Below are 252132 nucleotides of genomic sequence, written 5' to 3'. Positions count from 1 at the left end.
ACAAACAGACAAATTGGCTCTGAGTTTTGGATTTCTCCATAATGTTCTAATTTAAAACAGCATAAGCAAAGAAAAAAAGGAAGCAGTGGAATAGTAACTTCGTAGTGTAAAAGAACAGAATTCAACTGTTAAGAGGACATTTACAAACACGGTTATTAATGCCAAAACATTGTTTTACCTTTCCAATGAAGATTAGAAACTTGTCTGTATATTGCGTTTTGACAGAATACTTTTCTGTGGTTTCGTGTTCTCATCGGGGGTATCATCCAAGCCAAGCTTGTCCCTGATGAATTAATACCAATGGAGCCAGGAGTGCGGCTCTTTCAAGTACCCATTAGTCTAGGATCAAATTGGTATTTAATTGGTCCAGTCTGCAGAACTGACTCCTGGCTCTCACTCAGGTCACCCACTGCAACAAAACATGGGCGTTTTGGACCTGTCGCATCCTTCTCTTCCCTCACTTTCCCAAGCACCATGGACTTCCTCACCCAAACTGGTGAGATACATTCAGGCAAAATATGCCACTTGGCTTAGCCCAAATCTTTCTGCCGTGCTTCTGCTTCTCAATGAGATCACCCATTTGTATGTTTTAGTTCCTTTGCACCATCTGTAAACCTCCTCTGGGGGTACAGAGCACAGCACCTGGCACGGCTGAAACTCCCTAAAGGGGACCTGTGAGCTGCTAAAGAGACCCCACGGCTGCAAGGGAGGGCTACAGAGAGAAGAGTCCATACGGGTGCTCATATTTTGCCTGGGATCTTCATAGCTCTGAGAGGGTCAGCAGATTTTGCAGCATGAGCGCTGTTACTCACAGAGCACTTAAAAGTAGGTCCCGGCTTCTCAGAGTCACTATCTTGGAGGGACAGAGAGGAGCCCCATGGCTTTTGAAGTCACACATGCTTTTTGCCTTTCAGGGGAAGACAAGGACCCCGGCTGGTAACAGCAGGTACACGACAGCCAGCAGAAGGTACTTTCAGTGCACAGCACGGAGTTATTTTGGTCTCACAAAATGCAGTACCTTTGCTATTTATCCTTGAGTGTCTTTTACTAGCACTCTGTTTATTTATACTCACACAACTATAGCACCCTCCGTAACAGCGTCAATAATTCTCAATGCAATGGCATTTGTAGTGGTGAGCAAAACGCAGGAGCTGGCCCCCGCCAGTGGCAGACTGTCCAGTGACGACGGCAATATATCACAGAGAACTTGGTACTTCTTGGCTTGCTCTCACCGGGAAAAGGAACAGAAAGAGGGAGACAGAGCTCAAAAAGGCAAGTCGCAAAGGCAGCCCCATAAAGGCTTAGTGGTTTTGCCAGGACAATGAAAAATGTTTTACAAGGAATCCAGTAGGTTTATAGGAAACTTGGAGATCTGTGAATGTCAAGAGCTTCTCATCCTTACAAGGCAAAGCTGTTAGCACTGTGCTTCTTATAGTTAATTCCTGAGGTATCCCATGCTTAGCAAATTCCTCAGCTCACTCAATTCATGATCCAGTGACGGTATTCTAGTTTGGTAAAAGGGAAATTAATTGTGTCCAACAACGTGCCATTTTACTCTCTTCAGGAAAGAGGTGATACAGGGAGAGAGAAGATTCAACATACTCATTAGTTACTCTTTACATCAAAGAAATGAGCTGGTCTTTTGTCTGACCTCTGAAAAAGGAAGCTTAATTTGTTTCAGCAGGACATTTTAAGGGTTTTTAAAAATCCTATTTGATAATATTATGCAATAATCAAGGCACACATAGCATCTGGACCTGCATGCTCTGTTGCTAAGTGTGCCTGCCTGTTCAGAGGGACACAAATTTCCTGGCAGCGACAAGAGTGATACCTCAGGGCTTTTTGAGGATTAAGCCTTGGTTCCCTGTGCTGACATTCTCCATAAAGGTCAGTTACCCTTTCCTGTGTCCTCTGTCAAACTCACTGACACTGAGCCCCTTTCCTTTGCTAAAGATGATTCAAGCCTTGGAATATGCCCTTGACTAATGAGCTATTTTGGTTTCCGAGCCAGCTGTTTCTCTGGTGCAAATCGGTGTAGCTGTGATTTGAAGTGAAAGGAGACAACTTTGGCTTTGACAACCTTAGCTGCTTTGCCAGTATGTTTTGGCAAACCCTCCTAGCAGAAACACAGTTTATATCCACAAGAGAGTGCTTTGAGCGGTAGGTCTGATTCCAGCTCCCTGCACGAAGGGACATGGAGCGGCAGAGGCTGCTTGGCTGACGTAACGGTATCAGTACGAGGCTTTAGCTCTCATCGCTATGAGCAGGATTCTTTTGCAGTCGTGATGGAAAAGGCTAGTCTGACAAATCTCTTGAGTGTGGGCCAGCCCTGAGGACCTGGCTGTATATTTAGATGCCCCCTACTGTCATTTTCAGACTCTTTGCTGAAAGATCTGTGGGCTTCTCCATTCATCAGTATCTCCTTGATGTGAGATCTCTTAAAAACTTCTTCCTTCTCTCCCTGCCCTCTGTGCCTTCCCAGTGTGCCAGCCGCAGTGCCACGCTGTCAGCCATGGCTTTGCCTGGTAAAATCTGTGCCTTCCTCCCAGGCAGGTCTTTCCTCCCCACAGCACTAATGTTCCTGACAGCTCAACAGCGATCCTTCTCCCACCAGCTCACCACCATGCCATCTGCGTGGATGAAGCCTCTCCTTCGGCCCCCAAGCTTGCCAAACCCGTGCTTTGCTTGTTTCTTGGATCAGGTCACATTAATCTTTGAGTGGATTCTTCCACCTCATCTTTCCCTTCCCTCATGGTCCAAGAAATCTCTCTCTTGGTCTATGTCTCTACGTAACAGTCTAGGAGAGCCAAACAAAGAAAGAATAAGGGGCTTTAAGTATCCATATCTCCATTTTATAGCTAGATAACCTGGAACCAGCAATATCTGGTAGGTAGTCCAAGGTCAGAAAGAAAGTCTGTGTCGGAGCCTGCAATTTTATCCAGTTTTCCTGAATCTGAGACCCTTATCTTAGTCATTAGAGCAACCATAACAGCTCTCTTCTACACTTCTCCTTGCATGTACTAAGGAATGTTTTGCCTTCCATATTTAACAATTTCTGTCATGAACTCTTTATTGTGTACTCAGATGCAGTCTGACAAAACCTTGCTTTCCCTTTACTAAAGCAATGGAAGCATATACTTCTGAAGAGATTTGGCTTCTTCAGCTAATGGACCAGCAAAGTTCTTTCTGTTGCTGAATTTTCCTTAATTCTTGAAATCAGCACTGAGAGAAGTCCATTTGCGTGACATTTATCTGCTGATAAATTGGGATCATGAATATAAAATCCAGACTTCTCACATCAGTCCGAACATACCAGACATTCTCTAGGTGAGTATTTGGAAAAAGCTATCTTTTTCCATGGGCAGCTTATGGGGCAACAGTGGATTTTAGACATATGACTTATACTCTAGTTTTAGCATAGGAATACCTGAAGCATGTATTGGTGACTCATTTGTTAAAATACTGAATCTTGAAGCAAAGAAATAAGCTTGCTGATTGTGTTTCTGTGCTTTCTAGTATGTGTCATGGAAAAAATTGGCTGTCATGCCAGACTTTGCCTCTGAGGAAGGTCATATTCCTTTAGCACCTGTTGATTATCACAATACCTGAAACTCCTTTAATTATTAAGCATGATTAAAACCTCTGTGGGTATTTCTAATAGTTGCTGGAATGCTGAGATAGTAGATATTTACCTGTTCTGGCCTGCTGGGCTGGAAGAACCCAGAAGTAGTCATTTGTTTACATTAAGATTCCAGTTCTGATGAAGTTTGCCCCAGAAGACTCCACAGCTGGAGGGTGCTATATCTGCTAACATCCTGATGAGTGCTGCACTGCTCTTCCAGACCTCCTTCAGAGATGGCTACATTTTGTCATTTGGGTCTCTCAGGCACCTTTTCTAGTACAGAGATAACGCAAAGCCTCTCGCACCCTGGAGGAAACGTTGGCTAGGTGGCATTATGTGACAGTGAAGGGCCAAAGTGGCAGAGTTGTGGACAGTGGGAGGCTCTGATGGGTCATGATCCTGTGGCAAGTGACGGGCTGAAAACAATGTATGAGCTACTCAGTGGAACTGCATAGAGATACATGGCACCTCCCTAGTCTTGCTTTCTCTCTGAGACCCCGTAGGGCAGAGGTAGCCATCCCATGAATCACGGTGCAGGAAGGCAGTCATGCAGAAGGAAAGGTACCACGGATATGTGCGCTATGAGGCCGTCTGCAGAGGAGTTTGGCTGAGAAGGTCTCACCTTCAAGTCATGGGATTTGATGGATTGGATTGGGCTGATGAAGACAGGAAAGGGTCCTTGGGTAAGCTGGACCATGGTATCCCAGCCATGCCCTTGTACTCACCTTGTGGATGCTGCATGTCAGCAACCCCCATGTCAGTACTGGAAAGCAAGAGCTCTGTTGACGCAGAGAATATATATCTGAAGCCAGTTACATCAGCTCTGTCCCAACTGCCAGGATGTTGTAGCAGAAACGCAGGACCTCAGCAATGCTGTTCAAGGTTCATAGGCTTTTCACGAGAATTGTCAACCCAGGCCAGTGCTGGTCGCATTACAACTGAGTGAAAAATGGTGTGGAGGGAACCTAAATCGGCAGGTTAGGATTTTATTCCTGGACTGGAAAAAGAACATTTGCCTTGTGATTTCCCAGCTCAAACTCTCTATGTGGGCATTGCTCAATTTTTTTTTATTATTCCTATAATTTAATTGTGGGGTTTACTCTTTGGAAAAAAAAAAACCAAACCCAAACAAAAACAAAACACCACAACACGTTTTAGTTCTGTTATTCAAAAGAAAATTTGTTAACAGGATATGTGCACTTAGTCAATTAGAATGTTTATTAGTTGCTCATTTATTCCTTAAACTATGAGAGGAACTTTTCTCTTTCTCATTTTTCCCAACGTGGTTCTGTCTGGGAAAGCTGATAAAATCTCACTTTTTAACTGCAATTTCTCATCCTGTTTTTAGCAGACATGATGGCTGCAAATGAAAGGTGACCACAGAGGGAGTGGCTCAAATGTCATTGTTGTACATTGTTGTATGGGCTGATGATTATTAGTCACAGTATATATTGGGAAAGGCTCCTCATAATTTTATATGCCACAAAAATAGTTTGGTTTTGCTCTGAGCCCGCTAAATTGCTGTTTCAGCTGGATATCTGTTGCAGCTTGTTTGATTACAAAATCTTTGGTCATCTGGATAGTATTTCTGTAGCACGGGTGAGAAGTCATGGTAGTAGCTCTAAAGCTTTATTAGGAAGAAAGTTCTAAGTGTTTAGCATGGGATAGACTACGAAGGGAGGATAGGATATTTGTTAGAAATGTCAACACTATAATTTTATTCTTTTTTGGACATCCTTTCTAGTCACATCATATATAAAGCCCCTTTCAGTAGGGGCTCTATATATGTAAAATATCGCAGGCAAAAAATGTATAGGAACACCCTCTTCTAGCTTTCCCTGCCACAGGAAATCATATAGTAGTAAAGCTTAACACTTTCTGAAATGCTGCATACATATGGGTGTGGAATTGAACATGCTTAGAGCTCTCTGAAATGCTTCTCATGCTGCTATTAATATATCCACTTGACTAACAACATTCATTATCGACAACATTGTTGTCTACTGTACTCATTTCAAAACTAATGCTTTTGTGTAATTCTCAGCATTATGATACAAACATAATTAATGTAATGGAAACTGGTTCAAAAAGGGACTGAAGACCTCATTGTTCAGTGGAATACATAATCTGCTGACTGCTCTGTTCAATTTGGGCTTCAGACTGTAAACTCCTGGGTCAGGTTTTTTATACTCTTGGTGTGAGCTGACTGATTGAAGCACAGACAATGGAAGGGCAAGCCAAAGGCTCCAGATCTTACTGGCACATTGTTATATCAGTTTCCCAATTTTAATTTACTGAAAAAAATACATGTTTATCCTATGTGATGGGGAAGCAGAACTAAAAAATTGTGACAGGTGGTAGTCTGAATCTGCAGCACCTTGAAACAGAGAGCTAAGAGATGTGAACCAACTGTTCCTCCCAGGGTAGTGCTAATTTCCAGACCTGTCCCTCAGTCAGACCATCAGTGCTGCAGCTCCCAGTTCCCATCTAAGAGGGTGCACTGTACAATGCGGAAGACAGAGATGATCCCAACCCTTTCTGGGTAAAGCAGAGATCGTCACGGCCATGGTGACAGCATTCCCCCTTTGCACTACTGCTGTGGCCTTTTCTTGGTGAAGAAATGGCAAGATTTACTGCTTTGGGGAGGGATCCTGGTTTGCTTCTGGAGGTGTAAAAGAGATTTCCTACCTTTGGGTGACAGTAGGGAAGGAAAGATGTGGCTTGCACAGCACTAGAATTTTTCTCTTAAACTATTTTTTAATCAGAAAAAAATATTGATGCACTGACACCTAAACTGATTATAAATGTCTCATTTTGAAAATTGTGGCAGATGCTACCCTTTTGATAATTTCACATTTAAAGAAAATATTTAAATGATTTAAGTGATTTTCCTTTTTTTGTAACTTAGGCTAACTCAAATTATCGGTACGAAATTGTTTGATTTACTCCAAGCATTTTTATGGCTGCCCTCTGAAAAATGTTAGTCATGTAATCTATTCAACTAATTCAAACTAGGAAATCTGCCAAATTCTTGAAAATTCTCCAGTGACAGGAAAGGATTATACTGTGGCTTCTCTAAAATCTAGTGTTGTTTTTATTTAGCCTGCTCATAGCTTTAGATAGTGGACAACAACTTGTAGTATTGTCTGATGGTTTCTTTAGCACTGGGTTAACTTTGGCATATTTGAGGTACTGGGACTCTCTCTGCAGAAAAGCAGGCAATGACACACAGCTCATTGAAAGGATAACTCTTTGATGTCTTTTATGACCCAAACAAGACAGAACCGCCTCACCCACAGGCCAACCTGTACTTATCCAAGCTGCTTGCTCCATCGTACCTTTTCCTGGTGCTAACGGGCTGTGTGAAGGAGGACGCTGTGTTCCTTACCCTGCTTCCAGCCTTTCTTCTGTGCTGGCAGAGGGAGAGGCTTGTGTGTGGCTGCAGCAACGTTCTCTCTTGTCTCTGCAGGTTTCAGTCTGAAGGGGGTCTCTGATGGCCAAAGGAGTCGTGACATTATCATACATAAATACACACTTTTGACTCTATGTTGACACACAGACGTTTCACGGTCTTAAATAACACTTGACTGGCATATTCTTCTTTGATGCTAGCACAGTCATTCTGATTATGGCAGACTTCTGCCTATGAAATGCCAATAAAGAGAGTTTGGACTATTAATACCACCTGGTGACAGCAGGATTTTTAATATCCTGCTCTAATGTAGCTAGCGAACTCCTGTTTAAGAGGCTATCTTTTCTCCTAATCCTATTTATGACTTGTTAGGTATAATTTGTAAATGGCCAACACTATATTAAGCACTTTACAGACATGCTTTATAGCATTATTTTTTAACTGCATTGAATTTACCTTGGTGCTAAGCATATAATCCACTATTGTGCAACTACTTTTCCAAACTTATTCTTCAAAAATAAAGGAGACTCATATTTTCTTTTTTATGTGCTTCAACAGCTTCCCACTTGCTGGTCTGAATTTCTGGCTTGTAGTTCCAAATTTGGAAAAAAAAAAAGGGAACTAGCAGTAAGATGTGTGGTTTGCTTCTGCATTTGAGTGTGGAGATCCATCCAGTGTAATGTCCCTGTTTTTTTTTTTACCTTGCACATGAATATTAACATGTAGTGAAAGCCTCATTTTCAGTCTATGTAAAAAATGTATTATTTGCATCAAAGTATCCACTCATCAAGTGTGCACACAAAAATGGCACTTAAAACCAGGCATTTCCTCATTTCAGTTCAATTTCTAGGTACACAGACAGTTGCTTAAGTAGGCAATTAGCTGACTGGAATGGTTCTCTGATGGTGAGTGATGAATCCATTAATTCATTTATTCATTCATGGACCTGTTGGAGCAGGTCCAGAGGAGGGCCACGAAGATGATCAGGGGGCTGGAGCACCTCTCCTGTGAAGAGAGGCTGAGAGAGTTGGGGTTGTTCAGCCTGGAGAAGAGAAGGCTCCAGGCGGACCTTATAGCAGCCTTCCAGTACCTGAAGGGGGCCTACAAGAAAGCTGGAGAGGGACTTTTTACAAGGGCATGTAGTGATAGGACAAGGGGTAATGGCTTTAAACTGAAAGAAGGCAGATTTAGATCAGATATAAGGAAGAAATTCTTCACTGTGAGGGTGGTGAGGCACTGGAACAGGTTGCCCCGAGATGTTGTGGATGCCCCATCCCTGGTAGTGTTCAAGGCCAGGTTGGATGGGGCTTTGAGCAACCTGGTCTTGTGGAAGGTGTCCCTGCCCATGGCAGGGGGGTTGGAACTAGATGATCTTTAGGTCCCTTCCAACCCAAACCGTTCTATGATTCTATGATAATGTTTGAACAAACAAGTCTCAGAATACAAGAGCTGCAGACAAGCAGAGTTGTATTTTCACAGGAATATTTGCCTGTGTTTACATCCCCAAGCGATGGAGGCCTTTAGTTATTCAGTGCAGACTATAACCAATGCTTCCTCTTAAATGACTGCCCTGAACAGATTATTTTGTGTTCAGATTGTGGCTGATTAGCACTGCACTGCTTATCTGGAGGAAGAGTTGCTCTTGTGAAGTGATCCTGACTGAGAAGCTGTAAAACAGGTGTAAAAAACCCGACTGACATGAAAGAGGTGCGATGGGAGCAACTATTCACCACTCATGATAGCATGAGAACTCAGGATTACCAGCTGAGAGGTTTAGGCCATTTATAAACTTTTTCATTTGCTACCCAACTAAATCGTGATACACCCCAAACCACCAGATGTTGCGGATCTTGAAAGCGTACACAGATCAAAAACTGATGAAACAAACAGATAAAAAGGCTACTAGTGTATATGAGCCTTCAACTGATGAAATCCTTAAGTTGCGGATTGCTAGAAACTAGGAGGGCACATCTATTTTTCCCTTGCTTACATCCTTCCTGAAAGCACTCACCGATCAGCCGAGCATCTCCAGGTAGTGTGCTTGCAGGGGGAGATGTTCAGAACAGACTAGCTGGGCAGCAATGTTGCTCACAGTTTCCAGCGATTTCCTGATGAGAGACTTCCTCAACTGGTGGTTGCTTCTGGATCTTTGTACTCAATAACATTCAGCCTGCTGAATGAATAACCCATCACTCAGTTCACTTAGGCTAACAAAATAATAACCTTTCAGTAAATTGTCTGAAGCCTGAATCACAATAAGAACTGATTGATTAAAGAAATGGTATTGACAAAACTCCATTCCCTGCAATATTTTGCCCTTTTAGTTAAGAGGAGGAAAGGACCTGTTTTCCTTTTCACCTACCCTCATATTTCATACCTACTATTTGCACTCCTCCGCTAATTTCTCGGTGGATTTTCTAAGCCACGGTATTTGTGCTTTCTGCTGTCCTCACGTACTAATAATCATACCGGGCACAGATCCTGGGAAGGTAACTGGGAAAGCCATGGGATCTCTGCCACTTACTCGGGGATCAAGGCTCAGATGCAAAGTGCTGTCTCTGAACAGCAGGGATGTGATTGCACAGAGGTAAGTTCAAGTGTTTGCTAAGCTGGTTTACTACATGATTTAATAGATGCCAAAACCTTTTCTTCTCAGAATGTTCTTCCCGAAGCTTTTTTAATTACCATTTATTGATGAACGTCATGAAAACAATGTCAGGAAATAATTAGAAAAGACGCAGACCAAGAAACAAACAAAAAAAGAAAACAGATGGAAAATCAGCCTAACCTGCGGGAGCATTGCAGCTCCTCGACGATTTCTTTTTCCTCGGGTGCCCCCTCCTGTTCATCACCAGCGTAGCCAAATGCATTTGGACTGGCACAGACAAAAAAAGAAGTAGCCAGCTGCTATCACCTTATAAGGTTAATCCATTTCCAAGTCCTTTGTTCCCCCCTCTATCTAGTACCCCTCTGACTTCAGCTCCAGAGAATCTGTGTGCAAATGTGCAGGTTGAATGCATAGTTTATGCCTTATCTTGGCCAGTCCAAAACCGAAGGCAGCTTCCTCTGCTTGCGTTCTGTCCTAAGTTACGTGCATATTCAAACTTCTTGAGAGACTTTGGCAACGCTCTTAGGCCTGATTTTAAGAGGAGCGATTCCAGCTGAAATGCCAGAGAGCTGAGGGATCTCACAGCAGCTGAGCAAATCAAGGGATTAAACTTTGTGCCTCTAACTGAAAATATTTCCCACACGGGCTGGTGCGTTGGGAGGCTCAGTATCCAGAAGGTTGAGCTACGACCAAAAAAGCCAGAGAGTCTCTGGGTTTTCTGTCATATGACACTTAAGCATCTGCTCCAAATCATTATATTTATAGAAGAGGATCCATCTCTTGTGGAATTACGGTAGCGTGTCATCAGCTTGCTCTCGTATATACTCCCTGCTGTGCTGTTCAGCATTTGCAGGAGCAGAGTGGGATTCCCTTGCACTCCAGTCTGGATTTGTACAGCCCATTTGCATTCTTCCTACTGTTGTACGAGCAGTAGAAAAAAATAAAATTCTAATTTTCAAGCAAATGAGAACAGTTCCTCTCTTTGAAACCTCAAAAACTGAATGTCAAACACGTACGCCCACGTGCGGGTTATATTCGGGGTTCCTGGAGACACAGCAGGAAGGAAATCGGTCGGTCTGGGCTAACAGACATCCTGATCACCACCTTTTGTCACCCTTAGGAGTGCAAATAGTAGGTATGAAATATGAGGGTAGGTGAAATGGAAAACAGGTCCTTTCCTCCTCTTAACTAAAAGGGCAAAATATTGCAGGGAATGGAGTTTTGTCAATACCATTTCTTTAATCAATCAGTTCTTATTGTGATTCAGGCTTCAGACAATTTACTGAAAGGTTATTATTTTGTTAGCCTAAGTGAACTGAGTGATGGGTTATTCATTCAGCAGGCTGAATGTTATTGGTCAAAAAGATTTTCGTTAACCCTCTTGCAAGCAGAAAGGACCCTCAAGGTGAAAAATGACTTACATTTTGGCCGGTAGAAAACGATCCTACAGAAATGTTTGAAATATTTAAGGGGTATTGTATAAGAAAGCTTTCATGAGTGGGAGGCAAAGGACTTCAGCCTTCAGAACTGGGAACACATTTTCTTTCATCAGCACTAAGCTCACCTTCTAAGATAAAAATTAAAACACACTTCCTTCTTCAGTAAGACATTTAAATGAGCGTTTTTTGCACAGCAGCTGGATATTATACTCTCACTAGGGCCCTCTGCTGCTCACACGCAAAGTGAAAAACTCCAAACTTGTTTGGGACTCCCAGAAAAGGCTTGTAACGCTTAAAACAATCAAAACACCAATAATTTTGGAAGGGATGTAAAACTTAAGCCCTCATGGATCAGGACTACATTAGTCTCTACCTAAGTGAGTTAAGAAGAAACTTTTTAATGGAAAGGTATTTCAAAACTGCTTGCTGCAGGATTTCTCGTGTTCATGCTGGCCTCCGTCAGAGGCACAGTATACGACAAGTGAGCTGATCTGGCTTGACAGTTGTTAATTAAAATATTCTGATATTCAAGGGATTTCACTGAGAGAGGAAAATTATTTATTTAATGGGTTTTTCTCTTCCTATTATTGCTAAAAATATTTGTCTATCAGGGATGTCATTTTCCCCTGACACTATCTACACAGTGCATAATTTTGTGAGCTCACGCTTGGCTGCTGTGGCACTCATCACCTCACCAGCAGCAGGAGGAACTTCAGGAAGGAAACAAACTCCAGAAGCAGAAGGAATCTGGAGAAACCAAAAGTTCTTATTTTCACAAACACATCTCTGAGAACCGAATAAAAAGGACAATAGAAAGAAACCACGCTGTGTACGTAGTGGCACAATCTCCATTACAATATTGCTATTTTCCTTTTGCAAAAGCCCAGAACCTGCAAATTTTTACGTATATGACATGATTTCACGCCTATGAGATGCTCAGCTTTTTGGATGGCACAATATAGCTTTAGTATGTGCCCCAATGTGCCTCTGTATGTGCTACAGCAAGTCATTTTGTACCACCTACCTGGTCAGTTCACAGAGATCTGTATGCGATACCCGGCTGCAGCCGGGTCGTTTGGTGGAATACGGATACTGACAGCAGTGAGTTTGTAAGAACGTGAAAGTTCCTGCTTCTGCATTAACTGACTTGTCTATCTTGAAAGCCGACAGACGAAACTCTATACAAACCCAGCTACAGTACCTATTCTGCTCCCCGTCTGCCATTAGCATGGCATGCCATGGTAATTTACTACATGCGGGTTGAGTGCTAAAGTGAGCAAGAACTTCCTTGGATGAAAACCGATTTCTTTGAGGAACTAATAACCGCAAGAGTTACAAAGCACTAGACTTCAACATTATGGCACCTTCATTCCGCAGAGCTCAAAGTGCTTGACTGAAAGTGATTCATTACGCTTCACAAAACTTTTATCTATGTATTACAGAATGACTGATTAGAATTGATTGATGAATTAATAATTTTTGAAGCATAACAAATATTTCATTTTTGAAATGCAAATATGAGTGTTGTAGCCCCAATTTTATTTTCAGGGAATGCAGGAATTGGCATATGGAAGATGAGAACACAAGGCTCACATTTTTCACTGCATGCTACGTATTTTTACACAACTTTTAATTATCACAGGCTTTACGGGGTGTCGAGAAAAATGTACCACTCATCAGCTGCAATGCAAATCTCATTCGTTAGCGATATTCTTTTCCCCGCAAACCAAACCACCTAAATCGGGAGGAAAGACAAAGATCGGCAGAAAGGAAGTATTATAACTCATTTTATTGTACAGAAACCATGGCATGAATCTATTAACAACTTACTTATGTAAGGTTAGGTAGTAAGTCTATGTGAAAGTTTTATTGTACAGAAACCATGGCATGAATCTATTAACAACTTACTTATGTAAGGTTAGGTAGTAAGTCTATGTGAAAGGAATGAATCCTGGGGAATTTTTAGGAATCCTCATGTTCTGCCTGAAGTGAAAGACCCATCACTTCATCTGAAAGACCATAGGCCCAGTTTTGCAGCACTGTGAATACCTAAGTGCGTTGCCCGGTGCTGGCAGATGCTCACTGCTGGCAGCAGAATATTTTAAAATGGAGGCATGGAAATATAATGCCCCTTTTGAGAACGGGGCCTACGGCTGCTCCTCAAGAAGCACCTCCAGAGCCATCCCTGGTGTCCCCAGGAGCTGGTTCCCTCCACCTCAGCGAGGCCTCAGGAGCGCAGCGCTGCACTAACAGACGCCAGCGCCTTCCCGCCGCCGCCCGGGCCCCGGCAGGCGGTTCAGAAACGGCCGTCCCCGCCCCAAGGGGAAGCGAGGGCCCACCGGGCCGGAGCTCCCCGTGTGGCCTTCAGCCGCTCCAAGCCTTTGGGCTCCGCTCCGGCGCCGGGTCTGGCCTCGTTAACCGGACTCCCCCCCGTCACAGTCCCACCCGGAGCGCTGGAGGCCAGGCGTGGTTCGCGGTCCTGTACTTGGGGATGGAGAAGGGAACGCCCGAAGCGCAGCGGGGCGCAGGGTTCTCCCGAGCGCCGGCGGGGGAGGGCCGGCGGGGGAGGACAGGCGAGCCGCCAGGAGAGCGGCCGCCGCTCCCTGACGGGGCCGGAGGCGGCGGCCGAGGCGGGCAGAGGATGCGCCCGGCCCCCCCCGCCGCGGGCGGTGAGGGAGGGGCCGCCCCGGAGGGGCGGGGAGCGGCAGACGAAGTCTCGCGAGAGCGGGCGGGGGCGGCCGCCGCCGCGCTCCTCCCCCTGCCGGTCCCGGCGAGCGAGGCCTGCGCCGAGGCCGGGCTGCGCCGCGCCGCGCCGCGCCGGGCGGGCGGCGGTAGCGGCGGGGAGGAGGCGGCGGCGGCGGCAGAAGGCGGCGACAAGGAGGCGGCGACAAGGAGGCGGCGGGCCGGCCGGGCCCCGGCCCGGGCCCGGGCGCTGGGCGGGATGCCGGGCGGACGGGTGTGCGCCGCCTGCGGCTGCTCGGAGATCGAGGTGGACGCGGCGCGCGGGGACGCGGTGTGCACGGGCTGCGGCTCGGTGCTGGAGGACAACATCATCGTCTCCGAGGTGCAGTTCGTGGAGAACAGCGGCGGCGGCTCCTCCGCCGTGGGGCAGTTCGTGTCGCTGGACGGTGAGCGGCGGCGGGGCGGGGCGGGGCGCACGTGCGCCGGGCGGGGAGTGGTGCTGGGGGACAGGGACAGTGCGTGGGGAGAGGGTGCTGGGGGACACTGCGTGGGGGCCAGTGCTTGGGGAGAGGGTGCTGTGGGGGCAAGGGGCAGTGCGTGGGGCGAGGGTGCTGGGGGACGGGGACAGTGCGTGGGGAGAGGGTGCTGGGAGGGCAAGGGGCAGTGCGTGGGGCGAGGGTGCTGGGGGGACGGGGACAGTGCATGGGGAGAGGGTGCTGTGGGGGCAAGGGGCAGTGCGTGGGGCGAGGGTGCTGGCGGGACGGGGACAGTGCGTGGGGAGAGGGTGCTGGGAGGGCAAGGGGCAGTGCGTGGGGAGAGGGTGCTGGGGGGACGGGGACAGTGCGTGGGGAGAGGGTGCTGGGAGGGCAAGGGGCAGTGCGTGGGGAGAGGGTGCTGGGGGGACGGGGACAGTGCGTGGGGAGAGGGTGCTGGGGGGACGGGGACAGTGCGTGGGGAGAGGGTGCTGGGAGGGCAAGGGGCAGTGCGTGGGGAGAGGGTGCTGGGGGGCAAGGGGCAGTGCGTGGGGAGAGGGTGCTGGGGGGGCAAGGGGCAGTGCGTGGGGAGAGGGTGCTGGGGGGGCAAGGGGCAGTGCGTGGGGAGAGGGTGCTGGGGGGCAAGGGGCAGTGCGTGGGGAGAGGGTGCTGGGGGGGCAAGGGGCAGTGCGTGGGGAGAGGGTGCTGGGACTAGACGGGACAATGTGTGAGGAGAGGGTGCTGGGGGAAGGGGGCAGTGCGTGGGGAGAAGGTGTGAGGGGAATAAGGGGCAACGTATAGAAAGAGGATGTTGAGGGGATGGGAGAGAGTGGTGGGGGACAAGGGACAGTGCATGAGAGAGGGTGCTCTAAGGGGGATGGAGGACAGGGACAGGGCATGGGGGTGAGGGTGCTGTGGGCAGTGTGGGGTCAGGGATGGGGGTGAGGGTGCTGTGCTGGAGGGCACGGTTACAGAGATGGTGCATGGGGGAGTAGGTACTGGGGGGTAAGGACAATGTATAGGGAAAGGGGGGACAGGGTCGGTGCATGGGGGACAGGGTGCTGTGCAAGGGGGTGTGGGGCACAGAACGCGTGGAAAAGAGTGTTGTGCTAAGGAGGGACAGGGATGGTGTGTGTGGAGCTAGCGCTGCACAAAGTGGAAATGGGAGACAGTGCATGGGGAGGGAGGACAGCATGCTGTGCAAGGTGAGAGAAACGGGCTGGGGGGCAGGCTGGGTGAATGGGGAAAAAGCTGTGCAAGATGGGAGAGATGCTCTGCGTGACGGGAGTGAGTGCATGGTGTGAGGTGGGCGCGTGAGAGATGGCTTGGGGCTCTGTGTGGAAGGACTGGGTGCATGGGGAATGGGGAGGTACATGAAATTATCTGGGGTAAAGGACAGGAGAGTTGGGTGTTTGATGGGTAGAGAGAGTACGCAGAGGCACGAAGGCAGTGTGATGGAGGAGAAAGAGGCTGGAATTGAAGGGTCGGGAGTCTCCTTCTGTAAATAGATGGGTTGGGGTGTTTGTGTGACTGTCCCGGAGGGTAAGGCCTGCGTGCCTGGAAAGGAGCCACGTGAAGAAGATGTGGTGTTTGGAAGGGGAGAGAAGTAAAACGGGTGTGGGGAATGTGTATAAGGAGAAAGAAACATAAGCAAGAAGTATGGGAAGGAGCTTAGCAGTGAAACAAGGGGGACTGATGGATTGTATGCCTGTGGGGAAGAAAGAGGAGCTGTGGTGGAGAGGGCAGCACTGCATATTGGAGTTTAGGAGTTTACTGTAGACGAGGATTTGTCTGATGCCATTGCTGTCTTCCAGCTCAGGGTGTTGGCATTACTCTCTTTTTATAGCTTATGAGCAGCTCTTATATCCTTCACTTTTTCCTGTAGTGATGTGGAGACTACATTTTTAAGGGCTTGTACTGCTTTTTCCCTCCCACCCAAAATTATGCAGGACAGATGGCATGCAAGCAAGAGCTCATTTTGGGATGCCTTCATCCTGTGAAAAAAAAATCAAAAGGAAAAGAGAGAACTGCACTGTACTGAGGCTTTTTCTTCTTCTGGATGAATTGCGTAGTACTTTCCGAAGTTCCTTTAAGGGACCCTTTCCCTTTTGTGCAAGTCCTGAGATGCTGCTGTTGGCTAATCTTTTTTCATGGATAGTGCATTAATTCTTTGATCTTCTATAGCTAGTTAGTTACCTGTCATATGTTACTGGGAAAAATAATTCTAGCACCCATGAAGACAGATAAGCACTATGAGGATGGGTGGGTGTGTGAAAGTGAAAATGTAATTGGAGTGTAATTGGAGCACATTCTAGCACGCTTACGGTGTCTTTATCAGGCTGGCACAAGGTCTGGTTGCAGGGGCATCACTGTGTGTTCATACTGTGATCTTCTAGCAAGTCCCCATGTTCATTACTGTATGTATTTTGGTGAAGTGTTGTTTGTGGAAACAACAGAACAGGACTTTCAAAACAATGCTGTTTGTAAATTTGCTAAGTTACTGCAAGGATGAGTGCAGGCCCTGTTTCACACAGCAAATATTTTGAGGAAATTTGGGTATGGGTGGTTTATGCTGGTATAATTCTTTATGTTCCAAAACAGATACTTCTGTTGTGAATAATTTTTTTTTGCTTGACTTAAACCGAGTGATGCAAGCTAATCTGAAAAGAGATATTTGTGCTGCAGTAACAGTGTCTTCATGATGTGTGCTTGTCTATTATGCTTGTATGACACCGATTCACTGAGTGGAAATGGGGAGAAAAGTCCTTTCCTGTGTAAGCAAGACAGAATTTGTATCTCTGAGTGTCGTGCTGGCTGGAGATTTTCTAATGCAATGTATATTTCTTTTAAGTCAGAAAACACTTACTTGCTGAAAGCAACGTTTTCTGGTAAGCTATAGCTTCCAGTGACTCTTCTTGATTATGTAAGCAGGTTTCCATCAAAGTTACCTGTTTTTAACACCTTTTACTGTCGTCTTTGTAGCCTCTCTAGGTCTGTGGCTCTGAGGGATCCCCTGTGTATGAAATGCCTTGGGCTGAGGCTCCTCGGACTGCAGTCTGGTGTTCATGGGCAGCCCTACTGTGTGGAGTGTTTGCAGTGTCAGAGGTGCCTGGGCTGCTGTTTTTGAGACCCTGGCTCTTGGTCAGTAGGGCTAGGTGATTTGGAGACTGTTGTCTAGGTTTTGCAAGGTGTGAGGGCTGTCAGGTTCTCTGTTGCAGAGCTGGGAGTTGAATGGGGCTCTTAATGCCTACGGAGTTCAGAGCTCCTGGTTGTCCAGAGCTTTCCATTGTTTTGACAGTTTTAACAACTGAGCGTTGGTGTCCTGAGGAAGTATGGGCTTGTGCTTGGATGTGAGTGGGAGATTTTGCTTTGCTGCTGCATGAAGGTTTGGGGAAATGCAGGCTGGTAAGTCTGTTGGGCAAAAGGGTAGAAGCAGTGAAGGACAAAATAGGTGGCTGTACAGGTAAATATGGGGGAAGAATTTTTTTGGCAAAGTGGCGTGCCTTGCAGACCTTTTGGAGCTTTCTAAAGAAGTCAGTAAGTGGCCAGCCAGATCATTGGATTTGCAAAGGGAGGTCAGCAAGATCCTTCACTAGAAGCTTTTAAAGAATCTGAGCTGTCATGGATAAGGGAAAGTCCATACAGAGCAGAGTAACTACTCAAATGGTAAGAAACGTAGACTAGAAATAAATAATAAGTCTCCTGAAGGAGGTGCCAGTGAAGTTCCATAGATTCTGGGCTGATGGTCTGGAAAACCGGTGAATGGTGAATTAATGAGGTTTGCTGGCAACACTAAATTATTTGGGGTAGTAAAGACTGTAGAAGGATCTGTTGCTCTTAGTAGCTGGGTAGTAGGATAGCAGATGGGATCGAGAGTTGAAGTGACAGTTAGGATTGTTACTTTCTTCCACATCTGGGATGGTAGCATCTGGACCGGCTGGTATAACTGGGGAAGGAGATCCCTAGGTCTTAGTGGATAGCTCTGTAAAAACATTTAGCTCAATGTTCATTTGCAGTACAAAAAAACCAGAGTGGGGAAGGGAATGTTGGAAGTTATCAGGAAAATAATATGACAGCATATACATACGCTGTTACATATCCACAGCGCTATCTGCAACTTAAATACTGTGTGCAGTTCTGGTGTTTCTCTCTTCTCTTCCCCCTCCTCAAGAAAACTTCTAATAGAACTAGAAAAGATACAGAGAGGAAGATGGGGTGATCAAGAGGAGCGCTTCTTGAAGAGCTTCTCAATTAGAATGACTGAGTAGACTCAGCCTCTTCAGACTGGAAAAGAGATGATTGAATAGGGACATAGTAGAGGTCTGTAAATACGGTAGAGTAACACGGCAAGGATGAACAATTGTTCAGTACCACGTAACGCAAAAACTAGGGAGTGCTAAGAAATCTAGCAGCTAGCTTATTTTGAAGATAGCAAGTAGGAGGTTCAGAAGCATTAGGAGTTTTTTTGTTTGTTTTTTGTTTTTTTCAGAAAAACATTTAATTAAATTGTGGATCTTAAGTTGTGGATGTTAAAAGTTTACATGAGTTAAAAAATGATTGGACAAAGTGTCATGGCCATTAAAAAAAAGATACTATTTCTGGCTCAGGAAATCCTTGAGCCACAGATCCATAGACTCTGGGTGATTATATGAGAGAAGTATTGCGAGAAGCTTTCCTCCTATGTTTGTGTTCGCTTGTAGGCACGTATATTAATGGCCTTTACCGTTCAGAGGTAGGATACTGGACTACAGATAGTCCTTTGATCTGAGTTGACACAGCTGTTCTTTTGAGTCTTCAGAGCAAGATTATGTTCTTTGAGCTCTACAAAGATGCTTTTGAGGGTTTTGACCATTCTTTTAAAACTGGTCCAAGAATCAGGGGGCTGTGGTTTTGCAGCATAAAGTGTAGGTGTCCCTAGGTATTAATACTGTGTGGTTTTTTTTTTTTTAGCTTGTGTTTTGGAAAGTGGTGAGCACAAAACTCCCCTGACTTTGACAGTTATATAGATATGTTCTGTCTTGAAGATGCTTGGCTAATTCTTCTGAATTCCTTGTGAGAAGTAGGTAGTAGAGATATTTACAATTGTGAGAGTCTGTGACAAGGTGCCCAGAAATCCAGACTGCAAGGCAAAGATTTATTTAGAGTAAGGTTTATGAAGTTGCATGTGCAGTACTTTGTAATAAGGACCATGAAATCTTCCCTTATGTTAGTTGGGGCATATAAAAGGAGATAGCATGCTTATATAAATACACAGAGAGCGCTTGGCCGTCCCAGTCCTGATGAGATGCCCTTTGGATATGGGCATGACCTATCTGTCTCAGCGTAATAACACCAGTGCTCTTCATTGCCATGGTCTTGATGGAAATGGAGGGTGTGATTGCACAGTTGTAATTCCACAATTCTTATTAATGCTCTCTGTCTCAGGGAGTGGCAAGTCATCTCTCCTTGTGAGGAACCCGACACTTGCTGGGTCCTGAGCTGGTGAGTTCTTTCACTAGCAAGGAAATAACCCTCTTCATGCTCTAGAAGGGGGCTACTAAGTATCTTTCTGTTGATCTTCTGAGCGGCAAGTCCTCACAAAGCACAAGCTAGTGAAAGCTTTGATAGGCCTCATACTGGTCCAGTTAGTTCTGATTCTTAATTCTGTTGCACGTGGTCACAGTTCGGTAAGAGTCCAGCCTCAACACTTAACCCTGGCCGTGTTATTCTCTTGAAGCTAGCGAAGGTCATGCATTGAAATTGAGTTTCTGAGCTTGACTGCTTTGACCCTGGATAAGTCAGATACTAGCAGAAAAGGGCTGTCATGTGCGTTTGAGCTCCAAGGAACTCTGTTAATTGCACAGAAAATATTTGAGGCATGTGCTTTTCCTTTCTGAGTCTAGTTTTGAAGAATAACTATCCACCTTATAATTGATAGCCAGTTCAGACTGCCTCAAACTAGCTAAAAGAGGTTGTTCTCAGTAGCTTCGTGTCAAATTTGGGGAGCATTTGCATTAAAATTCCTCATTCTGCTACTTGGAATGAATGCATCTTCCTTTTTTTTTTTTTTCTTCATGCCTAAGTTCTTAACAGACTCCTATTGGTCATAACATTTGAACGCATCCCAGCATGAAGTACAGCAATACAGGGTCTAACAGCGAGCTACGTTTCTCCCTCTCTGTTATACTGTAATTGCATCCTGGAAAACAAGAGCTTCACCGAGCCCTTCGCCAGTCTGCCTCAGTTTTATGGCAGCCGCTTTTGCAGAAAGGCAAGTTACGAGTTGTGCGCTGTGTTTGAAGGCAGCGAATTCTCTGATCATTCTTTCGCTGTGTCTGGGTGGGAGTCCCCTGTCTTGTGGTAGTTGTTGGGAGAAACTATTTTCACAAGTATTTTCCCTGAGGCTGACAGGAGAAAAACCAAGTACAAAGCTGAAGAGAGTGAGAAGAGGAAAGCTGAACATGGAGCAAACATTGATAGTCCAGGTCTCTTTTCAGTTTTTTGTTTAAAGAAGCTGAGAAAGTGGAAGTCTAGGTCTTCTGACACTAATCAAAGGAGAAGAAAACAGTCCTACCTGAGAAAGCTGATGTACAGGCATTGCAGCAGCAAGCTGGAAGACATAACTGAGAAAATACAGCATGAGAAAAGGGCACTGTAAGGTGTACTGAGCTTGTGATCCTGAAACACGTTGTGTCTGGGGAAGCTCAGCTTCTTTTGTTCCAGAAATCGCCTTTAAATGCATGGTAGTAAGTTGAGAAAAATAGCATCTGATAAGCTTCTTGGGTGCAAACCATAAGGCAGTCTGGAAACCTGCCCTTTAGTGTTGGGGGTCTCTGTGTGTGTGCCGTCCGGTGTCAGGAGAGCTGCCTGCTTTCCCAGGCACCACTGGCCCTTGCTGTCCCTGACCCTGGGGCTTCTCCCTGGGGCTCCCCCAACCCTGCCCATGGCCCTGGACCCCACGTCAGACCCCCGGGGACGTCAGCCCCTGCCCCAGCGATGCCGCAGCAGGGCTGGTCTCCAGCTCCCCACAGCCCTGCCCTGTCCTGCCTGGCCTCAGCCCATCCCTATGGCCCTGCCTGGCCATCCCGGGGCTGTCTGACCTGGTTCCCCTCGCTGGGCCTGATCCTGACCCCCACGTGCAGGCTGACGTCCCGCCTGGCCTCAGCCCATCCCTAGATCCACAGAAGTGCCCGATGCCCTGGGCCGTGGCTGCCCCTGGCCTGCTACAGAGTTTGCGGTCACGTCTTTGGTAAAAAATTAAATCAGAATTATTTTTCAGAAGTTTTTAGCTAGCTCTTACTTAGTGCGTGTCTTCCCCTACTAAAAATAGCTGCCTATTTTTACAAAACTGACAGAAACCTCGTAGTTTTGAGACCGCTGTCCCCCTCTCAAGTTTGTCTGAAACTGGGCAGAGAGGAGCGGGCAGCACTGCTGTGTGCGCTGTTTTCCCCGGGGAAAACAGGATAAAAAATGGAGGTTAGTGTAATGAAATGCAGCCTCTGTAGTCTGAGGTGACAGAACTGTGGGATGGAGAAGACAAGTTGGTGGAGCTAGGGGCATTTATCGACTTCGGATAAGACCTACAGGATTCTACTTCATAGAGGGTTATGGCGTGACTGTAGGCTGGCCACCAAAGTGGGATTCTTGCCCCACAGGACTTACCCTGCCTTTGGGGTCTGAGGTGAATGTACATCACCGGTGTGTCTGTGTGAGACTGAACAGCATGACTGTCTTGAATCAGCTTTACTATTTTATGTTTGATTGGAATTTCTTGGAATTTCTATTTCTTTTGGTGACTTTTGATTAAAAATACGTAATAAACTAAATTCCAGATGCATATTCTCTTCTTTAAATGCTAGGTTGGCATTTGTTATTTGAGATTTACAATAACTGGTGTGAATTAAAGTCTTTTAACTTACTCTTATGTAGTGACTAAGGTTTTAGGATGGTGATGGCTATACAGGCATAGTCATAGAAATGGGAGGCTGCAAGGGGCATTGGCAGCATTAGTCCAACTTCAGCACCGAGTCAGGATTACATACAGCTCATGGCTCTTGTACAGCATACATACATTAAGACTCTCCGTTTCCAAATGTACATGAGTTTGCAAGATACTAATTTGAGGCTGGTGGGAAGAATGTTGCTTGTGGAAAGGTATCTGCTTGCTTTTACTCATAGGGAGAAAGGAAAATTGTGAACTAGTTCTTAACACACTGCTAAGTGTTTGTTAAAACTTCCAGTGGAGGAGGCTCCCCAACATTTGTAAGTGGGCTGTTACAAATATTAGAATATCAAGTAAAAGTTTCTTCCTGCTAATACAATTTTCTCGTCGCAAGTAAATTATAAGCAACTTAACTACAGTGACCCATTTGCACTGCCATAAATGCTGGCATGAAGGTGTACTCTTACTCTGCAGTGTCCCTTGACAAATTTAATGTATCTTTCTCTTTAGTAAAGCTGTAGTATGCTCAATTTTTCAGGTATGCCTATGGAAGCTTACTGAAATGTTTTGTATGTACTACTTTATCCTTAAAAACGTCTTTATGTTTTTACATCGGGGAGCGTGAGCTACGTTGACCTCAAGTGCAGAACTTGACTGGGGTTTGCCTTGATCAAAGTATTTCAGTCTTTTGGGGTTTGTGGAAATGGAGAGTTATGGTCAGCAAACTGGAAAGAAGAGAGGGATTAGATACAGGGAGGAAAAAGCTTTCATAAAATTTAAGCTAAGCTTACTAGCCATTCATCTTCTATGCCTTTTTTTTTGTTCTTCTAGAACTTTGTAAGATGGACAATTACTGTCACAGTACGTGCTACTGAGGCAGCTGGTAAACAGGATAAACTCAGTGTTTGTATCAGATTCTGTGTTTTTGGCTGGTCAGTTGTTAAATACAATAAAGGATTCTTCTGTATTTTTCACTATTGCAAAAGTGGAAGGAGTAGGGGTTTTGGTTTTAATTGGTAGTTGTTAATTGGTTTCCATGTAGGATATATTGATAGACCAAATTCTGACATAAAATATTTCTTGTAGTGCAGCCTTGAACAGCCCTGAAGTGGGTTCCACCAGTAATACGCACGCTAAATTTGAAATGAAAACACTAAATACTGAAAAGTGAAAATAATGTTAATATCAGCAAAATTCCTCTTACTTGTGGTGCAGATTTCTAGAGATGACACTAATTCATGATTAATTTTAAATTATGTAGAGTGGTCATGATATAATTTGCAACACAGAAGGAAGTATGGATATGCTGGATTTGCAGACCTTTTTGGGAAATCCTGAAGGGTATTTAGCTGTTTTACTTTGTGCTAGGCTTTATCCTTACAAAACTAATTCATAATCATGTGTTGGGAAAGAAGAGGGAAACTTGTATCTACTTCCTGCAAAAAATAATTACCTGCTATATGTTTTACTAATATGAACTGAATCAATTTTTGTTTCTCTTCTGAAATCCTGCAGGTGGCAATCTTGCATCAGAGTTAAGTGTATAGTGTTTTTTTTCTGGCATTGACTCTTTTATATGCCGTCCTTGTGATGGCAACAAACGCTTGCTTGAAGCGCTGCATAGTATACTGCTGTCAGTTGAGAAAATGCTGAATCTTGCACGTAACTTGGACACAGGCTGGTTTCATAGACTTGTGCAGCCCTAAACTTGGGCGTGGTGGATGCAACAGTATGTTTATCTCTCTGGTTGGTAGTTATGAAAATAAGTCCATAGGCAGCTAGTTATCATGGAGTAGATTAAAAGTTTGTCTGTGTAAGTTTATTCAGCAGTAGCATTTCGGCAGGCTGTGGTGCGTGCAGATCTCTTACCTTGCCTGTAGAAATGGCTGAGAAAAGAATTATTTTGGCTACAGGCTTCAGTAGTTTTGTGTGTTCAGAAAACTTTAATCACATCATTTTGCTATTGTAGGCATGAATTGTAATGGGACGCTGACTTACTCTCCTTTTGACTTTTGTGGTCTAACTTACGTAGGAAGCTCATTAATTTTTTTATATTAGATTAGCTAGTCCACCCTGGTTATAAAACTGTTGGTGTGATGCCATCTGCACTCTTTACCAGACCCAGATTTTATGCTCGGTCTGTAAATACGTGGGTTTTAAATTGAAGGTTTTTCTCCTGCCTTGTGCTGGAGAAAGGACTGGTGTTTTTTCGGTTTTAATTTCACAAGGAAGGATTTTGGTAGGACTGGTCCTATCAAAGAGCAGGTACACTTCAAGTTGCAAACAGCTTCATTCCCTGTCTTCATTGCAAGCAGCTTCCTTCCCTTGTCATTCATTTATGTAGAGGACACACAGTCCATAACACTGGGACTGAAGCTGTTTCTTCTCTGGGTATTGACTCTGAAACTCAGCATGTCTCTAGCTCTCAGAAAAGTGCCCTTTAAGCTGCAGGTGCCCGAGTGGCTGCTCTTTGCCTCCTCTGTACGGAGGGATGTGATAAGTGCTGTTCCTGCTATCTGTCGTCTTTTTGTTGCCGTTCAAGGTTACCACAGACTTCAAGTTTTGCTTGCTCCTTTTGCTGCTTGAGGAACGTTTCTGTAGGGAAGCTGAGTGATGGGACTTTCTTTGGTAGTGAGGTGGTGGAGCAAAACAGAAACGGCCGAGGTGCCTGGGTCTGCCCCTGCATACAGCAGCTCTGCCCCAGACTGTGCTGCAAGGAGCAGACATGGGGATGGCTGCTTGAGGGACAGTCACTGTAGTTCAGTGCTTGAGTAATGCGGGGTTATGGGCTGGGTCTGGACCTGCATAAGCTTTGACCAAGTATCATCAGGTTTCCAGGTATATGATCTCCTGCATCTTCAGTTCTCTTCTTTTGGTGTCTCAGGGCACCGTAGTCCACTGAGAGGACCACAAAAAATTGAGTAGCTGTAGTTTTCAGCTGCCTAAAGCATCTCTCCACACCTTCTGTTGTCCAAAATTTCATGCAAGTGTCCAAAGCTAACTTGAAGAGGAGAGGAGGCTTCAGTTATGCAAAGCTGAGAATCTGAGTTAGTTTCTAAAAATGATCAGTAGATGACAACGTACCTTGGGAGGCACCACCTCACGAAGGAGGGTATTTGAGTTGGCTTAGGGAAATGTTGGTGTTAACGTTGAAGATTTGGCAGGCAGTACTTGCAGACACCCAATACTTCTCGGATATATTTTTGTATATCTTGAAAGCTGAATGTGAAAATGCAAAAGCCTGTTTAATTCACTTTTGAAGTTGTAGAGGGAAAAATGGAAAAGGTCAAGAAATGTAAAAATTTCAGTTAAGCTGGGATGTTAATTTGGTTGTGCCTAGTGATTGCTGTTCCTTTTCTTTGTACTTTTTAAATGGCTAGCTTTGTAGGGATTTTTGTCTTTAAATGAATTTGATGATTTCACAGTTTTCTCTTTTTTAAGAGTTTATCTTTTTATTACCCAGCTGAACAGTTGCGTTAATGAGTTTGGTTTGCATTCTGCTTGTAAAGATTAAAGCTGATGGTGAGACTTCATAGTCAACGGCAACATTAGTTTGCAGTTCTGAGAGTGTAAGAGCTCAACAGACTAGTTTTCTGTTAGTTTTCAAAGCCAAATGCTAATTAGAGTTGTGCAGTCTTTCCAGTTAACTCACTGAGAAATGGGCACATCAATTCTGATAGCAGAATTTGTCTTTCAGATAGCTCAGCTAGTATCTGCTGCAGACTCTATAGCTTGGAAAGAAATTACTTTTATGTACAATGTTATATCCCGATGTCTAATGAAAAAGAACCTTAAAGAACAAAACCGGTGAAATCTCAGCTTAATTTTATTTTGTTTGTATTCTTTCTGGATTTTAGCTTCTGAGTAAGTTAAATTATTTTGTTAATAGTATTGTTTATCGCCACTCTAAGATTGTTTTTGATTAAGCTTTTTCGTAGCTACAGGGAAACCTGTGAAGGAGTAACGTAGCTGTTTTGGGAATGATAGTCTAGTATTTTCATGTATTCAAAGACAGAGGGGACTGAAAAGTGGAGCCTTTGTGCACAGGAAGGGGTGATGGTGCCTTTGACGCAAGTGCTGGATGAGCCTGCGACCTCCAGCCTGCGACCTCCAGCCTGCCCTGCTGTTTGTGCCGGCTCTTGCCCCGCAGTTTGCGGCTGCCTCCGCTGTACCAATGCTTGAGTGCGTGCTCTCCTGCTGTAAATCAGGCAGGTGAGGTAGCCTGTGGTAAAGCAAACCTTCAAACGACAAAAAAGGGAGGGTAGGAGGCAGAATTTCTGAAGTTAGATTTGCTACTGAAGAAAAGGAACATACAACTATTGTCACTGTTGATTTTTTTTTATTTTTTTTTTTCCCAGGTAAACCATTAAATGTACACCAAAACTGTCATGTGTGCTAGGGTAGTTTGGTAACCTCTCTCTGTTTTGCCTCATTGGTTTGTTTTGGAGCATTTGTGGAAATACAAGACTGTACCTGTAAGAATGGCAAGGAGACATTGCTGTCTATAATTGTCTGGAGCAAATGCAGAGTTGGGAGGGTTACCTCTATATCCAGTGAGGAGGTCACTATTGAATATTTTTCATTTCTAATTAGGATGTTGAACTGAAGTACTTAAGCTGTGGGGCATTTACGTGAGAGCTTCTGATTATTGTTTGTTGAAAGGATCTGTTAATGAAGTGAAGGTGAAGTCGGTTTCTGTTGTGGATAGCACTGGAAACCTAATTTAAAGGTTGTATGGAAAATTAAGCTTCGAAGGCTTATAGACAATAATTCTGCAGGAATATTAGCTTTTCTGTTCATGTTGCGTGTCGTCATCTTCCCCCAACATAGATGGATATTAAATGCAGCTGAGAGGAGAGTAGCTAAGAAAGTCTGGTAAGAGTGAACAATTTAGGTCACAGTTTCTCACCGCTTGTACCTGCTACGGAAGTATCTTATTCAGGTGTGCAGGAGAAATGTCCTGAACTGCTTTCAAGTGACACTTCACTCCTCTGTATGTTTCCATCCCAAAGCCATTCTAGTTTGTTCTAGAGAACTGGTGTAAGATGAGAAAACATAGCTACAAGAGCTTGAGGAAATACTGTAGGCATCATAGGGAACAAGATGACGACTTTTCTCTATTCTGAAGAGTAGAGTACTGGAATTAAGTAGAAGTCCAATTACTAACAAATTACTTGTTTTCAATCCGGTGCAATTTAGCTTTTTGTTCTCACTTGCTGTTAAGCTGATAGATTCGAATATCCTGCGTGAGGTAGCCTGATTGTTTTTTAAAATAATTCCATCTTTAGTGGGAGACTCTTTCTGTCCTTGGTAGCTTAATTCCCTGTTCTGCAAGATTGGTTTGTATGAGTAGTTCCACTGACTCCCAGAGGACTCTGCATTCAGGCTCCTCAGCATTGGCACGATGCATAACCCAGCCTCTAGTTTATGCTGATTTACAACTCAGACTTATTTTAGTCTCCAACCTTTCAGGGTGTAAACGTAGCAGTTCGACTTGCAGTTTTTGTAGCCTAAGCATCACTGTGTGTGCCTAATGTTAAACTGAAGTTATTTTAGAGTAAGTGTTATGTCTGTAGTAGCCAACACAGTCATTATTGAATGCTAAACATGTTTTATGTTCTGTAGTGCCAGTAATTAGCTATTAAAATTCTGTATTGAATATTCTTCAGACAAAAAATATTAACTAAGCAATTGTTTCATAATTTACTTTGAGAAATATTTTACAATATTGATTTTCACATTCTGCCTAAAATAGGGGTTGTGACATTTTTGTACTTCTCTTTAGAGCTGAGATTGGGAGGGTTTATGGAACCATGTAATTCTTATGGTATCCCAAGGAAAAAATAAATTGCACAGGATTTGTACTTGATGTCTTAAGCCCTTCAAGCACTTCTGTTGCCCTTCTTAATGTAACTTGGCATGTTGTTAATTACACAGGTACTGAATATAGTGGCACAATAAGTTTTCTTTTAATATTTTAATTCGGTTATTGCATTTGACATGTCTTTTTTTTTTTTTTTCTTTTCCCCTAATAGGTGCTGGCAAAACACCGACTTTAGGAGGAGGTTTCCATGCCAATCTAGGAAAGGAGTCACGAGCACAAACTCTACAGAATGGTACTTGCAAGCTTTAGTCTTGTTGATATGACTTTTTTTTTTAATAATATGGTTGATTGCAATTAATTTTTAGATTTGAATGCGACCTCAAAACCTTGGCAGGCCACTCATTAGTCAGTAGTCAAGTCTGCCTAGTGCTGATTTTACATTGTGCTCTCATTTGGTTGTTATACCTGATTTATGAGGTCAGGTAGCTGGCTGACAACGGGTAATGGCACCTGACAATACTATTGTAGTTTAAAAGGGCTTTTTCAAGGTTGACATGCCCATCACACCTTTTTATTATCTGTTAACCTATTGTGGGTTTTTGTTTTATGAGTTTTCAGGGTTCTTGAAATGCTTTATGCGTGTTTATTTTTAAATATAATTGTTCAAATGCTTTTGTTTTTGTGCAGTATAAGTGTGAGAAAATGCATATATTTATGCACACTTCATAGTAATCATGTGCTTAATATGTGACTGTTGAACAGAGAGGGGGAAAAATGGAAAAAAAGATTTTAGTGTCTAGAGAATATTTAAATAAATATTGTCATTACATGCTATACATTTTAATTGAGATCTACATTATCTACACTCTTTAAAGAGAGTGAATAAAACCAGCTTTTATTCCAGAAACAGAATGGTCTTCCAATGTCAATTGCTGTTACTCATATCAATGGACAGGAGTTGTAATTTTTTGGCTAATTAATAGTCTTTTCTCATGACTCTTGGAGATGACAGCTGATGGACTGTCATATCAAAGACTCAGAAGCTGACATGTAATTAATCAAGGGATGTAGATGGGTTTTACTGATACAGTGCTCATTTTGGGGAGATATTTTAGATAAAGGTATTTTCCTAAATTAAAGTCTTATACTTGCAACTCAAACACAGAAAATCTTGGCTGATATTATGCCTGCATAGGTATACAAAGGGTAATATTGATCTGATATTATATCTGCATAGGTATAGAAAGGTTAAGATTGATCTGCGTTATTGAAATATAGCCAGATTGCTTTACTCAGCATTATTCAGCTGATTTATATACAGATTGTTTTATATACATAATGTTTTATTCAGCTTTTTGTGCTGAAGAATATTGAGCCCTGCTTGTTTGGCAGAGTAAAGCTCATACTTTATGTAGGCGTGTTTCAGTGTCAAGTCCAAAGTTACTATCTTATGAGTTTTTAAAAAAGCCTGTATAAAGTGTAACCTGTATAAGCAGTGGAATAAAACCACTAGAATACCCTTTACAGTTAGTGGAGTTTGTCTTTGGATGAAGGCACTTTAATCAAAACTGTAATTTTGCACAGGCATTTTAAAAATAAATTGGCTTGTTGTGCATAAGGACTGCCCATTTCCTTGTCTTTAATTGTAGAAAAGTAAAATGCTGAGGGGAGAAAATGCCGTCCTATTGCTTCTTGGAGTGTTTGAATCCTTCAAAAGCCCTTTTGGTTATGCTGAAAGGTGATCACAATTAAAGACAGTGTAGGCATTTTTCTGGAATCTGAACATGGCTTCTTTCTTGGATGAGTGTTTGCTGGGGAATATGATGTGCATCTTCCTTCCCCACAGCTCTTCTGTGTGGGGCCCACCTAATAATGCAGAAAGACTTTAGCCAAGTCAGAATCAATCAGCATCATATAACAGAAATTATAGTTGCTTGAAAATAAATTCTCTCCCAAACAGTTTTGAAACAGGAAAATAATTTGTCTTTTTACCTATACCTGTCTGAGGCTCTTTACGGGTTTTCTTCTCCTTTTTGTGGCTGTCTTTTATATAGGAAAAAACTGTTTGGTCTTTGATTTCTGTAGCCAACCCACATTTATCATGCTGCCAGTCTGTCTCTGCGAAAGTTCTTTTCAATGAGCTAAGTGATGTTCTTGCTCAGTCCCAGGCATGACAACAGCAGCTGATATTTCAGGTAGAGCAATTGGTGTTTGAAAGGCTTTTCTTTCTGCTGCTGTGTATAATGAGCTAGTTGTCTGCTGCATTTTGTCACACTTTTAGCTTTACATAGTTTTTAATTGCAAATTGAGCTATGGCAGTGAACTTACAAAATCTCACCCTGTCACTGTGTGCTTGTGATCATGGAGCTTTTTTTGGTGAAATTATGTTAATATCCATTGTGTTTAGACTTGAAAGTGTAGCAAGGTAAATGAACTTGCTGTATATATTTTAAAGAAAGTATGGGGCTGTTCATTGAGTGAAACTGAAGTGCACTGATAGTTGACTATTAAAAATGAACAGTTGTCCTTGGAGCGCTGTGCTATCTGATCAGAAAAAATGCTGAGTGAGTTATTTATTTATTTGCTGGTACTACTACGTTTGCATTTCCAAACTTAACTGAGTTGCAAATGAACTGCTGAAATTAGCTCCTGTCGGGATGCTGGTGCTGCACAGCTTGTGAACACACTTCAGGAGGCCTGTTCCTGCAGCTCGCGGATGGCTCTTACGTCAAGGCTGCGTGCTACCTTCAGTAGCGTAAGCATATGATTTTCTCCTATATGGTGCTCTATACAGGCTATTGCTGAAGGGAAGAAGAGGCTCTGGAAAGCAGAGATGGGCGGCGGAGCCCAGATTGCTCTGGAGGTTGTCCCCAGTGTATTCGAGAGCAGCTGAGAGCGTGCGTGTGTGTGGTCCGAGAGCGCTGGCAGGTCTCACACTGTGCCTGGTCTGCTTGCCAGCAACCTGCAGGCTTGACATGATGCGGGGAAAAGTCCAGCAACAGAGCGGGGACTTGCTGTTTTTTAAAAACAACCACCTCCCCCTGCTTTCCCTTCCCTCCCTCATGTAGCTTGGGCCAAATTTTTCCTTGCTGTAATGTCTGTCTGTTCAGGGGAGGTGAAAGGGAGGTGAGCTGGGCTCGCTGTCTCTTATTTATTCACTAGCAAAGCAGCTGGGGTTGGCTGAACGTATGATGCTGCTATTTTTTGAGGCTTGTAATTAAAGGATGTTTAGAATTAGATGAACGTATGATACTGCTATTTTTTGAGGCTTGTAATTAAAGGATGTTTAGAATTAGATGGAAGAACAATTTTTCATTAGAATACCTAAGGTAATAATTTTACAATTTCTCTGCCCGCCCGCCCCCCCGCCATTCTAAAGTGAAGAAATACAGAAGTAAAATCTCCCAACAACAACTGTTCAACAGTTCTGGACTCTTCTACAAAATATTTTTTTTTGTGCATTGGTGTTTGTATATACACATATATGTATATGCTCTAAAGAAAGCCATGGGCAAATGCTGAAGGTTTGATAGTTTCTAGGTTTGTCTAAGAATGTCTGACACACAGAACTAGTCTCCCTTATCACACATGCCTTTGCTGTATGTTTCCTCGCTATTTATAATGCGGTAGTGCATGGCAGTTCGTAGTCTCTGCCTTTCTTTGCTGAACCAGCTGATGTTTGTGGGTGTTCGTTTGGGAATTGGCTGCTTATAAAAACTGGAGTCTTGTTTACACTTGTTAAAATATTTATGCAGGAAAGACCTAATACTGTTGTATTTGTTCATAATCAGTTTGATTTTCAGTGTGCGGTACTGTGCTAATTGAGCATGCTAAGCTCCACAAGTTCAACAAGCTCAGGTCCACAAAATGGTTTGTATCTGTTCATACAGAGCTCATTTTTGTAGTAAAAACCTGCACATCTGTGAGATAATGTGAAGAAGAGTTTCAACTTTGTTTTAAAGGATTTGACAAAATAGCCAAACGGTACTGTTTTTGAGGGAAAGAAGAGTTATGAATGAAATACTAGCTTGGAGGGGAGACCCTTTGACAAGACTTCTTCCTCTGTTCTCTGAGCCTCTTCAGCCTCTGTTGTCTTCTTCCTCTTCTGAGCCAAATTGCTACAGTATTGCCCAACTTTTATGGTTACTTACAGGGCTGAAATGCAGAGTTCTGGCTCTTTAAATCTCACTTTACAGCTCTGTGCTGCATTACATAATCTCTCTAAATAGCCGGTTTATTCTTGTTTCCTTGCAGGCAATCTGCTCTCACTATATCCATGTCAGAGTCGTAGTTACAAGGGAGTTGTTCTTGACTTGGAGCTCTGATACTTTCAATAGTCTTCAGTGGCCAGAAAGAAAAGGGAGAGGGGAAGGAGGGTCAATGGCATGATTATAACTTGAAAGCTTCAGTTGCAGATATTCAAATTTGGTTTAAACTAAGTTTGAAGATTGCAGCTGCATCTAGCTTAATCCAATTTCTGAACTGTTGTGCTGTGTTTTTAATCATTTCTTTAAATGAATGTGTGTTTTCCCTCAGTCCTCTTAAATACCAAAACATAGCTAACAGTATTTTAATGCTAAATGGGAAGGCATTTCTGAAGATGTTCTCTAATGCATTTTTGACTGTTTACATTTAAACTATTTGCTTAATTCTTTAACCTTTGTTGTCATCACTAATTTCATAGCTGATTTATTACAAGTGATTATGGACGGCTCTACTTCCTGACAGAACTATACAGTGTGAATTAGACCAGGACACTATATTGTACGCGTGGAGAACAGAAGTATCCAAAGAAGAGGAACAGAGAACACATCTCTAACGAGACTAAAACAACAAGGGAGGAGAGGATAGTAGAATCCTAGGATAATTTAGACTGGAAGGGACCTCCGGAGGTCCACAAAGTGGTGGCTTTGAAGTTGCATTAAGCTGCTCAGGGCCTAGTGCAGCTGCACTTTAGGAATCTCAAAGGAAGGATATGATACAGTCTCCCTGGGCAAACTGTTCTCTAATGCTTGACCACCCTCACTGTGAAGATTTTTTTTCCGTGTATTTAGTCAGAAGTTACTTTGATGAAATGTGACTCTTGCCTCTTGTCTTTTTGCTGTGCATCTCTGACAATTCTGGCTCCATCTTCTTTATAACCTCCCACTGAGTAGCTGAAGACACCAAGAGACCTCCCTCTTAGCTTTCTCTTCTTAAGACTGAGCAAATTCCGCTCTCAGCCTCACGCCATGCGCTCCAGTCTCCTAATCATTTTAGCGGCTCTCTGCTGGACTTGCTCCAATATGTCAATGCCTTTTCTTGTGCAGAGGGGTCCTGAACTGGACAAAGTACTCTAAATATAGTCTCACAAGTGCTGAACAGGGGATAATAATCACTTCCCTTGACCTACTGGCTACAATCTTAATAATGCAGCTCCAGGATGCAGTTAGCCTTCATCATTGCAATTGGGTGCTGCTGAGTCATGTTCATCTTCTTGGCCATGAGGAATCTAGATCCTTTTCTGCAAAGCTACTCCCTAGCCAAACAGTCTGCAGCCTGTATTGTTGCCCTATAGTTCTTCTGTCCCAGGTGCAAAAAAAATCGCATTTGCCTTGTTGAACTTCATGAGGTTTCTGTCAGCTCATTTCTGCAGCATCTTAAGATTCCTCTGAATAGCACCTCTGCCCATCAGTGTATTAACCACTGTCCCAATGTGATGTTGTCCAGCAGTGTGCACTTTCCCAGTGTGCGCTGTTCATGTTGTTAATGAAGGCATTAAACAGTATTGACCTCAGTATCAATCCCACTCGGAAGTCTGATGGTTAAAGTGCTGACCACTACCCTTTGAACCTGGCCAGTTTTTCACCCAACTTGCAGTTCACCTGTCTAGTCTGTATCTCCTCAATTTGGCTGCCAGGGTACTAAGGGAGAATGACAAAATGGGATGAGGGAAGAGCAGGGGCTACTGCTTTACCTTGACTGCAGTGGCTTTTATTGCAGTCAGGCACGATCCGTCCTCATTAAATCTATGCTGGCAGTTGCTGGTAACCTTCTTACCTTTTGTGTGTCTGGAAATGGTTTCCAGGTGGAGTTGTTCCATAGCCTTCCAACAGGCTGACGGGAGGCTGACTCGTGTCTAGTGTCCTTCTTCCCCCTCTGGAAGAAGAGCCTGACGCTTGCTGACTTCTAGTCATAGAGAACATCCCCTGATTCCTACAACTTTTTAAAGACGGCAAAGATGCCTCTCTTTCCCGGCCCCCTTAGCATCCTCAGATACATCCCATCCAGTCCAGTTGACTTGTGTGTGTAGATTTTGCTTAAGTGAGCCCTTGTTTGCTCTTTCTTTACCATGGGTAACGCTTCATTTCCTCCAAACTCATGTAAAGAGATTTATGAGACCTGAAAACAGACATTGCCACGGCAGACCAAGGAGACTCATGAGCTGCCACACGCCCTGCCTGCTCAACTTCCTGCACATCAGTATGGAGTGTCCTTGTGCTTTGGGAAGGTTGTACTTGAAGATTGACCAATCCTCCTGGTCCCTTTCCCCTTCATGGCAGTACCTCAAGGGGTCCTGCTTGCCACTTCTCTGAACAAACTGAAGCCTGCCCTCCGAAATCCAGGGGGTTGTCACTATGTTACCCATCTTCCTCGCACCCCTCAAGATCTTAAACTTTATAATTTCAGGATTGTGGTAACCAAGCCTGCCATCCAACTTTACATTCTCTGCCACTTCTTCCTTTCTAGAGCATGGCAGGTGTATCACAGTGCTTCTCCTACTTGACCTGTTCCTGCCACACTCTAGAAGTCCACCGTATTGCTTGTGCCCCATTGTGATTCCCTTCCAGCAGATGCTGGAGTGGTTACAGTTCACCATGAGAACCAGGACATCTTCCTGTTGTCTAAAGAAGGCTTCGTCTTCAAGATCAGGTGGTCTATAGCAGGTCCTCATGACAGTGTTTTCTTTGGCCTTGCCTCTCATCCAGACACATTAACTCTTTATTGGCCTGTCACTTGTTTCTCAGCAGAGCTTCACACATTCAAGCTGTTCCTTTGTGTGAAATGAGTCCCCTGTCACCTTCTGTGTCGCTCCTTCTTGTGGAGCCTGTAACCACCCATCTCATCGACTCCAGTCACGTGAGCTGTTCCACCATGTATCTGTCACCCCCCAGTGAATTTGTAGTTTTGCAGCTGTGCATAGACTTTGAATTATTCCAGATTGTTTCCTTTGCTGGATGCAATCTTTTCTTTGACTCTTCCTCCTGTATCAACTCCTGTCTCTGGCTTCGTTTTCAATAATGAAACTTCTAGTCTAGTTTCTCTGCCATTTTCTTGTCCTTCTTGCTGTTGTTTCTGTTGGGATAGAAGCTAATCCTATTCCTCCCATCTCCACCTTCAGTTAGTACCCCGTTAGGTTTTATCTTGTTGTCTTTTAAACTAACCATTGCTTAAAGTTCTCCTTTTCTGGGCTTGTCTTGTTTCCTCCTAAATTTCTTTACTCAATAAGGCTTTGAAAGACTACTTCTTTCTAGCCAGACCATTGATTCAGTTTTACCCTCTTTAATCTGTCTACTGCCTTGTCTCTCATGAGTCCTTTGTTATCATTAACAACTTCTGTCTCATTCATTTCCTTCATCTTTCCATTTGATGTGTTAACTTTCTCCATCTCTCCTTGAAGGAGGATAAGGGGCACTTTCCCCTTTTCATTTGGGATGATCTTACATGTTTTTCTGTGTGGGTGTGTTTTGTTGTTTTCTTTGGGTTTTTGTTGTTGTTGTTTCAAATACAACCTTTTCCTTTGGTAAACTTTATTCTTAACATACCTCTTCCATTTAGTCCCATGTCATGACTTGAGCTAGGGTGGGATTCAGCTGGCAAAGTTTAGATGTCTGTGTGAGCTCATCATCCAGAACTCCTTTCAGGGTCTCTGCATAGAGGCAGACAGATTTAGGGTGTGATTAATTTAATCCCGAAAGGAAGTCAAATGACTCATTCTCTTAAGCGTCTGTTTCTCTTCACGCACTGAAAGGAAGTCTAGATTGACTAAGCTCAGATGCTCATCTCTGAAGATAAGGGTGATGAATCCTACGCTTTTGTGTCTGCATTTGTGTATCTCCTTGTTGACACAGACTTAACATGGCCAAAGCTGAACTGCTGAATTGTATCCTACTGCTCTGCCCTTTTGCATGTTAACAAGTTCAAGCTTCCTTCCTTTGAGGCCACTCACAGCTTTCCCTCCTCCTGTCTTGTACATCCATCCTCTCCAGGGTCTGCTAAATCATGGATGTGTCCTAGCCATAACACTCACATATTTATTTCTTGCACAAGTGTCTCTTGACTTTCATTGCTCTTCCTCTGTGATCAGAACATGCTCCAGAGCCAGGAAAGCAGAAAAGTTGTGACCTGGGATGTTAAAGCTTTGGTACCTTAACATCTTCATCAAAGAATTTTAAAAGGAATGTTATTTTCCCAACCTGTTTGCCCTTTCACATTTGTGATCACTGTTACTTATCACGTAACAGTTCATCAGGGAACTTTTCTGTTGTAACTAGGCTGTTGTGTTTGTGTTCCAGCTTGCTGGACCTCTGTGCTTCTGAGGCTTGCTTGAGTGTCAGTAGGTATGGGCTTTCCTGGTCCTCTGCTTTGATGCAGGCTCTGGTAAGTCACAGATGCAAAAGCCACAGCTCAGATGCTGGAGTCCCTGATGGCTGACCTTCAGGGTATCTCCATAGCTTACAAGCCTTTCTCAGAACTTCATCTTTCAGGGTTTGCAGGCAACTTCACTAATCAACAAAGACTTGGAGACAGACAAACCACTTATTTAGGAAAAACAAATTAAAAAACCTTAGAGGCAGAAACCCCACTCTTTAGCCAGCATAAATTATTCTAAGAATTTGGATAAAAGCAGCAGAAGAATGATTTCCCTGCCTGTTTTCCCTACTACTCTTGGGGACCCATGGAGTTTGATTCACAGGCATCTGAGGAAGTGAGGATCCTTCTGGTACTGTGGCTTCTCCTTCAGCACATGGAACATCTCATCTTTCTCAGGTGGCTGATGAGACCCTGTGCTTCATGATCTCCAATTATCTTTGTTAAAAGACCAGTCGAGTTCATCAGCTGATCTGGGGCAACCTTTTGGTTATGCATTGATTAATTAGTTCCTACTTAAGTTCAGATTTGAAAATTTTTATTGTCTTTAAGCCTTGGTCATCTTTGTGTTTTGATAGGGAATGATAAAATACCTGTCTCAGAGATGCTTTCAATGTGCTGCTTGTCCTTACAGTGACAGTATCAGGGGAGAAGAATCCATGTCTCCTTTAATGAGATCTGTTATGTTTCTAATGAAGAGGGTCTAGGATCCTTTAAGTAAAGAGTAGAGGATCTGCTAGAGGTAATGTAATGGTAGGATTTTGCCAAGAGACTGATGGACAACTTAAAACCTTGAGCACAGCATCCCACCCGGTTGAAATACCCGAGTCAAGCTTTGCTGGTCTTCCTCATTCTGTTCCTGTGTTTGCTTAGCCAGAAAAGGGAAAAATTAGAAAAGGCACTTCTAAAATTCCTTGGAGATGTTGATTCAGTCTGTATGCGGACTCAGGATGATCTTGGTTTTTGCTTTTTCTTTTAATTTTAAAGATTGTCCTTGAAGTTGGAAAAAAAAAAAGAAAAAAATTAAAGTCTTAATCAAATGAGTTAACAGATGACTTCTATTGGCTTAACTAATAACAAAAAATATTTGAGTGTTCAGCTGCTTTGAATTGGCTTGTTTGTGACTGGAGTTAAAGATGTCTTTCATGATTCCTTTGCTCTGTCTCCTCTCCTGTCTCTGCTCTGTCTCTTAGTTTATTAGTTGGCTGTGGGCAAGAAAAACGTTGTGCCAGGGAAGCACAAATCTCTGATTCATTTTGACAAACAAAAGAAGAAATGCCTTCTAAAATTCTACATGCTTGTGAAATTTCTTACTTAGATATTAAAGTTTTGGCCTCTTGTATCTTAAAATGTCTCCCTTTTTAACTTTGACAATTTCTATGTGACGTAGAGTAGGACAATATATATCATGCTTGTGGAATTCACCGACGGAGGTTTACCTCCCTACAGCCTTGTGTAGGTAATTGGAACCTGTCATTTCTCTTGAGAGCAATCCTTTACTTAAAGACAGTTTACCTAGCAGGCTAATGTTTTTTAAAACATTCGCTTTTTATAGTACCATTCACAAGGAGATGAACTTGGATATTAGTAGGTCTATCTTCCTTCTTGTACAGTGTGGCAGAAAATAGGCAACTGCCTCTCTCCTCCCTCCTTCCCCTGTAGCAACGTCTCTAAAATTCTGTGCTAGTAATCTGCCTCTTCTAACAAGCTCCTGAATTAAACCATTTTAGCTTTAGAAGGCTGTTGAACAAGCTTAAAATATACTTCAGGTACCATAGCTTTGGTTTAAGTTCCATGTAGCTGCTGCTCTCTTTTTTGATAATGGAAAATATGTATGCCAGTTATGGCATAGGACTGTCTTTTAAACGTTCAAATGTGAGTTTTGAAGTGTTTGTGTCATTTTACAGGCACTATGGTTCAAAACCTGAGGGGGAGAATGCTTTTTAATTCTGTGTTCTCTGATAGCGCCTAGTTCCTTTTTCATGTGTTGAAAGTGCCACCTTGTTTTGCTCTATGGAATAAATTGGAGAGCTGGTGACGGGACAGTGCAGGGGAGCATTCCCTAAGCCTGAGGGTCTGCAAGTGTGATTTGCTGGTGAAGCTATTGCAGTTTTCTTGGAAGACGGCTCTTAAATAATGGCCACAGCATTAAACTTCTGGACCCTCTATAGGATTAACAAATAACAGAAAAATAACAGAAAAAATTCAGTGCCTGTGTACACTGTTTTTAAAAGGAAGACTATGATTTATTCTCTTGTGTTCTTGCAGACACACTTGTACTCATTTCACCTGCAGTTTGCAGCTGGACATGAGTTAGCTGTGACCCCAAGCCGATGGTCTTGGAGGAACCAGCACACATCTATTGGTGTGGGATACGGGTGGCATCAGCTCAAGTGTGTCTGCGAAAGGATGTGCAGGCACGTTGTATTCCTGTTGTAGGGCTGTGACAACACCTGCCCAGGCACATCTGGCACTATCTCCTGAGCATCCAGTGGTGGCTGAGGGAGCGGTATCAGAGCAGTGCACGCGGTGATGCTTCTCCACAACATTATCATTCCTTGTGCAGAAGTGCATGTGTAGCTTTCATCATCCTCGTTGCCTTCCCAGTTGTGTGATGTGTCCTCCCAGATGGACGAGCACTGCCGTTGCATACAGTATTCAAAAGTCACTCAGGCAAAGACTTTGGCTTCTGCTCAACACCATTGCTACATCAGCCTTTCTCAGGCAAATGCAGTACACTGGTGGAAGACCCAAATATAAATGTAGGTATTAGATACAAATGAATAGAAACTACAGGGTTCTGTACCAGCTATGAAACGTGTATTCCATGGGAAGGTCTTATGTCAAATACAGCCACACTGGCACATGCATCAGCAGACTGACCTATGTCAACCTCCTGCTTAAAAAAAAGAAACCAACAAAAAACTCAGAAAAACAAACCTGGTCCCAGCCTGAACCAGAACAACTCTGCGCACACGTGCAAGTTATTTTTAACCTGGGTGATTGCCGTGCTGGGATCTGCTGTGCTCCCAGTAGGTAGCTGTGTCAGCCCAGGGAGCTGACGTGCTGTGGTGTGCGGGTGGGAACGAAGCGTTGTGTAAAGGGTTGGGAACTCCTTCGAGTGGTATTGCCATCAGAGGCCTCCGTCTCGTAGAGCTGCAGCTGTGGAGTCCAGTTCCACGATAAGCATCTCTAACAGCAAAGCCAGTTTGATCCCGGCCTTGCCCATCCCTCAGCTGCCCTTTCCCACTCCCCTCTTCCAAATGTGCTGGGCCTTGGCTTGGGCAATGCATCTGTTTACCAGGACAGTGAAAAGATACGGGTTTCACAAGCAAAATAAAAAAATAAGAACCAACCCTGGTTTATATTTTCATATTTCCCTTTGATCATTTCACTCCTCCACATGCCACCACAGAGCGGAGGAGGGAATGGATGCCGTAGAGATGAGCAGGAGCCTCTTAAACCAGCTTTGCAGCAGGAGAGGCTGAATGCAGGACCATGTTGTGAGCTGCTCTCTCGAGTTTTATTTTTTTTTAACATATATTTATAACCCACTGTCCTGTTACGTTCAGTCCCGCACAGTCAGAGTGAAGGAAGGTGTTTTCTGTTCTTTTGGCTTGGCTTAATATGAGTGGGAAGCTTTTTAGAAATGTTCTGTGCACTGACTGCTGCTAGCAGATGGATGCTCTCTGCTTGAAGTGCCTCAGGCCTTCATATCTTCCGTTTTCCCCCCCTCCCTCCTCCCAGCACACACCCTGGAGTGCGCAGGCTGTGCTAATTTAGTTGCAACTTAAAAAGGAGTGATGAAGAAGAAATGCTCAACTCTAATAGAATTCTTGTCGCTCGCAATGTCTTTAGGGAGTACTTTTTCATTTCAGGATCCCTAAGGATTTTTCCAGCAACGTGTATTAGATGTTCTGCAATACTTCACTGGAACAGCAGTAAAATTCTTAATGCATTAGGACCGAAATGCTAATTCTGTTTATATATTAATCAATTCAGAATATACAGTATACATGACATCCAGTTTGATTTTTTTCAAGTGATTTTAATAACCTAGGCTTGACTGTTTCTAATTCTGAGGTGGCCTTTCCACCTATATGAACTGTAAACCAAACCTTTGAACAAACAGTTCATTAACCTAGTGTGTTAAAACAGTTGAACCAGTTCCTGAATTTTACTAAACTGGCTGTTGCTGTCAAGAGCTTTCCCCTCTTACTGGTAGAAGTTGGCTGATGCTAGCTCTGAGGAGTTTGATTCGTTTTCTAACAGAATCACAAAATGTTACTATTTACTGATACAAATTGCATGTATTTTTAACTGAAAAAATTCCAAACTCTATACAGCCAGAATTAAAATCTGTTCTTCCATGCTGATTACTATGCCTTAACTTAGTGGATGTCTTCAAAATACTGTACAGCTGCCATCACCAGGTGGTGCTGTTACACACTGCTTAAAACACTTTTAGAAAATAAGTTTAAGTTCTGCCATTGTCATAGTTATTCAACTGTAATTTCATGGGAGGAGCAGTGAGAAAGAGAATTTCTTTCTTTAATCATGTCTTTAAAGTAGAGCTTTTCCTGAAAATTTTGGGCTTGCTCTTCTGCTAGCTGCTGAGAGTGAAATTTCCCACACGTAGTTTATTACCATCTCTGATGTAAAAATGGTATATGGGATAATTTAGGAGGTTGGATGCTGGGTGTGTGGGACCATAATCTGGGCTGGAGCCTACGTGATTCCTTCTTGGGCGATGAGTTCATGAAAGCTCTCATTAAGTCATGAGGGAGGATAACATGCAGGTACTGCATGTTTTATCACATGTGGAAGGTTGAAGAGTGATGTCTCCTCATAAGCTGAACATAGCCTGTTTCCTAAATGGTATATAATTTAACCTTGCAAGTTTTGAAGGGCAAGAACTCCAGCCTGCTCTGGAAGGAGGCTCCTTGCAAAAAATCCAGGCTCCTAATAGACAGCTTCTTTTTAATGTCTTCAGTAAATGTAATGCTCTTGCTCTTATTTAGAAAAAACTTTAGATCACACATATAAAATAAAGTAATTTTCCCTCTACAGTTGTACAGTAATTAAAGTTGTAAAGAAAGATGCTTTTTTCCTAAGGCTTTGCAGAACTGGCTATTTATGGATGAACTGTGGAATGGGAAATCATGAGTTTAAAGTTACAAAGTATTCCTTTAGATGAAGGTATTTTTTTCTCCTCTTTGTACTCAAATAATTGAATCATTTTGGACAATAAAGGCAACTAAGTACTAGTCTACAAAGACTAAACCTAAGTACCGTCAACCATGTAGGTAGAAATGAAGGAAGTTTAAGTAATTGCAGGAGGGGGAAAGAGTTATCAAATGCATGCCTCTGCTGAAGACATTATTATTGCTATCATTTTAGACGTAACTTCCTACATTGAGAATGTAACACTTGAAAAATGAATTTAACTGTTTCCCACATTGTGATTTTTTTTTTAACTTTGCTTTCTAATAGAAATTATAAGCAAATGACACTTAAAATAGAGACAGAAGTACAGCGTGGTCTCCTCGAACCCAGGCTCCAGTGTGGGTAAGGACTGCCAGCAGTGTGGCAAGGAGTTGGGTTCAGCTTGCTTAAACCTGGTTTTGAGCTATGCTGTTTAAACCTACTCTGGATGTCAGCAGGAGCTGTGTTTGCTTGGCATTATTGTTTGGGAACCCAAGTATGTACCTCGAAGTCTGGCTTTAATCACCTAGATTTAAAGCCTTCATGCTGTTATAACAAAGCTGTCCCAAACAAACACAGCATAAATTAAGTGAAAAGGTAATTGATTGCTTAGCTGTTTAAAGTCAGTTCAGAGGATTCCTGCATTTTCAACCCAAAGAGGCTTCTCTTAAGTTTAAACAGTACAAAAATCAGACATGGATCTTTCTTCAAAGAAAGGTCATTAGCACTGAATGCAACAAAACAAGTGACTAATTATATTCAAATGTGTGACTCCCTGAGAAATTATATTATGCTAATGAGCATGTAAATTATTTTTTAATAAAATCAATTAGGAATGGGATTTTTAGAAGAAAGCTGTATATTCTTCCTTTATGTGCTCCAAAACCACATAGTTGATTAGTAGTACTTTTGGGTAGTATATCATGAAATGCGTAATATTAAGAAAGCAGTTTAGGATCATAATTCCAGTTTCTAGGGGTATACACAGAGCTGGGTTCACGTACAGGAATTAGACACACATGTTCTCCTGTAGGATTGTCATTCATTAGAAAGTATATGAATAGTATTTACATCGTACCTTAAATATGCTATTTGATTGCTTTTATAAATCAATATTCAGGGAAACCATTCCATGCATTTTTATGCTAGGAATCATGAACTTAGCATTGCTACAAAGGGAGCTGTATAAGATTCAGTACTTTGCACTTTGCTTTGTAGTCCATTTAGGATAAATTCCTGAGAATGGGTTGCTCTCCAGACACTGGTCATTAGGTCTGGTCTGAGGGTTTGGGTTTTTTTTAAGCAGTATAGGGCATACTGAACCCGAAGGTTGCTTGTTTCCTGTCCGTGCAAAATGGATGTATAAGACACAGCCATCTTCGATGTTCTTCCTTTTTAGAAAGCATCACGTTATCTTGCCTAAAAGGGATGTATAAACACTGCAGAGTCTGCAGCCACACTCTCATGGGGTAGCATGGGTGCTAAAGCATGGGTGATCATCCTTAGTAGTCATCCTGGTACTTATTTTCAGGGTTTTGCAGAGCCACTTGGTGCAGAAGGGCATTTCTGGTTCCTTTGGGCATGTATGCATATACATGCAAGCTTAGACAGATGCATAGAAATCCTTTTATGTGGGGAAAGACACTTTCTAAATCAGGTTGGGAGACTGATGTCTTTGCTCATGGAATATGTATACTGTGTATTTTGAGGGAGTACATGGACAGCTGTAAACTTCTGCTTCCAAACTCTTTGTAGCATCTTAGACAAATCAGAGGAGTTGCATGCTACTAATGAACTGCTCTCAAGGCTTGCTGCTGTACTTCTTGCCAGTGCTTGTCTCACTTCTCTTCCTTGCTCTGGCTGATGCCTGTAGAAAGCTGACTGCTTTTCTTTTTTCCTTGGTTTGTGGCCCAGCACAAAATCTGAAGAGCACTGGGAGCTAGTGCAAGGGGGGGTGGTGGGATGGATGGGGGATGTTGGATTTCCCCTTTCAACTGTCTCTGCTAACTTCATCCTCTGATATTTTACCTGATTTGTTATAAAAGAGGAAAGCAGATTTCTTCTAATCACTAAACGATTAGGAAAATGCTCTTACAAAATAAAAATGATGAAAACTACAGCCCCAGCTGCGCTGGTTGTACCTAGTCTTCAGGCTGAGGTTTTTGTGTGTTCTCTCCTGCTTCTTGCCCCAGGTTTGCTGTGGAACGAAGAAAGGAAAGCAGACTTTATATGAAAAAGCAGTTAATCAGTAATAGCTCTTAGTTTATCATTCACTCCTCTCTAACTACCAGCCTCCATTTTAAATGTGAGATGAATCCTCAGTATTTGCTAATCCAAATTCATCATCATTTCTGAAGGTGAGCACAGCTATCTTCCTATCGTCAGCAAACCAGCATCTGTAAATGAGGGAGCGTTTAGAAGAGTTGTCTTATGATTCTGAGCCCCATGCAGCTTGCCAAATCCAAGCAGGTGTTACGTTTGCTTACTTCCCTGGCTGTGAAAGCTCTGTGAGCTCAGGGAAATAGCTAGAAATAAAATTATTGAATGTCAGCTGAAATCTTGTAAGTGATTTCATAGCAGTACTAATGTGGGTGAATAGCTTTGCAAATACAGTCCCTTTCCACCTTAAAAAATATATTTCTATATCTACAGGCTTCTTTCTTTTGGAAGGTGGGAGGTGGGGAAATAATCTGACATTTTTAGCTGCATGAAATCTTTGTTTTTAAGCTTAAATACAAGGAAAATAATTTACAAGCTTGCTTAGTGATACTGTGGGGAAATGTGTATCTTGAGACTCAAAATCATCTCAAAGTAGATTTAGAAACTATGGTTCCTAACATGCACTAGAAAAAGAAAAAGTACTGCTTCTGGTGCAAGCTGAATCAGTCCTTGAGCGTGTCAAGAAAGAATACCACTTTTCAAGTGATTTTTGGAACAAATCCAGGGTGCTTGTGAGGTGACGTTTGTTGTCTGAGTGGTCTGTGTTGTTCCAGCTGGCCCTATACTAAAAGTTAACTCTTGCTTGCTGCCAGCTTCTTTCTTGCGAGCAAAGGGGTATCTGTAGCTTTGGTCAAAATAAACTTGTTAAGCATCCTGTGGATCATAAACATACTTCTGTGTCTTTCCGTTCTCGGTCCATGGGGAGGCTGCCATGCATTGATGGCAGATGGTCTCCTCAAAGGTAGTTTGCACCCTATTTCAGATCCTGGAGAACTGGGAATAGAAATACTGTCCTTTTTGAAGGATTACAGTGGTGCTCACATGCTCTTTTTGCCATTGACTAGACAGTTTTCCTACCGTATGTGTGGGTAGTTTTGTTTCCCTCCAACTCTGCTCTTTACTCTTTGATCTGACATATACAAAAAATTTCATTCCGAGATCATTGCAGTGTTTGATACCACCTTTAAGAAGAAAAGGAAACTTGATGTTGATCAAGGTCTTCGACACAGAGAAAAAAAGCTTTGAGGTTGTTTTGGATTTCTGAGAAATGTCGATTTGTCGTGCCAGGAAAGTCAAGTTGTGGGATTACAGTGACACTGAATATTAAATACCGAATATAATCGTAAGAAAACTTCAGCAGAAGATAAAGATGAGCATAAGGGAGTGTAAGCGGTGACATGGAAACAAAAATAAAGTTCTTCAAAGAATACATGTGGAGTGGTTTGTCTGCTCTGCATCTCGCAGCAGAAGTGAAGGACTGCCACCTGCCTCCGTGGTTCGATGCGGAGCATTGCGTGTGGTTTTCCATCTCCTCCAGACGCACTTGCTCACTATTAAGCTAAGAAGAAGGATCCTTATGTCAGATATCCATTCCTGATTTAGTCTGTAGAAAGCATAAAAGGGAGACAATGTAACAGCCGCCACTTGGAACAAAATGTTGTTGAAGTTTGAGTGCTGTGATTTCAAAATGATAAGAGGCACAGTTACCAGAAGCTAAAACCACAATTGATTTGGGGCCCTCAGAAATATTTGGTTGTGCCAAGTTCAGCTTCCCATCTATAGGAGCATGGCTTTCAACAGGAGTTGAATGCTTATTGTACTTAAAGCTGGATTAAACAGAGTGGCACCTATACTTCTTGTTAGATGATAATGTAGTAGGATGGAGTCTGACCATGTAGTAGGATAGAGTTTGAACAGAAGTGTTAACTTCAGTGTGTCCTGTTGCTGTTGTAGCTGCCAGGGCCATGGATATGTGGACATATGGTCATCTTGCACAAGGCTAGGCAGAATTTCATCTTCCTGTCTGCTTTTCCTAACACTCTAGAGTAAAATAGAAAAGGTAGGAAGGAGGATGGGCCAGATTATAATTGTTTTGCGGAGGAAAAGCGTGGTCCTTGAGGTTGATTAATATAGCAGTAGAACTTCTGAGGCCTTCAGTGAGGAGCTGCTTGTAGCATAAACAGGTCTGAGGCAGGCAGTTGATTGAAGTGTTTGTTTATTCTTGTGGATCTTAAGAGGTCAGTAAATAGAATTTACTTGATGCCTCTACCAAAGCGATATGTTAGTTAGGTTCAAGATGATGCTGATGTTAAGCGATTTCTTAGGGCAGCTTCCTTGATTGCAGCTCTGCAAAGTCAAAGAGGAAAACAGCAAAAAACTCATTTTGGTGTTTACAGCATCTGCTTAATTGAAACTCTGAGGCAGGTAGTGTTTTATAGCCAACGTATTTAAAAAAAGAGATTTTCCAAACACTGTCACTAATCAGAAAAATGCTATAAAGTTGAGACCTATCTGTAGGCAGACTTAGACGTTATTAAATTCAGATACATCATTCTCACAACTGGTTTAAGACCTATTTCTGGGGTAGGTTGCAATCAGTATTCTTCCTTGTGTTGAACATCAGCATCTACTCTGTAGGAGCAGTGACAGTATCAGGGGAGAAGAATCCATGTCTCCTTTAATGAGATCTGTTAGGTTGCTGCATAGCAATCATCACATAAATCCACTGATTTCTGTTTAAGTCTTTAGTCAGTATGTTCTCTGGTAGCTATTTTTCACCATGCCATATTACCTAGGGGAAAATGAATTAATAATGCATCTAGTCTTGGATATGTATGTTTAATAGATGATCTCACATCCTATCTTGGAGTCATACTGCACCGAAAAAACCCTGTTGTAATTGATCTTTGAGGTTTAGCACATAAAGAACAGAAAAACGTACTTGTGCTTACCCCAGATTTTCTTTAATTACTAAGGACTGGCACACTGGAGGCGAGTGGATCGTCTAGAAGAGCAAAGGAAGTTGGTATTTAAAGATTTGGTTATGGACAGAATTTTCTTAGACTTTGTTACATGAAAAAGTGTTGAGGTTTTTTGTGGTTTTTTAGATGTTCTTGTGTGTCGTTCTCTTCTCCCCCCCCCCCCCCCCCCGTTGTTAATACGATATTTAATTTAGGAAAACTAGAATGGAGTGGTGACTATGGAAAAAAAAAATTAAGAGGCGGGAACTTGAGTAGGTGGATCTTTGCTGTACAGGTCAGGTTGGTCTGTCTGACACGGGGTCTGTCCTCTTCCGCTGCCAAACTGCGAGCGGGCTGGAGGGCTGTTGTACCGAGTCAGCAGAGATGGCTTCTTGGGGAGGAAAGGGTGGGGGGATTTTTTCCCCTGTTCTGTACATTCAGAATGCAGAATGATTCTGTCACGCAAAGCAGCCTCTCTCTTAAGCTTTACAGTTTTGCAAAACCATAAGGACTTACTTTAACCTAGTTAATCATCTTAGCCCATTTTTCTTATACGGGTTCATTCCATATCATGAATTTTTTTCTTGTGTTTTGCCCTTCCTGGATTCATATGTTCCAAGCAGTGGGGGTTTCCACCAGTTCCCTTGGGAAATTATTATGAGGTCCAATGAATTTTTTTTAAGTTCATGTTAACATGGTGCTTACATTTTCCTTTAATTTCACGTTGTTAGTCCTTAGGCATGAACTCGTGCTTATAGCCATTTATGGCTTAAACTTCCATTGTCTTCCAGAAATCTAGCGATCCTCTGCTCTTCTCTTAACAAATCATGTTTGGCAATTTGGTGAAGGCTGTAAGTTCAATCTCTGGGTCTTTAAATACCCACCTCCGACCCCCTCCTGCGCTCTCCATCTTTAATTCTAGGGTGATTAGGATTCCTGAGGAGGAGAGCAAAGTCTAGTGAGAATTCCCTCCTTCTAGAAAAGTTGCTGATGACATCCTGTATGTAAAGAGTAGCTTCATATAAATGGAAGAGATCACATACATACAGATAGATATTATCCAAATATGCCACATATTTTCTGAGGGCCACATTGGCTCTGTAGAAATACATGGATGGCATTGTAACTTTAATTCCCTACTGGAACAGTCTGTACATCTGACTTATATAAATGTTATTGTTTAAAGAAATATAAGGCTGTTCCTGAAATATGTGCATTCTCTCTTTAAACATAAATCTCCTTTCAACTCCAAGCCGAAGTAGATAGCGCAAGAGACTGGCTTGATAAATAGCTTCACTGATTCACTACATTGTTTAGCTGAGATTTGTGGCAACCTTCACTTATTTTTAGTTTAAAAAGGAAGGAAATGCAAAGTTCAGGCTGAAGCGCTGTCCATAACTTCTTCCATCACCTATGGGCAGTACACAGATAAAATCATCGGGGGCAGCTATAGCTCTGATCTAAATCGGCCTTTTGTAGTGGTAAAGGAGAGCAGCCCCCTCAGATTCATACTCCTTGCTTGTTATCTGTAGCTGATGGACTCAGCTGCCAGGGACAAACTGAGGGCAGAATTTCATTCTTTAGCTGCAGCCTGGATAAAGATTGATGCTCTCTTACCTAACTGCCAGGTTTCGTATCCCTTCCGTATAAAGGAAGAAGTATTTGACCGCTCTTGTCAGCTTCATATAAAAATACCTTAAATAAGTATTAACCTAATACAATCTTTCTTGCTTTTGTAATGGCTCTGTGCCTTTCCCAGCTTGATTTCACTGCTTCTCTCTTTCTGCTTCCATTTTTAGATCGTGTTTTATCTCTTATCCCTTTGCTATCTTTAATAACTGCCTCTTTTTCTTCACCCCCCTCAACTACTTCTCTCTGCATCCTTTTTCCCTTGATGCCTTCTCACCATATTTCCATTTTTTGAGATGATTTAAGAAATTTGCCCGTTAGTTGATATTTATGAATTTTTTACTCTTGGAATTACTGTGTCATACATCTTCTTTGACTGTCAATCGGGTAAGGTCTGGATGGTGACAGAGTGCCTTTTGTTAGTTTTGCATGTAGAATTAGAGGGAGAAGGAAAGAAACAAGAAAAGAAGGAAAAAAACCAAACCAAAACACCCAAAACCAGAACCGAAAAGTAGCTTTGGGCTTACAGGCCTTTTTCAGTCCTGAAGAAGAAGTAGCAACCTTAAGTCAAGTACAGGTTGAGAGCAGAGCAGGTATTAGTCTCTGTCAGTAAGGTCTTTCCTGCCTACACAGTCAGATGATGGAGAGTGAAAATAACTTACCACTAACAGTTGTATTTTGACAGAACAACTGGCATGCAGAGGAGCAGGGCTCCACTCTGGGGGAGGAAAATTGTTCTGCACATGTCTGAGGACAAGTAAATTCTCAGGCGTGTTATAAAAGGTAAGTATTAAAGGTGGACAAGGAAAGCAGGGAAGGTTCACAGAGGTACTCAGAAGCCTCTTGGCAGGAAAAGGGAAAGGCTGGACAGGCTTTTATAGGAGGGAAGGTGGATTAAACAGGAAGATTTTCTTTTTTCTTTAATTTTTTTAAACAATCTTAGTATGCATGACCTTAGCTAATAGTCACTGCAGTGCAGCTGAGAAGTGGTAACTGTTCAGCTGGGTAACTCAACTACTTCTGCTCTTGTCCCTGTTCCCTTGGCCTCAGTGGCAGTTCTGGCCAGGGGATACCTTCGGCTCCTGTGTTCTCCTTGTCCAGGTGAAGCACCTCAACTCCCAGGGCTCCTGCCTGCTTCCGTGGTGCTTGCAAGACTCTGAGAAATGGCTCCTGTCAGTTTTCACTCTTCTTTGCCTTGCAGAAGCCCTGATCTGCAGGGAAGGCACTAGAACTTGCTGTCAGCAAGCAGATAACACTGCACTGATTTATATGCTGTTCGCATCTGTAAAGTTTTCCATTGCGGCAATGGATCCTTTTGTCTTTAGCCTTCATTTTTGTTTTGTTTTAAAGATTTTGATAACTTTTACCAATACGCAACAGGTTTTTTTTTTTCCTATATTGTGCTGTATTCTTGTATTTTTCTAGCTGTGTAGATTGACGGCAGTTGCTTGTTAGTTAAATGCTTTTTGCTTTGTAGGTATGAAACAAGTTCTGATCTCTCTAATAATGCTAGAATTATGAGGTTTTAAAACTTTTTTTAAAGTGATCTTTTCGAAACTGTCAGATTATGTCATGAGCAAATCTTTTTCTATTTTTTTTCTTGCGGTGATGTAGAAATGACTTTGGATGGTTGAAGGTAGTGCTTGGATCAGCAGTAATGCTGCGTGACAGCAGAAATGTTTCATTTTTTGTTGTGACAAGAGTAACAATTGGTAATTGATGAGTGTGGGGAAAAAGCTTTACGTGTATATAGATATAGAAAAATCTCTAAGAATAACTGTCATTTAAAATGTAATTTAAAAAAAAAATCACTGTCCAAACAAAACAGAGGAAGATTAAAGCAAAGCCTAACTGATGATGCTTTCAGAAGGAAATCTTGCTAAACCTACCTACCTACAAGTTCTTGGTATCTTAAATTTTTCTTTCTAATTCCCTTAATGTCAGATAGGTAAGGTAAGGGTTATGCTACATTAATCATACATGTGCTCACAGTTCTTGCCAGTAGTGCAGCCTTCCAGCTGTTTCGACTTTGAAACAGCTGCAAATCTTACGTGAGTAAAAACTTCAGTTGACAAAACTTGTGGATATAAAAAAAGTCCATATTTGCTTGCTTCCAAAATTAATCTGAAACGACCTGAAGCATTCTAATATACAAACTACTAATGAACATGTTAGCATTTGTTTAAACTGTGATAAGTCAGACTTTTGTGTAAGTTCACTTGGATGAGAGGAGCGGCGAGGGCTGGGAGCAGTAGCAGGGAAGCAGGAGGAAGCGTAGGGATAGTGTGTACTTTTCTCTTTGACCCATTTAGGCTGCAGTCTCACATTTGCTTTAAGTCGATCCACGTGTAGGCTGCTGCTGACAGTATTTCTCCTCACCCCAGCCACATTCTGATGGTGTTAGGGCTTGGGAGGCTGCCTGTTGAGTTATACAAGAGAACTGGTCCGAATGAAAATTTAACTTTTTGTTGTTCGGGCTGATTTTCAGCAGAGCAAGCTCCATCATCTGTATCAGCATGTGGCCACTTAAACGTCGTGCTGGAGAATCACAGAATCGTATAGGTTGGAAAAGACCTTTAAGATCATCGAGTCCAACCGTAAACCTAACACTACCAAGACCACCACTACACCATGTCCCTAAGCACCTCATCCAAACGTCTTTTAAATACTTCCAAAGATGGCGACTCAACCACTTCCCTGGGCAGCCTGTTCCAATAAATGATGTGTGCAGCAACAACTTGGGCTTTAGCTTGACTTAAAACAGTTGTGATCTAGTACCTTCAGGTGCTAGTGAATCAACAGACTGGGGTTTTGTTGGTTTTTGGTGGTGGTGGTTTTGGTGTTTGTTTTTTTTTTTTAATGTCAGCATTGGCTATGGTTTTCCAGCCTGACACCAGAAGTGGAGTTCAGTAAAGACTTTATGAGCAAGAAGTTCTTTAGCTGTATTAAAAAAAATAAATTAAGCAAGGATAAGAAGCAAGCAAGCTGCTATCTAAGGATGATGGGGCAAGATCAGCAGTAGGTTGGGTGCAGCCCATGAATAAACTGTATGGCTTTTAGTCTATTGTTGTTGGAGCGGCAGTAGCAGTTAGATGGATAATGGGAATGAAGTGTCAGCGGTAGAGGTGCCACCTGCGAGGGAAGCAGAATTCCAGGAACTGAGCAAGAAGTCAGAGGAACCATGTACGATGCCAGATTTTTCAGAGTGGGTAAGGCAAATTAAGTCAAATAGCCAGTTGCTGTATATGCAAAGAGGCTGCCCATGTGGGAATGGTATCATATAATTGGGGAATGGAAAAAGTGCTTGAGGAGGGGGGTGGGGGAAGTTACGTGGGTGCTTTGCAGGCCTGCTCTGGCATTAACGAAATACAAGGACCAATTTTGAGGGAATGAATACTTAAAGAAGTACAGATAAGTGCTCGGAAGAGATGTTAACAGCAGATTTTCTAGCTGAAAGAAAAGTGTATCATATATTTAAGAAGTGGTTGGACTAGTGACCACTATCTGAGTTTTTAAGCCATTAATCTTAAAGATGCATGCTAGTTCTCCTTAGCTGACTGAATGAACATTTGACATGCAATGGAAGGGCTTTACCAGGAGAGACGGGGAGCTGCACCTGGTAGTTGGGGTGCTCTCATGGGAGGCAAAATGGATGGGTTGGATTGTTGTCAGCAGGCAGAGAAATTGAATACAGGTCTCTGCGCTGAGACAGTCTGGTTCTGGCCCTAAGAAGATAAAGGGGAGGCATCAATCCTTCAGTAAACAGGTCTGGATTAAGTCTTTTTTTATTTCACAAGGTTATTTTTAACGAGGATCAGTTTACTGGTTTGGTTTTCTGTGCATCCCCACAAACGGTTGTGCTGGCGCAGGTGGTGGAATATCACAGGGAAAGGGCCAGGAACTGTTTTACTCTGCTGAGATAACAGGAACAGAGTGTACCCCCGGGCAGTCCCCGAAGCAGGTCTGCCAGGTGGCACAGGCACGGGGCTGCATCGGTCGGAGGGGGGCCGAGCGTGCACGGACTCCAGGTTGCTCAGCCCTGGGACTGACACATCCCTTGGAGGAACTGGGGAGCTCTCGTGGGAAGAGCATGGGTCTGGGGACGTGGGGTGCACCCACAATTAGATGGTGGCGAAGCGGGGATTTGGAGCTAGGCTGAAGTTGGGCAGAGTGTGGGAACGAGCCCAGCATGTTCATCACTTTCCTCGTAGGCAAGTAGGTGTTACTGGGAATGACTCTTAGCTATCCTTAATGAAATTAAAGTTGTTACTGTGCTGGGTCAGCACTGCTGTAATGCCCTACTGCGCTGCTACTTTTACTGTTCATTGGCCTTTTTTGCTACAGGCTTGCAGAGATAAAGCTGCTTCTGGCGCACGGCACTGCGTGTTCCTGGGAATGCTCGGGGTGATGGCTGCAGCCATTGCCTCGGTTTCCTCCCTGCCTCCCCCCATTGCTTGGGCTTTAAATGTTTTCTTGTCTTTGATCATGGGACTCTGCCCTTGAGTGGACTTCTGGGACCAGCCTTCACAAGAGTAGTCCTACTGATGTTCCTGGACTTTCCCTGTTGTGGCTTTGTTTGTTTGTTTTACTTATTTGTAATACAAATAACATAGAAGCCTGGCATGGAGCAAAGAGCAGGAAATTCATTCAGGCTTTGAGCTGGGACTTGCTGAAATTGGAAGATATGACAAAGCACACAGGGATGCCCACACATAAAAACTGCTCTTTTCCCCTTTTCGGGAGAGCTTTTTTCAAATGAAGAAAATAAAAGGAGTGAAAAACCAAATGCAGAATAAAATCTGCACATAAAATTCAGTCGGTAAAGTAATTCAAATTCTAGAAATGAATACCCAAGCAAAAACCATCCCAAATGTTTCCTTTAACAGAATCTAGTGTTTGTTACCATAACAATCCTTTTTGCAAAAAAAGGATTAGTGCTGTTAACATGACTCCATTGCCCAGTTCAGGTACTGCTAGATTCCAGGGCCCCTCGAGCAAATTGCAGAAAGGGGGGAAAATCTGTATGCCTGGATTTTGATGATGCAGTTTAGTATCGTAATAACAATTAATTTAAGCTCTGTCTGTGTACTGCCTGTTACTTCCCTGGAAACTTATGCTTTGTACTGAAAAGTACTACTTTGAAATAGCAGTGTTACAGTCTCTGTCAGTCTGAGGGCAGAGAGCAGGCAGATGAGCAGGCAGAAGCCAGATGAGAGTAATATGTAAGTAATGTAAGACATTACTGACTTTTAAGGGATCCAAAAAAAGGTATGATTCTTCTTGAATAGGGGAAAAGAACAAGATGTTTCTGTAGTAACGAGATCATAAAAGAAAGAAAATTGCTTGTAAAGAATGGGTCTGATTTTCCCTTTTTCTATTTTGCTCCTATTATAACTTAAGCTGCAGTTTTGCTATCAACTGCCTCTTGTGTAAGCATTTAATGTTACCAAGATTTTCTGCAAATCTGTTTTTGTGACAGTGATTTCTAGCCTACGCGTTTTATTTTGTAATAACCACTGTTTCCTCCATCAAAAGAATAGAAGTTTTCTGAAATAAAAGGATAGTAGCACTCAGCAGTCCTATCTGAACTTGTCACTTCAGGTCTTATGTGCCAGTTGAAAACATTGAGGTTGGCATCAGTTGAGATGATGATGGTGTTTCTTTCAGCATGCTGGGAGTAGATGGGTAGAAACATTTTTTTTAGTAGGCTTGGAACTAAAAACTGAAAAGGGCCTTTTGTTTTTAGATGCAGATTCAGGAGCGTGATAAACTTTACTACTCGGTAGCCTGGGAACTTGATTTTGTGTGTTGCTTACAGAAGTGCAAGCTTTTTTCTCTCTCTTCTCCCTCTGCCTCCCCCCTCCGCCCCGATGGTGTGATGAGCCTTTGAGAAATAAATGGGAACTGCCTGGTATGTGTCCTGTATGTCGCAAAATTTCTGTAGTTTCTAGACTTTTGTTCTTTTGCTCTTTAAAGGAGAATAATTTTACTGTTCCACTGGTGAGGGAAGGGGGAGGAGTTTTGTAACCTTGCTGATGAGCTTGTCCTGCCTTTTTAAAAAGACATTGTTCCTTGTGCTTTTCCCAAAGACACTTAGACACCACTTTAATGTCATCACTAAATTGCAAGGGCAGCATGAAGTGTAAGCTTTGACCTTAAAGGCTCTATTTTGTCTGGTTTAAAAAAAGAATCCCAGGATCTGTCAAAAACCTGTAAGGCCCAAAAGAGTCAACTCTTATGGCAAGTTACTAATAAAAGATGCACCTACTAAGGGACATGTTTTACCTCTGTATATGGTGTCTTATATGTTGTACTCTTGCCTAGCAATTTAGAAAAAAATGCAATATTTATTTCTGACTGTTCCACATGATGCTATTCCTTTATAGTACTGTGATAGTAGTAGTTGCAAGTTTTTAGAGCAGTGTCCCACTCAGACTTTTTAAAGAATTGTTCTACTGGGTAAAATGGATAAGGAAGTCAGGAAGATGTTGTCTTGAGTTTTGTTTTATAACCCAGAGCATGGCAGGGTTTAAAGGTGCGGCGGTTCTTTTCTTTTCCATCCAGTAGAGCAGTTCAATTCACTTGATCAGTTTGTAACACTGTGATGCAATGTGGTGAATACTGAGTTGAGCAGATTGCTAATAAATTGCATTGTAATGTTGGATATTCCCACTGTTTTGGCTGAGATCATAAGGCTTATTGCATTCTTGCAGATAGCTGGACCAGCTCACTGCACACTGGGACCATATGGTCAAACTGGTGGAAAGGGCATTAGCCAGCCGTTCGGGCTGATTGAAGCCACGCTGGTAGTCTAGAGCAAACGGTAGAGACAGTCAGGAGATAAACAACAAATGGAAGGTTATAAAATGCCACCCAGCTAGCGAGGAGCGGTGGGAGTGGGAGTACATTCAAGGGCTGATAGACATAATGCAGTATTGTAGGTTTGCTGGAGGGAATTGCTCATCTTCCCAGCCCTGTAGCTTGCAGCTGCTCTGCGGTTCCTCCCTGCACTGACCATATTGCTGGGGGAGCAGTCACTCGTGTAAGAAGGTATCTGAATGTTTAGCAAGGCTCGTGGCTGCCATTGCACAGTTATGAGGACTTCTCATGTTGAGGACGGGCAGTACGAATGGGTATTTGGATTCTGTTCATGTTTGTCAACAGTAACTGGAGCATTGGATAGAGAATTTATTTTGATCAGTTATTTTCTTATGCCCAATTTCTCTAAGTATGAATATCCGCTCTTCAGATACCAACAGATTAAATCACTGTATTCATAGTTACATATTACGGACATGCATTTTTCAGCTCTGGAAATGTCAGATTGGTGAGATTGGCAGAAAAGGTTGGAAATGGCAAAATTATGTACTTTTGGTTGCCATCTGACTGGGATGAGGGCACTGTACAACAGTTTGGTACTGTACTGCAGTACTGCGGCAACAGCCGTTTAGCTGATACCTGCCTTTTCTTGGAGTTACCTTTTGAATGGAGGTGCTTCTTGAATCTGTGAAGGAACCAGGAGGAGTACAAGGTATCTTGTGTTCCCTGTGGAGAAATCTAGAAGCACAATTGCTAGTGCAAACTTTTGCAGCTTGTTGTTGTTGTTAAGGTTACATAAGATACCAGAAAAATAGAATTTTGTTGTCATGTTAAATTCAAGGGGCGGGGGTGGTGGGAGAACAACAAAGCTTTTGATCTTTCTTTAGTAAAGAGGAGACTGGTTACAGAATGTAAATATCTTAGATGATGCTATAAGCAGTACATTTCTTTCTCTCTCATAACAGATAAGGACAAAACCAAGTTAGTCATCAAGATGCACATAATTTCCAAGATGCTTCTTGTCCTGTCTTAAGTTGTCAATTTTGTGGATCAATGGCAGTGTAACAGTTGTCTTATTTTTCCACAAACTATATGACTGACATAATACTACGAAGCAGCTTGAGGGAGTACTAGCACACAGAATTAAAGCCTTCACTGGTCTGCTGAAGGTTGAGTAAAATGTTCAAAGAAATAGCATTTCTTAAGTGGACAAGTACCTTTCTGTGCTCTTAGAGCTCTTTGGTATTTGTCAGTAGACAATGACTGGTCACCCCTAAAGTAATTGCATTTTAAAATATTGATGCTGGATGAAGAGCTCAGCTAAAAAAGCATATATTACTCAAACATGCATACTGTTTAGCTAGGATGGATTATGATGAATTATATTTCAACATTTGAAATTAAGAAAAGGTTAAATACTCAGAGAATATATTAGTGGTAGCTTGGGCATGGGACCAGGTCAGTGGGAAAAATAGCTTATGAAAGAAATGAATTTCAAATATCTTTGTCAATGTTATTTTTTTCTCTTCTGGTATGTTCTTTGTTTCTGAAGTGCCCTCTGAGGTGTGGAGCCCTGAATGAGAGTGGTGTTCTTGGGAGAAGGATTGCCTCATGATGGGAACGGGCCAGGGGAGTGCTGGGGGAGAAGTCTGATGGATGCTTGTCCTATTCTGACTCTGCATCTCCAGCTCATTTGGGCTCTTCTCTGGTGTGTGCCCAGGACCACATCAGCTGCTGCCGTGCGGGTGGCATGGGAAGCTTCCTCGTCACCTCTTCTTGCTTGGTGGCCTTCACCGTTCTGATCCCCGTGGAGCCAGGTGGACCCTACGTACTTGTTCCACCATTAGTCCAAGAAGCATTCGGGAGTGCATGTGGCTCTTCCTTGGCATAGGAGCCACTGTTCTCTTTATGTTTTTACAAAAGCTTTACTTAAAAGCAAAATTCAGACAACACTTAAAACTGCTGAAATTGTTTCTTGTTATCAGTTGCCTTTGTGACTTTGAGGACATTGAATTGGACCATCTTACTTAAAGGGAATGCTGCACACTTGCTGCTGCAGTGATTCCCATTTGGATTTCCCTGCAGCCGAGGGAGAGCTACATGGGCATGGTAATGTCTATTTTTGTTATTTTTTAATTTGGTTTTTTTTTCAGATGGTTGTACATCTGCATGTAGTGCCTAAAATCTCTACAGATGACAGTTCTTTGTGTCGTCTTCTCGGCAGCCATGCATGGCAAAATACAACCAGATAAAATAGGAAGCTTAGGTGATAGGAAGAGGGGGTTTTCCATAGCATCGCTGATCCATGCTGGCCTCTGGGTGGACTTGTTCCGGCAGGGCTTGATCAGGGAAGCTGCTTTGCTGCCATGGCAAAAATGAGTTCCTGTACCCAAGGCTAAGTGCATTTTTTTTTTTTTCCCCACGTATGAGTACAAACTGATTCTTTCTTAGGGACATAAAAGTCTTGATCCCACTTCAGCATACAGGTTGTAGAGTGTGAAATAAAATTCAGGGAAGGGTGAGTGCTAGTTAGTATCTTAGTTTTGGGAAGATGTAGTATTTGTATTTGAGGCTGGTGAGTGTCAGTCCAGGGCCTGCTGATGGCAGTGGAAAAACTATTCACTTAATGGGCTTTGGATTACTCTTGAGTAGCTTACTGTACCCAGACCTCCTGCGGAAGGTGACGTATCCTTCCTCTGTTGTTACTACTTCATCCAAATGTGTTACACCTGGTTGACCAACGTGCCTTAAAGGAGACCTCGTTGGTGAGTGCACTAATTGCCACTTGGCAGGAAGGAGAAGCTGTCACTTTGAGGCAGCTCCTGTTTGGCCAGAGTCTTGCTGACCGTGGCTGCGTGTCTGGAGTCACTTTTTATTAAAGCCGAATTGAAGCCGCATCTTTGGCAGAAGGTTGTTTGGAGGTTAAGCATTTTTACCATGTTATTAGTGATGACGATGTAGGGATTTGCATAAAATGAAGATGTGCAGCCTGTGCAGGTGCTGGTGGTGTTCTGGTAAGCACTGCGTGGTTGCCATCGCTTTCTGTGAGCAATGGTGGCTGAGGAGCAAGGCAGGCGTCGTGCCTCCTTCAGCAAAGCTACTCGTGACATCTCTGAAGGGAACAGACGAGCGTTTCCTGTAAATACATGCACTGGAAACATCTGCCCAGCACATTGAATTAAAGGATTTTTCTTGATGTGGTGTCTGACCCCGTATGCTGAGGAACTCCAGTGCTCTGTTTTCCTCATGACTTCCCCCATCTTTTTCTTAAGCTGTCTTTTTGGCACACTCTTCCGCAGCTAGACCTGTGAGGACGGACTGGACCTCGCTTCCCGCATCTGTCCCAGCAGCTGTACCGCTTCCTGCCATGAATAATCTGAAACACACCTTTTTTTTTTATTATTATTATTTTATTTAAGGGTGAAGGCACATTTGTTTTCCTGAAGCCACAAACTAATCTTGGCAGTCTGGCAGCCAAGCCTTAAATGAAGGCTCTGGTGCAAAAGTGTTCAGAGGAAGGAAGTGCCTCCCCATCGGTGGTGATGGTGGGCAAGCCCGGAGCAGAGCCCCTTTCCTTGTGGGCTTTGGTTGTGGTCAGAGGAACTGCAGACTTCATCACTTCTTGGAGAGTTGCAGCAAAACATCTCCTCTGTTTGCACATCAATGTGGCAAACGCGCCATGACCTCCGGTTTTCAGAAGTTCATCGCTACAGCTAACCAAGTACTAATTGTCAAATGATCTTTGGAGCGGGGGCATAATCTTTTGCCTGAGAAGTCTTGACTATGTTTTGGATCCTCTCTGGGGCTGATGTTTGCAGCTTTGTTTTCCAGGGCTCATTGATTGCATGTATTTGAATTCTAGGAGTCCAAAATGAGGCATTATTTTGTCCCGAGGAGCTGAGGATATATGGTTCCTGAAACTTGTAAGAGGTTATTGTATTTCATGCAGAGATGAAATCCAAAATCCGCCCCCTCAATTTTGTCTTTAAAAAAACCCCAACCCAAAAGTACACTAACTACAAAGTTGTTAAACTTTTTTTTTTTTCCTTGTTAATTTTTCTAGGGAAACGTCAGATTCACCACTTGGGAAACCAGCTTCAACTCAATCAACATTGTCTGGATACTGCCTTTAATTTTTTCAAGATGGCTGTGAGCAAGCACCTAACCCGGGGAAGAAAGATGACCCATGTAATTGCTGCGTGTCTCTACCTGGTGTGTAGGACAGAAGGAACTCCTCGTATCCTTTCACATTTAAAAAATATAAATAAATAAAATACATACTTTTAGCAAGTCAACTATCCCAGTTAGACCTTGTTTCAAAATTTGCAAAGGTAAGTGCTTAGGAGCTAACTTTGTCACTGTTGGGTTTATACAATGAAATGAATGGGAGTTTTTCCTGTGGTTCAAGTAAAATTTTTCCCCTTCTAAATGTACAGTACTTAGTATTTACAGGGAGCTATAACTGTCACTCTGCTTCCCATCAATAACTCTAAATTTGTTCTTTCTCAACATTTTCTTCTGGTATAAGATTGCACTTTTCCTGTGCTTTGCTAGGGATTACTTGTTTATGGTGTGGGTTTTTTTGTTGCTGTTGTTTTGGTTTTCTTTTTTAAAACAAATGAAAATTAACTCCAAGCCTCCTGTAGTGTCAGCATTAAAGAACAGATTAGAGTTCCAGTAGATTTTCCATAAGATATTTGGATTTCCCTCTTTTAATGCCTGTGGGAAGGACGGTATCACTCCTATTTTGGGGGAAAAAAGGCATTTGATAAGTTCTGAAATTTGCTCAAAGATCATACAGGAAATGAGTGGCTGGAGGTGGGACTGCACACAGGCCAGAGTTGCAAGCGAGTACTCCTTGCCTCTAGACCATCCCTATTTTTGTCTTGTAGAACTTCATTAAAATTCATGTAAGCTTTAAATACTGATGGCCATCCAAATTGTTTTATATATTTTTACTTATTTTATGTTGTGTTTCAGTTGCTGGAATTTGGAGTTTAGTATCAAACAGTTTCTTCTGTGTTATTTTAGTTCTTTTCTATTTTCAAGCAGTATGTGCATATCATCAGTATTCTATTTGATATCATGGTTTTTCTAGGTTGCTGTTGTCATTCTGTATTTTAGCAGTTGAACAGCTTAGCTTTCCTTTTAAGATTGAGATGATTTTTTTAGTTTCGGAAACTACATTCAGTATTCTAAAATTAGTGCTTTGTGATAGTGTTGTGGTCATTGCATTTGCATGGTTAAAAAAAAATGTGGTTTTGCAGGAATAATGGAATTAAAAGGAAGACTTGCCTATTACACTAGTCTATTCTGATGTAAAATCTCTGTGTGAACTTTGAACAGTATAACTATCATTACCATAAAGACAGTGTTGATTTAAAAGCATTGCCAATATTTTTTATGCCCATGTCATATTTTTAAAGTCATTTATGTACAGTTGTTATTTGATACTACTGAATGATAGCCTAGCCATAATATGCAAATCCATTTTTCCCCACTGGTAGTGATAAAAAAGCATTCGAAGCAGTATGAGCTGTAATAGGGTAGTAGGTGCATTGTAATGTAGCAGCCATCTGTGCAGCAAGTGTGGCTAACTTTTCTAGCAAACAAACAAAAAAATCCTTTTCTTGTTTGGCATATCCTTCTTTAAAATAGTTCAGCATGTGCAAGAGGTACTGGTCTGGTTGACACTTCATAAATACCTAAATTAACTTTCTCACTTTTTTCATTAAATTGAGATAATATCCTCTGTGATATTTCACATAAAATACTAGGACCAGGGTATGGATAAGACTGCAAAGATGGGCTCTGTCTTTCTATATCAATATCACAAAGTACTCCATCTTCATTTGCACAGTTACTGTGCCACCTGGGAATCAAGAAGTGGTAGTGCATGACTGTATGGCTTAATTTTCTTAGTGTTGATTTTTTTTAAAGTGTGTTAGATAAACCTAATTTTGTAGTTGATATTAAGAATTTAACTGTGTTACTTTGGGAGAGTGAGTTCAGCTTCTGCCTGTGTTCTGCTGTTGGGGGTTTTGTTTTGTTTTTTAGTATTTAAAATCCAGTGTAGTTTGAAAAACAAAACCCAAATAAATCATGGATTCCGAACATTGAAATATAAGTTCCTTTTCTGGTATCTTATCCTTTCATTAGAAACTTGAAAACCTGAGAGCCACAGGTGCATACTGCTGACCTTTGAAATGAAAATACATTCAAGCCTCCATAGATTAATTATGATGATCATTATCAGCATGTTATATTTGTTTCCAGCCTCGATCTGGCAATGTAGAAGCGTGCTAGAGGAGGCAGGCGTGTTCCCAGGGCCTTTGGTCCAGAGAGACCAAGAGCAGGTGGAGAGGATGGCCATGTGACAAGATGCTTTAGCAAGAATGAAGATGCACGTTCAGGGTAATAAGCTTGTAGTTGGTTTTGGTCTTCTGGAGAAGCCAGCATGCAAAGAGGAGAAATATGCTGTACAAAGGACATACGGTATTTGTAACACTTCCAGATTTACATAACACTGCTAAGTAGATTTGCTGAGCTTAAAGTGTTCATTGTGTTGGTTATAGAACTCTTACAAAGGAATCTGGGAGAAATTTAGAAAACGAAGTTAAAGACTGAAGATTGGTGAATGTATTTTAGGGGAAAGAGATAACATGGAAGAAGTAGTGACGGGCAGCAGCATCGCCAGAGCTCAGAGACTGCACCTTGGTTTTGGGTGGCCCAAATGAATCAGTAGCATGATTTGGGAGATGTAGAGGCAAGAGAGATTAGCTGGGAACAGATTAGTCTCTGAAATAGAAGACAGCATGTTTCTTAAAAAATATTATGGTAGAAGGAACAAAGTATGTATGTGGCCTGGGGAGGTCCAGTGGGATGTAGTCAGGGGCTGAAAGTGGCAAGGAATGTTGTGTTCTCTCCAGTGGCAGAACCAAAGGAGCGGGAAGCGTTTGGAGAGGGAAAACAGGATTTAATTGTGTCTGCATTGAGTTCAGTTTGAGGGAGTGGAATGTGTTTATCTGACATGTATATCTGCTTATTCTTCTTTTTTCATAATGTACGTGTTGCCAGCCAGCCTCTGTGAAAATGTGAGGAAAATTGTAGCCAAGTCTACTGGTGCAGTCTGAATTATGCCTGAATAAACCTCAGCCTGAAATAGGAAAAAATTAAGTTCTCCTGGTTCTTATGCATTGTTTAATTAATGCAAAAATCCAAAATATTCCAGTAACAATTTTTTTTAATCTGAAAAAATAGATCTAGAACATGGACACATAAAAGTTTATTTATCTAAACTGCAGCTTTTATTTATAGTTCTTTAGAAAGTTTAGTACATTATTTGAGATCTGAACTGATTTTTACATCAGTTTATGGTTTTTATTAGCTTATTTGACACAAAACCCCACAACGCAGCAACCTTGACATAGCTTTTCATTTGCCTTGCTCATATTACTTTTCAGCGTTAATGTTTTAAAGGGAAGATGGCTTACTAGCTATTAGCTGAATTTGGGAGGTGTTTCATCCTTTTGATGAGCTACCTATAAAAACTTGAATTTATTATTCTCTTTATAAAATGTGTCTGTTATATCAGTGTCAGAAGTAAAGGTATAATGCAAAAAATACCCCTGAAGGAGATAGTGATTTTTAAATCCTCAGGTTTGGTGGAACCGGTTGTCCCCCTCCCAGAGGCTGAGCGATGCTGAGCGTTTCCAGTGACATCTGACTTCAGCTGGCACTGCCAGTGCTCCGGGCATTTCAGAGTCTGGCTCTTAATTTGTTTCTTGGAATAGTAACAGTCCTCAGTTGTTTCTCTTTAATGTTTTGAACAGCTTTTCCACCCCTACATATGTTTGAATGGAAACAAAGGGCTCTTTAGCTGGTCCTGCCGTTCCCGAGAGAGAGAACTTGGGAAGAGCCGGGCAGGGTGTTTGAGTGACTTACGGGCTCGGCTGTAACCCGTGGCTGCCCTAGGGTCACTCGGGAACAATGAGAGCCTGGCCAGGATTTTCCATGTGGGATATCAGTTTGTTTTAATCAAGGAACCTTTCATTGTGTTTGTAATCCTTTTTACTGTACACAACTGTTAGAAAAACTGTACAACTGTCCGCTGTTTTGTAATATTTTGAACGCTATAACCTGGGGTGTTTTTACAGCAACATTTTACATGGTAAATGTCTCTTATCCCACACACATGCACCTTTTTTATTTATTTATTCTTTTCCTTTGAAGCTCTATGGAAAATGCACCCTTAGTTGTAAACCAAATCCTGTCTTGTTAGGGCTTAGTAAATAAAACCTTTTCCACATGAGAAGAGTCCTCGCAAAGTTCCCTTACACCAGAGATTTACACATCTCTTGTGTAAATATCCCTCTGTTTGCCTCTGGAGGTAAATTCAGAGCAGGTTTTTCCCCCTTCAGTAAAGCTGATCAGTCTCGATGCCGGGGGGCTCGCCGAGCCCTTCCCGCTGCCTCCTGGCCTTGGTGTTGCCCAGGTTATTCAGGTGGTCTTCAGCGGCTTCGTGTGTAGTCAGAGGACAGAGGTGGGGTCCTCCTGGGGTCAGTCCAGGGCAGCCAAGTGAGGCCACTCTTGGCCACTCTTGAGGCCAAGTGAGTTGTTTGCAGAAGAACCTTTCCGCTAAATGTCCAAGAAAAAGAACCTCTTAAATTTGAGCACTAGGAGCAGAAGGCTGACAGGAGAAGGTTTGGTGTCTTTTACGTGTAAACTTGCACTGGGTGGGAAAGTGTAAGGTGCTTTTCCTCCCCTGCTTCCTGTGCCCTGTGAAACCTCCCTTTTGTTTGAGGGAAGATCATGAAGGCGTTGCAGGATCCCAGCAGGCAAGAAGGATTTGGGGAAAAAATGGGCACCTCCTCGCTGAATGGGGCAGTACTTTGTTATTTCCTATTTGTCTGCAGTACTTGCACTTTATTGCCAAGCTATTTGAATGCCTCCTGGTTTAATGTGTTTATTTTCATGTCACAGTAAGGGAAGTTGAGAGTATTTATCTTCATTTCCAGGTGCAGAACTGAGGCTAAGTGACGCATTCAAAGTTACCCAGAAAATCTGTGATGGAGTAAGGAATTGGTCTCTTTAATCCTAGATTAGGCATCTGCTACTGAGCCTTTCTGCCTTGTTGGTCTTTGCAAGAGAAGTTCAGCTAATTTCCTTTCGAGCCTTAGCAGGCTCTGTCGGTTTCCATACTGTCTTGGGAAGCTTTGTATAACCTCGCCATGAGAGCCTTTGATGGATACATTCTTTGTTTCCCTACTAACACTTCAAGGTCTATCTTTGCAAGGAAAAGGGCAAGACTTCCTTTTTTATTAGAAATGAAAAATTAGATCTCTAGCAATCTTTTGACCTCTACTAAAACTTCCTGGAGCCAGCAGGCCCTAGTGTTCCCAATTAAAAAGTTAACTTTTGAAATTAGGCTTTAATCAACAAAATTTTAGAGCTTTAGTTAGGCACGTTAATAAAACCAGTTTCTATTTCTCTTTGGTTAAGTACTTTCTTTTTAGTAACTGAAATTTTTTACTTTTGATTAAATACAGTTGCATTCAAAATGTGTTTTGTTCAGGTGTTGAGTGTGACAAGGATTAAAAATGGATTTTAAATTGCACATTTAAAAATACATATATTTACAAAAGCAAATTACTTTATTTAATTTCACTAGATATTTTGCGTGTGTGTGTGTGGTAAAGGATACCAAGATCTTACTTCATAGAAAGTTTAATGGAACATTTTCAGTTGGAAGAGACTTACAGTCATGATCTAGTGCAACTGCCTGACCACTTCAGGGCTGACCCAAAGTTAAAGCATGTTATTAAGGGCATTGTCCAAATGCCTCTTAAACACTGACAGGCTTGGGGCATCAACCACCTCTCTAGGAAGCCTGTGCCAGTGTTTGACCACACCCTCAGTAAAGAAATGCTTCCTAATGAAGCATTTGCTTGGACTTGAAGTCTTGGAAAAGCCTTGTCCACTTCATTTCAAAATGAAGTTTTAAAATTGGTATGCTTTTGCGTGGATGGATTTTAGCTGGGAGAGTTTCAATCTATTAATGAAAAATTGCCACCTTTATATAGGGTGCAGCTAGTGTTGCCCCATGTTATTTGCATCTATTTCCAAATAGTTCATGTGTTTGGTAACTCTTGGCTTCTGTGATCATTCCTATTTGGTACCACAGGAGAAAATGCTGGAGATGTAGGGAAGAAGGCAGCCAGGGGCAGCAATAGAAATTTAATTTCTGCACTCTAATTTCTCCCCATCACCCTCTCCTCCAGCCAGGGCTGGGACTGCTGAATTGCAACAGCAGGGCTCATGACCTGAAGCCAGCATATCCAGTCTCCTTTTCCATGGAATGAAGGAGAATCATATGATTTTTCACTCGCAGTACTGCCTCACGCTTTTTTGCCATATAAAGAGATATGTATAAAGGAAGTATACTGCAGAGAAAATGAGGTGTTTCATCTTTCCTGTTGGTGGGAAAGTAAAATTTTCCTCTCCACGTGCTCGTTGACGTTGTATGCTCCGTTGTGTGGTTCCGTTCTCTTCCCCACTGCATCCCCTTACTGCAAGGGCTGCTCTGGGCTGCCGCCCTGCGCTTGCAGTTGGGTGGCAGCAGGGCAGGAGGGGTTGGGGCTATGTCAGTCTTGGTTATCTTGTCTGGCCTCCAGCTGTGTTGCAGAAGAACCTGTGTTTTCCGAGGTCCTGTGTCATATCTGTCAGTCCTCTATGGATGTCTTTGTAATATCTGAAGTGATGCTGGGTACTTGAATTGCTCCGCTTGTATTTGGTGATTTGCAGCGTCTTTTAAAGAGAATTCCCTCTTGAGAAGAAAATAACCTGAAGCCTTTCAAACTGGTTGTATGGCCCTGCACCTGGGGGACAGGACTGGGGAGATGGTTAGTGGCCCTCAGGTTCTCCTTGTGTCCCCTGGGGGGGAAAGCCATAAACCTCACTTGTGCATGACTCAGATGTGGCAGGAAAATAGTGAGTGTGATTGCTGACTAGCATTATCCTGCAGGGAGCCCTGTTGCTGAAAGTCATCGAAGCTTTCCGCAGGGAGACCGTAATTTTAATGTGGAGATTCTGTATTTGGGTGGTTTTCTTTGTCCCTTTAAGATTCTGAAAATATAAAAGGGGAAGGGAACTTTACATTGTGTGTCAACTCAACATCTTACTGTTTAAATCCGTGTGCTAAATGCCCATTATGGATGCTGCAGGGAGGGAGGGGAAAAGCTGCTGTAAGTGCAGTAGTGATAATTGACCCACTTAAGAGAGCTGCTCTAATTTTGCATGTTACAGCATCCTGGAAATTCAGATAAGAATGTTGATTTCTCCAGCTAATAGGATTTCTAAATATATCATCGAAAAGAAGCAGGAGGACTGTAATTTTGCGTGTGTGTGTGTTCAGGCTAATGTTTTGTTTAAGAATTGCACACTCTGAAAATATGCTTTTCTGTTAACTTGTTACTAACTCAGGATAAAAAGTAGTTGACCTCTGGTGCTGGCAAGGGGAGGCCTGATCCTGCCCCATTGAATTCGCTGATGAAATTCTCACCAGCTTTTGTGTAGAGGAGTGACCAACTTTTTTCCCCTCAGGATGTTGGTACCCAGCAGGTGGCTCAAGTTGTCAACTTTTCCATAATGCAGCATTAAACAAAGTACCTGCAGAGGCAGAGAGGGGGACAGGGTCACAAGATGGCCTATCAAGATTACAGATTTTGGCTGGTTTTGATAGCTTTGTTGTTTGTTTTCCTCATTTAAGGGATATTTTGAACAGTAAAGGTCAAAATAATTCTCTTTGGAAATTTGACTGCAGAAATACTTTTTTGCTTTACAGAGCGGAGTGTTTCAAGTCTCTCTCTAGGCAGTTCTTTCTCAAAGCACGTCGATGGGTACGACTGCTGAAAAACATGGGGTTTGTGCTCAATAGAGCTGTTGCACCTAGATTGTTTTGATTTTGGAGGTCCCTTGCCCATTGTACCTTTCTGTGTTGGGACAAAACCTGTCATTGTGGTCCCCCTTTGAAAGGAAGGGACGGGCTTTACTCTGTAGGCTTCTGGATTAGGTCCACTGAAGCCTTTGTTGCTGTGGGCTTGAATTCCATTAAGGGCGGGTAGAAGAAGTGTTATTGTTCAGCAGTCCTGTGCTCCATCACCATGTCGGGCCTTGTGTAATGCAGAAATGCCTACAGCAGAAGCATCTGAGCCATATTTTTAATGCATGTAATAGTGGTCTGTTATTGCGTCCATAAAAATAATAATTAATAAAATTCATTGCATGGTCTGTCGTCTTAGTAATTACGTTCCAGTTTGGGGTTTCTGAACCGATGAGACATTCTCGTGGTAAAGGTGAAACAAGGAAAGAAACAGAAGCAGGGAGCAGGAGAGCTATGAAGGCATCAGTAATACCGGGGTAAAAATACGAGGGGCAGCCCTCGCTTAGCAGCAGCACTGAGAGGGGGTGATGCTTTGAAACATGGTGGGAACTAATGAGGGGAATGAAGGCAGGACAAGTTCTAGGTGATGGATGAGGGGAGGGAAATGTGATGGCAGAAAGGCCTTCTTCCAGTGAAATAAATACAAAGGAGGGATGATAAGGAAGGGGATCACACCTCTGATGTCTTTGACCTTCAGCGATCCTTGCATGCTTGTGAAAATAAATATTTAACAATCTTCTTAAAGCTTGTTTAAAAGAGGAAATTATTAGGTTGGCTCTGCTTAATTCAGATGTTTATCTCTGCATCTGAATTTTGGTGCTTATGTCAGCAAAACCAGCATTTAACTGTGGTGTTTTGACCTGATGGGAGCTAATATGTTGCAAACACCAGCTAAATAAAAAACAGTGTGGTACAGCTGGTCATTGTGTGACACATTCTTGCTTTTGTCGGAGGATATGCTGGATGTGGTGTGGGATGTGGAGGAGACGCTTCCCCTTCCTTCCCTGCACACCCATCCCCCTTAAGAAAAGAAAAGAAAAGAAGGTTACCTGATGCTTTGTTTAAATAAATCCTGGTAGCAAATGTGATCAGTTATGGTTGATGTTTTTGATCTGGTCACTGAAAAATATTCCTGGTTGTAGCCATCACTAATGCTTTCTGCATTATAATACTTTAGAAGTCAATTAGAAAATTAAATGCTCTCCTTCATTAAAATCATTTTGAAGATTGTGTATTTGCATTTTAATGCAGTAAGAATGATGCCTTAGAAGACAAATTCATATTATTAAATAGTTTAATTAAGATCAGTAATGCAAAATAGGGTGATTAAAAGCCAGTGCGTTGAGACATATAAGCATTTCTGTGCTTGCTATCTGCAAATATTACTTTAGCTTGAGGTATTCTAAAACTGTGTCCACTTTCATCATATTCTTAAAGCTTATGCAGCTTTTTTTGTCTTACACTTCTTAATGTTGTAAGAACAAAGTGAAGGTATATCAGAGAAACAATACTACCTTTCAAATTTGTTTTGGAAAAACAGCATTCATTCTCATACCTGGCCTGTCCTCCTATCTTGAAAGTCATCTTGATAATGATTTCTTACATCCTAATAATGTATAAGCCTTTTAAAAATTGGTAAAATACTTCTCAAGAGCTGTCTTATTTCTTCAGATGTTTCTCACTAGGATTTTGTTTGTATGACACAGTCTTCATACACAAACTTCATACTGGAAATGCTTCTTGGCGAAAGACTTTTAGCATTTTGTAATCTCGTGCCAAGTAAAATTGTGAGCTGAGCCTTTTCTAACCTCTTCAATGTTAGCCTGCCTTTATGGCAAGTCCATGTCCTTCCTCAAAGGCAAATGAAAATGTCTTTTAAGTTTAACTGCCAGACTGGCTCAGTATTGTAAGTACGAATGATGTAATACTCAATCATATGGTGGTATGTCTGCTATTTTCCCCCCTTTGAGAGAGAGAATAATATTTCCATCTTATCCAGTTTCAGCAGTTTGGGAAAATAGCAGCCTTAAATGAGACCCAAAACAACGAAAATCTTGATTTCTTCCAGAGCTCTGCTTTTGAAGCCAAATGTTCCCCATGCCTTCTTTATTTTGACTTGCTAATTGGAAATAAGATGTTGAAGATAACGTGTGCTTTGAAGCTTGTGTATTGTGTATTTTATTTAGATTTAATCCTTTAAACATTTGACAATAAAACATAAATTGCGGAGCTCTCATCTTTAAATCAGCTGTAAGTGAATCATTTAAGTTTTCAACATCCTTCCAGTTTGGGAGAAACACAGTAGTCTCAGTGATGTTTTGACTGCATGTGTTGGTAAAGTGCTATGAGATTTGCTAATCGGTATTTTTAAATGGAGATGTATAACTGTTTCTTCAATGAAGGAGCAGCTTGTCTGCCAAAAATAAAGTCTTAGCTTATGCCTCGACAGGGAGTAGAAATCAGAGTGCTCTTCAGATTCCTTTTGTATTGGTAAGCAGGGAGGAGTGGTGAACAATATATTTTACGTTGTCATATATGAACTACTCATGATGGAAGCAAATTTTGAAAGAGGGGAAATATATAAACTGAAAAAAATCCTTTTAGTGTGGACAAAAAATTGTGTCTAACATGCTGTAATCTTTTTAAAATGACGAGAAAATTGTGCAGTAAAAATACATAATTCAGCAACACGATGTACCAACTGAAATGTGAAAGTCTTTATTACACAAAAACCAGAACTCCAAGCATTGCCTCTGTCTTATTGTCAGGAGAATTTCTCACCTTATCTGTTTTTACAGTATTTTTCCTTCTATAATTGGTCCTTTTAACTTTTTATTGTGCTTGTAGAGAGCCTTTTGACCTTGCAGTTTCCAAGGGGAAACAAAGTTGTTATTGTCTTTTCAGGTACTGTAATGTGTGGCACAATTCTAGGACAAATGAAGAGCTGGTGTTTCAAGTTAGACTGCAGAAAATTTGAGCGGTTATCTGAACTTGCTAGTTTCTGAGAAAGCACCACTGTGTCATTGATTTGCACGGCTTTTGTCCCCTTCTAGCTAACCTGCACTACAAAAATACACTCACACCCCCCTGCCCCCCCCCCAATGAAGCCATGGCTTCAGACTAATGAAGTTCTGCCTGTCCAGCTCCAAAGATTGTGAGATTATAGATGCTTTTCTGTGACTTTTCCTGTTGGGCAAGAGAGCTGGGGTGTCTGAATTGCAAATTTCAAAAGAAATATTCTCCATTGAAATCACCAGTGGACCATCCTTGATCTCCAGGGAAATGAGGAAAGAACTGTAAAATAATTCTAAGTCATTACTGAAGAAGTCTTATTTCAAAGAAACATCTGGAGGTTTCAGCTGCTGTGTCTCGGTTGGTACCTGAATTCAGAGAACGCTCTATTCTGTACTTATCTGGAGTTGAAAGTTTGGTTTTTCCCACATGAGTGCTGTTAACTTCTGCAGAATCTAAGTTTAATTTTCTTTTCTATATGAAAATTTCTGGTCCTTAAAGGATCAGTCTTCTAGAGAATGCAACAGATGGACTGCATCTGTGCTGCTGTCTCTGAGGGACTCCCAAATCACTGCATTCTTGTCACATCTGGAGGACCAAGTTCATTGCCAATAATTATTTCCAGCACATATTCAGATTATAGTTTTTCAGTTGAAAAATATTTTTGTCAACGTTCAGTTTAATATTTATTATGTTCGACCTAGACTCTAAGCTCTTACTGTGGCAGAGGAAAGCAATTCAAGTATTGGTTGCTGCTGTACTCATTCCTCAGTCTTTGAACTGGTGGCTTCAGTGTCTCAGCTTTTCTCATAGTCATTCAATGATGAAACAAGAGAATGCTCCAGTCCTTGTTTTTTGCTGATAATGTTGGCAGCCCTCCTAGCAGAGCTGTAAACTGGTCACTTTCCTCCTGTTGCAACTGGAGAAGTTGGGAGCACAATCAGGAGCCAAGAACATTGGCTGAGAGGTAGTATCCAGAACATGAGGACAGCAGCAAAAAAAGAAGCTGCAAAAAAAAAGTAGCTTGACAGAAGTGTTTCATCACAACAGTCCTTCCTACTGACAGGTTCTAGGGTGGGAGGAAAGAGAATACAGAGCATTTTCCACCAGCTCTCCAGCAGTCAGAGAAGGTGTGGTACATACAGGGGAATGTTTATATAGACAATATATCTGAAGGTGATGAAATATGGAAGAGACAATCCAGAAAGCCTGTCCTATGTAGGACTGTAGAATAATTTAGATTGGAAGGGACCTCTGGAAGTCAACTCTCCAATTCTCCACTCACATCCTCAGTAGCTTGCTGAAGCCCTACTCTGGTTGAGTGTTGGTTGTCTCTAGCAGCAGACATCTCTGGGCACTCTATTGCAGTGTTTTACTACCTTCATGGCAAAGAGGTTTTTTGTTTGTTTTTTTTTCCCCTAATATCTAATCAAATTTTCTCTTGCTGCAACTTGCGCCTGTTGTCTTTCATTCTGTCTTTGTGTGCCTGAGAAGAATTTGGCTCCATATTCTCTACGTACCCCTCGCTAGGTAGTTAAGACAGCATTAGATCTCCCCTAAAGCCTTCTCTTCTCTGGGCTGAACAAGCCCAGCTCTCTCAGCTTTTCCTTGTATATCACATGCTCCAGCCCCTCAGCCATCTCAGTGGCCCTCCACTGTCGTCACTCCAGAGTACTGAAGTTGTACTTAAGAACCTAGACCTGAACATGGCTCTCCAGGTGCAGCCTCACAGGTACTGAATAGAGGGGAAAAACCACTTCCCTCCACTGCTGGCTGCACTTTTGCTAATACAACTCAGTACATGTTTGGTCCCTCTTGATGCAAGAGCTTGCTGCTGACTCCTGCTCAACTTGTCCATGGGGACCTCCAGCTCCTTTTGTGCAAGCTGTTCCTTAGGTGGTCAGTCCCAGCCTGTACTGTAGCAAGGGGTTATTCTGTCTCGGGCGTGAGACTTTTCAAGAAGTTCAAAGATGCAGCTCCTGTCAGCCCAGTTCTCCAACTTGCTAAGGTCCCTCTGAATGGCAGCCCCACCTTCTGATGTATTGACTGCTCTCCCAGCTTGGTGTCACCTCCATACTTGCCTAGGGTGCCTTCTGCCTTGATGTCTCACTGCTAATTGAGACAGCGTTGCCCCTGAGGGATCCCTGTATACCTGTCTGCTAGTTGGGCTTTGTACTACTAATCACAGCTCTTCAAACTTGGCAGTCCAGCCAATTTTCTGCTTACCTTCTAGGCCTGTTAGCCAAACCATGATGTCTCAACAATTTGGCTTTAAGAACACCATGGCAGACCACATCTTTAGCTTTGCTGAAGTCAAGGTAAGCAGCATCCACTGCAGTGCCAGTTTCCCCTGAGCCTGTGTCGGTTAGGCTGTCATGTAAAACAGATGAGTAGGGGACACTTTGCTCAGGGGTGCAGCTGAAGTGTCTTTCCACTTGGCAGTTTAAGCGTTTGGCTAGTGGTCTGTATGGAGAATTTCTCTTTGCTCAGAGTCCAGAGTGATCTGTCTTCTGATGGGCAACACAATGACAGGTGCTATTGATTTTTTCCTTTAATTATTTTTTTTTTAGCGCTGGTGACTGAAGCCTCTTCCTGACTTGCAGAAAACTCGGATTTGCTTCTGTAAGGGGAGTTAAAAGCCAAGAGGGTAGTCAGGGCCAAACCCTGCCTGTTCTCCTTTTGAAGCTGTTGTTGCTGTGCAATCTGAAACGCAAGAATTGTGGAGCCAGGAGAAGAGCAAACAAGTGGAAGCTTTTGTAGGTGAATGGCAGGCTTTGAGAGGGTGTATACCTAGTTCAGCTTCTTTCTCTCAGGTTATTTCTGTGTGTTTCTTTATTTTTTTTACTAATGTATTTATTGTATATGAATATAATGACCTAATATGTAAACAGTTCTGGCAGCAGGACTGTCATTCCAGTTTGCTCCCTCCTAGCTGAGGGTCCTGGTGATGGAGGTGTAGAATTTATTGCATTTTATGGAGAAGGTCAGTATTACAATCGCCATCTTCTGGTTGGAGAAACTGAGGCACAGAAGGGAAGCGAAATGACTTGCTCATCAGAGCAGTAATATGATGTAGACATGTTTGTGTCCCATGTGCCTCTATATCTCATACAGTAAGTAGTATGCTGCTTCCCACAATGTAGGAGTCCTGTTCTGCATGTTAATCTCCTGTTAGGTTTTGTTAAGATCCTGGAATGTACTTTTCCAAGTATATTGGCTAGAACACTTGGAATTTTTAGCTAAAATTGTGAAAAGGAGCAAGTTCTGCAGGCTCACTAGCTCTGGTATTGTACTAAGCTTGTTATCAAAATCCTAGGCTGAATTTGTGAGTCTCAGCAGTGGGGGGAAAAAAAAGTTATCATTTTTCTTGAAAGCTTTGCAGATATGACACAATCAGTGAGCAGCTGTAAACACGAGACCCACAATAGCATTCTTGGTTGTTGTTTGGAGCAGAGCTGTATTTTAGGAGCTTGCCGTCAGCGCACTGTAGCATGTTATTTGAAATTACACTGCTTGGTTACAATAAAACTACTTCAAGACTGTGTGAAAGGAGTCTAAGGAGATCTTTCCCAGCATATCACTGGCAGTTTTGATTTTCCCAGAGGCAGATGATATGTACATCATTACTGATTTTTTTTTTTCTCTTGTGAAGAATTCCAGCAGCTGAGATAAGTTTACAACTTCTTAAAAACTCATAATGAAAGAGCAGTCTCTGTGCTGTAAGAGAGACACAAGATAAGTGCTTGCCATTGCTACAGCATTCAAAAGAAGATAATACAGGGGTAAAAGTTTAAAATGACACTTCAGGAAAATATTCCTCATTTGCCATCTTGATTAAAACCGTTTAATGAAGGTTGTTAACTTTTAAGAACGTGACAAATGCCATTTGCAAGTAAATTAACTTCAGTGTGTTCACTAACTGATGCTGTGCAACATTGTCTTGCGATGCTTTGGGAGTTCCTACTTAAGTGAAGTAAATATTGACAGTCATGCCAACAGAATTGCAGTACCCATGACAAGTAGAGAATTGCAGCAGATTGCTTACTGAAGACCTGAGTTTTCAGTAGGATATCAGTATGTGTATTCTGGCCCCTTCCTACCCTCCTCTCGCCCCAATAAAGGGTTTTCCTTTTGCTCCTTAAGGATCCCTTCATAAAGATGAATAACTAATAAACAGGGAGTTCACGTTTGCTTTATCTTTTTTAACACTGATAATATGTGTATTTACAAAGTGAGTTTAGAGCAAATTGGTGCAAAATTGAACTAAATATGAAATTGAATAAAGAATTTTAAAGTTGTTATAGGAGCTTCTTAGCTATGTGTTTTGGATAATAGAGGCGTGAAAATTAGGACTGGTGGACTTGAAAGGAGGGACTGAATCTGTGATATGCATGGCATCTCTTTTTATTAGAAGGAGCTCAGGATGTCACTTAGCTCTTAAGCCCTTTCTGCATGTTTTGGACAGGGGGACAAATTTCTATATTGATTTGCATATCATAAACCCACTAGGTAGATCAGGATGTTGCATTAACAGAGGATGTAGCTTGGGTCTTTCGAAGGCAGGGAGATGGTCTGCAAAATAATTGTTGACCGTAAAGTTAGTTTCCTACTGGGAGATTGTAGCTGAAATACATTTGAAAGCTTGTTTCTTTTACCCTTTGGAGAGACTTGGGAACCTGTCGTGGTTGAACCCGGCAGGCAGCTAAACACCACACGGCCGTTTGCTCACCCCCCTCTCCAGCAGGATGGGGGAGAGAATCAGAAAAAAGGTGCAACTTGTGTGTTCAGATAAAGACAATTCAATAGGACAGAAAAGGAAGGGAAAATAATGATAAAAGAATATACAAAACAAGTGATGCACAACGCAGTTGCTCACCACCTGCCGACCGATGCCCAGCCAGTTCCCGAGCAGCGGCCGTGCCCTCCCCAGCCAGCTCCCCCCAGTTTTTTGTTCAGCATGACGTGATATGGTATGGAATATCCCTTTGGCCAGCTGGGGTCAGCTGTCCTGGCTGTGTCCCCTCCCAGCTTCTTGTGCACCTCCAGCCTCCTTGCTGTCAGGGCAGTATGAGAAGCTGAAAAGGCCTTGACTTAGTGTAAGCCCTGCTCAGCAACAACTAAAACATCAGTGTGTTATCACATTATGCTCATCCTAAATCCAAAACACAGTACTATACCAGCTACTAGGAAGAAAATTAACTCTATCCCAGCTGAAACCAGGACAGAACCCCAGAGTCAAAATGTGTATTCTAATAGTAAGATAATCAGAAGTTTTCATAGCATTTTACCAAGGAGGGGAAAACTGTTGTCTTCATTATAAAAACATGATAAAGAAGGATGAAATGTTTTTTGTGGGGCAGTGGCAAAAATGGAAACAGAAACTCAGTGTCCTGAGGCACAGCCTAGAGTCCCTCTGGGCTATGCCTTCAATTTCTTGGGAAAAACTAATTCCAAAAGGGAAGCAGTTATTTCCCACCCTTTCATGTAGATAAAATACAAAGTGTATCAAATGCTTGCGACTGTATTTTCCCTGCCCAATAGACCATCTCAAAGATTTATTCTTGTAATTGAACTCTCTGAAAAGTTAGCTACCTTAAAATCTCAGATTTGTCGTCTTTCTTCCATACCATGTAAACTCCTCCCTCCACCTGCTGTATTATACTTGTTCAAGGACCAAATCTGATCTTTTTCTAGGGGCAACTTTTCAAGACATAAATTTGTTTTAAATTTAACATCCAGTATATTATGTCCTTGAAGGGGAATGTGTCATGTTGAGAATTGTATCCATTTCAAAGTATGATGCATCACTTGTCTCTAGCCCTGAAAGGTATTTAAAATTGGAATTTGATATTTTTAAAGTTAGAAAAGCTATTGCAGTTGGGTTTTTTTTTTTAGTTCTTCATGAGCCCTGTTTAGTTGGGCTCTCAGAAGTGAAGTTGTCTTCTCACCCTGCTGGTGACAGCTTAAGGTAATCTCTTCCTTGTGCGTTGCTGTGAAGTAGAAGTGAAGACATGGCTGCATATTACATCTTGTCTGCAGGTTGGTAAATTGAAACGTACTAACTCATTGCTTCTGTCTGTTACTGTATCCCAAGATACCTGGATAACTGTCCAAGGAGGTAATGTGAGTTTTGTACTCCCATACTGCTAAACAAATGTCCCTTGAGCACCCTTATGGTGGTACTCTAAAGCATAGCCTCTGCAAGATGCATTATTCTATATTTGGTAGAATGCTTTATTAGTAACTCATTTGGGATAAGTTGCTATTTATGAACCATAAGGCAAGCCCAGTTTCGAAAATGTAACTCTAATAAAAATCAAGTTCTGTATACCTCTGTGCTGTTATGACTTATGTAGGTTTCTGCTACAGTGAACATGTAGAAATCTTTTTTATATTTAGTGTAGGCATTTCTTCAAGTGAAAGCATGGGTTGAGGATTTTTCAACCCACCGATGCGGCGCATCAGTTTAGCTCCATGTTTTCCTATTTACTTTATTGACAATGACTAAACCAGATTGCTTTGAGGAGTTCAGCCAGTGTAAAAGTGGCATGTTGTACTGGCTTCCAAGCACTGCTGATAAGCTTAGTCCTAAGTGCCCAGTTTTCCGCTCCATGCTGTGTTTCAGTTCTGTAACAAAGAGAGGTGATTGGGGAAGTTATCGTGAGTTACTGTAATGCCTTTAATCAAACTTGCTTTGATTAAAAACTACTACAAGACTAGTTATTAACAGTTTGGTAGCATTTGTGAAAGTGTTTCTTAGTCTGCCCCAGGAGAGAGCCGGCCACATCCATGAAGCCATTACGCCTGGCGCTTTCCGACGGAGTGCTGTAGGTGTGAGGGAGGGTGGGAACGCAGAGAGCTCTCCCGCCTGCCGAGGTGAGGTTTTCTGCTCACCAGGAATACACCATTAGGGGGAAAGGTATTCCTGTCCTGCCCGCTTTCTGAATGTAAGGGCTCCCTTTGGTGCATGGCGGTACGTATCCAGTTCAAGTAACGAAAGAGGTTTCTACAGGCAACTGATACAGAAGGGTTTATTCTGTCATTGTGTTACGTGACATATGCTGGTATGATTCTCTTAAAGGCCTTTGAGAATGGGAAATTTAACACATCCGATTGTTGTACTTCCCACCAAAGGCCATTAAGGAGTCAGCAGCCTCAGAATGGCAGGGATGCAATTCATATTTTTGAAGCTATACTTTTTCTTAAAACAAAGGCTCTAGTGTCAGAAATTTTCTGCTAAATGAGTGGCACTGTTTTATGTGTAAGATATTAGATAATGCCCATGCATGGATAAATCAAGTTCACTGATACTGGCAGGAAAGCAGCGTCTGAGTTTCTCTGCAGACTCTGCCATGTCCCAGTGCTGGGTACAGCAGCTTTCGTGCTCCCATCCCAGCAAAGGTCTGTTGGATAATTCCCCGAGGAGCACTTAATACCAGTGCATTAGACTCAGTATGGGTATGAAAGCAAAGATGTAACGCTTGGCTTCTAGCATGGAAAATGTAAAACATTCTGTTTCTACAGGATTTGGTTTTGTTCTGGTTTAATTGAGCACGGTAATGCTACTTTTCAAAAAGTATAGCTGGGTGTTTACTGTGGGTAAACCAGAGCAGTACTATGATGAACTTTCTCACAGGAACTGTGTATGTACTTAAAACAAGGAAGGGGTTACCAGTTTTAGAAGATTTTGGTTTACTATAAAGCAGTTATTCTGCAGGCTTTTGCTCCTTATTTGTTTTAAGGTTTCTCTTCCAGATAAGGTAGGTCTTTGTGTTTTGGAGCAAGCTGGAGAGAACTCTGCAAACAGTGTTACTTTAAAGAGAAATTTGAGAAGGTGGGATGGGTGACTGAGAGATTGTCTCAGGCTCTAGTTTTGATGAATGCTTTAAGCTAGTGTGAGCTGGCGTGGCTTCAGAAAGAAGTCATCTTGCTTTGCCCTTGCCTGCTCAGTCCTCCCCCAGTCCGTCCCCTGCCTTCTATCAGCCCAGGTGTTTGTGCAGTTACATGTGAACTGGGGAGTTAATGCAGCTGAAAACAGGCAAAAAGAAAATAAAAAATATTTATTTCAGACAGTTCCCTAGGCTGGTTTGTCACGTTGCTGCACAAATAGCAGCCCAGGGAAGGGGGTGGTTATGGGCCAGAATCAAGCCAGTTTGGGGCAGGCTGGCTGAGATTATTCTGGTTTGGGTTTTGTTCTTTTTTTTCCTTTTTTTGCATCTTTCTAAACTATCCCATTTGGAGTTTTCTGAAAAGGAGAGCGTCAGGCTCATGACAGTGCTGGTTTTCCTTTGCCACCTCTGAGCAGGCAGTGATTTTTCTCTGCTTCGAGTTTCTGGCGCTTCTCTGTCTCAGCCAGCTGCTTCACATTTCCAAACATGTATGTTACTGCTGTGCTGAATACCTGATTGTCATCTCGGAATACCTCTTCCAAATCTGCACCTCTGAGTTTTGTGAAACTTTTCTTTTGCCATTGGTACAAGAGTCCTAACCTTTACAGACTTTGTATACAGGGAAAAGAGAGGGAACTGAACTCCTTTACGTTTACTTAAATCTTTACTATTGGCGTCCTCCTTCCCAGCTGCTTTTTTTAATGCCCACTTTATTATCAAACAGTTATTCTGTGCACATTTTTGGACTGTGCAATTTCATAGCTGCTTATGTGTTTGAACTCTCTTCAGATACAGGATGTTTTCTGCAGTGATTTTACTATTTACTCTTTTTCCCTTGCAGCCTGAGCTTTGCTCCTTTCCTGGTGCCTCTCTCCCATTCTTGTCTGCCAGCCCTGCTCTTCTAAGTTCTTCCTTAAACCTCGCTTCTCCTAGCAACCTCTCTTGTTTTCCCTCACCAGCGCTTGTTCAATTTACTGTTCAGGGGACGGGGTCTCTCTTTCTTGTTTGGAGACTTTTTGTTGTTTGAATATAGCCAACTGTTATTTATACATGGTCACATCATCCAGGTTGAAGATTAACCTCCTGTCTCTCAAAACTTTTAAATTAATATTTACATTTTCATTCTAGGCCTAAATTTTCTTTTCCCAAAGTAAATATACTAACTAGATTATCTTTCAGTAGCTTAGTACCGATATTCTTTTGCATATTTTATCCATCTGGTATCCTGAGTAATTGAGAGTTGACTGTACAAGCATTTTGGCACAAGAAATGTATTTCTTACTTTTTTCGGTTGTGTTGCACTGCGTTATAAATTTACATGCGACTATGTAAATGCTTTGCAATATCCCACAAAGCAGGTTATTTACTTGAAGTCAGTAACACTAGGAATACAGCCTAGCCCCAGTCCTTTGAAGACCGTATTCTCTCAGGGCAGTGTTTTCAGAAGTGCTGAATGCTCGCTACATATTCAGCTAGCCTGGCGTGCTTTTGAAAATGTGCCTCTACATGGGAATGACTCTGAAGACAATTATTAAGAAGAGCTACAGTATTAATTTAGTAAAGACTGAGCTGTACGTGCATTGGGGAGTCTGAAGGTTAATGTAGCTCACAGGCGTTGGATCCATCCAGTCTAACCGGCTGTGGTCCCAGGCAGCAGCCCAGTTGCCCTAGACTTTGTCTGCAGTCACTGGAGATAGAGGAAGGGAGAACTGGTGTCAGAGGCTAATTCAGATCTTAGGTGAGCCAGAAAGCTACACCTCTAACCCTTTCAGTTAACGCCATGAGATCAGGCAGGCTGAATGCAGCCCAAAATGCCTGTCGTCTCTTTAATAATCTGCCTGGGTGGTTGTACAACGCTGAATTACTGCCGCTAACTTTGTCTTAACTATGAAGATAGTAACGTTGCACGTGCTGAAAGGGAACTGCTAGAGAAACATCCTGATTTACCTGGGGAAGGAGTGCGGCACTGCTTTTTGTCCTTAAGTTGGGGATTTTAGAATACAGAATATAGAAAAATATAGTTTTATGAAACACAGACATGCAGCTGTGTGCAAAGAAGGAAAAAAACCCCCACAGACCAAAATGCAATTTTTTTTATCATGCACTAATCTACACATAAATAAAGATAGCTTTTTATAAACAAGGCATTTGTGCTTACCAGTTTGATTTGTTAAATGCGGTTTTTATTTGTATACTCGAGTATAGCCTGTGCTATGTGGACTTCTTTGCACAGACAAAATTGCAAACTTAAACTTTGGAATCTGGCTCTGTAGGATTTCCGCCTCAAGGCAAAGCTTTTATTAGAGTTATCAGAAATGAGTTTTCTACAAAGGAATTGGTTTTGGTTATTATCGTCTAATCATTTTAGTTCAGTGTCGTTGGGAAGAGAAATGTTTACCTTAAACAATTAGTGCTGTCAGTCAGTTTTAATTAATTGCTAATTAAAATGGTGAAAGTTTGTAAAGCAGCAGAGATATAATCGTGATAAGTCATAATCAGAAATCACTTGGTGTATGAAAATATAAAAAAGGAAGTTTGTGAATTGGGTGTTGAACTGAAAGGTGGAAAACTGGGTTCAGGGCCAGCGAAATGCTGTCACTAGTTTTTCACCCTGGTATCACTCCACTTCTCTGTCCACCCTCCCTTTCGTCTTATCTCCATGTGTTTGTTATTGTAAGTGCTTCTGGGAAGTTCCCATCTCTTATGTAGCTTACACAGAACCCTAACATTGAAATTGCAAATATTTAATTTAATTTAGAACCTGAGAAAAAATTGTTTTAATATTCAGAAATTTCTTTTACTTTTCAGTCAGATTTCCTATTAACCTTTGCTTTTTTGTTTGCAGCCAGCTGAATTGCTCTTGTTGAGTACAGAGAGTGACTATGTTTAAATATTTTATATATTTAATGGATCTGGTTGTAGTTATTGTTAGAAACAGAAAGCATTTTAGCTTCAACTGAAAAAAGGTAACGCTTCATTAGGGGACAGCACGGCTTTTATGGATGTCAAATTTCTGCTGAGTGGCTTGCAGTCACGATTCCTTGGCATTAGTCCTCTTTCTGTGGTATGGCTGATTTTGTAGTAAGCTTGTAAAAATAAGTAAAAAAAGTCCTGAGGGTAACTTACAAAAACTAACTAACTAAAAGAAATACTAGACTCTTTATGTTCTCCATGCTGCTTATATGTGCCTGTATCTCCCAGATATGACATGCTACGTAGTGGAAGAATTTTGACACAGTAGCATGAAATAATCTGTTTGAAGGCTTCCTGATTATTGTAGATTGTCAGACACTAAAATAAATATTTATTTTTAAATATTTTTTTTTAGGAGGGGGAGCGACTCTATTGTAAATTATAGTTGTTCTTTTAAAAGCATCTTCCACAATTTGTTTCTGCATCTCAACTTTGGCAAATGGCAATTTTGCCTCCTGCTAAATGTTAATATTGAAAACCAAGGGGATTTCGCTGCATATAAGTACTTTAGGATTGCTGGAATATGTAAAATGTAGGTCTGTCTGAAGGACAAATGCCTGCTTGTTTTGGTATTTTCGGTTTTAGGTTTCTGGTACTATTCATTTCATCATGAACTTTTGTTTCCTCTGGTGCTGAGAATGGGATCATTATTGCTGTGATTCATGGTGCTCTCACATTATCCACAGATTACTAGATTATAAAGGCAGAAGGGGAGCATTCTGGCCGCTCAGTCTGACCTCTTGCATCACGTTGGTCAAAGGATTCCCTTGAATTAAATCTTTTGAAGTAAAGGCTTTAGACTCATCTCATTTTGATTTAAAAGTTTCTAGTGATGGACAGTCAATTGCACACCTTGGTGAAATTAGCTTAAAGAATGAACAGCAAAGGAAAAGCAGTTGAAACCACTAATGCTTTTTTCTTTTTCTTTTCCTTTTTCTTTTTTTTTTAATTGGGTGCATTTATAACCTGAGTCCCCTTGTGTTTCTGTCCTGTTATTTTATATGTGTATATCTACAATATCAGTAGCTTTCTATCCCTTTGAGAACTTTTCCATGTGCTAGCAGTCTCCGTATGTAAAATTATCATTGTTTTCTTTCAGCTTCAAAGAAAACATTTATGTTATGATTGTATAATTTTTGAATACATATGAAGTATTATCTGCTGTTTTCAGCTGTTGTTGTATGTTCTCCTGAACTGTTCCAACTTTGAAAAGGAGTTTGAAAACAACTGCCTGTTTTTACAACTACTTCCTGCTGATAATTGTGCTCACAATATTCACAGTAAAGGCCAACCCATTGCTACTGCATGACTCAAATTTCCCCTTTGCTTTTGCTTCGCTGTGGCAGCTACACGTCTAATCAGGGAGAGAGATTGCTGGAGGCTACCTTAAATGCAATCCAGAAATGCCACGTTTTTACTGTGACCTTTGCTTACAATTTCAGTGGACACTTGAACTAACTTCTCTAAGGAGCAAAGCAACTGTATGTTAAAGCTTCTATAGGGTAGCTCTAAATTGCTTCAGAGTTGCCTGAACCCTGCAGGTGAATTTCCCATCTTCTTAGCGCTAATATTTTGTTGTTATAAACACATGCAATGTTCTCCATTTCTCCTTACTTGGACAAAAATGTGGATTTATTTTTTTTTTCTTACAGTAATAAAGCCTGAGCACTTGTAATGTGTTATTAAGTTTAGGTCTTCCACCAAGGTGGTTTTAACAGTCTGAGGAGGATGAAGAATACTTTGGTATACAGATTTCATGACTGTAACTGCAATGCCTAGGTTAGAAAAGTAGCTGGTTGGCACACCTAGGATCTGAACTAGCCTCTGGCCTGATGCTCTCCTTGTCTCCTCTGTCTCCAGTGACAGCAGCCACACTCTAGGACCATGCAGTTGCTCACTTTGGTGCCTCAGTAACCTATGAGCTGCTTTTCTTTTGATTTTTTGGGGGTGGGGGGTTGGTTTGTTTTTTCCCAAATTGTGATGAAATCCACCAGGTAGGAGTGATAATTTTAGTTTATCTCAGTGGTGAAGGTATCTCAGGGTGAGCATAGAGAAACCAGACACTTCAAGCCAGTAACAAGCTAGGAACGTTTTCAGACCTAGAATGTTTCTGAAGCATAAAACGGGTGTAGTGATTTCTTCCTAGATCTGTTTGAGCTGCCGACTGTTATGGTTCCTTGGCAATTTCATTGTTAAAGTCTTTCCATTTTCTCCTTTCTCACTATTTTGACCAAAAAGTTGTGTTGAATTCAGTATTGCTCTGTGTAAATTTCTAAGCTCTGTATTTTACAAATTGGTTTTGGTAGCAATTTCCTTACTGTGTTAAAATTTAAGATTACTTTAATGTCTTGCATAATATTATCTATAAGGGATTTTGGATTTTTTCAGAGACATACTGAGTTTTCAGCTAATTAAATACCCAGCTATGCTGTGCTTTTTTTAATGCTAAAATTAACTTTCACCAAATAATATTAACGTAACGTATTGAATTTTGTAACAAATTTGGAGTACTAAATTAATATAATTTTAGATGCAAACTAAGGATAGAAATGCTCAAGGATAAAAATTCTTAGCAAGACAAATGTTTATGTATAAACTGCTTACATTATCTGAATTACTCTCCTTCCACGGCTGATAATGTTTAGGAGAAACGTGTACTATATTACTCTGGCATACTTTAAGAAGAACATACGCTAGTACTTGCGTTACCACGATGTACCCAACTATACTGACGTCCCTGTATTTTTTTTAATACTGGATTTCTTAACACATTGCTACATTCACAAATGCACATACACCCCCGCGCACGTTTTCTTTGCACCTCCCCCCCCTTTACTTTGACACTCCTTTTAATGGTAAAACTGGAACCCTTTTACGATGTGTAAGCCACACCTGAGTAGCTGATAGGAGATCCAGCATGTGTTTGTTACTTTGATGGCAGCGAGAAGGCTACCTTTGCACTTTAAGCTTAATGGTGTTTTTTTTCTTTTTCGTTTATTGTTAAGACAATATATTTGTAAGTGTGCTTACTTTCAGTAAAATCTAATGGAAACTCGTAGTGGTTTTGGCTTGTTTTTAGCTATTATGAGTTCCAAGTGTGCCCATAATGAGTAGTAGACAGTGACCTGATATTTTTGCAGCAGCGTAGGATATGATGGAGGGAGTAAGAACTCAAAGGTAACAGCTGATTTTCTTGGTCAGAGAAGAGAGTAGCCAAAGTGGCTTTCTCTTCCCAGCTCTTTGACAGGTCCTCATAGAAGAGGACAAAAGAAAGTTATTGCAGTTTTCTTAGTTTGCTCTTCCATCGGTTTTTCTGGGATCCTGGGTTCCTAAGCTGGTTTAGGAGACTGATGCTTTACATTCTTAAATAAAGTGTAATAAGAGTATTCTGTCTTGCTGCTGCTATTGTTTTTTGCTATCATTGGGTCTTTCTTGGGCTGCAGTATATGGTGAGTATTGTAAGTCACACAAGGTGTTGGCTTGTTTTTTGAGACCATCACTCCCTGTAGACAACTCTTGCAGTAAATGCAGTGAGTGCTGGCAGGATTTTCTGGGGAGTTGAACGATTAGCTGGATGCTGGCTGTTAGCAGAAGTGGTGCATCCAAGTACCTAGTCTTTATTTGATTTCTTTGACAGTTAAACCTGGGTTTATGTCTTCCTTTTTTTGGGTTGCTAATGAAATTAAGAAACACTGTCACATTCAACAAGCATGTATATTCCTTGACTTCTTCACAGACATGTTACTTGACCTCAGTGACCTTCTTCAGGTATTGTATCTTTTTTTATTTGAGACTTTTGTTGAATTAATGTTTAAGATTAATTGCAAGCAAAGAGCTGTCAGCATGGGCTGTCTGGGATGTTTTAATTTCTGTCTAAAAATTCTGAATGGGAAAATCAGTGGGTTTGTAAATCTGAGTAATTTTTCAGTAAAATTAAATGTGAAACCAATTTTTTGCTTTTAATGCTGCAAATAACATATCAAGAGTTAGTATGATCCTTTCATCAGGATTCAGAGTCACTGCAATGGCACAGGGTCAGATGTTACACATTTTTAAAACAACAGTTGTTGAAGATAGAAATAACTTTTTTGATAGGTAATACTGTGTAAATGGATCAGTGCACTACAGAGACATGTTTTATAAAATATATTTTGAGAGAAATACGTACTTGCTTTGTACGTGGAAATAGAAAGCTCTACTGACATATGCTGTCTTACCCTCATTCTCCATGTTACAACTGTTTTACATACAATGTGAGTAGGTTAGTTGCATCTATTTTTGTCCTCCCAGCTGTCTTGGTAAATGGCATCCTCTGAAGACTATTTATTGCTTGAAGCAATCTGCTGGAATTGCAATAATCAAGTGAATCTTTAATTCTTAAAATTAGTAACTTTTTTCTAAACTCTTATTGAATTATTTTAATTACTTATAACCAAATACTGCGTGTGTAGAATGGGAGGTTTATTTCCTTCTGAAAACAGGTGATTTTTCATGGTGATTGTTATGAAACAGAATGATCATAGTAATATGAAGAATAGTCACACAATATGAAGAAGAAGAAGAGGTATTGTATCTGTAAAAGAAAAAAAAAAAGATGTATTGTCAGCAGGAACAGACAAGAAAGATTGAATGATTTATTTTTTCCCCTCTGTACGTTCTAGCCTGAAAAGGTGTCGAGATGGGGCATATGAGGACCAAAATGTTGAAGAGGGGTAACTGAAGAGATGGGAGAGACAGAAATAGATTAGTAGTAGGGAAATAATCAACCCTGGAAAGAAGAAAAATGCAAAATTTCAGTATCATGATCTGTATTTATGTATTTAACTGTGTGAAGACTTCTGATGTGCTCTACTTTATAACTTCTTTAAGGTGAATCTGAGGAAACAGGAATAATAAATGTTATTGTTAACTGTAGGTAGCCAGAAAGTCCTGTTTAAGAACGTATAAATGAGCTTTTCAGGTCCTAGCTTGATTTCTCCCCCACCTCGAGTTTGTTTAAAAACAAAACCAAAAACAAACAAAACACCAAAAACCCCCAAACCTAAAACAAAACAAAACTTGATTGGCAAAACATTTATGGCCCAGGCAGAAAAGATTCTGCTTTAGATCAGCCTTTGCCCACAGATTGTGTGCCTTAAAAAAGAAAAGCAATTAGTTCATTAGATTGTACTGTATTACCTTGAAGTGCCGCTTTTTTCCAAGGACAGCTCTCCTATCCTGCAGTTAGGATGTGAATGTCATTAAACAAAAAGAAAGGTTGTTAGCAGTAGTAGTAGTGGCAGTGGGGTTATCTTTCCAAAATATTTAACTTGTTCAGACTCATCTGTACAAAATATGTCATACTGGTCCAGGTAATTGTTTTTCTTGGTAAAATGAGAAAGGTGTCAATTTTATATCAGAAAAAAATCACATCTGAAAGTCTAAAAAATGAGCTACTGCTGACCTTCAACAACTCCTGCTTAGATGCTAATAGCAAATTTTGAGATTTGTCTTCAGAATTTTCTACTTGATGCGGCTCAGTTGCTGCGGGAGGTGAAGTGACCTGCAGGGCTGCCCATCATCTGACCGCAGGAATTTTTTAAAGAATGTTACCAAATGAAACATCCTTATGGAGTGTCTTCATGGAGGCTACTGACTGAATTACAGAACACCTTAAAAGAGGTTTCAGTGCATCTGAGGGGGGAAAAAAGGCATTAACAACCTTTTGTGTATTGCTTCATCTAAAAGCAAAACAAAAAGTAAGCTTTGTAACTCCAGCTACCTGCAAAAAAGATAAAGCCTGTGAAAAAGGCCATCCATTGCTTCCTTTTGCCATCTTGGAGCTGGAAAAGAGTATTAGCTGTGCCATTCTGCATGCCACTTATGGCACCCTCCACATCAGTGACGTTCAGCCAGCGCTGGGAGAGCCAACGCCCTCCGTAGCTCACAGCATAAGAAAGGTGGTAGCTAAAAGTAAGAGTAATAGGAAGAAGACTTGAATCTGCTGTTACCTGCAACTCAGTATTTGTTTAATGACCTATCATATTTGTGTTCTTTCTCTCTTGTTGTTCTATTTAGCTTTTTAAAAGAGAAAAAAAAAGAAAAGAAAAAAGGGAGGGGAGTCCATAAGCTCTTAGGCTCTGGTCTGTACTTCTTGTACAACCTCTCTTCCTGCCTCTATTGAGCTGCTTTGGGATTTGGTCCCCCATTCTCCATAAAAAAATTAAAAAGCTGTCCCCTGTAGTGTAACGTGCTTTTAGAATAGTATTATGTAACTAGAACTTAGCAATAGAGGAGACTAATTTTCACTGTTAATGGCAGTCTGTTTAAGAAGTCCTACCAGTTTTCCTCTTATGCTGATGACTGAGATGTGGGAGTTTGTCTTGTTCCACTGGAGAACTGCTACATTTTATAATAGTTTTTGGAGCTTCAAAATTGCTGTCATCTTGGAAAAAGCCAAAACGTCTGTCTGTCTGTTTTTTTTTTAATTGGAAAGGCAATTTCTTTGGTATTTTTTCTCCCATTTTATCTTCAGGTGAAATATGTCCTATGTCGTGGAAACCTCCTGCTGAAAGTGTTGTCAGATTCAGTATGCCACTGGTACATTTAGACTTTAAAGCATTATCTGAAATGAACTGAAAATGTCCAGACCACTGCTGCAAATCAGGCTCCTTCCTTGTGCAGAGCAGAGCCATGCTGCATGTTGATTGAGTTGGAAGGACGATCAGTCACCAGTCTCTGACAGGGAAAGCACTTGCTTATATTTTCAGATACTGCATTTTACTTGCAAATATAATCTTTGGAGAGGTCTGTAATCAGGCCTTTTGTTTGCTTTTTTGTTAGTCCAATCTAAGCGACAGGCCTTGCTTGTTTAGGAGAGTTGCAAAGCTTGTCTAGCCTTGGCCCAACTTTTGAACAGTTTAGGTTTGCTCATCTATTTCAGAGCACCTCATTCCTTCAACCTGGAGAACTAGTTGGCTAAAGTTTTGATCTCGGTGTGGTGAAATGCTGCCTTTCTCATCCTGGGAAATGGCAGTTTCTTCCTTAGCCTCTTGTAATCTCCGGTGTCATGGTCTTTGCAATGTGGTCATAAAAGACTTTGGGAAGAGGTGTTGGCAGTGCTTTGATCTCCAATTTCAGCCTAGTAGAATATAATTTTTAGTGTGCCTTGTGGTGTGTCCTGCTGGTAAATAAGGCTAATGCTTACTGAAAAGATGTTGGACAGAGGCAGGCTCTTTATAGGAGCGCGCAGCAGGAGGATTAGCAGCAATGGACATAATTAATTAAAATGAGATGTTTTGACTTGATATCAAGAAAAGGTTTTTCACCGTGAGGACAGTCAAGTGTTGGAACAAGTTGCTCAGAGCAGTTTCGAAGCCTCTGTCCATGGAGGTTTTCAAGATCCTGAGCAACCTGGTCTGTTCTTGTAGCTGACCCTGCTTTGAGCAGGAGGTTGGACTGGAGACCACCCGAGATCCATTCCAGCCTGAACTCTGCTACGATTCTAGATAAGGGAAGGGGGTGTACAAGAAGTGAAAATCAGTAACTGGTACCTGCTTGGTCCAGTCCTCTTGTGGTCTCTCTTCCACTTCAAAACACAACTCTCATCCCCAATTTCTTCTCTTTAGTTTGTCTAGTCAAGTATAACAGTACTTTCTTGTCCAGAAGGATTTTTATTGCGAGTTATTTTTGTATGCATGTTGTTTTTATTTATTTTTTTTGAAAGGCAGCATTGGCCTCCCTGATTCCTCTATGCTTGTTGCAAATTACTCTTTGACTTTCTTGCATAGATGGTATGATAATGGTTTATTGTACAGCTGTGGGGTTGGAGGAAGAATGCTAGGACTACCACATACGTGATTAGCAAAAGTAGACTCTCCCTTCAGAGTCCCCAGACTGAAGGCAATGCTTTAAAGCATAGCATGAGAGGAAGCTGCTTAGTTTTGATTTGCGTCTCTTTTTGAACTGCAGTCTGACAAGCTGGGTTTGGTACAAGTTTGTAGTTTTGTGTATTGTCTTTTGAGGTTAAATGTAATGTTCTGGTTGCAATATGCATCCAAAAAATAAGAAGTTTCAGTTTATTGTGTGGAGAAGGGTAAAATAGAGTATTTTTTAAAGACTGTACTCATTTGCTTCAGTTTTTAATACCCTTTGTTCATTTAAAGTTATTAACATGTTGACTGCATTTGCCTTTATTGCCCCTATGCAAATTGCTATGCTGATTGAGTTAATTTAAACAACCTGGTTGGGACCTTCAGGCATTACTATACTAGAAATGTTAATAATGAATCAAATAACCACAGGTGCCTCTTTCCCCAGTAACAGACACTCTCCTTAAAAACTCATTTGCTTTTCATGCTTGCTTAATTATTTAGGCAAGCAGCCATGGATGTTTCACAGTGTGAATTCTCATCAAGTTCCAACTGCCCGGTCTTTGTCCTTCTAAAAGACAGAAGACCTTAACCACCATCACCATTTGTAATATTTTTCCAGAATGCCACACCATGGTCTTGAAAAGCCTTTTTGGAACTTGCTTATAGTGAAAGAGTATTGATTTATAAATTTATGGAACTTATGGTCAAGGAAAGACTTTCATTCAATGATTTCAGCTTTATTTTTTTACTACTGTCCAGAAGCTAAAGTGACCTGGTAACTGTATGAATGGGAGACTCCCTGTTTCCCAGAGAGAGTTTAAAATTGTGGAAGGTGTTAGACTGATGAACAGCTGAATTCCCATGTTGCTGGAAGGGAGGTATTTGTTGTTATTTCTAAAAGTGGAAGTATATTGGTATTTGTGAACACATCAGGCGTGATGTGAAAGCAAGAGGAAATTATGAAAGGATAAGAGTCCCTATGGAAGTGTCCCTTTGAAATCAGCATCCGATGACTGACAGATGTGAAATGAAAAGACTGTGTCTCCAAAAAATACTGTGAAGGGCAAAGAATATAACAAGTAGAAGGATCTTTCTATAAAGATGTAACTGAATAATTGGAAGCCATTCCTTCCCCAAATGCCCCTTTTAACTAATAGAAAGTCTTCTGTAACAAGAGCAGAAGTTAACTATTGGTAAAGGACAACATCTTACAGAATCTTAAGTTCTCTGTAAAAACTGAGGGGTAAAAACATTGGGGTTTTTGTTTTGTTTTGTTTTCGGTGCCTTGGTAGGCATATACTTTTTGTCTGAAAGATGTCTTCCTGCTGAAGAATCTAATTTTTTTTTAAAAAACCAACTCAGTGGCAGGTCCATATGTTTCTATATTTATTCTGTTAAACGTGAACTGAATGTAAAATAATACGGTAAAAACTATCAGGGTATGCAGGTATTTTAAAATGTCCCCTCTGACAGAGGTTGGTACCAGTCTCTGTGTTAGGTATTGATGTTCAAACCTAGTGATTGCATCAAGTTTAGGAAATGTTAATATCTGATCAAAATACACAGAGAGAGAGCACAAGTCTTATGAAAGTCTATAAAACAGTTGTTACATTTTGACAATTTTGATGGGGGAGAGTTTGGGGAAATACTGGTTTTCATTATGATCCTTTTAAATTAAGAAGGGGGAAAAGAGGCTGAAGTCGACGTGGTAAGCTTTAAAGCTGCACCAATTCAAGTCTAAGCCAGAGACATCCTTTTAGAAGGGCATTTTTGTTTATTCACCATTCGAAGGACTCTCATAAAATTAGGTTTTATGAATGCAAATGTCATATGGTTCTAAATTTGGAGCATTAAGCTTTTGATGGATTGGAGTATATGAATTTTTATAAGAAGTTCTTAATGAAGAAAGAACTAGAAATTAAAGTAGGCCTCTAAATTAATTCTCTTAATTTTCTAAGCTTAATGGAGTGCAAAAAAACATACAAATGATGAGAGTAAAGGAAGACTCTATCTTTATGCCTATTATGTATCTATCGTATCTGTCACAGGATGTGTGTGTGCGCATGAGTAATAGTTGAAATTGGTGACAGTGGCATAAAATTTTAGTGAAAGGGCCTTCTTCCACTAAAACCAGAAGTTCTTCAATACCGTGTTTCAGCAGTTCAGTGCCATGACAGATTCATTCCTGCGTGAGCTTTATGCCATCTTTCATTTCCCAATTATGAGAAGTGCCCCAGAACTTGTGAATATCTGGTAACTTCTAAAGATGAGAAGCGTATTGTCTGAGAGGGCCTGAAGTCTCTTTTCCTACTGATTTGCCAGGAAAACCGGAAGCAATTAAATATTCCTGATTCTTTTTGTGCCTACCCTGGCATTAAAAACGTGTGAGCTTCATGAGGAAAACAGTATAGAGCATGTAATGCACTGTATATTATGCTTTCTTTCTAAATAGGGAGTAACCAGAAACTGCAAAGAAATGCACTTGTGATCAAAAGAAAGAAATTCCCTGATGTACTATTTCTATTTGAATTTATTATTTTGTGTAAATATACTGCCTACACCTTGAAGCTGGTCATAAAACACTGATGATGTGGGTGAAGTGGAAAAGCAGGTTAGATTTAAGTACATTACTTCTCAAATAGACCATGGAGCCAAAGACTTTCAGTTAGGCCAAGGAGAGGAAGATAAAAAACAGTCATCGAGCAATTTTATTATGCATTTGTCTTTGCTTTAGATGGCATTCAGCGCCCACTTAGATTGTTAGAACTTCACTAAAAAACCGTGCTTCTTTATGCTTCTTCATATTTATCTGTTCTTTGATGACTGCATTTATGGTAAGTTTGCTTGGGAGGAGTTTCTTAGAGAGTGACATGGTTCGATGGGGACGAGCATCACGTATTTGGATGTCATGACAAAAAAAGCCAGAGGGAGAAATACTTGTCTGAATTTGAGGGGTTTTTTTTTCCTAGACTAAAATGAAAAGAACTAGATGAGTTTGTGAAGCCTCTGATGGAAACAGCGTATGTACTTGGTGCCACTGAAGTAACTTTATTGATTAGTGCAGTGAAATCATCCTTGCAGAACAACATCTAAGTGATGAGGTTTAAGATTTACAGTAACTTGGTCGGCCAACTTAGAAGGCTGAAACTACAGCCAAACCCCCACTCTTTATGTTAATATTTCTTATTAACATACAGGTCAAACATACAGACAAAAGGTCAAAACAAGCCATTCCAAACTGACAGTGAATCTAGAGCATCTAAAGCCAACTGAAACACTGCAGGTATTTTGCTGTCGTAATGTCTGTTCTATCTCTGTGGCTGATGGAAATCACATGCTCTCCAACTCCTATATGAACTGCCAGATTCAGTAGGTGCTTATATTTCTGTATAAAATTTGATGACTTATTTGCTAAGAAATATACTTCTTATTCAGAAGGTATATTTTGTTCACTTACTTCCCATAGAATAGTATTTCTATGTTGTCTGGTATTTCAGGAAAAAAGGGATGGTAAATTTTAAGACTATACTTTTGTATCTTCTAGACCAGTCCAACCATTGGTCAGACAAAGCATGGAAGATATTCAGTACTTTCCACTAAATATGGAATGAATTAACGTCATATTATGTACACTTGATTGGGCAGTCACTTTCAGGATACATGATCATTCTGAGGATTTCTTTGAAGTTCTCATTTTAAAAATTTTTTAAATTTGAGAAAAATGCATGTTAAGAACATTTTCCCATATAGAAAAATTTTGAAGTGCTAGGTGAAAATGTGTCAGGTTTTTTTGTTTGTTTGTTTAAATATATATATTTATTTTGCTAGCTTGGTAGAAGCATCTACATACTTGGGAGGAAAGCTTGCTTTTAAACTAATGTTGGTACAGCTCTTTTGTGAACTAAAAGAGAAAATACTTAGTAACAGGATTTTTTATTTCCATGGGCTTGTACCATAATCAACAACTCGGTTGTGTAATTGATTGCATAGTAAACACCTTCACTATCCTGGCATAGGAAAGAGGGGCAGTTCTGTTACATAAAAGCAATAGAGTATATACTGTCCTGAAAATTAAAAAAAAAATCTTGTTTGCAGTGTAGGAGGATGAAGTTTTTTTTCTACTAACTTTGACTTTTATACGTGCCTTGGGGGGAGGCAAGGTGTTCATGGAGCTTCGTGGGAACGTTTGGGGCTGATTGGGAACTGAAGTATATCCTGCCTTTCTTGCTGACCACAAAAACACATCTTAACATAGTGAAAGAAAACTTCCTGAGACTTTTAAAATACAAATGTAGTTGCCTATGCTATAAATTGCAAATTAGAGTATGAAGAGTAACTCCTCCCCTCAGTTTACATCCTCCTGAGTGCAGCAGTGAAGGAGGGGTGGGGAGCAGGGCTCTGTCCCTGGCTTCTTAGCAGGTTTGGTATAGTTTAGGGTTTTTCTGAATTTATTTATCTTTTTTTAAAGTAGGGCTATCTGGGGCAATGTCAAAACAGTAAGAAATGACAAATAACCCTTGGGGCATGTAGCACCACTGCTTGCTTTGGTGGAAAAGTTTGGTGGGTGCTTGTGCAATACTTAATTATCCCACTTCACATGATCATACAGAGCTGAAATTTGCACCAACTTGTGAGTATTTGCTCACGTTTTGTTACGTTACAAGATAAATGACACTTAATATATACTGATATTATACTAAAGTCTACTTAATGCTTTAAGATGTTAGGTGGCAACTGAAAAATTGCCCAAGTACTACAGAGCAACACTGAGCCCACTGAAGAGCATCATGAACAACTTTTTGTAATTTTTTCAGTATAAACTTATGCTTTGATTTACAATACTAATTTGTGCAGCTTTTGACAAGCACCAAATATTATTCTGTACCTATGAATATTGCTTGTATTTACTTCAGTTAAATTTTTTTTAAAGCAGATTGTTTAAGATTTCAAAAGTGTGGGTTTTTTCTCCTTTCTGCATAAATGTTCTATGAAAAACATTTGTGGTTTAAGATTTAAATAATGATTTTTTTTCTTTTAATAGGTGAATGTCTATGTGCTGGGAAAAACTTTCCTTCTGTTGGCCAGAGAACTCTGCATAAATGCTCCAGCCATAGGTATTTTTTTTTATGAGTTGCCTTTTGAGTATTTGGGTCTATGCATGGTTACTTTAAAAAAATATGCATGTATGTGTGTGTATATATATGTAGTATTGTGTGCTAAATACCAAAGTGGTAACTTAAAAATGAAGCTGGAATCAATCCAGGCCAAAGAGCAATGCTGACCATGAGAGCCTGTTCTCCTTTATGTAAGACTTTTTTGGGAGCTAGATGCTATTTTCTTTTACAAATAATTTTGTTCCTTTTTCTGAGAGTAGTTCAGGCTATACCAAGACAATGGGCTGATGTATAATAAATTTGCATGCATCTACAAGCTTGCACAGGCCTGTCACACTTCAATTCCACAGAGATGCAACATTTGATAAATATTTGCCAAATTTCCTATCTGTCCATCACCTGTACCTGAGGTGTTCAGTGCTTGAAATACAAGTGGCTTGATGGAAAATGAGGAGCAACTTTTTCCAAGCATGCGAGTAACTTTTTAATTAGTAAGTCATCACTGAAATTATAACACAGTGATAGGAAGGTGGGTTTTAACCTGTTAAAGGGTAAAAAAGCTGGTGTCTGGGCTGTAGTCTTTAAGCCAAGGGAATTCAGGCCAATTCCAGTTAAAGAGTATATTTATAGGGAGGTCTTGTGACTGTTACCCACCTCTGTGCAGGAATTTTCTTCCTGTATCTTTACCCACTCTCACTCCCACTCTCCTTAATCTGTACTGAGAGAATCAGATGCCTTTTGTGTTTAAGAACAACACACATGCACACCCCTTCAGATGTACTCAGCTGGGCACATAACTGCCTGCCTTTGTAGCAGGAGAACCAGCAGCTCACATATTGAGCATCGTCACAACGGCATCCAGATAGTATGTGGCAGTGCACAGCTATCAGCCATCGTGGTGTGCTGGCTTAATTAGCATAGCTTGATGTCTGGTAAAAAGTTCTTGTTTTCAGTAATTCAGTTGCCTTCTTATTTTTCTTTTTTTTTTTTTTTTTAAGAGAACAGGCAGAATTTGTATTGCAGCTTAGTTTCAAGGTGAAAATTAATGCAGCTTAGGAAAAGGCAAACAGAAAACCCTTCTAAATTAAATGTAGAGGTACTTGTTACATATGGAAAAAAATATTGGTTTAGAATGGTGTTTGAGTATTCTTTCCAAGGTCATTATGAGAACAGAGATTTGTAAAAACCGGTATTTCCAATTGGCTCATCTGTAATGATTGTCAGACACTTAAGACACCTACTTTTATCATTCTTTGTGAAAAGTTAAGGGTACTAGCTATAAAATGACTACTGCTGGTGGATGGGACTGTTTTTAGAAAAAATAGAGGGGGAGGAAAGATCCAGCAGCTTTTGTTTAAGGTGGCTTATTTCTAATTAGTAAGTTTGAGTGAACTTAAAGACCACAGTGCAAGTATTTCTCCAATATCTGCTTGTAAATGTGAGGCTGGGATGTATATTTAGATGGTGGCCGCCAGTATTACAGCTCTGGGCTAAATCTGTGATAAAGCCCGTCACTGCATTACGCTTCATCTGTACGTCTCGACTCCGGCCGTTCAAGTGGGGTGCAGTTTGACAGGTGCAAGCGTCAGTGCTGCTGTTTGCTGGGCAGGCTAACGCAGATGATGCGTGTGAACGGGCGTTAGAGGCTTTCAAATATAACCACAGGATGATTATGATCAGCTTTGGTAATGCTCACAGTTTGTCTCTCTCCAGCTTGGGCAACACACAAAAAGCCCTGAGCTTCCATATGTCAGCTCCCTTTTTTGTGAAGGAAAAGGAAGGCTGCTGATGGATAGTCTCAGTTAGAAGGGAAGGGAACCTTCATCTTTGCAGTGAGAGCTTATGCCCTGTGTGGGTACACACAGGGGACAGACTACAGCATCATCACCCCTGTTAACTGTACTGTAGATGAATTAACAGACACAAGCCATAAGATCAGCAATGATCAAGTACACAGGATTTAGGGCAAGTAAAAATGTTTTATATTTCACAGATTCATAAACTGCTCTAGTTTAGAACATTCTGTTTAGGTCAGCTGCAGTCTGCAAGTTAGTTATCTATATACAAAATAAATGCACAGTACGTGCAAAATTTAACATTTTTCTGCTTGTTGCAGTCTTAATAATTAAGTCAAATAGCTTATGAATAAATAAAATAAGATTAAATTCAAGAGCATTCCTTCACTTATTTGTATAGCCTGATGTAGCAGATAGGTAAGTAGCGTAACATTCCATACTGCTGCAGAGTTCGTAGTAAAATTGAAAAATCCCTTAGTGTGCATCGTTGCAGTATTGGAATACAATCAAGGTGAAATGCATCATGCATAGAAAATGAGCTCAGGTATTTGTCCTCCTTGTACTCCGGTGCCATTAGTACTGTCCGAGGAGCACTGGAACTGGAATGTCACTTTCCCGCACTGCACTTCAGTCATTCCCTCTTGCCCAAAGTAACTGAGTTCGTTACCATCGAGAATAGCACTTACATTGTAAAATGTGTCTTGCTCAACCTGCACAGGGTGTTCAAACCACACAGAGAAAGTGTTACTGGAGCCGTCAGAGGTAAACTTTGTCAGATTTTGAGCAAGGACAACTCCTAAGCGCTTCAGTTCAATTTTGACGCTGTACTCAGCTTTGCCACAGCTTGACCCATACAATCCCAGTCCGGCTATAAATATCCGTTTGTCTACGGCAAACTGAATACTGTCACATCGCCCTCGGTACCTCCACTGATTGCTGCGATATGCAGATGACTGAAACCGATGGCATCGCTGAGGTACGAGTCCTTTTCTTTTTGTCAGCGGAAATTCTAGTTTGGGTTTATTCGCGGCTGTGTACCACAGGAATATGTTGTGAGTTTCCTCAAGGGTGAGGATGTCAGACTGGGCAGCTCCGTTGGCAAACTCTTCTAAAGTCATGGTCGGAATCCGCACTAAGTACAAAGCTTTTCCTAATACATTCCTTTTGTTGCGTGGCGTAACCGGCAGCCCTTGCCTTTTGCATTCAGCCTCTGCCCAGTTGAGCACAGCCTCGAAAACTACGACTTCCTTGGTGTTGAGTGCCTCCCGGGTTACAATGATCTCTAGTGTTTGTTGATCTATCTCACAGAAGCCCTCTGACTTCAGTGCCATTTCTGCTTGAGCATCAATCACTTCCCAGCAGCGCTGCGTCAGCTCTGGCTCCTCGAAGAGCCTGCTCTGAGACAGCAGGACACAAGCGTTCTTCGCTTCTAAACTGGTCTCCAGAAAATTGACGCAAGCCTTTGCTAGGGCCGGCACGATGTACTTCTTGGCAGCATACAGCGTAGCCAGAACTGTGTCAGCTTCCAGGTCTATTTCATCACTATACATGTATCTAGATGGAAAAAAAAAAATAGTTTATTAGGGAAAAAAAAAAATACAGGCCATGAAAGATTGATCGATAGTCATCTTTGCTGGCAGTGAATCTGACATTCAGTATTTGTCAGCACAGTAAGTAAACAGCAATAAGTGCATATTGCACAATGCCAATTAGGAGAAGTCTATTTTATAAGCTACTTCGATTCTGTCCACGTAATTAGTAGACTTGTAGTGGCCACTTACTTTAATAGGATTAGAAAGGCTGCAGGTTCCACATCTGGTATATGGATTTCAGATTTGACCTCTGCGAGATCGCCATAAAACATAGCATAGAAGACAGAGCTACCAACTGCCAAAACATACTGGAAAATAAAGAGAGAGAAGCCTCAGTAACGTGTATCAGTAATAGCCGAGCATGCTGGCTTTCGATAAGAGCTACGCTTAGGGAAAGTTAAAAGCTCCCGTGGAGGCAGAAGACTGCCTTAGACTGTTCCCTTTAATTGCAGCGTATATGAATTACTTCTGGGATTAGACGAGAGCTGTAATTGGGGGGGAACCCAGTTGTAAGGCAGGGGGAGAAGGCGATACGCACGGCAGCGCTGAAAAGCCAAGAATTATCTGCACAAACCTTATGGGCAGGAACTTTCTTGGACGCCCCCGGCGGGCCCACGATGAAGTGAACGTCAGCCATGAGCTCGTTATTGAACATCAGCGCGTTCCTGCAAGCCAGGGGAGGGGGGAGAAGCCCCGTTAGCCGCGGGCAGCCCCTCACCCGGCGCCCCAGCCCCGCCGGCACGCCGCCGCCCGAGCCTCCCCCGAGGCTCCATCCCGGCCCGGGCCGCCCTCGCCGGGCCGGCCCGGCCCTCACGGCTGCCCCCGGCGCAGGTGCACGGGGCCGGGCTGGGCGCCTCTCTCCCTCTCTCCGGGCCGGCCGGGAGGGTCCGGCGGGGCCCGGCCCTTACCTCTCCCGCAGCGTGGGGTGGAAGGACTGCCAGTTGGCGCTCTCCAAGTTGTTGTTGTTGAGGTTCTGGAGCTGGGGCGGCGGGGGCGGCTGGGCGCTGTGCTGGAGCTGCAGGGCGTTCTTCTTGCTGTTGGCAGCGGTGGCGGCGGCGGCGTTACTGTTTGCGATGTTGGTGTTGGTGCTGGCAGGGTAAAGTTCTGCAGCCATCTTCTTCTTCAGGGACAGGGGCACTATCTCATAGCATCCTGGCACCTTGCCGTTTGACCTCACACTCTTTTTGGACTTCTTTAAGGTCTCTGGAAGCAGAAGAAAAAAAGTCAAACACTTCATGATCCTGCCATTGAGGCAACCATGGGGCAGTGGCATGAGCAAGAGAACTAACAAATCCCAAATGCGAGTCCCACTATCTGGATATTTTGTGTGCTTCGAGATGCAGGGCGGCCTTTTTTTTTTTTTTTGGCGTGTGTGCGCGCTCTTTGGTGACCGGCCCGACGCAGCTTTCCGGGGGGAAAGGGGTGATGCCGTGTGGGCTCAGTGCCAGCGCTCACCTCGGCTCGAAGCGGGGGGTCCCAGCCTCCACGGCACTGCCACGACTGCCGTGGGGAACCCGAGCAGGGCTGGCAGGCAGTTCCTTCCCCCGAGGAAAGAGGGGAGAAAAATGAAAAAGAAAAAAAAAAGCCAAAATCCAGCAACAAAACCCCACAAATCCAGCCGAGGCGGTGGGTCAGGAGCGAGAGTCAATCCACAAATCCTCCGAGTGCAGCAGCCCGGCGAGGGTGAAGCGCAGCCAGCCGCCCGATCCCCGCTGCCAGCGACCGCGCTCCGCTCCGTCCTTCCCCGCCCGGCGGGGGCACATCCGCGGCGGCCGCGCCGGGCCGAGGCGAGGCGAGGCGGCGGCTCTCCGCAGTCCCGCTCCCGGGCGGCCCCGCTGCCGCTCGCACCAACTTTCCTCCTCTCTCCGCGGCGGCCGCCGCCACACGGCGCTGCTCCTCCGCGCTCCTCCCGCCCGCGTCGGGGGCGTTGCTGGCCGCGGGGCGCCCCGGCTCCTCCGCGGCGGGCGGGCGGGCGGGCGGCGCTGCCCTCGGCGCTCCCCTCGCGGCGGCGGGATGCGGCGCGGCGCGGCTCTGCCGGGCCCTGCCTCCGCCTCCCGCCCTAATAGGCAGCCGCCGCGCCGCGCGTCACGGCCGCCCGCGCCAATGGGGAGCGCCGGGGCGCGGCGGGGGGAGCCGCCCCCCGCCCCGCCGTGTGTCAGTCATCCGCGCGCCCCGGTCTGTGTCCCCCCCCCACTCCCCGCCACCCCCGCGCCCGCCCGGGGGCCGCGGCACCGGGGCCGGTCTGCCTGCGCAGCGCCCAGCGCCGCCGCGCCCGCCGCCCCCCAGCCGGCGCCGGGAGGAAGCCCCGCGGCTCCGCCGCCGCTCCGCGCCCCCGCTCCCGGCCGGAGTACCGCAGCGGGACCAAGTGCGGGGGGAGGACACGGGGGACCGGCCCCGCCGTGCGGCCCGCGGGCTCCCGTGGCGGGGCGGAGCAGAGCGGAGCGGGGTGGGCGGCCCCGGGCGCGCACCGCCCTTCCCGGCCGGCCCGGGCGGGGGCGCCGCCGCGCCGCGCACCGCCCCGCTCCGCCGCCGCCGCCGCCGCGCAGCGCTGGGGGGGGAGCCGGGCCGCCGCGCTGCCCCGCCGGGGCCGGCGCCTGGGGCGGCTGCGGGCGCCCGGGACACGGCCGGGGCGGAATTACTGAAGTCAAGGGAGGTCGCAGGGGTTTTTTCCTCCCCGTTTTTCGCAGCCCCGAAGCCGCCGTGCCCCGCTTGTGCGCGCCCTCCCGGCCGGGGGTGTTCCAGCGGGGACTGAGCCCTCGGCCCCGCTCTCCGTGCCCGTTGCCGGGGGGGGTGGGCTGGTAGCGGGGCACGGCTCCGGCTCCTCTCCCCGGCCCTGCCGTCCTGGTTACCTGTTTTGATGGGGAGAAGGGTGACTAGCAATAAGCAGTTTCCTAGGAGTTTTTCTGTGTTCCTGTTAATGACTGTGTGGCCCCCTAGGCGCTTCCAAAAGTGCGAGTCCCGAGTCGCCACTGGGATAGGGAGAGAAAAGAAAATCTTCAGACAAACAGCTGCTTCTTTCTTAAAACATAAAATGGTGTTTTTCTTGCTAATCTGCCTCGTGGCCCCTGCAGTCCCCGTTCGGGAAAGCCAGCGGGTTTTGCCCCACTTGGACGTGCCCTTGCGTGTGCGAGGGTGTGGGGCCCAGGGTGTCCCTGCAGGCAAAGGGGCTCGCCCGGGAGCAGGGCAGCCCCGCTGCGGGGTGCTTGTTCCGTCCACGTGAAAGGATTCAAGGCGTTTGGGTTTTACAACTTTTTTAAAAATACTTTTAATTCTTTTTAAATGTTTGCATCCACGTGAGACGTGTTTCTGTTAACCTTGGCCCTGCATTTAGTTTATATGTCGGTAGTATTGCATTCTAGCCATTTATGGCCTCTTGAAGGCTTTTCACTTAAAAGCGACCCGCATATTCATTTTCTGGCTGTTTGGTAGCTTCAGAATTTAAATTAACGATGTGCAATGTTTTGTCAAATGACCTGTGGGCATGAATGCCAGCAGAAATGTCTGAACAGCTACAATGCCAATGTGTAAATGCTCCCGAAGCTCAGCTCTGCAGAGAAAGCTGTGAATTGCCTCGCACTGCTCCGCTCCGGCGTCCAGAGGAGCCAAAGTTGGGCCCTCTTGGGATAAGAAGAGATGGGAAAGCAAACCGGGCATTGCTTTGCAACATCGCACACATTTCTGTAGTGCGAAGAGCGAAGTTTAAATGTCTGTTGGACCCCAGGCTATCATTTCTGAAAGGGTTTTGTTGTTGTATTTTGGAATTGGTTATTTCTGCTGAGTACGGGTTTACAAAATACTTGGAAATACAGACCAACTGCCCTTAAGAATCATGGAGATCAGTTAATCTTTCCTAAACCTTTGATTTTTGGGGTCATGTTTAGGAGGTGACTGCACTCCGGCATTTCTTTAGCTTTGAGGGAGATGTGTTTGGAAGTTTTTGCTTGATAAATGCTTTCATTTAAATGCTTCTGCAGGGCTGACAGGCGTAATCACCTACGGTGTGATCTCGGTAATTATGGATAGCAACAGGGCATCATTGTTAGAACTTGGTGCTAAATGAAACTGCTTTGATTAATTGTAAATCCGTAAGATTGTTCCAGTGTTTCGAGCTGAATTTTCATCTTTATCAGTTTAAGTGCCCACATAGGGGATCAGCTAAGGAAATTGAGTTGAGACTAATAGTTAACAATTTACCGTACATCATGGATTTTCAGTCAAGTGATGAAAGGCTGGCAGGAAATGAGAAATTGATACCTCAAATAAGAGTAAACATGTGTTAAGTGTAGCTTTTACAAGATTGTTTGATAAATTATAAATTGATTTAGGCAAAGCACAGTCCGTACCGACATATTTCGGTTAGTTTGAAGCTGATAACACCAACACTTCAAATAAGTTTATACATCTGGAGGCAGATTCGTGGCTGATGTAAATTGTCATAGCGCTGCTGACGTTAATTGGGTTGCAGCAATTTATGCCGATGGAGAGTATGCCTCAGTATCTGTAATGAACAGTGTTTTGTATTGGTGGAATGTGAGTCCAAGAAGGAGCTGGAATTAACTTTGAAGGTGTACGCAGACTTTTGTTAGGGACATGGGATTTTAAGCAAATGAATTTTTTTCAAAGCTTAGTTTGTAGGTAGGTGTGAGACGAGGCATGCGAGTTAGCTTATTTGTTACTTTGCAGGAGATGTTAGAAGTTTTGGGCCTAAGTTACGTCCTCGTTCTGCAAAAGAATTTTGCAAATGCTTCGCTTTGTGCATAATTTCACTGATACCGGTAACACTGCTGATGTGTCGGAGTCAGCACATGCAGCCTTGGACCCTGAAAAGCCTGTTTTGAAAAAGCGTGTTTTGACCCATGAAAAACTTTGTTTAGTGCTTTAAAGATGACTTGCCTATAAAGCAAGAAAGGATTTTGTTTTAGCTTAACTAAAAAGGTGCTTCTAAAGCTTAGTGATCAGAGGATCTGGCCCAGCAGCACAGCCCATGTTGTTTGCTGAGACGTGAAGCTAGCCAGCCACGACAGCCCTGCCATACTGCTGCTCAAGTACTGCGTTTCCTAAATCAAAGGTTAGGTTTAGAAATAATTGTATTATTTTCTGTTGCAGATCCGTGTTTATATATTCCTCGTTTCGCACACATGCTTGAGTTTGGGGATAAGAACCATGAAGTGTCCATGACGGCTCTCAGGCTGTTGCAGAGAATGAAGCGGGACTGGATGCACACCGGCCGCCGGCCCTCCGGGCTCTGTGGAGCAGGTATGTCAGGCGCTGGGTGTATTGCTTCCCCCGCAGCGGGTTAGACGGGAGAGTCGGGGAGTTGGGAAGAGATGAGGACTTTCTCATTTCCTCAGTGATGCCATGTTCTCTGGGTTTTGTGCTGTCAGGCACCTACAGATTATATAGGTCTTCATTGAAATAGTTTCTGAAACTCAAACTTCATTTTTGCCCTTGCTCCTACATTACTTGCTCAGATCCTTTGTATCTTATATTTTGGATTTTTCGACCTCCTTTCTGGTGCTCTTCTCGCCCCCACTCTCTTCAAGCTCTAGCTGCTAAAAGTTTTTTTTTGTCAGCTAAAATGACACCATTAGTGCAAGCACTTTGATTTGTGTCTTTACACAGAGTCTTATGCAAGAAATGCCCTCTTTGACCTGTTCTGTGAAATTATTTTCCTCTCCTTCTTCATCTTTTTCCAAGATCCATCGCTGTCATGATGCTTATAAAAAACCTACCAGTTTGGGAGGGCTAGGTTAAAAAGTAGTCAGTACCAGCCAGTGAGGTCAGAGTAACGACGAGTGTAGACACCCTCAGAGTTCACATACGCGCTTTATTTTATTTGAAAGATCTTACATGTGCATGCTGGAATGAGAAATAGCGCTCAAACCTTAGGGAACCCAGGACTATGCAATCTTCCTGAAATTTCTAGCCTCTTTTTGTTAGTAGTACTTGCTTATTGCACATTGCTAAAAATGTGAGTATAGGCTGTATGGGAGACCAGCCTAGTCTTTGATTCACCTCGTAGACTATACATCCACACGAGCAAGTGATTTGATTCAGCGGACATGGGTCAATAGATTGATGCAGGTGGTGTCGAGTCCCCTACATCCATCCACGCAATATGCAGTTCATGTGGTGTACTGTGCACTGGGTTTAGTTTGGTTCCCTGGCCTAAATGTCTGTGCCAGATGTTGTTTGAAGGGCCAGTTGTTCGTTCAGCCCCTGATTTTCCCATTAGGAACTGGAGCACTTTAGACACATACCTGAAGTAGAGCTCTGGTTTAGTTTCCTCTGAAAGGAATCACTTTTGCATGCTTAAAACTGTTCTGCGCACTGAGCCACTGTACGATGAGTGGGGGTGATGCTTCAAAACGGAGCTAGTGCTCTGAATCAACACGCTGATGTAAATGCAGGCAGTACTAGTTATCTAGCTGTAGAGAGGGCCTTGCAGGAGAGCACTTGGGCATTAGGAAGTCAGTGATAGTGGTGACAGCAGTGGGGATAACAGCCTAAGTGGATTCAGTGTTTCACTTCGGGCTTCTGGAAGAGTTAACTGGAGATCTTTTCATTCAGGACTAGTAAATTCTGCTAAAAAGATGATAACTTTAAAAATATGTGAACAATGAGACGTTCTTGTGATGTATTTAAGTAGCTGACCACGGCTTCCCAAATGCTAAAGCACAGAATTTTTCAGGGTGCAATTTGCAATCAGCTTAGTTTTATTGGGTAGGAAGCAAAGTTTGTAAAGTCAAGTCAAGCACCTGTATTCCGGGACAAAGCTGAGCATAAGCATTTACAGCTCTTTAGCTGAAGGCAGGGATAAAGAGAGGGTATAGTTATCTGATTGTTTTCTGCTTTTCTTCAGGAAATTTTCCTCTTTTTGACATTGACTTTCCCTGCTTATTCTCTAGCTCTGCTAGTGGCAGCAAGAATGCATGATTTCCGACGTACTGTTAAAGAGGTCATCAGGGTGGTCAAGGTTTGTGAGTCTACATTAAGGAAAAGGTCAGTGCAGTTTTATTGCTTTTATCTTTCGTTTACAGTACTGAAAAGTGGTGGAGTCTAAAATGAATGTATATTGGAGAAAACCAGGTTCTTTTCCTTTTCAGAAGTGCAAAGAATAAAATAAGTACAACGTGTTTTAGCTGGTCATTTTTAAGTACTAACACCTGCCTCTTACGTAAGGCCTCAAATGCTTAGCAAGGATGGTAAGGAGCACTGTGCCCATGTAACAGGTGAAGAGTTGGAGGCAAAGAAATGTTGGGTCAGAAATGTTAACAGTGTTGTCATGTCCTCAGAAGAAATGATTGATTCTCAAAGCTGAGGATGTACTGTGGGATTTTTTTTTTCATTAATCCAGAATAAAGTGCTGAAAAGTCTTGTCCTTTAGCTGTTATTGAACAGAACTTTTCAAAATATTTTGATGAAATGTTCATTTTTGATAGTGTTGCACTGCTAATAAATAGAAGACAGTGCAGTGAGCCTAATGATAAGTTCATTGAAGGGGTCAGAAGTGGAATTACCAGCAGAATGTGAGCCTGAAAGTGGGAGTTTTCCAAGTACCTTTGGCTTTTTTTTTTTTGAAGATCTAGTAGCATTTGCCAGATTTTGATGAAGTAAGCAGTCACCCAGTTTCCCTCATTGTCATTTTGAAAAGTTGTAACATTTTCTTTCCCCGTAGGTTCAGTAAAAAATGACCTAACTGGGAAATACCGTGCTTTCTGGTGCCCCCAGTTGGAAATTTTTGTACCACCAATAAATTCTGAAGTTTGTTGTACCAAGGTTTGTCTTTAGAAAGCTCCCCTGGAGAAAGCTCCTCTTTCTCTCCACTTCACTGATACCAGTTTAAGCACATCCAGCCGAGTCTAATACTTGTTAATAATATTCACTTTCTGAAAAATGTTCTTGCCCCAGATCTCCATTTGTGGAACAGGAATTATACTATTTCCCTACCATGCATGGGTGCTATAGGGATAAATTTAAAGTGTTTGAAGTGCTTTAAGGTACTACAATAAGGATGGAGCAGTACAAATGCCACTTTTTTTCTCTGGTCAACAGGTCATGTGTTTTAATGTGCATTTTGTATGATTAATGATTTATGCACCCATAATCTACTTCACGATGCCTTGGTTAAATAGTTAAAGAGTTTGTTCTTACTAAGAAAATCAGCATAATAAATTAGAGTTGGAAGGAAAATTAATTTGAGCAATTGTTTCAAGCGAAGAAATCTTACTTCAAAATTCATGCTTTGAAATGTTTACTCAAGTCACACACATCAACTAAAATGACAGCGTTATTTACTTTGACAGGGTAAACGTGACAGCTGAATTATTTTCAGGCAGCTATAATTACAACTGTATTTATCACGAATCTATAAATTTGATTGATGTTTTTCAAATAAGAGCACGTTATATAGTATTTAACGAAGGCAAATAAAAAAATACCTTTGAATAACTCTTTCTGCGCTCCGTTTTTTTCCTCTTCTTTAGAATTCTTCTTCTTCCTCTCAAAACGCCATCAGGTAGAAGTTGTCTAAATTAATAAGCACTTGTTTCACGTTGTTAAAAATTTCTTTGCTTCTCAGTTTGATGTACAGTTTTATTTCCTTTTACTTATTGCTATAGTTACTCTGGTTTGTAAAGAGCTACTGCTGCTTTGCGTGTTGTGAAGGTGTTGAGTGTAGTTGGGTGAACGCTCATTAATGGACGGCGTTGGAGGCTACGCTCGCTGCTGATGGCTTTGCCCTGACTGCTCTTGAAACCAAACAGGAGTCCAGGTCATGCTGAAACATCCAACCTGCAGGTTCTGCTGTATGGTTTGATTTAGCTCCCAGTTGGCTACGTGGCTCCTGGGGAAGCGCAGACCATTGGAAGCTGCGTTTGCTTTCGGTGACGATGGATTTCCGTGGCAGAAATCTGCAAGGGAAGGGACGGCACCGACACAAGGTGCCTTCTCCCCCTGCGCTGCGGAGGCAGCCCAGCAGCTGGGGGGGGGACAGGGCTGTGTTGATCAGTGGCTTGGCTGAGGATGCGGGAGCGATGCTTTTTGAGAAAGCCCTGCTTGGCTTCCTGTTTCAGGAAGACCCTCAGCAAGGGGTGGCAGCCCTTCCCTAAGAAGGGCACTATTTCTGATCCCGTGCAGTGCAGCTGGTGCGACTGTAAAAGGGGATTAGATCACCCTGTTGTCCATCAGCTGGCGAGCACCAAGCCCTACGTGCCCGTAGTCTGTCGCCTCTTTCACCGCCGTGTGCGGGAGGAGTAGCTCTTAGGAGGAGATTCACAAAATCGCGATGTGCCTTCAGGTCATAAAAATGGATGATCTGGTCATAAAGGGAATCTGTTTTGGAAGGCAAAAGCGACCAAGCATGGCCCATGGACCCTGGCACTCATCTTCGAATCAAGAGTTCTTAATTTAACCACTTGTTTGGTTAAAAATTAGTGTGTGTTTATTTTTAATATGCGTGGGGTTTTGGTAGGATCTTGGTAGGAAAACTTTTGTAGTTACTTCACAGGGCCTTCTAGCTTTGTGTTTTCAAGCGCACAATTAAAATGTAAAGCTTGTTGCTGTTGTTGAAAGTGAATGTATTAAATATTAATAAATGCACTGATAATTCTATCTCATTTCCAGTCTAATTGAAATGATATTAACTTATATATCACTTTATATATTCAAAGTACTGTACAAATATTAACTAATTAGTCAAATTGTTATTTTCTGTGTAATCACCTGTGGAGATAGCAGAAATTAACTTTTAATAAACCCAACCCTTTTATTTAGTTTAATCCTCACATTTGTGCCTGTGCTTGATGCACCTGTCCTCGCTGCTGCCTTTTTAACCTTTACATACTCTGCCCCTTCATCTGTTTATTCACCTATTGTGTACTTTCTCTGCATACTAAATTCTGTCTTATCTGCAGTGAGAATAATTTTTGTGATATTTGTCCATTGTGCATTATCTAATACTGTGCGGCCCGAATGCCTGTTTGAAGATCTTAGGCACTTCTTCAATGGAAATAAAAAAAAAAAACCCGCTTATCTTTGTTAACACTTGCGTTTTACTTCTTTGGCTTACCCTCTTTATCTTTAAATTGAGCTGCACTTTACATAAAAAATATTTCTTCTCAGTTCCATAAAGTACTATCTGTCAAAAACCGATTTGTGATGAACTTCAGAAGTAAAGCTTCATTTAGAGAGAACTGGAATGAAAGGCCAGAATGGGTTTAAAGCGCTCATTTTCGAGGTGAATGTTTGTTCTCACAGCATTCTTGGTGAAGGAAGACCAGACTTGTACAAAGGAACTCCCATTTACCAGGCTGGGTGGAGATGCTGCAGGGACTTTCATAAATGGGGTCTTTCGCTCATATTCTAGGGACCCAGCTACAGCTCTTTCAATGACTGCGTTGGTAGTTTTCTGGAAAAATTAAAGATTCATGCATAGAGATAAATGTATTGCCTGCAGCTTTTCTTATTTTCATTTCTGCAACATACAGCTCACATAAACTTCACGTCCAAGCTCCCAGTGCAGTCTCAAGCCAGGCAGGCTTCTTGCGAGTGCAGGCAAGGTGAGGAGCAGGTCGATACGTGAGTCCAGAGTCAGGATGGGAAGACACGGTAACAGGGACGCTTGTGGCTGTGAGGTTAGGTTTTCCAAAACACCAAAGCCGAATCAAGGCCAGGACTGAAGGGAAAGGCATGAAGAAGCTTGTGTTCAGCTGTGATCCAAGAAAGCCGTGCTAAAATCCTGTGGAAGGTATCTGCTGAATTAAGTGAGAGCTGCTTACCTAAGGTGTTTGAGCATGGAGAAAGGTAGAGGATGCTCAGTACATCAGAGTTGTGTAAGTGCTCTTGGTTGAAGTGCGGTATGGAGGGAAGCTTTCAGAAAACCAGGCAAGTTACTTCATGTAAAGGAGCTCGTGGTGGTGTCCGCTCTGATCTCAGATCCGCAGCCGTGGAGCTCCTTCACGGGCCACTGTTGTGATAAACTAAGAAAGTAAATTGAGAAATATTTTATGTCTCCAGTTAAATAATTTCAAGTGGCTTATAGGTGATTTCTAGAGATCTTTCTAGTGTGGCAAGTAAAATACAACTTGATCCACGCGGGTTGGTATTGCATACCTTTGTAAGTTGGATTGTCTGTTTTAATGAAAAAAGGTTTTATTTTTGAGGAATCCAATTTCACAGGCAGTGTTCCTTTTTATAAATCTGGCTTCTATACAGCTAGTAAGCTAACACATTAATTAGATTCCTAATATATTTTAGTACTTCATACTTATTTAAAAATGTAATTTCAAAATTATTTGGTGTCTGTTACTTTTGATACAATAATTAACTTATTAGCACTAACTCGAGCTTAGATCTTGTAAACAGTTTTCTCTGTGTTTGACTTGCCTCATCTGAGTGGCTGTTAAGAAATTAAGCAGCATGCTATTTTTCTTTTCCAGGAGATCATAGAGTGTTTTTGACAGACCACAGCGGAGGAACCATGCTAATGAAACAAAACTTTAAGGAATGCTAAAGCATTTTGTTTCATTAGCATGGTGTGAACACTTGAATCAGGGGGACAAAAACCCAGGAACAAAAAATTCCAAGTGGTTTAGACTAGTGGACTTCTGGGATGGCCAGGGAGATCTCTGGTGGGATTACTGGTGGGCTAACCATGGGTACAACTGTTAACCTGAGTTAACCGCATGTGTAAGCGTTTGCAGAATCAGGGCTTTAAAATTTATGCTAACGAGTTTGTGATAATCTCAATCTCTGTTTTGGTGTGAGCAAGTAAAAGCAACTAATTCTAAAGGGTGCTTTTATTTAGTACAATAAATCTTTCACGGTACTCATTCTTTAATACTTAGAAAAACGGGAGAGAGTTGCCAGCAAATGAGCACCATAAATTATCAGTCACCAATTAATTTGTAGTAAATGACTCTGTGTGTATGCTCTTAGTCCATTGCAAAGAGAGGTGAAATGTATTAATGTAGTACACCGTGGACATTGTTTAAGTGAAAATATTTCTCTTTACAGTTGCATTGGGCTGGGAACACAGACAGACTAATTTAGTACAGCTCAGGTGATAAGTTGTAAGCTGTAAAACCACAGTAACTAGATTGTCTCTAATTTTGTCCTTACCTTTAGTAATGAGATACTCATTCATATAGGCTTTAAAAATACTTTTTTTATATTCCTGCAAGTACATGTAAAATTATATATATGTACAGTGATTACATAAAAGGAGATTACGCTTCTGTTTATTTACATACTGGTGGATACTAGAAAACCTTTTTTCATGTCATGTAGGAAGCATTTAATAACTATTTCTGATAGATGTTCTCTATTAAGTATCCCTTTTAGGGTATGTGTTTACATACTTCCATAAATAGTTGATGCATAATCATTGTATGGCTTGGAAAAAAATGGGGAGAGAAGGATGATGCAATAGACTTAAATTTGTAGTATAAAAAATAGTGATGGTTTGCCACATCAGTGCGAATTCTGAACTCCTTTCCTATGAGTGAGTGCACAGGTTTAGAGTGGTAGGCAGCGCTGATGAACATTAAATTAAAACAGTGGGGATATACGGCAATATTTTGGTACTTCAGTAAGATACAAAAGTAAATTCCTTACTTTTCCAGAGTTTGCAAATGTTGCAGTTGTCAAATCAGCTGATCTATTACTAGAATATTTGTAATTGATATGACAGTTAGGATTATGTAGATATCATGTAGGTTATTACTTAGGGTTTTAACTGTATTGTTGATTTGGAAAAAATCCAGGGAATTTATTTACCACCACCAGCTTATCTTGCAATAAAGGTTTTTTTCATGTATTTCTGCTAACAATATGCCAATATTCAGCTTAGTATTTTTTTTAATCCATTAATAAAATATTTTAAGTACTTTAAAAAGACCTCTCAGAACAGGTAACCTAAAGGCTGACTGCTCAGGCTAAATTTCACTTTCACTCTTAAAAAAACAAGTGTCTCTGAAGTTATAATTTGTTTGCCCTTCTGTATAGGTCCAGCACAAGATACCTCTGCTTTATGCTGCCTGCTTTCTAGAGCGAGGTGCTGATTGTGTATACGTAGGAGAGCACCATGGCTTTTCCTGAATGCTCTCTGCTTAGAAGTTCCTCCTGGACTTTGGGCTCCTGAAGCATTTGTGAGTTGGACTCCAGAAGACCTTGTTCTTTTACGTGCTTTGTCGTGCCCCACTGCTGCAGAAATTTCAATTAAACATTAAAACCGAGCAGCTAGCTGCACACAGGAGTCTTTTTTTTTTTCCTTAGCGGTAGACTGGATTCATAAGTCTTCACTGGACGGTATCCCTGAAACAAAACAAAGTGAAAAAAACATTGCTCGTAACTTCAAAATGACTGACCCATTTTCCCTTATTGGGAGCTAAATTAAGTGTGAACAGAATCGGTTTACTGTTTTGTACACAAAAGTGCTTTATCAGAAGACGAGGTGTGGTTTTGTCCATAAACGGATGGAACAAAAGCCGTGGAAATTTTTCTTTGAAAAAAAGAGTTGGGGTTAGGGGCAGATGACACCAAGCTCTGGAAAGACTTTTCTCCCGAAGGAATTTGCTTGAAAGAGTTTGCTGTGAGAAACTATAAGAGGAGGGTTTATACTGGAGGTTGAATCTTAGCCTGAGCTGTAGTGGTTGCCTCTGCTTCGACTATAAATAGAAAATACTTGTCTGCCAAATTTCAATTTTTAGAGCCCTTTTGGATCCGTGCCAAGGAAATAATATCTTAATTTGTATATCTGTTTATTTTCCTCTTTCTGTGCATAACTTGAAATGGCAACTCTTATTAGATTTTTTTAGATTAACAAAAGTGCAAAATGAACTTGGATACCATTTTTATGTGGAACTTAAAAAATAGCCTGTAGCTATTTTTTTTTCATGAGGGCACTCCCTCGCCCCTGAAATTATTGTGCTTATAATTAAGGTTGCGTCAGTTTTTCTTAGCTGCCAAACTAATGTTACCTTGTTTCATGTGGTGTAGACGGCTGCGTGCATCAGTTTGTTGCCTTGGTGGCATGTGTCCAAACACTGGATAAAATTAAAGAAATGTTTAAAAATATGTAGACAGGATATCAGCCAATGTAAAATGTTGAGGCAGGCAAGTGGTTGGCAAACACAGGTATTTATTTATATCAAGTTAAAGGAGAAAATGTTGAGTGAACAGCTCGCTCTCCCACAGAGATGATGCTCAAGCTGTGATCCTGACCATCAGGGATGGTTCTTAATTTCAGGAGGAAGGCTAGAGCCTTGTGGTTAAGACCGGCGAGAAGTGAAGAAATAACGTGCCGCTCTAAATTTGAGCTTGCCGCCGGGCTGTCCCTACGCCGTCACGCTGGCAGCCCTCACCGCCGGGTGGTCAGCCCTCGCCTCGTTTGGCTTGGATCAGGACTGAGGAAGAGGAGGGCATGGGCATGGGACTGGACACTGGTGGCCAGGTCAGATGGTCGAACCGTGCTTTGCTGTGGGTTGGAGCTCCTTGGTAGCACCACCAGCAAACACGACGTAGCTCTGTCCTGTCCTAGTGCCGGTGCACTGGAGGTCTTGGGAGAGCCCCGTGCTGCTGTTTCCGCTCAGGGCTGAAGCTGGCGCTTGAGCCGAAGCTCGTGCCAGCTGCCGGCACGACGGCTCACCCGTGGGCTGATGTCTGGCGGGTGCAGGCTACGTGACGTGAGTCACACGGCACGCTCGACAAGGAGAGGGACAGAAGGAGCCTCAGGTGTCCGCAAGCAGATGTGCACAGGGTTAAGTGCTGAAACCCAAGCATGGTCATCTCATCCCCAGCCTTGCTTCATGAGCGATTGGTTTTGCTACCGGTGTTCTCTGCGTTGCTCTGTGTGCCTGGAGGTGTGGCTGTTTTGGCTGGGCTCTGGGTCCGGCTGCTCATCTCGAACTTGGAGCAAGTGTGGGGTAAACAAACTGAGCGTCTTTGCCAAAGTGTGTAGTTGGCTTTTTACAGTGGGAGGAGAACAACATTTTAACTAGGCGAGGCTGGTTGGGAGGAAGAGTCTTGCTGAATTGGGACTGCCTGTGCGTGCGTGATTCATACATGGAGAGATGGATGACTGTAATTTAATGATGGTGGCTGGGAAGATCCATGCTCCTGAAGTGATGCATGGATTTGGCATTAAATGAATCCTGAATTCAAATAATAACAAGAGTGCCTAGCCAGGTTTTTCCTCTGGCCTGATAGATGAGGCTCCCTCCTGGAAGGTGGGTAATGCACGCTGGAAGCCTGTTAACACTGAGAAAGATTTCTAGTCTGTTAATTAAAAGCTGGGTGCTGCTGCTGCCAACAGCATCCTCCTCTCCTTTCCAATTTGATCTGAAAGAGAGGAGGAGGGAGCCGGTCCCTGGTACTCTGAGGGAAAGTTTTGGGCTGTCAGTCACTCTCAAATGGCTAATTTGGGACTTTGTCAAGATGCCTGAACTCCAAAAGTGAGACTAGGTTTCAGAGGCTTTCTTCTCAGCAGCACTAATTCTGGCCGGCGTAGCCGTGTGTGGGCTCAGCGTGCTGCTTGCTGCCGGTTTGACGTAGAGCTGCCCGGCTCGCCCCGCGCGTTCCACGGCACGAGATGCCACGCGTGGGCCTGTGGACTCTGCGCCGGGAGCAGGGTGCCGAAGGCAAAGCGTCCTGCAGTTACGGCATGCCTACGTCCCTTTGTATGGGCTGTCTTCTCTTGCTCCTCAGGTTATAAAAAAAGAAATACAGGTACTGATAAGGATACTGGGAGAGAGCGCGGCCCTGTGCTCTTGGCTTTGACGCTGGAGTTGGTTGGAAACCGACTTTCTGTCCTAGAGAAAATTCCGTCTTCGGCAGGAGTTTTGTTGCAATCAGAGGTAAAAGAGAAAACCATGGCTGCGCTTTGCGGGGGGAGAAACGCTGAAGAGTCCTGCGCTGGGAGTACTGAATCACCATTTTCAGTTTCCTAGCTTTGCAGATGGAAGCTGTTGTCAGCTTTGCTTCCTCTGGAAGATGGGAATATTCCAGTGAAGCAGCTGCAGACCCATCCTTGCTGTTTTCCCATGGAAAATGTTGATATTATTAAAAGGGCACTTTCTGTCAGAAGAGCATTCTGCCAGACATTTCCTGACCTGGCTTTGTACTTAACCTTTTGTCTCGCTTTCTCCATGTGTAAAATGGATGTGCTCATTCTCAACCACCTGTATAATAAAACGCTGAAATTTGTGGATGAAGTTATGACAACGTGGTCTCATTTAAGTTTCGGTTCTTTTGAAAGATTCAGCTGCTTTCATGGCAGTTCCCCATGGAGCTAGCCCCATCTCTCACGTAGGTAGGAACTTTTAAAATGCGAACATTAAACAAATACAAAGTATATTATTGTAAAATTACATGCATTCATCTATTCCATCTGTGCAATGTGCAGACGATCCCTTTATTTTACTACTGCTTCTGTGTGTCCAGGGAAGATTACTTCTTGTCTCTCTTCCAGTCTGCTGAAGATATATTACTTTAACATTTGCTTTGCATAAATTAATCATGCTAACATATCAGGAGTATTTTTGAGCGTACTCCTAAACTATGATGGCAGATATTTGAGTCTGGGAATCTGTTTTGTTGTTGTTGTTGATAACAAAAGCAACAAGACAGGAGGAATGAACTGCGTTCATCGTCTCAGTTTTGTCAGTCTGTACTTAATTGACCATAGTGGCTGCGGTATTTCTGTTCAGTCTTTGTTCATCAAAAAAAGTGTGTGTTACATACTTTAATAAATCAAAAGCTAATTTGTGATATGAAAAGATACTTTCTTTGCAGCAGATGAAACAATTAGTATCACTTCAGTTTTAATATATTCTGCATTTGAGCCAGAGTTTCTAAGGATGACATGTTTATTCTGTAACTTAGCAGTTTGACAAATTTTGTTACTTTTAAAGAAGTTCTTAAAGTTGTTATGGTAATGTACTGTATGCTTTGGTAGGTTGACAGAGTTTGAAGATACACCGACAAGTCAGCTAACCATAGATGAGTTTATGAAGATTGACTTAGAAGAAGAATGTGATCCTCCTTCATTTACAGCTGGTCAAAAAAAATTGAAGATACAGCAGGTGAATTCTGAATCGGATGCTCTCTGTATTTCTCTCCTCTCTCCTCCCTTTGTATATTCCTTTTGAATCAGTTAATACTAAATCCTAACTGACCAGCCGTTGATAAGGGTTAGTTACATTTATTCCGAGGTTCTTGAGGGAAGGGTGAGCATTAGTGCATATGATACCCATTAACTAAAGGATATTTTTTTGTTTTACTGGCAAAGGGATAGCTTCCCAGTTAAAAAAAGAAAAAAAAAAGTTTTTCTCCTCTATCATTTTTGCTCCCTCTTCCAGAGAGATGTGCTCTTTCAGATCTTTCAGATAGCAGCTTCAAATGTAGCTTTAAACATCCCCTGATGAGGGATCGAAGTGTGTCTGCCATCTTAGCCAGCCGCTGCGGGAAGCACTGAGTCACTGCTCTTGTTAGTGCAGATCAGGACGTCTGGGTGGCCGAGTAAACGGGCACCGGCTGAGCTGCCACGTTCTGCAGGTACCCGCGTTTGGTGCTTAGCCCACGACTGCTGTATTGTAGATGAGGGCTCGGCACACTCCGCCCGGATGCTCCCCGGTTTGCAAGCTGATGCAGTTATCCTAAGCACTGTTATCTCCTTTATGCTTGCTTTCCTGCTGCGTCTGTTTCCCTTCTTGTGCCCTGACCTTTTACCAAAGCATCAAATCTTTTTGTCCTTACAAAACTGGAGGCTCTCATGTGACAAGTTAAGCTGAGCTTGTGGCATGGAGGTCTTGAGTAGCTGTCCTAATGTCTGCACTTCTCTTTTATGGGCTGTATGCACTCTTCTGCCCTGGTTAGCAAGGATCAGGCTTGCAAAGGTGTAAGCTTTGTAATTGGATCAGAAACTGTACACTTTTTTTAAGGTGATGCGCATGGTCAGGAGAAGTACCATTACATATAATTGTTTTTTTAAACACATATGAAAACAATAACCCGATTGCTTTAATGAGACTGCTGGTTTTTTGTGTGGTACAGCACCTGCTTCCACACAGATTAGTTCTCACGTGGCTTAATTTCTTTACAAAGCATGAACTAAACCTGGCACCAGAGAAGATGTTACTGCCATCACAGCTAAATCTTACATTATTAGTTTTTCAGGGGTTTTATTTTTACTGTTCTAAATGTGCTACCATTTAAAGGTCTGTAGGCGTTTGTGATGTTCTCAAGAGCCTGCCAAGTGCTGTAGCTCAGTACTTCGCTCTGCCGTCGCCCGCGTGCTGTGTCTGTCCCGGGCAGCACGATTTCAGCGCTGTCCTTGCGCTTGCTCACATCTACGGGCACAGTCATAGAGTCTTGACTGCTGAAGAATGGGGCCTTTTATTTGCAGCTTGCCAGAGTGAAGGTTCCTTTTGAAGTGTAGAGATGGGTGAGATAACGTTTGGAATTGGTCAGTATTTTGAAACTTGTCTGTCTTACCTGTCTGGCTGACACTGTGAAGTAATTTGAGTTGGGATTCAAAACCTGCTTATTGCTTTTAAAATACCCTGTGATTCTGTGTCTCTATATACAGTTCACAAACAGTACAAAGTTGGCTTTTTTTCATAATTTCATGTTTATTTTGTTTATTTTCATTTCAGCTTGAGAAGGCGTTATCAAAAAAGCTGGAGGATTTTGAAGGTATAAGTTGTGTTTAGTGTAACATATCACTCATTTGTTCGAAATTACATCAATGATTGCTGAGTTTTATTTTTATTTCAACACTACAGGTGAAATATCGAGCTATCAAGATGAAATAGAGATTGAATTAGAAAACAGTAGACCGAAAGCAAAAGGCGTATTTGCGAATTTCACTAAAGATGGTAAGCCTATAAAGAGTCGTGACTACTTAAATAATAACGGGTTCAGATCCTGCAGGCAGTCTTAAGTGTATGAACTTCATTGTGATGAACGTGATCATAGGCTTGCGTAGTACAAGATCTCTATTGTGTTGGGGTTCTCTCTGCCAATTAGTTGGTTCAAATATCAGTCTTCAAAACAACTACGTTCGTTACAATGACAGTTTGTTAATGTTTTCAGTTGTTTTTCTTTCCTGGTGCAGTATAAGCTTGGCACTGGCACCTGAGAATGTTCCGTTTCATCACTGAAAGTGCAGTGGACCAGTATCTAGACCCTTCTGTCACTGAATCCCCCAGTTGACGAAGCGATACAGAAGGGCTTTGCGCAGGTTGAACATGCTATTTTTCTTTTGTAATTATACCAGTAAGTAGCCAGCTTCTCTCGCAAAGCCCTTTTACCTGCCATAATTTGATAACGCAATACTTCTATTTTAAATGATGACTGTATTCACAAAAATACATTTTAATAGCCAAGGTAATTAATTTGAAGAGCCCCTGGAAACTCTATGAATTCATACGTTGTACTAAAATATTGTATATTTCTTCTACAGATTTTCTCTAAAGATTTTTATTCTTTAAGTGAGCACCTCTCTATGTATTTAGTTTCTGTAACAGATGGTATGCAATGATCTGTTGTTTTTTTTTTCCCCTTACAGATTCTATAGAAGATAATAGCTCTAGTGTACTTGGAGAGGAGGAGGCAGAAGATGAGGAACTGGAAGCAGCTGCTAATCACTTAAACAAGGACTTTTATAATGAACTCCATGAGAAGGATAGAGTAAAACAAAATGAAGATGGGGAATGCAAAAATGGAAATGAAGCTCTTGTAAGACCACCTGCCCTGGAATCCTTGCTTGGCCCACTCCCCACTGCAGCTAGTCTTGGCATAACAGAGTCCATAAAAGAGTGCATATCCACTAAGGACCGAGAGCCTGGTGAGTAGGAGATCAGTGCAGCTTAGAGTGGAAACGGGATACATGCAGCCAGTTGTTGGGTTTGTTGTATAATTTCCATGTATCCTGATGGATAAGGTGCTAGCAATTCCCTGAATCACTGTAACATCAAGGTACAGGAGCTGTGAGGCTTGATAAGACCAGTGGTGTTGGCTGTGGATGTTGGTCGTTGGCATCTGCTCCTCAGGAAGCTGCAGGAAAATCTGGAGTGCCTAATTATTTTCTGAAGCCTGAGAATGTGTATCTCTTAGTCAAGTAGATTTGCAGTCATATGATAGCTGATGGGCATATTTCAAGCCATGCAGTCTCAATTAGGAAATTGGAGGAAGCGGATTCCTGTAAATATGACTGGGAATTAAAACCCAAGTATGAGAATTTTAGATCAAGGCAGACTTTCTCGGGAGACATTTTACTGGAATCAGACATGATGCAGTCTGTCTCTCTGATTGAGAATCTTTGCAAATGGCAAATATTTAATATGTTTGTAAGAGGAAATAACTGGTTGTGTGCTTTTTTCTTTGATACGGACTTTGGTATGCCTTTTGGTGGTTTTGCTCCATTTTTCTTAAAACTCCCAGATCTATCTGTATCATATAGCTCTGTATAGTACAGCGGGAGCAGGACTGCTCAGCTAAGGAAGCCAATTTTTCCAGAGCCATTAAGGCAGACAGTACTGCAAACAGCCAGTTGTCCAGGCAGGTTTGTTTGCTTTTTCTTATGTGTGCTTGAGCTTTATGGAGATGACATTTTTTTAAATTCCCTTTGCATCTTAATGACTCCGAGAACTGAACATATCTAAAGGGCATTTTATTCTTTTCTTTATCACAGTTAATTTTTCCATCGTAAGACATACCTGTCCGAATCTGTTTTGTCAGCTTACTTGGGGGTCAATGCAGCAGAACGTTTTGTTATCCAAACTGTTCTGATGCTAATTTCTGTTCAACAGCACCTACTTATAATAAGGTACTCCCTGCCTCAATAGATGAACTGAATGCATTCAGATTCTTATTAAGTTAGTGTTCGCATTCCGGAAACGTAGCAGGATGGTTGCACTTCTATATTTTGTACAAACGAAATCATATAGAAACAGTTGAGTGGTTTTGGTTTTGTTTTAATTATGATTAAGGAAATGGATGGCTCGTGGCTCGTCTTTCTCCTGGAAATCAGTGGTTCATGTCAGAGAGAGGTCAGTAATGGCTAGAAGCTGTTGTTGTCTGGCTAGCCAATGACCTGTAAAAATGAGTTGCCAGTGATGGACATTTCTCAGCTGGCATTGCTATTGACCGTTTTAATGGACATGCTGAGGACTGAGTTTAAAGATGAAACTAAGCTGGTGTAGCCAGGTGTGTTGCTCTGAGTTGGGCTTCAGGCAGGTGGGCAGGAGAGTGCATGGCTGCTCATGCTACGGCTTGTCTGCTTTTCCTGTTTGTTTTCTTTCAGAAGTTGAGGGCGTGCCAAATGAGCTGAATTTCAAAACCGAATAGGTTTCAGTATGCTCATTCTCTTTTAATGCATCTCAGAAATCATTGGGGGTGTTGGAACAGGTACTTATTTTGTTAATACGCTGTGAAGCTTGTATGCTGAATTACTGTTTGGGTTGCATTTTGATCATAGATCCTGCCCCGAACTTTTTTTTTTTTTTAAATTTTTGCAGTGACTCTGCTAATTTATTTTAACAATTTAAGTTTCATGTTCAGTCAGATTCACTTTGTCTGTGTCTGTACTGCGGGGTAGTCGTGCTGGGATGGACTTCCCAGGCTCCGAGCCCTTGCCACGTGGTGCCTGTGTGGTGTGGGTGCATGACGGTCTGCGTGTGCATCCTGCCCCTGAGCACCTGGTTTCCTTCAGGAAGTCATCTGGGTTCAGGAGCCGTAACGGAGCCTCGATGTGTTTTGGATCGTCGGGAACCAGGTCTGGCAGACAGACTGGGAAGTACACCTGACTTGCAGTTGTCATGTTGTTACACAGAATAAAGGAAACCTCTTGTTCGGATGCCTCCCGTTGGTCACCTGTGCATCTTAGCTCTGAACCCTGATGAAAACCAGGGTAGATGTTTCTGTCACCTCAGGCAATGATGTCTTGAGTTCTGCTTCATAGCTCTGGAAAATCTGGGAAAGGTTTGTACCTGGAGGTAGTATCTTCTTCTATCAGGCCAGCTGGTATAGTTGTAAAAATTAGACAATTTCCAGGTTTCTGGGCCCTTCTTCAAGTCTGAAAAAGAAACGGCAGTTTTCAAAACTAAATGTGGGATGAGAACAGTTGCTCAGAGTTTAATTTGAGATGGCGCAATTATAGATCATCTTGAAACAAAAGTAGTTGGTACCTGTGGAGGGAAGAGGGAAAGATCATAAAATTTCCTGAATTTATCCTGTATATTTGAATTCAGTTCAGTGCAATTTATATTGTGAATCTCAGCTGGTTTGCTATGGTATTTCATGTTCCAACGCCTAAGTCTACTGGAGAAGGGAGAGAGTCATAACACAGCACCTTTAAGGTGATGTTTTGGTCGTTCTCCACAGCTGTGTAAGTCATAAACCAGGAACCTTTCCCTTCCCTCAGCCCTCTCCAACCCTGACTCATCTTCCACTGTGTGGACCACCTGGGTCAGGTTGGGCTGGAGACCTTAGTCGGGATGATGTTGTATCTCCTGCTGGGCTCCACGCGTTGTTGGACGGGTGTATTACGCCCAGCCAGTGCAGCGGTTGGGAACGGCGAGCCTGGTGCTACGTGGCGAGGATTCCCAGCAAACCCTCGTGGTGATACGCTGCGTGGCTGGGCAGGTGGCTATTAAATAGGCGCTCAGCAAGCAGCTGCAGTTTGTGCAATGTTTGGGCTCCTTAAATGCAGGGTATCTCCTCTGCTCTCTGTAATGATCTCTCTTTCTCAAAAAAAACTCTGTAGGTACCTTCTACAAAGTCTTTTCATTTGGCTTGTGCATGTGGTAATTCAGTTTATAATTGCCTACATCAGCTGCTATGGGAAATCTTCCACCTTTGAGCTATGGTGGCTGCAGCAACAGCAGAAGGTTTCTCACAAACTGCTTATGCAGATAAGACTTAGGTGCAGAGCCCAAGTATAAGAAAAATTTAGCGTATTTTTGCTCCACTTAAAATTGGTATGTGAGCAGTGTGAGCTTGTCTATATGGATGTTTTATGGAAAGCATAGTATTTTCGCAAATTTGCATTACAAAGAGAGCATGTAAGGTACCGGGTTAATGAGTCTGAGGCAATAAAGTGCTTAGAATAAACACTACATTGGACTTTTTTTTCCTACAAAGTGTATTAATTTGCAGGGCATTTAAGCTGAAATTCGTTTGAGTCTTTGCAAACAGCTTCTTTCGTATTCTTCATGATAAAAGTCCTTTATTGTGAGATCTCAGTTTCAGAGGTGGAGATTGGGTGGATCAGTCGGTCCATTTTCCTGGCCATGCAGCATCCCAGCGTCCTCTCCACGCTCTACGTGCTCTTTCTGATTCTGCAGTTCCTCAAAACAGGACACTGTTTCCTTTAGGAGACTGCCACAGTCAAATACCATGGACTCTGTTCTCAAGAAATACATTATTTGGTGTAAAACTTGGCAATTTATTTTTATGTCCCTTTTATACCACTTTAAATAATTTGTTGTCTTTCTTGGTGTTTCTGTGCTTCTGATGTTTGCTGGCTGTCAGTCTGTCCTTCCCACGTCATGCTGCTAGGCTGTACACCACCAGTTCATCTCTTCTTGCCACATAAATCAAAAGTCATAAACTTAATTTTGGCCAGGGCTAAAAGTGAGGAAGGTCTGATAATAACAGAGATAAAGGTAAAATACAGTGTAAGTTACTGACTGACTTTATATACCTTCTCCTTCGTAATCTAGGTAGTGTTTGAGACCTGATTTAGTTTTTGTTTTGGATCAAAATTCAAATGCAGTCATTTAGGGCAATAGTTTCAAATAATATATGTGAAGCGGGTGGTAACACGCTCCTGCACGTCCTCATGAAAGTAAGCGGCTTTTGCAGTGAGAAATCACCGTGCATGTACCATCTTGTGCTTGGTTAGGCACCCAGCTAACTGCATTCGCTGCTAATTTCACAAAGAATACATGAGAAAGGTTTTGTGCTTGTTCATAATTAATAGTTTGCTCATTTATTGCTGCTTGTATTTATGCCTCCATTACTGCTGCAGGCATAATCTGACATGGGCTGAGGTCGAAAGATGTTGCCATTGATTTCTGTGGGTGTTAAAGACCCCATGCAGACAGCGTTCATTGATCGAATAGTTGTCGTCCCTGTGTACCAGCGCTTTTCAACTTCTTACTCAAGGAGGATGTGAAAAGTGGCTAAAGATTAAGTTATACGAGACAGGGATGGGCTCATCCTGCAGGGTCTTACTCTTTTCCTCCAGATCTCATCCCCCTCACCCTGCCAGCTACCAGCTCCCACTTCATACTTCGTCCTGGCCCTGGGGCTTGCTCGATCCCTTCGTGAGCAGACTCGGCTCCCTAACCCAGCGAGGAAAAATGCATGCGTGCATGATCCCCCTTTTTTTTTTGGCGGCAGCAGACAACCAGTGCTGGCAGCGGGCAGGGAAGTTTGCAGAAATCTGACATTTCTAGCAGGGTCTGAGCTGCCATGGAAGGATGCTGAAGGGCTCACGGGCTGCAGACGGCTGTTGAACGGCTGTTGGCAGTGCGGGTGCCAAGGAGGGTTGTTCTCCCCATCCAGGAGCCCCAGCCCGGATTGCTGCTCACTGCTCTTGCCATCAACGGATAGATGTTCACCTCCTCTGTGTGCTGGTTTCTTCTTCTAGCATCCGCCTTTCTTCCTCAGATTTTGCCTGAGTACATCAGTGCCAACTGTTTGAAAATATATAAATGTATACGTGCATATGAAAGTATACAAAAAGATATAAACAGTAATTAGAGAGAACATTATGAAGCCCTATTAAATCATAATTACCACATACATGAGAAACAAAGCTGCTGAGTTTAGCGCTAATTGTGTTATATATGGAAAGTACGCTTGGTCATCAGTGTAAGCATGTGTGTCCCCATCCTGATCGCTCTTCTTCTGGTTCTGGCTTCAACGATGCAGTTGCTTATGTGGTTTTAAGCCCCACCTGTGGAAACAAGCAGCGCGTGTGACACGCTTAGTGCTGCCTTCCTTGTGTGATGCCTTCGGAGCACGTTGAGGGTTTCATCTTTGTCTCCATGTGCGGTTTGCTCTTTCAAAATTATTTTCTGTGACAGGACTAGCTCTTTCCCAGTTTTGAGATCTAAGCAATAAAAACCTTGGTACAAGCTAATCTTTCTAATCTAGCCTCTATATGCCTATGTTTGGCGGTCTTGATAGCCTGTATCCCTGATTGAGCCTTCATTATGCTGTTAATGAGATGTGAAGAGCTTGCTGCAGCCAGCATGGTAATAGGAGACCACCAGCTGCTCTGAATGCAGTTTTTTGATACCTGAAGTCTTGGGGATGAATTACAGATGACATGATTTTCTTACTTGACTATGTATGTCACTCACACACGAGTATTGCGTGTGCATGTGTTACTCCAAAATCTGTGTACACATTTTTTCATGCAGGATCTTTGCATTTCATTACAGGATAGGAATGCTATAAATTCATTCCATATTCATGCCGTGAGTAACTAGGAAGGTTAAGGGATGAAAACTAATCATATAGTTTGGCTGAAAGATTTCCAAACAAATCTAGAGAGGAGTTTTGGAGAGAAACCTGCAGTTTGTTAGAGCCATCGGGGAGATAAATTTGAGTGAAAGGATAAGCTGAATCATGTGAATACGTTTTTAGAACATTTGTGGATATTTTAGGAATTTTCCAAAGGGTTGGTTTATCGATACAGACACTCTTTATAGGAAAATGTGTGCCGTTTTTGTCAGAAGTCTTGGTCAAAAAGAACTGCCCCAGGGTAATGGACACTGTGGTTGCGAGAAGGTACTGGAGAGTGGGGTTCGGGTTCCTGAGCCAAAAGGAGCAGACCCGTCTCTTAAATCTTGCTTGGCCATGTCCCATGTGAATGAATGCCCTTAGCCCCTGGCTGACCAGCCTGGCTGTCCTGTTATCCCGACTGTTTCAGGGGAGGAAGTCTCTTTATCCCCTTCTCTCCCCTCCTTCTCCTTCTCCTTCTCCTTCTCCTCCTTCTCCTTCTCCTTCTCCTTCTCCTTCTCCTTCTCCTTCTCCTTCTCCTTCTCCTTCTCCTTCTCCTTCTCCTTCTCCTTCTCCTCCTTCTCCTTCTCCTTCTCCTTCTCCTTCTCCTTCTCTTTTTTCTTATTTTTTTGTTTCATAAAATTCTCGTCTGGAATGTGAAATGTTTTAAAATCTTGAAAGCTTTTCCAGGCTTGGATTTTTTTTTGCCTGACTTCTGCCTCATCCCTACTGCTGAGTGGGCAGTGGGCAACGTGTCTTTTCTGTCTTGAATTCTTCCAATAAAAGCATGATGGAAAAAATCAGTTTTATTTTCAATTATTTGAGTAGTGTAAAAGCCTTACATTGCTCTTTGATGAGAAGGCTAACCTGCCACTTAAGGCTTCATCCTCCCTTGCTTAAGACAAAAAAGGCAAAAAAGCTGCTTTCTTCTGTCTCGCTGCTGCAGCCGGCTGCTGGCCGCAGGCTCTTTGGAGAAGGAGGCAGCAGCAGGGCAGTTTCTCCGGTTCAGAGACACGCGGCTGGGAAAAGAGGGTGAACATGCCGAACGGGGGCTCTGGTGCGTCATTCTGCGCGTTGGTATTTGACATGTGTGTGCTGCTGCATCAATACTGCTTTTTAATGGAGCAAGGAGAAGCCATCAGCCCGAGCAGGTTTTTATGCAGTGTTTTCCCTTGCGTTGAGGGGAAGCCCAGGTCTGCCATCATCTGCTCTACCTAGGCTTAGGCTTAAGGAGGTGGAAATGAGCAGGAGCACAGAGCTGGACAAGCAGGGAGAAGAGGAGAAGCTCATCTGGGGCTTTAGAATTGGTCCTTTTCCCGTACCTGAATAGCAGAATTACGAAAACAGTCGTTCCCCAAATACTAAGGGAGGTTTGTGTTTCATGGTTGACTTAGATGCCTCGGCATTTGTAGGCACCAGTATAAGGTTTTCCTTCTGTTGGGGCTTCTTTTCAGGGTGTTCTCCTGCCTGCACTCCCTAACATCTGAAAATATGCCGGTTTTCAGCGTGGGAGGTACTTCCAGGGGCATTTATAATTGCTCCATCTTGCTGGGGGGGGCAATTCTCAAGGAACCTGTGGAAATGTAACCACCTAAGGGATCACTGCCCTGCTCCTAAATCTTGGCTGAAATAGGCTGTGGTTTAAAACAAGACTTGGGGAGGTGGTGCTGGGGGCTGATGACGCAGAGACCTACAGTCACACAGGAAACCTGGCTAAAAAAACTGAGTAACTTCCCTGCTACTATGAGAATTATGTGATACTTCCTTTTCTGCACCTGCCAGAATTTGAGCCCATTAATGCTCACAGTTATTTGGTTAGGTGGCCAGTTTGCAGAAGAAACAGACATTCCTGCCCTGCCCTTCTGCCAAAAAGGAAGAAAAGTCTTTCACCAAAAAACTCAATTGAAAACTGAAATTGTTCATTAGAGAGTTGCGGAAAGTGAAATGCATGGAGGCTATGGAGAGGACGTTAAATTTGCATGGAAAGCCAACCGCTCAGGAGGATGTTATTTGAGCAATTCATCACGGTATCTGAAATGTCAGGAGTGGAGGCCTGGGTTCAGTTCAGGGAGTCTTCATGGTCTCAGTTGTTATTGAGAATAAAGACTTATTAACCTAGGTCAAGGAGCCACAAAACGTGCCCTTGGAAGAAGGAAATAGAGCGCAGAGAGATTTGCAAGGCTTAGCTACTTTGGGTTTAGTATGATGGGTAATAAATCCATGTGCAGTGCTGCGGTGGATCCTGACCACTTCGCGTTTGTCTTGCATTTTCTGAAAAAGCTAAAATAATCCTCCATTTAGTACTTCATTTTCTTGTGGTACAGGTTCGGCTGGTAAAGGGAATACCTGCAAACTGAAAATCCACCGAAGAAAACCCTTTAAATGGAGTGCCGCTTCTGCAAGGTTTTAATATTTTTGTGTAGCAGTTTGTTGTTTTGCTTTTGTTTGGTAGCTTTGAATTTAGTTTGCAAAATTAATTTCTATATCCTCTTAAGGATTAACTTCATCACACCCCTACACACTTCATCTGTTTTGTTTGTTGGTCTGAAATCCGTGGGACTGTCATAGTGCTCGAGATAAACACGTGTACGCATGGGTTGGGCTGCGGCTTGCGTAGATGACCCTTGTAATGAGGGATTGCAGATGCGGCACTACAGACTGTTGATGAAAACTGTCACGAGTTTAGCCTTGTATAACTGTAGTTTGACATTTTTGGTTTGCTAAATGCTTTCATAACTAAAATGGATGTATTATCCAACAGAGGAATAATATTAATGTTGACACTGTTGGCAATTAAAAACAGTTTTGGAAACTGAATTTTACTACTCCTGATTGCTTTTGAAATAATTTGTTTTTCAATGTTACTTTAGTGTTGGTTCATTTATTAGGTCTTTTCTCTTGTGTGACAATGAGATAATTGCTATTTAGTTTTTATCCTGTAAGCAATTATAATCAAAGCAGCCAGATATAGACTCTGCTTTGACCTGGAATCAGAGTGACCTGTCAACACGAGGCTCCTGTACTCTTCAGCTTTTCAATGTTGGTTTTTTTTTTTCATACGTGCTCACCAGAATGCATTCAGTAGGGCTGAAAAAACTGCGTTTAGAGTTTTCAGTGCTCATTAATTACAGTGGTGCAAAGCTGTAGAAACTGGCAGGTAAGACCAACTTGGGGTTGGTTATTAATAACAAAAATTGTTATCTTTTATCTAGGATTGTGTGACTGTGTTGGGTCAAGAGTGTCTGAAGCGGCCGGACGAGGAGATGCCGGTAGGCTGCGTGGGGAGGGGTAGCTGCAGATTAGGGGGGGAATTGCAAAGAGTTGACTCCAGGGATTTTTTGCAGCCAAGTTTTGCTAAAGGGAAGCAGAAAATACTTTCTTTTACTTTTAAAGTCAGCAGCTTATGGTAAGGCTTAGCTTTCATATTGAAACATATATGTACACCTAACATTGTAGAAGTTGTTTTCTGTGATGAAGGACCTGGACATTTACAACTGTGGAGCAGAAATAAGGGAATGAATATGAAATGAGAGAGAGTAAATAATGCTGTTAAGCAGCACCAGGAAAGAAATTTGGAGCAAGAAACAAGGCTCTTGAGATAGGTATAAACGCAAAAGCCAGAAGTAAACAGCTGTACAGTGGGTGGAAGGATACCATTTTTCATCAAATTCACTCCCTAAATGCCGTGTTTGATTTAGTTACGGTGGGGAAGCCACCGTGTGCTCCCAGATGGGAAAGAAGTAAAACAGTAAAACAGTTCTCTGTGACCAAATCATTAACACTTATATAGGAACAAGGCGAATGACTGATTTTGGAAGTTATGCTTAACGGCCCTTACTAATTTCCTGCTAAAGGTAAAAAATGTAAATCCACATTACCATAGAAGTCAGGTATAGAAATGCAGGAACACCCATATCAACGTGAAATTGTGTCACTGGTGGTGGTATTGTATTCTGTCAGTGTTTTTCATTAAATAAAACATACTTCAGTGAGAAGTTGCTTTTCTGTAAAGTCTCTCTTTGCACTTCAAGCCGGAGTTTTTGCACTTAGTGGGAGTACTGCTTTCCATGCTACCGCCGTGTCTCATGGCTCTGTAGCTGCTGCGGAACTAACACAAAGCTCCTGTGCTAAGTTCTTCCCCTAGAGCAAAGATAAAATCTCTGGTTTATACCGCACTGTTTGAATTTGACCTCCCGTTTTAACACGGAGCAGGTGTGTCGGGATGTGATGTTGTGGGTGCTGTTGGTTGAGGTTAAGAAATGTCTCGCCTTACTGGCTCATCCCCCTGCTATCTGCAGGCGTTAGTGCACGTGTAGTTGCCTCCCTCACCTGGGTCTGTCAAAAATATCACAGGCTCGTGCAGACGTTTTTAATAACAGGGTCATTTTGACAGACGCGTGTTAGGGAGTGACGCCGTGGCCGGTACGGCAGCAGGCGGGAGGGAGGTGGTACCCGCTGCGGAGGGAAGGGGCACGGGGCTCAGTCGCTGGGGACAGAAATCGGCTTCCCCAGTTCAGCTGGGGTTGGAGGAATGCTTTGGACCACGTCTGCGGCAGCAAAGAACGTGTATTCTGAGGCTGAGAGTGGCATTCGTGCCTGCACTGAGATATCTGTGCTGGAGAGGTTTTACGATCCGTCAGTGAACGGGAATGGGCGATTTCAGATATGCTGTTGCCCAAGATCATTTTATATGTGGGGTCTTTGTACCGGGGGTGAGATTGATGCTTGAAGTTCAGCTCCTGAAATGCAACACTTACAAATCTGTGAGCGATGAAGAAGTTCGGTTTAACAAGGTGGGGAGGGAATTCAAAAAAGGTACGCTGAATTCTCTCCTGAAAAAAGCTTTCATTTAAATTTAAAGTTTATTGCTTTATCTCGACTTTCAGAAAGATCGCATGAAACTTTCTTGCCTTTGAAAGCTTGATAAAAACTCTTGAAGTACTTTGACTGAAACAGAAAATTTAATAGTGAGGCATTTTGAACATGGAACGATGTTTGTGGGCGAGTAATTTAAACAGGTACTAATACGAAACGATGTTGTACTTGAAAGGCTACAATGGGTATACACACACAAACTGGGTAGAATATCACTGGGAGCAATAAAATGTAGGAATTCTTCATACTGCTTTCATTGCAAACAATTTTTATGGTATGGCCTGTGAAGCAATTGAAATGCAGAGAGCTGGCACATCACTAGATTGATAATTCCTCCTGCTGCTTACGACTTATTCTCGGTACAGATGTCCCCAATTCTTTCTTTCTATCACATTGAAGTTTCTTGTCTGCTTCAATTTCATGCCTGCCTCAAACATAGCATTTTTTGAAATTGTCCCTCCAATATTTTTTTTTTCCTCTTTTAAAAGTTTAAATCAGATGAAATCTAGCTGCTGGTTTTTTATCCTAAGGTTTACACTTAAACTTTTAACAAGCTTGTTTTAAGAACAGTCTTTCCTTGAGAGAGCACTTGGCTGATCCATCAATAATTATGTAGTAATAAAGCTACTGTGTAAAAATGGCACCTACGTGCCGAACAGATTGGTTTGCGGAGCCACTGACAAAGATTAATGTTTATTACATTTTACTGCTTTTGGTTCTGCAGATGCAATACAGCTATTTTCTTTTTGGCGTAAGCGTCATGAAAAGTAATTTCCAATTGTGGAATGTTTATGATAATAAGGATGTATAACTAGGGAGAGCCCAGACTGACTTTCAAATACCAGCATGAGTTTGCAATGCTGGTAATTTAGAAAAAAAAAATAAACAAATAACATTTTTTATTTTATTTCCTTGCTTAACAAATTTTTTAAACAATCACTGGGACAGAACAGACAGGGAACCCTACAATGACATGTAGTTACTCTTCTGAATTAATTGCTATTATATTAATTGTTGATTCCCCCAAATTTGGCAAGCTTCCTCATTCTCCTTCCTGCATCCAAAGATTTCTGCTTCTAATTTTACTACAATATGGAGAAAATTGTAGTGCCTAAAAATAACACAAAAGCCTGAAATTGTTGTTCTTGTTTCCTTTCTTTTTTTGAAGTGCCAGTATAATTAAGGCTGTGATTTAGATGACTTTGTGTTGTTCAAATCTGTCCTCTTCTTTTGGGCAAAATGTGGAGTAACATAGTCTGTACGTCTTTGTGGCCGGTAGATGCGCAGTCATTTCGGTCAGCCGAGCTGATTGACTGCAGTGTCACCGCAGCGACGGCACCGTCTCTCGGTAGCAGCTGAGAAACACCTTGAGAATGAAATTTCTGTGGATGCAGACGTCGGGATCCCTGCCTCCGCAGCCCCTGGCCCAGCCTGCTGGTACTGCTCCATTGGCTTTCCCCGAGGTGATGCCGGTGGGTACGGACGCCTTGGCACAGCCGCGCTGGCTGCCTGTCTCAGGTGTCCTAGCTATAAGGTGTTTCCATCGACTTGCAAACCTCTTCTGGGCAAAGGCCAAAAGTCACGGGTTCTCCGCTGTCACTGCCAGAAATAGTGATTTGGCCTTATTTTGGGTCTGTTATGCCCGATTTAGAGTGAGGGGTGCATCTGGTCCTGCTCCCAAAAGACCCTGGCGTGGCATAGCTCCAGCTTCGTCCCCGTGTTCCCTGGGGGCAATGGCAGAGTTGAGGTCCACGTGCCTGGTTCATCTCAGCAGGAGGTGAGGAGCTATTCCGCAGACCAGTTTGCTGCCACAGCCCTGAAGTCTTTGTGGCAACTTGTAGCTACGTCAGCAAACACTTTCAACCCAGATCATTCATTTCAGTTGGCAGATGTTGACAGTAATGTTCCTTCGCTTGGCTTTATTTTAGCATTTAAAGATTTTTATGTTGATTTTGATTGCATGGGAGCGTTTTGCCTGGACTTCAGTATTCTCTGCTTGATCTTGCTAGTAAGATTCAAAATCTGACTCTTTCTTTTGCCAATGCAGCTTGCTAGCTCTTCCCTCATCTGTCCCTTCTGTCGGCCCATTATCCTGGGCTTATTTCACTGCACAGTTAATGATGCTTAAGTCTGCTGTGGAAGGAGTTTACCTAGTTAAAACTAACATAAAGAACAATTCATCCTAGTCTTATCTAAGGAAATTAAAGAAATAAAGAAATAAAATATAAATAAACTTATGTTCCATAGGAAAGGAAAGTAGGTCTGAATTTGAAATGATGATCGGGTGGGTTGGGTTTCATTTTGTAATGAAATAGTAAAAAGTTATCCAAAGCTTATTTTTGGGAGATAACTTTGTTTTATCTAATTCAAAATAAACTTTACTGATTTCAAAGAAATCAATATTGCATTTAATGCTGAATGTGTTTAAATGAATTTGTACATGAAATGCGCATCCCTCTCTCCAAATGGGCTGCGGACATGTAGTCATGTTTCTGAGAATTGGTGCCATAATACAGTTTGTTATGGTGAACTTAGATTAAGCCTCATGGGAAAGCATCGTTATTCAGTTCATTAAAGAAGAACAACTTTGATACTATGCCATATGCTGTAAAATAAAATGGGTGCATGGCAGAAAGAGCCATGAATCCTTTTAGTGTGTGTGAGTCTGAGCCATGATTTGTGACTTTCTTCTTGCCTCTGCAATACCGTGTTAAGTAGATGCCTAATATATTTAAATAAAGAATTAATTACATGTAATGGGATGCGGGACCTTATCTTTTCCAGTGCTCTCTTTGCAACGTGTTGCCAGTGTACCTGTTTTTTGAGATGTACTAAAATCTTTCCAAACTCATCACTTCGCTCTGCATCTAATCAGCATTTAAACAGGGTCTTTTGTGTGCCTGTACCCCGGAGAATGGCAGATTGGTGAGAAACTGTAAAATCAGCAATATGTAACCTAGCTAAAATGACATATTAAATATAGTCCTGTTACTATATAAACTTTATATACAACAGTCAGATGTTGAGATTAATCAGAATGACAGGTTGTACAAGCATATGGCTGGCCTTTCTGATAGCCATTAGCTTGAAAGGCTGGCTTTGAAACCGGCTCCATTATTTATAGGTGAATCATGCTGCTGGGCTTTGTCGGGAAAAGGTTATTTCTCCAGCTCCACTGAAACCTCCTGTGCACGGAAGCGCCTTTTTCCACTGTTCTTGGAGAATAAGACAAATTATTCTCCAGGAACTTCTCCACAACTTTCTTCTTTTGGAAAGTTGCGGTGTCAGAGGGCATTCCAGCGCTGTAAGGATGGATCTCAAGCATATGGAGTACACATGCTAATTATGCTGTGCTTATGGTTCAGTCTATCCAAATGCCAAGGCTTTGGGGCCTCAGAGCTGCTGCAGGCAAATGTTAAAATCCTTCACCACTGTCTACTGTGCATCTGGGAAAATGTTTGCTGCAGTCCCTAAAACATCTGGGGAGAGGAGGAACAAATGCATGTCCTCTCAAGGACTTTGCTGCAGTATATGTGCTGTCTGCAGCAGGATTGTGCTGCAGTTTGGCCAGATGACCAAGTGAGCTTGCCGTGCTCCACTGTCACCTAGAGCCACCCAAGCGATGCTTGTACTTTGCAGAGATCCTTACATGCTTCATAAAGTTGCCCGAATGGATGCAAAAATGCCCTGGTCCCTGGAGCAGGGCTCATGTGTGAGCTCTGTTTGGGTCCGGAGCAAGACAGAGAAGTACCTATCTGTTTCTCAGCCATCAGGCATGGTCAGAGACAAAAAGATAGTGCTTCATCTAACATGAAACGGCACAACCTTCTTGATTTTTATTTAAAAGCATGGTCTGTGCTGGCTGTGGCCATCTGTTGCATAGTGGACTGATGCTCCTAATATGGATCTGCATTTCTGTAGCTGCTACCTTTTAAGATTTCAAACCCATGTCTCCTACCTCCAGGTCTGTAAACCCCAACTGGTGGTCCTGATCACTGAACCAGAGTCAGCATCTTACGTGTGTGATCTTTCTCTGCTCCATGCCTCTGATAGTCCTGGCGGCATAAAACACTGCCCAGTAGCTGCTCTGAATCCAGCCCCCATCCATCACGGAGGCTTTCTCCTTTGGGCCAGGTTCCCACCTAACTGCATAATTTACAAAGCTTTTGCTTTTTGCAGGGGAGCTTCTGCTCTTGCCTGTTATTCTGCTATAGTAATAATTAATAATAATAATAATAATAATAATAATAATAATAATAATAAACAACTTTTACCTTCTCTTTCCTCTCCCCATCTCTGTAATTCCCTGCTTGCTATTTCTCATTAGCGAGGAAGGAAGGAAGAAGCTGGGTAACAAAATGAGAAATTTCTTACCTGATAATTTTCTTTCAGTTAACAGCTTCTCACCATTCAGCCCGCCTGGACAGTGCGGTAAATGGCCAGGATACAAATTGATTTTTTTTCATCTAAATAAAGACTCGGGTATATAATTTCATGCACTATATTGCAGTGTTGTCTTAATGCTAATAATTGCCTGCTGAAGCTTTTCTGTAGTCCTGGTGGCTTCTGGTGCCTGGTGCTGAGCTTGTCACCAGATCTACCATAGACCAGCTCTGAACCTCAAAGGAGGGGGTAGAAGTTAGCCCACCTTTGCTGAGAGACGTAAGGGTGATTAGAAGAAAATTGTAAGTGGGAAGTTCAACTCGTTCCTCTTTCTCACCCGTCTGGGTGAGTTATTTTGCCAGGCTATTTTTAACCTGGAGCAGCTCTTTGGTCCAGACCACAGTGCTGGGAGCAAGAGGAGGACTGCTTCTTTAATGGGAGAGCTGACATAGGGCAGGTTAACGTGGCAATGAGTCCGTGGCCTTTGGATCCCAGCGCTGACCCGTGTGCCTGGCCCGGAGGTGGGGAGCTGTGGGGTGGGAGGGCAAGTGTAAGGGCAAGGGTAATTCTGACGGGGCAAGAGATGTGTCGGAGTTAGGCTGGGCTCTGGTTTGCACTTCCTCATGACAGTTCAACCATTTGTACTTCTGCTAAAGGAAAATTGCTCTGATTTTTGGACCATCATCCGAGCCAACCGTGACTTTTCAGTGATATCCTAGGAAAATGTTAGCTTTGCTTTGCTTTTGAGTTCCAATCAGTCCAATTAGCCTTAAAATGTTGTCTTGTGAGCCTCCTCAAATTTTTCCTGTGTCTTTGTAGCTTAAAAACTGTGTGTGTATATATGGCTGTATATATTTGAAATTTTTTCCTGGTGGAACAGAAATTGATTCATGATTAAAAAAAAAAAAAGATAAAAAGAATCCAACAAAAATGCTAGGATTTGCTTTTAAGTTCTCTGTAGCGCAGAGCTCCTCGTCTCATTTTATTTGGGGCGGGGAGGGCGGCACGTTAGAGGAGTAGATTTACTTCTCAATAAAACATATGTCCTCTGCTGGGGTGGCTGAGCGCCAGCCAGGCAAGGATCCTGGGCTTGCAGGGACGGACAGCAGAGCATTTAACGCCAACAGCAGGACCTGGCTACTTAACTAGCGAGCTGCAGTTGCAGAAATGATGCTTCAGCACTTAAACATTAAACCAGCTGTTCCCTTTACGGCTGGCTCGGGTGTAAAGTGCTCTTGCTGTTTTACATAGTGGTCTGGCAGCACGGGGAAAGTGAGCTGGAGCCTGATCTGAGCCCGGCTGCCTTTGCTGTCGGCTCTCCAGGGCGTTGTACGGCCCTCGCCCTCGGCAAGAGATACGGCGGCACTTTGCGCTTGCGGGGTTTGGAGAGGGGAACTGATTAAGATGCTGGTCAGTTCTTCTCCCTGGCCTCTCCCTTTATAGAAACTGTTACTGTTGGATACCCCTGCAGAGATTTAAAAAAAATGTGGAAAATAGAGGCCAGAAGGCACCAAAAAGAAGGCAGGGTGGGGGAAGGGAAAGGAGAGAAAAGATGCCAAGAACAGCATAAAAGGCAAAGGAGGAAAATACAACAGGGAATTGGTGATCAGATGGAAAAGAGCAATAAGTAGGAGAAATCTGTCTTTATAGTCTCCATTTTAAAAACTTTTCAGTTCATAACTGCTCAGGCAGGAGGGGGTGAACGTGTGGACGAGCGCTGAGATGTCAGTGTGTTGCACCTTTGGCAGGAGCGCCGTGGTCGGTCTTGGCGTTGCCAGACGCAGAAATCACGAGTTGGAGAAGACTCATGTCTGTGCATGGGAGCTCGTACCATTTCTGGGCTTTGGAGCTGAAAAATGTCATGTGTGGTAGCTAATTAGTACGTTTCTGGGTGAGTATTTGTCAAGTTGGTCATTGATGGTTATTGGTTTCATCATCAAAAAATAGCTTTTTTCAAAAAAGAACAATGAGTTGCATCAAGTAGATTGCCTAGAGGACGCTCTTTTTCACTGTTTCAAAAGGCGCTGGGGGGACACGACCGTTATTCCAGAAGAGGAACGTCTGCTGCTGGTTTTGAGGACAGTGTCAAGGTGTTCTTCAGTTGAAAAGCTTAACTTTCAGCTGTATTTATTTTGGGAGGTTGAAAGGATTTTTTCTTAAGGGCTTTTTATATTGCTATGTAGTTCAGTAAGCACGAGCTTACCTTTTCAAAGAAAAATCTTCTGAATCAGAAAGGCATTGTTTATTGCTGGACTATTTTTGTACTGCCTGCTTTAAAAAACATATATATTGCAGGGAGGATTTCTGGAAAGAATGGAGTGATTAACTTTTTCTGATGAATTAGTGTTTAAGTTAACAAGTTTCCATGTCTGTTAGACTAGTGGCATAACCTTTAAGTGGGTACAAAATGTGTGGATGTGGTTTGGTTCGATCCTCCATGGACTGTGAGGTGCAACAAGAGCATTTGGTTCAGTGTGGATGCGCTGCCAGAAAAGCACCAGGGTTGGTGGTTTGGGGTTTTATTTTTTCAAAATTGAAATTTAATTTATAAAAAGTATGTTCAGTATCTAAGAAAAGTTCCGTGAGAGATGACTGACTGTAGGAACAGCTTTTCTCATAATTCATTCCCATATATCATTAAGCACATAAATTTGAAATTCTGTTCCTGCGATGGGATAATTGTTCTGCGGCTGCCGTACGAAGGCGGCTAATGCGGGAAGGCTGTCGGATGTCAGTCAGCTGCTGCGGGAGAGACGCAACACCTGGAGCTTGAATCTCAGTGTGAGGAAATAGAGATGCAGGCATTTAATAAAGATGGGTTTGTAGTTCTGCGCCGGTTAAGGCAGAATCTTGTAGGAAAACCTCCTTCTGCCTACAGCGACGTGGACGAGCTCAATGCACTGACTGCAAACCAGCCGGGGCTGATCCCGGCTCTTGCTCCTCTTTGTGAGAAGGTCCTATTTTCAACAGAGAGGAGCGAGGAAAGAGCGAATGAGCTTGTACATCCCTGCTTTTGTACAGGCGTACCTTGCGCAGCCGCGCTCTCAGGCTTGCAATAGTAGGCTATGTAGCTGATATGTGGAATTTCTTTGTTTTTATTAGATCGTGTCTTTTCCCTCTTTGCCCTTCATTTGCACCCTTTTGGGCTTTTTGCCTCTATGCTTCTCACAGGCCAAGCATGAGGAGCCGGCCGGTGGGTGCTTCGCAGTGCCAGGGCTGCGTGTCCGGGTGCTGCCGGGCAGCCCGGCGCCGGCCGGCGATGCCTCCCGCCATCCCTCGCCAGCAGGAACGAACATTTCTGGGAAGAAGGGGCCTCACTCTGCATGGCACGGCGTGTTTGCCGTCTCCGAAGGAGCTAGCAGGCTGGAAACTTGGCTTCGGCTGGAGAGGACCCCTTAACCTTGCCTTGGCAGAAGGAAATAATAAAGTGACAGACTTCATTTATCTTTATGCTGTATGCGTGGCCTCGTGTGCTCCGTACGCTGTCAGACCTAAATCTTGGTGTCAAATTGGCACTATGAAGGAGTAGGCTGTAATTTTCAAGGTGGCTTCAGGTACAATAAAATAAAAAACGTTTTCACTTAAATACAAGCGTACACGTCATGCGTTTTGTGACCTTATTTTGTCAGTAAGTGCAATTAATTTTGCTCTGTCCTTACATTCTGTTTTTGTGGTGTCCTTTTGTTACGATGGCACACGATGGTATTGCCAAAGGTGACCGGGGGGAACCCGAGCCCTTGGCAGCCGCGGGGTGCGTGCTGTGGGATGGGGGCACGGCGGGGCTGGCTGGGATTGCACAAAGAGACGCCTTATCCGGAGCAATGAGATTGGCAACAGCTTAAAACTGCCAAGATAACCTCCCAGCCTGCTCCGGAGGCTCCTAGCCCCATATTAATAAAACTCGCAGCGTACCCCGTTCGTACGGACCCGCAGACTCTGCGCGCACCTTGACACGCGGCGGGTTCATTTGCACACCCGTCAATCCTCGTACGCCACACTTCATGCCGCGCTGCTGCTACTGCAGCATTTTCACATCCATTTCTCTTCCCTACCTGATGCTACGGCACTTTGTCTGCCCTGCGCCGCTGCCGCTCCCCTCACGGTTACCCATGCTTAATGACTTCTCTTCACGCCCCTTGGTAAATCAGTTATCTTCCCCTCCAGATGGGTTCTTGTCCCCTCTGATCAGCTAATCAATTATATTCTGGTGCGGTTGTGCAGTGCCTTTTTTGACGCTAAGCTACTGCCTTCCCTTCGCGCTCCTTGCAGCTCCCAAAGTGGCACCGGCACCGCTCATCAGATTTAGCTGCAAAAGCGTTTCTGCCCCGTTGGGTTCCTCCGACAATCTGCGGGAGCTTTCGGTGGCTCCTGTTGGTTTTAATCCCTCCCTGGAGAGCAACAATCAATCCCGCTATTTCTGATGCCCCAGGCTCAGCTCGTTTGGTTTGTTGCTTAAGGATTTTTGTTAGTGAAAAAGCCTCTCCCAACTATTTTCAGGTTTTGTCGTGCTCTAGCCCCAAAGTATTTCTTAAATACTGGGGGTGCTTAGCATCTGGTGCTGTGCTGAACAGGGGGAAGAGTTCTTTGTTTAAACTCTTTCAGCTCTTTGACTGCTATGAAACGGTGTGGCGGAGGGTATATTTGCTGCATGGGACCAGAGCACCAAGTGCCTTCTATTGTATCTGCTCCGGAGGATTTCCTGGGAAGTGTTCAGCCTCCATTTCTGTCTGTAAGGAAATCCTCTTATCTGGGCAGAGCAATAAATAGTGCTGCCTCCTGTAACAGAAACAGAAAAACACATTCTTCACATGGCTGTTTTTAAAAATGTGGGGTTTAAAATATATCGGCTGGAATGATTCTTCTGTAATAAATCCCCATAATAGCGTGCTGTGTATACATTTAACTAGCTGCACAGAGGAAGGGAAAGGGGGAGACGGTGTGTTAAAAGAGGGTTTAGTGTGCATTTAGTAATGACAAGAACAGTAAATAATCCTACAGGTTTACAAACCTAATCCCCAGTGTCTGATTGTAGCCCTCGCAACTACTAGAGTCGGTTGGAAAAATGTTAAAAGGCTGTGAAGAAAGAGCTTTGGGGGGGTTTTATTTTTAAATACTGGAGGAGCTGGCCGGGTGACTGGTGGTTTTAAGTGGCATGAACGTAGTTGGTTCGGGACCTTGATGGAAAGCTCTAGAAGTGCCCGTCCTCCTCTGCTTGCCACGCAGACGTTAGGTGAGGATGGAGTAGGCTGCTCCTCACGGCCTCGCTCTACGCTTGTCCCGATGGTACTTTCATTTAAGAACTGGATTTGGAGTGGGGGTTGTTGTTGTTAATGCCCAACTTATTTTTTGCCTGTGCCCTGCAATAAAGTGGTTGTTTTTCTTAACAGAAGAAATCCGCGATGTCTAAGAGCCGTGCCACGTGACACTACTGCTTTTAAATAAGCTTTTAAGAGGTTGGACCAGATGTTAGCCACATCTGTGTTTTTATTTCGTCGAACATTTCATTTCGACCCTTTTATTAAAAGAGAAAATGATCATTTAGAAATTGTTTTGAAAAGTTTAGCAGCTGGGAAGATCTTTCTGGTATATAAAAAAGCAAGGGGTTTACTTTCCGTGCCCTGGAGTGAGCCGTATAACATCGAGCAGACGGATATTTATGGCTGGTAGGGTCTACTCCTGTTGGAAGCGATTGCTGGGGCAATTTTCAGATCAAAACGGATGTATTCTGTTTTGAATTGGCATTCCATAACAAAACGTGTTTTTTTTCTCAGTGAAAGCGTTAAACTAGGGGTTTGAAGGCACTTTCTCTTCTGAAAAGCCCCTTGCATTTAATGAATGCCTATCACCTTGGCAGGAAAAAGGACGACTTGCAGGCACAGGGATATCCAGCAATTACTCCCTCAGCTGCCGTTATGGGGTCTTAGAAATGCTTATTACGTATAACTTGCTTCTGGATTCTTTTCCGCAATTTACCAGTTGGAGAATGAGTTTTCCGTCCCCGTTGCTAATTGATCCAATGAGAAAAACTGGCACCTAATTCAGTAACGAGTTATATTTAAAATGACATGTGAAATTGTTCATGGTGCCTGAAATTACATAATTTTCAGTCTAGCATACTAGGGCTGTATAAGGGAACAGACACCTACTGTATTGTTACATATTAAATTTTAAACCTCTGATCCAAAAATATAGCAGGGTATAGGAGGAGTGAGGTGTTTAATGGTGAATAAAAGCAGTGGCAGCTTGATTTCAGTGGGATACTTTTATTGTCCTTAAGATGCTGCAGCAGTTTTTACAACAAATAATTTTGGGATGCAATTTTATGTAACGTTGAGCAGGGACTTGAGTAGTTCTGTCACCACTTCCAAATTTTTATCTTCTAGCCCGTGATTTTCAGAACTTACTAGTGATTTTTGAGGTTGGCTCCCTTTTTCTTTGTCCCCAATTCCAAGCCTGTGTAGATAGTTGACATTTTAGTTTACCTGGTGCAATGAATATGGAAAAAAAAAGAATCCTTTATTCGCTCAGATAAACCAAACTGAAAGTTGGGGTTTTTTCCCCCAAAACCTTGAGGAAACAAAAGGTAGATAACACAAAGAAGAGGGAGACCATCCCCTTTTCTGTCTTACAACTTGGTGGTTAAAGTGCTTACCTAGAATATGGGAAACCCATTTCGAGTCCCATTTCTGCACAAACTCCTTCTGACCTAAGAGACAAGGTATTCTGGCCTGGGCACACTCTTGCACTCTGTTGTCGAGCTATTGTATTTTGTGTAATGAAACATTTCTTGGACCCAGGTGGACAATCTCCTGGGAGGGCATCTCAGACACTAGACTACAGTATTTACTCCTTTCCTCGGTGAATACTTAAGCATTTTGCTCACTGGAAATTTATATCTCGGTTCCAGCAGGAGAGACGTGTAGTGCTGTTTGCCGTATACCCTGGACTCTCGTGGGTGATGCGGCATACAGTGATTCCTCTCTGCGCTTTGCGTGATTACCGTTTGCTAGAAAAATTCCAGTGAGTTATATTAAAGAGGCGGCAAAGCACCGGGATGTATTTCGTCACCTTGCTTTTCCTCTCCAGCCTCGAGCCAGGGTGTGCTTTGCCGTGTGCCTGGGTCGCATCCCTGCCTGCCTGGTAGCGAGGTGCCTGCGTGAGGAGCTGGTGGCCCTGCTGCAGAAAGTTCTGCTCTTACTGCACTATATAGACATCAGACCAGAAGAAAAGCATGTGTACTGAACAATTACATAGTTGTTATAAAATCTTCTACACTTTTAAAGTATTTTGGGGGAAGAAGGTTGTAAAGTAAATTTGGTGCCTGGGACTAAAGTACGGTTAATATCTAAATGTAATGGCGATGAGAAATGTTCCTTAAGGCCTTTTCCGTCATTAGCATCAGATTATCTGAATTGGTAAAGTTGATATTACGTTTATTGAGACAATCTCAGAAGAAAATCAGAGCGCAGTGTTATGCAGTTCCTTGCGAGAGGACGTTTTCTTTGGGGTGAAACCCGTTTTGTGTATGACTTGATATGGAAAGAGTTTAAAACTTTCTGTTGGTTGTTTAAGGTGGATTTTGAAAAGGCATGTGTATGCGCTCGGTGTCTGGTATCAGTAAATGTCTGTTGCATTCAGCAGCCAGATCCTTTGCACCACCTCAAGGGCAGCCTTTTTTCCTCACTAGTTGTTTTGCTTGGATTCCTGACCCTGTGATTTCACGTACTTCAGGCAACTGGTTTAAACGCCTGAGTTTTGCCAAGCAGAGCATCGTTTGTATCTTCTGGGAATGCTCATAATTCCTGCCTTTGCTTGTCTTCACCGTTTGGTGTTCCCAAGCCTCGAGGCTCCATGTTGCCGTAACCTGCCGTTGGATCCAAGAGCTGCAGCTGCCTTCCCCCTCCACCGGTCCAGCGCCGTGCTGCTCAGGAGCTCTGCTCCACGAGAAAGCGCCAGATGGGGGAATCAAACCATTCAAAGATCTTGGTTTGTGGGGAGGCACATCCCCAGGACTGGGGAGCAGGAACCGTGAAGGTGCCAAGCTGTTCTGCACCATTTCAGTTTAATTTGTTATTGCAGATTGTTGATACTTAATTTGTTTATTTTTTCCACAGGTAAGATGGTTAGGTCATCTCTTGTCTAGTCTTGATTAGATGTAATGGAGATGACCAAGAAGATTGCTTCATTCCCCAGCATAAGTCCTTGTGGAATAATTTATTTTCTTCTCTACCTGGACTACATTAATAGTGTATTACCACTGTACATTAATGTGATGTGGAAAATCAGGTTTTGCTGCTGTACATTGTGCCAGTCTCAAATTAGGCCTCAGTTCTGTGCTGTTCTGCTTTTTAATGGATAGAATATTTAAAATGGGGTTTCAGAAGAAGTCTCAATAAATACAAAACTAGAAAAATTACAGTGAAATTGTAATTGCAGAAAGTCATTATTGTTTAACATTTATCTAGACCCTTCCATAGCTTTTAAAAGTCATTTTAAAATTTGGAAATGTTTTAATAATTCCCATTTTACAGATAGAAAAACTAATACGCATCTTTTTACAGAACTGGTATGAGGTAAGTGGTTCAAATGATGATAGATCAGAGTCCAGAAGAAAGCCATGGTATGACTGCCAGCATGATGTGTTATTCACTGGTCCACACTGCTTCCCTGAAAACAGAAAATATTTTCTAAGTCATAATTTACAGATGAATCATTGACCTATAGGGTCTGTCAGAGAAATTCATCTTATGACGAAAGAAAAATGGTCATCTTCCCAAAATGGTTTCCCCAGCTTCCTGGTGAACATTTGTGGCTGTAAATTAAATGGGGACAAATAAAAAGGCAACTGGAAGTGTTCGGCATATTTTTAGTACTGAAGAGGACCATACCGATGCCTGAATTTTAAGTGAATTCAGTGTGGTGAATTTGTGCGTGTGTGTACCCCCATATCGGAAATACTCAGCAACACATTAAACCTCCTGGATGAACATGGAAGGATGCAAATCTCTGAAGAGGATGATCATTAAGTGTTACTTCGCCGTAGAACTTGAATTGCGATTGATTTTGAACAAACATCCACCTAATTAAAATGTGTTCTTTTCTGTAGGTGAGAATACAGGAGATGGTGAATTAGACCTGAGTGGGATCGACGACAGTGAAATAGATCGGGTAAGGTGCCCTCTTATCCTGGGTCTCTCTGCATTTGGATATCTGAGAAAGAAAAATGGTTCTTATCTGGTTTATCCTCTCCCCTCACTGCCTCTTCGCTCTGATCTATAGAGAGTTTCAAGTGATTTCAGTGATCTGAGATCAAAACTATTTGATCTTGGTGTTCCTTGCCCAAGTTATATATGTGTATGAGACTGCTGCTGCTGCTCACTCTTACTGTGCTGGAATGATTATGTTTTAGAATGTCTTTTATTCTGAAGAAGGACTTTTAGAAGTTTGGTGGAGCTCTAAATTCATTATTTAATTAAGATATATTCAACATAGGAGGCTGCCATGGAAACCAAACTGTAAAACCAGCATGTACAGCTTCTGTGTTCTTTCAAAGATTTCTGTAACATTTTCTGGATTTATTATTATTTGTGTGGCAGTGAAAGATACCCTTTACCATATAGCCTGAATATGACAGGCAGACAGCTGTGGAAAACGGCTTGTCGAAGGCCACACAGCAGGTCAACGCTTGAACACACGACAGGGTCCGGCTCTCCTGACTCTGAGCCCGATGCCCTCTCCAGCTGCCACGCTGGTTCAAAGTGTGATTTGAACAGATAATGCCAAAGCTAAAAACTCCTTTTGGGGTACAAAGTCATTGGGAGCGATGAGGTTGCATAGGGATTACTGCAGAATGTTTTTGGCGATGGGTGAAGGAGCAGGAAAATGCTCAGCTTGACTCAGCCGTGAAGCGGGTTTTGCTAGGCTGGGCGTTAGGAGGGGTCTTGTGGATCGAGCGGACGTGGTATGGAGGGAGCGGGGAGCCTGAAGGTTTTCAATATAGCAGGTCCATAATTTAAACAAACGCGGGGGAAGAACAAGCACATTTTCTCCTCCTCCTAGGCTCTGTGATGAGGTCATAACTCTGCTTTTATGACCTCATGTTTATTTCCATGGCAATAGACTGTAATATTGTAAGCTCAAGATTATGAACTCTCTAAAATCATAAGAAGGATGAATAACTGAGCTAGGAGGAAGCGAGTTTTACTATTACAGCTCACCTTTAATAGAAGCAGATGAAAGAGCGAAAATATTGGTCTGATAAACCAGGACTTCCACGGCTGTTTGCTCGCCTCGTTCGCCCTTGGAGGAAGGACTCCTCCCTGCATTAGTTTCATTTGACTGGAGTTATTTTTCTCATAAAAACCTGTATGTACGTTTTACTTCAGAGAAAATCGCGAATGCTCAAACCCATAAGATGGAGAAATCTCAAACTGTTTTTCTTGCACTTAAACATCGTTTTACAAGTCTTGGATCCGCTGTTTAAAAATAAAGAGCCTTGCTCATGAATGATGACCCAATTTGTCTTCTCCGTTCTGCAGAAGTTCTTCACTCCCCAACAGCATTGGCTGTAGAGAACTTTTGTTTCTCGGGCAGTTGTGCTAAATACTGGGTTTGTTTTTACATTTAAGTAATTGAAGAGGAGATCTATCTACCAACCTGCCAGCCTGCCTGCTACCTACCTGTTTATTTATTTCTGTAATTCATCTGAATAGTTCTAGATGTGTTTTACAGCTCCACACCTACTAATGATGTAACCGAAACTAAGTGGAGTTAACTGAAAAAAGCCTAGATGTGGTTACTGAACCCAACTCTCTAAAATCTAGAGGACTAAAACTCCAGCAATCTAAGCTGGTTTCATTCACACAGATGTGGCCGTTGAACTAATATCTCAGTAACTGTGCCTAAACCTTCACAGAAACCTACGCAGAAGACACATGTTTCTGTTTTGGTAGCACAGGGCGATGGTTCCCATACTGTTTTGAATTACAGACCTTCATCAACACGCAGAATTACTTGCAGATGACCGTGTTGTCGTGGTACTCTCTCATATCATCTGAAAAAGATCATAAAACCAGGATCATTTTAGGTTAATTACAGACCACGTGCAATGAGTCCTGGATGGCTGTTGGTCACCCCATCGTAGTCTGGAAACCACACACTGTTTTTTGAAAACATGCTGTTGTTTTTTGCCAGCTTTAGAAGTTACTAGAAATGCTCTCTGCTTATCACATCTCAGTCATATTTTCTTTTATTAATGTATTTTTAAAAACAGAATGTGAATTGACCTTGCCAGTGGTTTTTCAATTCAGTTTTGCTCTATGGTTTTCAAGTTGATTTCTGAAGGTGGATAAACTTGTTTTGTCTTTTAGTATATACTTAACGAAACAGAAGCTCAGATAAAAGCAGAGCTATGGATGAAAGAAAATGCAGATTATTTGAAGGAACAAAAAGGTAAGCATATAGGACTGAAATTCTCCTTTTGGCCAGTGTTGCTGAAATATGCAGTCTGTGTAATCTTCATGCTGGTTACCCTTTTGTCATCTTTCAGAAAAGGAAGCAAGAATAGCAAAAGAGAAAGAACTTGGGATTTATAAGGAACACAAGGTATTAAACTGTGTGCTAATTGTGTCTGTTTGAAAATGTTCTGGAAATTCATTCATTTGCTGATCAACTCCATGTAGGATGTATGGGCATAATGGTACAGGTCACCACTAAACGAGCAAAAGCTATTGTATCTCTACCTGTTATTGAAATACAAGGCTATAATTTTTCAGGGGGTGAGTAAAACACTTTCTTGCCCAAACTTTTATTTTAAATTACTATTGTGAGAAAATTCTGTGCATGGCAAAGTCAGAGCTGGCTCTTTGCATTTATGATTGCTGTCCTAATTGCTTGCTTATTTAAATACAGGTTTTAAGACATGCCTAATTTTTTTTTTAACGGGTTCATGGGGAATTTGTTTGTACTTGCCATAACTTTAGTAGCTTTCTTTGCTCTTACAACAATGATTTCTTTATGAAGAACTGAACAGATCCTTGTTACAGTCACTTGAAGGAATATTTTGTTCTACCTTTCATAAAGAATGTGACAGTTATGTTAACAAATGGCATGTCCTGTCTCCATGTTTAGTAGTTTAAAGCAGCCTAATTGGCCGTATAGTCACGATTTACGGCATTAGTATTTTGTGTAATTGAGCAAGTGACAAGTCAAATCTTCCACATGCAACTAAAATCCATGTTAGTTTTTAGTGCGTATATCCTCTATCTTTTTTTCCAACTAATGCGAAAGACAGAGTTTCCTACTTCCCCTAGGTATTTCAACAATAAAAACAAAACCAGACAATGAAACACTGTTTTATGCTTCAGAGTTTCTCATTCATCCTGCGCTTACGGAGACGTGGCAGTCTACCAGCAATTTTCAAAATTGTATGACTCGTTGGCACCGCCAAGTAGCCCAAACATCCACCTTTTTGTTCGGACAACACAGGAGTTTTTCTCTAACTCTGTATTGTTTCTGACAGCTCGAGTAGAACTTGATTTATATAGTGCTTTCCAATTTCAAGGTAGCACTTGACCCATGTAGGTAAACAGAGGGGCTATTATACATTAAAAAATAAATCTCCTGCAGAGCTTGGTGTTAAAACCTTCCTTTGAAAAGGAAAATGCCGAATGAGAAACAGAGGTTCTTTTTTTTTCCGTACCTACCCAGGCATTGGACATGGCCAGAAACGTTCTCCGGTGTCGTTTCTCTTTGTCTGGCTCTGCACAGCATCAGCCTCCGCAGCGCAGCGCTGGGCTCGGGCTTGCAGCGATTGCCTGGGAAGGGCAGTTGCAGGTGACATTGCCGCTGCGCTCGTGTGTCTGCAGCCTCCTGCTTCCTATCCGTCGGCGTTAATGCCAGTCCACGCTTAGAAAGCTGCTGCAAATATTCTTGGCCTTTTTCAGTGTGGAGGAGGAGTTGGGTAGATGCTCTCCCACGCCGCATTCGAACTTGATATAAAATACCGTTGCAGTTTCGATACGGAGTTGTCAGTGCTTAGGGGAGTCGTGACCCAGCTTGACTCTAACTATAAAGGCAATTTTAGTAGGGGAATTTCTTTATTTCCACACTGGGTGATGCTATCAGGGTCCCTGTTCCTGTAACAGGAGTTCACTCCCTTTTTTTTTTTCATGCGTGAGAAATGGCCCATGTTTCTTCTCTGGCAGCATTACAAATACTAAGTAAAGAATTTGTAATAAACTGTGTGGGCATTTGGCAAAAAGCGAATGCTTCTCTCTCGGAGAAACGAGACCTCTCGGTCCCGTTGAGTGGCAGGAGAGGGAGCGCTGGCTTAGCCCGGCCGCGTCGCCTGCATCCCCACATCAGCAGCACCTGAGCCAGGACTGCTGAGCTGCAGCTCGCCCTTCTGCTTCACGGAAACTTTGTTTGTATCTACATCACTAATTTTATATTTTAATTAAGCCAAAGAAATCTGCAAAGAAGCGGGAGCCAATTCAAGCCAGCACAGCAGGAGAGGCAATTGAAAAGATGTTAGAACAGAAGAAAATCTCAAGTAAAATTAATTATAATGTGCTAAGGGACCTGAACAGCAAAGGAAGTAACACACCAAAGAAAGAGGATGACAGCACTGATGACAGCACCAACACCAAGAAGCTGTCAAGAAGAAAATCTATTGCCAGTAGGAATATAGCCAACCCTGTAAACAGTGTGGGAAAAAGGTACTGCAATTGTTCATTTATATCTCTGTCTGTGAGACTGTCTATGTATCTTTCTGAGCCAGACAATGTAGGGACTGAAACATTTGTTTGAGGCTAAAATAATGTCGGGGCTCTGTTTTTATTTATTTTGCCTGCAGTGTCGCGGCAGCACCTTATTTATAGTTCACATATCAGAGGTCTGCTTTGGTGCGAGTTAATCATCCTGAAGCCAAAAAAAAAAAAATCAATGGAAATTCATAAACGTGAATCTTTCAGCCGGGGACACCTTTTCTTCATATCCTCCTGACATTTGCTGTCCTCCCTTTCTAAGTTGTCTGTATCAGCTGACATGACACTAAATGTTTGAAAGCTTTGGCTTTTTGCTTGATTTGAAAAATATAGTTCCCATCTGTTTTGACAGCTAACTGTTTTGATTAGCTTTTATTTTAGTTTTATTCCAAACTTTTGTTGTTAATTGATGACACAAATATAAAGCTTTACAGTAAATACGCTTGTCGGTTTTCTGGTCTGCATTTGCAAATGTTTTATAGTGTGATGAAAGCTACTATTTTAATGAGTAAAATATACAACTTGCTGGTCAGATTTGTAGTGTGCTGTAAAGTGTATAAGAAGATTGATGTGTCCTATCTGCAATATTCAACTATTTTATTCTTCTTCCATTTATGAAATCACGTCGGATGATCATTTGAATCGTGCCTACGTACAGTAGTTTCTTACTTAGATATTATATGTTTATTTACTGCCTAAAATACACAGTTTTTTGCTTCTGAAGTATAGGCCTGACGCCACAAGGAAATTTAGGTATTTAATTCTGAAATGTAAGATGGTGTCTTTGCTCCATAGTTCAGTTTAGGCATGTGTTGCAGCTGAAAGCGGGTAAAAAAACAAGGAGGGTGGGAGGGCAGCAGGAAATCATCTATTCGTACAAGAATGAGAGACGTAGGCTATATGAAAACGTGAAGCTGGGAGTGTTAGTAACTGCATGTCCCTCAGAAGCTAAGCAAAATAAGGATGATGAGATCTAAACCTCGTATTTTGACTGCATTTGATGGTGAGGCGAGAGGCTCAGTCTTCCATTTTGGCTGAGAAGCCAAATGCCAAAGCCAAAGCCTTGCTTGTCAGCCAAAATGGAAGACCGCGCCTCTGGCCTCACTGCCACCGGGATACAGGTTTTGCAGTGTACCAAACACCTTTTCTTTCTTTGCTGTACCTTCTTTATTCTGTGTTTTACCAAGATGGCTTCATCCTCGTTCAACTTCTCGCTCTTAATATCAACAGCTTTGCTTTCCAGTTCTTGACTCACTGCGGATTTTAGTCTCCCTATAAGTTGCTACTTGAGGTCATGCCTCATGACCCAAGCACATAAGTTTTCCACTAGTGAAGGAAAGCGAAGATTCATTGAGGATTAACTAAGAGCATTTAGCCTATGCTTTATTTGGATTTGACAGGTATTAATGAGTCATATTTCTGGTATTTCTAGTAGAATATGGCCGATTCAGTTGTCTGCAGTGCAATGCTGCGATGGGAAGTAGGGGCTGGTCAGGATCTGGGTTGCATTTCGGAGCTCAGCAGTAACATCCATGCTTGAGCTGCTTCACCACGTCTGAACCTCGTCACTTCTGAGGTTTGCAGAAATGTTGGGCACTTGGAGCTCCTGTTGAAGTCAGCATGTTAAACTCTTAACAGGTGTTAAACTCTTCGGAAAATCATGCTATAAATATTTAATTTAACAGTGGTGCAACTTGAAAAGGTTTCTAAATAAATACAAATCAGTATTTTCCAAAAGCAGCTAATAAAACATGTTTATTTTTCCTCTTGAGAGCCTAAAGTACGTCCTTAAGATGCATAACAGAGTTTCCTGATGATGATTAGCAGATCTTGGATACAATGAATTTTGCAGCAGAACACTTCAGAGGAGGTTGGGGATACATGCCGATATGTGAGTTGAGGAGATTTTGCACTCCAGAAGCAGGCAGTGTTCTTGCTTAAATAATATCAAGGACTTGGCAAACCATTAGTTGGACTTTTTTTTCTTACAATTAAAGATTTATGACATACTTTTGATTTTTTTGCTAGTAGTCTAAATGCCATGCCTTTTAAATGGCATGCATAAATTTCTGTGTTCTGCATTGTTCTTATATGCCATGCATTCATTGCCTTTGTTCAACATTGCTCCTCTGAGAGGTGAATAGCTAAATACTTTCCCAGTGATACAAAAATCATGGTAATTTATATGCAATTAATAATAATAAAAACCCTGAACATTGCTCATTAGAAAATGAATGAAGCACATAATGTATCTTCATCCAGGAGGCATTTGCAGAGATCTTGCTAACCATTTTGGTTTGTAATGATTTGCAGTCCTGCGTGTTTATCTTTATATGTCTTAAATATTTAGTAAGCTGCATTTGACTGCAGTAGCACCTTGCATAACCATGCTTTGATCTGGTCCTTTAGTTCATCTCAGTTATAGTCAGATTTTAAAGAGCTACTGATTTAGTCTTGATCCCAATTAGAAGGTACCAGTACCAAGTTACGGAGAGCTTTACAGGCTAGGAAAGGAATACTCATTCTTGGTAATTAAAACAGCACTCTTGTAAAGGTATAAAATTAGGAAAGTAGATTATTTTTTTTTTAAATAGATATCTTTATTGCTTTTCTTTTGCAAGCCAAGATTTTACATACCTCGCCAGGTTTGGACAGATGATGCAGCCAAGTTTGTCATGTGTCTTAGAAATCATCTTCATATACAGTACGTAGCACCCTGGAAATAGGAGGCTGATCTTCATCTCCATCTTTCTAATCGCCCCTTGCTATAAAATACTCTGTGCTGTTATTTCTGCATAGAGGACTCCAGATTATCTCTAAAAAAATGGTTACCCCAGCCAGACATGGTGCAATCTCTGGGTGGTTTTTCTTTTTTTAATATGACATAAGCTAGCTATTACAGTGTTAATCAGTTAAAGTATTGGAAAAGCTTTTGTTTACTGATGTGATAATGATAAACAAATTTTACAGTCTTGTGAAAAGTTGTTGATTTGCAAGAAATTTATAAAGAGCTGGAATGCTAAGCATGGTCCCAGGAGAATGCTTAAACTGGGTATTCTTTCAGTCGGTGGCCCTTTTAATACAGCTTTGTTTCTACTGTAATCACGTAATGTTTACTTGGATTCCAAAGATGATATAGTTTATTTACATATTATTTCATAAAAAATCCTGATTTTGAAATCTCAGAAATGTTTGGTATTTTCTGAAATTTTGTTAGGAAGGTACTTGCAAAGAATTCTTCCAAAGATCATGCAGATTTCTCCTTTTTAGATGAGTAGACATTATATACATCAATATTTTCAGAAGCAAACTGGATTTTTGAACAAGTTTCTTTACCGTGAATGCTGTGCAACTTTTTGAGTTTTAGAAAAAGACATGCTTTTCTCAGACACATCTCCCAGAATTATACTGGGGTTTTACTTGTTATATCTGTCAAGATGGTAGAAGACTGGTAACAACAATGTAAGTAATTTTAGGAAATTTTATGTTTTGTAAATGTATTTCATTACATTTCTTAATGCATTTTTGTTCCAGTGGGTATCACAATTGGTGCTTCATACGCAAAAGCCGTTTCATTCTCTCTGTGTTAGAGATGTGGCACGGTGGATGTTACCATAATAGATGCTGCAGCTTTAATTTCAATTACCAGTTGCACACTCTGTCTTCACTAATGTCTTCTGTGCATATGACGCATAAGAATAATATGTTGAACTCCTAGAAAAGAACAATTGCCACTTTGAGCTACTTAAAACCTGAACTCCAGTTAGAGCCGTGCCATGTGCTGGAGCTCTTCAAGTCCAATAAAGAGGGGTTTTAGGTCTGGAAGCTTTTGGTTAGACGCTTAATAATTTATTTTATATTTACTTGAGCTGAATCTTACAACATTACTTGTGAAATGAAATGTGTTGTACCAAGAAAATAGGGGAACAAGAAGGCTTTCAAGTCACTACTTTTTAAAAATTCTAAGCTTATTTATCGCTATGTGCTTGAAATTGGTAATGATATCAGAAAAGACAGGATATATTATCGGGGGAATAAATGTGTCAGGTTAATCTCCTGAAGAATTTGCCTTGGAAGAAACGAAGCAGGACTGCGAAGCACAGCTGAATCCGTTGTAATGAAACAAGGTTGTTCTGAATGGAAGCATATGAATACATAATAGAAAACCAAATCATGCTTGCTACGAATATGACAAAAGCCCTTGGTAGAGCTCTCAAATTTGATTAGATTTGGAAATTCACCTCCAAATTCTCTCCGTGGTCTCACTTGTATTTATCGACCTTCATTTTGCTCGTACACGTTGGCACATGGCTCCACCTGCGCTTCAGAGCCACGGGATCTGGATATTGCGAACTGAGCATTTGCAGTACCAGGGACTTGTTCTGCTGCTCAAGTTCCTGCCCTGGGAAGGACACTTCCAATTAGCATCTGCTCCGGCTATATTTTTGTTGGCTTTTCAATGGGTGTCACGACACCAGAAAAATCCCCTTTATTATTTGGGAGAATGTATGTAATACTTTTCTACAGCCTAGCGTTCGGCATCTCATTTAACCTGATAAATTAGTTGGTACTTTCTTGGCTCTAACTGGAATCAGATTCCCCCGGGGGGGTAAAATATAGGCAGAAGCCTAATTTAGGTGCTTTGGAGGAGCCTGACGATCCCACGCTGCAGAGGGAGCCCGGGGAGACAGCGTCAGCTCCCCGCCACGACTCGGTGGGAGCACTGCCCCTGGCTCCCCCGCTCCCACCCGCATCTACAGTTGGCCCTTTCTGGTGTCCGGGATGTGCACATTACTCCGTAAGGTAGAAGTTTGTTTCGATCTCATTGGCTTTGCTCAGTGGCTTTGCCACTTCGGTACAGTGGTGGGAGGAAGGGAGCATGGGGTGCTATTTATGGCACCCAGCCTGAAAACTTTCTCGTCACATCATCAAATGTTGATACTGCGGATGTCCAGCAGAATCTGTATTTCTTTCTCCTGGGGAATAAGGAGGGAAGAGGCCCCAAACCACCTGTTTCCCTCACATCCAGGATTATTGATAATGCCGTTCCCTTTATTTGTAGTTTTACTGTTTCGGTGGGGGGAGGCGTTGTGCTGAGTGCCGTGCCGCGTCCCGGCTGGGCGCTCCTTGCTCAGCTACAAGTCTGATTGTCCTGAATGCTTATTCTACATTGGCCATGGCTTATGATTTATTTTTATAAACCCAAAGCAAACAGGTTTTTTAATGTACAGTATTTTTAGTTTATTTTACATTATGAGACTGGTATTTGTGGAGGGGAGGAGCGTGAGCTCATGTTTTCCAGATTACTTAGATCAATCCCAAATGGCATGAAACAAAGCTCAGCTTGAATAATCCAAGGGATTCCTGGGTGTCTGAAGTCCCCATGTTTGGCAGATCCGAAGCTTTTGAGAGAGAGTTAGCTTTGCCATGCTAACTTTGGTGGTATGCATTCTTTGTACAAATTGGCCCTTTGAGATGGGATCTTAAGAGTGTTTTTATATGCTTTAATTTTCCACCATATATTTTTATTTTTCAGAATTGCCTTCAGCTCTTTGTCTAATTTACCTTTGATATCCTGTTTGTCTCTCTCTGCTTTGAAGTCTGTTACGTGGTTTGGAATTCATGTGTATTTACTCAAAGTGAGATATTAAATTTTATTTCTTGTCTTGTGCTGCTTCAGGCCTTCTTTTTTATATGTGACTAACATGCTAGCACCAATTTCCCACCTGGAATAAAATTCCTTACAGAAGATACTGGGAGTATTTGTTGAGATGGCAGTTAGGAGTTTCTTCTATCGCTTAATTATTATTTGGTTGATATTTTTGGTGTTTCCTCTGGAAGCAGTCTCGTGTTGGCTACGGGATTGACTAGACTGTGATTCCTGGGTATGAATGTACATGTGGTGGGAGCCTTCCCATTGAGCATGTGGAGTCAGCTTTTGGTTTGAATATTATATACGTGGTAAATAAATTCTCTAACCACTTTGACATAACTGTTTTCTTATGTGATCTGCGCTTTGAGAATTTCTTTGGAGTGTAATTTCATGTATGTTTGTGCTTTGCTGTGGTATATAATCATTTAAATCAAAGGTTAATCAAAATAATTAGTCATTTTAAACAGGAAAACGGTGACATTTGATAAGTACCTCCACTTAAAATAAATCTTACCAGTATTTTCCAGTCTTGTAACTTTTAGAGGGACAAGCTTATACAAATTATGTTTAGTATTTTATTTACAAAAAGGAAAGCCAAGAAAAAAATGAATCCAAGACTTCCAAGGTTCTGCTTTTCAAGTCATGCCTCTTTTTATTGAAGTTAGCTGTATGGGGGAGAGCTTTACGAATGCCCTTGAAAGGAGCTGACACATGCATTTACTTGTTCACAGTTGATTTGAGGAGTTGATCTAGTAAAGCCTGTAGTAATGTTGTAACCTGGCTAATGCTGCAGGTTACTGCTGTTCATAAGAGCTAGGAAGCCTTTTGTAATAAGGAGATAAATCAGAGGCAAGAACTGGAAAGAAATGTATCTGACCCAACATGTTTTAAAATGAGTGCGTGTTTTTAACTTCTGAACGCTAAAATGTGATGACCAGCAGCCTTTCCTTCTTCATTAAGTGAGGACACAGGAGGAAAAATGCATTGCTTCTGCGTGTAGCACCACACTCCTGAGCAGATGCGGAGTTAAGAAAATGCCACCGAAAGATTTGGGAGGCAGGAGCCAGCACACTGTCTGGGGAGCGGTGCGGCAGGTTATCCCTTTACCCTCAAATTCATTTCTCTTGATGCTGAGATAGGACAGAAGGATAGGGAAAGATTCCCCCCTCCTCCACCCCCAAAAAAAAAAAAAAAAAAAGAAGAAAAAGAAAAACCAGTTCCCCAAACCCATCCTTCCAGAAGCTGGCAGGTGTTTGTCAGGATTTGACGTTTATTCTGATTACTCAGGCTATTTTGAAGATCAGTTCCCCCTGATACCAACGATAGCATTTTTCTTTCACAGCTGACAGGCTTGATACTCCTGAAAATACAGCTGCACTAAACGCTGAAACACGTGTGGGGAGCGTGTCCCGTGGCTGTGCGCTGTACCGTTGGGAAAGGGGCTCCCTTCCAGCCAGCGCCCGGCGCAGCTCGCGTCCCCAGCCTGCGGGCTCTGGGTGCGTGCGTCTGCTGCTGCCGCTGCCTCCCAGGTCATTTCAGCGGTTCCTCCGGCAGCTCTGCGCTTTCTGCCACACAGCATCGGTTCGTTAGGGTGAGGTTACCAAAAAGCTAATTCCTTCATCCGCAATCCTTTCCTTCCTCCTGCAGGAGGTGACTTACAGAATCGTTTCCCCCTTTCACGCCTGTTCTGCCAGGAGGTTAAGAGAAACAGAGGTAAAGGTTTTCTAGCTTGTTATGTTATTAAAATGGAGTATTTTTCCTAAGAATCCCAGTTTTAGATCCATTAGTTTTTGAGTACTGGAATAATTTTTTCAGTACTGGAATGAAATGCCCAAATTTTGGTATGGCAACTAACCCACCTGTATTTTCTCTGTAAAATATAATTAGAGGAAAATGCCCCTGGAATAGCTTAATAATAGAAGAAATAATGTAAAGGAGGCTTCTCGATGTGAACTGTACCAATTTCTGTAAGTTGCTGCAGATCATCTCTAGTTGTACATCATTCATTAAGAGCATTCAAATGTTATAGTACAGACATTTAATGTTGTCAAAATTTGGTTTAGTGTGAAGATAAGGGAACATGGTCTGCTGGGACTGCAGAGGAGTGTTCCTGAGCTGTCATTTACTTGGACTTACGAGAACCTGTGAGATATATATAAATAAACCCTTGAAGATTGGGTGAGGACACATCTAGGCTTGTGCAAGTGTTTCAGCAATAACAAGCGTCTGCCAAATCCAGTCCTCGGTTCCATTTACCCCAAATGATTAGAATGCCTTCAATTTAAAACTAAAAAGGCATTGATCTGGCTCGACCTCATGGCCCAGACCCAGGTCAAGTCTCCTTATTTTTACAGCAGCCTTCTTGTTTGTTTAATATAAATTGGATATTGCTTTTCTGCCTCCCACTCCAGAAAATCGTCTCCTTATTGGATTCCAGAGGAGGTCGGCTGGGCAGTGCAAAAATGCAGAGGGGATTTTTGTGACTGAAATAATTTCATCTTGCATTTTAAGACCAAATAGGAGCAATTTTAGCCCAGAAGATAATTTTGTGTGACAGTTGGATTGTGAGCGCCTTGTTTATCTATGTTCTCATTTTCAGGTTGGTTATAAGAAAATGGTCTGCGAGCTTTTTTCTTCCAAATTATACTCAGTGGGTCTAATGGGAGACTTAATATAAATATGTATGCACAGTCTCTGGAACTTTAATGGCGTGTTAGCAAAAACAATTATATGTGATGTGGGGGGTGGGAAGAAACAAAGAAATCAGAAGTGTTATGGCTCTTGTTATCAAACCTAGAGGTGCACGTCCTGCTGTTGTGGCTGCGAGTGCTTCAGCGCTGTGAAATGCTCGTTCTCAGTCTGTAGATTTTTCCGATTTATTTCTTTGTGTTTTCACGGGTGGAAAATGGTTGGTTTCTGAATTGATTTCCCTTTGACCCTAGTCCAGCAGAGTCTGCTCGTTGCTCTTTACAGTATATATCTGCTCATTTATTTTAGTATAAACCAGGGGAAGTGTATGTCTGATGTGTGTTAGATTTGCAAATTAAGTTGAGTCTTCAGCGAATATTTGTTAAATGTTGAAGGAAAGGGAACAAAACAAACAAAAAATTAACTTTTTCTCGCTACAGCATGGCATATGTTATTTTACCGAGACTAATACCCAAACTAGGAGAGCAGTCACATGAAGCTTCTTGTTTCTCGTTGTTTGCACATGTTGCCAGACCGGATAGCTGGCAATCTTTATGTGGTTATGACTGCAGTTCTTTCACCATGGCTGGGTAAAGTATTGGAAAATTGTAGCAGTTTGTTGCAAATCTTGAGGTACTGTTTGTTCACATAATATTTAACAGCATCTACATAATTAGTTTTAAATTGGCCGGTGTACTGTAACTTAGTCATTTATGTAAGTGCTGTTCCATTACCCAGTGATGCTTCTGGTGTGCTGGCTGATTTCAGTTTTACCTTGCTGCAGTCGTTACTAAATATAGGATGAAACATACTGAGATAACTTCTAAACGTGGTCTTGGAAGATACGTGCAGCAAATTTAACTTTTTGTTCTGTTGTTGAATTTCCAGTTTATTGTGAGTCAGAAATTTCTGCCCAACGTTTTCCCCTTCCTCCAGTGCAACACAACGATAGATTGAACAAACCCACTGCCGTGGTTAGGATGTGCAGGAACCAAGGTAACTTCCCCACCGGCTCTAGAGCAGCCCATCTCCTCTTCTGCCATACAGACCCCTTGTGACCCAGAAAGAAGTAAGGGAGGAAAGCACCGGCTTTTACATACATTTTCCTCTCCCCCCTTATTTTACACTTGAAAAGAAACCTGTGCTGCTACAGAGGTTGGATGGGCAGGTGCAGAGTACAGTATAGCGTGTATGGACCTCAGGACCTGCCGTCCATCTCCCAAGTGCACGTGCAAGTGGAGAACCTCTCACCCCAAGTGCTCTTCCGAGGCATCGCCTGGCTCAGCAGCTGTCAAAAACTGTAGACGATTCGAAATCTTTCCATTCAAGCAGGACTGTGGTAGCTGGCAGGGAAAGGATACAATGAGGCTATTACAGCCCGCAGCGTGACACGGTGCGATAGGTTTGAAATCTGTATTGATATTCAGAGTTGAGTGCAGCCTTGCTGAATTGGAGGAGTGGAAGATGCTTGGACATTGAGAGCACTCTCAGGTCCCATACAGAGCAGAAGTGTTGGGCGTGTATTTAATAGTCTGTTGTCTTTTTATTCAGAAATGGTTTTAGATGTGGCATTTATGTGAAAGAAATATATGCTACTTTACAGCATAGTGTTCTTTTAAGAAGTTATCAACATATTTAATGTGAGTGTTTTGAGATCTGAAATATGAAGGACGCGCATACAAATTTGGAAGCGGAATGAAGTGGCTGGCATATTTATTTTGTAAGGTTATCTTTGCCTGTCTAGAGTGGTGACATGGTAGTTTTAATAGAAAAATGGCTTTGTACACTTCTGCACAGATTTTATCATGCAGCAATAAAGAAACAAAGTGATTTGGAGTCCTAACTAAAACTATTGTTGCTGAAGTTGAGCGAGACAATCGTCAGATTAAAGCTGTAGTTGAATCAATCAGTCATGTGATGAATTAATAACAGCGATTAAAGTCAACAGTGAATCGAATGATTAGATGAAGAGAAGCAAGACAGAAATCAGGGTGGTTTAAAACATACAACTGGTTATTACAAGGCAGTAAGTCTGGGTACCCAGCAAGCATCGCCTGCTGCCTGGCTCCTGGAGGCAGAAGCGGGCCCTTCCAGTTTGTGCTTTAGTAAGTCACTTCAGGGGTTAATTCTGTGCCTAAATGTGCTACTTAGATGAAGGTGGTTTAGACAATTGTTCATTTTCCATTTCCTGACAAATGAACTGTGTGCAAGCAATATTGGCTTAAAAAAATTGATATGCAAATATAGCACATCTTAAACACGTTTGCACTTTATTCATACCTTTTGAAATATTACAGAAAAAGGTTGATGGGAACAGAGTAGAAGAAAGGCGAACTCCTTTGTGTAGGTTGTTTGTGGAACAAGGTGGGTAGGAGAGCAGTTGAGGTTGCTCATGTCAGGTGGCTGATGGATGCCTCCTGCAAGCTTTCTCTGGGTATTCCTACATCAGGCTGTACCTGCTGGGGTCTCTCCTCCTCCTCCTCCTCTGGACAGTGTCCAGGACATTGGGATCATTAATGGCTCTCAGTGATGTGGCACTGCGAAAAAACTACCTTTTGCTGATGTGTTCATTTGTGATACTGCCTCTGCCACACCTCTTCAAATCTTCTAAACGCTTTGGTGAACTAAGAGCTTTCTTTGCCTATAGCCTGGTCCAGTCCAAATGTAATTTTGACCTTTGGGCAATCTGCGATATAAAATATTACTGGGTCTTAGTGTCAGATTTTATGTAACTTATTTTTATTTTTAAAGTCAGAACATATATACTCCAACAGTATAAGAGAGAAGCTTGCTGAAAAAGCTTCAGTCTCATCATGGGAAAAGTTCAGAGTACATATACCTTAAATTTTCTTAAATCCCTGTAGGAATAGAACTACTTCTTATCCATGCAGCCATATTTTCATTTTCCTGTTATTTCTTATTCCTTTTCACCAGCAAAGCATTGGGGTAATGAAATAATTTGGTTTAACTGGATTACATACATGGATCTTGTATGGCTCAGATAGACTGTGTCATACATTTCGTGAAAATAAACCTAAATACTGATTCATCAACTCTAAAAGCATGAAATGACAATACTTAATGCTGTTCTATTAAAAAAAAAAACAGAGGGAAGGGAAGCATGAAGGGAAGAAAAGACAAAGAAAGGGCTAATTAAGGATTTAATTAGCCACTGGGGTTTGGGTCTTTTTGCAACTAGTGAACTGAGTCCAGTGTAAAGTGTGGTATATGTAAGCCATAAAAAATCATGAATTCTGTATAATGCAAAGTAACTTACTAGCAAGTGACTGACTAGCTAGAGACGTCTTGGTTGGAAGGGAAAGGTTTTTGTAAAAATTAACCTCATCTCACTGACCTTTGCCGGCCCTGGCTGCCTCTCTCTTAATCTAACCTGAAGAGATTAGAAAAACCCTTAACATCAAAAGGAACCGTAGACACCGTTGTCTCCCAGAGACCCATTGTGTCTAGGAGTGATTTATCAGGAGGCAGCAGCCTGCTCCTGCGCCGGAGCCTTCACCCGCTGGCACCAACAATGCAGCCACGGCTGTAGGTCAGGCTTGCGAGCTCAAACCCTGCCTTGGAAAAACAATGCACAGCTCCCAGCGTGATGGATGGGAAACCCAGCTCCGGGATTCATTTGCCCAAACTTGTTTGGAAGATTTGCTGGTTTTACTGAGTCAACATTTTGCAGGTGCTTCCTATATCCTATCCAGAAGTGGGTAAATAACTTGTATTTATGCAACAGATATATATGTACATACATACATATATACAGTATACAACAAATATAATTAAATCACATCAAAAGTTTGTCTTTCAGCACATGGTAATGTTCAGGTTCTGGATTTTTTATATATATGTATATATATATGTATGTGTGTGTATATATATATGAGTGTGTGTATATATATATGAGTGTATATATATATGAGAGTATATATAAAAACACAAGTTTTACAGAAAAAGTTCTTTAAATAGCTGTTGGAGGAAAATGCAGGTTTTATGCATTTCTTTCTATCTCATTGGGAGAATTGACAGAGAACATTTCTAAGATCCGATGATTACTAGGCTGTAGTTTTCTATTAGCTTTGGGTTGCAATTTAAAATTACTCCTTAAAACATAAGGAGGTCTTAAATTACGAAGCAGTAGGAAATCCTGAGATCCAAGGCCTTGAGTGGGCTTGCAGTATAGTATATATTCATTATTTTGTTGCTACTACAGTAACTCACAGGTATTAAGCACAGCATTATATTAAATTTTTGGTGAAGACCAGACACTAGAAAACTCAAGTTTATGGTTCAGCATTTGCTGATAGGATTTGCAACGTGGGGAAGTCCAGATTTAACATGGTTTTTGCAGAGTACTTGCAAGAGGCCAGCCACAGTAACAGATGCATTTTTGTCTAAATTACTTTCCCTCTCTTTTCAATTTCAATATCTGCTGATTTCACTTTAAAACCCATTTTAAAGCAAATGAAATAGCTAAGACTTTTTCTAGCACTGTAATCAAGACCTTTAATACCCTACCTCTCTATAGACCACAGTTGTAAGAGCTGATATTTGTGGTGCTGTTGCCCGGGCTGGGCAGGGTGCTGGGCATACACTGCGGAAACATGGTGGAGCTGAGGGTACCTCTATTAGGCTCTACTTTCAAGTAATTTTAAAGGTTGATCAAGATTTCCAGGCTTTTATTGGAAGACTTATCTTTTACTGAAGCACTCTCAACAGCAGAGCTCCTCTTGCCTTTGCTGTGCTCCACATCACAGCTCCAGAGATACCTGGCCAGCTTCCAGTTTAAATTCACTTAATAGGGTAAATCTGAAATGATTTAAACACTCTCAGTTTACCACCATAACCAAGGGGTCAAAGCCAGGAGCTGTACAAGCACTAATATTCAAGAGAGTTTTTAAAGAGGAATTTAAACGTAGCTGCTTTAAAACTGTCATTAAGATGAGATAGGGAATGCTTTAGGTAAGTGATTTCAGTCACCCAAGTCTTCTGTTAATGGCTCACCTTCAGATTTTCTGTACTGTAACGTACCTAGGGCTGGATTTTGTCCCACTGACCTCAGTGGACTTTGGTTCACGCTGTCAAACGGTGGAGCAATGTGTATTTTGGTATGTAGGCAGGCACCGCAAAGAATTGTGAGACTGGGTCCCTAACAAGTCGTTGACTGAATGGATGTTTCAGGCTTTCTGCACGCTTTTGGAAGGAGATGGTAAAACAATCTACTTAAGAACACCTGAATTTTTGCCAGTTTGTGCTACAGCTTTGCCTGATAAGTTGCTAAACATGCTGTCTATTGCTATTGCTGCAAATATTTTCCTTTCTTTTCTTTTGTGCGATATTTTTTAGGATGGGCATCACCCTTGTGTTTAATGATCTTGCTTTTCTTTAGCTCTTATCAAGTGTATCTTGGTGTTATTTATTGTCTTTCTGTCTAACTTAGGCTCTTAGGTACTGTTTTGACTGCAGTCTTTCTCCAAATCTGGAAAAAAGAAGCTTTCATTTTGCATGAAAAGGAAAAAATAGCTGCGTTTTTCTTTTCCTTTGAACTTCAGAAGCACAAAAAAAGATTAAATAGGAAAATCGAGAAAAAATAATTCAAAAACATAGAAAGGTGCTCACTGATTAAACTGTAGGGAACATTCACGTATCTGCCATTTGGTCTCCTGAAGATCGATCCTATGAGACTAATCTATGATGCTGCAGCAGTCTATAACAACTCTTAACATATTATCTTTCAGGGTATTATTACTGGAATAAAAATTGCTGGTTTTAAATTTTGAAGATATTGGGATACTCATCCTGGCATTCATCATTTCATAAAATGGATCAACAGTGTTCTCTGTGTGCACACACAGTTCAATATTCTTTCAAAATGATGTTGAAGGGTGATCATGCTGTTCCAGTGATCCTGTCCAGCACAGTTACACTTGGAGGGATGCCAAAAAAACAAGTGAAAAGGCAAGCAAAAAACCAAGCGAAATGTGACTGCTTCGTACCTGATGCTCAGCATTACAAAGGTGTCATCTCTCTCAGTTGGGTGATGAAGGGAAGGCAAAGGAGGGTCTGTGTCGGCATAATTTTGCCCAGTGAGAGTCGCAAAACCAGCTTGAAAGTTTTTTGTGTTGACTTCTGGTCTCTGTAAGTTAGATACTGGGAGTTTGTAATTTGGCGAGGAGGGAGAAGCATCTTTAGTAATGTATTTATTGCTGTACTGATGGACAAGTTATGAAGTTTGGGCTAATTATAATTTCCTGTGTCTCCGTAAGTGGATTCGAAATGACTCGTTTGCTCTTGTGCTGTAGTGACTTTTGTCATTTATTCTTTTTTCTTTCAAGCAACTGAATGCCATATTGCCTCTAAATTGGGAAAATATTAGATTTCCTTAGCCTAATCATAGAGTCTTGTTTTTGCAATTATATTTCGAAACCCTGATGGACAGTAGTCAGTGAAAGCAAAAAGACACAATTCTTACCAAGGCCGGATTTGGAAGCCTCTGTTAAAAATATGGTTATAAAGCAACCTGTGGCATGAGCAGAGGAAGTAGCAAAGTCTAGTTTTCTACTGATTGCCATCTTCTTTCCCTTGGTCATTCCCATCCTCCCCTGGAGCAAGAGCCCCAGCTCTCCTGTGTGAGCCTTTCCTGCAAGCAGAGATGGGTTTTCTGGTGCGAGGCACGTCGCTGTTGGCCGGCTGATACCTGCATGGGACGTGGTCAACTCTTTCCCCTTTGGTGGTGGAACTCTTTTGGGTCTCCTCTTTCTAATTCTGATTTTCACAAAGAGCATGGGAACTTTGTTATTTTTGTGACTTCTGCCTCTGTTGCATTTTGTGGTCCCCGGCCATTTGGAGGGGCTGGAGTGGAGTGAAAGAGAGATGGATGGACTGTCAGCCTGTTGCATAGTTATCCTTTTATAATTATCTTTTCCATGCAGTGGAGAGCGCACCTTGTGTGTGTAGGCAAAGACTTGAAAATAAGGAGTGAATTTCTATTACACAGTAGCTGATTTAAGAGGATTTGGGGAGTTTTTTGGGGGGGGTTTTGGTGGCTTCCCCCCCCCAACTGAGCTACTATCTAAATAGCTTCTAACATTTAGAAACTTGTTCCTTTGAGCATTTTTTCAGAGTGAATCCAAAATCACAGCATTGCTAGGGAAAGAATAATCTTTAAGCCTCAAAAATGCCTATGTTAAAGTTGCCCAGTATTGGCAATGAATACGTAGGTGTGATGCATTTTATCAACTTTGCTTGTAGCGAACCAAAGGGAGTTTGTCATAATACGAGTTGCCTATTGATGACACAGTTGTCTGTGATTGATTAAAAGTGGCAGATTTATTTCAGCTTCAACTCTTTCCATTAGCATTCCTATCGACCATCTGGCAGTGGAAAACCTCACTTGTGAGATAGACTAGGATCTTGTTAAAAAAATTACAAGATTTCTTGGGGCCTTTTTTTTGCCAGTGTCCTGATGAGCCAGAAAGTTGTCACTTTTAGTGACAGTTTTCATTGCCTGAAAGGGTTGAGACTGATGTTGGGTCAGCCTGTGACTTGTTTTTAATGGTTTTTAATTATTGCCTTGATCGCAGCAAACATTTAGTTAATGGTTATGCAAGTACCATTTTGTGGGCTTTGTAGCTCTTCCATAGCATTCAGTTGTTGGTTAGAATGAGAAGGAACATGTTGCTGTTGAAGTGGGAGGAAAAGAGCAAACAACTTTTTTCAAAATGGTACCTACAGAAAACTAGAACTTTCCCTGAATTACTCAATTATGAAAATGTCATAGCGTAATCAAAATCATTTGACCATGCTTAAGATACCCTAACCAAAATCATTTTAAGATCACGTACCAAGGAGGGATGCTTAAGGGCAAAAAATGAATTCTAAATTGATTGTGATGTTCCAAAATGTGGAGTTGCCTGTATGTCCATTAATGGCAGATATATGCACTGATATGAGAGAAATATGGAGCTGGCGTACAATGGGTGATGAAACCTCCGGACATTTAGTGGAGCTCCTGCAACAGTACCATGAATTACATCACCGTCTGAAGAGCAGCAGCTGCTCTGGCCCTACCGTCCCCTGATGAGTAATAGCGTATCAGGGCTATCTTTGGTAAACAGCTTTATGGGGCTTTGCTGCTGCAGTGTTTGGCACTTGGAATTGTAATGCTCTCTCTGGCTTCCCACCTGCAGCATCCTCTGCTCCCCACAAATATAGTAATTCAAAATAAAGGCATGAAATCTTGCGGTTAGGACCCCTTACATCTAGATTTTATAGGGGACATTGTAAAGATTAATGTTATCTGTGCGTTGCAGAGAGGTGAGTTATGGACAGAGAAAACATATTCTCTATGAGTTTCCCTGTATCTGCAGGGTTTGCTTAAAACAGTGCTTTTAAGTCTTTGTTAAACATACCTGGAGGGGTGGGGGGGTTGAAAGACATATTTCCATTTCTCAGAGTGTGATAGATTTCTGTCCAGGATCCCCAGGGCTTGACCTTGGTGGCTGTAAATATTTTAAACGGTTCCATGGATATTTCAAGCTTGTGGCTTGTTGAGGCGTAATGCACAAGGGAGTTCTTCCTAAATGGGCTCCTCATTGTGCTTAGACTCACACAAACATTGCCGCAAGTGAAGGTGTTAAAAAAATATGCATGAAGGTCAAAGTGACAGGTCTTATTAGGAGATTACTGGCAATAGTTCTCTTGAAGAGTAATCTCCTAACAATTTATTCTCAATTTTGTATTCGATCTTGGAAATTGTGTTGAGGCAGCATTAAGATTACATAGAAGGTAGTTACTTGTGCAATATTTAGCATTAGAAAGGAGATGAATCCCTTCTGGTTTTATTTTTCATCATTAGTAATGTCTGCGCTGGAGGAGTATGCAATTTCTGAAAATGAAATGTTTTTGGACAGTTAGCACAGATTATCTGAAACACATACATAATGTATAGTGTAATTCATTTGAAGGTCTCCTATGTTATTCTTTTTTTTTGGTCTTAAGTAGGATAGGATAATGTTGGAGGAAAAATTTGGAAGAAATTTATTCCGCCACTCGAAGGCATTTTCTGGAGGATTAAGATTTGTTTGTTTTTAAGTGTTTCTCAAAAAGTGCTTCTCTTGTCCGCTGTTTTAATTGTGCCATCACATCTGTGAAAGATCATTATCATATTCTTTTATATGGGCACGTGTCAAAGCATTACTCACTTCCAACCATCTGTAGACTATTTGATAAAAATGCTTCAAAAATGGAGCTGCTAACAGACAAGGCACCATCCGTCTATCAGAAAGTTTCTTAAATTTCCTCACCTACAGGTTTATTTGTCCTACTTACTGCATTTTCTTTCAGAAACAATGCCTTTTGGCAGCTCCTGTTGTATTCATACTGGTTTTTGGATAACTGGCCAGACTTAGGCACAACACCATCTCAGTGCACTCTTCTAGATCCCTTGCCAGTTGTCTGCTTGAACACCATCTGTTCCTGGCAGGAGTTACCTTCGAATACCTAGCAAAACAGGTCATGGGAAAAACCAAAATCTTCCAGAAGCTAATGGTGTTAACATACCCCGCGTCTCTAACGCCATTAGCATTTTCCTCGTAGCACTTCAGGAAACTTGGACTGTTTAGGCAGATTCTCTTACCCCATGCTCTTTCCTTTTGAGGAGTACCATGTCTGCCCAGGCAAACAGTGAGGACGGTGCTAACTCGCAAGAAGATATTTTGTGGAAAGCTCGAACAATGTGTGAACTCCAGTCCTACTTCATAATGAGATGGAGAACTGTGCTAATGAAATCTGCAGGAGACAATAAAGTGAGTCATACAGCAAAGAAGACTGAAAACGGCCGTGCAGAGCAGTGCCACTGAAAAAAACTATAACTGAGAGCAGGAAATAAAAAAGAGCATCTTGGAAAAAATCCAGGCTAATGCATCCAAAGAAATATAATCTGAAATGCAGACGTACACGGGAGCAGGAGCTGTAAAAGCCATAAGGCTGAAAGAGAGAGAGAGATAGTGGACTGCAAATTAGATATGAGGCTCTACAAAAGGACCACTTTGGGCTACGCGTTGGAGAAGCAGCACGTGACAGATTAGGGAGGCATTAGGCCTGTCTTGGAGAACCATTCCCTTCTGCGGATGAGAGAATTGGAGTCATTAGGGTGATTTCAGCAAGAAACAAAATGGTGATGATCTGGAGGAAATGCTGAAATGCTATCCGTACTCTGATGGTAGGAGCCTACGCATACGTGAGCGTGCGAGCGTTTACAGCGTAGATGAGGGAAACGGCAGCATATGGCATGGCAGAACTAGGCTGAAACGGCGGAAAAGGCTCCTTTCAGTGGGACGGCAGAAGGAGAGTCTCGGCGGCGGTAAGGTTGAGTGCCATGTTTGAAGACAGCATAGTCAAAATAAGGGTTGAGGGCCAGATACTGAAGTGACATAAGAAAATTCTTGTCTCTTTTTGGAGCTGTAACTGATTAGATCAAGTCTGAATTTGTTCCTTAAGGCACTCATGGCCTTGAAGAAGGAGACAAATGGGGACGGTGAAGCATTTGCGCACCGCTGTGGGTCCTCTGTAGCTGGAGGTGAACTTAAACCACGTCGAACCAGAGGGTGCTGCACATCCCGGTCAGTAATGGGCGAGAGAGGAGAATGCTGGGCTGGCCCAGTTTCATCTCCCTGCGTGGGAGTCAGCACCCTCAGACTTTTTTTCAACTAGTAACGCAAGTAGAAGTGCAGTAGGGTTTGAAAACATCTTAAAAGAAGTTTGTAAATCACCAGGGCCGGTGTGTTTCTCCTGCGGGAGTTTAGCTGTCACAGGCTCCTTGGAGTGGGGAGCAGCCGAAAGCTCCTGCCTGGGATCGAGGGGAAATGCCTGTGAACGGCAGCAGCCGCCCCAGTTGTCTTCACCTCTCTCCACCATTGCTTCTGTTGACCCTGTTAAAGTGGGTTTAGTCTTAAAGAAACAAATCTTCAGCAAATTATTTCCCCACTCCAGTTGCCATTCTCATAGACATGTTACCATTTTAAGTAGGAACGGTTACTTTGACCGGTTTTTTTTTCAGTGCAGCAAGCAGAAGGGGAAACTAAAATCTGATTTACTGTGGTCCTGGATGCAGGTCAGTTGTTCATGTCAAAAAGTTTATATGAAAACAGGTTACTTGGTAATTTTGAAAGTGGTCCAGCTTGCTGCTTAGTAGGACTGCATTTTGCAGAGCCTGATTATTCAAACTCCTTTTTCTAATATTAGCATTAATTCCCCTATAGCGGTGTTATAAAGTTGCTTATTTCTCAGTCCTTTTAAATGTGGGAGCCTGTCTGTAAGGAGAGTAGACAGCTTATCAGCTCAGCAGCTGCCGCTGCTTGCCAATATCGTATGTTTGGTAAATGCTCGCAGTCAGCCTTAAGAGTTTACGGACATTGCCTTGCCTTTCTTTCTCTCTGTATTTCACCGCACTGTTTAAATCAGGAGTATTAAAAGTCCTGCTAAATTTAAAGAGAAGAAGGAATCTGTGACTACACCAGCCCTGCCTCCTCCCGCAAAAAATGAGAGCTGGAGCCAGCCGAGGAGCGAGGGGGCTCGGGATTTTGGGGGGCTCTGCAGACCTACCCCTAACAGCGGTTCTGTGGGTGCAAAGTGAGCCCAAAGGTAATTTATGACTTTGTCAGAGAAATGGAGAGGGAGGAAAAGAGCCTCCAAAACAGCACTTTTCATAGCTCGGGGTGGGGTTTTTCCTTCTTTCAAATGTTTTTGTTTTATTATATCTGACACCAGTCAAGGAGAGGGGAAGCTCTTTAACCTTAATGCAAATAAAACAGTAGTGCTTTAGAAAAAAAATGTGTTCACTTTATACCTCTAGGCCGATGGTTTTGACAGACCAGAGAATTTAAAAATAAAATTACTCATTAGCTGGGGTTTTTTCTTAATCTGTTTAGCTGTATCAATCCATTTGAAGCCTGATTTTTGCTTAGGAGGAGTAAAAAATTACCTATAGCAATAAATCCATCTGTCTGTCACGCTGTTTATCTGTCTATCTATCTATCCCCTAAAGACTTTAAAATGTTGTTTTTTATTTCTGTACCGTTGCTGAAAATCAATTGTGACATTTTCTGTTTAGGCTGCTAAAGGTTTTGGCAGATAGAACATGGATTTTGTCTTTTGATGGTGAATTCAATTCAGCATTTATTGCAAAGTCCTCAAGTGTTTAAGCGTATGGTGATAGACAACTAAAACTCCCGCTGTGCTTAACTCCACCAGGTCTCTTCAGTAGTTCTGCTATTCAAAAAGAATTGGGACTTGTTTCATCTGTTTTTAATAAATGTGAGACTTGCACGCTATTTATGTCGGAACTGAAAGCCAGCTTTGTGTTGCAGTTTGACATGTAGAGTCTAACTTTTTAGCTCTTGCTCCTAAAGACACCTACTCAACTTATGATTTTGGTATCTTTTTAAAAATTTGAGGGGCTTGCGTATCACCTTATCTAAACTGTGATGTTGAAATGTGTACATGAAAGGAAAGCAAAAGTTGGTCTGCAAAAATGCTGGTCGTGTGAGAGAGTACACACCTGGACTTGCTTACTGGCCGAGGTGAATACCACCAGCATTTGGGAGCAATCGGCTTTGGTTATGTCCGTCGTGCTGTTGCTAAAGCTGGGGAGAGTCCGACGGAGTCCTCTTTCGAATATCAGAAAATGAGAGGAGGATGGAGCTGGGTTTGATGGGTCAGGCGTTAGCATCAGCCTGGAATCTCCTGCATCATCTTGGAGAAATTGTTCAGGTGATATCTACAGGAAAAGGTTTGGTGATCCCAAGCTCCTGAGCTTCCCGGGAGCTGTAACACCCTGTAGGCATGATTTTGTGTCTGAGCTAACGTGCATTAAATGCTGTCAGCTGTTAATGGGGGCCATGGAGGTATCGCAGGGATCAGTGTATGGCAGATGAGGGAGGGCTGTTCCAGCGTGGTTTTGCCAAACACTCTTGTTGTGCCGCCAGGACGACTGATGGGCCAGGAGCCCAGGGCGTGACCGCAGGGACAGCACTCGCTCAATGACTTCCCCCTATTTCTTTTGTCAAGAGATGAGAGAAATCTGCTCCAGGGCTCTCTGCGTGGTGCTGCCATTTGGTAAAAATACCACATCACTCGTATGCCGTTTCTGAAGTGTATTTTTTCACTTTTGTCCTGCGAGATGGATGGGAAATTTGAATGTTTGGACTACTTGCATGGACACCATAATTCAATGGGAAGATGCAGAGGCAATAAGTTCAGTGTTGGATGGATCAACTTTTGCCACTGTTGGTAATTGTTTTTAGCATCTTCATGTAAAACGAGTTCATGGTAGAAGCACGTATTTCGTTTATGAAGTTTATGCTGCTTTCTTGTTCATCTTTTAGGATTTTCAAATAAGGTATTAATACTGAGAAGCCTAGAGGTAACAAGAACCTTAGAGAGCTTCAGCTGTAATTTCCCCGTTGAGGCTAGGCAAAACATTACGCTTCTGAACTAATACATTCTTGCTCTAAGAGCGACTGTGAAAGTTCACGTCAAAGGGTCATGAATTGGTACCAAACTAATTTCCAAATGTAAGTCTATCATGCATGTGTTTAAATTTGATTCAGTTCCTTTAAAACAGTTTACTGTGAAAAGCTTTTTCCATAAAAATATGCACAGTGAAAAGTGTTTACGTTACAATATGGCACTTACATTGCATTAAAAAAAAAAACTTTATGCATCTATTTATTTGCTGTAACATTTTACTAACCAACTGAGCAAAGTAACCCGGAGATCTGTGGTGTCGTGCTAAAATCCCAAGTGTTAGGTTGCCAAGTATTGATGTGCCCACGATACTTTGTAGACACAAAAAAACTAAGGCAAACTGGAATGATGCTGTAGTGCTGATGAAGAAAATACAGTGCATGGAGATTAAACAGCTGAAAGGCAGACATGTATTACAAGTGAGTCTGTGCAGACTGTTGTCTCAATGGGCCAAGCACTTCTTAGGCATTTGCTGCATATTTTGACCAAGTACAGAACGTAGGAAATCTAAACTTAACGCATTCAAGACTAAAGTTTCTTAAAAAAAAAAAAAAGGGGAGGGGTGTCACTGTTTTTTTATGTTAGAGGGTTTTTTTAGCTGATGCTTCAGAAATGCCTTTTCAAACTTAGAAAGCAAAATGAGTGTGGTGATGACAAAGAACAAAAGCAAAGTTGCTCGTTAGATTTAGTTAAAGCTAAGTTGATCATCGATACAAATTTGCATTATTTTCCCAGCGTGGCATTCTATAACAACTTTCCTTGGTGTGCTTTTGTTTCAGTTGACATTTGCTTGAATGGCCAAGCAAGTTGGCAAATTTTGTGCTCCTGGTCTTTGAAGTTGTGGCTTCAGCCCAAACAGCCTTCTCTTTGTGTACGGCGGGGAGCCCCTTTGCTTTGGAGAGGGATGCGTGCAGCACAAAGCCTAGAAAGGGTCTGTACATACCGAGTCTCACAATACTTCTTAGCACTTAACTTTTAAGTAGCTCAGGTCTTCTAGGAATATTGGTTTATTTTTTGTGAATTTTTAATGCAAGGAGTTAAAGTTCAAAATAAAAAAGAAAAGCAGAAGATTAACCTGAAAGTACATTTTTCATTGATCTTTAAACATAGGTTAGTATGTAGAAAGATTGAAACTACAGTGGGAATTTACTGTCTTCTATGTTCAATACAATTGTTATTTCATGACAGAGTTCAAGTGCAAGCTCTCCGAGATACAAAGAAAGAAGTAGGGATTTACTTGAGACGGATAGCGTTTGTTTAGTCTTTTACTCATTCTTACTAGAGTGGTACTAAAATCTGTTGTATGTCAAAAATCATCTGAAAAACTTGACAATATATGAATGATAGGATGGGAAGGAGGAATTTTATATAAGTAAGACAGTGTATAAGTATCTATTTGTTGTAGTATTTGCACATTTCACGGTCAGTTGAACTCCTTTTACTGTTCACAGTCCATATCTTAATAATAGTGATAGGAATGTAGCTTGCACAGCATATACGTGACTCCTTCTCAGATGGCCTGATTTCATCCTAGCTGTATATGTCCAAGGGAGCAGCACGGTGCTGAAAGGCAACCGCAACCGTTAGAGCTTTTCAGTATTTCGGTGTACACAAAGTTGAGGATGTGCATGAGCAGTTTTCGGATGGAGCCTTGTAGCTGCAGTAATTTTCTTTTTAATGCGTCTTCTGTAGCCACTGCGAAGTGGAGGAAAGGACGTTGTTCAGCAATAGGAATCGCTTGCCTGGCTTTTACGCTGACCTTTCTCAGAAGCTGGATTTTTGATGGCTGAAGAACTAAGCACTGGAGGCCACAATTTCTTGGAAGGGATGGGTTAAAAAATGAGGTGGAGTCAGGATTTTTAAATAGATCTTGTCACATGGGTTTTGCTGTGTTTTGCTTTGACGAGGAGTGACTAATTCCCAGTTACAGAAGTTTTGGCCATCTGAATGTTTAAGATTGGGGTCAACCTTCCACCTGTCCAGGTGAGGGCTTGGTGAAGAGGAGACGTCAGGAGCCATCTGGGTGGGCTGTGAGCCAAGGTCAGGGCGACGTCTTCCCAGCTAAGCCCAGCCGCTTCTCACCGTCCCTCAGATCTGCCGGCTGACCTGCTTTTGCAAGTGCCCTTTAACCGATTTCGAAAACTCCAGCAATTTCAAAGGGTAATAGTTAGCAAAGGTCTCTTTAGGCTGACCTGACTTGTTTTGACTGAGCCAAATTAGGGACTGGTGGCCCAAGCAGAGCTGCCCCGTTCACCGGCCCCATGCAGGCAGCCGCGGGCAGCATGGCTTCACATGGAGAGGTTTTCTAATTGATCCAGTTAAACCAGCGCGAGAGGCTGCGAGGGGCATCTCCCCTGCAGTTTGAATGAGGTTTCTGTTGGCTAATTTGTGTCTGTTAACACTAGTATTAAGCTGTATTAAAGCAAACCACTATTAAATAAGCCTGCTTTATGTGTAGGATCCCCTACAACAGCTAACCTAACTTAATTACAGACGTGCAACGTGGAACTTACACAAGACGTGGAAGAAGATGGTGCTGTCTGCTCATCAGAAGTAGCGTCCTCCTTTCTTGAAAGGGGTTGCACATATTGTACACAGATTTTGAAACAGCAATTAATTTTGTTTTCCTTCCTAACATTTCCATTTGGAATTTTCTTTCCGTAAGAAAATGTGGCTGCATTTTTACACTCATCTATTTATCTGCACCAAATGCATTGCGAAGGAGATAGGCTTTTTATAACATGAAGGGCTTCCGTGACCTGGTTCAGTGATTCGTTGTTACGTAACAGTATGTGTGAGCGAGTGCCCATAGTGTGTAGCAATGCATCTTTTAAACTTGTGTCGTATTTGATGGTAAATGGCCATTTTCCCAGTGATTTGTACCATTTTTGCACTTGATTATCCATGCATGCTTATAGCCAAGTAGAGATTGCCATGCAAGCAGCTTCCAAGGTTGGAGTAAAAGGGTACGGTTTACTTTCTGGACCTTTCTTATGTCAGTAGAGGTTGGATCCAAAGTTTTGAGAGAGCTGTAAGAACTTTCAGATTTACAGGAACTTTGACTTGGGGGGATATTCTTCTAGCAGAGCATCCTGTTGGCTTTTTGTGATGGGATGTGGGATCAACTTCATTTTAACTTTGAAAAAGGCAGTACAGATCAATGTGTACATGTTTACAGTGTATGCTGCCATCTGACTGATTCATGCACTGGATGCAGCCTGCTCTTGCCTGTTGCTGAAATGGTGCAATTTTGGCTCTCTCTATGAGGTTCCCTCATCCCTTTGGTATCAGCATCTCCTGATGAGGTGAGAACAGGTATCCCACAGCGTAGTTGTAAGGAGTAAAGAAGCCAGATGTAGGCTCGCAGGGCATCACAGCACCGGTGGCAGCGAAGCCTGGCGTACCCTGTGTGGCAGAGCTGGGAGGAAGACCTGACAGACCGGTCCTACGGGCTTCATTAGGGAGCCCAGTTTACACAAGACAGAAAGTACTCAGGTGGTTACACGGCAATCACATGCCAGCCTGACTTCAGCCATCCACAGAGCATCGCTATGGTTATTAGCTAAGTATTTCCATAATGTGTGTCTCTACAAGTTATAATTAGAGCCAAGCCTGCCCCTAGCTAATTACAAGCTTGCTTAGAAGTATAGTTTATATAAAGCTTTTAAAACTTTATATGGGGAAGATATACATCCACAGGCATAATAGGAATGACGCCTTATTTTCAAAATGAAATTTATAGGCTTTGGTGTCTGTTTCTGCCTCCCTTTACAGTTTTGTACAGGCTTTTTTGTTGCATCCTCATCCAAAGTTTTTGCAGAAATATTGCCCAAGTTTTGCCAACATCAAGCCAGCGATTTTTGAGTTTTCTTCTGAGTGTTTTGCTCTCACTGCTGAGAGAGTAAACCAGATGTTAAGATGTCTTTGAGCTTTGTGTTTGGAGAAGATTAATTAATAATACTTAGATCTCTCATAAAAAGAAGATAAGGAGTCTTGAAAGTGGTGAAACTTTTTGTTGAACGCATCACTACGAGGTCTACATAAATAATGATCCATTTATGGAGACTTGCTGTGAGTTTGCTTAGATGGTGCTGCACCTGTACATCCTCAGCTCGGTCTCTTAGGAATAAAGCGATGCTGGCAGCATAACCCCCTTAGAGCCTGAAGCAGCAATACGGGCAAGCCTCGGTGATGAGCCGGGCTGTGAATGCGACACACGGTGGGCTGTACGGTGGGCTGGCGTGGCTGTGGGTCTAACGCGGCATTACCCGCACCGGGGTGGTGGTTGCAGCACCGTGCGCCAAGCACCGTGCCGGCCAAGGCCTCTCTGGGATGACTCCGGGTAACTGTATGGCAAAGGCAAGGCCAGATGGTACTGCCATGGTCACCGCTGCCCTTCCAAGGTGTTCTCTTTGGATTTTCGTATTTACGTGCTATCTTCCATTCCCCGCTTCCAAGTGCTGCTCTCTCAGGAACAAATGGTGTCTGAAAAGGAAAGGGAACACAGTGGAGCCTGCAGTGCTCGTGCACTTGGCTTTTGACACCTTTGTTACAAGGGGATGCTCACGTAGCCTCCGTCACCACTGCTTTTTGGGAAGAAAGAAGTGGGGTGCATAACCCTCATGTATGGCTGAGGAAAAGAAACTCATGAGATAACTCCTGCAGCTGATGAATTCCCTCTCCTTGCTTCTGTCTAGCCATTTTTTAATTTGGTATTTACTTTGATTATTCAGGTCAGATCAGATTTAGGTCAGTTGTGATGGATTTTTTCCAAATCCAGTTCCCTTGATTCCTACTGTAAACGCTTACCAGATGACACAATGTGAAGCTGGAACAGACTTGGGCTGTGTGATGACCGAATAAAATCTCAGTGGGAACCGCTTCCACGTTCCTGAGATCAGTTTCTCATGTAATAAATTCTGTATCCAAAATTGTATCAAATACTTTTCTGACAAGAGTGAGGGGTTTTTTTCTAACAGAAAAATCCCAGCAGAGCTATTTATAAGAAGCCTGTCTCTTGTGTTTGCACTCACATGCCTGTTACTCAGACCTACACTGAAGAACAAATATAAGTAAAAACTTCTCCGTGTCCTTGCTAGTGCTTTTGGACCCACCCGCTTTGGTCTCGTCTGACATCCTCCACTACATTTCTTTGATACTGTTCTGTTGGTAAGAGTTGCCATAGGAAACCACCATTAAAGACTTCTCCCCGAAGGAGTAATCTGGATTTATATGGTGACACCTTTTCTTTGCAGACCGTTTCACTGCTTTGTTCTGCCTGATCCTCTCCTGGCCGTGAGGGATGGGGAGGAGTGATCCGAGAGAGTGCCGTGCTCGTGCCAAGTGCCACGCTGTATGCCAGCACCTGCAAAACCTCGTACGACAGCGAGTAGCCGAGAGGCGAGCGCCTGGGCGGTGCACGGTGCTGCCCTTCGGCTTGGGAGGAGGAGGCCACTCTGTTTCTTGAATGCAAATCCAGGCACGGGAAAAGCCACTTGAGTTGGTTTTTTAAGTATTAAATTTAGAGCTGCGTTCTTTCACTGTTAGTTCCTAAAATGAAATTAGAAAACGTCCAGAAATTCTTCCTAGCCCAACCTACAGCTGCTTCTCCTCTGACCGCCTCTTGATTCATTTCCTGACACGGCAGAGGGAAGCCTTGACACCAGACTTCCCTGAGGTGTGTCCTGGCTCGCGTATCGCTGCATGTCAGTCTCTTCTGCATTAAATCAGACAGAGAGGCCTGTGCTTTCAGCTTTGAAAAGTCCCGGTGTACCTGGGGCACGGGGGAGAGCGGGTTCTTCCACACGTGTCTCCTCGGTGGCTGCAAAAGCCACGTTAAATCATCATTCTACCATTCGGCTGCTTGATTAGATGTTCTGTGCATACCTCAAAATATGTGATGTTTTAAAGCTAGATTTGCTATTTAAATAAGAGGTTTGCCTTAATTGGCTGTTATAAATTACAAGCAAGAAGGAATGATTTATTGCTTATAATTAGAAATGAGTTACGAAGGGGAATGTTGGTAATCATAAAATAAAGCTTGGAATACATTGATTTCCAGATGGCTGGCAGTGAAATTGCTCTTTAATGTATAATAGACCAGACACAAGGAAAAAAAATCTGTTATCCATTTTTATTCCTGATGGATTACTTGTATGAATCTATACCTGAATTTTGAAATATTAGTTTTGGCTGCATAATCGGATGAGAGAAACTTAATTTGCACAGTGGTATATGCTATCAGAGGTGGTAGAAGGGGTGAGTTAGTATTTTGCCTAGCATGATTTTTGTCCTTGTAATGTCAACAGGGAAGATCTAACGGTAAATCTGGCATCACTTTTGGGTATAACAATCTCAGTGGATTGTTCTCAGAGACTGCAGGTTACTAAGATGTTTTTCTTTTCATCTTTTGCCTCGTTAGCTGTTTTTATGAGGTTGAGATTGATCAAAACACCTGTCCAAAAGCAAATATCTGTAATCCTCCTTGCTTGAGTCTAGAAAAATATATTTGCACCAGAAAGAGAGATGGCAGTGCTACTGCTGAGAGCTTTTCAATAGCATAATATTTCTGTTCAGATGATAATGTGTTCATTTAACTTTTTAAATTTTATTTCTATTACTGTAGTTCCAAGCATGGTTTAAAAATGATTTATATTTGCCTTATCTGCTCATAATGGTGCTTTCTGCTGTGACAGATGCATTCTGCACTGTTACCATTTGAAAGACCGTGCTACAAGATAGTTAGACATATTTGGATTGTCATCACATGAGTTGTCTCACGCCCATGTTTCAAAAGTGACACTGCCATTAGACTTGCCTAACTGAGACCATCATGACTACTCATTTACCTTCATTAAAATGCTTCATAGCTTCCTTATTTTAAGTAGCTTTTCCCAGCAAGGTGCAAATCTGCCTCGCTGCCATCATTTCATCTGGAAAAATTTCCATGGTGAAAGGAATAGCATATTTTCAACTAATATTTTCCTGACCTGTGGAGAGATGAGCTCATCAGTGTCTTTATTGACAAACCCAGGAAGAAGGTGTGTCGACCAGAAATATTAGATCAGTCAGCCTTTCTTGTCCTGGAGCAATTGTAATTTCCCATGGTCTGCAGCAATTTCCTTTAGAAGCAGATATGTGCAGAGATTGTTTTGGATCTGCTGCAGTAGCGTAATTTCATTTGGTCCCAATAAGGTGGCCTTAGATTTCATTCTTTTCATTTTTGCTGTTGAAAATCTTTTGGTTTAGTCAGTGGAAAGAACAAGTTGCTATTTTACAGCATCTAATTGAGGAATGAGTGCCGCAGCTATGCAGAAAAATATTGCCTGCTCTGAGTTGGGTTACTGAAGACAGATATCGTGGCCTCTGCCCCTCTCTGAAAAGCCTGAAGTAGGTGTTTAGTTCGCTCTACGTTAGCAAAGTCCCTGCTTTTCAAAAGCGTATCGGTGACTGACGTAGGTGCTTAGTTCCTCGCTGATAAATATATCCTTTAGTGAATGACAGAGGTTCTTATTTTTTTGCCAGTTTACTTCTGTGAGCTTTGGTCCCTAGATACTTAAGCCTGTGCATTTGCTAGAAGAGGCCAATCTCATTAGCACTGAAGATGTTCTCAACGCTGCGTTGTCTGATGCTGCGCTGATGAAAGTGAAGCTCCTCTGATCCAGCATGAAAGAGGACTGAGTGGGAATCAGAAGTGGGAACAATTTCTCATTTCACTCTAGTTTTTGTTGTCACTTCAGCTTTGCTTTTTTTCTGCTTGAAATGGCTCTTTCTGTAGCGTTGCTTGTTCAGAAACAGGAGGAAAACGTTGGCTGTGTTGGTGGAGTTGGTGGAGTTCACACAGACGTGTTGGAGCAGCGGTTGAAATAGCTGGCTCAGGCACTACTCAGTGCATCCTAGTCTTGCTGCCTAGGTACCTGGTAGCATCTAGCAGGGTTCAGACCCTACCTGCTGCTCGGTTGGTCCCATTTGTGCAGCTGGCAGCACCGGGGTTAGCCAGCTCCAAGGGACCTCGCTGTGCGTGAGCTGAGCTCATTGCAGTGGGGATGTGCGCTTCAGTTAGTGTCTTTTGGTCATTGGTTGGAGCCTCTGCAACCCTGTCACTGGGGAGAGTGATTCAGGGAAACTCCCTGGGGCTTTCACACTGATGGTGAGCTGGGCTGGCTGAATGGCTGGTCAGCCTGGCCTTGGGAAAGCCAAAAAAACCTGCCTGCCTCACGTTCAGGCACACGTGGTTTCAAGGTGTGAGCATCAGAGATGCTTCGTCTCTCTGCAGAGCGTGATGTTGTCCATGGTTGTATCTGGACTTCTTCTGGTGTGCCGTGGTGCACCCTTACCTCAGCCCCATCCGCAAGACATCAGGCAGCCGTTCCTCAGTGTCACAGCCAGCCATGGCCTTGGCCACGCGCCTTGGTTTCCTCTCTAGGGGACGGAACGGCTCTTGTGAGCACCCGGCCCTCAGCCAGAAGCAGATGTAGAAGACGGTGGGATCGCAGCTGGATGTGCAAACCTCAAAGTGCTCCGGGGTCACAGTCATGATTGCAGACTCTGTTTCGCCCTCTGGAAAACAGCAGTGGTGCAAGTCCGGGAGGGTCAGCCCTTTGTCCTGACCTCATGGCAGAACAGTGGGCCGGTATCTCCTGACGTCGTTGTGTTTCCAACAAGAGCATTAAATCCTTGCAGAGAGGTAATTCCCAGCTTTCCGGTAAGGATAACATTGACGGTACCTAATTAAAGGGCACTTTTAGCCGGGGTAAACATTTATATTAATTTCCTTCTCACACAGATGTCTGGTAAACTGACCTCCTGAGGCAAAACCATCTGGCCTCAGGTGGGAGGAGGATCTCAGCCAGCGTGGAGAACCTGACCGGTATCTTGCCGAATCATTTCTCTATAGCTTTTTCTGTCACTGAAGTGGCATACATATGAAAGGCCTGTGGTATGGATATATAAGTTTTATGGCATTTGTCTTGGATGACCTGCATAATTACATTGCAGGCTTGTGGCTGCGGGCTCCGTTGTATCTCTGCTTTCCATCACGTATTCTGGGATCGTCCACGTATAAAATTAGTATGGGCGGTAAGCAGCAATAAGATGTTCCCTACTTGGATGGATTAAATTAAAATTCAGTAAGAAACAGAGCTTTGGGTGAGTTTCCAAATTACTTGCAGGATTGCACTGAGGAGATTGTTATGGTATCGTAAACCTTTTTGGTGGGCGAACAGCCTGATGCAAGTTAGGTGGTTTTATTGCCTCATAGTGCTCTTTCTGTTTTATGTACTGTGCTGTGGAATCTTTTGTTATTAAATAATAAGCAAAATAAAAACAGTTGTTTGTCACAGCCAGCTTGTTTTTCAGAGAATTTACTCACTTTGGAAGTTCAGTCTGTGTGGTCTCCAGCCCTGTCAGGAGCTATTATATTGAATCATCTTTTAAATTGTTAAGCTGGAGGACAAACCTAGACGTTATCGTGCACATCTCAGCTGAGAGCAGAGCGGATTCAGCAGGGAGCAGCCTCTGATGCCATGTACCGTGCCATTAGGTTTTGTTGCAAACATGTCAAGATTATCTGCTTCCAGTGTTATGTGTGTTGGCTGACATGAGCATTTGCAGATCTGCATAATTTTTGCAGTAGTTGGAAATGTGGATATAACACTTGGGGCTGTGTGAAATCTTTTTTTTCCCCTTTTACGGATCACATTGCTGTTCAGAAAGTTGCTTGTTTTGTTACTCGCCGCCACAAGGTACTGTATTAATTTGCAAGGTTCATAACGAAAGTGCCCCCAACTAGAAATCATTGTAACTCGTGAACAACTACAGAAACACTTGGGAAGACCAGGAGTCCCATTACTTTCCAGTTGCAACATTACATTTTAAATAGAGGCTGTTGTTGCTTTAGCTTATATGGAATTGTATCTTAATGCAGGATATTATTGTTATTTATGGAACTTGGCAACCCTGAATTCAGTCTGGACTTTGATGGACAGGATTTTTCACGTGTAGTGTATATGTGCATGTGTGTGCTGTGCTAGCCTTTCACAGATGAGGTGGAGTCATGCACATTAAAAGTTGGATAAGATACTTCAGTTACTTGTTTTTTCAGGCTGCTTTGTTCATCATTAGTACTCAAACCTATCCCAGCCTCAAAAGCAGTCATGCTCTTCCACGAAGACACTTTTTTCCGCCCTCTGTGGTGCAGCCAGACAGCAGAAGGAGCCTGTATCTGTAGCCATGGCAGCCAGTAATTTATTGCTCCATATGGCTGGTGTGGCAGCAGCTGCTCTGGTTTAAGGAGGTCAGGACATCGGGGCATTTAAGAAACAAAACAAAACCCCACTATAAAACCTTCCTAAATGGTTTTGTGCAGTAATAGTAGGGTTTTCCATAGGCATAAGGAGAGCCTAGGGACAGAAATTAACTTTTCTTTTTATATATTTATAACTTTTATAACTTTTTTTCTTGTTATATAATTTTAACCGAAGACATTATTTCAGGGGGGAAATAAGTTTTGTCTCTCTTTGCAATGGTTTTACCTTTTTTCAGTTTTTGTTGCTAGTGGTTGTAGGTAGCACATAGTACCGAGGCACAGCAAGCTGGACTGCTCAGCCCACATGGCAAGTGCTCCCTTCAGATCTGCACTGCAGCAGGTAATGAACAACCAAAGCAGGAGCAGGATCCGACCCGCTGCTTTTGGATGCATTAGATATTATGCTGAGAGAGAAACTGTATTGCCCAGATTGAATGGCAGTGCTACATTTCTAGTAATGAAGTGAAGATGTATACTTCGTGAGCAATTAGCATGGAACAGAAATACAGCTTTAATTTCAGCTTGGGTGTGCGAATCACTTGCTGCTGAAAAATGGTATAGAAGGACTCTTGGATCAAGCACTAAAGTTTGCAAATAGGCTTTTCATAAGCGTGAATCTTTTTATTTTCATTAGGGGACCACTTTAATTAAAATGAAACTGGAATGTTTACTCTTTGCTTCCTATAGCTGTGATTGTTTTCTTCACTGTGTGAGCACATGTATAATTTGCTCTAAAAGAAATGTCAGCAGTTTCTGATTACCTTGTGAGTCTTACTCAACAGCTTGATTTTAATTGAGGGGAGGAAGGATTTCAGGGTGCTCCGGGGAGGTCTGATGTCTTTTGGTAGCAGGAGGAAATAGGTGCTATCTTTGGTACGATGTTAATTGCAATAATCACTACTACTGATTTAAAATAAAGGTACTTCATTTCTTACCATTGTTGGTTTTTTTCAGTCACGTCAATGAAATACAACCTGTTTGGTAATTAGCATCCTTCAGCTCCATAACGTTTTGACATTGCTGCATTTGTGTGTTTGTAAGCATCTAAACAGGTTGACTTTTGGAAAACAGTGATTGTCAGTAAGTAGATAGTCTCAAATTTTAGGAAATAAGGAAGAAATTTTTTATGATTAGGTGAAACACTGGCACAGGTTGCCCAGAGAGGTGGTAGATGCCCCATCCCTGGAAACATTCAAGGTCAGGTTGGAGTGGGCTCTGAGCAACCTGATCTAGTTGAAGATGTCCCTGCTCATTGCACGGGGGTTGGACTAGATGACCTGTAAAGGTCCCTTCCAACCCAAACTACTCTAGGATTCTATGGTTCTGTGAAAACTACAGTTCAGGTTAGATAAAGGAAAGAGAAGGCCAGGCACATAGGAGGAGTGTGTCCATGCCTTCAAATACATTCTCTCTAAGCCCAGAAGTCCACCAGGATTTGTAAGTAATAGATAGTTTATGTAGATCAAGAGTATCTCTTTCTTGAAATTTTTGATAATTATGAAATACGACAAGAAGTATCTGTAGCAGAATAATGTATTCTGGATCCTTCAGCGGTACAGCTCCTGAAGCATTTCTGTGGCTTCTTTTTGTTTAGCCCTACTGTAAGGGAGCACCTTGGACTACTTTGGTTGCTGAAATGCCTTTCGGGTCTTGCAAAGCATTTCAGAGATGACCAGTTTCTGAACCTTTTTGGAGCTTAGCCAATATCTTGTATTTTAATATTGTCTTCTCCATCAGAGATAATGATCTGAGTCTCCCTTGCTCATTCTCTGGGGTCTTGTTTCTCCTGCTGATTACTTGAAATAAATAAATAAGTAGGAAAACAACCAGTATCTGTGTGTTAACAGGGAGGAATGACTAATAGAAAAATGAGAAGAAAGATACTGCTTATCATAAAAGACTGTATCTCTGGAGGCATAAATTGGTATTCATTAAGTTGTTTGCCTAGACTTAGTTAAAAGATGTATTTGAGGAGCTGTCTGAGCAGTGTTTCGGTAGAAAGCAAGTCATCTTCTTCGTGACTAGATACATCTGGATGAGGAGGAGAGACCAGAAAGCAGCACTAAATGATGGATTGAGAACAGCCTTCATGGCAGTAAGGAGACAACAGGCTATGAAATGTTTTTCAGAAAGAACAATATTTAACACTTAGCTGTAGAGTAATACTGATCCATCTTTTCTCCCCAAATATGCAGGTCTTTCGTATGTGATGCAGAATTTTTAAAAACGTTTATGTTCAATTTCTGTCGTTTTCCATTCAAGGTATGCAGGGTCCCCTTGTTTTTGATGACGGTTTCTGTAGCTGGAGGTTAGAATTTTGCCTGTGATGATTATGATATCCCGCATGTATAATCTTACTGGTATCCTCGGTATATCATCAAATACAGGGAAGTAGTTGCAGAGTGGTGCTGGGTAATTCAGAGTGTGGCCTGTTTTTACCATGTCTGCATTCTTCCAAAAAATCAGTTGAGTCTTTTGACTTTTGTAATATGTGCCAAAACGACCTGTTTCAAAGACCTTCAGGCTGAGCTGGGGCTGCAGATTGAGATGAGGTTTTGCTACTGTGCTTGTTGACAGGTATCTTTTCTTATTATCCTAAACTGGGGCAGACGCCTACAAGGGAATGTGTGTATTAATTATTGTGGAGTCTGTGGCTCTCTGCTCTTTACTTTATCTTACATCTTTAAAAAAGTAATTGCACAACATAACACTAGCAAACTGCTTTCACTGTTTGGAGAGTGAATACTCTGTGTCAAACTCTTGTGTGCGGTGTAACTTTTCTCATGTTCACCATTTCTTCTTTCCTTCTTTGCAGATTAAGACCCTTGATTTCAACACAGCTTGCTAAAAAGGCTGCCACTGAAGAGGTATGTAAAGTCCAGCACTCCTCCTAGTGCAACAGTTTGAGTTTGGAAATTCCCACAAGCCTTCCTCAGCCCGGCTCTGGTTATGTGGTAGATACGGGCAAAAGAAACGAGAGTCTTGTCTCTCTGATCAGACCAGGAGCTGGTTACTGCAAACACTGCAAAGCTGAGGTTGCCTGTTTTCTAACCAAGATTTGCCCTTATCCATCAGTAAGATTAGCACAGCCTCATAATGCCTGGTTAGACAGCAAAAAAGAGAAAACTCCCTGCAAGCATCTAAAAAGTTACCTATCGAACAAGTGGGTAGGAGGAGCAGGAGAGGGCAGAGCTCGTGCCTGTTTCTCAGCACTTGACCGTCCCCACGGAGAAGGGGGACGATGCAAAACGCCGCTTCTGTGCAGCCAGCGCTGACCCAAGGGAGGGGCTGGGCTTCTGTGGAAGACCGGTGAGGAAACACAGTGACAGCTCACCCTATATAGCATGGCTTACTCTTTTGTTTGTTTAGTTTGAAAATATAATAGTGCCATAGAAAAGTTAGTGCTAGTAACTGGCCACTGCCAGAAACCCTCCTTGGGTGGCTTTGTGCACGTGCATTTTCTACCGAAGGGATCGTGATTGTTATCAGAGTCACAGCGATAACTGCTTTTTTGGCTGTTATTTTCACACTGTACAGAGTAGACATATGCATTTTGTGTATGGTAAAATAACTGTCTACTGTGTATCTAAAAATTCTGATCCTAATATACCAAAGGTATTTGTCCTTCTTCCTTTTCCCATGAACGTGTGACATGGATACCCTTTTGAAAGTGAACCAGTTAGCCTGGGTAGTTTAAAATGCTTTGACAATTACCCATCCCCACATAAAGATGTATGCCAAGCTGAAGGCCAGGGTGTCTGGAAGTGAATTCAGGAAGTTCTGTTTAAAGGCATTGTTTGACTGCCTTATTTTTAAAATGACTAAACCCCATTGATTTTCAGAAACAGTTTGATATCCTGCCTGGGGAAATACATTTTCACTTCTTATGCTATGCTCATTAGAAAACTCTGCACATTTTTAGAAGTATAGCAGTCTGGAAGTGGACATGATAATTAGAAGAAGGTCACATTTTAATTAGCATGGTGCAATTTTAAAAAATAATGACTCAATTGTAGCTCTTTATATTCACCCACTTTTTCAGAGCAGATGGATACTTTTAAGCATATAAATTGATATATATTGCGATGCTGATTCGTCTCAAACTGTTGTGTCTATTTCTGCTTATACTGAAAATGTAAATGGACTCAATTTGATCACTCTAGAGGCAAAAGCAGTGGTAGGAAGTATAAAATAAACTGGAGGGAAGTTCCTCTAAATAATATGATTAATTTGAGCATTAAAAAATCATGAAAACCTGTCTTTGAGTAATCCGAATATCTAAATACTTGATTTTCTATTAAAATTAATGGGTGTCTCTTGCCCTATTAATGAGCTATTGGAGCTCAGCACCTAAACCCTTAGGTGACTTTGAAAAAATCAGGCAGATTCTTTAGGTTGACTGTGATGGCATATGACAAGTTCAGGAACAGCTTTGATGTTTGAATAATTAGACTATCAACTTTCTGGTACAGGGATTTTCTCATATAGTGTATCTCTAAACTGCCTGGAGTTACAGGGATTCTGGGAGTTACTGCATCCCAAGTAAATACATTTATAAATAAATAAATAAAGATAAATTACAACGCCAAATCAGAACTCACTGCCAATGGAATTGGAGAAGATGCAGCAGTACATAGTTATGTAGTGTAATTTAAAATCTAAAGCACTGTAGGACTTTTCTTCTGGTAGGGACCAGAGGAGCTGGGGTTTCCTGGTCTCCTTTGGACCATTCGTTGTTAGGAGCACCTCACCACTGTCCTTCCCAAGGAAGCAGTCCCAGTCTTTTCCGTCTTTCCTAGTAGGGGGGATGACTCTCAGTGCTGATAACTGCTGACTGGTAGTTAAGTATTCCCTTCTCAAGACTGCTGATATGACAAAGCAGCATTAATGACTAATCTTTAATGTTCTTCAAGTTGCCACTAATGGGATGTCTTTTTGGGCCACAGGCTCTAGTGTACAAACCCCAAATAGTCCAAGCACAGAACGGAGGTGAGAAGTGCCCTGTTACAAAGCTGGTTGGGATAAAGTTCCTGTCGTGGTTTAACCCCAGCCGGCAACTCAGCCCCACCCAGCCGCTCGCTCACTCCCCCCCGGTGGGATGGGGGAGAGAATCGGAAGGGTAAAAGTGAGAAAACTCGCGGGTTGAGATAAAGACAGTTTAATAGGGAAAGCAAAAGCCGCGCACGCAAGCAAAGCAAAACAAGGAATTCCTTCACTCCTTCCCATGGGCAGGCAGGTGTTCAGCCATCTCCAGGAAAGCAGGGCTCCGTCACACCTAACGGTGACTTGGGAAGACAAACGCCATCACTCCAAACGTCCCCCCCTTCCTTCTTCTTCCCCCAGCTTTATATGCTGAGCATGACGCCATATGGTATGGAATAGCCCTTTGGGCAGTTGGGGTCAGCTGTCCCAGCCGTGTCCCCTCCCAACTCCTTGTGCCCCCCCAGCCCACTCGCTGTGGGGTGGGCTGAGGAGCAGAAAAGGCCTTGACTGTGTGTAAGCACTGCTCAGCAGCAACTAAAACATCCCTGTGTTACCAACACTGTTTTCAGCACAAATCCAAAACACAGCCCTATACTAGCTACTGTGAAGAAGATTAACTCTACCCCAGCCAAAAGCAGCACAGCTCCTGTGATGTTTCTTCCCTGGATGAGAGGGAGATGGAGCCCTAGACTGAGCACACCATGGAAGTGAGAGCTCCAGAGAGACCAGAGCCTGGGCTGTGCTGGGGCAGACCACGTTGCTGGTTCCTACCCCATTCCTAGATCTGTCACTAGTGAACCGAAGACAATATTACCTTCTCCATATTCACCTCTGTCTCCTTGCGGTGTTGCTCTTTGTCTCCCTCCCTGCTGTGTCCTGCCTAACCTTGGAGCAGCTGGGGAGGTGCACCTATGGAACGGGTCCCGTCAGTGATCAATTCCCAAGTTAGTGTTTGGACATCATTATTCTGATGAATTTCGTAGGTAATGTTACAGGTGCTGGCGTGTATTATCAACCTAGTGCTCTGCCATCACATTAAGTGCTGTCTAAAGAGTGCTATTTGTTCCACGGCTCATTGTGCCTCCAAATAAATCCAACCAGAGCTGTCAAAACTAATACATGTTGGGTTTTTTCTGATTTGAAGGGTACATTTTTGCTATCATTAAAATGTCAATAACGTGGTTATTGTGTAATAGGCCTGATGGGAGTCAAGCAGAATGAGGAAAAGGTTGTAAGTTTTCCCACAGAGCTCTACTGAGGAGCCTTCACTCCCAAATTTCTCCTTACCTTGTGTTTGCTAGAGGATCCTTGTTCTGCTGTTACCGTCTCTGGATATTTCAGTGACCTGGCTATGAATTATGCAAAAACTGGATGTTTGTGCCTGACCTTAATCCGGGCAACATTTATTTGAGGAACTTGCATGTCCCCTAGAACAGCTAAGCCTCTAGCACTGGACATGGGCTTCCAGCTCTCCTGTCCCTATCATTTGGAAGCTGCTGAAGTTTTGTACAAATACTGAACAAAAGGAAGGGTTGCTCTACTGTCCCCCCTTCTTTTTTGCAGGTGACCTTTCCAAATGCACAGGCAGAAGCCCCTGACTTAGAAAAACCAGCAGCTGTGCTAGTGGAGAGCGGCCCAGTAGCTTACAACCCTGATGAAGAAGTGGAAGAGGAAGAAATAGAAGAAGACGATGATCACTGCATGAGCGCCTTGCAGTTAATGGGAGGAAACGGTAAGCTGGGATGCTGTCTAAATTAGCATCTCCTGGTGCTGTGGGGTTCGTTGTTGCAGGGCTGAGGACAGACAGGGTTCCCCTGCTTGTCCCTGTCTTCCGACAGCTCATCCTCTGCAGAGCTCCTGCTGCCTTTCCGGCATTGCCCATTCCTGTGGGAAAGCCTGGAGTCACCCTTGTCCGAAACCTGACCTTCTTAGAGGTTCCTCCTGAGAAAACTTTGCGTCTTGAGCTTTAGGCTAAGAGGGCTTCTCAAGAACAAACTGGTGTTACGCCTTCCTCAGAATTAGGTTGATTAATGTGGATCTGAGGAATTATGGGGTCAGTAACCCCTCTGTTAGCAGTGCCTGGGGCTCGTTGCCTCCCGAGCCGAGCCACCCTGCTCCTGCCTGCCTCCTCAGCTGGGGCTGCAGCGACGTCCAGATTGTCCGTGAGCCCTGGGGACGTGGCTGTCCACCTCAAAACAAAACGAAAGTGTTAGGAGGAAAGAGTTCTTCACCAAGTACAGAAATTGCATTGATAGCATACGGCGTGCTGGATGGTACACAGATGTGTGCTAATTTATTTGGGTTACCCAGCAAAGCCACTCATTTAATTAGGTTTCTTTGCTGGCAGGAAAAGGCAGTATCCTCTCCACTGCGGTTTTTCCTAGCTGGACACATCCACATTTACCCTTTATTAAAAACTTCCCCTTAGAAGTTAAGCTTTGAAAATATACAAAAATATTTTTAAAATGAGAGCTGCTAATTATGGGTTGTGAAAAAGCAAGATGGGAATAAGTTTCCTACTGAAATGTTACTTACTGCAAAAATCTTTCCAGTACTATTAATTTAGCTTTCATGGACAATATGTATACATTTCACAAAAGTGTGTGTTGCTTTTAAATTGATTTCTCCACTGGAAAATAATTGCTGAACCGTAGGAAAAACAGTTTGTTGCCTGCATTTATTATTAGAATAATGTTCCCAAGAAAGGGCACCCATGTGGGGGAGGGTGGGTCTATGTTTATTAATAAACCCCCCACAAAAATAGAATAAAGGTCACTGAGCTTTTTTTCTTTGTAAATGTTACTATTTTTATACCATTCTGAGAACATTCCGCTACTCCCTGTCTGGTCTGGGCAACAGCTGAAAAATCAGAGTTAAAAAAAAAAATAAAAAGGAAAGGAGTATTCCCAGAATTCAAATGCAGGTGTGCAGAGCTGCTCAGCAGAACAAATAACTCCTTTCTCACTGCTTTCTTCATGGGCTTTAGACCTGTGTGCCTGGAATAACTGCAGGAATTACAGATGGTGAACTTCACTCATTCTACACAAATTATTATAGATTACACTTAATTCCGCTTCTGAGCATTTGCTTGACTCTTTGGATGAAATGTTGCCCTGTATTGAATTTGGAATATAAAGGTTAACTTTACTGAATGCTCACATGTAATAGTTATCCTTAGGTTTGACTTTGAAGCAGAAAATATCTGTTTCACTGCATTCAGAAGCACGCAGAAGAGAAATTGGTGCATTAGACACACGCAGACATGCCTTCTGACACACACATCACAGTCTTTGCATTGTTTAAGAAAACAAAACTGGATAGAAAAATCTGGGCAAAATTTGAAGTTGTTCCTCTAGGGGTAAGTAGATACGGGAGATATGAGTCAGATGCATTGGTCAGGATTCGTTGCACGACTCCTTTGATATTGATGGGAACTCTGAGCTATCTCTGAACCCTTGCAGTTTCAGCTTATAAATCCATGAATACTATAAACAAGCCAGCTTTTTTCTTGGTGGCTATGTCTAGTGAGAACCGTGCCTACTTGTAGATGTGTGCTGCTGCTTATCAGCCACCGTGTTCCAAATTACTTGTGACAATCAGGCTTGATCACCTTAACCTCTAAATTAAAGCAAGTATTTCACATATCCATGTGCCAAGTATTCCTAAATGAGGGTCCAGTGACAAGTGAGAAGACATATTTGCACACATATGCTTACAAATAATTTTATTTCATTGAGGAAAGTACATGCAAGAACTTTTTATTTAGCCCTAAGAAAATATATGATTTTTTTTAAATGCTTGCTTAAGCAAAACTTACCATCTAGTTACACAGCAGGAAAACAACCTGAAAGTAGCAATACTTTTGTTGTATCTTCCATCTACCTGGAATATTTGCATTTTTATATGCCTTTGTGTGTTTCAGATTATGGCTGTGATATGGATGATGATGATGGCTATTAGTTCCATTTACTTCCAAAGGACATGGACTGTGTCTTGTTCCCAGCAAATCTTCAGTCTTCAAACTGTATGAATAGTTAAAGAAGCTGTCTATGGTCAGCAAATGTAATTGAACAATCCTTACTTTTGTAAAGAGAATTTTAGGTTGGCATGGACTCTGGTCAGTTTACATTGACCCATAACCCAGCAATAAAGTTTGGGTTTGTACTTGAATTTTTTTTTATTTTGGTGGATCGTAGTTTGAGGATGAAATTAATGGAAGTAATGTTTCCACAGAACAAAAGAAAAGAGACAAAATAGACTGTGTATGTGTGGCTGAAAGCAACACATCTCTTATTTATGTGAGACTGCTTTTAGGCATGCCGTTGAAAAGGAGCAGATAGAAGGACAGATAGAAGGACAGGTAAAAATGAGAAGCATGCCTGTTGATTATTTGAGTACGGTAGCATTAGTTGTCTCGTAATGCTACAACCAAAAGAAAGAAAACGTTTCCAACCTATATTGTAAACATGACCCTGTTATTGTATACAAGCTTCCTTACGCAAGCCTATCAAAAATTAATGACAAGTTATGCATTGCAGAGCAGTATCTGTTTCTCTGAAATGAAGTAAATAGTTCTTTATACTAATCAATTCATAGATTTCTTAAAAGATACGACAATAGAAGGCAATGTTAGCAGTGAAGAATCGTCTTCCACTGCGAGTCTGGTGTGGTTTACGTGGAAGGAGGGAGAAGACCTGGGTGAGGCAAGAAGTGTAGAGAGCAAGCAGGTGACGATGCTGTGCTCACCTGCCGTTGCTGGGTGTCCCTGGGGACAGACAGCCAGGTCTTGCTGCGGCTGGTGTTGCTGCAGGAAGAGCGGCTCTGGCCAACTCTACGGAACTGCCCTTGTCTGACTGCGGTACAGTGAAGGTCTGCTCCCGAGAGCTGCCCGTCTCTAAAACCAGTTGAAAGAAAGAGAAAGCTGAGCTTTTTAATAAATAAGCTAGCATCTGCTTTGGCTGAATTTAATTTAATGTAATTTATTAAACTTTCTATGGGTAAATTAAAGGTCACTATGCAGCAGTCTGACTTTCATGGCTCAAATGCCACCCTTGAACAGTCGCTGCTACATGAATAATGGTGCAGCTCCAGCCCTGTGCACCCCGAAATGTCAACAGGCAGGTCCTTCTCATCCAGATACACCAGCTCTCGCAGTGCCGTGGGAGCTGGGGTCAGGGAGGGAGCCCCTATTGCCAGATCCCACCCTGTTGCCTCTGACCTGCCTTTCCCTGGCACTGCTGGGTCCCAAGCTCTTGGCTCAGTGGGAAATGCACTGCACTCTGGATCATGGTCTTGATGACTGCAGCTGCAGGAGCCAAGGTGTTTGCATCTCTCTCCCGTGTCTAGTGACAATCATGAAAGCTGTAGTGTTACAGGCTTTTCTTACACCAGGGAAAGATGGATATTTATCTTGCCAACGTGGTTTCTGTTAAGCTGTCTCCCGATCAGCTCATTCTTCCTACCTTTTTTGAGGAGCACTCATCATTAAAGCACCATCCTTCCTCCCGCTGCGGAGGGTGGATTGTGGCAGGAGAAGAAGCTGCCTTGGGAAGCTCTCTAGCTACTGCCAGCCAGAGTAACGATGATGCTCGTACCTGTGGTCGTCGTCAAAGAGGGGAAGGGCCATATGGCCTTCCATACCTCTTCTGTCCCTCTCAGTAGCATGCATAAGAGGGATCATGTAACTAGAGCAAGAGCAAGTGCTTTTTTTAGGAGCAGGCTTGATATTATTTGGCTGGTAAATGTAGTTTGTTGGGTAGGTTGTATCTCCTAGTTATTTTTGAGCCCTGTATAGGAGTATTTCTGCAATGACTTCTTAAAAGCAGAACTTGGTAACAAAAATGTAGTGAGGCTAATGGGAAGAAGAGCTCTTCTGAACCAGATTTCAGTTACTTAGTTTGCAGCAGTTCAGTGGAAAGAAGAGATTCCATGTAATTCTTAGGGGGAAAGCTGGCATTTTCACCAAAAACCTATAGATTTTTTTCTGATACTTTATAAATACTGCACAGAAAATGATATTGAGGGGATAAACCTTTCTACCTCTCTTTTATCTACACCGTAAATTCAAAATCATGCTATAAGCAGACAATTTTTTAAAAAGTAGTTTGTTTTAGCAAAGTTCATGCTCTGCAAGTCTTTGAGACAGTTGCGTTTGAGCATTTGGGTTTGAATTAATTTGCCAATAGCACTATTACAAATACCCATAGTCTCAGTATATTCTTAAAGCTTGGGTTTTATTCCAAGGTACACATTATTCTCTATGCAGGAAATAAACATGCATAAATAAACATGCGTATGACTCATGTAGGTTGAGTGCTTTTCTCAGATGCATGATGTTGGCTCTTAAAGAAACCGCTAAGATGAATTCTTTATTGCTAGGGTCTCTGCTCCAGTCTTCTGTGCAGATTTTCATTCGTTTGTTCTCCCACAGGATACTAAACCTTCTGCCAATGTAGTGATGTTGTGTGCAGGAGCTGAGCGTCCACCCAAATAACTGCTGCTAGTAAATCTGAATTTCAGTATCACATTGTGTTTCTGAGAACATTTTTTCCTGCACTGGAAGTAGAGGATTGCAGGTTTTGAATGCTCTCATATGATTTCATTAGGAAAGGCTATTGCATAGTCTGCTAGAAGGGCACTTGGAGAGCAAAAAAAACCCGACCTACAATTCCATAGCATCTCAGTATTGCTGGTGAAGTTAATGGCATAGTTTCTCTACAGGAGTCCTAAAGGAAAGGCCATGGTATCGGATAGGCAGACTTCACTCTGAGCATTGTAAGGCTTCTTAAGCTATAGTGGTTCTGTACATTTTTAATTTATTGGTGACTTACCAGGATTTTTATAATGTTCATTCCTTCTTGATTTAACTAAGCTCAGGAAATGTAAACAGATTAGAACATGCTAGTTTCTCTTTTTATAGCTAGTCATTAAAATGTAGAAAGATTGACACTGCATTAACTCTGTTTACTACTGTTGATGTATCTGGACAATTTTGTTGTATATAAGTGAGCCTAAATTCACTTGGAGTAATTTGGACCCTGCTTTTCTCAGGATTCTGATTATAATGAAGAGAGCTTTATAAGGCTTCAACATTTGTTGTTCTTAGATCTTCTTATTTGAACCCACACAAGCTGTATACCGTAAGTTTTGTCGCATAAAGCATGTCTCTTGCTGCAAGCCACTTTGCTTGACAGGCAAAACCCTCCAGCTGTTGCATCCAGCTTGTCTGCCTTTTAACACTCTTGTAATTGTGGGAGTGAAAAATGAAAGAAATAAGGAAAATAATGGGATTCTTCACTATGGTGAGTGCATTTTCAGTGTCTTAATCATCTATGACATTTCTTTAAAATCACTGTGTTCAGTACAGCAACTTTTAAATGGTGCCAGACAGCCTTGTCTTGAGGGTTAAACATGTTCGTTGAAAAAGTTCTTGCCATCCTGATGGCTTGTTTGTATTCTTTGGATTGCATTGAAACTCAAGTCGCAGATGTGTACAGTTAATGTAGAGTTTGCCTAATAAATGTTCTGTTTCTTATTTTTGTGTTGAATCCTTGCGTTTGGTTCAGTTAGTGCCAAGGAAATTAAACCTGTTTGATGTAAGCATACGTATCATCCTTATACAACCACAATATGAGCCATGTTAAGCTTTTTTACTGTAATATATTTGCTGTAAATAAAAAGTAAAACCCTTGCATAGCCCATCTTTTATGATGCTCTCCTGCTAATTTCTCATTTTTCTGTCTTCATTCTTATGAACGTTCATTTTTGATTGCTGCATGATTGGTTGATAGTGGACAAAATTTGTAATTCAGAGCTTTCTTTCAGCTCTAAAAGGGAAAACACGTCTAATCAGGCAAGTGTTTTTTACAAGGTACTGTTCCACTGATAAACGTAGATGCTTTCTGTAAACTGCAGAACATTAACAAGGTTTTTCCACTAAGCTGTATAATTAACTAACTGTGGGAACAATGTATAGCATGTGTGTTTAGTGGAACTGTTCCAGTGCTTGTTTCTGAAAGTTGTATCTTGATAAATAAGTTGGGTGCTGAGTAAAAAATCATGTTATTTTATCAATATCTGGGAGCCACAGTTTGGAGGCCAAAATCCACATCCACCCTTTGTGCACATGGGTATTTGCTCATTTTATTTTTTTCTGGAAGTGGAGCTACTACTGGATCCTCAGGAGTGTCTACTGCAAAGTTTTAGCATATAGTAGGACAGTTAACACTAGTTTTGATAAGGCAGTAAGTGTGTGTCATTCCAGCATTTCTCTGGGTTCCCATGCTCTCATGTAGGTGCACTTCTGCTCTCATTGACATGGGGATGCTTTTGGCTTAGTTTCTTTTCAGCTGTTCCAACCCCTTCCACTGGCAGTTGGGAACTTCTCCAGGGATGTCCATCACTGATGCTCTCTCACTCATAACATCTAAGCTGTTTAAAAGTACTGGCCGCCTTGGCCTCGTGTTTTCTGCTCTTCCCAAGCTGTACAGTTATTGGCTTTGTCCTGTAATTTTTCTCTGCCCTACCACACCAGGCTTTCATACCCAAAACCATTTGCCCCCCCCCCTTTGTGTTCATCAGATACGCCTCCTTTAAGAGTCTGAGAAGTTAAATTATGTTAATAAAGCTGAAATCTTGCAAAGCTTTATATTAGCTTCATTTGTCACCAGTAGATCATAGCACTCTCGTTCTTAGGTTCACGTTTTGTAATGCAGAAGAGGCTGTTGTAATTTCCTACTCACGTGTGTGAGAAGAGTTACAGCATATTACTCGGTATTTCTTATGCCCACCCTGATACCTGGCAGTGGTCTTGGTGAGTGGTAGTTGTTTAGTGAAAGGGGTTAAGCACACGAGAAAGGAGGCTGGGTGAAAATTCATTACTTACAGCATAACAAATTTACTTGGTGAGTTCCTTCATCGTAATTGTTTTTTTCTTATGGGACTGTTGTGCATTTTCATGGAAATGAGGGAGGCGCATACATTTCATAAAAATGCAAAATGAAATTCCCATCTTGCCATGTGACTCTAGGAGCACGGGATTTAATGACTTTTAGTGTGAATCTTACATTTGTTATTGTATGGGTTGGCTGTAAGCGGCATTGTACTGGACACCAGGATGGCAGTCATTGTATTACACATTTCTGTTGCAAAATTGCAACAAGAATGCTTTCTTACTGCTCTTAGTGCTCTTACTAAAGTTTCGCAGTTCTTCAAAACCAGAAGAATACAGCAAATTAAAGGAATTTGAACAAGGCAATGAAAAGAAACAGCACCAACATGTGCTTACCAGGTAATTTTTCTTGAGTACTCTTTTGTGGAAAAGGTAGAAGGTATTTATATGCAGAGACTAAGAGGGGCAAAAGCTGAATGTGGGCAGGAGCAGAGGTGAGGCACACAAGAATTCCTGACTCCTCCTGGTTCATGGTATATCCTGCACCACCTTCATCTTTTGTAGACTGGGCAGTCCCCACTGGAGGATATTAAAAGCAATAGGACACCTAGCCAGGTAAGGAAGAGGAGATGGCGAGGGGTCTTTGTTTCACTTGAGTAAAAACAAAGGAGATGATTAATTACTTAGGGTGGTTTTAAGGGCTGTAGTTTGATGTTAAGGACAAAGCTGCATTTAAAAACCATCAGAAAGATGAGGAAATATTTCATTGCAATGAGGTGCCCACAGGCAGGGAGCATAGGAACAGACCAGGGACAACATTCACATCTCTGGAAATGCAACTGGTCTCACAGCTGCATTAAAAATTGAAGTCTTTGGCCATGCCGCTGTTGCTGACATACATCTGCTTTTGTCAGGTGGGATTTCTAACTGCCCTGCGTTGTCAGCTGCCCCTGTGCTGGTTAATGGATGGCAGCGTTCTCCACCCATGGGCTGGCGGACAGGTTTCTGGCTTGGTGCAGATGTTTCCTGCTCCCCACCCATGGCCACTTAGTCCCAAAGAAGAATCTGTGAGGTTTTTGGGAAAAAAAAGACACATGCTCATTTCTCAGCTGTGCTTTTTTGTAACCGTGGCAAAAAATAGGCTAAACTGCTGACTGCACAGCCCAAGCTGGCCTTGCGTACCACCTTGCTGCGGAGCAGTAGCACGTGTTGGAGGACAGCAGTCATGGCTGGGGCAGCCGTACATCCTCGAGCGGCTCGGCTGGTAGTGTAGCTGGCAAGTGTCCTCTGATTCCTGTCCTCCTTTTTGATGAGGGTCTCCTAAGTCTGCCGTTCTTGCAGAGGTGCTAATCCTGGTCTTCGTTAAATACCCTTGGGCACATAAGGATTTCGGAGCAAACATTTTTGAGTAGAATTCCCATGCAATGAGCGTGATCTGTCCCCTAAGCAGATGTCTGTTGGCAGTGAGAGATCTCAAGTTCCTAAAAATGCAAACAACTAACAGGAAGGTGACGTGAAAATATCCATGATAGATATTCACAGTTGCTATAAATGGGTACAGTTCCTGCAAGTTCGCATCAGGCAATAAGAGCTTTGCTGGTTTACATCAGCTGAGGATCTGTGCCATTAGCAACAGTCTCTAGAAGTGGCAGCAGTAGGCAAGGAAGGGAGAAAAGAACTCGGGGGTGAAAACAGGTTGTGATATTGTGGTATGTCACCCAAAGCCATTTCTTACTCTGTTCGTCAAGCACAACCTACTGCCTTGCCTAATTAACCAGCAAAGTGGAGTTACCTATTCTGCTGATTTTAAAATAAATGAGAAAAGGGAACTTCAGCGGTGGTACAGCTGTACTGTGCAGCACGTAGTGCATCCCTCTTCAGCTCTGCAGGGGGATGGCTGTGGCTGTCAAAACTTTCTCTAGGTGGTTGTAGACTACTCTGACATGGATCTGTTGTAATTGAATAATGGTTCTTCAGAGCAGCATCGTGTCTGGGAAACAGGCTAAATCCTTGTATCTGCTTTGATTCCTGCCCAGACTCTGAGAGCTCACCAGAGGAGAGTCCCCACACATACCAGCACAATTCAAGTAAGATTCATGGGTTGACACAGGGTAAAATATAGCTAAAGCAAATGGTTTCAAAACTCTAGTCAGTGTTTTCAAGCAAACTCTTACACAAGGCCACTGGGAAATTGTTTGATACTGCTGCATGCTGCATTAAATCAGTAGGGCCTACCGTAAGCTTTGAGGTCTGCAACAGCAAATCAGTGCGATGTGAGTCATTGTGTTTTCTTTCTGGACCATTGGGCGCTGTGAGGAAGAGTCTGAGTGGATTTTGCTGCCTGTGGTAAGATGAAGGATCTTTCGTCTTGTTGATCTTTCCTGTATATTTTATATTGGTTCAGAGGAGCTGGCTGCACTGCATTAATAAAATGCCACCTAAACCACTTTTGGCCAGTGTTATTGGCACATGCACATGCAAGTGTAGACTTTCTGATCTCCCCTGGCCACTTGGTAAACAAAAGGTCTCTATCAACAGCGGTAGTGCCAACCCTTGCAAAGCTGCCCAGCATAGACCCCAAGTATTGTCACTGCTTGTGGGTATAATACCAGTGTGAAAGGGGCTACATCTCAGACGAGAGATGATGGTACGTCAATTAGATTATATTTGTCCCAGTCTGCTGCACACATGAGTGGGGAGAAGCAGGTGTACTAATACCACTGTGTAGAGAGGTAGGTTGGGGGTCCCAAGGGCTGTGTTCAGCCCATGGACCAGTCCCATCCGTTAACCACCTTGACTACTACAGCACATGTGATGCTCAGCAGGAGATAAGCAATTGAGGCCATCTGTGATACCTCAAGTAAAGATCAGAAGTAGGCAGAATGAAGACAGAGCTATTAGCTGAGGTTTGGAAGGCAGGCTGTGGCTCTTCCAGTGTCATTTCAAGCCTGCTTTCCCAGCCAAGTGTTGCTATCATTACATTCTTAGGTTCATTTTAGGTTGATTGGGGCACAGGGTGTCTTACCATGCAAGAAAGTGCTTTCTGGGGTTGGTTGGGTTTTTGGGGGAAGGGGGGGGTTAAGTTACTCCCTCTGTTGCCATAACTTGCAACAGCCTTGCTGGGGACTGCAGCTTTCCTTCTAAGCAGAGTTCTCAGTGCTCAGCAGGGGTAAGCAATCACTACTGAAAAGCAGAGATGTTAAATGAGACAAAAAGGGGGGAAAAGCAGCACAGGCAGAGAATTGTGGTGAGACTTGGAGCATGAAAACATCAGTTGCTACATGTGTTGGAGCCAGGGCTGTCCCACATCGGAGGTAGAGAAGCAAGCTGGAAGCACAGTGAAGAAGACCTGGTCTGGTAAACTCTGAGGTGAAATTCCTCCTCATTTCACCTCCAAGACAGGCTCCGTGTTTCCTAATACTGCAAAGGCGGGTGGTGAAGCCATCTCGGATGGCTCCCTACAACATCCCTTATTCTTCACCATTAACTGCTCACATGGGCATGATGCCCAACTTGCTCTCCTCCTGCGACCGATGATAGCTTGCTCACTGCCAGATCCTGCCCAGCTCTGCGGCTCAGCAGTCGAAGGGACTGGGACGTCACAGCAACAGCTCCTTTTCCTGGAAAGAGAGCAGTGCTGTTACTTGGGGGTTTCACCCATGCCTTTGCTCTGAGTCTGGCTGCTTTCTGTCTCTGCTTGGTGTATCTTACCTAGATAATTTCTTGTTTCTTGTATAATTTCTTGTGGGTAGCTTAAGAAAATGAATGTGGGAGCTGAGGGAATCTCGAACCACCAAGAGCTTCTGGCAAATTGTCATGGGGAGGCTAAGTCCTCTTTACATGTAGACCCTTAGCGCCTATGTTGTCTGCTCTTCTCTGTAACATACCCATCGCTGGTATTTTTGGAAGAGAAGGATGTTGTGAAATAGTTCCTGGAAGTGCTGCTCTCAGTTGCTGTGTGTTAGGCAGTGTGGCAAATGCTGTGAGATCAGTGCAGAAGCAGCAACATCCCAGCCACGGCAGCATCCAGGAGTGCCAAAAAAGAAGAGCCCTTGTGTCTGAGGGTGCAACACGTGAGAAAGGGCTGAGCTGGGAGCATGGCACAGACAGTCCGGTTTAACTGGAAGGCAGGAGTGACAGCTACTTCCCAGTCAATGCTGGAGGAGAGCTTTAGGGACAGGAGTGGGTTTTGCTTCTGGATAGCAGCTCATCAAAACCGTGGGCTGCATCCTTGACTGGTGCAGCCATCGGTGCTCAGCAAGACTCAGTCTGGTGCCACAGTCACCCTTACGGCTGGGTGGAATTCCTACCTCATGGTCACCCCGCCTACCAGCAAAAAGGGAAAATTACTCCAGAGGAAGCAAAATTACTCCCTGGAATCCCTGCAAACTGTAATAAGTATTTGAGGTGTAAAAAGCTAACAAAACAGAACGGAGTCAGACATGAAAGTGAAATATGCCTTTTTTAACTTGAAAACAGTGCGATATCAGCAATGCTGCAGTGTCTGGGAGCAGTCTGAATAAAAATGTGGATGCATTTAGGAATTATGGTGTTTGTACAAGAAATGTTCAAAGGGCTGAAGTCTTCAGTCTCTTTAATTAGTCATGGGAGCGAACATCATTGGCTTTCCGTGAAAGAACAGCAGATTGTTGCCGTTCTGTCTTTCTAAATACGTCCTGTTTTCCCCTTAGTATATTTCATTATAAAATACAATATTAAAGCTTTAAAAAGTCTTTATTAGCTAGCAGATGGTTTTGCAAGTCATTTTAATGAGATGAAAACTTTAATGGCAGACATTTAAAGTTGTGCTTAGGCAGACTATTGCCTTTGGAAAAATCTCGGGAATGTTTTCTCCTTGTTTTTGGCAGAGCTTGGCACCAGATTATGTACAAGGAAATAGAAGGGGATGATTTACACCGACTGGTTCCCTCCCAAGAGTGGTTTTACATCAGTGTAACATCGTTGAGTTCTACAGTCATGCTGTGATTTACAGAGGTGCAAAGGGAGAGAGAAATGTCATTAACTTGATGCAGTTCAGAAGAAATATTACATTTCTCGTATACTTGCCTCATTCCATTGCCATGGTCAAGAGATTTTTTGGGAAGTTTATAGGCAGCTCCCGTGCAGGCAGGGCAGCAGTGTGCCAGCTCCTTCTGGACATCTCTTTCTGGATATCAGCATCAGCAGCATGTGGGGATAAGAAAAAGGAGATGGGAGAGCCCTGAGACCCCTTCCGTGCGGGACAGCCTTGCAAGTCCTGGCTTTCTTCTTCCACCGTTGCTAAATTTCCTGAGGTATAAGATGCTTGTGCTGAAAGCAGGTAGGAACATGGTTGTTCTCAAAAAAAACTTCCAAGGCCTTAATGGTTCTTCCAGGCTTGTATTTCTCCCTGTGCAACCAATGCTGTGTTCTTCAGAGGTGCAAGCTGTCTCATAATGAATATACTCACATCTGGAACACCCAATCCATGACAAAGAAGGTTTATATTCCTTTAAATATGCGAGTTCTTGTTTGTGTTTTTTTTTTTATGTGAGCAGTTGCTGACTTTCAGACCTGCTTCCTCCAAGGGTTTGTTTTCGCTGTCTTGGCCTCACTGGAGCAGGGAGTGGGGAGCGTGTGGTGATTCATTTGCACAGCCAGAGGATTGACTGTCCCTGCACATATTAAGAGATGAATCATGCTTCACAAAAGCAATAAAAAATGAGTAATTGCCTGGCTACCTTCTTAGTCTATCCAACCCTTTGTTCCTCCCCTGGACTGCTGACCCTGTTACACCTGGCCAAGCTTCAGCGTCAGCTTTTTGCACTGTTGGAGACCTTTGTCCTTCTAGTTTTTCTAGATCTGGCTGAAAAAGCCATTTTTCAGATTTGGAAAAGCCTTACAGCTCTCCGCACTACACAAGTCATTAAGGAAAGCCTTCCCCTTTCTCTCCAGACAGTGTGTCGGATCACCTACACACCAGGAAGAAATAACGTGCTGTAATGTATCTAGGAGCTATAGTGATGGACGTGTTAGAAGTGCCCTCACCAATGTGTAGAAAGGAAAACAAGAAAGTTTGCTGGGACATTAACACTCAGCAGAGGAGAATTTCTCTACTTGTGAACCCTGAGGACCCTAACAGTTGCTATGAAAAGCCCTGTGAGCTCCAAAGGCTTGACATGAAGAAGATTTCTTCTTCTAACAGCAGTGTGTTCCCCTGCCCCACTGCTCAGGAGGAGCTCGGGCAGGAGGTCAGGGTGAACTGCCCTCCAGGTTCCCAGTTGCAAAGGTGCCTCTGTATCAAGGGAAGTATCAGCTCTTCATCTTCTCTCCTGCTTTGAGATGCTAGTATTAAGTAGCAAATAGGGGGCATCCATTGCCATTTTGTCACCATCCCTACAGTCATCTCCATTAGCTCCTGGGCTACAATTTGGTAATAAGGACCCTTGGCACGTTCTGCTGTTTTCTCTGTCTGTGGGTGGGTATTTCTGTGGAGGACTGTCCTGAAAGAAAGGGTGCTTGCCAAGAGAAAAACAATTCCTCCGTTTGCCAGGGACAGACGAGAAGCATCTGTGCCCCCAGTGGCAGATGAACTGCGTGATGAGGACATCTCTTCAGCCCTCGCACATGCCCTTCTCGCGGTCACAGGGCTGATGAGTAGCAAATTGCCATCCGCGGTGTTGTGATTCTTGCAGAATGAAAGTCAGCCCACTCCTGCCGGCTCTGCCAGGCTTGTAATTGCAGCGGTTGCAGTACCCAGCTCCTCTCAGGTTACAGCGTTGACTTGCGTGGTGGCCAAGGGGACAGAGGAGCAAGATGGACCTCTGTCATTTCAGGTGGGTGAAGAAAGGTCATTGCGGTTGGGCAGGTTTCCAGGCCAGGTTGTTCTGGGAACAAACAGACCCACCTCTCCATGCAAAAACGTACAGGATCTCACTTATCTTCTTGCTCTGTTTTGACAACACACCTTTGCCGTGGCCTATTTATCCCACTGACTCCCAAATTCACCACTCCATGCTCTGAGGTGTAGCAGTGCCAGCCCTGCCCACATAAATACATATGGACATCTACTCTGTAGAGCTCTAGACTCTCTAGGAACATTTTGCTTCATTGCATTTTAAAGCCATCATCTTTGCTTGGTGACTCCCTGGCTGCCTCTTTCTCTCCACTGAATGTAAAGGAGCTGCTGGTGAGTTGTTGGGACAGAGTGTCTGCCTTGTAGGCACCAGGAGTGAGGTGAGACAAGGAAATCCCATTCCCACCTCTCTCAGCCTTCATTTAAAGTCCTAATTGTTCTAAAGAGCAAAAGGCTTGAGTGCCTCTCTTCTGCTATTAACCAGCCATCGTGTGCCACAAAACAAAACAAAAGAGCTTTTAATATATAGCTAGGCTGACTAGGCATTGTAAAATGTTGCACCATAAATATCTTAGATTAATAATTTGTTTATTTGCCACTTCACAATAGGCAGGGGGAGAGTTTGTGAGGCTGCTAAGCAATGCTCACTGCAGCTAAAGTTGGCATTTAAAACATGCTCATGCGACAGGCATCACAAAAACTTTGTGAGGAATGAAGACAATTTAAAATGTCTGAAGCACATGCAGAATAAATTGCAGCTGGCCTATTTGCCCCACACATTAATTGCTGCTGCTAGCTTCTTTCTGTGGCATTTCTCACACTTCAGTTTTATTACTAAAGTTGTGTCATGTCCTGGTGTGTGTGCATGTTTACTTTGGGCTCCATCAATGGAATCTGAAGTTCATGTGAGCCGAGTTACGCCACATCCTGACTGCTACGGATCTCCTCCTGTCCCTGGCCCACCGCTCTGGTGCCTGTGTCCATGTGCTGTGGCTTGGACTCATCAGAAACCCTCCAGGAACAATCCCAGGGCGCTCTGATCCCTCCAGAAATGATGGCTCTAACCACCTCTGGAGCTCTTTTGACCCAGAGTCACGGTGACTGTGAACTTTCTCCACCGTCTAAAACTAAAGTACGTTTTGGATCGAGTGTCTTCCCAAGAGGTACGTGGATTACAGTGTCATATGGAGCTGGAGATGAAAATCCTGCCTGCTACTGTCCCTGAAAGCTGGCTGTGCTCCACAGCACTGACATCCATAATGGGACATCCCCAGCAGCAGAGGTGCCTGGTGTTTCACTGAGGATGGGGAACCAAAGGGTGGAGATGGGAAGGCAGGAGCTCATTAGGGCCCAGCGCTGGCTGCCCTCATACCTGGACTCAGTAGCTACACACATTCACCCATGTAGATGTTCGTGCCAACCACATGTGTTGGAGAAATGCTGCATGGAGAAGGTCATGTGTAAATGAAGTTTCACTTAAAGGATCTCATTGTTTTCAGACACACCAGTGAGATGGGGAAGGGAAAGGGGAATTTGTGCCCTTCCCTGGGGCAGGGAGTCACTAAGGGTCTGGGCAGATACATAAGGCTCTAGGAGACGCTCGCATCCCACGGAGGGCAAGCTCTCCTTATTTTAGTTGAGCAAAATGGCAGGCCATCTCCTGGGCAGCAGGAATGGGCTGAGTTTTCTGGGCAAAAGACAAAATTTGTCAGGTCCCCTGGAAGGCTTCAAAGGTGGGCTGTGGGTGCACGTGGAGGGTGCTCCTTCTTGCCGGTGAGGTGTGCCATGGGGTCAGCTGGCAAGGGTGGCTCAAGGCACAGGGTAGCTGTGTGGCCGGGAGCGAGGAAGACGGTTCCCATGCCACCCTAGGGATGCTAGATGCAAATAGTTTTTTATTTAATCTCTCCCTGGCTTTTACAAGCACTTGTGATGGTGGTGCTTGTTTCACAGAGTCTGAGTAAATAAGTGCTGCTATTGACATTTTACCTTCACCTGGCTTGTGTGAGCCGGGTGTGATTTAAGGCACCTGTGTAACCCTATTGCTGTTCTCTTTCAGGAGCTGGGCAAGCCTGTGGGCAGGTCACTGGGGCATAAATCCCAGTGCAACACCTTCCCTGTGCTCTGTGCTGGGGCCAGGGGTAAGGGAGAGACCCTGCGGGCCAGGCAGAGCTCTCACCGAGGGCTTGGGAGAGGCCATCAGCGAAGCCAAGGAAACCAAATGGAGTTCAGTTCCTCCCAAAACAGCTCTCTGGAAGAGCTGTATGTGTGATGGTGAGTTTGAGCTGCTGTGTGTCTGTGCCTGTGGAGAGCAGAGGTAGGTGTGAGCTGCCCTGGGACGTGGCAGGCGGGTGCGCCTGGAGGAGCCCTGGCCGTGGCTGGATGGGCAGCATTCGAGTTAACCAAAGGCATGGAAATCTGCGGGGGGACGCATCCCAGACCTTTGAGTCACGCGGGAGCTATCATCATCTTGTGCTTTGTTTTTACAGGGCTGTTGGGGTTTGAGACATTTCCCTGTTGTTTATGACTGCTCAATAATGCTCATTTTTGTAGGGGGAAAACAGGACTCTCTGTTCCCTCAGGGAAGACAAATGGCCCCATCCAAGTTGTACAGCGTGTTAATATTTCATTTAAAATTCATGTGTGCATTTGTTTATGAAGTGAAGCGAACATGTTAGAGCCTTGTCAAGACTGTCATGTGGGTCTCCCTTGACATGCAGCCCCGTACTCTGCCCCTGCAACCAATGACCCTGTTTCCAACATCCCTTGTCCTCCCTTCTCTCCTCCCCACACCCCCCACGTGGGGAACATTTTCGCCTTTGCTTCCCTCTGGTAGTTTAAAATACACCATGCAGCGTGCCAGGATCGACCCTGGGGCTCATCTCTGGTGCTGCAAACCTGGGGCCGTGGATGTGCTGCCATGGGAGAAGACCCTCAATTTGCAAATGCAGCTCCTGCCCCAGGAGAGCCGGGCTGGGGAGGTGGCTGGAGAGACATGCAGAAGTCCGGGGACGTTGCCTGCTGCTGGGTATGAGGCTGTGCAGAAAGGCACCTGGCGTGTTTGCTGCTTGCCAGCTAAACTTGTTTGGATAGATATGGGCTGCATTTCTAAATGGGCAGTTTTTATCCACTTTTTAACGCTAAACGCAGGCCCAGGGCGAAGCTGCAGTAGAAATTCCCGTGGGAATTAGTGCAGACCCAGAATGGGAGAGTCTTAAAGCTCCTTTCACTGTTTTCCCGAGTAGCGCTGGAATAGGATGGTATGTCAGCCTTAAACTGGAATTTCCTGTAATTCGTCAGTGTTCACAATTCTACAACTATTAAAATGAGAATTTTCTTCTTTTTTTTCTTCTTTGCATTTGCTGGATGCTATGAATCAGAAAGTGGCTGGAACAGTTATCGTGCTCCAATGTAATTTGATTCTCTCCCCCCCCCCCTTAGTATTTGATGAGAAACCTTTGTGTTTTCATGCTTTAATACAATCTGGCACATAATTACAAATGACTCATAGATAATCTTGGTCATGGAGCTCTCTGAAATTAGATGATAATTTAGCCTGGAATTTCTGTAGAAAGAATGAAGGAAAAGACAATTATAATTATTCTAATCAAGATATCCTTTTCTTTGCCTGGGGTATTGCTCTGTGAACTGCCAGAGGCCTGAAAGTATTTAGACCATTTCTGCCGCTCACTGTTTCCCAGCCAAACACTACTGATCACCGCGTAGCTTCATCACCGTGAAATTCCCGTAAGTGCTACTGACAGAGAGGAGAAGATGAAAGGTGCGGGGGCAGAACCGCAGAGCTGTGAGCTGGTGGGGTGCGAGCAGAGCAGCCGCCAAAAAGTGATGGGTTCGGGAGCTTTGTGCAAACCCCTGGGGCTTCCCCCCGGGAGGGACCGAATCCTGCGCAGCAGCAAAGGGACGTTGTGTGACATCCACCACCAGTTCCCACACAACAGATAGACGCATTGCAGCTGGCAGAAAGGAGGGCTATGTGCTCCCGTTCACATCACGGGATCTTGTGCATCTTCCCTTCCTCAGCTTTGATGCTGGTTTAGGTGCGGGAAGGTGCTTCCAGTCAAGCGCTGGGCTGCAGGGACAGTGCCACCTTGCACAACAGAAATCGCACCCTTGTCCTCATTGTCAGAGCCGGTGCTTGGGGTCCCTGTACAGAAGGGATGTCTGGCCCATGGGACGTTGAGCAAGAGAGGGCCATACCTCATGGTGACCTCTAAAGGGGAAAGAGACAGTTGTGTGAGGCTGTCTTTGGCCTGGTGTGTGTGGCTACTACATCTCATGTCCCGGTCGCTCCTATAACGTGATGGAAATGCAAGCAGATTGGTAGGAAAACAGAGCATTTATCTTAGGAGAGACTTGTAAGAGTGTGGCTTGTCTCACCCAGCAAAGGCAAAGAGGGGTTCTGAGTTCAATCTATAAATACTTCAAAGGGGCAAGCACCAGGGAAAGGAAAAAGCAAAGAAAACAAGGTTGCATAAGAATAAATTAACCATGAAGTAATCTAGGCTGAAAACTGGAAGGTTTGTTGGTATTCTGGGGATTCTCTCCTGGTTTTATGTTCTGTTTATTTGGGAGAAGGAGATAAAGGCTGCTCCCTTCATCCCAGAGGATGAGTCTGAAATGTAATGACCAACCAGGTCCATGCCACCATTGCTGACTGTCCTGCTGCTGATGGCTTCTGGCAGCAGCATAACGATAATGTGCTTATGAATGACCCCAAGCCCTGCCCTGCACCCCCTGATGGGCAGCACCATCTTTCCCAGCCCACCCCTGGGGCTGGCTCCTGGCAGTGTCTTGGATAGGGTCAAGCACTGGTGATGCAAAACTTCTCCTGGTTAGAAACCAAGAGATGTGAGGCCAATAGAAAAGTCAATTAAACTGAACAGAAAAATGTTACGGCAAGAGGGATGGGATTGCGCCGATTTGTGTGATCACTTTTGGCATTTAATTGAATAAAATATAGTTTTCCATCTGTGGTGGGTGCAGGTTTCTCAGCCAGCTGCTCTTGCATGCAGCAGTGTCTGGACTCTACAGGACCTGGTACATCAGGCTGGTGGGTCCCGAGATGGCTCCAGCCCTCTGGGAGATGAAGGTTTCTGGCACACAGATCCCTTCCACAGGGTATACGTGAGCTTTACCTTGGTTGCCTGCCCGACGGAGGGGCAAGGACTGGCGAGGTGACCTGTGAATGCAATGAGCATGGCGCTCTCCCCTCGTGCGGTGGGTGCCAAGTGCCACTTGCACAGGTGAATCTATGTGTTAACAGCTGAAATCTCACCTCAGGCTTTTTTCCCCTGCACCTTTATAGCTCCTGGCTTTTCCCCTGCCAGCTGTTTTCCCACTTCCTAGCACACATCATATTGCAGGGTCACACCAATCCCTTGGTGAATGGACCCACTGACAGGGACATTGGGCAAAAGTCTCCTTAAAAAGGACGTAACCAATTTTGCATTTATTTCTTTTTTACGTAAAAACTCTCCCTTGCTTCCCCAACTACGGCGGCATTTCCATTGCGGAGCGTGCTGGGATGCCGTGTCAGCAGAGCTGGCAAACAAAGGCAAGGTGAGATACTGCGGCTGGGCGAGGATAAAAGCCAGGAGTGCTAATGTGCTGTGAAAGCCACTCTGAGGCAGAGGAAGGTGATAACATTTATTTAATTCTGTTTGCCAAGCCACCATCCGGTTTTGCAGACGTGTCCCCAGCTTTGGTTCAAGCCCTGCTGGCAGCTACGTCCTGGCCAGCGCCCTCCCTCCCCGTGCTGCCGCAGGCTCTGCGAGGGATGACTGTAAAGGGCGGTTGCCGCAATGAGCGAAAACAGGAGCTTCCCAAATTGCATTAAGGGCCTCCATCCGAGATGGGGTTATCTGCCTTTCCTAGGAGCTCATGTCTGCATGTTATTGGGCATAAGCCCTCCCGTCCCCAGTCTTGATGCACTGGGGTAGCGTCTTACCCCTGTGCCGGCTCAGTTCATGCTTGCAAAACAGTTAAGCGTGAGTTGTAGAGTGTGTTGCTGTAGGATTACTCAGGCAGCGCTGTTATCCTGATGGAGCTCATCCCTTCACCCCCCAGGAAAGCAGCCAGCAGAGGCTCAGATGGCCGGGGGAGGCATCTTATCCTTATTTTGCTATGATGCTGTGCTGCTGACAAGTGGGACGTGCTGGCCTCAAGCCGGGCCAGCACAGAGGCTAAAGGAAGCAAAACAGCAGCAGGTTTCATGTTTCCCCCCTGTATTTATTAATAGCACACGTAGGGCAGGCTGCGAGGACGGGAGGACGATCGGCTCCACCATGTGAATGAGCGGGGGCTCCGGGGCTGTGAATGAGCTGGGCTCCCCGCAGGACGCTGCTCTGCTGTGGGGTGCTTTGCAGCACACCTGAGAGCACGGCAAGGCAGGGTGCTGGCAGGGCTGCCGGGCAATGCTGCCAGGTACACTATGCAAAATAAACACCTTCTCCATCCGCCATGCCAAATAAACACCCTCTTGTAGGAGGAGCAAAATGCAACAGGGAACTCCTTGGGGCTGTAGGTCCAGGTTCCCACCCTGTAGACCCACAAAGCTCAAGGAGTTGGGGTTTTTTTGGTGCTATTTTCAACAGAAGCAGGCAAGAGTGCCCTGTTCCTCATTGCCCAGGCCCTAGACAGCAGTATAGCAGGGGTGCTGCTGATGCCACATCAGTTTTTGAGCATAGGGTGTGCGTGGAGGGGTGCTGACCCTGTGCTGTGGGGAGGAGCAGGACAGGCAAAGCTGGAAGCCTCGGTCTCTGTCTTACCCACCCGGACTTTGCTGAACCCTGCCAGAGCAGGTGTGCGAGCAAGCCCTGGTGGTTCCTGCTTTCGGGGAGATGACGTACTTTTTAATGTGCCTGCAAACGCTCGTTATCTCAGTGACAGCACGAACAAACTGCTTTGCTGGAAAGCAGCTTGCAAGAGGAGGGCCTGCTCTGCCAGGAGTTTCTCAGGGCTGCCCTGCTTCCCAAAGCCTGTCAGAGTTGCTGTAGATGCTGTAGAAGTAGCAGGAGACTAAAGTCTCTGATAGATGCAAAAATAGCAAGATCAGAGAGAAATGAGATTGGATTCAGAGCAGCTGCTGGGAAACAGACTCTTTGCCATAAACTGAAACGCTCTTAGCACTTGATGTTTGTGCACTACAATGAAAACATCTCTGGTACAGTAGGTTTATTTTAACTACAGAGGACAGAACCCGTCAAATGAATGCACAGCCCCTGATTTGATCTACTTCGTTTTCATGTGTGTGTTTTTTCTGCTCTTTGGCAGCTATTGTAGGGCTTGTTGAGGCTGATTTACTGGTGCTGTTTGGAAGGTGGGCTTTATGGGAAGCCACCGCCTCTGATCCCCGTGCGGAGATGCATTATCTGTGAGCTCAGACAGGATGGAAGAATAAGCAGGGCGATGATGGATGTTTAGATTTGCCAGCTGAACTAAAACACTGAGGGGGGAAAAAAAAAATGCAGTTCTAAACATTTTGCTCAATCTAAATCCAGATATCTTATTTCACTTCAGATAAACTGTGTGTTTTGTAATATTTATCTGCCCCCCCTTAAATGTAATTTATAGTTAATGTACATTTGCTCTAAGTTTTACAGTAAGGGGCTGTATGTAAACTTTTGAAACACTGTTTCAAAAAGAAAAGTTAATTTAAAAAAAAAAATTGCGATCAAGCTTTCCCCATCAGACAATCCTTTGGGCTCCCTCCCTTTTGCTTTAACCAATCTGACACGGACCTGTGAGTTCTTGGGGTCCATCTGAATCTGCATTTTCAATTGCGTAAGCTCTGAACAAAGCGGTTTCTTCACTGTGTTGGAGAAAGCTGCTCTGCTTCCTCTGCCGCCAACACAATCACCTGCCCCCGCTCCTCTCCTGCCTTTTGTTCTTGGCTGGGAAGCGTTCGCATCGCTCCTTCAGTCCAGCGGCAATTTCAGAGTGTAAAATAAGAAAGCGCTGTTCTGTATTGATGCACTTGGTGTTTTCAGGGGTGCGGCTGGGACCTTACGGTGCTGCCCGCTCCTGGTTGTGCTCTCGTCTCTGTGGGGATAGTTTCTGCCTGTCCTCCTGCTGATTTCTGTAGGAGAAAATTAATAGGCATGAAGCCAACAGCTTTACAGAGGTGGGACGTCGTGACAGAAAGGGACTTTGGCGGTGCTGTGAAAGGAAAATTATTTCTATACAATTTAACATGAATGAATGTCTCTTGAAGATTAAAAAAGAAAAAAACCCACCACCTGAGGAACAAAAAAGAAAATGCGTTTGCTTTTAGCGCTGTGGTGGTTGTGCTGCTTGGTAGTGGACGCTGGAGACTGATGTCTTCTTTGCCCAGGCAGCAAGGACAGCAGGGCTGGACGCAACTCGGATCTTTGCTGGTAGAGCGATCTCAGCAGGAACAAGGCTAGCAGGGCTTCTGTAGATGTGGCCAAGGTAGGTGTAAGGCCCACTTGGACCCAGAGTGGCTGTCCTGGACCTGCGTGGTTTGGTTTGAGATGCTTTCTAGAGCACTAACTGCCACAAAGGTGGGGAAAAATTGGTGGGAAAGGGGGGTAGGCAGTCATCTGGTTCCTCCTTGTCTGAAGGCAGCACCAGCTCTTCTTCAGACGCCCAAAGAAACCTTGTCCCACATGTAACTCTTTCCTCTGTGGCACCTCAGAAATAAGTATGGAGATGTGCATCTGCTCAGATCACCAACAGGTCTTGGCACAGATTTGCGGGTGAACTTCAGAAGCTTGTTGGTAGGGAAAGTTTTGCAACGCTGTGGACCCAACTCCTTAATGTGCAGAGGGCAAATCCACCAGGTGTCCATCTTGCTCAGCCCTTCTGATGTTATCTTCAGATTCCTATAATTAATCAGCTTTTCCTATGAAAAACCTACGCAGAACATTGCAAGCCAGGAACAAGAAAGTGATTGCTCATAGATATGTATCTAAATTGCTGAACTGGTACCCACCAAATAACAAATGTGATTTTGACGAATGTTCCTACCACACGCAGAAGCTACAATGCTTTGAGGAGCAGAATAACTCAGCCAGCAGGTACCCGGCTGCAAAATTAATGTTTGACTCTCAATTCTGTATTTATTTTGAGATGTCACCTTCATTTTAGTTTCCCCTGTACCTACCTGCTCAGGGATGATGAGGTACAGAGGGCTTGACTCTCTCTCAGTGCACAAAACTGTAACGGACCCTTCAGCATCACCCATGGGCCTTGGGAAGAGCCACGGTGGCACATGGTCCTTGGACCCCAGGACCAGCTGCTGAGGGACGAATTTCAGGGGAAGAGATCATAGCTGGGCAGATACAGTATGTTCACAGACAGAGAAAGATTTTCTTTTAAATTTGATTTATGACAAGTGGAGAAAGGGCGGGACTTCCCAAAGCAGCTAAGGGAATTAGGTGCCCGATTCCCATTGATCTCCCTCTGACAGAGATTAATGTACTGTTTTCCACTTTGCGATGTGCCCAGATGCGTTGGCAGGGGAGGATAATATATCAATCAGTGAGTAATACGTCTGCTTGCTAACTTCGATGAACGGTAGAAGGATATTTTACATTAGGCTCTGAATCAGGCTTTTGGCTGCTTATTACATTTTGGGTTGGGTTGTGTTCGTTGTTTTTTTGGTTGGGGTTTTTTTTTGTGATTGCAAGATGCGTTTGCAGGGGTTTATGGGATACTGCACCAACAGTGGGTAAGGCTGAATTGTGGAGTGGTTTGTGGTTTTTTTTTTCATGGGGTATGGCAGCAGCAGGTTTTAGAGAGGCAAAACCTCTGGTTCATTTTCATTTTCCTAAATTCACAGGCAAATGCAGGAAGAATAATTTGACTAAACGATATTTTCCAACCACCTTAGGCGTTTTGCTGAGGCTGCATTTGCATGACAGAGCTTTTTATTTTCCACCTTCTGATACTCGGCAGGAGAGGGACATTATTGTCACTAGAATATTCCCGATTCAGTGAAATTTGAGTGGGCTAATTAAATAATGTAAAAACCTTGCCAAAGCCCCACAGTTTTGTGTGAAAGGAAATGGCACGGCATCCCCTCTCTTTATTTAAATGGGAGGAGAGGAAATATGTGAGTCTAATGAACTCTATAAGTTCCTGTGGCTTATTCTGAGCAAAGCAACCTTTAGTACTATTTGCATTATTAATATCCCAGATGGGCAAACTGGCTGACACTTGACACCAGATAAAAATCACATGGAAAAACTTTATTAACTTCTTCCTGCTGTCTTCTTGGGATTCCTCCTCGGTCTTGGGGAGTGAACACCACTCCTCAGAAATGTGCTGGAAATGGTGAGCACTTTCTGTCTGTTTTAATTTCATATTCTGTTTATTTAAGGACTGGAAGTTTCGGCCTTGGAAGTCAATACCAGGCTCCCATTCATGACAGTTGACTTTGGATGAGGCATGCGTTGCTCCAGGTCTTTTTAGAGAGGGATGTGAACTTCCATCTTGGCAGAAAGAAGCAGCCAGGCCTCCGTTCCCACCAGAGAGCCACACTTTTTTGTTTTTAGGGAAATTCAAAGTGTTTGCACGCTCCTCAGTATCTCTGTTACCTCTGCAAACCCTTCCTGCTTACCCAGTGCCACTGTGGGACCCATGGTCTAACCAGGGTCCCTGGGGGCCCAGGGCACTGCTGGGTCACATCTAGATGTGACAGAAACACGGACACACCAGGGACGGATCACCATGCCCTCCTCTGCCCCAGTGATGGTTTTTTTGAGTCCCTGAATACTGAATCCCTGAAATGATCCAGGTTAAAAATACCCTTCTTTGATACATGCCCTTTTAACCACAGGTTAAAACCAAACCAAACCCAGAATTATTTCAGTGGTCCTGTTTGCAACTGGGGCTGTGGAGTCAGCTGGGGAGGAGGAACTTTGGAAAGTGGATTTGCCACCAAACCTGGGGGGTCCCGAATCTTCACCTGCTCAGCTGTAGCAGAGGTGCCTCCTTGGCAGAGCAGGCGCAGGAGGCCAGAAACACACCTTGTCCAGGGGCTGCACTTCAGTCTAACCTGAGGACGCTGCTATTCCCCTCACCCATCCTTCATCTGTCCAAGTGACCAAGCCAATAAACCCAAGGGATCAGGCAGCATTTCTGGTGTACGGTACCACACGAGGTGCCTACAGACTTGTGTGGAGCATCTTGGAACGCTGTGTTATGTCCAGGCAAGGAACTATATGAGAAACCTCAAGCAAAAACTTGCAAAGAGCTAACAGGGATCCCAGGCTTTCCAGGAGGGGAGCTGTGGGAGGATCCCACCTCCCGGTGTGTCAGGTAAACCTGTGGAGAAATGTGTCTTGCTCTCCAGAGCTTTTGATTAGGAGCCCGACAGGTTAGATTTGCACTAGGAGGATGTCTTATGGTTTGGTGGTTTGTTTTTGTTCCTGTATAACATCTGAGATGTGGTGAGAAGAAATGCTCAAATTGTTTTGTGCCCAGATTGCTGTTACAAGTGAGCGCCTAAGGCTAAATGTTTCTGAATGATTTCACTGTCCGGTCAGGACTGTTGATTCAGCTCCATCAGGTGCTGGCAGCTTGCTGGATGTGTTAAGAATTGCTGGGCTTTTAAAAGGCCTTTAATATACAGTCTGCCCTTGCCAGTGCTCTGAGAAACTTTGTAAGGTCCCCAAAAGGTCAAACAGACCTTGGAAATATCCCAAAATGTTTGCTGGAATAAGAGCTGCTCTTCTGGTTTCGCTGTCCTGTGCAAGAAGACACCGCACCCGCCTGCCAGCCCCTCCGAGGTCCTCAGCTGCAAAGTGTGTGATTGCTTTTAAACAAGTGACTAATATCGTTAAAGCCAATAAGGGCATTCACGTGCCTGACATTTGGTTTGGTTTATGCTCTGCTTTCAGTTAGGGTTTGATGTTTTATCTGCTTCCCTTTGTGCTTCTGCGAACTCATCCCTGCTCCTGTGTCTGCTCCAAGCCCCGTCCTCAGTGTGGTGGTCCCCCCGGCCGGTTGCAGGTCCCTCCCCGCATCACTCCCTCACTCCGGCATCGCCCTGGTCCCCTTCTGCCTGCCTTGCTGCAGAAGTGTGCTGTGCAGCACGAGGGAAGAGCATTACCCCTGTCGTTCCCCAGCTCCAGCCGGTGGCCCCATAATTCAGGGGCCAGAGAATGGATGATACTGCAAACACAAGCAGGCGAGAGGCGATGAACTGAAGAGAAGCAGTTATTAAAACTGCAGCAGCTGCAGGCTGAGCTGTGCATAAAAGTTTGCTGCAGTCCTGCTTTTAGCCTCCTCCTGAAATGGACAACAGCTCTGTGGTTTGTGTGCAAATGCACAGCAGATGATACGCAGTCCTTGTCGTCACCGTTGTCTCCTCCTTGATGCCCACTAGGGAATTCAGAAGGACCCTTTCTGCTCTGTAGCTGTGCTGGGAGTGGTGTGAAATCACACTGTTTTTTCTTCCACCTAAAAGGCTGGCCTGCTTGTGTGGTGGTTCAAAGACCTACTGAGATGCAGCTCTGCCGTGCCTCTTCCTTTCTTCTGGGGAGGAAGACCAGCATGTGGCCCGCGCTGTGTCTGCCTGGGATTGTGCTTGTCACGCGTGTGCATTGCGAACTCCATCCCAGGCTCTCTGCCCAAGCCGAAATCTGCAGACCTTGAGAGCCCCTGGTGCTTCGGTGGGCTGTGAGCCAGTGCTGTGGGGAGGGGAGGGGAGGGGGAGAGGTCCCCACAGTGGGCTGCACGGGGCTGCGTGTCCCCAGGCGAGCACCGAGCAGTGGCCGCTTGCGTGCCGAGGATGGCTGCCAGCTTCGGAGCGGGGCGCGTGAGCCAGCTGTGTGCATTTCGTGCTCAAAGGATGAGACTTTGCAGGGCTGAGCCTGGCTCTTGGGCACAACCAAATCATGCCAAGGCACATGGTTATGCTGGAGACCACCTCTGGAGATGAGCTCCTGTGCTCACGAGCAAGAGGTGTCATGCTGAGGAGGAGTCAGGAAATGTCCCTCCATAGGTTACAGATGCTTCTTGGCATCCTGTAGCACCCAAGACTTTTTTTTAAAAAAAAAAATAAAAAATCACCAAATGCAGCAGGAAAGGTGCAGAGGAGGCTGAGAAGTCAGCAATGCCTACGTCCCTGCAATAATGATTTCTTGCATAACCCCCCCAGGAAGCACCCGTGCACCTGCGCTGCAGAGGGGGCAAGAAAGTCCTTGCAGTCCCTGCCAGTCTGATCACTTGACTCTGGTGACAGGTTTAACTCCAAGACACTTGGAGGCTGAAGGAAAACTTTGTGTCCTAAAGCTGCCTTCTCTGCTGGGCCAGCTCTCGTCCTCCGATTTTATGTGCTTTCTGCTTTCTATTTTTATCTGGTACGCAGGTTTGCTGAGCAAGAGTGCCCTCAGTCACTCCTAATCAGCTGCCTCCCCAATCGTGTCAGGATAAATAGAAGTGTAACGTATGCCCCAAATGGCAGAGGAACAGAAAAACTTCAGTGACTAATCACTGTGAAAGGGTGCATCACAGCCACCAGAGCCATTTCTGCTAAGCTCAGGCTAAAAATCCCAGGGCAGATGCTATTTATGTTGTACAGCACTTCAGAGGCAGCACTGCAAGAAAGCAGATAGACAGAAATGAAGGTCAGTCCAGGCCTTTTAAACACTACATTACTTAAATGGCTTTTCCTGCCTCAGCTGTCTTGCTCTGAGATTAGCCCAACTCCAAATGAGTTTTTTTTTTTTTCCCTGCTGCAGTAAATCACATGCATATTTCTGTGCTAGTTCTGAGGCTGGAAGATACAGAGCCGTCCTACACATTTGCAACCAATTGCTCAAACTGAATGCCTAGCTGGGACATCTCTTCTAAAATAGTTAACAATTACAACATATCCCCAAATTGCATCAAACTTTTGATCTGCTTGATGTTTAAAAAAGCCCAGGAACTCATTTTCTAAATTGCTGTCAAGTCTTTAATTTTTTAGGTACATAAAGCTGACATATGAACACACCCATGTCTATAGCATAACCTTGGCTTCTCTGAATTTATGAGAAGCTTGGCAAAATTTGAATGCCTGAGTTACTAAAATAACTTTCAATGTAATTAACATGTATTGCCTTTCCAGATACTGGGGAAATTGGATAATTGAAGTTCAGGTGACGGAGGCTGCACAGCTCTTTGTAAAAGCACAGAGTGTCCGCTGTACCTCTTTGAAGTGACCTCATTAAAATCAGTAGAGCAGCATACTGAAATGCTGCGTTAGTTTATGTTTTGGGAATACTTCTGCTCTTCTGTCATCATTTTTTTCTGATAGACCGACTGGAAAACTTGTCGGGTGCTCATGAACGAGGGTTGGGTCTCGGAAGATGCTGCATTCAGGGAGCTCCGGAGATGCTGCGATGACTGTCTCCAGTGTTTCTGCCTTCCAACACTTTGCAGGGGCAAAGGCCAGACTCTGCATTTTCAAAGCAAATGTAAATCCAGATTTAGCACCCTATGGGTTACAGATTTAATCCAGTGTAACAGAGAGCAGCATGTGGCCCGTACTTCAGAGCTATCAGTGGTTCTCGAGTAATAAAGCAGGGGCGCAGATCTGAATGCCTCAGAAACCATCTTTCCTGACTACGACCCCACCCTGACAACTGCCTGCTGCAGGAATGCCTGTGCCGTGGATTAAAATTGCATTTACCAACATAGAAGTTAACTCAGCACTTTTGTAGCGTTTGTAATTTGAGTGGCTTGTAAAGGCCTCTGTGTACCAAAAGGAGTATGTCCTTGACCTATTCCTATTTAGGTAGATTGCCAGATTATCAGATTAGTTATTTTTTTCCTATGTTGCCTTGAAGACCTGTAAAACAGCGCGGCTGCCCTGCGAGCCATCTCTGTCGGCCAAGCGAGGCACCCCAAAGACCTTTGTTCCAGGCTCTCAGCAAACTCCAGAAAATATTTCTGCATCAGCTGCGTTTGTTCCACTATTCCTAGCTTTTCTTTGGAAACAGAATTTCTAAGGCTTTTTAAGACATTTGAGACACTTGCCTGTGGCCAGCTTCCATATCCTGAGAGGGGTGGGCAAGGCGGGAGGTGCCGGTGCTCCCTTTCACCAGGTCTCAGAGGAGTGAAAGATCTTTTTTGGGTCATAACAAAACAGGACGTCCATTTGAACACAAGGGAACTGTGCGAATGTTGGATTTCTTTTTTTGTTCATTGACCAAACTGAAAAGGAAGCTCAAGTTAGATCAATTCAAACTAGATTATTTAAAAGTATTTTTGCAAGGTGAAATATTAAGCAAAATATTTTGTTTTACCAAGAACATAAAGTCTAACTGCTCGGATACTTAACTTTGTTATTTTTTCATTATGAAGTTTGAAACAAAGCCATGTATTTCATGCCTGAATTTCCAAGAATTCCACTCCCCTATTTTTTTTTTTATTTGGAACATACCCAAGAAGTTCAGTCCAAGCTAATAAAATCTGACCATCTTGAAAACTTCATTTTGTAGTAAATTCTTGTTTCACCGTAATATTTCTGGCTGGTTTTCCTACATGGAGCACCCAATCTGATGCCCCCAAGTCTTGCCTCTGGCACCATACCCCATGTGAAAGCTCTGGGTGAACTGACGTTTGTGTTGTCAAGCATGACTTTGGCCTGAAGAGCAGTGGGTCCTTCAGGATGGTCTCCAGAGACAACTCAGGGCAGCTTCCCAGAGATGGGGAGTTTTCTGAGCAACAGAAGGACTAAAAAATGTTGGGAGGGACACGCTTTTAGGCTCTGATCTACATAACCATCACAGTGAAAAGTCTATGTGTTGCATGGCGTCCAAGCTGTAGCAGGGCATCTTGTTTTGCTAGCAGAGTGTGATATCAGATCCAATTTAAAATAAAAATAAAAGAGCTTAAGCCCTGTCTCAGAAAACAGTTTTGAAGTTGTTTCAACTCAGCCCTAGCTAGGACAGCACTTAAATGTGTTCCCAGCCTTAAGCGTGTACTTAAACTTACTTAAACTAGACCTAAGCATGCCCTTGAAAACGCTTACGTGCTTTCCAGAGCTCAGTTCATTGCCGTCCAAAAGGTCCCTATGGAAGCTGTTGCCTCCTTGGGTAAAGAGAATGAGCCTAGTGCACTGTTTTCAGAAATGTAAAAGCTATAATTAAATAAAATGGCAATAATTGGATTTATCTCATCTAAATATTCTTTGGTGTGAAATCTCCCGTCTGTATGTGGGTGAAAGGATTTCTTTCATCTTTCCGTAAAAACCAAGAAGGTAAAAAAGTGAGAAGGCATAAACATATCCTTCAGCTGCAAGTGTTGTACTGAATTAGCAATTCTTCTGCAGCTGAATTGAAAAGATGTTGAAAATTACTATATTGTAGTGTACACATTAGTAGAATATTATGCAAAAACAGCGTTCATTGTTCTCCATTATACAGAGGTATATGTGCATTTAAATAGTCACATCATGACTTGGGTTTATTGCACCAATATTTTATTTATTTATTGCAAGCTTATTTTTACTGCTGACAAATATTTTCTGTGTAGTTTGAAATTCAAAAGAAATAGTCACAAACAGTCATTAATGTTTAAAGTCACAGGTTATTATTTAGTGTAGTGCTAGTTATATTATACATTATGCATTAAATACTTTTCGGTGGTACGCTTATTAAATACAAATTGAGGCAAACCAATCCCTCAGTGGGAACAGACCTGCCAAATAACTATTTTCTTTTTACTTTCAATCTGACATACAAATGAAGATCTTTTGGATTTCAAAGCTGGTGCTGTTTTTTCCCTCTCTGCTCTGTTTTCAGTGTGGATTTCCAGGACTATGGGGACTTGTTAAGGAAAGATCAAACATAATATATATATGTATTAATGCATGAAACAGATATATTTACCTCACAGGGGCATTGAGAATTAATTAGTCACTGATTAGAAAGCAGTGGAAAATGAAAACCACTATCTAAGCACTCGGTACTATTTTTCCTTTGAATCCGCAGCTGAAAATGAAGCCGGTCAGAGACGGTGTCGTGGGACGTGTCTGCACTGCTCACGGTCTGGGCTAAGCCGGGGTGCAGCCTCAGCACAGCCTGGCAGCAGAGGGTTGCCTGCACGGGCGTGCTCCGTACCGTTTATCTGATTGAATTTGTCAAGTAGCTCTTTTAGACTGCCTAGGTGTGAATACTTTTAATAAGGTCAGGCTGTGCCTTGAGCATCTGCCTGTGTCGCAGCTGTCCCCAGATGAGCTCGGTGGTGGAGTGGCTTCTCCACGTTAAGTCCGTGGGGTCGCGTGGTTTGGCTGAGGACGGGAACAGCCACCCCGAGTCAGGAGCAGGGACCCCGCAGGCTGCTGGCGTGCCCGCACCCTGGCCATGCAGGTGCTGCGGGAAGAGGGTAAGAGCAGAGCAGACATGGGATAATGGTTCCCCTCAACAACCCCCAGCCACTACCAGTGTTCGGCTCAGGGACATCCCGAGCCTGACGTGGTGTCTGTATGCTTAACCATCCCCAGAAGATTTATTTTCTGTGGACAGGCTTATTCTTTCCTTGAAGCTGGGTAAGCCCTCAGCAGCCCCAGGTCAATGCTGCAAGGAGCTTCCAGAGGATTTTTGGAGAAAACCCTCTTTTTCATTTGTTTTTAGCCCGCCACCCACTAGTTTGATGTTGTGCTCTGGAAGGCAGCGAGACATCATTTCCCGCTCACCCTCTCCATATTAATCCTGAGTTTATAGACCTTTATCACATCTCCCCTCAGTCATTTCTCTCCCAATGTGAGAAGCAAGTCAAAGCCTGTTTAGCTGTTTCTTGTGTGGGTTAATTTTCCTGAACCCTCCTCTAAGGACAAGGCCCATTGAGCCAGTGCCGAGGGATGGAGATCTTGGTAAAAGTGAAGTTACAAACCGTGAGTTTTTCTGCAATGCCTCTGGGAAGAGGGGAACTCTCATCTCGCTGGGAGGGGAAGGGGAGGCACCAGGAGATGGGCTTAGAAAGGAGATTTTCATAGCTAGCTCAGTGTGTTGAATTACTGCTCCTGTGTGAATGTTTGTTTCTGAATGCTGTGGCAGGTATTAGTATATTGGGATTGCAATTAGGAGGCAGGACAACCAGGAGCATTATGTAAATATCTTGTTATTTAAATCTTCTACATATAGTCAAAGCAAGCTCCCGAGCTGTCTGTGCTGGCTGTCCAGCTCACGTCTAACCCCAGTGAAACCCATTTAAATCATGGAGACTGAATCGGGTCTCCCAGCTGTCAGAGCCCCCTGCTAAAACAGGGGAGGAGAAAAAGCCTCTCTCCTGCCTCTGAGACCGAGTTCAGTGAACATGATTTGGGTTTTCGTGTGGGTTGGAGGACGGGGGCGTGATGGGAGAGGGGTCACGGGTGTCCTGTGCAGCCCCTGTGCTCACAGGCAGCATGTCTCAGACCACCTCTGGAGAGCTGCAAAAGCTGAAAAAAATTCAAAGAAGTGAAGCAAAACACAGAAAGAGAAAGAATAGATTGTGATGGGTTTGTGGGATTAGAAACACACTTTTTAGGTAGCATTTAACCCTTTAATTCACCGCCAGCGCCCTCAGACATTGTACTTGGATGTGAACCGAAAGCAGGGCTTTGAGAAACACAGCACGAGGGGATGCCTTGGGGTCCCTTCCTGCCCATACGGCTCCAGCTGAAATGCAGGGATGTTGCCATCAGCCCCTCAGAGCAGCTGTAGCTGAGCACAATTTTCAGCCCTTGCAGAAGCAGCCGTGCACTGCAGTGGTGGCCAGCCCCGGCCACAGCCTGGTTTCTTCTTGCCCATGTGCTTAAAACACAACACACTAAAAAGAAATTTTACAGAGCCGTGTTGAGAGGTGTGCTCTAAACTCCATTGGAGTTCCTTGACATGACATTTTCCCTTCCCTTGGGGACATATAAAAGCATCCATCCGCTCGTGCCACATGGGCCGAGGATCGCCGTGGGAGAGCGTGTACATGTGTGTGGCTCCAGGCGTGGGCTGTCAGAGCACTCACATGCTGTCGTTTGCACGGGGCTCCATATATTTTAGCTAGGACCCTTTGGATACACATCTTGCAGCACACAAGCAGCATCTCCCAACATTGGTCTTTCTGCTTCGGCGGTAGACGGATTGAGCAGCGACTAATTCCTTTTTTCTTGAAAGCAGACCAAGCCACAGCACCTGAATCTCTCATTAGACAAGCAAAATTACTGCCTTCTACTTTCCTATAGATTTTGCCTTAGCTTCTTACCTGCTGCGCCTCCCACCCTGTCCTCTCCCCGTCTGGGTGGCAAATAGCAGCAGACTTAAAGCAGATTTACTGAGTGCGATGCCTGACGTTTGGTGGGCTGGTGCATGCGTGCTGCGCGCCACTGACCACTGCCTTTAACAATAAGTGAGGGACTGAGTTGTAGCAACCATTTTCTCACCGTAAAGGCATAACTTCAGGTCTTAGGCTCATTTTATCCAAATCTTTCAGGGACTTAACGTCCTTGGCTGCACGTAATTAAAAAGCCACAAGAGAGGACAGGCAAGTAAGCAGATAGGCAGCAGCAGAGACCAACGGGGTGACTGCTGAGACAACCAAGATGAAAATAGGAAACAATATTAAAAATAGCTCCAATTTTTGGAGCCACAGGTTCCTCTGCAAGCTCTGTAGAAACTGAAGGATATTATACCCCTGCAGGGAGCATTGTAAATCCATCAAAATTACTTCCAACTGTATGAAAACGGGCAAAAAGGCACCATAATGTTTTTACCCGCCACCTCAGCCCCCTGTCAAGAGGAAAGGGGCCGGACGGTGAATGGCTTCTGCCAGGCAGCAGGATGAGGTGCTGGGAGGGAGTCCAGGAGAGGTGGGTTTGCTGGGCTGGGTCCCAGTTAAAACATTGCCGCTGAGCTGATCACTCCAGTGTCGGCGGGAGCAGCAGCACACTCGGCTGCCCGTGATGGGCCGGGCGGTGGGGCAGCGAAGGCAGCGTGGGCTGGCACCGGCGTCTCTCCCGGGAGAGGTCTGGGCAGGGTACGGACGGGGTGGTGCCTGGCAGCTGCCTGCTCTGCCTATGGCCCCGTTTGACCCAGCTGGGGAGAGCTGAAATCCAGTCTCTGGTTGTCCATCGGGAAGAAACCATGAGAAAACAGCAACGTCACAAGTCAGAAAAGAGCCTGTTTACATCTTTGGTAGAGTGGATGAAAACATCCAACTGGCCCTGTTTATTTTAGGAAACGTTTTATAGATGGTCAGGAATTTTCATTAAAGGGTTATTTTTAATTTTTCTTCTTGTCCTTCTGAATGAGGGGAGAGTGCAAAGCCAAGGAGACCCTCCCGAGACCCGGTGCAGAGCACCTGACAGGGTAATCAATCCACGTTCTCTAAGAAACTCTCCTTCAAGTCTTACAACTTCAAAGAAAAAAACCCACAGTACCTCTGGCTGCAGGGTGTCCATGTCTTGCTGTCTGACATTTGATGCAAAGGGGATTCATTCTCCCACATCCAAGCTGAAATTCCCCAGGTACTAATCAGCAATTTCACATTTTCAGCTTGAAACGATTTGTGTGAAAGCCATTAGAAGCTAGGAAGCGGGGTGTATGAGAGATGCTCTTGCTTGGTCTTTCCAAGGAGGAAGTCATTTTTTATTTGCATTCCTTGACTGGTGACATTTAAGATGTTTGCCCCCAGATTTTAAGCTGTAGAAGGAACGGGACCACCCCGTGCTTCAGCATCGATGGAAACAAAATCTGGCTGTTGAGTATTTGTGTGTTGTCTTAAACCTGAGCTTCCTCGCTGAGATATCTTCTTTAGTGGAAATTAAATAACATACAGTTGCCCCTGTCTACAAGGCTCATTACTGTCTGTCAGTTCTGACCATTATATCCACTTAAAATACCACAGGGAGAGCTTATTGGGATTCTTCTGATATACTATTCCTCCAAAAGTCAATCAAAAACCAATCTAGTGCACTTAAGGCTTTTACTGCTTTGCTGAAGACAATCTCCCAGTATCGGCTAATCTGCGCAGTCTGCTCCAATAGCACAATGATTTTTAAGGGCATGTGAGAAGAGATTACCTACCTGTTTGTAAATGAGAATAATGGCTCACTTTCAGTGGGTTGTGGGTGTACGATCAGAGGTGACAAATGCAATTACTCCTCCTTCTCCAACCGGAGGGGGAAAAAAACCCAAGCGCAATGTGCTTGTTTGGACTGTGTCATAAAATCAGCGGAGAGTTGCTTGGTGGGAGGAAATCATCAGTGGGATCGTTGGTCGGGGAGGTGAACGGCAGACAATGGAGCTGAGTTATTTCCCAGAGGTGCTGGTATGTGAAGCAGACTCCAGCGTGGGAGGGGAAAGGTTTGTTTTCAGAGCAGCTAATAGTCCCAAAGGGTCCCGAGGCCCTGTGCATCGCTTTGCTCTGCAGTACAGGCAGGGCAATGGGGAAACAGAGGCACAGCTGTGCTGCAGGGTTTATGGAGAGGTACAGCCTGCAAAAGCAGGGCAGAAGGGACAAATTCCCTGAGCAGACTGCCTGCAATGCTTCCTGCAGATGGAGGGACGGATGGACAGATGGACAGGCACAGCACTGTCCAGTTAGAGTGCCAGAAGCGTTAAGAAAATATTGTGTCCCTAAAGAGGGTCTGTGTACTCCTAGAACACTTCTCAGGCATGGAGCAGCATCCTCCTCATCACAAACATGGGGAAACTGAGGCACAAAACACTTCGGCAATTAGCACAGATAGTTTACAGTTAACCAAAGAACAAAGCAGAGGTATCCTTGCTCCCTGTCCTGCTTTAAGGAAAAAGGTATCTCTTTGCTCCCTCCATTTAAAAGTAAGTTTCATTTCTACATTTTTCAAGGCATGCAGTGTCTCTGAGGGTTGTTGTACTGGAAGTTAGTGTCAGTCTGGCTTCCAGATGACACAGAAAGCCTCCATGTGTCCTCCCACCATCCAGAACCCAGGTTCTCACTGCACTGCTGGTGCTCTCACTCACCCTGGTGGGCTCACTGCCTTGAGGAGAGGCAGCCCGTGCTCTGTGCCCTTTCCCTTCTTGCCCTCTCGTAAAGCCAGGGCGCTCCTCCTCTGCCAAAACTCCCAACTCAAGTGTCAATTTATGCATATTTCATGCATAATTGAGGTATCCTCTTCATAGGTGTACTGGGCATCTGAACAGAAGGCAGATTTCCCCAAGTATAGCTCATACTGAGACAGAGAAGTGCAGTGGTGGGGCTTAGGACAACCTAAGCATCGGTCTTCTACGGGTGCAGCAGTCCTGTGTTGTCTTTTGGTCATTAGAAATGACTAGTCGCCTTCACAAACGCCTTGGGGCTCCTTGGGGTTCAGGTATGCTCTTCCCTGCTGTAGTCCATGCCAGACAGTTTTCCTGATCAGGCTGGACAATGAAAGACACTTCTTCCTTTCCTGAATCTTGTTGTGACAATTTTCATGCCACGTTGTGTGTTTACTCTGTTAGCACATTGAGTGCTTTGAATGGCCTAGGGGTTGTGTGTTAGGGAGCTGGACACTTGCTATGATGTTCCAGGACCTCATTTTTAATATCCAGGGCTTAATCTCCAAGTTTCTGTTTCTCTTTCCCTTAGATGAATCTGGAATCACGACCTGTTAACTCAAGCTGGAGTTTCCTTGCCTAAGGGGTTTACTTAGGGGAGAGGAAGGCACAGAACAAATGCAATGCCATCTGAAGTTAAAATGCTCCAGACCTGCCTGTGCTCTCCTTCAGAGTCCTTCCTTCATTGCTTGCAGAGATGGGGTGCATGAGACCACACGATACTCTGGGACCAGAGAGGGATGGACCTTACCTGCTCCTTGCTTTCCCCAGAGGTTTGTTGAGTAATATTTATTTTTTATGCTTTAACTATCAGTCTGAACATTAGGCTGCTTGTTTCTCTAATTCCATTCTGGACATACTCTTGTAAAACCTCATACATCATATTATGAAGATATTAAATGCACAGTCTTGTGATATTTACTTGTAATACTATTCTGGAAGCACAAGAAAGAGGTCATTGTACCACAGATGGTTAAATGAGAAATGTGGTTCCTAATTTGAATAACATCTTTCAGCCTTTGTAGAGATATGCACTTACAGGCGTGTGCTCTGGGATGCACCATCGCAGCAGTTGACAGCAATTGCGGGTGACCAGATGCAGCCCAGTCTGCACTTGCAGTTCATCGCTGGGGCTCTGTTGCCTTCAGTGGAGAAAACAGAGCAACGGTGGTTCCTCCCTTCCTCCCCAGCCTGGAGGAAAGAGCCTGTTTCTGAAGCTAGCAAAGGGGGAGACATAATGACTCCTGTCCTGCTGATTACTCAAAAGCAGAGGCTGACTTTCTGAGCTTGCAATTTTGCATGTCCCTGCACAGACACAGCATCTAACAGCACATCAGAGCTTGATGTGTTTATCCTCGGCTCCCTGGGACGCAGAGGAATGTGTTCCCCTCTTCTCCCTCTGTTTTGTGGATGAGGAGTGGAGCAGAGATGCTAAAGCTCAGCCTGACTGTCTTGCCCACAGCCATCAAAGAAATCCATGGTAGAGAAAGGAGCCTGTCACCAAGTATTTCTCCTGCACGCAGAGGAGCTCACAGGGCCACTTCGAGCCCCGGGGAGTCCCCGGCTGGGTCTGGGGGAGCATCTCCCTGCCTGGGTAGCCTCACGCTCCAGAGGCAGGGAGATCCCCCGGCCCAAGCCTGCTCCACAGCCGTGCTCACAGGTCACCTGCCTGGAGTTCACGTCCCCATTGCTCCCATCCTGGTCCCTCCATCTGGGATAGATAATGACCTTGTTACCTCCTTTCTACCATCTTAAGCACATACTGCAGAGGAAAGCAATCCCACTGCTCTGTGCACGATGTAGCAAAGTCCAGATGCTGTAAACGCTTAACTAGGCTTAACTGGGTGGTTACATGTTGAGTTTGAGCTGCTGAAGCCTACGTTTGCAGTTGAAAATTCAAATAGTGTAAAAATTGTAAAGTGACTCATCAAATGACTAACATGACATCTCTATAGACTTCAGGAGACACTTTCTACCCTTTTCATACCCAATCACAGATTAATTCATCTGTTTGATAAAATAAAAAGTAATTAATATATTTCTGTCATGTATCTCCTTGCAGTTAGAATGATAAAATATTCACAAGAGAGGTGGCTTGGAAACATGAATTTGATGAAGATGATTTAAAAAGAAAGAAACTTTAATTAAAGTCTAGAAAGGTCATTGAGTCCTACCATCAGATAATGGTGAAATTATAAAACAGATGGCAAATGTCCCCAAGAAGAAGAGAAGCAGTGGTCTGGAAAAAAAGAAAGAGATACTGTTAACAAAGTAAAACTCCACTTAGCACAGGCATTGTTCTAACAACCTGGAGAGCAGGAAGAAGTGGTCAGACAATTTGGACTTGCAGAACTAGACTTTTTGACTGCTATTAAAAAAATTAAACTTATGGAGAAGAACATTGTATTTAGGTTTGTCTCATTTCACCGATTTCTTTTTTCAGGTGTATTGTGGTAGAGGAAGACCTTCTGGTGTCTCCGGAGAGAGTAAACCTGAGTTGATTTGAAACCTTCTTCTTGAGGCAAGCTAAAGGTGAGGACCAACTGACCCTGCTATTCTTGGATAACTGTTCAGAGCCGAAACTCGGAGTCAAAGGGTCCTGTTGGCAACAGGCATCTGTGTGTCTTAATCCCACTGGCTGAATGAGCTGTGTGTGCTTGGGAAGGGCTGTGGACTGAGTTGTGGTATGGTCGTCCCAGGGTTAGACCCCCATTGTATTAGAAGCTGTAAACACACACAGAGCACTTCTGCGCTCTTGCTATGACCGTTCAATCTAGCTACAGCTGGAAATGCAAACAGTAAAGATGCAGTGGCAGAAGTTTTAAATCAAGCTGGCGATCTGGCTGCATATTTTGGTGGACCTGCACTGTTTCCTGGCCTAGCCTGCCATGTCATTGCCGATAAGGAAGAGAATAAAATTTGGCAGCATCATTCTGCAATGTTATCAATGCGTGCAGCTACAACTGGACCCACCTCAAAAAAGATACACAGATCTAGAAACACTGCAGAGATGAGGGGAGGTTTGGAGTGGCTTCCTTGTGACGTGTCCATGGCTAGAGAGGAGTCTTCAGCTTGGGTGAGGGTCTGGAAGACAGAGGCTATCAGCTGTCCTCCAAGTATGGGACAGAGTGCTTACAACATCAGGAGCAGATGAATAAGGAATAAATCGTCATTCAGCCACTTTTTTCTCTCTAATTCTGTAGAAAAAACCTGTAGGACTTCACTAGACAGGAGCAGGTTCAAAGTAAACCACAGGAGGTGGTTTGTCACATGGCTCATAGCTTCACTGGAACTCATCACTAGGTGTTCCAAGAGGGATGGAGAAACACTTGAAAGAGAGCCCATTGGAGTTTATTAACATCAAAGATGCTGGTTTTGGCTCAGGATGTTTTCAGATTGCAAATCTGGGGAGCTAGGAGAGCTTTCTGAGGAGGTATTACTTTACACTTGCCCCATCCTCCTACTCTTCCCTAGGTGTCTGCTGTTGGCTGACTGATTTTGGAGATAGGACATCAGGTGAGATAGACTCATGGTATAACCCAATAAGGCTATTCTTGGAATCTTATTGTTATGTTTTCAGCTAGGTTAAAGCTACCCATGTCCCCACCTCTGTGATTCTTCTCTGAACCCAAGGCCTTAATGGTGGCCACAGATCACAGGCTGGAAGGCTAGAAGGCTAGATGAGCAAGAGCTCATCTGTCCACTGTCTTGGCCCTTGGCAGGGTTACCTCAGCCTGACTTGTTCCTAGCAGATGTGTCTGCCTATCCTGCGAAATCAGGATCATCTCTCCAAGGGCTGTCATTAGTGCTTTGTTGTCCTGAGCATTACTAAGCCTTTCGTACTGTCAGGCCTAAACCCATCACCCATCTTAATCTATTCTCTTTATTCTGTCCCCAGGAGGCATGAAGACCAGGGCATGACACTTCCAACTAACCTTCACCTATAACCAGAAACCTTTACTTTTTTGGAAGACCATGGTCAGAGACAAGGATAGGAAAATCAAGCAGATGAGGAGACCATGAGATCGTAGTGAATGCATCATTTTTGGTCCAAGAAGGAGAGATGTCTAGCTTGCCCCACAGCTTAGCTATTATCTTCCATGTTGTAGGACTAGGTGACCTGCTGTAATGCAATATTTGTGGGGAGGAATTGTGTAGTATCTGTGGGAACATGGTGCTATGAAGGTCCTATATGCTTTCTGTCTGTTTTTGAGGAAAATAAGGAGGTTTCAAATAAACTCTGAAAACCTGGAGTATTTTTAGTTTAATGTCCTGTGATTACTGTCCTGTTCAGTGCGCTGTTACGTGCCACTTCCCCAGAAATCCCACTGCTGCTCACAGAGGGTTGTTCAGGTCTCAGTGTTAGGGAAGGCCAGGCTCAGGGTTGCTCATGGAACTCTAATTCACCATGATCTCAACTTCACTTATCCTGTCACAGTCTATTTTTTCCACTAAAGCCGGTCTCAGTTAATGCAGTGAAGGGATGGCGCTCACTTACTGAGCAGCTATCGGAGACGCTTTGCTCCTTATTGTTTGATGCACAGCCCCAGGCGTGAGCTATTGCGCTTGCTTTAAGCGCTCTTGGGTTTTTCTCGTGCCCATTGCTGCCAGGTGAGTGAATGGAGGCCTGAAGAGATATTAAGAGCAAAGGTTTGCAAGGAGACTGACTACCTGCCTGCAGTGTACCTGATTTGTCAGAGTACTTCACCTCTTAGGACATGTCCTGTGGCACCCAGCAGGGTTCAGCCGTCATCACCAGCAGACCTCTGGGGACTGAGCCATGCCGAGCACAGCGTAAGTGGTGGGAGAGAGAAGTGGTGGGATCACGCTGTGATTCCTAGCTAAACCAAATGGATTTCTCTTCTCTTCCCAGCCTTTATGCACCTTTCTAACCTTGCAGACAGAGAAGGCAGTAAATGCTCTCCTTTGCTGCCCAGCATTGACTCACACCTCAAGCATGTTCATTATGGTGAGACAGTGCCGTTGTGGAAGAAATGTCAAGTGGCTATGTAATGAAACATGCCAACAAAATATATTTATACCAAATTACGTCCCAGGGTCTCATGCTTCACAAACCAAACAGCAGGGTACTTTGTGAAGGAATCGCATTGATTTCAGCAGAGGACGGGTTTCTCAAAATCTGAGTCAGCCTTGATGTTGCTGACTATCAAGCAGCATCCTTGGCATCTGTCTCAGGCTCTCAGCAGGGATATGTGCAATTTGAAGTGATGGTCTCAGACATTTAAATCACAGATCCTTGTCCCGTGTTGTAGATAAAAGCAGGTGAAGACAGGCAAAACTAAGCTGTGACACATGCTACCTGGCAGGGTGGGCTGAAGGAGACAAACCGGGTTCTGCCCCCAGTTATCCACACCGCTCCTCTGCCCGGCGTGACCCCTCCTGGAGCTGGGCTGGCTGAACAGGGGGTTAGTCCCTGAGCAACCATACTTCTCAGGGATTTCTTTAATACTTCAAAGCATTAACAAAGATAACGAGCCATTTTCAAGGACTGTAAACTGGCAGATGAGCCCTACACCCCATGCAGGGGTACTGCTAACTGTGGCTGGGTGGACAGTACGAGTGGGTACATATACCTCCACCACGACAGTGAAATTGGTCTGTGAACTTCAGCAGGGGTCTGGTTCATAAAATGGTCTTCAAATGTCACCAGTGAACTCTGCATCCTCTGACCCAGCACCCGCTCTCCTTTTCAGTCATCTCTGTGCTTCAACATTGCCTCTATATCCTAGTAAACTCAAAGACCACACGATTTTAATGTGCAGTGTTTTATTTCTATAGCTGGCATATGAAAGATCAAAGGTGGGCTAATAGGGCTGCTCTTTTCCCTAACATCTTCAGCATCCCTTTGGCTAGTTGAGATATTAGAGACGGATGACAGCATAGACCAAACTCTCTTGGTTATCTTTTAGGCACACATTGGATGAACTGAGGCAGACAGAAACCAGATCTACATGCCTCTTTCTTTTTTCTTTCTGAAGGAAAATCCAGTGCCCAGGGAACAGGGATCTCACGCACCACAGTTTCACAATTTTGTTTTGTTTTGTTTTCTGCAGCAATTAGTTGAGTTTCTTTTGGTTTGTCTTTTATCGGTTATCGCATGTCTACTAAGTTTTGCAGAAAGTTTCTTTGATTTACAGTGCATTATAGATTCTAAAGGAAATAACTTCCCTTCCTTTTGCCTGTTTAAATTGGTTAATGTGTTTAAACATTTTCTCCTCCTGCTACAGGCAGTATAAAAGAAGGGCTTTTGCAGTGACATCCTTGGGGCGACTCACTGCTTTCATGTATGTACCCAAGTTTACATAGTTTCCCTCCATCACTTATAACATTCCATCATCAGAAATGGGGTGATTTAAGTATACTTTGCAAAAAGAAAATTTGAAGGCCGTTGCTCAAGGGATCTTTTTGTCATTTTAACCTATGGCTAATGCTCTTAAAACAAAACAAAACTTACTGCTATGTTATTGAAATCTAAAACCAATCTCTCGTTTCAGAATTAGAGCTAAGGAGGATGTGACAGAAGTTTTGAGATTTCGAGGAAGAAAAGTTGAAAATGAGCACATTTTTGCAAACTGACCCCCTTCACCTGACTGGGGGAATGGAAACATTATACTTCGAATATTTCAGAACATTCCAAGTGGACTTTAACTTTTTAAAAGTTTAAAACAATTGTAAATGAACTCCAAATACTGTTTATGAGAGATATCCAAAGAAAATATAGGGGGACACCCTCTTGCAGGTGTTCACACCTGCAGCGCGTTTCTCAGTGATGTTCAAGTGATTCATCTCCAGCAGAGCAGTGTTTCTCCCAGACAGGAGTGGGGGGTCAGTCCCCCCAAAGCCATTTGCATCCTAAAGTGACTGATTTCAGTTGGGTCCGGTCTCAAACAAGAGGCATTTGTGAGCACCCTGCATTAACATATGTGCATGCCTGGAGACAGAGCTGAGCCGGTAATTTGCATGTCCATGTGAGAAAGTATGTGGAAAGACTTCACGTTGGGGGCTGCAAGCACTAGCCCAGGTAGCAAAGATCAGCTTATCCTTTAGTACTTGAATGATTTGCTAATGGCTTTCAAGCACAGGAGATGGCTGCACCTGGGCACCCAATTGCATATTTGCATTTCCAAAGAGAGGAGAGCTCTCCCTAGCCCGGAGGGAACATTGGTGAAATTGCCTCCTGTTGGAGAGGGATCAGTGTATCTTTGATGCAATGACTAAAGGGAGCTTTGAATTTAAAGAGGAGAAGCAACAGGCTGCACTAACCCTGTGGTTTTTTTTTTCTTCCCCCTGTGCACATAAACTGAGAATGCAGCAAGGGCATCCTATGAACAAGCCCCTGGTGAGGTAAGTGTCTCCAGACTGTTGACTCACCACGGTGGAGGAAGTTTCCTGTTGGTTGTGACCTTGCAACAACCATATGAAATGCCCTTTTCTTTCCTTTCTGTGATGGATGTCTTTATGAATCTTTGAAATGTTATGGTCCACTTCGGAATTTTTGTTTGCTTGTTTTGTTAGGCTTTAGTTTGACCTGGCTTGTGTTAAGTGTGATTTCAAAGTGATGGCCTAAAATCATTTTCATTTCTATGGTGCAGTGAACTTTCACGGTGTGCACCAATCCAGTCTGGCAGTGCTCTGAACCCAGCATATTTGGAGAAACGCGCAGGTGAGCTTTTAGGCAGCAGGAGCAGGGCATGTTTGAATAATTCTGTTACAGGGGTGCAAACACATGCATACAAACAGAGAACAGTGAATGAAATGTAATCATTTTCACACACGCACATAGCGTATGTCATATAAATACCAAGTAAATACACTTATGTCCACAAACAGTATCGTATATTGCCAAAAGAAGCAATGCCTTTATATCTGGATATATGGGATGTATAGCTGTGTCATTACAATGTACTTATCACCAGCTGGATGTGATAGATAGCCATATAAGTACATCTTGTTTATTAACTCATACTTATAGTATGAGGCCATATAAACACAATGTATTCATAGCCACATAAAATCTCTCCTACTTATCAGCTCATCATCTCGCTTCCTATCTCAGCAGAAAATGTCTTCTCTCTTACTGAATCTTCTTGGCTTGTGCTTCTTATTTAGATGAATGATTCTGCCCTTTAGCTTCCCAGATACGCTGCGGGGATAGAGCTTGTATGAAAATGCTTGGCGTAAAACAGATCACAGAAAAGAAGGCCAGGAGAGTCTTTGTGAAGTTATGTTGTTGATTCCTTGGCTATAAGCAAGGACTGGCAACACCTGTGTCATACTTGTGGAAATTTCATTACTACCCTGACAACTGCTCCATAAGAGAAGCAGAGCAGAGCTAGCTGGGATCCACCCCATGACCCCCGGTGAGGGAGCAGGGTGGGCTGGGGGGAGCAACCCCAAGCCCAGGGCATCAGAAACCTCTGTGCCTGCAACTGCAAGACAGCAGTGTTAAAGGGTGGATAGCAGTCCATTTTTGCTCTTTATTTTGGTCTCTCCTTGCTTCTGGTAGTGCCTAGGGTGCCTAAAGGACAGCTTGTCTACACCTGTATGTGGAGATGTACTGAAGTGTTATTTTTTTATTGCAATAGCAAGTCAAGAAAGTGCTAACACTGAAGGCTATGTGACAGCAGGAGATTTGATGTAGTTCACAGTAACCTTTTAATATCGGTTTCTGTTTTGAAGCCCGTTCTGAAGGGTCTAGGCTAATATCCCCATTTTGTAGGGGGGAAATTGAGGCACAGGAACTTGCTAAGGTCTCGGACCAGGTCCAGTAACAGAATTAGAATTAAGGTTTCTGAGTCACTGTACTACCAAATAAACGGCATACAGAATAGCTGATTCAGATGAAAGATGCTTGTCTACTTTATTGATTTACACAATCATCTGTGACCCTGATGCTGTAGGACAGATGATGTTATTACTACCTCATAGTAAGGAGATATTACAAAGGCTTTGTCAGGCTCATTTTGGGCTGATCCCTTACTCAGGAGCATCCAAGGCAGAAGTAATTAATAACTTGTTCCTCCTAGGCAAATTACCATTAAAATATTTTCATCTTGTTCTTTCCTGTGAGGAGTTGTGGATATGCAGTATATTTCTTAGAAGAGCTGTTCTAAAGCATTTTCAGAGAATTTAATTCCTTCCACCCCTTCCCTTTCCTAAAAGAACAAGGTATATACAACTGTAGGAGCCATCCACCCACAGTCTCTCCATCTTCCTCTTGACCTTTAATAAGGGTGAGCCCCTCAGTTGATTCCAACTATAGCTGACAGAGAGATAGAGATCTCAAAGATACTCCGTTCTTGGGAGTTTTGTGAAGCTGGCAGCAGGAGGAAGCCCTGGGGGGGCCACCACCAGAGACTCCAGCATGACCTTCCCAGGTTGTAGGCAGAGTTGGGTTGTAGATAGGGGAGCACCTGAAGTATCGTGGGTGTGGAAGGGGATGTGGGCTGTTGCAACGGGATATACCAAAATCCAGGGCACACAAGAAAACTAATCAGCAGTAGCTCTGCTCCCTTGGACTACCTTGTTCCCTCTCTAAACTCTCCTGTGGTACCTCTCTGGGAATCATCAAATGCGGTTGTCTGAGGAAGGGGGTGGGGAGTGCCAAACAAACCAGAAACCTGCTCTAAGTTGCTTGACATCTTATTGAGACTTTGCTGTGCCACACTGGAGGGATGTGGACACGGATCAAAAACTGCATGCTCTGGTGACTCGGGATTTTCATTCCCAGTGATGTCATGTCTCTTCTGTAATGCAAGTCACTGGGACTTTGCTGGCTTCAATAGAGCCATGCCAGCTTCTTCTGGGTGAGGAAACCTTCCATCTTCAGCCCTGAGGGCTTGTGTGATACTGACTGTTAATTCTCTCGCTGGTCCAGGACTGATTGCAGCTCCTGGGAAGGGGCCACCTGGAGAAGTGAGGTAACATGACACATACCGCAGCTACGCGGAGCCATGGTCCCAAACGTGATGCTCTGGTGTGCAAATGTCTGTCTTGTCCTACTTTATGTTCATCACCATGCTTTCCTGTGATACGCTGAAGTGTAGCTAACCCTTGGCACGTGCAGGTTATTCACTCCCAGATGGAAGTGGACAGTTGCTTGTGGGTCACACAGTCGCCGTTTGGTTTTGTTTTAAAAATAGGAGGAGCAGCAGGAGAAGTCTCTTGGTCAGACTCTCAGTCCTATGCTGTTCCTTGAGCAGCGTAAGAAGGCAGCTGTCTTTGACTAATGAAAGCCCTGGAAAGAGCACAGTGCAGCTGAGAGGACCTGGGCTCATAAGGAAATGTGGGGGAGCTGGCAGCCCATCCTGCGGTCGCTACAGCATGTGTGTGGTGCATTACTCAGTTGAGAAGATAATGCTCCTGGAGAGAAGCGATATGTCTGCTGAGCAAAGCTGCAGTGCTCTTAGATGACTGGTAAAACAGTGAGGTGCTGCTTGAATTACACCGGCTTGACCTCCCAATTTTGCCCTCTTTTTCTTTTTCTTTTTTTTTTTATCAAGTGCCCTTCCATGACATGAAAGCCCAGTAAGTCACATTCAGCTGCTATCAACTCTGTTTTAACATGGACTTTTCTGAAGGAGGGGAAAAAAAAAAAAAGAGCTTCTTCAAGGTCATTAGCTGACAATTGCAGCCTGTTTGAAAATTGCTTGCACTCTCTGCTAATTGGTCTACCAGACCTGTTCATTTGTTAATTTGATGCCATTAGGTAACTGGCACATCTCTGCTGCAGACAGAATAAGGCAGGGACTGGGGATGCTGTTTTGGTCTTTTTCTTTGGGTGCTTTGAGAAGACCTGATACAGAGCAAGGCTGCTCTGTGCCTGCCAGGGGGGACCATCCTCAGGGCTGTACAGACACCCTGGGCTGGGTGTCACCCCTGCTGGGTGGTATAAAACCTGGATTCTGGGCTGAGGGGATAGGCTGAAAGAATAAATTCCTTTAGGTTGAGTGAATAGCTCAACCTTAAAGCAATTATTGCAATTACTTAGATTGGCCCCAAATTGACTGGTTTTGGATTTGCAAAGTGAAAGAAAAAAGATGTTTCAGGGTTAAATGAATGCTTTATTTGACAAAAAAATGAGTCCTATAAATAAGAATGAAAGGTTGGACCCACAGAACAGGTACCAATACCTGCCATGACCCTCTCCTCTCCTCTGAGACCGTAATCTGGGACAAGGACTTGGGCCTCAGTCATCGACCCTCCAGGAGGGTGCCTTGGACATGGGCTGCTTTCCATCTCCCCTGCTGTTTGTGTGAAACACAGACAGACAGAGGGGAGAAGAGGCAGACTGGCTCTGCTCTCAGTCTGGTGAGGCCAAGCCCAGGAGGGAAACGCAGATCCCAGTATGTGGGGATACCCTGCTGTGCCCACCCCTGGATATGCCCTATACTTGGGTGGTTAGGCTATTTTTGGAGGAGAAAGACCTTGAATTCAACAGGCATGGGATTTGAACTGAATGCCTGAGATGCTGCAACAGAAGAGACATCAGCTGTGTCTCTCAATCTGTGAAAGGTGCCAAATGCCCTGAAACTATTTATACATTTAAGAGCACTCAGTGAGTGCAATCCAAACTGTTTCAGGTTGGCTGAAACAGGATCTTTTAGCAGCTTCACTGTATGCTTTAAAAAAAATTGCTTTTCCCTGCATCAGGTCTGCCTCCTCCAGCATAGCATGTTGCACCGCTGTGCCAAGCAGAAATGCAGCCCATCTGCAAACCGGTGTTACTGGTTGATGGTATCTCTGTGTTAAGGACTTGATTTTTTTTTTTTTTTTTTTTTTTTTTTTGCAAATGGCAGCCATAATTTCTTTGGTGTGGAGAAGGAAAATTAACTACCTCAGCCGGTGCACAGAGCTGCTGGGTGCTGCCAGGAAAGGGCTCAGCTTCCCCGTGCTGTCCCAAGTGTATGGGGAACTTGTGTCATGGTCAGAGTCGGGGGTCAGCCTGGACTTTCAGCAGCTCTGCCTCACTCCAGTACTGACCCCTTACCTCTCTGCCTGAAGAAGAGCTCTAGGACCAAGTATCGTGTTGCTCATCCCATGGGGCCACCTACTAGCCCTCTTGTACCCTTCGCTTGTATCCTTCATCCTTGGCTTTCCCTTTATCCTTCATTCCAGAGATCAGGAACATCTCAGACTCAAAACTTATGGCCTTAAAAGCACCTGCTATTTTCCAAAGAGTGTGTTTGAACCCTGCAGTTTAGCACCACACATATGAATTGTTGCTGCCCGTGCCCCGTTCCAACAGCAGCAGAGTATGAGATGAAGGGTTGCATCCAGGTGTGGGAGTGTAAATGTCTCCTCCTTCATCTCTGTGAAGGGCGTTACTGATGGCAGCATGAGCAAAAGAGGGTGTCTTGTCAGAAAGAGCAATGGTAACAACTTAAAAATCCAACTTTAGAGCAGTTTTGCTGCTTTTAAATTAGGTAGAACAATTATCCTCATTGTGACAGGGTCTCAGTTCCTGGCTCTCGCTGGCTGAACTTTGCTACCTAACACTGGTGCTTTTTTTTTACCCCATACATCTAAGAAAACACTATTTTTGTGTGTGATCTAGGTGTCGGGCACAGTGATTGAAGCAGATCCCAGGAGCACCACACCAGGGTGGGAAGTGAAGGCGACACTGGATCCTACCTTGGACCTGCCCTTGTGTCAGGGCTAAGCCCAGGTCCATGTTCAGAAAGCTGGGAGCAGGGAACCAGCCAAGCAGCCCTGGGGAGGACCTGGCTTTGAGTGGGTAACCTGTGTTTTGGTGATGTTGAAGGAAAACAAGCAAAAGCCCACATAATTCTCCCTAGACTGGGGCTTTCGCCAGCCCAGCTATGTCTGTTGCGAATTGCACCTCATCGCACCCAACAGTCACAGCTAGGCTGGAAAAAGCTTGTCATCTTGACCCGGCATCAGGAGCGAGAGGATTTAGCGGGCTCTTCCTTGCTGCGTTTTGAGAATTTCTTAGGAAAACACTTTCCTTCCGTGGGTGATTTCACAAGTTGGGAGAAAAGCAGCTGTTGGTGGTTCACAGCTCAGATTTCCCTGAGAAGTGTAAAGTCTCAGCTGGACACCACAACGATAGATTTTATAGATTTCCCCTCGCTCCCTCCACATCCACCAGGCAGCTAAACCCAACAGTAAGCTACAGTGCGTTTCTCTGTGTTTAACTTCTCCTTGAGATAATCCATTTGCCTCTGTTCTTTGAAAACTTACTGAATAAGCCACTTGTTTCACACTGGTGGGGAAATAACACTTTGGGGGCCCCTTTTGTGCCTGTGTTATGTATAACAGAAGCGTGGAGTTTTATAAAGTCTAATAAATACCCAGCTCTGCCAGATGTTAGCTTTCCTTTTTTTTTCTTTATTCTTTTTTTTTTCTTCCTACTAGAAAGGAGGTCAGAATTTGAGTTCCAGACTTTAGTTGACTGCAAATAAAATGGGACTGTTTCTAAGAGACATGTTGTGACAGTGTAAATTATCACATTTTAGATGGTGTTAAATATAGAAATGCCACTTAAGAGGGGATGCATTTTGTTCGGCATCTGATATTTGTCTCACCAAGACATCCTTGGGAGATGGTGTCTGTTTATTATCTTCCCACCTTTTTGCTCTATTATTCTGCTCTGTCTGCTGACAACGGTTAATGAAGACCTTATAGCCTTTTCTGTGCTCCATGGTGCTTGAGAGATGGGGGCAAGTCATTGCGTACCCACGGGGGCTGACTCCAAATTAGTGTATGGGGGAGAAATTCCCACTTGCAAGATCTGCCCCTTCCTCCCCAGGTGAAACCTCTGGGTTAAACGCAGGGAGCAGAGGCAGGTGAAAGATGCAAAAAGGCCGTGCTAATACACAGCCCTGTGGCTGCAGCCAAGGCTGAGGGGCTGGAGGGTCCGCAGGAGGCAGGCAGAGAGGCTGGAGAGACGGACCCAGCGAGGAGATGTGATATAGCCCAAGTCAGGAAAGCCAGGGTGAGGAAGAAAAATATTTCCCTCAGGCTGGAACAGACAAAATTCACTGGTGTGGGCGGTTTTGAAGTTTGTTCGGTTATTTTGGCTAAACCTAGCTCACTGATGGCTCTATTTCCTTCTCCCATTGCAAAAGCATGTGTTTGGTCTCATTTATAAAATTAAAAAGTGCCATTTTCTTTATGGTGTGTGCTCTCTGCTGTTTCTCAAGAGTGGTAATTGCATGGAAACTTGCATGGTTTATACCTAAAGGAATCTTAATTTTAATACATACAAAATTACACCTATTTAAGCCTCATTTAGTTAGAAGCTGTGCAGTTTTCCATCAAACGCCTCTCCAAACAGAAGCTGGTTTTGCACTCAAAGTGGATTCTCAGTTGTAACTTTATCTTCCCCACCTTGGTCTCAGCTCCATTAAACTTAATCACCATCATATACTGTTACCCATTCAGTTAATGAAAAATAGTTTTCTCCAAAGGTAAAGTGTTATAATTAAGGGCTCTGTATAGCCACAATAGCTTTTGTGCCTTCAACCTTTTTTCATGTTTAAAATTGGTTCATTCTGTGCAGAGCGAGAGGCCAGAAATGCTTATGAGACAAAATAATTCTGCTCAGACAATGGGAAAAATAATCATGTAGGATTACATGGCCACAGATAAAATTTTGCAACAGGTTCTTGTCCCTGCCATGGATCATCAGACAGATCTGATAAAACTCCTAAGTAGGCCAGTGTTGCCCAATAAGTTAATAGCAGCGTTGTGTTTATTCGGAATGATACCAGGCTGCTTTTAAAGCAGTAATGAGACTTGTGCACGATGGGGCACGTGGTCTGGCCAGAGAGCCCAGCCGGTGGAGAACAGGTCCATCCCTCCATCCACAGCACCTTGGGGCATGCCAGCAGTTCAGAGAGGTGATGGTTCAGGCCCAACTGAGCTAATGTGAAATAATTTGTTTGAATATTCGCCATATCAATTTGTTTTGTCAAAATTACTATTTTTTTTGCCTATGCACTGTATTCATTTTGTAATCTCTTCCTCATCTCCTAAATTAAAAAAGTCCTGCATGGAAAATTCCTGATCTGTGCTAATAAAATTATGTTCTAGTGTATGTTCTTATGATGCATATCCAGCTATATAAATATAGATGATTTGTAGCTATACACAAATAAAGCGGGATTTTCAAAAGCAGTCTAACTACTCCCAGCCTCAACTACTTGGAGTAAAAGCAGGGAGAGTTTATAATTAAATTCAGTGGGAGCTGTGCTAGTCCCCTGCTGAGTGCTTTTAAACATTCCTCTCCTTAGACTCTACTGGGAGAGAAATATACTGTATTTATAGCCATCTTGTTTCAATATAAACATGTCAAACTGTAAATCTCAGACACAGAGATGGGCTTAAGCTGAAAAATTCAAATCCAGATTTCCAACATTCTGTATTTCAGATCAGCTCCCCTGTGGGCTTTGAGTTTGAGGATCTAGGGCTGGTTTCTCGTTTAGGTCCAGTTTCTTTCCTCACATTCGGAGAGGGTTGGCTCTCGGACCCCATGTCCCACCAAGCTCCGGTTATACTGTGTGTACTGAATTAGCTCCTGATTTCTCTTAACTCCAAGGTGCTTTCCTGGAGTGAAACGCCCTTTGTGTTTCAGCACGTACACCTCTGATAACCTTGCTCCCATTCAGAAGACGATTACGCATTTTCTCTATAACGGGAGCAACGTGTACCTGTCTTTGGTTTCACATTTTTGTTCTGCTTGTCCCGGTGTCTTTCCTTCCATGCCCTGTGCAGACAAGAGCCTAATAATACAACGGCAACAACAAAAATAGCACCGTGGTTATTATTAGCGTTGGACAGGTTTCTTGCTGGGAACCGATCAGTCTGTGAAATGGGCCGTGTGCCGCAGGACAGGGCGCTTCTCCTGCCTCCTCGGGCTCCTCTGACGGGAGGTGGAGGTTGGAGAAACACAAAGCAAAACCCAATGAACTTTGGCTAATTTGGGAAGTGACAGCAGCGATTGGTGTGTTGACAATCCCAAGCTTGTTTAAGCAGTAGATCCGAGGAAGAAAGGGGGGGAAAAGAAAATGTTTCCATAACGACTGACACGTGAATGCTGTTAACGTTCCCGCGAGGTGCTGGCGTGTGTTCACGGCACATGCATCTCCTAAAAAGGTGTGTGTGCTCTGCAGATGTTTTCTCGGAGCGGGAGATGTCCTAATAAGCAGGTACATTGTTCCACATGTTTAATCATGAACAGCAGTGAATGGCTGCTTCAATTCTCCCGACCCTTTTTTCTTCCCTCTTGACCTTTTCCTTTCCTAGCCTGTCACAAATGAAGAATGATTATTAACAGAAATAAAAAAATTAAAAAAAAGAAAGAAAGAAGATTGTGCTTGAGGGAGAAGGGGGACTTGGGAACATAAAGGAGAGTGGAAGTGTGTTATGTAGCATTTGTTTTCTCTGCTGCCATTTTATTGCTTTTCTGGGAGCCCTGCCAGAAAAATGGCGAGTAGCACTTTAATTAAAGAAGGCTCTGTGTGCACTCCAGCTGTTCCTCATGTGACTGGCCTGTCTGTGGGTAAAGCAAAGGATGCTCCTGCCAGCCCGCCCAAATCAACGCTAACCTAATTCCCGACCACACACTGTCAAGCGTTCGTGCAAACCTGCAGCATTTAGGGCACTGTCTGCGAGCCAGCCCCTCGGCGCCCCGTCCTGATCCTGCCATCCTCGCATCTCTGAAGGCAGAATCCGGCAGCGGGATTACCGGGGGTGCACGAGTGCGTGGAGGGAGGGGGGGCTTCACTGGAAACATTTTCTCTGCCTGCAGCAATATCTGTTACCCATAAACAGACCGTGCTGCCTGGAAGGAAGGGCATTTTGGGGTTGGTGGTGGAAGATTGGGCTCCCACTGATGTTTCTGGGAAAGCAGAAATTGTCTGTGAATGATGAGTATGACTAATTTTTCAGCAGTAACCTAGATCTGAGATGCCCTAGGCTCAGAGAATACCAGTGCATTGTTTGAGGTTGTTTTTTTTTTGCTGGCTTTGGAGAAAACCAAATTCGGCTGGAAAAGAAGAGGCCAGCTATGCCAATGCACCTAAGCTGACAATCCAGCTGCGCGTCTGGAAGGTGCTGTATGAATTCAACAGCAATGTTAAGATAATACTAATAAAGCAAAGCTGCGTAACAGGATGGCAGTTTTTGTGATGACCCTATGAGAAAACTGACATAGGATCTTACAGCTTATACATATTAAAATTGTGTTTCTCGTGAAACTGTCCTCTGAACCTAGTTTCTTGTGGAAGAAAATGTTTACTGTGCTGATGTAGGCTATATAGTCCCTTAAGACAATAGGTTGGACCGAGTTCTTCTTTATGCTACAGGGCCCCTTTGCAGCCCTCTGCCAGCGTGAAGGGCATGAAGATGAATGTGATGTTGTTTGTGCCCACTGTAAGGCCATTCTCCAGTGCCAGACAGGCGTAAAGGGGCCTCTCTGTAAGCGAGAGTGTAATAAAACCCTGTGTAATAAAACCCGGTGCTTTTGTTGCAGCAGCTCAGTGGCATTATTGCCATCGTGAATGTCACTTCTGACGTACTAGTTTAGGTGCGACATGAAACGTCCGAGTGTAACCTAAAGTGTCCCACAGCTGAAGCATTTTATTGTACTTGCACACACCTCACCTACTGGTAAGTAACATGAAGCTGCTTCCTCCCACAGTGGCATGGAGCCGAGTCTCCTGTGTTGACCCGTGTGAGACCTTTTTTGGGAGCTTTCCAACCCTTTTCCTTTCAAAGCCTGAGAATTGTTCCTTCTGTATTTGTTTATCTCCCCGCGCACCTAGGTCTGTTCACAGGGTTTACGGCAGTGGAGGTGAATTGATATAATGCATCAAGGAGATTCAAGACCGAGCTATTGTATTTCTGAAAGTCAACTTCAGAGTAGTGGGGACAGGCTGGACTTCCTTCCCCTTCCAGCAAAAATGAGAAGTGGAGGCAAAACCTGATAAAGGGGAGATGTTATCTGGGTGTGGCAGAAGCACTGAGGTTTGGATGGAGTCTTGGTGTGCAGGTGGGATGTTAGAACTCTACCTTGTATGCTTTGTCCAGCCTTAATGTGTTTGCAGAAGGCCTCATAGTAGCTGAACAACTGTTGATGTATGTTGATAATATTTAAAAAAGGGTCAGCTCAGTCCTTTCTGATGGAGAAGCCGTGTTGCCAGCTGTGGATAGTTTCTGAGCAGTAGCTGGAGGCTTTCGTGCAATGTTTTCTTTGTGCGTTTACTGTGAAACCCAAGTGATGCTCTGGGCCCTCTCTTTGCACACCCACCAAACTGTCATTGCCAGATTTTGCGTTCCATAGCAGTGTGTCTTCCTCAGATATGGAAATATGCGTGTGTGCCGCATGTATGCAGGCCCTGCTGTTAGTGGCCCAGACTCTGGCCATGATCATCTCTGCTTGTGAGCTGGCTGCACGCTCTCCTCTTGGCTGGAAATATGAGGAGTGCAGGGCCTTTTTCTTTTACACTCAAATACCGATCTCGTTTCAGTGACACCATCTGTTCATTTGCACCCCAGTTTGTTTCTCTGAAGTGATTTATCTGTTTTCTGCAGTCCAGTTTCTCTTTGGGTGATGCTGTTACAGGAGTCTTTCATTGAGCTGCCTTTCAGCTCAATACCAGATTCTTTCCTCCATCCATGCAAGTTTCTTTTACAAGAAAACTCATAAATTATTTTCCTTTCTCTAGACTTTATTTTTTTGCTTGCTATGTAGTTTACCTTCTCTTCACGTACATCTGAGTGAACTTTGTTTGTCCTGGCTGCTTTGAAGTACAGGCTCAGAAGCAGCAACAACTTCACAAGCTGAAAATGATCTGGGCGGAATTGATGCTTATATAGGAAGCCCTTTGCTGTTCTGTGCATCAGGTGCTGGGGGATAATACCACAAAGACTGTCTTGTACAGTGATATGGGTTCCTTATTAGCAGAAGTATTTCCAAAATGTACCTGGAGATGGCATTTGCACTGCCCTGGTTTACTTCTGATGCTTCTCACAAGTTTTTTCTCTTCTGCAACTTGGATACGTCTCTCCCAGTTACAGGCAGGCTACTGTGTCTTTTGGTAATATTTATTCATTTTTGGTACAAGTGTTTGTTGATTTGCTGGAGGCAGTGTTTGCCAGTATGCCAGCCACCCTAAGGGCACAGCTTTTACTGTCATTCTGTTGTGGTCTAGCAGGTGTCCTTATCCTTCAGGCATGCTGGGCTTTGAACTAGGGTTGTGTCATCTTTGTGGAATCATTATTGTCAGGAGATCTGCTCCCGGTGTCTGACTGCCTCTTGGGTGAGGTTGTCTCTCGATGGCCGTCCTTTGACTCCCTGATGTCTAGACAGGAGCAGCTGAGGGTTTTTCTTGGGCTAAGCCCTACTCCTGTTGCCGTCCTTGTGGGCTTTGCCCACTGCTGTGCAGTTATTGACAGCCCCACTTCCATTCTGTCCTGAGTTGTACCTAATTCGCGTGATGTGTGGTTCACACCACACACTGGGCTGCTACCTTTTGCCATTTCTTCACAGAGCATTTGGTGACCAGATGCAGACATGCCCATCTAAGCACAGCAGTCTCTGGCCTGTGCCATTTATTATAGCTGGCTGTTTGGCTTGGCACTCTCTTAACTCTTTTTCCTTAATATTCTGTTGGTTTAAGGCAAACTACCCTGCATAGGAAACAAAAACTTGGTTTTTGGACTTGTAAATCAATTTTCTATGCCTGGGTGTTTTTCCGGTGGAAACATGGGTGTTCTAGGAAGTTGGATAAATAGGTTTAATTCCAACACAAGGTTGGGATGCGGCCAAGGAACGTACTCAGCCTGGCAGCTCCAGCACTCCCAGTCCTGCTCAAACGTAACTATGGTTTCTCCACTTTGTGTCTCTCCAGGCTGACTGTGGCCATGATGTTTCATGTGCCTTGTGAAGAATGACAGTGCAAAAGTATCCAGGTCTGTAAACCTGGATTAGTTCAGTATTGACAAATGTAGAAACGCTGCAGCCTAAGATGATGTTCCAGCAGTGTGCAAACAGATCTGGAGCTGAAACAGTCTCTGTCCTTGGCAAGGATACCAAGGGAAAGACTAGCAAGAGAATAAGTGGTCTACAGTATAGCCAGGCATCTTGGAGACATCAGGCTGGGATACAGAGGAGAGCTCAGAAGTGGGTATGGGTGTGCTACATGGTGAACTGTACATTGCAGGGAGAGGGACAGTCTTTGGGACTGACAGAGGGATGAAGAAGGGCATGGGGGGGGGAGGGCAAAAAAAAAAAAGAGGCAGCAGAGGTGTCCCAAATTCAGCTCTGCTTGTCTGGCTGATGCCATTTAAAGGCCTTCCAGGCAGGATCGTGGCTGTAGCTGACCGAGGTCGTGTCTGCATCAGATGAACAGAGCTCATCCAGGTGTCTCTGAGCAGGCTGGCATGGCTGTTCAGCACAGGGCTGCACAGTGACACTAGCCTGGTCCTGGAAGCAAGATAGCTGGGTCACACCGAGGGCCAGGACACAGTCAGCAGGGGAAGTGTTCTGCCTGGTGCAGCTCTGTGCTGCTGTGCCTGCTAGTTTGTTCCCACGAGGAGCAGGGATCTTGGCATGGGCCGGCACTCCACCGCACAGCGTAGCCCTAACACCCACCCCAATGATCCTCCAGACCAGCTCCTACCACTGTGGGTCCTACAGAGACCAAACTGGCGATGTCTGATGATGGGTATATGGAGCAGGAACCAGCTGGGCTGACCACGTAAAACAGAATGAGCAGCTACTTCTGGTCTTCCTGGGTCCAAAATGAGAGACAGCCACTGGCCAGCCATTGCCTTGAACAGCTTGGCAAAACTGAAACTGGATCTAGTGCCAGCACTAAACGAGATCAGTTTAGAGCTTAGTCTCTGCTCAATTCTCTGCGCATTGAAACGTGCCTCATGTTATGGTACTAACTCACTGTGTATCATAAATACTAGTAGCACTGTTTTGGACACAGCCTAAAGTAGCTGCTGAATGACTTCCTGCTCAGGAATGGTGATGCCGCGAGCATGGTGAAGTGGCTCATAAAACCCCATGTGCAGCACACCATCAAAGACCATAAAACGTTACTTTAGCTGTAGGACAATAATACCTTTCTCAAGCGGGTCAAGGCAGCTGGCTGGATTCCCATGTACAAACTGTCTTGGATACTTGGGAAGTGCTAACGGGATACAGGATCTTTGCCTGCTGTCAGCACTTTGAGCACAGGGCAGGTGGGTATGGCCACAGTTTCTGCTGTGGTACCGAGATGATGCTGGAGGACTCGAGGAAGCTGCACTGGGACAAGAGCAATGGGGAACAGTGGTATGTTCAGGCTGAAGTGCTTCAGAGAGTGAATGGTGCTGATAAAATACAAGGTGCCTTAAAGCTTTTTCAAAAACTGAATTAAGTCCACTAGTCTGGATAGATGTATTATGTTATTACTATTATCAGTTGTTTTTCTTAACACAGTCAGGACTTGGCGGTGCCAGGTGCTGTACTAACAAAGAGCAAAACCCAGGCCCTGCCCTACAGAGTTTGCAGTCTAAATATAGGATTAGCAACAGCAGGCGGGTACAGGCAGATGAGGCAGCACAAGGAAGCAGTGCTGTGATGCCAGCCAGCAGAGTAGGCTGTGGTGGCACCTTAGCAGAAGCTTATGGAGGATCCAGGTTTTTGGAGGTGTTGCAGCGAAGGGAAATCTGAAGGATCAGCTCAGCTCACAGAGCAAGATGTGGAAAGCATCGGGGTGCCTGTCTGAAAGCGTGGCTGTGCAAAATTGCATTGCAGGCTGAGCTCTTAGAGGTGGCCTCTTGGCCCAGAGATAATAGGTACTGGGGAGAGTGGGTGGAAAGGAAAAAAAGGAAGTGGCCTGTGTTGGAGTCAGTGCCCTGAGGACAGTTTTGAGGGGCATATAGGTGCAAATTGTGAGCAGTGGGTCTCTGCAGCAGCATTCAGAGCGGCTCTGAAGGGATGAGGATTGTATTTGTGAGTGGCAGAAGAGATGATGCTGCAGTAACCGAGAAGCTGAGAATTTGGCCAGGCTTTTGGCTGTGCAGAATAACAGAAAAGGCCATGTCTGAGTGGTGGTATTTGGATTGAACCTGGAAGGTTTAGCTTGGAGGTGCTGATGCTGGGGAAGGCTATAGCTGGAAATGGCCCTTGGAAGAGTGATCTTGCTGGGCTCTGGCGTGGAAAGAAGAGGGAGGCTAGACTCTGTCTCAGGGACTTGGCCTAAGCTTACAGTTGAGGGACAGTGCAAGGCTTTGAGCAGGTCTGGAGTCAGGATCAAACCAGGAGCCACCCACATGGAAGGGATGGCTGAACTTGTGTCTGGGATGGGAGTGGTCTTGGAGGCCGTGGGAGAAGGCAGCATCGAGAGCAGAACCCAGCAGGGTCCTCTCATCAGGGGACAAGGGAGGTGAGGAGGACCTTCAGAGAGATTGTGAGGGAGATATGAGTAGAGACAGGACAGAAGAGTATCACGGAAGCCAAAGGAAAATAAATCCTTAGGAAGGTGAGATGTCTGAGTGAGCATGTGGGGAGTGCAAGGAGGCTGGAGGTAGAAAGCTGGATCATGAAGACAGTTGTTTGGAAACCAGGCAGTCTATTTGGCCAGAAATTTGGTTTCTGTATGTCTGCTTTTGATCTCACTATGAACATAAATAAAATATTTCCAGTTTTCTGGCAAAGTGGATGTCCCTAGACCATGCAGCTGCTCGGTGAAAGCAGCTTTGTTATCAGGATGGTGGCCAACATTGCAATGACATTATACAGCTGTTTGGGGCCCTGTGGTCTTGCCTGCATATTCATCACCTGCCTTCGAACTGGTCCCAGCTCTTGTTGCTGACCCACTGGAAACCTCTGCCTTGCACCGAGCTAACGTTCATCAGACTTGAGAGGCTTTGAATAACACAATTCCTCTTCCAGGGGACTTGAATGTTTTGACAAAACTTTGGTCTCATCCTGAAATCTCCAGGCGGCTCCAGCCATCGATGACTTTGACATCTGTGATCTGATCTGAGCACAAGGAGAAGATGCAGTATTTCTTTAGTTGGTGCCAGGCTATTGTGATGTCTAATGGCATGTTTTGGCAGCTAAGCCATAGCAGTGAAGGTTTGTGTTGTAGGACCCAGTTCTAACAGGAGTTTTAAGGCCTTAATCTTTAAAAAAGGGGGGGAAAAAAAAAAAGCCCCACTGAATTGGCAAACAGCCAAACCATAGTACATAACCTCTGAGCACTCCAGGAGTTTTTTTTGGTAGCAGCTGGATGAGGAATGAGTTGATAGAGACAGAGCAGGGAGAGTTCAAAGTGCAGCCCTTCTGATGATTTTTCACCATGCTGGATCGTCCCTGTGCTCCCTTGGCAAGAAGCCCAAAGCGTGCTGCACCCCCTCTCCTTGGCCACCTCCACGGCGGAGCTGCCGGTCTCGGTGTGCCGGGGTGCGAGGGAGAGGTGTTTACGCTTTCCATCCAGTGGGAAAGCAGGGAGTGCGAGCACAGACGCTTCAGACTGTAATACGATAACAGGTTTGCCCCCATCACTCGCTTCTACTGCTACTAACAGAGCAAGAGAGGGAAATTCCTCAGGCACGTGGGATCTCCCAGCTGTGGAAGAAACCGCCGTCCTGGTCTTCCCCATTTCTTTGTCCAAGTCGGCGGATGAACCGCTGCTCCTAATACGGACTAATGCCGTGATGTGAACACAGACAACAGAGAGATATACACTGAATATATCGGATCCAGGTTTCCCAGGGAAGCTAAAAAGAGAGGGCTGCGAACTCTCATTAGCACTGCCTGGTGTGGCTCCATGGCCTGGGACAGGAGGGCAACGAGGTGCGAAATCCCCATCCCCGGCAGAGCTGCACCTCCACAGCAGCAGGGAAATAACCTCCTCAATGCAAGGTGCACAGGCCATAGCGCATGAGTTTACTAGCCTCCTACTTTTCTGGCAGTCAAGAAATTTATTGTCATGGTTTTCAGGTTTGGCTTTGGGAGGACAGGTGGTGCTACAGTGGCCTGGCAGAGGTGGGCTGCGTGATGGGGTTGGATGATGTGGTTGTGTGGTACCTTCCTCCTCACTAAACCCACTGGCAGATGAATTTCCTGAACCAGTAAATTCAGGTGAGCACCCGTCCTTAGAGGTGGCACAATTGTTTTTTGTTCCAGTGAGGCCTGAAGGTCCCAGCTGAGGTCAGGCCCACCTTCCAGCCAGGCACTGTCCACACACAGCCCTGCTACGGTGAGCGGGGTTGAAGGAGGCTGGAAATAGGAGTGACTTGCCACAAGTTGTTTGGTACACCAGTACTGGAGCCATGGCAGAAAGCAGTTGTCCCCAAGTGCCTCCGTGTCCTCTGCTTGCCCACGCCGCCTCCTGTGCCCGACTTTGACAGATGCAGATGTTCCAGTTATGTTCCAGTTTGTCATCCAAAAGCTTTGAGATTTTCTTACTCCTCTGAGGTCAGCAGACTGGGATGGCAGTTGAAGGCTATCCTTTTGCTGGCCATTTTGGCCGTGTGAAGTTAATTGGGAGGGTCTCTCCTTGCTGTAAAAACAACTTAATGAGTTCCCCTTGTCCTTTGCTAGGTTTTTGGTCTCACTGATGCACTCAAAGCACTACTTTGGTGGGCTGGGGAGATGTTACTGTGCTGAGGAGGTGAAGCAGGAGATGTGGTCTGACATGGAGAGAGAGACCGCTCATTTTGGCAAGCCCTACTTTCCTGTGTGCTCCATGAAGCTCCCCAAACCAGCCCATCTGGCTGTGGGGGCAACGCTGGGAGGGGGAGACACCCCTCGTGGGACTTTTGGCTTCAGCACCGCAAGGAGTAGTGCTGAATAAATGTGCATGTCTGCATGTGCATCCACTTCAATCACTTTTTAAATGTGCATCTCCTCTCCTTCCTAGCAAAGTATTGTAAAAAAGAGATGCCCCCAATTCCCCTTTTGCTCCTGCAGAACCTGTTCACATCCTGTCTCGTGCCTGAGAAACTACTGCAGAAGAGACCGTCCTTCTCTCACTCTTTTTTTCACTTTGTAATGAGAAGAACAATCTTTCATTGTTAGATTTTAAAATAATCCTCTTCTGTCAGAGTCTGACTCCTACATCTAGCAGTACTGGCTGGACTCTGTACCAGAAAACCATGTTAAGGAGGTGATGCGTGTCTGACCGCCCGTTGCTTTTCCTCTTAGTTTCCCAGGAACTGCTGTAAAGCCGTTCCCTACCGCTGTGGCCAGTAGGGGTAATATAAAGAAAGGGTCTGGCTCCAAGGCCATTGAATGGTGTGCAGTCCCCAAACTGCAGAGGATTTTGGACAAAGTGTTAAAGGAAAAGGCTTGGGAGGGATTTTCAGGGAAGAGCCCACTGCCGAGGCAAGCGGCAGCAGCCCGAAGCCGGGGCTGCCCCCCAGCCCTTTGTTCCTCCGGGTGGTCGGCTTCCTCCGCCCGGCACGGCACAAAGAGGCTTTGGGAACTGGCCCAAAACTGAGGAGTGGCAAAACGCAGTTAGTTCCCCTGCTTTTGTAAAAGGCATGTCTGGCTGCCAAGGGAAGTTTCCGTATCCTGCTGCCTTCTGTTTGCTGGGGCTCAGCTGGGACCCGCTGTGTTCCCAAGTCCCGGGGCTATGACCAGCGTCTGGGAGCTTTGCTCCTTCCTTTGTACACGGGTGGAGAAGACAACGGTCAAGTGTTTTCAGCTTTTCTGACTGATTTGTGCTTATTACAAAGCTGGCTGCCTGGGCCAGTTTCCTGACATGGGTTGGGTGTCCTGGGGACGTTTGCTTTGCTTCTGCTGGGGCTGAGCTTGTTCTGGAGACAGAGGGCCTGGTCGGAAACTTGGGGAAGATGCTGAAAAGATGGATGTGGGTTTGAGGGTGCTCTCCAAGAAGGACCCAGCCCGGGGCAGGGGGTGTGTTAGCTGTCTTGCTCAGAAAGCAAATGTAGTGAGGGGAAACCACGAACTCCTAAAGACACCAGACACAACTGTCTCTTTCAGTGCACTCTGGCTTGAATAAATTGTGAAGGTTGTCAATAAATAACCTTCTTATCAGGTGAGATGGGTTATTTGGTCCAGATCCTTTTCTTGTGGTTAATCTTGTGGTGAAGAGGGAGTTTTGCCAACACGCAGTGTGCAGTATTGGGACAAACTATAGCACAGGCTTTGTAAAAGGGAACTAAAGAAAAAGACTTGAGACACATGAGATCAAATGACAGTGTTTGTTAGGAATTACTGTCATGTGGAGAAACTTTGCACAGATTGGTGTAATTAGCTGATATCAAGATGGCGTTTAAGCTGTAAAAAAGCATCCATAATGGTGCGATGGGCAGAGGATTGTGAGGACAAAAGCAGGCTGTCATTAAAATGAAGATGTAATTACAAGAGGTGGTTTAATTTGAGTTTATACAGTGTGACAATTTGGAGAGAAAAGTTTCCTACTTTGGGAAAATTTGTGGCTTTTGCTTTTATTAATTTTCTGATAAGACAGGGTCTCTGTGTGAGTTCTTGTACTGGAGCACTATAGCCTAAGGGCTGTCTTCTACAAACACACCTTTCGGGCCATACAGAGAGGGCTTGGGTCCATTAGACTGGAGCAGCTGCAGGCAGCTATCATACTGGATCAGCCAAAGATAGCACAAGCATACTTAATCTTGCATGCGTGCATAATATGAAAATAGGAATAAGTGAAAATCTGCCATTTGTTTGACAAGAGCATCCTCCAGTCTGGGGAGCACTCCGCTCAACGGCCATGTTTCCTGCAGGAGAGAAGCCAGAGCATGCAGAGAAACTCTGAAATGTGTTATGTGTTTGATATGAAAAGCATGCGAGAGTTTTTTTCCATTTTCTGGAGGGAATTAATATAATAGAGCTGTCACCTTTCATCAGTCAAACTTGGTGGCAGCTAAGCTCAGCAGTGGTAGCGGAGAGGAGGGTGTGTGAAAGGTGTGGAGAGAGCTGGAATTCGCATTGTGGAGAGGAAGGGATTTTTCTGTGCGTCTTGAGGAAAAGTGAAGGGCTGTTCTTTGGGGTTTGCTTCTGTCAGAGATCCTGACAGATTTTGGTCTGGACTGAGCCCACTGGGGTGGGCACAGAAAGCATCTGGGTGTGAAGCAGAAGTTGCTCCCAAAGGAAACAAAATCCTTTTTTTGGAGAGACTGTCAGGGTTATTTAGAGGTAGGTTTAAAATGTGCTGCTGTTTTCCCTGCAGTGAGAAATACCACTCTCTGAACTCTTCCCAGAGGATAGGCTACACTGCCGAGTAGGAGGAAACATCCCTGCCTGAGCTCGCATCTGAGTATGTGTGAAACGCAGTGGAGCTGACGCAGTTTAGCAATCTAAGGGGCACTCTAGTCCAGAATTTGGTATTCTAGATCTTTAATTCCTCCATAAAATTTTACGACCTATATATTCAGAATTTTGTATTAAACATCTATACGTACAGCGTCTAGCACACTAACACTTACTCTTACTTGCTGCAGTCATAATTTTGCTAGATGCTGTATGCCCCTGCTCCTGCTAGCCCAAGTCTTGACCTTACCAATATATAAGCATCTCCTGGGCAGAGATGAATACCATGAGGTCTCACAAGGGGCCATACAGGTAGAAGACTCTCAGCAGCTCACCAGAGATAACACATCCTCAGGGCCTGGCCATGGCACTGCCTGGCAGTCCCAGCAGAGCATTTGGAGGGGTTGTGCAGGGGATTTTGGACTTGGTCGCTGCCCTGCTTGCCCCTGTGGAGCTCATAGCGCTGGAGCTGCTGCTCTGAGATATGTTTCTCTTGGGCGGATTTTATATTGGCTTAGTCTTGGCATCTCTGAGGCTCCTGGGGTGGAACTGCCACAGCTTGCCGCAGGCATAAACTTGTGGTCCTCCTAATTGCTGCCCCCAAGGTTTTCAGCTGTGCTTGGCAATGTGGAAACTGCCTGCAGTTCTCGGGATACGTCAAGCATCTTCTTGTCCCTTTAAGAGCCTCTCTTACCCATGCAGTAGCAGAGCTGAGCGACCTCAGAAGAGCATGCGACTGATTGGAATTAACAAGGAAGTGGAGAGGGCAAGTGGGCTGTTTTCTTCCTAAATTTTTTTAGGAGATGTCTGAAACATTGGGACGTTCCTCCAGTGAATGATATAATTAACAAGAGGTGAGCTCAGCTCTCGTTATCAGTGTATGCCTTGAGAAGAAAGGAGCTGTGAACAATTCTATTAAAGCTGCACAATTGCAGACAGGGCTTAAGGCAGAGAACTGGATCTGCCCACCTGTAGGTGCCACAGGTTTCTGTCATCCCTGGGACACATCCTGAGGTCCTTGGTTTTTTTCTAGGAAGCATTTACCTATACCAAGTATCAAGTGTTTTCCAGAGGAGGTTGTACAGGGAGAATCAGAATGAAATTTGCATACAGACCTGGGGATCTGTTTTCTCTCTCCCAAGCACCTTGAGTGATGTGATATGATGGGGAAAGGGTCCCTGTGTCAGCCTTGGATAGGCTAACTGGTTTCACCCAGCATGTGGGCTGAAAAAGGGAGAGAGGTAGGAGATAAATGTTTTGGTGTGTGGGGTGACTGGATGGGGCGGTCTCACTCCAGGCAGGAAACCTGAAGATACTGACCTGTCTTTGCCTTTCCCCCCTTTTCCCCTCTTCCTTCACTTAATTATAGCATCTTAAACACTCTGTAAGTTGCTTGGGGCATGGGCTAGTTTTATCTATGTTTATCTGTGCTGAGCAGCACAGTGCTCAGCACAGAAGGGCTCTGATCCTGACTGAAGCCCTTGAGCCCCCAAGGTGGATGTCCAAGATGTCCTCCTTTGGTGTGTGGACCGTCATAGCAGCAGGAACCACTTGTATCAGACACAGTGGTGCCTGCTTTTTCGCGGTTGAATTCCTTGGCCCTGCATTTTTGACCGTTCATTTGCTTCTACAGTATAAAAATGAGAAGAAGCTCCCTTCCCCCACCCTGCAGCAAGGCATCATCTGCAAAGCGGTGAGCACTACGATAACATAACTTCCCACCTCTAAAACAACTAGTTTTGATCAAATACTTCCTTGGCACTCATGTGTTGAGCAAGAAAATGCGGTGGTTTGGAAGTTGCTTGTTTGAGCGAACCACCATGTAAGCAAGGGGCAGCTGCTGGGTCTGAGACTGCAGCTGGGAATTCTCCTGATGGAAAATCTCCTAGCTTTAGTGAAAAACGTAAAACAGGGATCTTTTTATTTGAAACATATCACCATCACATCCTTCCCTCCCCTGCAAACTTCAGCTGAGATAACCGAAGTCTCTGCAGTATATTGTGTTCAGAGTGACCTTCAGTAAACTCATGTTGTGACCTTAGTGCTGTGCCCGAAACGGATCTCTCTGTGCCTGCCAATATAACCAGGAGTCTGTTATGCAGAGCAGAAGGTGTTGCTTCTTGGTGGACCTGGCAATTGGCTTGAAACCTCCTGTTCAGTTTGAGTTTGGTGCAGAATGTGTTTTTTGCCTGGTTTCTAAATGGATAATGTGCTTCAGTTTCTTATTTTTTCTGGTAGGCATTTTTATACAGCGTACACTGGCAAAGACTGGCTTTCTTACAGATTGGCCTTATCCTGCTATCTCATCACCACAGTTACTACAGGCCTAGTAGGTATTTTTTCTTGATGATTGCATTAAAAAAATGTATGCTATTCAGGACAGGACACTGGAAGAACTTGTGACGTGATTTGTAAGGTTAAGGTGAAGCACCTGATGGTCTGTTAGTTATTCAACCTGAAGAAGGTGTCAAGCTTGTCCTCCCACCACTGCACATGACGTAAATGAAAAACTAGGGGAAAAAACAGCTATAGATCCACTCTTCTGCAGACGGCTAATGTGCGTAAAAAGGATTTTGTATTATGTATTTGCATAAATAAAGGAAAGACAGCATTACTGGTAGGTAGTACCTGGCTGGCATTTACATCTGTCAAGCCTAAATGAGAGCGGGGTGTTTATGAAGTGGAATGATTTAACATGCCAGTCTTCTCTCAGCTGTCATCTATTTCAGGAATTTCAAATCTTTCTAAATTAAGCTCATTTCTCCTTCTTGCCTGGCTCCAGAGTGGGAAAAACTTTACTGGAATAAACAAGTAATTCATTTTAGTTAAATCATACTGATGGTAGAGGGGAAAAGGCAAAGGCAGAACAGAGTAACTACTTTAACTCAATAAAATATTGACATGGATAAATGAAAGAGGGAATAAAAGGGAGGGAGAACATGTGATTATCCAGCATCCCAAATGTGCAGTGTAAACAAAACTTTTGTGGTGAGGGATGGCTAGTGATTGGCTCGGCACGTCAGGATGGAGAGCAATTGCTCAGCCTTCTTGGAAGCCTCATTGCTCAGGTGATGGAGCAAGTATTCTGTATGTATTCAACAGCCTTGCTGTGAGCCAGGGAATCGGGTCCTGGTATTAGGCTTGGACAGGGAGGCTGGCATGTTATCTCTCCTAATCCTGAAAGAGAGTTTCTTCTCACAGCTGATCCTGCATGGTGGAAGCCAGGGTGAGTGCTGCCCTTGCACATGGTTACTTTATCGTATGCTCCTCAGGAGGGAATTGCAACTCCCAGCCAGCTGGAAGAATCATCTCATGGCTATTCCAGATTTTTCCCTCTCACATCTAGCTCTTATCAGTTCCCACTGCTCTCTGCTTGTTTTCTCCTTGTCTCCCCCTCACCACCTTGGACTGGACTGGATCTTCCCCCATGTCACACCTGACTGGTGCTGGCACAGGCTCTTTCTCCAGGGAAGCTGGATGCACCTGGTAAGATAAATCCTGCTGCTAAAAGCTGTGGACAGTGAACGTTAAGCAGCAATTAGTGTGACCTGAGCTCTTTGTGGTGGTGCAATACCAGGAAACTGGATAGCGTGCAATTCGCATGGGTGGATCTACCGCAGTCACTTGGTGTGGGCGAAATGAGGATGAGAGCGCTGTTGGTGACTAGTTGTACTTCCTCTAGGGCCTGGACTTTTCCTGGAGATCTTACTCAATGCTAGACTTCTCCAAGGAATTCCCGATAGTTTCTTGCACCTGTCTGGCTTCTTATCAGCCTG

At 43.3% G+C, this 252132-nt stretch overlaps 2 protein-coding genes and 1 long non-coding RNA gene across 6 annotated transcripts; 2 read left to right on the top strand and 1 right to left on the bottom strand.

Moving 5' to 3' along the window:
* The first annotated feature begins 13828 nt into the window (after window positions 1-13828).
* On the top strand, window positions 13829-191010 carry BRF1 (BRF1 general transcription factor IIIB subunit). Of its 3 annotated transcripts, XM_072866242.1 has the most exons (19): window positions 13829-14209; window positions 28193-28273; window positions 59509-59682; window positions 84997-85028; window positions 94155-94227; window positions 102722-102871; window positions 104524-104617; window positions 114570-114696; window positions 116269-116308; window positions 116398-116490; window positions 117183-117461; window positions 141495-141556; window positions 143758-143839; window positions 143937-143992; window positions 145097-145222; window positions 145850-146106; window positions 181153-181204; window positions 184884-185052; window positions 187243-191010. In XM_072866242.1, exons 1-19 carry the CDS (start codon window positions 14023-14025, stop codon window positions 187278-187280), a joined length of 2172 nt encoding a protein of 723 aa, XP_072722343.1. In that variant the 5' UTR covers window positions 13829-14022; the 3' UTR covers window positions 187281-191010. The 3 variants fall into 3 exon arrangements, with proteins under 3 accessions (XP_072722343.1, XP_072722344.1, XP_072722345.1); XM_072866243.1 differs by lacking the exon at window positions 145097-145222; XM_072866244.1 differs by lacking the exons at window positions 13829-14209; window positions 28193-28273; window positions 59509-59682; window positions 84997-85028 and adding an exon at window positions 92343-92396.
* Window positions 95857-99777, bottom strand: BTBD6 (BTB domain containing 6). Of its 2 annotated transcripts, XM_072866245.1 has the most exons (5): window positions 99071-99777; window positions 98524-98818; window positions 98190-98280; window positions 97805-97923; window positions 95857-97577 (listed from the first exon to the last, which is right to left on the bottom strand). In XM_072866245.1, exons 2-5 carry the CDS (start codon window positions 98727-98729, stop codon window positions 96545-96547), a joined length of 1449 nt encoding a protein of 482 aa, XP_072722346.1. In that variant the 5' UTR covers window positions 98730-98818; window positions 99071-99777; the 3' UTR covers window positions 95857-96544. The 2 variants fall into 2 exon arrangements, with proteins under 2 accessions (XP_072722346.1, XP_072722347.1); XM_072866246.1 differs by lacking the exon at window positions 99071-99777 and having other exon boundaries at window positions 98524-99019.
* A 10096-nt stretch (window positions 191011-201106) lies between the features above and the next one.
* On the top strand, window positions 201107-225275 carry LOC140653589 (uncharacterized). Its single transcript, XR_012043158.1, has 4 exons — window positions 201107-201316; window positions 221603-221843; window positions 223514-223602; window positions 224969-225275. It is a non-coding gene; the product is annotated as an uncharacterized lncRNA (long non-coding RNA).
* The last annotated feature ends 26857 nt before the right edge of the window (window positions 225276-252132 follow it).

This window comes from Ciconia boyciana, chromosome 6 (genome assembly GCF_034638445.1).
Source record: "Ciconia boyciana chromosome 6, ASM3463844v1, whole genome shotgun sequence".
In the NCBI taxonomy this organism is placed as follows: Eukaryota; Metazoa; Chordata; class Aves; order Ciconiiformes; family Ciconiidae; genus Ciconia; species Ciconia boyciana.
This window is presented reverse-complemented; position numbering and strand designations above follow the sequence as displayed.

Excerpts from the sequence above, each read along its gene's own strand:
- BRF1 (XM_072866242.1), top strand. The coding sequence starts at position 14,023 with ATGCCGGGCGGACGGGTGTGCGCCGCCTGCGGCTGCTCGGAGATCGAG. Across the intron at positions 59,683-84,996 it reads TAGGACAGAAGGAACTCCTC|ACATGTTACTTGACCTCAGT; the intron begins GTATCCTTTCAC and ends ACTTCTTCACAG. Across the intron at positions 145,223-145,849 it reads CCTGGGAAGGGCAGTTGCAG|CCAAAGAAATCTGCAAAGAA; the intron begins GTGACATTGCCG and ends ATTTTAATTAAG.
- BTBD6 (XM_072866246.1), bottom strand. The coding sequence starts at position 98,888 with ATGCCACTGCCCCATGGTTGCCTCAATGGCAGGATCATGAAGTGTTTG. Across the intron at positions 98,281-98,523 it reads CACCCCACGCTGCGGGAGAG|GAACGCGCTGATGTTCAATA; the intron begins GTAAGGGCCGGG and ends CCTGGCTTGCAG. Across the intron at positions 97,578-97,804 it reads GCCTTTCTAATCCTATTAAA|ATACATGTATAGTGATGAAA; the intron begins GTAAGTGGCCAC and ends TTTTCCATCTAG.